Genomic DNA, 282,403 nt, shown 5'->3' with positions numbered 1-282,403 from the left:
AAAGAAACCAGGTTCAGTTCCCTAGTACGATGTAAAACTAAATGCACAAGGTGACACATGCATCTGGAGTTTGTTTGCAGTGGCTAGAGGCCCTGGCACACCCATTCTCTCTCTGTGTCTGCCCCCTTTTCTGTTTGCTAACAAATAATTTAAAAAATATTTTGGAACTGTAGAGATGGTTTAGCAGTTAAGGTGCTTGCCTGCAAAGCCCAAGAACCCATGTTCAAATCTCCAGGTCCCATGTAAGCCAGTTGCACATTTGCACAAGGGGGCACATGCTTCTGGAGTTCGTATGCAGTGGCTGCAGGCCTTGACTTGCACATTCTCTCTCTCTCTCTCTCTGTCTCTCTCTTTGCCTCTGTTTCTCTCTCAAAATAAATAAATAAAATATTTTGGAGCCAGGCATGGTGGTGCACACTTGGGATACAGAGTTAAGAGAACTATGAGTTTGGGCTGGAGGGATGGCTTAGCGGTTAAGGCATTTGCCTACAAAGCCAAAGGACCCAGGTTTGATTCCCCAGCACCCATGTTAACTGGATGCACAAGGTGGTGCATGTGTCTGAAGTTTGTTTGCAGTGGATGGAGGCCCTGGCATGCCCATTCTCTCTCTCCCTCTTTCTCTCTGTCAAATAAATAAATTAATTAAAAAAAAAAAAAAAAGAACTGTGAATTTGAGGCCAGCCTGTGACTAGAGTGAGTTCCAGGTCAGCCTGGGCTAGAGTGAAACTCTGACTCAAAAGAAAAAAAAAACATATATATATAATATATATATATATATTATATATATTATATTTATATATATATATATATATTATATTTTTTTTTAAATTTTTTTTGAGGTAGGGTCTCACTCTGGCCCAGGCTGACCTGAAACTCACTCTGTAGTCTCAGGGTGGCTTTAAACTCACAGTGATCCTCCTACCTCTATCTCCCAAGTGCTGGGATTAAAGGTGTGCACCCCCACATTGGCTTCAAAACTTTTTAAAAAATGAAATTCACAAACCGGGCGTGGTGGCACACACCTTTAATCCCAACACTTGGGAGGCAAAAGTAGGAGGATCACCATGAGTTCGAGGCCACCCTGAGACTCTATAGTGAATTCCAGGTCAGCCTGGGCCAGAGTGAGACCCTACCTCAAACAACAACAACAACAACAGAAAAAGAAAGAAAGAAAGAAATCAAGAAAGCAAGCAAGCAAGCAAGAAAGAAAGAAAGAAAGAAAGAAATCAAGAAAGCAAGCAAGCAAGCAAGAAAGAAAGAAAGAAAGAGGCAATCAAAGAAAAAGAAATTCACTAGAGACTGTGGAAGGAGGCAGGGAATATTAGAAAGATTATGGTAAAATTAGGATCCTCGAGCTTGCTCAGTAATACGGATGTAGGATTTTGGGTCCAGGGTTTAAGTTCCATAAAGATGTAGAAGATCTGAGGTCTGTGAACCCCAACTTTTGTGTCCTTATCCAAGTTACCAAAGAATTGAAGAAAAAGAAAACATGGACTCTGAGAAAGGTACATTTTGGGGAAAGTTAAGATCCAGGAGAAAGGCTAGTAGGAAAACCCAAGCCAAAAAGGGAGATAAAGAAAGCCTCCCTCACATAGGGAAAAGTCTGGGAGTGTGTGCCAAACACACACACACACACACACACACACACACACACACACACAGCACAGCATGATAGCTCAAGCCAAAAAATCTCCATCACATAAGAGGTTAGAGAAGACTAAGAGGTAACAAAGGACTCAGAGCCGAAGGAGAGCTATAGCATGTGGGAAAACATAAAAACACAAGATATATGTGGACAGTAAGCAGGAAAATACCCAGGCAAGGGCTGGAGAGAAGGCTTAGCGGATAAAGGCATTGCTTGCAAAGCCTAGCAGCCTGGCTACAAATCCCCATTACCCACGTAAAGCCAGATGCAAAAACTGGTGCATGCATCTAGAATTTACTTGCATTGGGAGGAGGCCTGGTCTGCCCATTCTCTTTCTCTCTCTGTCTCTCGGATTGCAAATAAATGAATAAAATATTTTTTTAATACTTTATTTATTTGAGATAAAGAGGTGGATAGAGAAAGAATGGGCATGCCAGGGTCTCAAGCCACTGTAAAACAAACTCCAGATGCACGTGCCACCCTGCACATCTGGCTTATATGGGTACTGGGGAATTGAACCTGGGTCTTTAGGCTTGGCAGGCAAGCACCTTAATCACTAAGCCATCTTTCCAGTCCAAAATATTATTTTTCTTTTTTTCTTTTTTTCTTTCTTTCTTTTCTTTTTTTTTTTTTTTTACTTTTTTTGATTTTTCAAGGTAGGGTCTCACTCTGGTCTAGGCTGACCTGGAATTAACTATGTAGTCTCAGGGTGACCTCAAACTCACAGCAACCCTCCTACCTCTGCCTCCTGAGTGCTGGGATTAAAGGCATGCACCACCATACCCAGCTCCCAAAATATTTTTTAATATTTTATTTTTATTTTTTTATGTATTTGACAGAAAGAAAGAGGCAGAGAGAGAAATTGAGAATGGGTGCGCCAGGGCCTCCAGCTGCTACAAATGAACTCCAGACACATGTGTCACCTTGTGCATCTGGCTTATGTGGTTCCTGGGGAATCAAACCTGGGTCCTTTGGCATTGCAGGCAGGTGCCTTAACTGCTAAGCTATCCCTCCAGCCTCCCTCCCCCCAATTTTTTTTTAAAAGAGCCATGCTTGATGACACATGCCTTAAATTCCAGCACTTGGGAGGAAGAGATAGGAGTATCACTGTATCACTGTGAGTTCAAGACCAGCTTAGAATAACTAGAGTTCCACGTCATCCTGGGGCTAGAGTGAGACCTTACCTCCAAAAAAAAAAAAAACAAAAGAAAAGAAAAAGAGAATATCAGGGCAAAAAAAGAAAAGAAAAAAGAAATCCTTTATAGGGGATCAAACAGACTCAGATGTGTAAAATGTATAATCCCAGAATTTGGGAGGCAGAGGTATGAGGATTGTCATGAGTTCAAGTCACAAGACTACACAGTGAATTACAGGTCAGCCTGGGATCGAAAACCAACAAACCAACCAAACAAACAAACAAGCAAAATCCTGTCTTGCTCCTGTCCTCCTTTGGGACATGCTTATTGTAGTGGTTTGATTCAGGTGTCCCCCCAAAACTTATGTGTTCTGAATGCTAGGTTCTCTGCTGGTGGCAATTTCAGAATTGGATCCTCCTGGAGGCAGTGTATTGTTGGGGGTGGGTTTATGGGTGTTATAGCCAGCTTCCTCTTGCCAGTGTTTGGCACACTCTTCTGCTGCTGTTGTCCACCTGATGTTGGCCAGGAGGTGATGTCCACCCTCTGCTCATGCCATCATTTTCCATGCCATCATGGAGTTTCCCCTCAAGTTTGTAAGCCAAATAAACCCTTTTTTTCTCACAAGCTGCTCTCATTCGGGTTCTCTGTGCAGCAACTGGAAGCTGACGGCAACACTTGTGTTCCAAGCTATTCCAGAGCTGAGGCAGGAGGCTCATTAAAAATAATAATAATAATAATTAAGTTGATAGAGGGAGAGAGAGAGAGAGAGAGAGGGAAAGAATGGGCACGGTAGGGTCCCCAGGAGGCTCATTTGATCCAGGAGTTTCAACATAATAAAATGCCCCTCTGGAGGAGGAGGAGGAGAGAGAGGAGCAAGGAGGGAGGAGAAAACAAACAGCCTAAACAGCCCCTGCCAACACTATGCAAAGAGCTCACTGGACCCATTTAGAATTGAAATGGGAGGGCTGGGAGCTAAAGCAGCGACAACTTGCCTAGCAGGTATGAGGCCCTAGGGAGGGACTGTCAGAGGCACCTCTTTCCTCATGGCTCAGGAACCCAAATTGTTGCAGAAAGAATGGCCCTCTCCCAGCCCCTCAATCTTAGCAACTGAAAAAAAAAAAAAAAAAAAAAAAAAAGGCAAAAGGCAAATAAATAAATAGCACTGAAATACACTAGACTCCTGAGGGATTCCAGGTGATGGACTCTTCCCTAGCTTATGTCACATATCACTCTGTGTTTGCAAAAAGTTGGAAATTGTTAGGCTGTTGATTAAGGCGTAGGTAAACCATTGCTATATGTGGATTACTTAAGATGGGTTTCCTTAGACATAGTTTGATTCATATTTGGAAAACTCAACTTGCCAAATGACTCAAAGCTCCTTCACTCTGCTTAAATTGATTTGAGGCACTCCTCAAGTCATACATAGTAAACTCCAGGTCAGCCTGGCCTAGCGAGAGACCCTGTGGTAGAAGAAATTTGACAAAAAAAAAACCAAAAAAAAAACCCAGACCCCGATGATACTCTAAAACAGTTTCTATTATCCAAGCTTTACTAGGGGGACAGCGTGATCCTGAGTCTCCTCCTTATCTTGCAGCTGCACCCTGCTTGTATTGTATAAATTCGATAAGCAGATACACAATGATATAACAAAAATTATATATATTATATTATATTATGTATTATATATTATAAAGATTTTAGATTTGGGGGCTGGAGAGATGGCTTAGCGGTTAAGCACTTGCCTGTGAAGCCGAAGGTCCCTGGTTCGAGGCTTGATTCCCCAGGAACCACATAAGCCAGATGCACAAGGTGGCAGCTGCATCTGGAGTTCATTTGCAGTGGCTGGAGGCCCTGGCATATCCATTCTCTCTCTCTCTCTTTCTGCCTCTTTCTGTCGCCCTCAAATAAATAAATAAGCAAAAAAAATAGTGTTTTTTTTTTTTTTTTTAAGTAAGTGCTTGCCAGGCATGGTGTTGCATGCCTTTAATCCCAGCACTCAGGAGGCAGAAGTGTTAGGATTGCTGAGGCCACCTTGAGACTACATAGTGACTTCCAGGTCAGCCTGAGCTAGAGTGAAACCCTACCTCAAAAAACAAAACAAAACAAAACAAAAAAGTAAATGCTTGTTTAGAATAAAATGCTACTTTTCCAAAATACAGAATTGTATCCCAATAAAACAATTTAATAAAATAAGGCACAATGTTTAATAAGACAAAATTCACAGGAGGTTATATAAGGTTAATATAAGATCACATATTTTATGTCTGAGGGAGGGGGAAGGAAGCTCTAGAAATAAAATAGCTTAAACACTTTTTTAGAACATTTGCTAGAATATTTTATTTATTTATTTATTTATTTGACAGAGAGAGAGAGAAAGAGGGAGAGGGAGAGAGAGACAAGGAATGAACAGACACACCAGGGTCTCCAGCCATTGCAAACGAACTCCAGACACATGCACCACCATGTGCGTCTAGCTTACGTGGGACATGGATAATCGAACCTGGGTCCTTAGGCTTCATAGGCATGTGCCTTAACAGCCACCCATCTCTCCAGCACCAGAATAATTTTTGTCTGTTTTTTTAGAGGTAGGATCTCCCTCTAGCTTCAGGTTGACCTGGAATTTACTATGTAGTCTCAGGCTGGCCTTGAATTCACAGCGATCCTCCTACCTTAGCCTCCTGAGTCCTGGGATTAAAAGTGTGCACCACCACACCTGGCTGTTTTTCTTTTTGACACAAACTCTCCTGTTCTTGCCTAACCTGGCCTTAAACTCCTGGGTTCAAGCCATCCTCTCTTCCTAGGCTCCCAAGCAGCTGTGGATTACAGGCATGTACCCCTCTGCTGGAATTGGTGCTTAGGTTTTCAGTATAAATTTGGGGGAATACCTCAGATCACAGTGCCCACACAACAATTTTACATCTTCACTGTGCTTCTTTATTTATTTATTTATTTGAGAGCGACAGACAGAGAGAAAGACAGATAGAGGAGAGAGAGAGAATGGGCACAGCAGGGCTTCCAGCCTCTGCAAATGAACTCCAGACACGTGCGCCCCCTTGTGCATTTGGCTAACGTGGGACCTGGGGAACCGAGCCTCAAACTGGGGTCCTTAGGCTTCACAGGCAAGCGCCTAACCTCTAAGCCATCTCTCCAGCCCCTTCACTGTGCTTCTTAAACTAGTCACTCATAGTCTCTCAACCTTCCCTCTCAGGTGATGGTCTTTATTTCACTGAGACATTGTAAGCATAATCACAAAGGCACGTGTGCCGATTCCCAGCACATCCGCTCATCTTCAGGCTTCTGGGCACATAGATTCTTGTGAGACAAGCAATGCTCCAGTGCGACACAAAGCCTTCACCAGCACACTAGGTCCACCCCCTCAAATCTCTTAATGTTACTGCAATAATTCTCCACTTTCTCAATTACAGCTGAAATTTCCACCTTTCTGGTAGATTTTCTCACTGGAAAGTAAACTTGCTATAGTTTATCCCATCAGTATATAAACTTGCTATAATTATGCCACTTTATTTTATTTTATTCATTCATTTAAAAAAAATTTTTTTTGTTATTTTTATTTATTTGAGAGCGACAGAGAGGCAGAGAGAGAGAGAGAGAATGGGCGCGCCAGGGCTTCAGCCACTGCAAATGAACTCCAGACACGTGCGGCCTCTTGTGCATCTGGCTAACGTGGGTCCTGGGGAATCAAGCCTCGAACCGGGATCCTTAGGCTTCACAGGCAAGTGCTTAACCGCTAAGCCATCTCTCCAGCCCTCATTCATATTTTTTTTGACATAAGTATTCATGTAGCCCATGCTAGCCTCCCTCCTTTCTCTCTCTCTTTTCTCCTAGGTCTCACTCTAGTCCAGGCTGACCTGGAAATCACTATGTAGTCTCAGGGTGGCTTCGAACTCACAGCAACCCTCCTACCTCTACCTCTGCCTCCTGAGTGCTGGGATTGAAGGAGTGCCATCATGTCTGGCTCCACCCCCTCTTTCTTTTTTTTTTTTTGAGGTAGGTTTCACTTTAGTCCAGGCTGACCTGGAATTCACTATGTAGTTTCAGAGTAGGCCTCAAACTCATGGTGATCCTCTTACTTCTGCCTCCCAAATGCTAGGATTAAAGGCGTGTGCCACTATGCCCGTTTTTGTTTTTTTTTGTTGTTGTTGTTGTTTGTTTTTGGTTTTGATTTTCGAGGTAGGGTCTCACTCTAGCTCAGGCTTACCTGGAATTCACTCTGTAGTCTCAGGGTGTCCTTGAACTCATGGGGATCCTCCTACCTCTACCTGCCGAGTGCTGGGATTAAAGGCATGCGCCACCACGACCAGTGCCCAGCTCTTTTTTTTATACTTTATTTATAAGCACAGAGAGAGAGAGAATGGGCTTGCCAGAACCTCTTGTAACTGCAAAGAACTCTAGATGCATATGCTACTTTGTGTATCTGGCTTACATGGTGCTAGGGAATCAAACCTGGGCTGTCAAACTTTGTAGGCAAGTGCCCTTAACTGCTGAGCCATCTCTCTGTCTTTCTTTCTGAGACAAGGTCTTACACTGTAGCCCAGGCTGTCCTGGAACCCATTATGTAGTTTAGGCTAGCTTCAAACTCTCTCTGCAATCCTCCTGCTTCAGTCTTCTGAGAGTCAGAATTACAGGCACAATCCATTAAGCCTAGCTCTTTGTATTTTATTTTATTTTATTTTATTTTGGTTTTCTGAGGTAGGGCCTCGCTCTAGCTCAGGCTGACCTAGAATGTACTACCTCGCATGGCTTCTTTGTACTTTTGTAATCACTTCTTTTTTGGTTTCTTGAGGCAGGGTTTTGCTCTAGCTCAGGCTGCCCTGCAATTCATTATGTAGTCTCAGAGTTGCCTCGAACTCACGGCGATCCTCCGACCTTGGCCTCCCAAGTGCTAGGATTAAAGGTGTACGCCGCCACGCCCGGCCTTCTGTAATCACATTTTTACATAATGTTTGTATAATCAGATTTTTTGTTGTTATTTTTGAGGTAGGGTTTCATTCTAGCCCAGACTGACCTGGAACTAACTCTGTAGTCCCAGGGTAGGGTCTCACTGTAGCTCAGGCTGACCTGGATTTCACTATATAGTCTCAGGGTGGCCTCGAACTCAAGGCAATCCTCCTACCTCTGCCTCCCACGTGTACTACCACACCCGGCTCTAACTAGATTTTTTAAAATGAATGTTTTCATTTATTTATTTGGGAGCAGAGTCTATAAGAGAGAGAGAGAGAGAGAGAGAGAGAGAGAGATTATGGGCATGCTAGAGCCTCTTACCACTGAAAATGACTCCAATAGTAGGTACAGAGGAGTCAAACCCAGGGCTAGGAGGCTTTAAAAGCAAGTGCCAAGCCATCTCCCCAGCCCTATAATCAGATCTGTAAGAAAGAAGGCTACCGGATTGGCAGGTGCAGTGTTAAGTTACCCACTAGACTTTGCAGCATTCCCTTCCCACACAAAGCCTGAGAACACTTCTGAAATGCACGAGAAGCATGCAGGCCTGGAGCCGTGCCTCCACGTGGGAGCAGGAAAGCCTTGGTCAACAACAGCTCACTTTGCCTGCTTGTCTCACATGGGACCAACTTGCATTTCCCAGGTTCTGAATAGCAGGAGCTTCTTCCCCTAAGGAAGGCTTAAGGATCCCAGTTCTTGATTTCTTCATCTCTTTTCTTTGAAGTAAAATGAAAAATCACTGTATATTTTTGTTCCATAAACTTGGGACTTTGGGGTATATAATTTGCTTAAAAAATATTTACATGTGATGAAAATTAATTTGAAAAATGTGGCCCACTGTGGTGTCACACTCCTTTAAACCCAGCACGTGTGAGGCAGAGGTAGGAGGATCACTGTGAGTTTGTGAGTTTGAGGGCACCCCTACCTCGAAAAACTAAAAAAAAAGATTTTTTTTTCAACTAATAAAAGATGAATTGGAGGCTGGAGAGATAGCTCAGTGGTTAAGGCACTTGTCTACAAAGCCCAACAGCCTAGGTTCGATTCCCCAGGACCCATGTGAAGCCAGATGCACAAAGTAGCTCATGCATCTATTGTTCATTTGCAGTGGCTAGAGGCCCTGGTGCTCTCTCTCTCCTTCTCTTCAACAGTAGTTTATTTATTTGAGAGACAGAGAGAGAGAGAGAGAGAGAGAGAGAGAGAATGGGCATACCAGGGCTTCCAGCCACTGCAAGCAAACTCCAGGTGCATGCACCATCATGTGCATCTACCACCATGTGCATCTGGCTTATGTGGGCACTGGGAATTGAACTTGGCTCCTCAGGCTTCACAGGCAAGCGCCTTAACTGCTAAGACATCTCTCCAGCCTCCACTGTATTTCCTCTGTCTCTCTCTCTGCTTGCAAATAAATAAATAAATAAATAAATAAATAAATAAATAAATAAAAATTATTGTTGGAGCTGACCTGGGTTTGATTCCCCTGCACCCATGTAAACCTGGATCCAAAGTGGCCCATGGATCTGGCACTCAGTTCAGCAAGACTCTGGTGTGTGTGTGTGTGTGTGTGTGTGTGTGTGTGTGTGTGCACATTGCACATACATAGCTTTATGTGAGTACTAGGGAACTGAACTCCAACTGGCAGGCTTGCAAGCAAGTACCTTTAACCACTGAGCCATCTCTCCAGCCTATCTCTGGTCATTTTTTCCTCCTGAGGTTTAGAAAGATTTTATTATAGAGTATTACAGAGCTTAAAGAAAAAAGAAGAAGCAGAAGAAGAAGCTGGGTGTGGTGACACATGCCTTTAATCTCAGCACTCGGGAGGCAGAGGTAGGATGCTTGCTGTGAGTTCAAGGCCACCCTGAGACTCCATAGTGAATTCCAGGTCAGCCTGGGCTAGAGTGAGACCCTACCTCAAAAAACCAAGAAGAAGAAGAAGAAGGAAGAGAAGGAGGAGGAGGAGGAGGGAAAGAACAAGGAGAAGGAGAAGAAGACAAAGGAGGAGAAGAGGAGGAGGAGGAGGAAGAGGAAGAAGGCAGAGCTCCTGCAATATAGAGCTTAAAAGAGAAGGGTGTGATGGCACACACTTTTAATCTCAGCACCCCGGAGGCACAGGTAGGAGGATCGCCATGAGTTTGAAGCCACCCTGAGAGTAAGAGTGAATTCCAGGTCAGCCTGGGCTAGAGTGAGACTCTACCTCGAAAACCAGAATAAAGAGAGAGAGAGAGAGAGAGAAGGAAAGAAGGAAAAAGTCTTGTGAAACAGGACAGATTACAACCAGGTAAGCCCTCTTGACATCTAAAGAAGAAGAAAGAGGGCTGGAGAGATGGCTTAGTGGTTAAGGCATTTGCCTGCAAAGCCAAAGGATCCCAGCTTGATTCTCAAGGACCCATGTTAGCCAGATGCACAAGGGGGCGCATACATCTGGAGTTTGTTTGTCATGGGCTGGAGGCCCTGGTGTGCCCATTCTCTCACTCTTTCTCTCTCTCTCTCTTAAATAAATAAATAATATATATGCATATATATATATATATATGTATATATATATATGAAAGAATGACATACATATACACATATATGTATATACATATAATGTTAAATCTTGTATATGAGGCTGGAGAGATGGCTCAGTGGTTAAGGAGTTTTCCTTGCAAAGCCTAACAATCTGGGCTTCATTCCCTAGTACCCACATAAAGCCAGAAGCACAAAATGGCTCATGCATCTGGAGTTGGCTTGCAATGGCTGGAGGCCTTGGTGTGCCAATCTCTCTCCATCTCTCTCTGCTTGCAAATAAATAAACAAAATGCTTATATATATTTGGTTTTTCAAGGTGTGGTCTCACTCTAGCTCAGGCTGACCTGGAGTTCACTATGTAGTCTCAGAGTGGCCTCGAACTCATGCCAATCCTCCTACCTCTGCCTCCCAAGTGCTAGGGTTAAAGGCATGTGCCACCACACCCACTTTGAAAATATTTTTATGTATTAGCAAGCAGAGAGATGGAAAATAGGCATTCCAGTGCCTCCCACCACTGCAACTGAACACTAGATGCATGTGCCAATCCATACTCATTGTCTCTTTTTCTCTCTGTCTCTCCCTCTGTCACTTTCTGTCTCTCTCAAATAAATATATATTTTTTTAATATTAAGAAACAGGTCTGGATAGAAGGGTGATTGCTTGCAAAGTCTGATGGCCTCAGTTGGTTCCCCATTACCCACATAAAGCCAGATGCACAAGGTGGTGCATACATCTGGAGTTCATCTACAGTGGCTAGATGCTCTGGCTCACTCATTCTCTCTATCTGTTTCTCCCTCTCCCTCTGTCAAATAAATAAATGAAATAAAAAATTTTACTAGCCAGGTGTGGTGGCACACGCCTTTAATCCTAGCACTTGGGAGGCAGAGGCAGGAGGATCATCGTGAGTTCGAGGCCACCATGGGACTATATAGTGAATTCCAGGTCAGCCTGGGCTAGAGTGAGACCCTACTTCGCAAAACAAAAACAACAATATAAAAAAAACTGGAGGGCTGGAGAGGAGAGATGGCTTAGCGGTTAAGCGCTTGCCTGTGAAGCCTAAGGACCCCGGTTCGAGGCTCGATTCCCCAGGTCCCACGTTAGCCAGATGCACAAGGGGGCGCAGGCGTCTGGAGTTCGTTTGCAGAGGCTGGAAGCCCTGGCGCGCCCATTCCCTCTCTCTCCCTCTATCTGTCTTTTTCTCTGTGTCTGTCGCTGTCAAATAAATAAATTAAAAAAAAAAAACAAAAAACTGGAGAGACGGCTTAGCGTTTAAGCACTTGCCTGTGAAACCTAAGGACCCTGGTTTAAGGCTCAATTCCCCAGGACCCACGTAAGTCAGATGCACAAGGGGTCTCATGCATCTGGAATTCCTTTGCAGTGGCTAGAGGCCCTGGGGTGCCCATTCTCTCCCTCTCTCTCTACCTTTTTCTCTCTCTGTCTGTGGCTCTCAAAAAAATAAATAAAAATAAACACCTTTTTTCAAAAAGGCAACTGGGTGTAGTGGCTCATGCCTTTAATCCCAACACTCAGGAAGCAGAGGTAAGAGGATTGCCAAGTGTTTGAGACTATCCTGAGAATTCCTGTGAATTCCAGGTTAGCCTGGGCTAAAGAAAACTCTACCTTGGAAAACCAGACCAAAAACATTAAAATATATATTAATATATATTAAACACATACCCTACCTCAAAAAAAAGGGGGGCTGAGAGATGGCTTAGCAGTTAAACACTTGCCTGTGAAGCCTAAGGACCCCAGTTTGAGGCTCGATTCCCCAGTACCCACGTAAACCAGAAGCACAAGGGGGCGCATGTGTCTGGAGTTCGTTTGCAGTGGCTGGAGGCCCTTGTGTTCCCATTCTCTCTCTCTCTCTCCCTCCCGCTCTCTCTTTCTCTGCCTCTTTCTCTCTCTGTCACTCTCAAATAAATAAATAAAAATAAACAACAACAACCAAAAGTCCGGGTGTGGTGATTCATGCCTATAATCCCAGCACTCAAGAGGTAGGAGGATTGCTGTGAGTTCAAGGCCACCCTGAGAGTACATAGTGACTTCCAAATCAGCCTGAGCTAGAGTAAGACCTTACCTCGAAGAAAAAAAAAAAAGCCAGGCTTGGTGGTGCACACCTTTAATCCCAGCAGCAGGATTGACATTAGTTTGAGCCCAGTGTGGACTACAGAATGAGAACCTATTCCCTGCCACAAACAAAACAAAACAAAACAAAACATTGAGCAGGGCATGGTGGCGCCTCTCGGGAGGCAGAGGTAGGGGGATCACTGTTACTTCGAGGCCACTCTGAGAAGACATACTGAATTCCAGGTCAGCCTGGGCTAGAGTGAGACCCTCCCTCAAAAAAACAAAACAAAAACAAAACCAAACAAAAAAACCCAATCAAGCCGGGGGTGATGGCGCACGCCTCTAATCCCAGCACTCGGGAGGCAGAGGTAGGAGGATCGCCGTTCAAGGCCACCCTGAGACTCCATAGTGAATTCCAGGTCAGCCTGGACTAGAGTGAGACCCTACTTCGAAAAACAAAACAAAACAAAACAAAAACCCAATCAAGAAGATGAAGCTTGTATGGAATAGGAATACTATTACACTGTTATGGAAGGAAATGTAAATGAAATATTAAAAATGAGGAATGGCTTAGGGGTTAAGGCATGCAAAGCCAAAGGACCCAGGTTCAATTCCCCAGGACCCACATAAGCCAGATGATGCACAAGGGGGTGCATGCCTCTGGAGTTCTCTGCAGTGGCTGGAGGCCACTTTTTTCTTTTTCTTTTTGGTTTTTCAAAGTAGGGTCTAACTCTAGCCCAAGCTGACTGGAGTTTATCCTGTAGTCTCAGGGTGGCGATCCTTCTACCTCTGCCTCTCAAGTGCTGGGATTAAAGGCATGTACCACCCAGCCCAAGCTAGTTCCTTTTTTTTTTTTTTTTTGGTTTTTATTTATTAGAGAGAGATAGAGAGAAAGAGGCAGAGAGAGAGAGAGAGAGAGAGAGAAAATGGGCACACCTGGACCACCAGCCATTGCAAAGGAACTCCAGATGATTGTGCCACCTTGTGCATCTGGGTACTGGGGAATCGAGTCTCGAACTGGGGTCCTTAGGCTTCACAACCCTCCTTCCTTCCTTGATTTTTTATTTATTTATATATTTTTTTGAGGCAATCCCAATGGACTGGCCTTTAAAATTTTTTTTTATTTATTTTTCTTCTTTTTTTCTGCCCCCTCCTTTTTTTTTTAATGCAAGAGAGTAAGAGAGAGACAGTAGACAGGAAGAAATAATAAAGATTAGGGCAGAAATTAATGAAATAGAAACAAAAAGAACAATCCAAAGAATTAATGAAACAAAGAGTTGGTTCTTTGAAAGGATAAACAAGATTGATAAACCCTTAGCAAATCTGACCAAAAGAAAGAAAGAAGAGACACAAATTAATAAAATCAGGGATGAACAAGGTAACATCACAACAGATTCCAGAGAAATTCAAAAAATCATAGGGACATACTATAAAAGCATATACTCCACAAAGTATGAAAATCTGAAAGAAATGGATGATTTCCTTGATCTATATGACCTACCTAAATTAAATCAAAATGAGATTAATCACTTAAATAGACCTATAACAAACATGGAGATCTGAACAGTTATCAATAATCTTCCAACTAAAAAAAGCCCAGGCCCAGATGGATTCACTGCTGAATTTTACCAGACTTTTAAGGAAGAGCTAACACTATTGCTTCTTAAGCTTTTCCAGGAAATAGAAAAAGAAGGAATTCTACCAAACTCCTTCTATGAGGCCAGCATCACCCTGATACCAAAACCAGGCAAAGATAGAACAAAAAAGAAAATTACAGACCAATCTCCCTCATGAACATAGATGCAAAAATTCTCAACAAAATATTGGCAAACAGAATACAAGAATATATCAGAAAGATCATTCACCCTGACCAAGTAGGCTTTATCCCAGAGATGCAGGGATGGTTCAACATACGCAAATCTATAAATGTAATACATTACATAAACGGGTTGAAGGACAAAAATCACATGATCATCTCATTAGACGCAGAGAAAGCATTTGACAAAATCCAACATCCCTTCATGATAAAAGTCCTACAGAGACTGGGAATAGAAGGAACATATCTCAATATAATAAAGGCTATTTATGACAAGCCTACAGCCAACATATTACTAAATGGGGAAAAACTGGAAGCTTTTCCACTAAAATCAGGAACAAGACAAGTGTGTCCACTGTCCCCACTTTTATTTAATATAGTTTTGGAAGTCTTAGCCATAGCAATAAGGCAAGAGACACACATAAAAGGGATACAAATTGGAAAGGAAGAAATCAAGTTATCATTATTTGCAGATGACATGATTCTATACATAAAGGACCCTAAAGACTCTACTAGCAAGCTGTTAGAGCTGATCAAAACCTACAGCAATGTAGCAGGATACAAAATAAATACACAGAAATCAGTAGCCTTCATATATGCTAACAACAAAAACACAGAGGATGAAATCAGAGAATCACTCCCGTTCTCACAATTGCATCAAAAAAAAATAAAGTACCTTGGAATAAACCTAACCAAGGAAGTAAAGAATCTCTACAGTGAGAACTTTAAAACACTCAAGTGAGAAATTGCAGAAGACACTAGAAAGTGGAGAAACATCCCTTATTCTTGGATTGGAAGAATCAATATTGTGAAAATGGCAATCTTACCTAAAGCAATCTACACATTTAATGCAATCCCTATCAAAATTCCAAAGGCTTTCTTCATGGAAATAGAAAAAATAATCCAAAAATTCATTTGGAATCACAAAAAACCTCGAATATCTAAAATAATACTGAGCAACAAAAATGAGGCTGGTGGTATCACCATACCTGATTTTAACCTATACTACAGAGCCATAGTAACAAAAACAGCATGGTACTGGCACAAAAACAGACATGTAGATCAGTGGAACAGAATAGAGGACCCAGATGTAAGCCCAAGTAGCTATAGCCACCTGATATTCGATAAAAATGCCAAAAATACTCATTGGAGAAGAGACAGCCTCTTCAGCAAATGGTGTTTTGAAAACTGGATATATATCTGCAGAAGGATGAAAATAGATTCTTCTCTCTCGCCATGCACAAGAATTAAGTCCAAATGGATTAAAGACCTTAACATCAGACCTGAAACTCTGAAACTGCTAGAGGAAAAAGTAGGGGAAACCCTTCAACATATTGGTCTTGGCAAAGACTTTCTGAATACGACCCCAATTGCTCAGGCAATAAAACCACAGATTAATCACTGGGACCTCATGAAATTACAAAGATTTTGCACTGCAAAGGACACAGTGAAAAAAAGCAAAGAGGCAACCTACAGAATGGGAAAAAATCTTCGCCAGCTATATATCTGATAGAGGATTAATATCTAGGATATACAAAAAACTCAAAAAGTTAAATAATAAGGAATCAAACAAGCCAATCAAAAAATGGGCTATGGAGCTAAATAGAGAGTTCTCAAAGGAAGAAATACGAATGGCATATAAGCATCTAAAAAAATGTTCTATGTCACTAGTCATCAGGGAAATGCAGATTAAAAGTACATTGAGATTCCATCTCACTCCTGTCAGATTGGCCACCATCAGGAATACAAATGATCATAAATGTTGGCGGGGATGTGGAAAAAAAGGAACCCTTCTACACTGCTGGTGGGAATGCAATCTGGTCCAGCCATTGTGGAAAACAGTGTGGAGGTTCCTAAAACAGCTAAAGATTGATCTACCATATGACCCAGCTATAGCACTCCTAGGCATATATCCAAAGGACTCATCTCATTTCCTTAGAAGTACATGCTCAACCATGTTTACTGCTGCTCAATTTATAATAGCTGGGAAATGGAACCAACCTAGATGTCCCTCAACAGATGAGTGGATAATGAAGATGTGGCACATTTATACAATGGAGTTCTACTCAGTGGTAAAGAAAAATGAAGTTATGAAATTTGCAGAAAAATGGATGGACCTGGAAAGTATTATACTAAGTGAGGTAACCCAGGCCCAGAAAGCCAAGCGCCACATGTTCTCTCTCATATGTGGATCCTAGCTACAGATGATTGGGCTTCTGCGTGAGAAGGAAAATCCTTGGTAGCAGAGGCCAGTAAGGTAAAAAGGAGACATAAAGGGAAGAGAAAGGAAGGGAGGAGGATACTTAATAGGTTGATATTGTATATATGTAATTACAATGATTGTGATGGGGAGGTAATATGATGGAGAATGGAATTTCAAATGGGAAAGTGTGGGGGTGGGGAGGGAGGGAATTACCATGGGATATATTTTATAATCATGGAAAATGTTAATAAAAATTTAAAAATAAAAGTAAATAATAAATTAAAAAAATTTTTTTAATTTATTTTTCTTCTTTCTTTCTGCCCCCTCCTTTTTTTTTAATGCAAGAGAGTAAGAGAGAGACAGAGATAGAGATAAGAGTTGGCATGCCAGGGCCTCCAGCCACCGTAATTAAACTCCAGATGCATGCGCCACCATGTGCACATGTGCGATCTTGCACATATGGCTGGGGGACGTGGAGAGTCCAACATGAGTCCTTAGGCTTCGCAGGCAAACGCCTTAACCACCAGGCAATTTCCCCAGCTACTCTTTTTTTTTTTTTTTTTTTTTTTTTTTGAGGTAGAGTCTCACTCTAGCAAAGGCAGATATCAAAGCAGAGACCAGGAGATTCAGAGGAGAAATGAGTAATGAAGAGAATTACACTCATGGTTACTCCGAGCTTAAAGAAATTACATAGGCAGCAGAACTAGAGTTAGTGAAAGCACCCACTTGGTAGATCTGGGGTGTAAGGAAAATACACAGGTGGTAGATTAGAGACCAGGGAAAAATTGTGCATGTAAGCAAAGTGAGAAGTTACCCCAAAATTATAGAGCAGAGGCAAGCAGAAAATTTCCCCCAGATCAAGAAACAGTGTTTTGCTCACTCCTCATCCCACTGGGGTGAAGGGGAAGCTAGACTCACAAGTGTCCCTGCAGCCAAGTGAAGGGTGTCAGAGCACAGCAGAGCCAGAAACGCAGAGTGGAGCTGAGCACAGCAGAGCAGAGCTACTGGCAGGAAGAAGACGGAAGCCTTTATATTCGAGGGGAAGATCATCGGTTTTCTAGATTTGGAGGCGGATCCCAGAGCCGCCCCCCTAGGCTATCCCATCTAGGTAGCTGCTGGACTGTGGGCAGCAGGAGGTGCTGTAGTTCAGCCTCAGTCAGACACAAGTTCCATATCTGCCAAGAGTTCCTTTCTTGTGTCAAGGCGAGGTGTCTTGTGGGGTGGCATCTCCTGGTTCTCTCTGGGTCTCAACCTCTAACTAAAACTGCCTTTTAAAAGAAGCTAGCTTTGGGCTGGAGAGATGGCTTAGTGGTTAAGCACTTGCCTGTAAAGCCTAAGAACCCCGGTTCCAGGCTGGATTGCCCAGGACCCACGTTAGCCAGATGCACAAGGGGACGCACACATCTGGAGTTCGTTTGCAGTGGCTGGAGGCCCTGGCGCGCCCATTCTCTTCTCTTCTCTTCTCTTCTCTTCTCTTCTCTTCTCTTCTCTTCTCTTCTCTTCTCTTCTCTTCTCTTCTCTTCTCTTCTCTTCTCTTCTCTTCTCTTCTCTTCTCTTCTCTTCTCTTCTCCTCTCTTCTCCTCTCTTCTCCTCTCTTCTCTTCTCCTCCCCTCTCCTCCCCTCTCCTCCCCTCTCCTCCCCTCTCCTCCCCTCTCCTCCCCTCTCCTCCCCTCCTCTCTCCTCTCTCCTCTCCTCCCCTCCCCTCCCCTCCCCTCCCCCCTCCCTCCCTCCCCTCCCCCTCCCTCCCTCCCCTCCCCCTCCCTCCTTCCCTCCCTCCCTTCCTCCCTCTCTCTCTCTCTCCCCCCCTCTCTCTGTCCCTCTCGAATAAATAAAAATGAATTAAAAAAAAAAAGGCTAGCTTTCTCCTATCCTCCTTCAGTTTCACCTGGGTCCTGGCTGTTGTTCTAGGGGTGGTTCATCTACTCCAGGGAATCAACTCTCTTTTTGTCTTGTTGGTAGATTCTGGTTGACCTCGATTATCACTGCCTTCTGAAAAAAAGAAAAACAGATTCTCCAGTGGAGGGTGAGATCAGCATAGGTTAAAGGGGACAGGCGTGGGCTGGAGAGATGGCTTAGCGGTTAAGCGCTTGCCTGTGAAGCCTAAGGACCCCTGCTCGAGGCTCGATTCCCCAGGACCCACATTAGCCAGATGCACAGGGGGGCGCACGCAACTGGAGTTCGTTTGCAGTGGCTTGAAGCCCTGGCAAGCCCGTTCTCTCTCCCTCCCTCTCTCTCTCTCTCCCTCTTTCTCTGTATGTCACTCTCAAATAAATAAATTTTTAAAACTTAAAAAATTAGTTAAAAAAATTTTTTAAAATAAAGAGGACAAGTGTTGCTAATTGAGAGAGATTTTGATGGGTGCAGTCTCTCTTTTGGCCACAAACTAGTAGGAGCTTCTCCTTGGGAGTCCATAAGCTTTGTCTCCATAGGATTCTGACTTGGTTCTCAGTTCCAGCTGTGGGTTCCTTTCCACTGAGCATATCTCTTAGCCAATCAGAAAGCCACTGGTTACTCACCTAGACTGGGTGCCATTAGAGCACAGGAGTGTATGTCTTGTCAGGCTGGTTGCTTTATTATAGGAGTGTCCTGATCAACAGCTCAGTGTAACTGTAACTGATTTCTGATGATGGGAATTACAAGCCAGAGACAAATTCCACCATCTTTCCTTTTACTTGTTATAGAAAAATATACATAACATGGAATTTACCATTTTGAGTATGTAATTTGGTGGCTCTGAAGTATATTTATAATATTGCATAGCAGAAAGGTTTTAAAACCTTTTCATTTGGCTGTAGAGATGGGTCAGTAGTTAAGGCACTTGCCTGAAAAGACTAAGGACCTGGGTATGATTCCCCAGTAGCCATGTAAAGTCAGATGCACAAGGTGGCACATGCATTTGGAGTTTGTGTTTTTTTCTAGTGCTGAGGACCAAACCCAGCACCTTATGCTTGCTACGTGAGGGCTCATCCACTGAGCTAAATCCCCAACCTGCATCTGTAGTTTGCAGTAGCTAGAGGCCCTGGTGTGCCCATTGACTCTCTCTCTCTCTCTCAAATAATAAAATATAGTTTTTAAAATCTCATCATCGCAACCAGAAACTCTACCATTAGGCAACAACTCCTCACTCTTCCAGATCCTAGTAACCTCTATTCTATTTTCTTTGTCTCTAAATGAGGAACTTCATAAAGGTGGGATCATATGGTATTTGTCCTTTTGAGACAGGGTACAAAAGGCAAACCCTGAGCCCTTAGCCTATTACCCATTAAAAACATGATGTTTGGTTTCTTCTGCCTTCATTCCTGGAACTTTGTCATAAACACTGGAAGATTAGGCCTCTAGGCTAGAATGTTTACAGACTAGGAGTCCCTATGACTAAACAAAGCTAAAACTCATGTGTTTTGAGATGGCTACACACAGACAAACAAAAACAAGGGGGGGAATTGTTACCAAAACCCTCGCCCTGAAGCCCTGTAGCTTCACTTTGTTAACTTAATAAATCACTAATTTAGGAGGTGACATGGATGAGCAAAACCATGTTAGTTTCCCATGAGGTACAGGTTATGACAACAGTTGCCTAAGTGACTTTACAGAAATTTGAAGGCAGATTTTCTTAGAACGATAACTCTTTACTAGAACCTTTAGACATCTGATGAATGACCAAAATGGGATAAACAGGTGCTGAGTCTGTTTTGTTTTGTTTTTGTTTTTTAGATAGGGCTTCACTCTCACTCGCAGGGTAGCCTCGAACTCGCAGTGATCCACCTACCTCTGCCTCTGAGTGCTGGGATTGAAGGTGTGCACTACAATGCCTGGCTTATTATTTTTGAGAGAGAGGGAAAGAGAATGGCATGCCAGGACTTTCAGCCTGCTGTGAATGAACTCCAGACATGTGCGCCCCTTTGCGTCCATACGCAACACTGAGTGCTTGCGTCACTGTGTGTGTGGCTACGTGGGACCTGGTGATTTGAATTTAAGTTCTTAGGCTTCACAGGCTTCACAGACAAAGCACCTTCTCCACTAAGCCATCTCTCTGGCCCTAACTATATTTTTTAATTTAGAGTATTTGATTATTATCTGTTTTCTTCTACTAGATTTAAACCCCATCAATGCAGGTGATACCAATTTTTGTCACTGTTATATTGTATTGGGTTTTTAATTGATATTCATGATAGAAAATCACCTTGGAATTTAACATCTTAAAACAATCAGAGGACTGGGACAATCACTCAGTGGTCAAAGGTGCTTGCTTGCAAAATCTGCCAGTCTGGGTTCATTTTCCCAGTACTGGTGTAAAGCCAGCTGCACAGAGTGGCACATGCATCTGGAGCTCATTTGCAAACACAAGAGGATCTGCATGCCCATACATTCCCTCTTTCTTTTCTTTTTCTTTCTTTCTTTCTTTTTTTTTTTTTTTTTTTTTTTTGAGGTAGGGTCTCACTCTCTAGTCCAGGCTGACCTGGAATTCACTATATAGTCTCAGGGTGTTCTTCTCCTACCTCTGCTTCCCAAGTGCTGGGATTAAAGGCATGCACCACCACACCCGACTCTTTTTTTTTTAATTTGTGAGCAGAAAGACTAGAAGAGAGACAGACAGATGATGGGCATGCCAGGGTCTCCAGCTGCTGCAAATGAATTCCAGATGCATGCACCAGTTTGTACATCTGGCTCTACATAGGTACTGGGGAATCAAACCTGGGTCATGAGGCTTTGCAGGCAAGCACCTTAACCTCTGAGCTATCTCTGCAGCCTTAGAAATGCTTTTATTGATGTATTTTTCAATTTTATTTATTTATTTGACATAGAGGAAGAGAAAGAATTGGTGCGCCAGTGCTCCAGCTACTGAAAATGAACTCCAGACATGTGCATCCCCTTGTGCATCTGGATTACATGGGTCCTGGGGAATCCAGCCTGGGTTCTTTGGCTTTGCAGGCAAATGCCGTAACTGCTAATCCATCCCTCTAGCCCTTCATTTATTTATTTATTTAACAGAGAAAGGGAGAGAGAGAGGTTAAAAACAATTTTAAAACAAAAGAAATGGGCTGGAGAAATGGCTTAGTGGTTAAGCACTTGCCTGTGAAGCCTAAGGACTCTGGTTCAAGGCTCAATTCCCCGGTACCCATGTAAGCCAGATGCACAAGGGGGCGTGTGCATCTGGAGTTTGTTTGCAGTGGCTGGAGGCCCTGGCACACCCATTATCTTTCTGTCTGTCTCTCTTTCTCTCTCTCTGCCTGTCTGTTATTCTCAAATAAATAAATAAGAATTAAAAAAAATAATTTAAAAAGAAACATGTATCATTCTTATAGTTTCCAAGAGTTGGGAATTTGGCAGCAGCTCTCTGGCTGCTTCTGGTGTGGGACTTCTCATGAGATTCATTTAGGTCAGCTGGTTCCAGGATTGAAGTCACTAAAGAGTTGACCATGGCTGAAGGAGCTGCTTCCAAAGAGGCTCACTGGCATGGCTCCCAAGTTGTTTTTGAATTTCTATGGGAGGTCATGGTGTTCTTTTTTCCACAGAGCACTTTCACATGTGGTTGGCTTCTCCCAACACTTGCAACCTACAAGAACAAGAAGAAATGTATAGTGATCTTATTTCACAGGTTACCATATCCCTTCATATATATGAGAGATAAAGAGAGAGGGAGATAGAGAAGATGGATGCCCCAGGGCCTCTAGTCACTGCAAACGAATGAACTCCAGATGCGTGTGCCACCTTTTGCATCTGGATTTATGTGGGTATCTGGGTCCTTTGGCTTTGCAGGCAAGCACCTTAACCATCTCCCAGCCCCACTTTAAAAAATTTATTATTATTTTTTATTAATAACTTCCATGATAGTAAACAATACCCCATGGTAATGCCCTCCCTCCCCCCACTTTCCCCTTTGAAACTCCACTCTCCATTATATCCCCTTCCTCTCAATCAGTCTCTCTTTTATTTTGATGTCATGATCTTTTCCTCCTGTTATGATGGTCTTGTGTAGGTAGTGTCAGGCACTGCGAGGTCATGGATATCCAGACCATTTTGTGTCTGGACAAACATGTTGTAAGGAGTTCTGTCCTTCCTTTGGTTCTTACAGTCTTTCTGCCACCTCTTCTTCAATGGACCCTGAGCCTTGGAAGGTGTGATAGAGATATTGCAGTGCTGAGCACTCCTCTCACTTCTTCCCAGCACCATGATGCCTTCTGAGTCATCCCGAGGTCACTGCCATCTGAAAAGAGAAGCTTCTCTAACCAAAAGTGAGAGTAGCATTAATATATGGGTATGGATATTAAGAGAAGTGCTTACTGGGCAGTTTGATAAGCCTAGTATATACATTTAGCCAGGCAGCAGCAGACATCATACCCCTAGGGCTCATGACTACCCCTGTTGTAGGTTTTCAGTATCAGGATTGTATTCCCTCCCATGGAGTGGGCCTCCAGTCCAATTAGAGGGCAGCTGGTTTCCACTATGACAAACATGCCACTATTGCACGTTTGGCCTGGCTGGCAAAATTTAAGGCTTGCAGTGCCCACTGTTGAGTATCTTCACTGGTGATTTCTCTCTCTCCCATTGAACTGCATACAGAATGGCTTCTTCTAGCTCTCTGTCAGCTGGTCTACATGGAGGAGGTTATCAGCTCAGTTCCAGCAGGATTTCTCAGTAGCCTTGCAGCCCAAGTATGTGGAGTCTTCAGCAATAGGGTCTTATCATCTATTCCTGGTGGAAAACCAAGGGCCTTGGCAATGGCCTGTAATGTTTTGGGGGCATCAGGGACTTCTCCCAGCTCTACTTTTAAAAAATATTTTAGTTGTCACAGAGATGAACCCTTAGCTGGGCTTGGTTCTTGACTGTCTACCTGTCTCATTATTTTTTTGGGGGGTGGAGTTTCAAGGTAGGGTCTCACTCTCTAGCCCAGGCTGACCTGGAATTCACTATGTAGTCTCAGGGTGGCCTTGAACTCATGCTGATCCTTCTACCTCTGCCTCCCAAGTGCACCACAACACCCAGCTTTGCTTTTACTTTTTAAATATTTTATTTATTTATTTAAGAAACGGGGGGCAAGTAAAGAGAGAGAATGGGTATAGCAGGAACTCCGGCCACTGCAAAAGAACTCCAGATGCATGCACCACTTTGTGCATCTGGCTTTATGTGGATCCTGGGGAATCAAACTTTGGTCCTTTGGCTTTGCAGGCAAGCACCTTAACTGCTAAGTCATCTTTCCAGCCCTGCTTTTTCTTTTCTTTTTTTTGGGGGGTGGTGGTGGTTTGAGGTAGGGTCTCAGGCTGACCTGGAATTCACTATGTAGTCTCAGGGTGGCCTTGAACTCACAGTGATCCTCTTACCTATGCCTCCCAAGTGCTGGGATTAAAGGTGTATGCCACCATGCCTGGTCTGCTTTTTCTTTTAATAACAGTGTGACTGTGCACCAGCCATAGCTTCTTCGCGTTTAAAATAGGATCAATAGTGGCCATTTTATGTGATGGTAGGAACTGAAAAATGCCCTATCCTCTTAAAAAAGTGATTGGCACAGTTGAACACCTTTAATGTTTCGGTGACTTGCATGGGATTCAGTTGTAAATGAGGATAACAATGGGGTGAGGGTGAAGACAGAAATGGTGGATGAAAATACCACAAGGTGTGATGGTGCTTCTGTGATCACATCACATTGCAGGTGGAGGCAGGGGATCAGGTCTCTAGGACAACCTCAGATAAATAGCAAGTCTAAGGCCCTAGGCTACATGAGACCCTGTCTCAAAAAAACAAACTAAGGGCTGGAGAGATGGCTTAGTGGTTAAGGCACTTGCCTGTGAAGCCTAAGGACCCATGTTAGACTCTCCAGATCCCATGTTAGCCAGATGCACAAAGGTGAGGCAAGCACAAGCAAGGCTGCACATGTTCACTAGGTGGTGCAAGCATCTGGGTTCCATTGCAGTGTCTGAGGCCCTGGTGCACCAATTCTCTCTCTCTCCTTCTTCCTCTCTCTCTTAAAAAAATTAATGATTAAAAGAAAAAAAAACCTTCTCACATAGCTAGGCCAAATGAGCCAATGGGTGCAATAGTGGCACGTCTGTTATGGGGGAAACCAACTGCCCTCTAATTGGACTGGAGGCCTGCTCCATGAGAGGTAATATATCCCTCATACTGAAAACTTAAAACAGGGGTAGTCATGAGCTCTAAGGATGTAATGTCTGCCGTTGTCTGGCTAAATGTATTTATCAAACTGCCCAGTAAGCACTTCTGTTAATGTCCATACCTAAATATTAATGCTACTCTCACTTTTGGTAGGGAATCTTCTCTTTTCAGATGACAATGACCTTGGGATGACTCAGAAGGTATCATGGTGATGGAAAGAAATGACCTCATGCTCAGTACTGCACTATCTCTATCACACCTTCCAAGGCTCAGGGTCTAATGTGGAAGAGGCGGCGGAAAGAATGTAAGAGCCAAAGAAGGGTAGGACTCCATACAAAATGCTCCCTCCAGACACAAAATGGCCTGGATATCCATGGCCTCACAGTGCCTGACACTACCTGCACAAGACCATCATAAGAGGAGGAAAAGATCATGACATCCAAATTAAAAGAGAGACTGATTGAAATGGGGAGGGGGCATGATGGAGAATGGAGTTTCAAAGGGGAAAGTTGGGGGGGGGGAGGGTATTACCAGGGGGTACTTTTTTATAATCATGAAAGTTGTTAATAAAAATTTGGAAGAAAAAAAATAAAACAAAAACCCAAGCCCAAGTGTGGTGGCACATGTCTTTAATCCTAACACTTGGGAGGCAGAGGTAGGAGGCTTGTCCTGAGATTGAGGTCACCCTGAGACTAGTGAATTTCAGGTCAGCCTGGGCTACAGTGAAACCCTACCTCAAGAAAATAAAAATAAAAAAAAAAAGAAGGAAGGAAAGAAAGAAAGAAAGCAAGAAAACTAGGAAAAGAAAGGGAGAAAAGTAAATAAATAGAGGTGCTTCCACAGTGCCCAGGTTATGGTACGTGGTTTTTCAGGGTCTCATTCTTGCCCATCCTGATGTGGAACTCATTATGTATCCCCTAGCCTGGCCGTGACCTCAGTGACCCTCCTGCCTCTGCCTCTTGAGTGATGGGACTAAAGGCCACACTAAGCCGGGACTTCTGTGGAAAATGTTTTAATGACGTAAACCAGAATGGATGGAGGCAAGCTATGGAAACCAGTACATCAGATCTCTTTCAAGATAACACAGGAAGAGGCTTTCTTTCTGACTCCATCGTACAGTATACTTTCTTTTATATTTTTATTATTTATTTGTTTATTTGAGAGAGAGAAAGACACAGGGGGGAAGAGAGAGATAGAGAGAGAGAGAATGGGCATGCCAGGGCCTTCAGCCACTTCAAACGAACTCCAAATGCATGCACCACCTTGTGCAGCTGGCTTACGTGGGTCCTGGGGAATCGAACCGAGGTCCTTTGGCTTTGTAGGCAAATGCCTCAACCACTTCAATGGTGTCTGAGTAATACAACTAAATGTCCATCAATAGAGCACAGTAGCTCAAGAGGGCCGGCAATATGGCTCAGTAAAGTGCTCACCTTGCATGCATGAGGATATGAGTTTGGCCCCCAAAACTCATGTTTAAAAAGTGCTTGTAGGGGCTAGAGAGAGGGCTCATGTGAGCCAGGCTGGCCTCAGACTCACTATGTAGAACAGAATGATCTTGAACTTCTGATCCTCCTGCCTCCACTTTCCAAGTGCAGGGATTACAGGTGTGTGCCACCACACCCACCTTACAGTAAAATTAATTTAACTTTATTTATGCACTGTGTTCCTAAAATCAACTAGAAAGTGAAACTGCTAAGAAAAAAAAAATCACCAAAAGTCCTTGCCTTCAAAGCCTAACAACAACTGGGGCTCGATTCCTCAGTACCCATGTAAAGCAAGATGCACAAAGTGGCACATGCATCTACAGTTGGTTTGCAGTGGCTGGAGGCCCTATTTTGGGTGGGGGGTGGTTGATGTAGGGTTTCATTCTAGTCCAGGCTGACCTGGAATTCACTATGTAGTCTCAGGGTGGCCTCAAACTCACAGTGATCCTTCTACCTCTGCCTCCCGAGGGCTGGGATTAAAGGCGTGCACCACCACGTCTGGCAACAAATATTTTAAATCAAGAAGTGCCTGTAATCCTAGCACTGGGCAGATGGAGACAAGTGACAGGTGGATCCCTAGGGAGGGGAGGAGAGAGAGGGGGGGGGCCCTAAAAGTCAGATCACATTAATAATTTTTATATATGTTTATTTACTTTCAAGTAGAGAGAGATAGAAGAGAAACAGACAGAGAGAATAGCTGCTCCAGGGCCTCTAGCCACTGCAAATGAACTCCAGATGCATGTGCCACTTTGTGCATATGGCTTTACGTAGGTACTGGGGAATTGAACCCAGGTCGTTAGGCTTTGCAAACAAGTGCCTTAACCATAACAATTTTGTGTAGGGCCAAACTCCAAGAACTACCTAATTGTAGGAGCCTGTTGTCAAATTCTTAGAATCAGCACCCCTTATAGATCTAAGATTATCCTGACTCAAGTCAAGAGAGGGAAGGAAGGGAGGAGAGAAGGGAAAAGAAGGAAGAAACCCATACTCAACTACCATTCCTAGATCCTCAAAAGCTTTTTTAAAAATTTTATTTATTTTTTTATTTTGGTTTTGCAAGGTAGGGTTTCATTCTAGCCCAGGCTGACCTGAAACTCTAGTCTCAGGCTGGTCTCGGATTTACCACAATCCTCCTACCTCTGCCTCTCCAGTGCTGGGATTAAAGTGTGCACTGCCATGCCCGGCAAGCTTTGGTTTTAATCTTTGTAGTGCTCCATATTCTCAGCTTCCCTTAACAAACTGGTAAAGGATGTATAGGATGGAATCGAAAGGGTGTTAGATGGGTGGATCCGAGAGCGGCAATGTTGTAAACACTCCCTATGAGTCAGCTATAAATTCAATTCAAATCCCCAGTCTCCTCGCTCTGCTTATCATGGTTACCACCAAAATGACTGCTGCCTTTAGAAACCCTAATAGGAAACAGGTAACTGCCGAAAAATGAGGTTTGACTTTATTACAGTATTTATAAAAAGGCAATTGCAGCAGGAAATATTTTGTAATTGGATTAGGACAGTATACCTTGCTTAGTCTTGAAAACACAGGGACAGCTTGTGAACATGTCAGTTTTATTTTAAGATATTGTCTCATTGTATTGTGGCCATTTGAGTGAGGGAAAAGGAGTCATGAAGCATTGGGCTTAATTCCACACCAGCAAAAAGGCATTTTAGTAATTGGCTTTTTGTAATTCAACACTGTTTCTCTCCTTGCTGTAATTAGCTTGCTGGTTATTGCTGTTTGTTTGTTTTGTTATCAACAGAAGCCTAGTTTGTATAGTGTTCTCGTATGGAGAAAAAAAAAAATGGCTAAGCAAAATCCCCAGTATTTGTCTACAAATTCTATCTAGTTGGTGGCCACATTGCTGGTTGTGTGACCTTTCAGTGGTGATCCTTTTATTTATCTTATTTTATTTTTAGCAGTTTCACTTTCTAGTTGATTTAGGAACACAGTGCATAAATAAAGCCAAATTAAATTTTACTGTAAGGTTGTTGGGGTGGTGGCACACACCTGTAATCCCAGCACTTGGAAAGTGGAGGCAGGAGGATCAGAAGTTCAAGATCATTCTGTTCTACATAGTGAGACCAGCCTGGCTTACATGAAGCCATGCCTCAAAACAAACAATAATACCAAGATTACTGTAAAGGCAATACTTTTTTTTTGTTGTTGTTGTTGTTTTTTTTGTTTTTTTTTTGGTGAAAATGAGGACAGAACACCAATTAAAATGAGATGTGGGCCGGGTGTGGTGGTGCACACCTTTAATTCCAGCATTTGGGAGACAGAGGTAGGAGGGTCAACATGACTTTGAAGCCACCCTGTGACTGTATAGTGAATTCCAGGTCAGCCTGGACTAAAGGGACACCCTACCTTGAAAAAAAAATAAAAATACAATGAGCCGGGCATTGTGTCACACGCCTTTAATCCCAGCACTTGGGAGGCAGAGGCAGGAGGATCACTGTGAGTTCAAGGCCGCTCTGAGAGTATATAGTGAATTCCAGGTCAGCCTGAGCTAGAGTGAGACCTTATCTTGAAAAGCTAAAAACTGGGCTGGAGAGATGGCTTCGCGGTTAAGCGCTTGCCTGTGAAGCCTAAGGACCCCGGTTTGAGGCTCGGTTCCCCAGAACCCACATTAGCCAGATACACAAGGGGTCGCACGTGTCTGGTGTTTGTTTGCAGTGGCTGGAAGCTCTGGTATGCCCATTCTCTCTCTGTCTCTCACTCTCTGCCTCTTTCTCTCTCTGTCTGTCACTCTCAAATAAATAAATAAAAATAAACAAAAAAAATTAAAAAAAATAAAAGCTAAAAACTAAAACTAAAATAAAATAATAAAAAAGTAAAATAAAATGAGATGGGGTGGACCATTTCATATGAGGTAAAAACACATCTGACCACATGTCTATCACTAGACACTCTTAATTTTCTGATGAAGAAACTGAGTGTTATAAGGTTAAAATCCAGACAACTAGCAGAATCAGGATTTTTCTAATGCAGAGTTTGTTTGTTTCCCCAAGGTAAGATCTTACTATATCCCAGGCTGACCTGGAATTCACTATGTAGTCTCAGGGTGGCCTCAAGTCATGGTGATCCTCCTACCCCTTCCAGGTGCTGGGATTAAAGGCGTGTGCCACCAAGCCTGGCATTTTTTTTTTCTTTTTTTTTTTGAAGTAGGGTCTCACACTAGAGCAGGCTGACTTGGAACTCACATGGTAGTCCCAGGCTGGCCTTGAACTCACAGTGAAACACCAGGCACTTGTACCAGTTTTTGGGTCTGGCTTTTACATGGGTGGATGGCGAATTGAGCCCTGGTCAGTACACTTTGAAAGCAAGCACCTTTAACTATTGAGTCATTTCCTCCTCCCCATTAATAAGACTATTATTATCTCTGGTTTATGGATGAGAAGTTGAGGCATGTAGGGGCTAAACACACTTTGGCCAAGTACACTTGAGATTTAAGATTAGTCTAGTCACTTGTATAAATATGGAAGTTCTTCCAAAATAGGATAGCTCAGATGGAGTTCCTAACTCCAGTTGCACCCAATTATATCTTTTTTTTTTTTAATGTGAAAGTGAGAGCTAGAGTGGGGTGGGGGAGAGGGAGAGAACTGGTGTGCCAGGCCTCCACCCACTGCAATCAAACTCCAGATGTGTGTGCCCCCTGTGCACATATGTGACCTTGCGTGCTTGCATCACTTTGTGCATCTGGCTTGCTGGGACCTGGAGACTGGAACGTGAGTCCTTAGGCTTCACAGGCAAGTGCCTTAACCACTAAGCCATCTCTCCAGCGCCAATTGTATCTTTTAAAAAATTATTTATTAGAGACAGAGGGAGAAACAGAGAATATGAGTACACCGGGGTCTCTAGCCACTGCAAACAAACTCCAGACATCCCACCTTGTGCAGCTGGCTTATGTGGGACCTGGAAAATTGAACCTGGGTTCTTAGGCTTTGCAGGCAAGCACCTTGACCTCTAAGTCATCTCTTTACCCCCCCCATCATTTTTTTTTTTTTTTTTTGAGGTAGAGTCTCATTCTAGCCCAGGATGACCTGTAAGTCACTGTGATCCTCCTCCCTCTGCCTCTCAAAAAAATGCTAGGATTGAAAGCATGCACCACGATACCTGGCCCTGTATTTTGCTTTCTTTTCTTTTTTAAAGATTTTATTTTTATTTACTTATTACAGTCAGAGAGAGAGAGAGAGAATGGGCACACCAGCGCTTCTAGCCACTGTAAATGAACTCCAGATGCATGTGCCACTATGTGCATCTGGCTTACATGGGACCTGGGGAATCGAACTTGGGTCCTTAGGCTTTGCAGGCATGTGCCTTAATTGCTAAGCCATTTCTCCAGCCCTTCTTTTCTTTTTCTTTTTTCTTTTTATTTATTTTTTTTTTTTTCGTTTTTTTGAGGTAGTGTCTTACTCTGGCCCAGGCTGACCTGGAATTCACTATGTAGTCTCAGGGTGGCCTTGAACTCATGGCAATCCTCCTACTTCTGCCTCCTAAGTGCTGGAATTAAAGGCATGTGCCACCACACCTGGATATGTATCTTGCTTTTACTTTTTAAAAAATTTTTACTACTTTATTAGAGAGCGAGAGATAGAGAGGCAGAGAGAGATAATGAGTGTGCTACGGCTTCTAGCCACTGCAAACACATTCCAGACACGTGTGCCACCTTGTGCATCTGGCTTACTTAGGTCCTGGGGAATTGAGCCTGGGTCCTTTGGCTTTGCAGGCAAAGGCCTTAACCTCTAAGCCACCTTTCCAGCCCTTAAAAGTTTATTTATTTATTTGCAAGCAGAGAGAGATGGGGAGAGAGAGAATGAGAATGAGAATGGGTGTGCCAGTGCCTTCAGCCACTGCAGATGAACTCCAGATGTGTGTGCCACTTTGTGCATCTGGCATTATGTGAGTACTGGGGAAATGAACCCAGGTCATTAGGCTTTGCAGGCAAATGCCTTAGCTGCTAAGCCTTCAGCCTTGTATCTTGCTTTAATAAAACAGAAATTTAAGAAAGCCAAGAAATAAACAATTTTTTTCTTTTATCAGGTAGATTTGAAACTGGCATGCTACTGATGTCCCATTTGGGTGGCATAATTCCAAGAGCTGTTTTGTAGGCTAATGCTGTTAAAAGTTAGAAATGATGTCTGAACTCTAGAGCCATAGATCTAGTCTTGACCTCAACACAGTGCTGAGATGGCTACAGGACTGGGTGCCTCTTAAGAATGTTCTTTCCTGGGAAGGTATTAGTGTCATGCAAACACAGAGACAGTAACTTGGTGGTGAGGCTAGAGCCATTCTCAGAACCCCAGTCTGCTTTTGTGTGTATCTTAGATTCCTATTGTGATAAGGACAGAGCCTAATGAGGCTAGTTAGGCTCACTGTTTCATGCTGAACCTTCATTTTTCCAAAACAAAGTTTTTTTTTCCTTTTTGTTTTGGTTTCTCAAAGTAAGGTTTCACTCTAGCTCAGGCTGACCTTCAATTGAATTCACTAGGTAGTCTCAGGGGGCCTTGAACGCATGGTGATCCACCTACTTCTGCCTCCCAAGTGCTGGGATTAAAGATGTGCGCCACCAAGCTCAGCTAAAAAACAGAAACGTTTTTGTTTTGTTTTGTTTAACGAAGTAGAGTCTCACTCTAGACTAGGCTGACCTGGAATTCATTATGTAGTCTTAGGGTGGCCTAAAACTCACGGCAATCCTCTCACCTCTGCCTCCTGAGTGCTGAGACTAAAGGCCCCCCAGCAGAAAGCTTTGAACCTTAGCTAGCACTCTCAACGGAGCCCTGTTTCTCCTTTGCCTAGAACAGTGCAATCGCTATGACTTTCTGAGACATGAAGATATTTTGTCCCTGTGCTCATAAGCACACTGGCTACAAGCCACACGCACAGTGATAGCATTTGAAATGTGTGAGTGTGACCGGGAAACTGAAACAAGTTTAAATGTAAGCAGTCGCATGTGGCTCCTGGCACTCCCAGTTCCAGAATCAGACAGTGCCACCCTAGAATATAAACGAGGTGCTCCGATTCTCTCAGGAAGCTCAAATGCCAGCTGCCCAGGAAGGTTAGGGTTGTCCAGTGTGGATTTGACCTTGCTGGTGAATTCCTTGTCTGCATCTGGGGTTGTGTTGGCCTCTCTGGGGAAATGGCTCCTTTGTTATCTTTCTGTGAGCAGTGAAGATCACGTGGTTGGCTTCAATACCTTTGGCAGTGAGGGGCATGGTTTTGGTGTGATTTAAGCCTGTGCAAGTTTGGAGGAGGTCCCCTCCCAGACAGCGACCCAAACCCATAAGGAGATGCAGTATGGAGCACAGAAAACTTTGAATTACTAACTGAAGTCACTGCAAACAAAACAAAACAACCAAACAAAAAGAGGGGGCTGGATAAATGGTTTAGCAGTTAAGCGCTTGCCTGTGAACCCTAAGGACCCCGGTTCGAGGCTCAATTCCCCAGGACCCACGTTAGCCAGATGCACAAGCGGGCGCACGTGTCTGGAGTTCGTTTGCAGTGGCTGGAGGCCCTGGTGCGCCCATTCTCTCTCTATCTGCCTCTTTCTCTCCCTCTCTCTCTGTCACTGTCAAATAAATAAATAAAAATGAACAAAAAATATAAAAATAAATAAATAAAAAGAGGGTGCTGCTGGCCACCGTGTCTGCGTCCTCTCTCTAACTCGGGAAGATCTATCTGGGTGTGAGCAGAGTGGCAGAGCTGGAGCGGAGGTGGCGTGAGGGTGGAATTCACACAGTGGGCGTCACTTACGCAAGTGCGGGAACACTCTGAGAGGTCAGAATTCGCTCCTTCTCGGGTAGAATTAGCTGAGTAAGTGAGACCTTAAAGTGTAAGGTCTCTCACCAAATAAATTGACATGCATAGGGTGAGTGACAGAGAGGTATAAACTTAGGATAATGCTTGGAGGGTCACAGCTAATGATCTAAGGTGCCCCCCTTGCACCTATTATTTTGATGTAGCATAGCTCCGACACTTGGTATAGTAGTGTTAAATTGGCATAAATTATGTATGTATTTAAGGGTGTAATTAAAAATTTAGGCCGGGCATGGTGGCGCATGTCTTTAATCCCAGCACTGGGGAGGCAGAGGTAGGAGGATCGCTGTGAATTTGAGGCCACGTTGAGACTCCACAGTGAATTCCAGGTCAGCCTGGACTACATTGAGACCCTATCTTAAACAAACAAACAAACAAACAAACGAACGAACGAACAAGGAAGCAGGGCTGGAAAGATGGCTTAGTTAAGGCATTTGTCTGCAAAGCCAAAGGACCTGGTTCGATTCCCCAAGACCCACAATAAGTCAGATGCACAAGGTGGTGCATGGGTCTGGAGTTCATTGTAGTAGCTGGAGGCCCTAGCTCACCCATTCTCTCTCTTGCTCTCTCCCTCCTTCCCTCTTTTTCTCTCTCAAATAAATAAACAAAATTAAAATAAAATAAAATAAAAATAGCCAGGCATGGTTGTGTATGCCTTTAATCCTGACACTTGGGAGGCAGAGGTAGGAGGATCTCCATGAGTTTGAGGCCACTCTGAGACTACATAGTGAATTCCAGGTCATCCTGGGCTAGAGGGAGACCCTACCTGGAAAACAACAACAACAACAAAAACCCCAAAAAAACAACCAAACAAACAAAAGTGCTGGAGAAATGGCTTAGTGGTTAAGGTGCTTGCCTGAAAAGCCTAAGGATCCAAGTTTGATTCCCCATTACTCACATAAGCCAGATGCACAAGGTGACACATGCATCTGGAGTTTGCTTGCAAAATAAAATATTTAAAAAAAACAAAAAAAAAAAACCCGATTTATAGCATAGTCATTTACATTAGTAGGAAGTTAACTAGTTTTCTCCCTTTCAAATAAATAAATAAAAAATCCTAAAATTTTTCAAAAATTTATTTCACAACTATCATTTTTTCCTTTCTTTTTGTATGTATGTGGTATGTGTGCTGTATACATGTGTGTGTTCAGATGCACATGCCCCAGTTGTGAACTTGCAGAAGCCAGAAATTATTAGGTATCCTCTTTTTTTAGTATATGTATGTTTTAAAATTATTTATTATTTATTTATTTATTTGCAAGCAGAGAGAGTGAGAGATAAAGAAGAGAGACAAACAGGGAGAGAATGGGCATGCCAGGGCCTGTAGCCACTGCAAATGAACTCCAGACACATGTGCCCCTTGTGCATCTGGCTTATGTGGGTCCTGGGGAATCGAACCTGGGTCCTTTGGCTTCACAGGCAAATGCCTTAACCACTAAGCCATCTTTCCAGCCCTAAATATATACATATATATATATATATATATATATATGTATGTATATATATATATATATTTAATATATATATATTTAGGGCTGGAAAGATGGCTTAGTGTATGTATATATATATATATATGTATGTATATATATATATATATATATGTATGTATATATATATATATATATATATTTTTTTTTTTTTTTTGGTTTTTCGAGGTAAGGTCTTACTCTGGCCCAGGCTGACCTGGAATTCACTATGTAGTCTCAGGGTGGCCTCGAACTCATGGTGATCTTTCTACCTCTGCCTCCTGAGTGCTGGGATTAAAGGCATGCGCCACCATGCCCGGCTTCTTAAAAATATTTTAATTGATTAATTTATGAGAGTATGAGGGTATTGGGAAATCAAACCAGGAGCATCAGTCTTTGTAAGCAAGTGCCTTTAACTGCTGAGCCGTATCTCCAACCCCCAGATGTCCTGTTAATGCCTTGTTGTTGTTGTTTTTTTATTTTTTTTCCAGGTAGGGTCCTGGAATTAACTATATAGTCTCAGGGTGGCCTCAAACTCATGGCAATCCTCCTACCTCTGCCTCCTGAGTGCTGGGATTAAAGGGGTGTGCCACCATGCCTGGCTTTCCCTCCCTTCCCCCTCCCCAAGGTAGGATCTCAGTCCAGCCCAGGTTGACATGGAATACACTATGTAGTCACAGGGTAGCTTTGAACTAATGCTGATCATCCTACCTCTGCCTCCTGAGTGCTGGGATTAAAGGCATGCACCACCACACCTGGAAATGCCTAGCTTTTTACATGGGTTGTGGGGAGTTGAACTTGGTGTACTGTGGCCCAGAGATTCTTATGCTTAAGTGGCAAGTACTCACTGAGTCATCATCACAGCCCCATAACTATCATTTTTTTTTTCTGGTTTTATGAGGTAGGGTCTCACTCTAGACCAGGCTGACCTGGAATTCACTATGTAGTCTCAGGGTGGCCTCGAACTCGTGGCAATCCTCCTACCTCTGCCTCCTGAGTGCTGGGATTAAAGGCGTGCGCCACCATGCCCGGCCTTGCTCTTACATTCTTTGTGCCTCCTCTTCTGCAATGGATGCTGAGCCTTGGTGGGTGTGATGGAGATGTCTTAATGCTAAACACTTCACTGTCACTTCTTAGCATTATAATGACTTTTCAGTCACCCTAGTGGTCATTGCCACCTGAAAAGAGAAGCTTCTCTGATCCAAGTCATGGGCAAAGCATAAAAAATGCTTAGAGGGCAGTTTGGTGGGTATAATATATGCATTCAGCCAGACAACAGCGGTCGTTTCTCCCCTAGGGCTCACGACTTTCCCAGCCATAGGCTTTTGACTAGGTTTTCAGTATTAGGCATATATTTCCTCCTATGGAATGGCTCACCAGTCCAACTCCAGCAGTGTTTTCTCCCATAACTATTTCATCAGTTGGCACATTTGGCCTGACTTACCATCCTTCAGGCTTGCAGGGTCTACTACCTCTAACACTTTTGGTGACTTCTCTCTTCCAAAAGGCTGCATGTAGCATAGCTCTTCCAGTTTTCTGATAGCTAGTCAGCAGGGAGGAGATTTCCAGCTCAGCTCCAGCTTGATTTCTCAGTGACCTGCATCCCAGGCATGTTGAGTCTTCAGCAATACGGTCTTACCATCTATTCCTGGTGGACAAAGTCTTGGCAATGGCTTATAATGTTTTATGGGCATCAGAAACCTCTCTGGCCAAGAACTCTCTGGAAGGTATCCCACCTCTGACACTGAACTTTTTCTAATAACAAGTTATGGTATCTGGGTACACCATTATCTACATCCACAGGATACTTCTGCCCACACTCTCTCTTTTTTTTCCCAACATTTATTTATTTGTAAACACACACACACAGAGCGCCTATAGCCACTGCAAATGAACCCCAGAGAAATGCATCACCCTGTGAATCTGGCTTATGTGGGTCTTAAGGAATTGAACCCAAGTCATCAGGCTTTGCAGGCAAGCACTTCAACTGTTGAGCTCTCTCTCCAGCCTATCTTTCTCCTTTTAAAATTTTTATTTATTTATTCTTTTTTTTTCTGAGGTAGATCTCACTTATTCTAGCTCAGGCTGACTTAGAACTCACTCTGTAGTACCACGTTGGCCTCAAACTCATGGTGATCCTTCTACCTCTGCCTCTGGAGTGCTCGGATTAAAGGTATGCACACCTTTCTGGGTTCTCTCTCTCTTTTTTTGTTTTTTTTTCGAGGTAGGTTCTCACTCTAACCCAGGCTGACCTGGAGTTCACTATGGAGTCTCAGGGTGGCCTCGAACTCATAGCGATCCTCCTACCTCTGCTTCCTGAGTGCTGCAATTAAAGGCGTGTGCCACCACGCCCGGCTGGTTCTCTCTCTCTCTCTTTTTTTTTTTAACATATATTATTGGCCCCCATACCTATCATTCTTTTTATTTTTCTTTCAGAGTAGGGTCTCATTCTAGCCCAGGCTGACCTGGAACTCACTTTGTAGTCCCAGGGTGGCCTTGAACTCACATCAATCCTCCTACTTCTGCCTCCCAAGTGCTGGGATTAAAGACATGGACCACCATGCCTGGTTTACACTGTCATTCTTTTTTTTTTTTTTTTTGGTTTTTCGAGGTAGGGTCTCACTCTAGCCCAGGCTGACCTGGAATTCACTATGGAGTCTCAGGGTGGCCTCAAACTCATGGCGATCCTCTTACCTCTGCCTCCCGAGTGCTGGGATTAAAGGCATGCACCACCATGCCGGGCTATACTATCATTCTTAATTGAGGGACTTATTAAAACACCTTGAGCACTCTGTTTTAAAGGTCACCCAAAGAATCTTGTGACAGCTCAGCTAAATCAATGTAAAGTCAACTTTATAATAGAATTCTTTTCAGACTTTGATTCCAAATGTTGGAGTATGACATTTTACCTTTCTGTGACGTAAGTAACCTTTAAGCCATATCTAGTTCAAGTTCTAGCACCTATGATCCACATTCATTTAACAAATATGTATCGAACAGATATGAAAATATGACTATGAATCAAACAAACCAAGTTCCAGGCCTTATGAATTATGTATTGGGAGAAACAAAATTTCCCAAGTTCACCTTTATAGACAGTGATAGAAGAAACCAAGGAGGAGGGAGATCAGAAGGCTATTCTCAGAGGTAGAGATTAAGACTGTAGTCAGAAAGATGAAGGTTGGAAGCACTTTTCTGGTAACAGGAGAACTTTGAGCAAACTCTTTGGAGGAGGAAGTTGGCCAATAAGAAGGAGTAGAAAGAAGAGGTCAGCGTGGCTAGAGAAGGAGCAGGATAGAATGTGGCCTGAGCAGAGAGTTGGGACAGAGAAATGGGTAAGGTTCTTGACCATGCAAGGATTGGTCAGAAGTTTTTATTTTTATTTTTCAAGGTAGGGTCTCACTCTAACTCAGGCTGACCTGGAATTCACTATGTAGTCTCAGGGTGGCCTCTAATTCATGGCAATTCTTCTACCTCTGCCTCCAGAGTGCTGGGATTAAAGGCATGTGCTACCATGCTTGGCTTTTTTTTTTTTTTTTTTTTTTTTTTTTAGATTTTAAGTTCACCTTTATGTAATACACACAGAATTGGATTTCAAGTCATATTAATGTTATAAGACACATTTAACCTACACAGAAAAAATTATACAAATATATCAGTAAACTGTCGCTGTGCAGAAAATACACTAAATATAAGTGACCCCTCCTTTCTCCAGCTGCCAAGACAAGTGCAATCGATCTTCCATGTTGAACCTCTCATCCAAGAGCTAGTACTAGAAGTATGTAAGACAGGAGTGAAACTATGACTGTAAACCATAGCTATCAACTCCACAGGAGCCCTAAGCACATCTGCTTCTGGACCAGACAAAGAAAGGGAGGCAGCAGAGGAGAAGGCAGCCTTCAGAACACAGCTCAAAGGACTAAGCCGCAGCATACCAGATGTTCTGATCCTTCTCAGGGAACTAAAGTCAGTTGTTATATAACATCTCCAGGTTTGGGTTTTTTGTTTTTGTTTTGTTTTTTGAGGTAGGGTCTCACTCTGGTCCAGGCTGACCTGGAATTCACTATGTAGTCTCATTGGCTTTTTTTTTTTTTTTTTTTAAGATTTATTTATTTATTAGAGACACACAGAGAGGGAGAGACAGACAGAATGGGCGTTCCAGGGCCTGTTGCCCCTGCAAATGAACTCCAGACACATGCCCCACTATGTGCATCTGGCTTACATGAGACTTGAGAGTCTGAGAATTGAATCTGGGTCCTTAGGCTTCGCAGGCATGTGCCTTAACTGCTAAGCCATCTCTCCAGATTAGAAGTTATTTTAAAAAAAGTAATTAATTACTATTACGTTTTATTTTTCAAAGTAGGGTCTCACTCTAGCCCAGGCTGACCTGGAATTCACTCAGTAGTTTCAGAGTGGCGATCCTCCTACCTCTGTCTCCCAAGTGCTGGGATTAGAGAGAGGCATGTGCCACCAAGCCCGGCTTGGTTAGAAGGTTTTGTCCAGGAGAATGGAAAACTGTTGAGAAGTGTAAGGATCACATTGTACAGCACTTTAAAAACATCCCTCAGCCTGTTGCTGTTGTGTGAAGAGTGTGAGACCGGTAGGAGGGACAGAGAAACAAATTACAAGATGAAGTCACTGTTTTTATACTCCACCTCCCCGGTGAAGGCAGTTTTGATTAAGGTGGTGATGGAGGGTATAGGAGACATTCCAGAAAACTTTAGTAGGTAAAAACCCAGCAGGGTTTGCTGATAGATCAAATATAAAAATGAGAGATAGACTACCAAGAATGCCTCATACTCTTATGCAAGATGCATTAAGCTGCAATGATATTGTTAATCGAAACTGACTTTAAATAGTGGTAGAACCATTCCACAGTTAGGCAAAACATTGACGTAGAACAGTTCCAAGTTTTCAGAGTTGTTAGCTGAGTGGAGGACATGGTTTTTACTTCCTATTTCTTGTTATTTCCTAATCTTGCTGAAAAAAAGTTATCCTTTTCCTGAAGTGCTTATTACAGTGGAACTTCTGGACAGGATATTAAAATTAGAAAACCAGTTGATCCGATTTCTAGACAAATCGCTCTGCACTTCTTCTGACAACCTGATGATAATCGCTGTGTTTCCACTTCTTAAATGTATTACCAAAAAAGCAATTCATATTGCCCGTTTTTATTTTTCTTGCTTGCTTTTCCTGAGGCCGGACTTGGATCACTAAGGCTGTTTTTTGTCCCGATCGAAGTCCTTTCCTTCTAAGAATTTCTCCGTTGATGTTGGGGTGGTGCCCGGCTGGCACCTCACAACTTCGTGCCCTCCTCGCGGGGCTCTGCATCGACGCAGGGCGCCCGCCGCATAGACGGAAGGGACTGAACGAGCCACCGTGCGCGTTAATGAATGTCTTCGCGGAGGGACTCGGGGCGGCCTTCCTTCCGCAGCCCGAGCGTCGGCCCCGCGCGCCCGGGGCCTGCGAGCCGGGCGCGTGGGCGGTGCACCGGCCACGCGAGGCCCGCCGGCGGGGCCCCCGGGGGTGTGTCCTCGGCCGCGTTCCCGTGCAAGGGGTGTGGCGAGCAGGCGAGCGAGCGAGCGGGGAAGTCAGCAATTTGCACGGCCGGGGGCTGGTGCTTTGCAAGAGGGGGCGGAGGAACAGGCGGAGAGCTTTTTTTTTTTTTTTTTTTTCTTTCTCTCCCCGCCCTCCGCTCCCCGCTTCGGTCCAATCCCTTCGCCTTCTGCTTTTCTCCGCCAACCCGCCGGGCCCAGTAACCTGCTCGAACCCATTATGCGGTAGAGGCGGCCGGGGCTCTTTAAGGCCCCGCCGCGCCTGCGCCCTGGGCTTTCCTGACGCGGCCCTGGCCGGAGCCGGGAGGAGCTGGCGGGCGCCCGGGTGCGAGGGGGGCCTGTGGGGGGGCTGCGGGCGGCGGCGGCGGCGGGCGCTCGGCTGAGGAGACGCGAGGAGCAGCCGGCGCGGGGCCGAGGCGCTGGGACGCGGCGGCGCGGATGCCGGCCGGATGGGAAGTTCATGTTGACGGCGAAGTCCACCCAACGTTTCCAAGGTGAGGGGCGTCGCGCCAGGCCGGGCCGAGGCGCCGCCAAACTTGCGGCGCGAGCGGGACTTGCCCGGCCCCCCGGGGCCTAGGTGGCCCCGCGCCCCCTCGCCTCCTCCCTCTCCGGGGCGCAGAGAGTCGCCGGCGGGGCTCCGCGGGAGTTGCGGCGAGGTCGTGGGACGCTGGGAGCGGCTCCGGGGCGGGGTGGGGGTGGGAAGGGGATGTACTTCATCCCTCCCGCGAGGCCCCGGGGCGCGCTTCTCTTTGGGTGACCCGAGGCGAGACACCGGCCGTCCATCAGTCCGTCCGTCTGTACCTGGAAAGTTGGCGTGGCCGCGGGGCTTTTGCTGGCGGCGGCTGCGCGCAGGTGAGGGACCAGCCAGGTGACCGGGTGGCCGCCGCTGACTCACTCACCTGGACTAGCGGGGCCCGCCGCCGGGGAACCGCAGGCTTTCCGGGAGCTCCGAGCTGTCTGCTGGGATGTGTGTAGCCGGCGGCTTTGATTTCTCCCGACTTTTAAACCAAGTGCTTTTTCCTTTTCTTTTTTTTTTCTTTTCTTTCTTTTCTTTTTTTTTTTTTACCGAGGAGTTGGCCAGAACTTTTGGAACGTTTCCCTCGCTTCCCAAGCCCTTCTTCTGTGCTGTTAAGAGGAGATTTGTGAAAAGCCCCAGCCAGCGTTTGTTTCCTTGCACAGATGCCTTCTTTCGGTTACCCTGCAGAATAATAACTCTTTTTCTTCGCCCGAAGAATGAATTCCAGTTCTTCCTGAAGTTAGAGGAAATATGATCCATTGGTAGTTTTTATCTTTATTTCTAGATGATGTGTTAGTAGCATTCTTGAAGTTTTATTTTTCGAAGCAGGGTATCACTGCAGCCCAGGCTGACCTCGAACTCACTGCATTCTCAACTACCTGAGCCTCCCTATTTAGCTAGGACTAAAACATGGCGCCAGCCACGTTCAGCTTGCTTTCTTTTTGTTTCCAGTGTTTTAAAAAATAGTTTATTTATTTGAGAGAGAATGGGTGCGTCAGGACCTCCAGCCACTGCAAGCAAACTCCAGATGCTATGTGGGTACTACGGAATCGAAGCTGGGTAGCTTTCAATTTGCTGGCAAGCGCCTTAACCACTAAATAATCTATCCATCCCCTTGTTTCTAAAATTTTATTAGTAAAATTTCATCGACGTACCAGTTATTGGTAAAGTACTTTGTTTTTATTAAGTGAACTACCAGGGACCAAGAAATGGAATATTACTAGGGTGGGATATATAACTAACAGAGTGTTTACTGTTCATTCGTTTGTTCTTTCCTTCTTAATTTATTTTTGTTTTTGGAAGTAGGGTCTCACTCTAGCTCAGGCTGACCTGGAATTCACTATGTACTGTAAGGGTGGCCTCAAACTCTTGGTGCTCCTCCTACCTTTGCCTTCTGAGTGCTGGGATTACAGGCGTGCACCATCGTGTTTGGCTGTGTTCCATTTTAAACAAAATGTAAAAAGATTTATTTTTATTTATTTGAGAAAGAGAGAGGAGGAGGAGGAGAGAGAATGGGTGTGCCAGGGTCTCTAGCCACTGCAAACAAACTCCAGATGCATGTGCCACCTTGTGCGTCTGGCTTATGTGGGACCTGGAGAATCGAACCTGGGTCCTTAGACTTCCCAGGCAAGCGTCTTAACCACTAAGCCCTCTCTCCAGCCCAATTTATTTGCAACTAAATCGAGAGAAAACAGGCAAGCAAAAAGAATGAGAATGGGCTCCCTAGGGTTGCTTGCATGAGTGGGGAATTATTTATTTAAAAGTATGGACAACTTACTTGTGGCTACACCACTGAAGAACCAGCAGCCATTAACAGTCAGTGGTTCCTATGGGAGGTGTGGGGTCTCATGAGCCCCATCCATGTTGGAATGTTGACAGCCTCAGTCTGGGCATGAAACCACAGCTTCAGTGACTTTGTGAACGTATTAGCCATGTTGTATCCGGAAGACAGTGTTCTACAGCACCGCTCACCGTCCTCCAGCGAGTACATTCTTTCTGCCCCCTCTTCATTATGTTCCCTTAGTCTAGGACAGGATGTTATAGATTTTCCATTTAGGCCTGTGCACACAATGCTCACTTATTCTCAGCACTTTGGCCAGCTTTGTGCGTCTGCATTTACCTCTGCCCCCTGCAAAAAGAAACTTCTAGAATTGAAGGCTGAGAGCAGCACTAATCTGTGGGTCTAAACATAAATATTTAGAAGGCAGTTTGGTAACATTGTCCAATTAGCATAACATCAGTAGTAGATTTCCCCTCTAGGGCCTATGACCTTCCTAGCCACCACCTTTTGACCTGGTTTACAGAACCGGTATGATGAAATCTTGAGCTGACCTCCATTTAAGTGGGATTCCAGTCACTCCTTTGTCTAGGCTGTATGTGCTCTTAGTAGCCCATTGGGTTGGTTATCAGATCAGCCTTGATGTTGCAGTGCTGTGTTCAAGTACCTTTGTGAAAGTGGTGATGTTGGGAATTTGGATGTGCCAAATGTGAAGCCATGAAAGTTCCTCTTTCAAGTAAAAACATGGATGTTTTTGACTTAATACAGAAAGAAAACGTCATATCATAAGGTTGCTGAGATCTACACAAGAACAAATCTTCAATCTGTGAAATGAAGAAGGAAAAAGAAGTTTGTTAGTTCTGCAGCAGCATTCCGACCACACTTTTGGGCCACATTGTGTGATTAGTTCTGCTGGGAGGTCTAAGGTAGCCACTGGATATCTTGGACTGTATCTCTGGTGGATAATGGGGCCCTCCTATCTAAGCCTGGCAGCAGGAGGTGGGCTGCTATTTGCTAAAAGCACTTCTGCCTAATCCCTTGGCTTTTAGCCTAGAGTCTCTCTAGGTCTTGTTTTCTAGGAATAAATTAGAAGAGGATAGGTAGGGAAGATAGTGAAAAAGGGAACCTAGAGAGTCTACTCTTCACAAGCTGTGCACAGTGGCACAAGCCTTTAATCCCAGCACTTGGGAGGCAGGAGTAGGAGGATCGCAGTGAGTTCAAGGCCACCCTAAGACTAAGTAGTGAATTCCAAGTCAGCCTGGGCTACAGTGAAACCCTACCTTGAACGCCCCCCCCCAAAAAAAAAGAGAACCCCACACAGGCTAAATCTCTAAATCTCTTTAGCCCTGTGCCCTCTACCACTGACCTGGTTCTGAGTGAGCCAAAGCAGCAGCAGCTGCTGTTCGTTTTTTTTTTTTTTTTTTTTTTTTTTTTTGAGGTAGGGTCTCTCTATAGCTCAGGGTGACCTGGAATTCACTGTGTGGTCTCAGGGTGGCCTTGAACTCATGATGATGCTACTACCTCTGCCTCCTGAATGCTGGAATTAGAGGCATGCACCACCATGCCTGGCTCTTCTTTTTTTAAAAAATATTTTAAAATATTTCATTTATTAGAGAGAGAAAGGTAAAAGATGGGCATGCCAGGGCCTCCAGCCATTGCAGAGGAACTCCAGATGCATGCACCACCATGTGTATCTGGCTTTATGAGGGTGCTGGGTCCTTAGGCTTTGCAGGCAAGCACCTTAACCACTATGTCATCTCTCTAGCACTCAGTTGACTATATTTTCTGCAAGCTGGTATGTTCAGCTTCCTCTCTTCTAGCCAGTCAGTTATCCATCTGTTCTCTTTTATTTATTTATTTATTTATTTTAATTTTTTTTTTTTTTTTGAGGTAGGGTCTCACTCTGGTCCAGGCTGACCTGGAATTAACTCTGTAGTCTCAGGGTGGCCTTGAACTCATGGCGATCCTCCTACCTCTGCCTCCCGAGTGCTGGGATTAAAGGCGTGTGCCACCACGCCCAGCTCTTTTATTTTTTAAAAATAGTCTATTTATTTATTTATTTGCAAAGAGAAAAGAAAAGAAAGAATATGTCCATTCCAGGGCCTCTGGCCACTGCAAACAAACTCCAGAGGCATTGCCACTTTGTGTGTGTGGCTTTATGAGGTTACTGGAGAATTGAACTCAGGCTGGCAGGCTTTCCAAGTAAGTGCCTTAACCACTGAGTCATCTCTCCAGCCCATCTCTTTTCTTGATTCATAGATGCCATGCCTTCTCTTGTCTGTGTAAGATGTTAAATGTAGTTTCTTAAGCTTTCTTTTTCTTGCATAGTTTACTTGCTCCTAGTTAATTTTCAGTTTGGCGTTATAGCCTTATTAGTAGAGGCCTTTGGTAACCCTTTGTTGTCTGTTTATGGTTTACAGTGGACAACTGACAGCTACCTTGAAGCCCTGAGCTTGAAAGTAGTATTTACGGACTTCTAGGTTGACCCTATAATCTAGAATCTCACGCAACCTCGACTGCACATTAAAATTTCATGGAGAACTTGAAATAACATCTAACTGCTGCTAGACAGAAAATGTTCCTATATCTAGGAATTGAGTCCAAGTAGGGTTTAAAAAAAAACTGTTGGTAGCTGGGCATGGTGGTGCACACCTTTAATCCCAGCATTTGGGAGGCAGAAGTAGGATCCCCATGAGTTTAAGGCCACTTTGAGACTACATAGTGAATTTCAGGCCATCCTGGGCTAGAGCAAAACTCTACCTCAAAAAAAAAAAAAAAACAACAACAAATAAACCTGTTGGTGCTGGGCTGGGGAGATAGCTCACTAGGTAGAGTGCTTGCCAAGCATGCACTGACCGTGGATCTCCAGCAGCACATCAATTGGATGTGCTGTTAGTAAGGAATTATGCACATATATTAGGCATACCAGGCATGGTGGTTTATGGTCTTTTTAATTTCCACACTGAAGCCCAGGTGTGAGTTTGAGGTAGCCTGGGCTACAGAGTGAGTTTTAGGTCTGCTTAGATTAGAGTGACACCCTACTTCAACAAACAAACAAACAAAAACAAAATAGAAGTAAAACCCAAACATGAACAACAGAAAAGTAAATTAGGGCTGGAGGATGGCTCAGATGTTAATTAAAGGTGCTTGCTTGCAAAGCCTGTCAGCCTGGGCTTGATTCCCTAGAACCCACGTAAAACCAGATTCACAAAGTGACACAAGCATCTGGAATTCATTTGTAGCGACAGGAGTCCCTAACATGTCCTTATTCACTCTCTTCCAGTCTTTCTCTCATCTAAATAAATAAAAAAAAAACTGTTATTTTTTTTTTCTGAGGTAGGGTCTCACTCCAGCCCATGCTGACCTGGCTTCAGGCCTTAGACTAGTGCAAACAAACAAACAAAAGGCTTGTTATAGAAGCTGGCTGTGGTGGCCCACACCTTTAATCCCAGCACTTGGAAAGCAGAGGTAGGAGGATTGCTGTGAGTTTGAGGCCAGCCTGGGACTGCAGAGTGAGTTCCAGGTCAGCTTGGGGCTAGAGTGAGATGCCTCCTTGAAAAAAGAGAAAAAGGGGCTGGAGAGATGGCTTACTGATTAAGGTGCTTGCCTGCAAAGCCAAAGGACCTAGGCTCAGTTCTCCAGGACCCATGTAAAGCCAGACGCACAAGGTGGCACGTGCGTCTGGAGTTTGTTTGCATTGGCTAGAGGCCTTGGTGCACCTGTTCTCTCTCTCTGCTTCTCTCTAATAAAACATTTAAAAAAATGGAAAAAAGTAAAAGGTACATAATGTACATTTATGACAGTTGTCATTAAGAAAAGTTAAAAACAAATTGTGTATGGTGGTGTACACCTTAGTAGCCACATGGCCAGCCTGAGCTACGTGGATCATATCTCAAGATAAAACAAACAAGAGCAGGGTAGATGGCTCAGTGAATCAGGCCCTTGCTGGTCAAGTGGTACTCCCTGAGTTCAGATCCCTAGGACCCACACTGGAGCTTGATGTAGCACTAGAATCTATAATCCCAGCACAGCTGCTTCGAGAAGGGAAGTAGAGACTGGAGAATTGTCCAGAAGCAAACATTTGAAAGACTCTGCCTCCAACAAGGTGGAAGGTGAGGACCAACACCCAAGGTGGTCCTGTGACCTCCACATGTTTGCTGTGAGATAGGCTGGCATTCACTCATTCGTGCACATAGACACCAAAAAGAAAGCAAAACCTTTACCACAAAAAACCTCCACCACAAAAACCCACCTAAAATTATTAGTGTTACTATAATAACAAAATACACAAAATTTAAGTAAATAGTGATTTTTACCATGTAACTGACACAAGAGTGAGAACATGATAGAAATCCTAGAAAATTTCTTTGTACCTTTTTCTTTGATGTCCCTGCTCAGAGTCATCTGCTATTCTGATTTCTATCTCCATAGATTACTATCCATATTTTTTAGAGTAGCCCCAGTGATTTGAGTGTGTGGTCAGGTCTGGGCTGTTTGAGGTTGCCTCTAGTATCTCAGTTTTCTGCCTGGAGAGTTGAGGCCAACTTGAGGTGATCTGGGACCTCAAGGAAAGAGTACTGTTGGCTAATGAGAGATGGGTCCTTTTGGTATGTACAGTGACATATTTTGTCTCTTAGGTCACCTATATCTTCATCATGTGTATAGTCTGCCCTCTCCAGCTAGCTGGTTGTCACCTCTACTCTACAAATTATTTCACTTTATGTTTGAATATAAAATTCAAGATATCAGTCAGAGATGACCTTGGCAATTACTGTTTATTATGGTGGTATGACAGTCTTTCTTTATTAGAAACATGTCAGTGAATTTTGAGATTTATAGCTAGAACCTGTTGACTGTCGCTCCTCAAGTGTCCTCTGAAAGGGCTATCCCATTGCTCCTTATTACAATTGACTGGTGTGTTATTTATTGAGAGGGAGAGACAGAGACAGACAGACAGACACAGACAGGCAGGCAGAAAGAGGCAGACAGAGAATTGGCTCCCCAGGGTCTCTTTGCCACTGGAAATGAATTCCAGATGCATGTGCCCCTTGCATGTCCAGCTGTAATCCAGCTTCAAGAGAGTCTTCCTAGCCTGTGCAGATTTGGCAGTTTATTCTTGCCCAGCACCATGCTAGGCAAGCATTCTATCATTGTAGTTTACCCTTTTAAGTAATCAAAAACAATGTGGGTCTAGGATTTGTTTATTGTTCTTCAACTCTCACAGTTGCATTCTGAGTTTTCCTGAAAGCTGGTTAAACTGGCCCTAAACTGGGCTTTCATTGTTGGGTTTACTGTTCATTGTTTTGTAAGTTCATTATTAAGACTCTTCAAGGAACTGCTAGTTCCCTGTGTTTTTTGAAGAGGTCACTGATGAAAAATAGGAAATGAACTGGCTTTCTTAAAGATAATTACTTTTTTTTTTGGTTTTTCAAGGTAGGGTTTCACTCTAGCCCAGGCTGGCCTGGAATTCACTATGGAGTCTCAGGGTGGCCTTGAACTCATGGCGATCTTCCTACTTCTACCTCCCGAGTGTTGGGATTATAGGTGTGTGCCACTATGCCCAGCTAATAATTACTTTTTTAAAGGTCTGTTTTTGTTTGTAGGAAAGTTATCAGAGCTGATGTAGAAATGAGGGTGCGGATTGTAGCTTTAAATTGGTGCTCAAATGATTAGTGCTGTTATCTTTGGCCTGGTATCAATCTGTTGCTATGTCAAAAATAAATTCCAGTCTATCTGCAAACTAATTTTGTAGTCAAATGTTCATTGTACCTTTATTCATAGTAGCCAAATGGGAGAATGGATAAACAAGTTGGCATATTCATACTGATTAATAAACACAGATATGGGCTGGAGAGATGGCTCAGCAGTTAAGGCACTTGCTTGCAAAAGCCTAACGACCCAGGTTTGATTCCCCAGTATGTATGTAAAGTCAGATGCACAAGATGGCACATGCATCTGGAATTCTTTTGTAGTGGCTGGAGGACCTGGAACACCCAATCTCTCTGTCTCTTTCTTCTTGCAAATAAATAAAAAATATTAAAGAGCATACAGTGTTAAAACAATTTTCCCCAATTGATAATACATTTTATATTCCAATAGCTGATCAGAAGGCAGCTTGAATAACAAATCAGAAATGAATTTTAGAAAGATTATTTTAGCCCAGTTGGCTTCAAGATTTGAGATAGAGAAAACCTAGAGTAAGCCAGTCTATTTGAAAGATGAATATTCTTTTTTTTCTCAATTTTTATTAACAACTCCCATGATTATAAAAAGTATCCATTGGTAATACCTTCCTTCTCCCCCCACCACTTTCCCCGTTGAAATTCCATTCTCCATCATATCCCCTCTCCATCTCAATCAGTCTCTCTTTTATTTTGATGTCATGATTTTTTCCTTCTCTTATGCTGGTCTTGTGTAGGTAGTGTCAGGCACTGTGAGGCCAAGGATATCCAGGCCATTTTATGTCTGGAGGGAGCTCATTGTAAGGAGTCCTACCCTTCTTTTGGCTGTTGCATTCTTTCTGCCATCTCTTCCAAAAGGTGAATATTCTTGAGGGAGAAACTAAAAGGAAATGAAATAAGTGTATTTGCTATGTACATAGCATAAGACTGTTGGATAATAGTGTACCTGTGCCAATCATTAATAGAGTGAATTCAGTGGAGAAAAAGATTTGGAGGGGGCTAGAGAGATTGCTTAGTGGTTAGGGTGATTGCCTGCAAAGCCTAACGTCCCATGTTTGACTCTCCAGATCCAAGTAAGCCAGACACACAAGGTAATGAAGTGCGCAAGGTCTCACATGCGCACAAGATGGCACACAGTCTGGAGTTTGATTGCAGTGGCTAGAGGCCCTGGCATGCCATTTCTTCCTCTCTCTCTGTGTCTCAGAGGTCTCTCTCTCTCATAAAAATAAAATAAAATATTTGGAGGGAAGAAGTGGTAATAAAGTATGTTTTGTTTGTAAATAGTTTTTGGATAAAAGGAAACAGGTAGACCTGGTCATGTGTGCAGTGAATGATGGGAGTCCAAGCAGACTGGAACTTCAACAGTGAGCTCGAAAGCCTAAAAGTATTGTAACCAGAATTATTTAGAATTGCATGCTTCTGTTAGCCTTGTTAAAAATTCTGTTTGTGTTGGACAGAGTGGCTGTTATAGTCACTTCTGTGTTGCTGGGATGAGCATCCAAATTAGGCACAGTTCAGGGGAGGAAGGGATTTGTTTCAGTTTACATAGCTACAAGAGGGTCCATAGTAGCAGAAGAAGCTGGCCCCCTTTCACATATCCAAGCAGAGAACAACTGAAGCAAGCAAAATACCAACACCAGCACACACCAAGCAGCAAGCACAAACTGGTAGCAAGCAGGGACCCCAGGCAGAACTCAGCCCTCTCTGCCTATCTTTGAGCTGGAAATAGATCTTCCCCCAAACACACCTTTGGGCTGTAACCCAGGATTTGCCCCCAGTGCAGTCTCCTTCAGCCCAGCAGCTGGAGATCCAAATTACAAGCTTAATAAAACACCTGAATCTATGGGGGGACATACATTCAAACTACCCAGTGGCTCACACCTTTAATCTTAGCACTCAGGAGGCTGAGGTAGGAGAAGCACAGTGGATTTGAGGCCAGCCTGGAGTTGCACATTGAGTTCCAGATCATCTTGGGCTAGAGTGAGACTCTGCCTTAATGCTTCTCCATCCCCCCCCCCCAAATTTGCTATCTACCTGATATAAAAAACATATAATTGTGCTGTGATAACTATTGATTTTCTCCTTTTTTCCTTTTATTTCTTTTTCTTTAGAAACTATTGGACTTACAAAATGGGAACTTTAAAAAAATATTAATTTTCAAGGAGGGAGGGAAGGAGGAAGGTTGGGGGGTAGAAAATGGGTGCACCAGGGCCTCCAGCTGCTGCACACAAACTCCAGATGCATGCATACTCTGTGCAGTTGGCTTTATGTGGGTACTGGGGAATTGAACCTGGGTAGTTCAGCTTTGCAGGCAAGTACCTTCATTGGTGAACCATCTTTCAAGCCCAGAAAGTTTGTTTTTTTTTTATATACACAGTGTGAAATTTTATTCATTTACTTAGTTTTCTTTTGGTGCTGGGGATCAACTAAGGACTTTGTGAATGCTAAGCATGTGTTTCAGTGTTGAGCTATACCTCCAGTCCCACCTGTTATTTTGTGTGTGGAGGTCAGAATAACTTTAAATGTTATTCCTCAGGTACTGTCCTTCTTTTGTGAGACAGGATCCCTTACTTAAAGTCCTGAAATTAGCCTACTTAGGCTTGTCTGGCTGGTTGGCAGACTCCGGGCAGGGCATGTTTGCCTCCCCAGCACTGGGATTACAAACACATGCTACCTCATCAGCTCCAAATATTAATTTTTTTTTCAATTTTTCTTTGTTTTTTGTTTTTCGAAATAGGGTCTCACTCTAGCCCAGGCTGACCTGGAATTCACTATGGAGTCTCAGGGTGGCCTCAAACTCACAGCGATCCTCCTACCTCTGCCTCCTGTGTGTTGGGATTAAAGGCGTGCACCACCATGCCCGGCTCTAGGATTTACTTTTAAGATAAAAACTATAAAAGGGTTTATTTTTATTTTTTGGTTTTTCAAGGTAGGGTCCCACTAGCCTAAGCCTCCTTGGAAGTCACTCTAGTCCCAGGCTGACCTTGAACTCATGGTAATCCTCCTATTTATTTTTCCCAAGTGCTGGGATTAAAGGCATGTACCACCTGGCCCATCTTTTTATTTATTTATTTTAAAATTTTTATTAGCATTTTCCATGATTATAAAAAAAAAATCCATGGTAATTCCCTCCCTCCCCCCCTACTTTCCCCTTTGAAATTCCATTCTCCATCATATTACCTCCCCATCTCAATCATTCTACTTACATATATACAATACCAACCTATTAAGTACCCTCCTCCCTTCCTTTCTCTTCCCTTTATGTCTCCTGGCCTCTGCTACTAAGTATTTTCCTTCTCACACAGAAGCCCAATCATCTGTAGATAGGATCCACATATGAGAGAGAACATGTGGCGCTTGGCTTTCTGGGCCTGGGCTACCTCACTTAGTATAATCCTTCCCAGGTCCATCCATTTTTCTGCAAATCTCCTAACTTCATTTTTCATTACCGCTGAGTAGAACTCCATTGTATAGATGTGCCACATCTTCATTATCCACTCATCAGTTGAGGGACATCTAGGCTGGTTCCATTGCCCAGCTATTATAAATTGATGTTATCTGTGACCTTAGTTCTAATAGCGTTTGTTTGATGAATTTGGGAGCCCCCATGTTAGGTGCATATATGTTTAGGATTGTAATGTCCTCCTGTTGGAGTGTGCCCTTAATCAATATAAAGTGACCTTCCTTATCTTTCTTGACTAACGTTGGACTGAAGTCTACCTTGTCAGATATTAGGATAGCAACCCCTGCTTGTTTTCTAGGCCCATTTGCTTGAAACACCATCTTCCAACCTTTCACCCTAAGATAATGTCTATCCTTTGTAGAAAGGTGAGATTCTTGGAGACAACAAATTGTAGGATCCTGCTTTTTAACCCAGTCTGCAAACCTATGTCTTTTCGTTGGGGCATTGAGGCCGTTGATCTTAAGAGATATTATTGAAAGGTGTGTATTTGTGTTTGCCATTTTTTCTGTTGCTGTTGTTCCGGTTCCACCTGTGCTCTCTTGTGTTAACTAGTATTTGAGTATTGCTTGTTTTTTTCTATGTTCCTTATATATGTGCTTTTCCTTTTCTTCAGCATGGAGGATTCTATCAAGTATTTTCTGTAGAGCTGGTTTTGTCTTCAAATACTCCTTTAACCTGCTTTTGTCATGGAATGTCTTTATTTCTCCATCTATTTGAATGGATAGCTTTGCAGAATAAAGTAACCTTGGTTGACAGTTGTTATCTTTCAGAACTTGGAATATATCACTCCAAGCCCTTCTGGCTTTTAAAATTTGATTTGAATAATCTGCTGTAATCCTGATGGGCTTGCTTTTGTAGGTGACTTGATTTTTCTCTCTAACTGCTTTCAATATTTTTTCTTTGGTTTGTGTGTTTGGAAGTTTGATTATAATATGGCAAGGAGAGGTTCTTTCCAGGTTTTGTCTGGCTGGGGTTCTAAAGGCTTCCTGTATCTGCATTGGCACCTCTTTCCCAATTTGGGGGAAATTTTCTTCTATGATTTTGTTGAAGATGCCTACTATGCCTTTGGAGTGGAATTCTTCTCCTTCTCCTGAATTCTTATATTTGATCTTTTCATAGTGTCCCGAATATCTTGAAATTCCCACTCATATTTATAAATTTGTCTTTCTCTTTGTTGGATTGTATTAGATCTGCCACCTGGTCTTCTAGCTTAGATATTCTGTCCTCTCCTTTATCCATTCTACTGGTGAGATTTTCTACAGAGTTTTTTATTTCATTAACTGTGTTCTTCATTGCTAGTAATTCTGACTGGTTTTTCTTTATTATTTCTATTTCCTTATTTATGTCTTGTATTGCCTTCTTTATTTCATGAATTGGTGTCCTGCATCTTCTTTGATTCCTTTGATTTCCTCTTTGAGTTCCTCTTTGACTCCTTTGATTTGTTCCCTGACTTCTTTGAACATATTTACAATCATTCTTTTGAAATCTTTCTTAGGCATTTCCTCTAACTCGTTCTCACTGGAGGACATTTCTGATGCATTAATACTTTAGGTGGATTTATATCGTCTTGCTTTTTAGTGTTTCTTGTGTTATAATGTATATATTTTTGCATCTTGGATTAAGTTAATGCTTGGATATTCTAGCTAGCTGGGTATTCTTAGCTGTATCAATTGATTTGATGTTATATATTTTCAGGGTAGGAGCTTAAGGTGTTAGGTGTGGCTCTTAAGACTCTCAGAGTATCTACAAAGGTGCTCCTAGGGGTTGAGTTTCCCTGCTATGGGAGTATTCAAGTAGGCTGAGTGGAATAAAATACAGGTAGATTCTAAAAGTTAACTAAACACTGTACACATTCAATCAAAAACAGCCCCAAGTATGTATGCAAGAGTAGTTATTATAACAACCAGATCCTCTATCAACAAAGAGGATAAGATTTCTGGTCTGTTGAGGGATCCAAGTCAGCTTGTGACCAAGTGAGACCCTTCCCTGGTGCAATCCCAGTTACCTGGGATGATTTTGGTCTCAGTCAAGTTGCTGCCTGGGTCGTTGGGCTGCTGTTCTGATTTCTGGAGCTGGGCATTGGCTTTTCCTGTGGGGCAAACTGAGCCTGGCAACTGTGGCCCTGCAGATCAGCACCCCCGCTGTTGGAACTGCTGCTTCTAAAGCTGCCTCTGCTGGATCTGTCGCTGCTGCTGCTGAAGCTGCTGCTGCTGGATCCACCGCTGCTTCTGCTGCTGCTGCTGCTGGGTCCACCAACCTGGCCCATCTTAAAAGAGGGTTTAAATTGATATTTTTTTTCCTTTAATTTTTCTTTTTCTTTTTTCTTTCTTTTTTTTTTAAACGATAGGATCTTTTTGAGGTAGTGTCTCATTCTAGCTCAGGGTGTACTGAAACTTCACTTTGTAGTTCCACGCTGGCCTCAAAGTCAGTGCTGGGATTAAAGGCGCTAGCCACCTTGTCTGGCTTTATGCCTCAATTTTTTATTAGCCATTTTCATACATATGCATAATGTCAGCACAAAATCTATTTTTTTAATGTTTTATTTTTAGAGAGAGAGGCAGAGAGGGAATTGGTGCGCCAGAGCTTCAGCCACTGCAATCAAACTCCAGTTGCGTGTGCTACCTAGTGGGCATGTGAGACCTTGTGCTTGTCTCACCTTTGTTTCTCTGGCTTACATGGGATCTGGAGAGCTGAACATGGGTCCTTAGGGTTCGTAGGCAAGTGCCTTAACTGTTAAGCCATCTCTCCAGTCCGCAAATTCTTATAATCATTGGAATGATTGAATGAAGCCAGGTGTTGTGGCATATGCCTGTAGTCCCAGCACTTGAGGGAGGCAGCAAATTTGAAGCTAGCCTAGGCTATATAGTAAGTTCCATTGAGATCCTGTCTCAAGAAAACCAAACCAAACCAAACAAAAAAAGGAGTCTGGCATGGTGTCACATTGCCTTTAATTACAGTACTTGGGAGGCAGAGGTTTCAGAAGGATTGCTGTGAGTTCAAGGTCAGCCTAGGACTACAGAGAGAGTTCCAGGTTAGCCTTGGGATAGAGTAAGATACTCCTCAAACCCTCACTCCAAAAAAACCAAGCAGGACATAAAGTCAGCTGTTCCTAAATTTCTGCAGAAGCACATTCAGATAAGCAGATTAATTGACTTACCATTTTATTTTATTTTGTTTTGGTGTCTTAAAATTTTAATTAATTGATTTATTTATTTGAGAGAGCAAAAGAAAGAGGGAGAAAGCGAGAGCAAGTGGGCATGCCAGGGCCTCCAGCCACTGCAAATGAGCTCCAGATGCATGTGCGCCCTTGTGCCTCTGGCTTACGTGGGTCCTGGGGAATCAAACTGGGATCCTTTGGCTTTGCAGACAATTGCCTTAACTGCTAAGCCATCTCTCTCACCCAGTTTTGGTGTTTTTGAGGTAGGGTATTGCTCTATCCCAGGACCATTTTTATTTATTTATTTATTATTATTTTTTTGGTTTTCCAAAGTAGGGTCTCGCTCTAGCTCAGGCTGACCTGGAATTCACTGTGTATTCTCAGGGTGGCCTGAAACTCACAGTGATCCTCCTACCTCTGCCTCCCGAGTGCTGAGATTAAAGGCGTGCACCACCACGCCTGGCCATATTTATTTATTTTTTTTATTATTATTATTATTATTATTATTATTATTATTATTATTATTGGCTTTTTTCTCCAAGGTAGGTTTTTTTTTGTTGTTTTTTTTTTTTTGCTGTAGCCCAGGCTGACCTGGAATTCACTCTGTATTCTCAGGGTGGCCTTGAACTCACGGCGATCCTCCTGCCATCTGCCTCCCAAGTGCTAAGATTAAAGGCATGTTCCACCATGCTTGGCCCATTTTTATTTTTTGTCCATCTCTGTAACATGTACTTGTGATACTTCAGGTGAGGAAGTTAGCCTCCACAGCAACTCCTAGTGGTCTCCACCCTGATATTTATGTTCATATTTAGTTTCCTCCTACATTGAAAAGAGCCTGCTTCTATAATCAATTAGAACGCTGCAAAGGTTAATGTGGCTTGTGAAGCTATGCTTTATAGGTTATTATATCTTTTGTTTTGCTCATTTGTTCTTTGAAAAGGCAGTTGGCACATTGTGATGATACTGGATCTTTTTTTTTTTTTTAATTTATTTATTTATTTGAGAAAAAAAAGATTGGGCATGCCAGGGCCTTTAACCACTGCAAACGAACTCCATACGTATGTGCCCCCTTATGCAGCTGGCTTACGTGGGTCCTGGGGTATCGAACCTGGTCCTTAGGCTTTGCAGGCAAATGCCTTAACTGCTAAGCTATTTCCCCAGCCCCAATACTGAATCTTTTAAAAATTAAAAAAAAAATTTGACAGAGAGAGAAAGAGAGAGGGAGAGAGGCGGATAGAGAGAGAATGTGTGTACCAGGGCCTCTAACCTCTGCAGATGAATTCTAGATGATGTGCCACTGTGTGCTGGTTTTACATAGGTACTGGGGAATTGAACCTGGGTCCTTAGGTAGTGCAGGAAAGCGCCTTAACTGCTGAGCCGTCTCACCAGCCCTTGAATCTTTTTAAAAAATATTTATTTATTTGAGAGAAAGAGGAAGATAGAGAACAGATGTACCAGGGCTTCTAGGCATTGCAAATAAACTTTAGACACATGTGCCACTTTGTGCATCTGGCTATACGTGGGTACTGGGGAATTGAACTCTGGTCCTTAGGCTTGGCAGGCAAGTGCCTTAACCACTGAGCCATTTCTCCAACACACACTGAATCCTTTTTTTTTCCAATTTTTTATTAACAACTTCCATGATTATAAAAAATATCCCATGGTAATGCCCTCCCTCTCCCCACTTTCCTGAATCCTTTTTTTTAAAGGATCTCATTTCAGTCCTGGTTGACCTGGGACTCCATAGCACAAGCTGGCCTTGAACTCATGGTGATCCTTCTACCTTAGCCTCCTGAGTGCTGGGACTAAAGATGTGCGCCACCATGCCAAGCTAGGATACTGAGACTTATACCAGAAGCTATGTGAGAGAGTCTTCTAGGAAGCAGATCTTCCAGCTAGAATCATTTTCAGATACTAATGTCATTAGCCTGGCCAAGCTCTTACTTGCAACTTCAGAATCTAAACTGCCCTCTCCCGGTGTCCCCTCAAATTCCCAACATACAGAAAGTGTGAAGTGATAGATGCTGTATGTATTCAGCTAGTAAGTACGCTTGGTAGTAATGGGGTTGGAGAGAAAGACAGATGGACTGGCAGCAGACAGTTCACAGAGCCTTTGTACTTTGTTGTAAATTACTTTTCAAAGTGACTGAATAAAGGAGCATCTGGTATTGTTCAGCTCTCTCAGATTGGGAAATTCCCAGATAGCTTAATTTTTTAAAAAATTTTTTATTTATTTATTTGAGAGAGAGAGAGAATGGGCATGCCAGGGCCTCTAGCTTCTGCAAATGAACTCCAGACACGTGTGTCATCTTGTGCATCTGGCTTATGTGGGACCTGGGGAATTGTCCTTAGGCTTGTCAGGCAAGTGCCTTAACCACTAAGCCATTTCTCCAGCCCAGTATTGGTAGCTTTAATGGATTTTTGAGTTTCTCTAATGCCCTATCTTAATTTTTTTTTTAAAATTTAGTCATTTATTTAGTTAGGTTTCTCAAGGTAAGGTCTCACTCTAGCCCAGGCTGACCTGGAATGCACTATGTAGTCTCAGCGTGGCCTCGAACTCATGGTGATCCTCCTACCTCTGCCTCCTAAGTGCTGGGATTAAAATTTTTTTTTAAATTTATTTTAAAGATGGCCTCACTATATAGTCCAGGCTATCATTAAGCTCTGTGTCATTCAGGCTGTCCTTGAACTTGTGATCCTCTTCAAGCTTCAGCCTCCTAAGTGTGTGATTATAGGTTTGTACCAATGTATCAGACTTTTTTTTCTCATTAAAAAATAAAAATAAAAACTAGCTGGACTAGAGATGTTGCTCATTGGTTAAAGGTGCTTTTTTGCAAAATCTGCCAGCCCAGGTTTGATTTCCCCAGTACTCATGCAAACCTAGATAGATATATAAAGTGGTACATGTATCTGGAGTTCATTTGTAGCAGCTATCTTTCTTCCTACCCACCCCGTTCTCTCAAGTAAATAAATATTAAAAAAAAGGGAGTGGTGGCACATGCCTTTAATCCCAGCCCTTGGGAGGCTGAGGTAGGAGGATCACTTGTGAGTTTAAGGCTAGCCTGAGATTACATAGTGAATTCCAGGTCAGTCTGACCTAGGGCAAGACCCTACCTTGAAAAACAAAAAAACAAAACAAAACAAAAAAAAGATAATTGGTCAAAGTCATTGAACAATTAGATATTTATCTCTCCATAGTTCATTTCTGGTGCATTGCTTGGGGACAGCATAGGAACCATGTATCTTACTTTTTGTTGTTGTTGTTTGGTTTTTCTAGATAGGGTCTCACTGTAGCCCAGGCTGACCTGGAATTCACTTCCCAGTACTGATATTAAAAGGCATGCACAACCATGTCCAGCTCCAGCGACTTTAAGCCCATATTTATTTATTTTTATATATTTTTTTCTCAAATTTTATTAACATTTTCCATGATTATAAAAAATATCCCATGGTAATACTCTGTCTGCCCCCATAAGCCCATATTTATTAAGTATTTCTTGAGCACTAAAGAGGTGGTAAAGAATTTAAAAGTGGAATTAAATCCGTGGAGCTGTGATACCTGTATGTTGGAGTCATTGAGAGCATGTAAAGCTGACCCTGTTTCTTCTTTTTTTTTTCTTTTCAAAAATTTTTTTTATTAACAACTTCCATGATCATAAAAAAATATCCCATGGTAATGCCCTCCCTTCCACCACTTTCCCCTTTGAAACTCCACTCTCCATCATATCCCCTCCCCCTCTTCAATCAGTCTCTCTTTTATTTTGATGTCATGATCTTTTCTTCCTATTATGGTGGTCTTGTATAGGTAGTGTCAAGCACTGTGAGGTCATGGATATCCAGGCCATTTTGTGTCTGTGGGGAGCACATTGTATGGAGTCCTACCCTTCCTTTGGCTCTTATATTCTTTCCGCCACCTCTTCCACAATAGACCCTGAGCCTTGGAAGGTGTGATAGAGATATTGCAGTGCTGTGCACTTCTCTGTCACTTCTTTCCAGCACCATGATGCCTTCTGAATCATCCCAAGGTCACTGCCATCTGAAAAGAGAAGATTCTTTACCTACCAAAAGTGAGAGTAGCATTAATAAACATTAAGAGAAGTGCTTAATGGGCAGTTTGATAAACATAGTATATATATTTATCCAGACAGCAGCAGATGTTATACCCCTAGGGCTCATGACTACCCCTGTTTTAAGTTTTCAGCATCAAGGATGTATTCCCTCCCATGGAGTGGGCCTCCAGTCCAATTAGAGGGCAGTTGGTTTCCACCATGACAGATGTGTCACTATTGCACCTGTTGGCTCATTTGGCCTGGCTGACCAAGTATAAGGCTTGCAGTGTCCACTGTTGAGTATCTTCACTGGTGATTTCTCTCTCTCTCCCATTGAACTGCATGCAGAATGGCTTCTTCCAGCTTTCTGTCAGCTGGTCTACATGGAGGAGGTTTTTAGCTCAGCTCCAGCAGTATTTCTCAGTGACCTTGCAGCCCCAAGTATGTGGAGTCTTCAGCAATAGGGTCTTGCCATCTATTCCTGGTGTGACCCTGTTTCTTCTGAGGAGTGAAGTATAAAATACATGTGTGTGTGTGTGTGTGTGTGCGTGCACACACACACACACATTTTAAAGAAAACCTAGATTCATTTGTTAAACTATGATATGGAAGTACTTTAAAGACTTGATCAGATTATGTTCTCTGTAACAGAAAACTAAGAGGGTGGACCTTCAGGGTGTGACCTGGGAGACCCTGACATAGCAGACTAGTGAACAGGCAGGAGCAGAAGCTAGCAGGAAGCACTTGTGCCAGGGTGGATATGTAGTTGGGATTTCCATGCTGAATTAATCAGTCTGATCCCTCACCTCTGGAAAATGACATAAGCTGATCTCTGAGATCTCTGCCATTCCCTTTGGGAGATCCTTAGACCACAGAGAGGTATCTGAACTTAGCCTCTGTCTAAGCACCCAGGAGACCCACAGCCCAAGCCCCTCAGTGTTTCACCACCCAGGCCTGCCAGCAGACAGTTGTGTATACAGCAAAGGCAGTGTTAGAGATCTGCTCAGGGGACACCTCGACTCAGGAAGTATGGAAATAGGATAAATTATTACTAACTTTTAAAATATTTTATTTTATTTATTTGACAGAGAAAAAGGGAGGGGGAGAGGGAGAGACAGAGAGAATGGGTGCACCAGGCCCTCCAGCCACTGCAAACAAACTCTGGATGCATGCGCCCCCTGTGCATCTGGCTAACGTGGGTCCTGATTCAAACCTGGGTCCTTTGGTTTTGTAGGCAAATGCCTTAACCACTAAGCCATTCTTCCAGCCCATTATTCACTTTTGTTAGTAAAAGTTTCTTGGGTTGGAGAGATGCAAAGCCAAAGGAACTAGGTTTGATTCCCTAGTGCCCACATAAAGCCAGATGTACAAGGTGGCACATGCATCTGGAGTTTGTAGTGGCTAGAGGCCTTGGCACACCCATTTTCCCTCTTTCTGCTTCTCCCTCACTCTCAAATAAATACATAATTTTTTTTTTTAACTTTTTATTGGCAACTTCCATAATTATGGAGAATATGCCATGGTAATTTCCTCCTCTTCCCTACTTTCCCCTTCACAAATCCACTCTCTATTATATTCCCTTCCCTCTCAATCAGTCTCTCTCTCTCTTTTTGATGTCATCATCTTTTCCTCCTATTATGAAGTTCTTGTGTAAGTAATACCAGGCACTGTGAGGTCATGGATATCCAGGCCATTTTGTGTCTGGAAGATTGCATTGTAAGCACTCCTACCCTTCCTTTGGCTCTTAAATTCTTTTTGCCACCTCTTCCGCAATGGATCCTGAGCCTTAGAAGGTATGATAGAGATGTTTCAGTGCTGAGCACTCCTCAGTCACTTTTTCTCAGCACCATGGTGCCTTTTGAGCCATTAGATGGTCACTACCATCTGAAATGAGAAGCTTCTCTAACCAGTAGTGACAGCAGCATTAATATACGGGTATGAATGTTAAGAGAAGTGCTTACAAGGCAGTTTTGTGAACATAATATGTGCATTTAAGCAGACAATAGTAGGCAAAATCCCTAGGACTCATGACCACCCCTATCATAGTCTTTTGACTAGGTGTTTGGTACCAGGTTCCCTCCCATGGAGTGGGCCTCCAATCCAATTAGAGATTGGTTGGTTTTCTCCATAATGGACATGCCACTTTGGCCTACTTGAGGCTTGCAGTGTCCACTATTGTTTATCACTGCTGATGACCTCTCTCTCTCATAGGGCTGCTTGCAGAATAGCCTTTTCCAGCTCTCTGTCAGCTCGTATACAGGGAGGAAGTTTCAGCTTGGCTCCTGTGTGGTTTCTCAGTGACCTTGCAGCCCAAGAATGTGGAGTCTTCAGCAATAGGGTCCTACCATGTATTTCTGGTGGGAAACTAAGAGCTTTGGCAGTGGTCTATAATGTTTTAGGGGCTTCTGGGACCTCCCTGGTCAACAACTCACTGGAAGGTATCCCATGCCTGGCACTGAAAATTTTCTCATGACAATCTGTGGCTTCTGGATGTGCCATTGTCCAGAAATGTAGACTTCCATATGGCTTATTCATAACATCTCTCCTCACCCTTTCTTTGCTCAATATTTTCTTTTTACTTCTTTGTGGTTTTTCCAGGTAGGGTCTTGCTCTAGCCCAGGTTGACTTAGAATTTACTATGCAGTCTCAGGGTGGCCTTGAACTCATTGTGATCCTCCTACTTCTGCCTCCCAAGTGCTGGCATTAAAGGTGTGCACCACCATACCTTTCGTTTCTTGAAACAAAACAAAACACTAAAGCTTTCTTCTGCTGCTGACAACCTTTTGTCTCAGTGTAGTTTGTCTTGAGGTTTAAGTGAGCTTTGAAGAAAGAAGAAAGCCTTTAATCAAATCTACTCCAGAATGAAAAGGCACCAAGTTCTTTCCTACAGTTTGAACAGAATCTCATAACAGCATAAATCATCTTCAGTGATGAACATCTTTACCATCTTTTACTGGATCTTCTGTCTGGATTCTAGCTATATTATATTGACTGTTCACAGACTGAAAAAACATTCCTTGTAATCTCTCCAATGTGGCTTGCCCTTCTGTTGTTAAATGGGATAGTCCTTCATAAGTATTAAATGTAGTCTATCCCTTGTCCTTTTTTCTGTACCTCCATATCATACCCTTCTCCATCATAATCATCAGAGTTTTTGGCCTCAGGATCTGGATGCAAGGCCTAGATACAATGGACATTGCTCCCAACTCCCCCCCCAATAACAAAATAAAAGGCCAGAGGTGGTGGTTGAATACACCTTTGGTCCCAACGCTCAAAGGAGGCAAAGGTGGGTGGACTATTGTGAGTTTGAGGCCATCCTGGGACTACAGAGTAAGTTCCAGGTCAGCGTGGAGTAGAGTGAGACCCTATGTTGAAAACAAAACAAAAACCCTAAAACCATTGCCTCCGATTTATTATTGTCTCAACTGAGTAATGGGTTCAGCATCAGCATCACGGTCTTCTGACTTCATCAGAAAGGTTATTTTGATTCCTCCATAAATTTGGCTGGCACTTACCATTACATGCAAGTGCTGTCCTGGAAGGGAAGGCATGCAGGCCCTTGAAGAATGCATGTAAACTAATGCTGGGCTATTCCTGAAAGAATCTTAATCCAGAACCACTCAACTGATGTAGGTGGCTCTCAGCAGTGTGATGGTTGCTGGTGCTAAGGCACTTCCTGTTGACGCAGTCTCTTATCTGGCTGCTGTTGACAAAGCTTTATGAAACTCATTGCAGAAACATCGCAACAGACACGGGGTGGGGGGACTGAGCATAGCAGTCTTTGCTGCTTTTCTTTCTCATGGACCCCAGGGTTGGCCCTGAACTTGCTGTGTATCCAAAGATGACCTAACCTTATGGTCTTCCTGCCTCTGCCTCCTTAGTGCTGGGGTTTGGACTCAAGGCTTTGTGTGTGCTAAGCAAGCACTCTACCACTGTACACCCTGACCCTTTGAGATACTCTTCTGTAGAAGACTTTAAGTGAATGCTTTTCTTGTCAACTTTTCAGACTATGAAGGACTGACCAAAAACCTATAAGCCTTTTTGATGAGGACTTTGCTTGGGTGGTGGTAATAGGTAGTGCTTGACCATAATCTAGCGGAATGCTTATTAATAGGTTATGGAGCACCAAAATACTGCTGCAAAAGTATTATACTTAATTTTAGAGTATTATTTCAGTATCATTTTAATGCTTCTTGGTAAATATGAACTTCTTTGAGCCTGTTATTTTATTTGGGAAATCTCCATGAAGCCCTGCCATATAACAGTAACAAAATACCGGTTTTTCCAATGTCAGGAAATAGCACCACCAGCTGCTCAAGTCATGGTAGATTTTTACCAATGATTCTTAGATTTTACCCCTTGATACTCCATGCTCCCTCATTCTTTAGATCTGTTTCATCAGAAAGTCATTTTCTCCCCATTCCCACAATAGTATCTCACACACTCTTTATTTCTGTTGTCCACTCAGTAGACTAAACCGTAATTATTTCTCACCCAGATTTAATAGTCACTTACCTAGTCTCCTTGCTGCCTCCTCTTGCTTCCCTACAAATATGTTGTTTATATTACATTCCAGATAAGATTACATTCTAATGTGACTTTTCATGATTAGATCTGATACATTTTCTAGTTTCTCTCCTTCGCTTACCCTTAGGCTGGTGTACTTGAGCTTTCCCTGGGTCTTCAGTATGGAGACCATTAGCCACAGCTAGACCATTATAGACCACTACATAGCATTTTTTTTCCCTGAGGTAGGTTCTCACTGTAGCCGAGGCTGACCTGTTTCAAAATTATGTACATTTTTATTTCAGCTAAATGTGTTACATACATGCCTGTTTAGACTGTTGGCATGGTTTATGATAACTTTGTGGACATGTGTCTAATTTGTTGAATCTTAGAGAACAGAAGAATTTTTAAAGGCTTATCGAGAGCTGGGAAGATGGCTCAGTGGTTAAAGGCACTTGCTTGCAAAGCCTGATGGCCTGGGTTTGATTCCCTAGTACCCAAATAAAGCCAGTTGCACAAAGTGGCTCATGTGTTTGGTGTTCGTTTGCAGTGGTGGGAGGATTCTCCCTCTTGAGTGCTGGGATAAAAGGCATGCACCACCATGCCCAGCAAACGTCTCTGTTAGCCACTTAGTTTTCTTCTTTTGGAACTAGTCCCCCTTCTGTTAAAACACTGGTGGAGCATGTTTGAAGACAGTTTGGTAAGGGTCTCTTTTAGCTGTGCTAAGCTCAACCACTTTTTCTTGAGCTATTATAGGATTTCCCCTGATCATCCAATAGGCATGTTTTAGTTCCTTAACTTTCAAATGCTTTGACTGAAACTCAAGTAAAGAATATCATGGGCCTGGAGAGATGGCTTAGTGGTTAAGGCGCTTGTGTGGAAAGGACCCAGGTTTGATTCCCCAGGACTCACATAAGCCAGATGCACAAGGGGGCGCACACATCTGGGGTTCATTTGCAGAGGCTGGAGGCTCTGGTGCGCCCATTCTCTCTCTCTCTCTCTACCTGCCTATTTCTACATCTCTGTTTCAAATAAATAAATAAAAAAAATTGTTAAAATAAAAATTTTGGTTTTTCAAGGTAGAATCTCACTCTACTAAGGCTGATCTGGAATTCACTTTAAGAGTTTAATGTTATCACTTCCTAATGGGTTTCAGTTTGTAGTTTGGAAAACACTCTTCTTTGTTTAAGCTGAAGATAGGTAGATTTTAGTAAATAGTTCTGGAGATTAGAATGGTTGCTAAAATAGGATTTATCTTCATCTTATTGAGAACATTATGATAGTTACTATTAAGTAAAACATAGTTAGGGATGTAACAGTGGGTGAATGTGTGCCTAGTATGCATGAAGCCCTGAGTTTGATCCCCAGCACCACATACACCAGGCATAATGGTGCATGACCATAATCCCAGCACTTGAGAAGCTGAACAGGATGATCAAAAGTTCAAGGTCATTCTTCACTACCTAGCCAGTTCTGTGTTAGCCTGAGTGAGCTACATCAGACCCTGTCCCCCCAAAATACAATAAAATAATACAAAGGCTGTTTGTTATGAAGTAAAACTTAACAGGATTAAGTTCTTGGTAATGACTGCAATAAAACTAAATAAATTCTTTTTATTCTTATCTGCAGGTGGCGACAGACAAGGTTGCAGAGAAGCTGAGTTCTACTCTCTCATGGGTGAAGAACACAGTATCGCATACAGTCAGTCAGATGGCCAGTCAGGTGGCAAGTCCATCGACTTCATTACACACGACATCCTCATCTACCACACTGTCAACACCAGCCCTTTCACCATCTTCCCCGTCACAGTTGAGTCCAGACGACTTAGAACTCCTGGCTAAACTGGAGGAACAAAACAGGTGACACTGCTTGGCACTTCTCAGTTATACCACAGTCAGATCTTTAAGTAGTTACTTAAGTTGTTTTTCTTTGCACCATGCATATGAAAATTATTTGTTTAAAATGCAAATATTTTTGAGGGTTGCAGTCAGCTTCATGCTGGTAGAAAACAATCAAGAGCAGCTTGTGAGAGGAAAGGGTTTATTTTGGCTTATAGACTTGAGGGGAAGTTCCTTGATGGCAGGGGAAAACTGGCATGAGCAGAGGGTGGATGTCGCCTCCTTGCCAACATCAGGTGGACAACAGTGACAGGAGAAGGTGCCACACACTGGCAAGGGGAAGCTGGCTATAACACTCAGAAGCTCTCCCCCAACACTATATCACCTACAGGAGGATCCAGCTGCCCAATTGCCACCAGCTGGGGACCTAGCATTCAGAACACATAAATTGATGGGAGACAACTGAATCAAACCACCACAGAGGGGAAGTTGGTCTTAAACTAAAATTCTTAAAAAAAAGTTTTTTTGTTTGTTTGTTTTCTGAGGTAGGGTCTCATGCTAGCTCAGGCTGACCTGGAACTCATTATGTAGTCTCAAGTGGTACATGCGTGTGGAGTTCATTTGAAGTAGCTAGAGGCCCTGGTGTGCCCATTTTTTTTTTCTCTCTCTCTCAAATAAATAAGTAAACATTTTTTTTTGTTTTTTCAAGGTAGGGTCTCACTCTGGCCCAGGCTGACCTGGAATTCACTATGTAGTCTCAGGGTGACCTCGAATTCACAGCGATCCTCCTACCTCCACCTCCCTAGTGCTGGGATTAACAGTGTGAGCCACCATGCTTAATAAATAAAATATTTTTTTAAACAAGAAAATTCCTTTGGTGTGCATCAGGTACGTGAGTGCAGGTGTTCGTGTGGAAGTCAGAGGACAACTTTGTTGTTAATCCTTGGCTTCTTCCATCTTACTTGAGGTAGGGTCCCTTTATTCACTACTGCAGTTCCCAGGCTAGCAGGCCTGTGAGCCTCCCAGGGTTCTGTCTCCCTCCCATGTCAGTGAAGGAGGCTTAGGGTTGCAAATGCTTGCTACTATATCTCGCTTTTACATGGGTTCTGGAGATCCAAACTCTGGTTGTCATGTTTTCACAGAAGTGCTTTTACCCACAGAGCCATCTTCCCAGTCCCAAATTTTAAGCTTCTTTATTATTTTTATTTGAGAGATAGATAGAAAGAAAGAGACAGACAAAGGGTGAGTATGGGTGTACCAGGGCCTCTGCCACTGAAAATGAATTACAAACAGACTCCAGATATATGTGCTACCCTGTGAATCCAGCTGTTTGTGGGTATTGGGAAATCAAGCCTGGGTTATTAGGCTTTTCAAGCAATTACCTTAACTGCTGAGCCATCTGTTCAGCCCATTGAAATTTAATGAATTTTTAACCACTGAGCTATCTCCTGCCCAAAAGATTTTTATGAATTTTTTATTTTATTTTTATTTTTTATTAGCATTTTCCATGATTATAAAAAATATCCCATGTTAATTCCCTCCCTCCCCCCCTACACTTTCCCCTTTGAAATTCCATTCTCTATCATATTACCTCTCCATCACAATCATTGTACTTACATATATACAATATCAACCTATTTTTATGAATTTTTAAGGCAAATGAAACTATTTTATTTTCCAGTGTTGAGTATTGACTCCAAGCCTTATGCATGCTAGGCTGATACTTTACCATTGAATTTTGTGCCTAATCTTAATATTAAAAATATATATATATTGTATTTAGGGCTGGAGAGATGGCTTAGCAGTTAAGCACTTGCTTGTGACGCCTAAGGACTCTGGTTTAAGGCTCTATTCTCCAGGACCCACATAAGCCAGATGCACAAGTTGGCACATACATCTGGAATTCGTTTGCAGTGGCTGGAGGCCCTGACGCATCCTTTCTTTCTCTATCTGTTTGCCTCTTTCTCTGTCTGTCACTCTCAAATAAATAAATAAAAACCAACAAAAAATACTGTATTTATTTATTTATTTGCAAGGGGTGGAGAGAGAGAATGAGAATGGACACATAAGGCTCTCAAGCCACTACAAATGAACTCTAGACGCATGTGCCAGTTTGTGCATCTGGCTTTATGTGGGTACTGGGGAATTGAACCCAGGCCATCAGACCATGCAGACAAGTGCCTTTAACCACTGAGCCATCTTTCCAGCCCTAGTCTTAGCATTATTATTATTACTATTTGGTTTTTTGAGTAGGGTCTCACTCTAGTCCACCAGTCTGCCTAGAATTCACAATGTTGTTTCAGGCTGGCCTTGAACTCATAATGATCCTCTTTCCTCTGCCTCCCAATTGCTGGGATTAAAGGCATGCACCATCATGCCCAGAAGTTTGGCATTTTTATTTTAAACTTCTAGTCTACTTTGGATAAAGTGGAAAGTAATTTAACCCAATATGGAGATTTGTTTGTAGTTTAATATTTTTATTCATTTTCAAGCAGAAAAAGAGAGAGAGAGAGACATAGAATGGGTGCATCAGGACCACTTGCCACTTCAAAAAACTTCAGACACATGCACTGTTTTGTGCATCTGGCAGATATTGGGGAATTGAACTCAGGCCAACAGGCATGGCAAGCAAGGGCTTTAACCACTGAGACATCTCCCCAGCCCTTATTTGTGGTTTAAGAGTGGGTGTTGGGCTGGAGGGATGGCTTGGAGGATAAGGAGCTTGCCTGCAAAGCCAAAGAAGCCAAGTTCAGTTCCTCAGGAGTCACGTAAGTCAGGTGCACAAGGTGGCACATACATCTGGAGTTTGTTTGCAGCAGCTGGAGACCCTGGAATGCCCATTCTCTCTCTCTTTCCCTCTCCCTCAAATAAATAAATAAAATAAAAAAGAATGGGTCTTAACTGGGTGTGGTGGCGCAGACCTTTAATCCCAGCACTTGGGAGGTTGAGGTAGGAGGAGCCCTGGGACTACAGAGTGAGTTCAGCTTGGGATGGAGTGAGACCCTATCTCAAACAAACAAAAACAACAACAACAAAAAAAAAAAATGAGTGGGTATTCTCATAAATGCATTCATGGAAGGCAGTAAAGCCCTTTTTCATCATTAGAAAATGGGGTAGTTATTTTCTTTGCTAGGAATTCATACTATGGAGCTTGTGCCTGTTTACTATGCTGATATTAGCAGCTCTTCAACCATTACTTGCCAAAGAGTATAAGAAGAGCACCCATTTGTGCTTAGCTAGGCTATATAAATGCCACCAGCTTTAGGCACTACAAGGATAATTTTAATAGTTTTTTTAAAAAAATTAATTAATTTTTAATTTTTATTTTTTTATTTTTTCCAAGTAGGGTTTTACTGTAGCCCATGCTGACCTGGAATTCACTATGTTGTCTCAGGGTATCCTCAAACTCATGGCATTCCTCCTACTTCTGCCTCCCAAGTGTTGAAATTAAAGGTGTGCACCACCACTCCCGGCCCTTTTTTTTTTTTCTTTTAAAGTTTTTTGTTTATTATTATTATTTTATTTATTTGGGAGCGGCAGAGAGAGAGAGAGAGAGAGAGAGAGAGAGAGAGAGAGAGGGAGAGAGAGAGGGAGGGAGGGAGGGGGAGAGGGTGGGGAGGGAGGGAGAATGGTGCACCAGGTTCCAGGCTGACCTGGAATTCACTATGTAGTCTCAGGCTGGCTTTGAACTCACAACAATCCATGTACCTTTACCTCCCAAGTGCAGGGATTAACAGCATGTGCCATTATTCTTAGCTTTAATAGCTTTTTGATATAGAATTGACAAAGTAAACTATTATGTGTGTGTGCATATATACATATATACATACATACATACATACATACATACCTGTCTGTCTGTCTATCTATCTATATATCTATATATCTATCTATATCTGATGAAATTGATACCAAAAAAGCAAAAAATGACATTTGTACCATCCCCTGCCTTCTCCTTGTCTTTTGGCAGTCATTGTACATTGGTTTGCATTTTCATAAAATTTAGAGAAAAGGAATTACTTTCTTGTTGCTGTGACCAAATACCTAATAAGAAGTAATTTAATGAAGGTTATTTTGGCTTACAGTTTTCTCTTTTTTTTTTGAGGTTGGGTCTCACTCTAGTCCAGTTGACGTGACAGTCACATTATTCTCAGGTTGGCCTTGAATTCCTGGTCATCCTCCTACTTTTGCCTCCAGAGTGCTGGGATTAAAGGTGTGTGCCACCATGAGTGGCTTGGTATATGTTTTACATGAATTTGAGGAGAATGTATAGTTAGCTGTTGTTTCCTGAAATGGTCTATTAATGTCAGTTGGTTGGTTGATAGTGTTGTTCCACTAGTTATTTGCTTATTTATTTATGGGAGAGAAAGAGGCAGAAAGATGACCCAGGGCCTCCAGCCACTGCAGACAAACTCTGGATACATGCACCACCTTGTGCATCTAGCTTAGTCTTGGGGAATCAAACCTGGTCCTTTAGCTTTACAGGTGAATGCCTTAACCACTAAGCCATCTCTCTAGCCCTGTTGTTCAGTTTTATATTTTTGCTGCTTTCTTGCTTACTGGATATATGTTAGATATTGAGGAGAATTGGAATGTCTAGCTATAATTGTGGATTTGTCTAGTTTTTCAAAGTCATTGTGTATTGTGAGGTTCTGGTTTTAGGTATGTAAGCGTGTAGAGTTGTTCTCTCCTCTTGTGAAATGACCTTTAGCCTTAGTAATATTGTTTGCTTGGAAACTACTTTATCTCATTAATATAGTCACTGTAGCCTTGTTTTGAATAGTGTAAATTTTTTTTACAGATTTTTTTTAACCTTGTGCATTTTTTTCTTTATCATTCCCCCTGTTGCCAGTGTTGGATCAAACCCAGGGCCTTGCATGTATTAGGCAAAGGCTGTGTTATTAAGCTGTGTGCCCAAACCATAGTTAAACTTTTTGTTAGGCAGCTTATATATTTATTTTTGAGATAGGGTCTCACTCTAGCCCAGGCTGACCTGCAATTCACTATGGAGTCTCAGGGTGGCCTTGAACTCACAGCAGTTCTCCTACTTCTGTTTCCCGAGTGCTGGGACTAAAAGCGTGCACCACCATGCCTTGAACTTTATTTATTTGAGAGAGAGAAAGAGGCAGATAAAGAGGAAGAGAGAATGGATGCACCAGCTCCTCCAGCCGCTGCAGATGAACTCCAGATGCACGTGTCACCACACCTGGCCAGACCTTGGGTTTTTGAGACAGCATCTTGCTATGTAGTTGAGACTGGTTTTGAGCCTTCTTTTCTTTCTGCTGGTGCTGCCTTCTGAGTGCTTGGATTATATGTAACTGGCTTAGGTTTTGCCTATTACTGGAGATGGTATTTAGATGACTCATTCAAAAGTAAAGGAGGAAGCTGGGCATGGTGGCGCATGCCTTTAATCCCCTCGGGAGGCAGAGGCAGGAGGATTGCTGTGAGTTCGAGGCCACCCTGAGACTCCATAGTGAATTCCAGGTCAGGCTAGAGTGAGACCCTACGTCAAAAAACGAAACAAAAAAACCACAAAAAAATAAAATAAAATAAAGAAAGAAAGGCTGGAGAGATGGTTTAGTGGTTAAGGCACTTGCCTCCAAAGCCAAGGGACCCAGGTTCAATTACCCAGAACCCACATAAGCCAGATGCACAGAGGGGCACATGGGTCTGGAGTTTGTTTTTGCAGTGGCTGAAGGCCCTGGCATGCCCATTCTTTCTTTCTCTCTCCCTCTTCCTCTCTCTTTAATAAATATTATAAAAACAGAAAAAAATGAAAGAACTAAAGTTTGTTATTATTTGGGGATACAGTTGGCTCTGAAATCACTTAAGCTAAGAATAGCCTTCATTTAACTCCTGGTCTTCCTTTTTCTACTTCCCAGGTGCTGGGATTATAGATGTGCATTACCATGCCCAACAACAGTTTATTTCTTGCTCACATTAACAGGTTGTTGTGTACATTTTTGGTTCAGACATCATTTTAGGACCAACATCTGGACCCTCTCTATGATAGCTTAAGACAGATTGAAAACAGAAAAGCAGCAACAGTTAATATACCTTATAATTTCTGCCAAGGAATGGTACACATAACTTCTACTTAACAATTTTATCAGCTATTGCAAATCAGATGACTAAACGCTTTGTAAGTATGGTAAAGATGTATAATCTTTTGTTTTTTTTTTTCAATTAGTCCAATAATTTATTATAGTCAGTTGTCTAGTCACCATTTTAGAGGATATGAATTCAATGAAATTTTGAATAATTAGGACATTTTAAATCTATTAGAATAAAATTTGCTTTTAAATTGAATAAATCAAGGCACTACCCAATAAGAAAATATACAAATTTAGCATTTGGATATAATTTTTTAAATTATTAGATATGGACATATTTTGTATATAAAGATAACATGTTGGCAGTACCATCCTTTCCCTCCTCCCTGTCCCTTTTCTGAAGAGGACTTCCTCATTGGGGACATAGGTCAACCCCGTGGGGATTGTGGGTCATGCATTTTGGGGACAGCAGTCAGATATGGGGGAGAGGCAATGTCTTTGTTCAAAATGTCCCATCTTATGGCTCCAACAATCTTTCTGCCCCTTCTTCCGCAAAATTCCCCGAGCCATGCTGGGAGCATGTTAAGTCTACTTCAGTGATGGGTACTTAGGAGCATCTAGATGTCTGGTTTGGTGGGTGCTGAGTGTCCTCAGTATCTTTCTCCATCACCCTTGTGCTGATACCAGCTTAACTGAGAGAGCAGCACTCTTGCTCATTTCCCCAGTTCCTCTGTGGTTTGAGCTGGGGCCGGGGTGCAGTGCGCTGGACTATTTATCTCCTCAGGTCCAGTTCCCGTCTGAAAAAGAAGCAGTTCCCCAACAGAGAGTGAAGTCAGCGCCAGTGAGATGTGATAAGCATTATTAATTTCGAGAGAATTATAAGGGTCTAGACACGTATGTGGATATGATTCTGACTTGTTCCCAGTTCCAGATATGGTTTCCATCTTTTTGTTTTTTTGAGGTAGAGTCTCGCTGTAGCTCAGGCTGACCTGGAATTCACTATGTATTCTCAGGGTGGCCTCAAACTCAAGGCAATCCTCCTACCTCTGCTTCCTGAGTGCTGGGATTAAAGGAGTGCGCCACCACACCTAGCTTAAAATTATAATCTAGGAATGGGGCCAATAAAATACATATTCTATGATAGTTTCTCTTTTTGCCTTTTTTCCCCCCTGAGGCAGTCTCTTTCTCTACCCCAGACTGACCTGGAACTCTGTAGTCCCAGGCTGACCTTGAACTCAGAGCGATCTTCCTACCTCTTCTTCCCAAGTGCTGGGATTAAAGGTGTGCACTATCATGCCCAGCTCTTTTTGCCTTTTATGTATTTAAATGTATTCATGTACCATCTTTGATAAGATGAAACTTCAAAGAGGAATTGGAAGAGCATAGAATGACAAGTTGTCTGAAGGTTTTTTTTTTTTTTAATAAGCAAATAGGTCCTTAAAGACTATGTAAAATAAAGCAAAAAGAGGTCATTGTGGAATATGAAGCTAGGGCAGGATTAGCCAAGTAAAATATATGTATGTATCATAGCAAAAGGAGTAAGGATTTAAAAGTTTTGCATTGGCTCATAAATAGATAGATTGCACATAGTGTAACTTTTGGTGCTAACTTTATAAGGGATCATGGTTCATTTATGTTATAGTGATCACCAATAATTCCTGTGCAACAAAACACATAAAGCGCTATGTTAAAAATTGTGGTTGGTGCCTGGTGTGGTGACAGAAGCTTAAAATTTGTTTCTTTTGTTTATTTTTATTTATTTGTTTGAGAGTGACAGAGAGAAAGAGGCAGATAGAGAGAGAGAATGGGTGTACCAGGACTTTCAGCCACTGCAAATGAACTCCAGACACGTGCACCCCTTGTGCATCTGGCTAACGTGGGTCCTGGGGAATCGAGCCTTGAACTGGGGTCCTTAGGCTTCATAGGCAAGCGCTTAACTGCTAAGCCATCTCTCCAGCCCGACATAGGCTTTAAAAAAATTTTTTTTTGTTCATTTTTATTTATTTATTTGAGAGTGACAGAGAAAGAGTCAGATAGAGAAAGAGAGAGAGGGGGGGGGGAGAGAGAGAGGGAGGGAGGGAGGGAGGGGGAGAGAATGGGCACACCAGAATGGGCACACCAGGGCTTCCAGCCACTGAAAACGAACTCCAGATGCATGTGCCCCTTATGCATCTGGCTAACATGGATCCTGGGGAATCAAGCCTTGAACTGGGGTCCTTAGGCTTCACAGGCAAGCGCTTAACTGCTAAGCCATCTCTCCAACCCCCGACATACTCTTTTAATCCCAGCTAAGGTAGGAGGATTGCTATGAGTTTAAGGCCAGCCTGAGACTTTATAGTAAATTCTAGGTCAGCCTGGGCTATGATGAAACTCTACCTTGAAAAAAAAAACAACAAAACAATCCCCCAAAAAACAAATTGTGATTGGTTAAAGGTGAGTGTACATGAGCTTGTTACTGAGAAATTCTGTTTCCTTCTGCATCTAATATGTGCTTAAATTATATTTCAAGAACATAGGAAAATTATTGGAATTGATTAAAAATATTTAGTAAAGGGATTAGGGAGCCAGTTGTGGTGGCACATGCCTTTAATCCCAGCACTCGGGAGGCAGAGGTAGGAGGATCGCTGTGAGTTTGAGGCCACCTTGAGACTACATATTGAATTGCAGGTCAGCCTGGGCTAGAGTGAGACCCTGCTTTGAAAAATAAAAAAAAATGAAAGAGATTTGGGGACTTGGCCTGTATAGCTCAGTGGTTGAATATGTTCACCAGAGGCCCATGGGTTCTGTCCTTGCCACCAAAACAAAAATGAGAAGTTGAAGAATTAGAAGCAGAAGGAAGTTGCTCTTTGTTCTTCTGTGGAAATATTTTAACATTTTGAGTTTCATTTTCTTTTTAAATTTAATTTAATTTATTTATTTGAGAGAGAGGAAGAGAGGAGAGAGAGATAAAATGGGCACGCTAGGCCTCCAGGCACTGCAAACCAACTCCAAACACATGTGCCACCTTGTGCATATCTGGCTTTGTGTAGGTACTGAGGAATTGAACTTAGGTCCTTTGGCTTTGCAGGCAAGTGCCTTAACTGCTAAGCCATCTCTCTAGCCCCTGAACTTTACTTTTTTATGTTCAAGTTTTGTGACACATGCATGGATTGTGTGTATGTATAGGTGTGTATGTATAACTATTTATTATATATAATTAATAAATATATGTAGCTGAAACTCCAGAATACATAGGCAGGATTTATGTACAGATAATGGGTGAATGTATTCACATCTTACTTTGCTGTGAGACTAATCTTAGCATAAAGACATATTTAATTTTTAATAAATAAACACACACAGATCTAGCCTTCCTTCTGATATACCATGTTGCCCTAGCAGAAAATTTAAGAATGATGAAAAATGTAATCACTTCTATAGTTTGTGTTAAAGTTGTGTAACTTGCATATCTAAAGTAAAAATTATGTTACAAAATTACTGCTTCTAGCATAGCAGTAGACACTCTTGCTTAGGATTTAGTCTTTCCTTCATAATATGTAGACTTTGTGTTATTTTACGCTTTGATTCAGGAGATAAAAAAATGGTAGCAATAATTTAGAAAATTAAAATTTAAGAAACTTGAAAATATCAAATTACTTTTTTTTACATAGTATTATTTTCTAATTAACTTATTAATTTTAAAAGAGGGAAAGAGTATGGGTGTTCCAGGGCCTCCTGCTGCTGCAAATGAACTCCAGGTGCATGTGCTACTTTGTTCATCTGGCTTTACTTGGGTACTGGGGAACTGAACCTGGATATCAGGCTTTGCAAGCAAGTGCCTTTAGCTACTGAGCCATCTCTCCAGCCCCCACTATTTTTAAAATGTAGCAACTCCAGAAAAATGTGAAGAAATAGTTCAGTGCACTGTCAAAGACCTTTTTGAAGAAAGTTAATAATTGATAGACCTAAAGTTAAAATAGGATAGCATTTTTCCTGTGTGTTAAAATGTGGTTTTATTTTTCATATTAAAAATACAAAGACATTGCCAGAGATGAATTTAAGGAGGTAAGTTTCAAATGCAATAGCAGTATATTTTAATCCAGGAAGTATTACTGCTTGAAATTCTGAATTCCTCTTTGTGTTGTTTAAAGCTTAGCATCGCAGCTATGTTGTTTTCTTTGACTTATTTATTTGTAACTTAATTTTACTGTTTAGCATATGCTTAAGAGATAAGGATGAAGAAATAGGATATGTTCTTTTTTGCTAAAATCAATGTATTTTATATTTTAAAAATATAACCAGGAAATTTTTGAAGTATTTATCTTACCAACATTTAGCTAGCATACTGTCCAGTCTGCTAGCTGCTAAGCCTATGTGGTTATCAGACAGCTGTAATGTGGTGGTCTCACTTGAATATGCTGTTAGAGTAAAATACATCAGATTTTCTTAGATATTTATTTTTACTCATTGATTTATGAGAGAGAAAGAGAGAGAGAGAGAGGGAGATAGAGAGGGAGAGAGAGAGAGAATCGGCATACCAGGGCCTCTAGCCACTGCAGATGAACTCTAGATGCATGCATCTCCTTGTGCATCTATTGGGCTTATGTGGGACTTAGAGAATTGAACGTGGATCCTTAGGCTTCACAGGCAACCGCTAAACCATCTCTCCAGCCCAAATACATCAGATTTTGAAGATTTATTTTACAAAAAGTAATACCACATTAAATAAATTTTTATTTGTTTTATTCGAGGCAGTGTCTTACTCTAGCCCAGGCTCACCTGGAACCCACTTTGTAGTCCTGGGCTGGCCTCAAACGTACGAACATTTTCTTCCTTCAGCCTCCAGAGTGCTGGATTAAAGGTGTGTGCTGCTACTCTTGGCTTAATTAAAATTTTTGAGTACATTTTGAAATAATGTCTTTTCTGTGTTTGATAAATTAGCTGAGTCTGGTGGCTCCTGCCTTTAACCCTAGCACTTGGGAGGCCAAGATAGTAGGATCACAAGTTTGAGTCCCACCCAAGTTGTGTAGAGTTCTAGTCCTGCCTGGGCTATAGAGGTAGACACTATCTTAAATAAACTAACAAATAAATAATTTCTATTTATATGCATTTTAAAATTTTTATTTATTTGAGAGAGAGTCACGCACATTTAGAGAATGGGCATGCCACAGTTTCCAGCCACTGTGTATAAACTCCAGACACATGTGCCACCTTGTGTATCTGGCTTATGTGGGTCATGGAGAATTGAACCTAGGTCCTTTGGCTTTGCAGGCAAGTGCCTTAATGACTATAAGCCATTTCCCCAGCCCTTATATGCATTTTTTTAAAGTTTCAAGTGCAGGTGCCTGGAGCATTCCGATTGCATAAGTCGTTTGTATTGTATTTTTGTTGGATGGTCTGATCTAGATGGTTTGATGTTTGTTGTATATTTATAAGTTTATCAGCTTTATCTCACATTTCCCAAGAATACATTTTATGAAAAATCTAACAGCATTAATTAAGGAAGTGAAAAGCTTACAAGATAAATATATATTTTTAAATCTGTGAAAACACACCTATTTTTGATTATAGAAAAGCCTTCATTTGAACTTTTCTTTCACTGTGGATCCTTTTTTTCACGGGTAGGAGTGGAATTTAATTTTTAAAAATATTTCTATTTACAGCACTCAGGAGGTAGAGGTAGGAGGATTGCCATGAGATTGAGGCCACCCTGAGAATACAGAGTGATTTTTAGGTCAGCCTGGGCTAGAGTGAGACCCTACTTCAAACAAACAAACAAATATATATAGAAATTAATTTATTTTAGAGAGAGATGGTGGGGGAGAGAAAGAATGGGTATGCCAGGGCTTCTAGCCACTGCAAATGGAATCCAGATGCATGCGCCACCTTGTGCATCTGCCTTATGTGGATCCTGGTGAATCAAACCTGGGTCTTTTGGCTTTGCAGGCAAGCACCTGAACCACTATGCCAGTCCCCCTTTTTCTATTTGCAAGGAGGGGGGGAGAAAATTGGGTGCACCAGGACCTCCAGCCGCTGAAAACAAACTCCAAATGCTTGTGCCACGTTGTGCATCTTGCTTTTTGTGGGTACTGGGAAATTGAACCAGGGTCCTTAGGCTTTGCAGACAAGTGCCTTAACCACTGAGCACTCTCTAGCCTGCGAGTTGAATTTTTTGAGCTAGGGTCTCTCGTTGTAGCACAGATGGACCTGGAATTCACTATGTAGCCCAGGCTGGCCTCAAACTCATGGCAGTGTTCCTGCTTTTATGGATAGGATTAATGCTTTTATAAAAGAGGCACTCTAGAGAGCCCTCTGGTTCCTTTTGTCAAGTGAGGACACATAAAACAATGGTTTTAATGAGAAATGGCTTTCATCAGGTACCAAATGGTTGCTTGATCTTCCTAGAATCTCACGCTGTGAACATTCAATTTTTGTTGTTTATAAATCACTTAATAGTTACTTTGTTATAGCAGCTCAGATGGATTAAAATGAGGCTATTATCATTGACTTGCCAAGTGTTTAGCTGACAAGTTTCTTACAGCATGTGTGTGTCTTGCTTTGGTGTGTATTATAGATGTTGGAACCTCATGTTTGAAAGTGCTCCGCTCTCTGCTTCTAAGAGCCTGTACATTTGGCTTTCCAGGTGGTTTTCCTTAGATCCTTACAAATCATTTTAGCAATTTGCAAATGACAAGGTGGCATGTTGTTGTTCTATCCTGCTTTGATATCCACAAGGAAACATTATATGGAATATAATAAGATATTAGGAAAGTTTGTCAGCTGTTTACAAATGATTGCCAAATTTTTATACTCTATCTTTCTTCTGAACTGTAGACCTGTATTTTCAGCAGCTGTTCATAGTGCACACAAGGAGGTTCTCGAAGTACTCAAACTACAAATATCCAAAGAGAACTTTTTTTCTTTTTTAAAAAAATTGCATGCATTCATGCGTGTGGGTGCTCCAGGGCCTCTTGCCACTGCAAATAAACACCATACAATTTTGCCACTTTTTACACCTGGCTTAAATGAGTGGTTTAGGACTTGAACCCTGGGCCAGCAGGTTTTGTAAGGAATGATTTTTCTTCTACTTTTCAATCACGGTGTTGTAGATGGACATCTTCTTTGGTGTTTACTGCATGCATTCTTCTGTGCTCAAAGTGTGCTGCTGTGTGTGCTGGCACATGTCAGTAACCTCAGCACTAGGGAGACTGAGGCAGGAGGATCACTACAAGTTCAAGTCTAGCCAGAAACCAATCCCTCTCCAAAACACAGAGAAAAACTCTATAAAACAAAAGCTTTCTTTCCCATGTCTCTCATGAAACCGATGATACCCTAGTGAGAAGAGCCAATTTTCAGAAGCAAAAAAGAATGGGCCCCCAGCCACTGCAAACAAACTCCAGATACATGTGCTACCTTGTGCATCCGACTTTACATCAGTACTGGGGAATCCCATCTGGGTCCTTTGGCTTTGCAGGCAAGTGCCTTAACCACTAAGCCATCTCTCCAGCCCTAGGTCTATGCATTTTTTAAGTTTTTTTTTTTTGTTGTTCATTTTTTATTTGAGAGCAACAAACAAAGAATGGCAAGAGAGAGACAGACAGAGAGGAATTGGGTGCACCAGGGCCTCCAGCCACTGCAAGCGAACTCTAGACGCATGCACCCCCTCGTGCATCTGGCTAACATGGGTCCTGGGGAATTGAGCTAAGCCATTTCTCCAGCCCGGTCTATGCATTCTTAAAGAAAGGCAGAGTGGTGCATGCCTTTAATCCCAGCACTTGGGAGGCAAAGATAGGAGGATCACTGTGAGTTCAAGGCCACCTTCAGACTACATAGTGAATTCCAGGTCAGCCTGGGCTGGAGTGAAACCCTACCTTGAAAAAACAACAACAACAAAACAAAAAAAAGAATATGTAAATTCTTTTCCTGCATGCCATGACTTAAGTGTCACAAATGACGTGTTACATTATAAAAAAGATTATTGGATGATTTCATTGTTGTGTTTCTTTCCTAGAAAAAAAAGAAGAATTATAGGGCTGGAGAGATGGCTTAGTGGTTAAGGTGTTTCCCTGTAAAGCCAAAGGATCCAGGTTTGCTCCCCAGGACCCAGATAAGCCAGATGCACAAGGTGGTACATGCATCTGGAGTTTGTTTGCAGCATGCCCATTCTCTCTCCTCCCTATCTGCCTCTCTTTTTCTCAAATCAATAAATAAAAAAATTTAAAAATATTTTAAAAGTTAAAAAAAGAATGTAAAGATGTATCTTTTTGGTGGGGGGGGGTTCTGAGAGAGGGTTTCACACTAGCTCAGGCTGGTCTGGAATTCACTATGTAGTCTCAGGGTGGCCTTGAACTCAGGATCATCCTACCTTTGCCTCCTAAGTGCTGGGATTAAAGGCATGTACCATCATGCCTGACTTATTTTATTTATTTATTGGGTGGGGGGGGGCAAAGAGAGCATGGACGCACCAAGGCCTCTAGCCACTACAAACTCCAGATATATGTGCCTCCTTGTGCATCTGGCTTTACATGGGTGCTAGGGAATTGAACCTGGGTCCTTAGGTTTTGACATCAAGTGCCTTAACCACTAAGCCATCTCTCCAGCTCCTAAAGATGCATCTTAAAAAACCCCATGTCAGCGTGCATAGTGGTGCACAATTATGCCAGCATGGGACTTTAGCATGAGGTTGAGGTCAGTCTGAGCTAGATTGAGCTCTACCTTGAAAAACATTTCAACCTGTGTTTTAACTAGATTTAGGGGAGAACTTCCACAGAGCTACATATATCATCATTTAAAATCAGATGGCTATCCTACATATGCCAGCGTAAAGTACTTACACAGACTCTCTAATACAGATTGTATTCATGTTTCCCAGGTTTGGTCAAAGTTGTTCTTCTATAATTATAATCAAAATAGTGATAGCTAAGCCGGGCATGGTGGCACATGCCTTTAATCCCAGCACTTGGGAGGCAGAGGTAGGTGGATCACATGAGTTTGAGGCCACCAAAAAAAAAAAAAAAAAAAAGTGATAACTTTGTGTCTTAATGTCCTCTGTACCAAGGAGTGTCCCAACAATGTTTTAGTGAAATGCAGCTCAGTCTCATTAACAAAGCACATTTTTTATTTAGTTTAAGTCATGTTTGTGGAATGTTACACGTTTCATGAAAGTACCTTTAAGCTTATTCCTCTATTTTGCTTAATAAAGTTACTCTCAAAGGTTTTTTTTTTTTTTCCCTCCCCCGAGGTAGGGTCTCACTCTAGCCCAGGCAGTCCTGGAATTCACTGGAATCTCAGGGTGGCCTCGAACTCACGGTGATCCTTCTACCTCTGCCTCCCGAGTGGTGGGATCAAAGTCCTGTGCCACCATGCCTGGCTTTTTTTTTTTTTTAAACTGTAAATTGGAATTGGTTCACAGTTTTGAAATGTTGCATCATAAGTGAAAGCATTTCAGGGGAGAGAGAAAATCCACTATCTCAGTTAGACAGAGTTCTTAAAATCAAAAAGCCTTTTCACACAAAATCTATGTAATGGCTGGAGTAATCAGTTTATTACAAGATTAATCATTCTTGAATGTACAAGCTCCAGAGGAGCAGTTGGGTCTCTGTACACATGTTTTTCCATCAGATGAACTTTAACTCTTGTACCCACATGGATTAAACAGTCAACATAAGAAAAATAGGATCTATTAGCTATGTATTAACTGAGAAACCACATAAACCACAGAATATGGAAAAAGGCTGAAAGAAGGAAGGTTGAAGGGTCAGGGAAAGAATTGGGAACAAAGCCAATCACATTTTCTCCAGTCCGGTTTTGTTGACTAAACTTGGACCTGAAAATGCAGGGTGTGGGTTGAATTTAATCTGCCTGGTCCCAACCTTCAGCTAAGGTCCTTAGGAATAAAATGAGTACACAAACAGCGCGTGTTCTTCGCCATGTTTTTCATAACGGTTTTGATTTTAAGTGGATTCCACTTAAAAACAATCTTCTACAGGTTGGTGGAGCTTTTCCCCATCTAAACACACAATGTACCCACCACCCTTCACAGTTCTGTTATCCAACTTTAAGTCTTATAATAAGGAAAGCTTCGTCTCACACCTAGATAAATGCCTGGAGAACACTTCTCTGTCAGGACGGTGTTGGTACAGAGGTACAGTTTCTGGCTTGCTGTTCCAAGGATGCGTGCATGCATGCACACTGCTGGATCACGTACTCGCGCTCGTGGGGAGATGAGGTGTCTGTGGCAGGAGTCAGAAAAGTCAAATGGAAATCAAAAGGACTTTCTCTTTCAAAGTTCCCCTATCTTTGTAGAGGATATCCAGTGATTTCTTCAGTCACATGGCATACTTCTGAGTCCACTCTCGAGCTGTTCTGTTGTACTTATCTTTATCTGTTTTGTAGATCTGAGCAATCTCGGGTACTAAAGGGTCGTCTGGATTGGGGTCACACAACAGAGAACTGATGGACAAAAGTACTTTGGAAATAGTTAGTGCTGGAGACCACTGTGACCGGAGGATGTCCAGACAAATGCTGCCATTGCTGTTCACATTTGGATGATAAATTCTTGTTGTAAATTCAACCTTAGGTGGCTTGAAGGGGTACTCTGTTGGGAAATCAATTGTCAAAAAAAAAGCTCCTCCCTGATAGGGACTATCATTTGGCCCCATTATTGTAGCTTGCCAGTGGAACATATCGTCTCCGACAGGCCCTGCTGAACACTGTGCTGGGGGGTCCTGCGCCAGGTCATTCAGCTCCTTGTGGATTCTCTTCAGAGCCATGGCGGGAGGCGGCGGTGGTCCCTAGGGTGGGATGAGGCAGCGTTTGAGGACCCGAGGCTGCCTTGGTGGTTGTGGAAGACCGGGAGCCGGGCCGAGCAGGCCCTGCGGGCAGGATGCGCCGAGGGCAAGGCCCACGCAGCTTCTCGGGCTGCTGTGCTCGCCGCAGCGGTTACCGCATCACACAGCGGCGGTCCCGTGTGCTGCCGCCGGTCCGCCCTCCTCGCTCTCCGCCTGGTCCGGGCCCTGGTGCAGATCCCTCCGCGCCGGGCAGACCTAGATCCCAGCCTCGCGCCTCCCTGCCACCCGCGGCTGATCAGTACTGGCAACTGTAGGGACTGACAGTGTGGTCGGGTTTTTGTTTTGCAACACGGCCATCTTCACTCACTCAGTACACTGAGTGTGATGTCACAGCATGGCAATCACTAGGCGATAGACGTCTTTAAGCACCATTTATAATTGTGTGGGACCACAACTTACCTTCTGTCCTTATGGAACAGCCAGTCCTCCACAATGGCTCACTGCTGGGAAGAGGTTTGATCCTGTCAAGTATTCCACAAAATGTTTCAACACTCAGATGGAAGGGCTTTTTCACTATAAAAATTCTAAGATTTTTGCTGGGCGTGGTGGTTAGTGCACGCCTTTAATCCCAGCACTCAGGAGGCTGAAGTAGGAGGATTGCGGTGGAACTGAATTCCAGGTCAGCCCGGGCTAGAGTGTTACCTAACCTTGAAAAGAATTTTTTTCTAAGATTTTCCTTGAGAAAACTCTAAAATTTGCTCGAATGTCCAAGAACCTTAGCAAAGCAGATATGAAGTAATATATATCTTCCTTTCTTTAGCCAAAGTGTACCAAAAATAATCTTTTACAAGCTAATAATCATGATCTTTTAAAGTTTCGGAGGATTTACATTAATAAACACCTCTTTTCTCTTAATTTGTATCCCTAGTGCCATTTATCCGAATTAAAAAAAAAATTTATGAGAGAGAGAGGGAGAGGGAGAGAGGGGAGGGATTGATTGATTGATTGGGGGTGCCAGGATCTTCAACCACAGCAAAGGAACTCCAAACGCATGTGTCACTTTGTGCATCTTGCTTATGTGGGTCCTGGGGAATTGAACCCAGATCCTTTGCCTTTGTAGGCAAGCGCCTTGACCGCAAAGCCATGCTTCCAACCCTTAACCGAATTCCAATAAATATAAAATTGGGCAACAACTTAGAGCAAGTTCTTCAGTCAAGATTTTAAGAATCTAAAGAATTTAAAAGATTACTTTAGAGAGAGAGAGAGAGAGAGACATACAAAGAATGGGCACACCAGGGCTGTTTGTGGCTGCAAACTAACTACAGGCATATGTGCCACTTTGTGCATCTGCCTTCATTTGGTTACTGGGGAATTGAAACCCAGGCCTGCATGCTTTGCAAGCAAGTACCTTTAACTACTGAGCCATGGAGGTTTTTGTTGTTGTTTATTGCTTTTGGTTTTTCAAGGTAGGGTCTCACTCTCTAGTTCAGGCTGACCTCAAACTCCTAGTAATCCTACCTTGGCCTTTTGAGTGCTGGGATTAAAGGCATGTGTCACCATGCCTGGCAAGTGTTTTTTTTTTTTTTTCTCCTGAGGCAGAGTCTCACTCTAGCCCAGGCTGGCCTGAAATTCACTATGTAGTCTTAGGGTGGCCTTGAGTTCATGGTTATCTTCCTACCTCTGCCTCCCTTACTGGAACTAAAGCCATATGTCACCATGTCTGGCTAAGTTTATTTATTTATTTTGGATTTTCAAAGTAGAGTCTCATTCTAACCCAGGCTGACCTGGAATAATTCACTATGTAGTCTTGGTGGCCTTGAACTCATGGTGATCCTACTGTCTCTGCCTCCTGTGTGCTGAGTGCTGGGATTAAAGGCTTATGCCACCATGCCTGGCTTAAGTTTATTTATTTTGTTTGTTTTTTGATTTTTCCAGGTAGGATCTCCTGACCTGGAATTCATTATGTAGTCTCATGGTGGACAGTCCTCCTGTCTCTGCCTACTGAGTGCTGGGATTAAAGTCATGCGCCACCACACCTGGCTTTTAAAATATTTTTAATTTTATTTATTTTGTTTATTTATTTATTTGAGAGCAAGAGAGAGAGAGCGAGCGAGGGAGAGAGAATGGGTGCACCATGGCTTCTAGCCACTGCAAATGAACTTTAGGTGCATGTGCCACCTTGTGCATGTGGCTTAGTAGGTACTAGGGACTTGAGCCTCGAACTGGGGTACATAGGCTTCACAGGGAAGTGCTTAACTGCTAAGCCATCTCTCCAGCCCAATATGTATATGTATATGTATATGTATATGTATATGTATATGTATATGTATATGTATGTATGTATGTGTGTGTATGTATATATGTATATGTATGTATGTGTATGTATATATATAATATATGTATATATATTATATATATAATATATTATATATATATAATTTCGAGGTAGGGTCTCACTCTAGCCCAGGCTGACCTGGAATTCACTATGTAGTTTCAGGATAGCCTCGAATTCAGTGATCCTCCCACCTCTGCCTCCCGAGTGCTGGGATTAAAGGCGTGTGCCACCATGCCCAGCTAGAATATTTTTATTTATTTATTTGAGAGATGTAGAAAGAGGCAGAGAGGGAATGTGGGTATACTAGGGCCTCTTGCCATTCCAAGTGAATTCCAGACATAGGTGCCACTTTGTACATCTGGCTTTATGTGGGTACTGGGAATCGAACCTAGGCTATCAGGCTTGTAAGCAAGTGTCTTTAATTTCTAAGCCATCTCTCCAGCCCTAGTTTGATTTTTTTTTAATAGAAATGAACATAAATCATAATGCGCTTAAGATGCTTATAGTGTAACTTGCTACTTAAAAATTTGAAACTGGGGTCTGGAGAGATGCTCAGCGGTTGAGGCACTTGCCTACAAAACCTAACAACCCAGGTTCAGTTCCCCAGTACCCATGTAAAGCCAGATGCACAAAGTGGCATCTGGGGTTTGTTTACAGTGGCTGGAGGCTCTGGCATGTCCATTCTCACTCCATCTCCTAGCTCTCCCTACTTGCAAATAAATAAAATAACTTTTTTTTTCTTTTTGGTTTTTTGAGGTGTAGGGTCTCACACTAGCTCAGGTTGACCTGGAATTCACTATGTTTTCTCAGGGTGGCCTTGAACACATGGTGATCCTCCAACCTCTGCCTCCCAAGTGCTGGGATTAAAGGCGTGCACCACCATGCCTGACTGAAGACTGTGTTTTAAAAACTTGAAACTGCTGGGCTGGAGAGATGGCTTAGCGGTTAAGCGCTTGCCTGTGAAGCCTAAGGACCCCGGTTCGAGGCTCGGTTCCCCAGGTCCCACGTTAGCCAGATGCACAAGGGGGCGCACGCGTCTGGAGTTCGTTTGCAGAGGCTGGAGGCCCTGGCGCGCCCATTCTCTCTCTCTCTCCCTCTATCTGTCTTTCTGTCTGTGTCTGTCGCTCTCAAATAAATAAATAAAATATTAAAAAAAAAATTTGAAACTGCTATGCATAGGTGATAAACTACCGCAGTTACTGAGACCAGCAAAAATTACTGGAATGCATATTAGGTTTTATCTTTTTATTATTTATATACTTAATTATGGAGTCTTTTTAAAAATAATAATTTATTTATTTATTTGAGAGAGTGAGAGAGGGCAGGGGAGAGAGAGAGAGAGAGAGAGCGCAGCAGAGAGAGAGCAAGTGAGAGAGGATGGGTGCACCAGGGCCTCTGGCCACTGGAAATTCCAGATGCATGGGCCACCTTATGCATCTGGCTTTATGTGGGTACTACAGAATCATTCTTGGATCCTTAGGCAAATGCCTTAACCACTAAGCAATCTCTCCAGCCCAACTGTGTCTTTTAAAAATAACATATATTTTACATTTTATTTTTATTTTTTCCAAATGTTTTTGAAGAATTTTTGAAAACATTTATCAAACCACACCAAATTTACTGACAGACGAGTTATGTTTCAAAGTCTAGAAAAAGGCCACAGAAATCAGCACGGTAGAATACACAAAGAATCATCTCAAAATCAGGTAAACAAACAACAGTTATTACCACTTATGACATTTTATTGGCATATGACAGTTTACAAGAGTCCTTGTTGTATTGTGCTTCACACTGAGTAAGAGTCGTTTAGCCATCTACATTCATTCTCATTGGGTAGTATTTTTTTCTCAAATTGTAATTGAATTGCCAACACTTGATTTTACCTCTGACAAAAGGGAACAACAGCAATTCCTTGAAGTAGAGTGCAACTGGAAAAAAATGCTTCTTATATGAAAATTCCTAGGATGTTGAAGAGCACACACCTAACTGAGTCATGGCCTTCTTAAGCGGCTTTGTTACTTTTTCAGGATATATCCTTCGGTTCATTTATACTTCTTTCATCTGGGCCAACTGGGATTGATGATAGTAATGTCCTGGAACCTGTAATCTAGCAAACTTAACAGGAGGACCATTCTGCTTTTTAAGTATTTCATTTAGTGTGAAATTAAATGTCAGTTTCCCCAAAAAACACATGCAGATTTTTATGTTTGGCTCTGAAAAAGATAAAAGCACAATGATGTTTTACTGCAGAATTCTCACAACCCTCCTAATGAACTAAACAGTATTATTACTACTTTGCCTTCAAGTTTAAAATAAAAGTAACTGAAAGTTACATCCCATCAGCACATAAAACTACCATCTGCCAACTCCATAAGTGATTTCTCATCAAATCCTCTTTAGAAAAACTACACATAAACTCACTGAGATTCAGTGTCCAAGCAAAAGGTCTTAAAATTAGAAAAGCTATATATGTTTACATGTAATAATGAGAATCAAGCTCTGGGTTGGAGGAGACAATGTTTTTTCCAAATTTTTATTAACAACTTCCATGATTATAGAAACTATCCCATGGTAATATCCTCCCTCCCCCCACTTTCCCCTTTGAAACTCCATTCTCTATCATATCCCCTCCCCATCTTAGTCAGTCTCTCTTTTATTTTGATGTCACGATCTTTTCCTCCTCTTATGATGGTCTTGTGTAGGTAGTGTCAGGCACTGTGAGGTCATGGATATCCAGGCCATTTTGTGTCTGGGGGGAGCACGTTGTAAGGAGTCCTACCCTTCCTTTGGCTCTTACATTCTTTATACCATTACATTTTATTTTTATATATTTATTTGAGGGGGGGAGGGAGAGAGGGAGAGGGAGGGAGAGAGAGAGGGAGGGAGGGAGGGAGAGAGGGAGAATGGGAGTGCCAGAGCCTCTAGCTGCTGCAAATGAACTCCATACTCATCCACCACCTTGTGCATCTGGCTTACATGGCTCCTGGGGGAATTGAACCTTGGTACTTTGGCTTTGCAGGCAAGCGCCTTAACCACTAAGCCATTTCTCAAGCCCCTAAATAGTATTTTTTTTTTATTTGGGAGAGAGAAGGAGAGAGAGAAAGAGACTGAATGGGCATACTGGGGCCTGTAGCCACTGTAAAAGAATTCCAGATGCATGTGCTACCTTGAGCATGTGACCCTATGTGAGTACTGGGGAATCAAACCTGCGTCTTTAAGCTTTGCAGGCAAGTGCTTTAACTGCTGAACCATCTCTTGAGCTTCTAAAATTGTATCGTTTTTCTGGGCATGGTAGCACAAGCCTTTAATGCCAGCACTCGGGAGGCTGAGGTAGGAGGATTGCTGTGAGTTCAAGGCTAGCCTGGGACTACAGAGAGAGTTTCAGGTCAGTTTGGGCTAGAGTGAAACCCCACATCAAAAAAAAAAAAAAAAAAAAAAAATTGTAGAACAGTGGTGAAAACAGTTTCCCTATAATAATTTAGCCATCAGCACTGCTTCATCTAGTACCTTTGTGAGATGATATCTTGAGCAATTTTTAATTATGTTTTAGATTGTTAGAGACGGATAGTAAATCTTTAAGATCTGTAAATGGGTCAAGAAGAAATAGTGGCTCCTCTCTTGTATCAAGTTCGTCAGCCTCCAGCAACCTCAGCCACCTTGAAGAAGATTCTTGGATTCTTTGGGGAAGAATTGTGAATGAATGGGATGATGTACGTAAAAAGAAGGAAAAGCAAGTGAAGGTATTTGTGCTATTTATTGAGTTATTTCTTTTATCCCAAAGAGTACTAGGTATGGATTAATAGAGAATTAGGGGGGAAAAGATTCTAGTAATTTCCAAGTTATATAACAAACAGGCCAGTTTTATGTCATTTATTTGTGCCTCACTGATTGTATGTTGTTACAGAGGTTATAAAAATGTAGAAATATAATGTTCAAAATGATTTTGGAGAGCCAGGCATGGTGGTACACACCTTTAATCCCAGCACTTGGGAGGCAGAGTTAGGAGGATCACTGTGAGTTCGAGGCTAACCTGAGGCTACATAGTGAATTCCAGGTCAGCCTGGGCTAGAGGTAGACCTTTACCTCGAAGAACAAAAACAAAATTATTTTGGAAATTAGCTAATTTCTCTCATAAATTCAGAAAGAAGCCATAAAAGCCTATATAGTTGAGTCATCAGTATCTCCTCTTTCCCCAATGGCATCAGCCATTTGAATGTGTTGTATGTGGTGGCACCACTTGTAGACCATCAAGTCTGTCATACCTTTAGAGACACACTCTCACTGAAATGACAGAATTTATCTGTGGCTTTGTGCCTTAGCCCCTTCCCAAAGTCCCATCATAACAGGACATATCCACTGGTCAAATATTAGCCTCTATTAAAAAGTTTCAAAGTTTATTATAAAACAAGCTTTGTAGATTATAAATTTGACACAATTTTACGTTGTACTTCAACAGCTAACCTCTTCCCGCCCCCTGCCGAGCTCTTGGTTTGTAAGATGTGAGATGTAAATAATTCATTTTTAAGCTTTTATTTTATTTTTATCTTTTAGGAGCTTGTTCGTAAAGGGATCCCTCACCACTTTAGAGCTATAGTTTGGCAACTTTTATGCAGTGCCCAGAGTATGCCAATTAAGGATCAGTATTCAGAACTCCTGAAAATGACTTCACCTTGTGAAAAATTGATCCGAAGGGACATTGCTAGAACCTACCCCGAACACAATTTTTTTAAGGAAAAAGATAGTCTTGGACAGGAGGTTTTATTTAATGTAATGAAGGTAAGTTTTATTAATTCATTTTGTAATGAAATGAATTTTCAAGAGGTTTCCATAATATAGCATAAACTCCTATTATAATAGTCAGCTTTTTTGGTATCGTAGTGTAATTTCTGCTTTAATTCTGATGTGTATTGCCATCTAGTTTGGAGAACTTATTAGAAGATATATCACCCTATTTAGCATTAGTTGTCTGAAATAAAATCTACTATCACTGCCATAGAGAGATTCTTTTTAAAATATTTGTTTGCCTGGAAAGAGAGAAAGAGAAGGAAAGAGAGGGGGGAGAGAACAAGAACACATGCACACCAGAGCCTCTTACAGCTGCATACTCCACTGTGCCACTTTGTGCATCTGGCTTTACATGGGTAAGTACTGGGAAATCAAACCCAGGGCAGCAGGTTTTGCAAGCACTTTAACTTCTGAGCCATCTCCCCAGACCTATAGAGAAATTCTTAATGAAGATGAATGATTGGTTCACCTTGTATGAGCTTCACAACATGGGATGCACTTTTCTCCTGTCATACCTGAATTCCTACAGGTAGCAACAGATCCTGTTTGTAACAGCCTGAGTCCTTAAGAGTTTCAGTCTTTGAGAAGTTCATTATTCTGTTTTTCTTTATTACTGCCCTTTCCTTTTCCATAGTTTCTTTTTCTCCTAGACACCTCTGTGAAATACTTATTTCTTGTTAAATAATACCAGCTTTGTTCATGTTATAGTTTAATTGTTCTCTGGTTTTATCTTTGTCAGATATAAATTTTATTTGATTGTTAAAGCTCTATCATTTTTATTTTCTTGGTCCCTAGCAGTTGCCACTTTCTAATTGGGAAATTGTCAAATGAAATTATGTGTAATAAAATAGTTGGCATTTATTTATAGGATCAATGTCTACAAGTAAGCAAGAACTTTTCTAAAAAAAAAAATGGACTTTTAATGTCACTGTCTCACCAGTTTTATTTTATTTTTTTGATGAACAAAGGTAGAATATACCATGTTAAAGTATTTTGAACACCATGTTTTGCCTTTTAGGCTTATTCATTAGTGGATCGGGAGGTTGGTTACTGTCAAGGAAGTGCTTTTATAGTTGGATTATTGCTCATGCAGGTAAGTTATTACAAGTATTAAATGTCTACATTAATTAAGGCTGAGTTGGAAAATTTACAAATCATCTTTGTTTTTACTAAGCATACATAGATACACTAAGATACATAGTTATCTGTAGACATAATTTAAATAGTAATTATAGATATTTGATGTTCTCTAGACATAATTTGAATAGTAATTTAATTTGTACTTGGTAAGATAAAAAGTGTTGAAATGACATTCAATAATAGTATCTTGCCACCAAATGACATTTTTTTGTTGTTTGTTTTTGAGTTAGGGTCTCACTGTTGCCCAGGCTGACCTGAAATTCACTATGTTATCTCAGGTTGGCCTTGAACTCATGGCAATCCTCCTACCTCAGCCTTCTCAGTGCTGTGATTAAAGGCATGTGCTACCATGCCCTGCCACCAAATGAAAATTTAAAAAAATAATTATTTACTTTTATTTTCAAAATAAAAACATTTATTTGCAAGGGGCTGAGAGAGAGAGAGAGAGGGAGAGGGAGAGGGAGAGGGGGAGAGAGAGAGAGAGAGAGAGATATGCAACTGAACTCCATCCAGATGCATGTGCCCCCTTGTATATCTGGTTTTATGTGGTTACTGGGGAATAGCACCTGGGTCTTTTAGCTTTGCAGGCAAGTACCTTATCTGCTAAGCCACCTCTCCAGCCCATGAAAAAAATTTAAAAATATTATTTATTATTTACTGGAGTGGGGAGTGAGAGAGGCAGATGGAGCAAATGGGTGTTCCAGGGCCTCCAGCTATTGCAAACAAACTCCAGATGCATGCATCCCCTTGTGAATCTGGCTTATGTGGGTCCTGGGGAATTGAACTTGGGTCTTTAGGCTTTGCAGGCAAGCACCTTAACCACTAAGCCATCTCTGTAGCCCTTAAATGAAATTTTAATACTTTGTACTACTATCCTCCCTCCCTTTATTCTGCTTCTTTACCGGAAATTGAACCCACACCTGGCTTTTAACTTCTTTTTTTAAAAAAAACAAATATTTATTTTTATTTATTTGAGACAGACAGAGAGAGAGAAATTCGGTGCAAATGCCACCTTGTGTATCTGGCTTATGTGGGACATGGAGTATCTAACGTTAAGCCATCTCTCCAGCCCTGGCTTTAACTTCTTCATATGTATATTTGTACCATAATATTCTTCAAAAGCCTGTTATCTAATTTTAAATCTTGTGTGCATTTAATGAGAATAACTTTTTCCCAGCTAAGGAAGATACAAATATAATGTTCGCATAAAATCTTATTTAAGCTGGGTGTGGTGGTGCATGCCTTTAAATCCCAGCACTTGGGAGGCAGAGGTAGGAGAATTGTAGTGAGTTTGAGGCTATCCTGAGACTATATAGTGAATTCCAGGTCAGCCTGGGCTAGAGTGAAACCCTACTGTGAAAAACAAAAAGAAACAACCCCCCCCCCCCCCGGCATTACATATTTATTTGAGAGCAGAGAAAGAGGGAGACAGAATGGGCACAAAAGGGTGGCTCTTGCCACTGCAAACTAACTCCATTTGCAAGTGCCACTTTGTGTGTCTGGCTTTACATGGTTATTAGGGAATTGAACGCAGGCTTTCAAGGGTTTACAAGCAAGCACTTAACCACTGAGCCATGTACTGGCCCAGGACTTTGGTTGAGTAGTTTCTTGCCTGCTGGTGAGCATGTCAGCATGCCCCACCTCAGGACCTTTGTGCTCTTCAGTCTTCCAGGACTCATCCTCACAGGCTCTCTCACTTTAAGGTTTGCCTTCAGTTTTGCCTGATAAGTGTTTCTGCCCCTCATCTTTATAAGTAGTAATGTGTCTCCCTAGCATTCCCCTTTCTTTCTTTTTTTTCCTTTTTTTAAAGTTTTTTGAGGTAGGTTCTCACCCTATCCCAGACTGACCTAGAATTCACTAGGTAGGTGCAGGGTGGCCTGAAACTCACAGCAATCCTTCTCCTGAGTGCTGGGCTTAAAGCCACTTGTCTTTATTTTCTTTCCTTCCTTCCTTTTTTTTTTTAAAGTAGGGTATTCCTCTAGTTCAGACTGACCTGGAATTCACTGTTGTAGTGTCAGAGTGGCCTCAAATTCAATCCTGGAATTCACTATGTAGTTTCAGGGTGGCCTTGAACTCACAGAGATCCTCCTACCTCTGCTTCCCGAGTGCTGGGATTAAAGGTATGCATCACCGCATCTGGCTTCATCTGGAATTTTTAAAAATATATTTTATTTTATTTGTTTATTTGAGAGAGAGAAAGAGGCAGACAGAGAGAGAGAGAGAGGGAGAGAGAATGGGCGTGCCAGGGCCTCTAGCCACTGCAAATGAACTCCAGATGCATGCACCCCTTTGTGCATCTGGCTTATGTGGGTCCTGGAGAATCAAACTGGTATTCTTTGGCTTTGTGGGCAAACGCCTCAACTGCTAAGCCATCTCTCCAGCACCATCTGGATATTAAAAAAAAATTTTTTTTTCTGCAGTGAGGTTTCACTCTAGCCCAGGCTGACTTGGAACTCACTCTATACTCCCAGGTTGGCCTTAAACTCATGGCAATCCTCCTACCTCTTCCTGCCAAGTGCTGGGATTAAAGGCAGACCCACATTTATTATTAATTTCTTCTATGGATTGTCTGTTTCCTAGTTGGAAAGTTAAAACTCTTTGAGAATAAAAATTGTGGTTATTTTGGCCAGGTGTGGTGGCCATGCCTTTAATCCCAGCATTTGGGAGGCCAAGGTAGGAGGATGTCTGTGAGTTCAAGGTCACCCTGAGACATTGTGAATTCCAGGTCAGCCTGGGCTAGAGCAAGACCCTACCTTGAAGAACCCCCCCCCCAAAAAAAGTGGTTATTTTGGATACATTGATATTTATCCAGAAAGAGAAACTGTTTGGCTATAAGTGAGTGTTGGTTAGTTAATGACGTGGGCAAGATAAGGCAGTTTATTAGTTACTCTTCTTGCTGTGATCAAGTATCTGACAAGTTAAAGGAGGGTTTGTTTTGGCTTATAGTCCAGGGAATACAGTTCATCACGTCAAGACAGGCATGGAGGCAGGAACAGGACGCAGCTGGTCACATTCCACGCACTGTCCGCATGCAGGGAAAGATGAAGGCTCTGCTCAGTTTCTCTCTCTCTTTTTTTTTTTTTTTTTTGCTGTGTCTGTATATGTATGTGAATGTGTCTATGTATATGGCCAGTGTGTTTGTGTAGGTGGCATGTGCCATTGTGTGTGAATGTGTGGAAATCTCAGAGGACAGCTTCGGGTTGTCTGTCGTTGTCTTCCACCTTGTTTGGGACAGTCCGTCATGTTGCTCACCACCAAGAACACCATGCTAGCTCGCCTGTGAGCTTTGGGATTCTCCTGACTCCATTTTCCACTGCTGTACATGCACTGGAATAATAGACACGTATGCTACTGTGACCAACTTTGTACAGTTTCTAGGACTAACATTCTGGTCATCAGGTTTGTGCAGCAAGTTCTTTTAACCACTGAGCCATATCCTCCGTCCTTGATTTCTTTTTGTGGTTCAGTTCAGGGCTTCAGCCTATGGAACAGGGCTGCCTATTAAGGTGGGCCTTCCTACCTCAGCCTACCCAGTCTAGAAAATCCCTTTCAGACATGCCCAGAGACTTGACTTCTCAGTGATTCTAGATCCTGTCAAGTTGACAGTATTAACCACTACAGACAGTTCATCTCAAAGAGTTTGCAAGACTCACCTGTCATGTCATTCTCAGAGCAGGAACCTAAAACTTCCCGAATCTTAGTCGGTGGCTCCTTGTATTGTACTCACGGCTGCTCAGGCATGTTTGTGCTTGAACACTGTGTCTTGTAGAACCTTGACCTGTGGTACTTCTTTATCTCAATCCAGATGCCAGAAGAAGAAGCTTTCTGTGTGTTTGTTAAATTAATGCAAGATTATAGACTTCGTGAACTTTTTAAACCAAGCATGGCGGAGCTCGGCCTCTGTATGTACCAGTTTGAATGCATGATACAGGTAAAAAGTTCAGTTTCATATCATCTGGTTTGAGTGATAGTTTAGTAAATTTATGTTAAAAGCATTAAAGCAGCCTGGTATAGTGTGCTCATCTCTAATCCCAACACTCAGGAGGCTGAGGTAGGAGGATCACTGTGAGTTGAAGGCCAACCTGGAACTACAGAGTGAGTTCCAGGTCACCCTAGGCTAGAGTGAGACCCTATCTTGAAAACAAACAAATAAACAAACAAAAGCATTAAAGTGTGGGCTGGGAAGATGGCTCAGTGGTTAAAGGCACTTGCTTGCAAAGCCTGCTGTCCTGGATTCAATTCTCAAGCCACCCATGTAAGCCAGTTGAAAGAAGTAGGGCAAATGTTTGGCATTTGTTGCAGCTGTAAGAGGCCATGGCTCACACACATGCAAATAAATAAGTAAAACGATTTTTAAAATATCATTAAAGCAGTTTCAAAGCTTCTGTTTTAATTGCACAATCATTGTTGCTCAGTTAATACATGATTACATTTCTAAATGAGGTGCTATTTATGAATAAATCACAGAGTAGAACTGGAATGTAGGTTTCTTACTCAAACAGTATGTATTTGTGCCAAATGTACCATAAACTTGGTACCTTCTGTTACCTTCCATTTCTTTGAGGTAGCCTAAGCTCTCTTACATGAGCTTTGTGACTTTATGACACTGATGTCAGTTGGTTTACTATGGAGACTGTTGATCTATTGATATTTTCTCTTTCAGGCTACTCCCCTGCTTTCTTTTTTCATGTTTTTTTTTTTTTTTTTTTTTTTTTTTTTTGCTAGCCTGTAATCTTTTTCATCCCATAATTTTTCCATAATTTTATGTTGCTAGTTTAAGATTGTCTAGAAGTGACTTGAATGCATAAAGGTCGTTAAAAGAGGAGGAATGGAATCAAAGACAAACTGAAAAACATCTTTGAAATGTCCTTCATTTGTGGATTTAATTTTATTATTATTATTACTTATTTACAAGCAGAGAGAGGAGAAGAGAGGCAGAGAGATTGGGTACACCAGGGCCTCCAGCCACTGCACCAACCTTCAGATGAGATGCATGCACCACTTGGTGCATCTGGCTTTATGTGGGTACTGAGGAGTGAAACCCAGTTGTTAGACTTTGCAGGCAAGTGCCTTAACCACTGAGCCATCTCTTAAGCCCTTGGATTTAATTTTTTGTTTTACATATGTTAATAAGCTTACTGTACTGTTCTGCAATATAAAGGTATAAGTATTCTCATTTTGTTATATTTATTAAGTGAGCAGAATTTTAAAATGTAGGCTTATGATTCAGCTGACATGAGAGTAAGCTTTGAGTCTCCTTTCCCTGGAATTATGAAGTCTTCTGTCCTTTCATTATGTGCTCTGAGGAGTGGGATATGTGAAACATCTTTCCATTTTTATTTTTTTTATTTTTATTTTTTTAGAAATCCATCTTTTTTTTTTTTTAATTTTTTATTTATTTATTTGAGAGCGATAGACACAGAGAGAAAGACAGATAGAGGGAAGACAGAATGGGCGCGCCAGGGCTTCCAGCCTCTGCAAACGAACTCCAGACGCGTGCGCCCCCTTGTGCATCTGGCTAACGTGGGACCTGGGGAACCGAGCCTCGAACCGGGGTCCTTAGGCTTCACAGGCAAGCGCTTAACCACTAAGCCATCTCTCCAGCCCATCTTTCCATTTTAAGAAAATACCAAAATAAGTCACAAGGTGATTGATTTATTTATTATTATTATTATTATTATTATTATTATTATTTTTTTGGTTTATGAGGTAGGGTCTCACTCTAGCTCAGGCTGACCTGGAATTCACTATGTAGTCTCAGGGTGGCCTTAAACTCAAGGTGATCCTCCTACCTCTGCCTCTCAAGTTCTGGGATTAAAGGCGGCTCACAAGGTGATCCCCCCACCCTTTTTATTGAAACAGTAAGTTTGTGTCAGTCTTAACTGATGGTATTGTGGGTGTGTTCAGAATCAGAGTTGCTGAAGCTTCTGTGGTTGGCTTCTTGTTCCTCCCTGGTAGGAAGGTAAAGATGACCGACCAATGGTAGTATTTTGTTTGTTTGTTTACATTTTGTTTTGTGGTAGGGTCTACTGTAGCCCAGGATGAGCTGACACTCACTCTATAGCCCCAGGCTTGCCTTGAACTCAACAGCAATCTGACTACCTCTGCCTCTCCATGAATGGATTAAAGGGGGCACTCAGCTTACTTGGTAGTATTTTAACACAGCTTTTCAGGCTGGAGAGATGGCTTAGTGGTTAAGACACTTACCTACAAAGGCAAAGGACCCAGGTTTCATACCCCAGGACCCATGTAAACCAGATGCACAAGATGGTGCATGTGTCTGGAGTTTGTTTGCAGTGGCTGGAGGCCCTGATGCACCCATTCTTTTCTCTCTCTGTCTCTTTCTCTCTCAAATAAATAAATAAAAATTTAGCCGGGTGTGGTGGAACATGCCTTTAATCCCAGCAGATATAGGAGGATTGCCATGAGTTCGAGGCCACCCTGTGACTCTGTAGTGAATTCCAGGTCAGCCTGGGCCAGAGTGAAACCCTACCTCAAAAAAAAAAAAAAAAAAAAAAAAAAATTTAAAACAATAGAATTTAACATCACTTTTCTTTCCTTCAAATATATTTAGAAATATTATAGTTAATATAAAAGCATTGGTAATATCAGATGTCAACAAAGTTAAACAAATGTAAACATTTCTTCTCTTAGCCACACAACACTTTTTCTATGTGTTCACTGATTCTTTTCTTTTTGTCTAGGAACATCTTCCAGCGCTGTTTGTGCATTTTCAGTCTCAGAGCTTTCATACATCAATGTATGCATCATCCTGGTTTCTGACTATCTTTCTTACAACTTTTCCACTCCCAGTTGCCACAAGGATATTTGATATCTTTATGTCTGAGGTAAGCTAATGAGCAGACCAGGAACAAGAGCTGAGCAAAGGGTCATTGGGTTAAGTAGAGCAGGGCGGCGTTGGTAGTGGTGAGCGGGGGCAGTGAGGGAGATGCCCATATATCCTTTGCTGAACTGCTTACACAAATCTCATTGAAACCTCCTAGCAGCCTTGTTGCGCAGATTCTGGCATTATTCCCATTTGTGGCTGCGAGATGAGGAAGCTGGGGTTTAGGGAAAGTTTGTCTGTGGATGAACACAAATGTGAGCTTGTAATGAGGATTCACATGTACAGTGGTAAGTTTTGGATTCTACCAGTGGATCAGTTGCCTTTATCACTTCCTGGCTGAGGCAGCGAGAGTTGGTGAGAAGTCTGTGCTCCCTTACAATTAACATTGCTGCAGTATTGGTGTTATCCAGATAGAATTACAGTTTGAGCTTCTGGTATCTTCTGTGAACATATTGCAGGTTGTTCTTAACTTGTGAATGACACATGGTAGTGATCCAACCAAATGCTCCTTGTTTTATTATGTTCATTTTTAAATTTTATTTTAAGATAAGTGCCGTGTGCCTTAATTTTTTTTTAAAAAAGATTTATTTATTTATTTATTTTGAGGTAGGGTCTCACTCTAGCCGAGGCTGACCTGGAATTCACTATGTAATCTCAGGGTGGCCTCGAACTCTACGGTAATCCTCGTACCTTGGCCTCCTGGGATTAAAGTGTGCGCCACCATGCCTGGCTTTATTTTTATTTATTTATTAGAGACAGTGAGAGAAAAAGAGAGAGAATAGGCTTGCCGTGGCCTCTAGCCACTGAAAATGAACTCCAGATGCACGTGCCATTATGTGCATCTGGCTTATGTGGGACCTGGAGAATCAAGCCTGGGTCCTTAGGTTTCGCAGGCAAGTGCTTTAATTGCTAAGTTATGTCTCCAGCCCTCTAAATTATTTTTTTAATTTTAATTTTTATTTATTTGAGAGACAGAAAGAGAGAGACAGAGGGGGAGAGAGGGAGAGAGAGAGGGAGAGAACGGACACACCAGGGCCTCCAGCTGCTGCAGTTTCAGACGCATGTGCCACCTTGTCCATCTGGCTTATGTGGATCCTGAGGAATTGAACCTGGGTCTTTTGGCTTTGTAGGCAAGCTCCTCAACCACTAAGCTATCTCTCCAGACCTATTTTATTTTAATTAATTAATTAATTAATTTGCAAATGGAGACATACAGAGACAGAGATAGTGATTGAGTATGGGCATGCCAGGACCTCTAGCCACTGCAGATGAACTCCAGATGCATGCACCACTTTGTACCTCTAGCTTATGTGAGTACTGGGGTATTGAATTCAGGTCATTAGGCTTTGAAGGAGGTGCCTTAATTAATGAGCCATCTTTCTAGCCTACTCCTTGTTTTTGATACATTTTGGGAAGATTAGTTTGTATTGTTTACCTCAGTTTATTTGCATTGGAGTTGGTAAACTACCATTCACTTACTGGTCACTTGTGGTTTGTGTGTCAAATCTTTCATCCCCTTTCCCCCCTTTTTTTTTTTTTTGCCATGAAGTATATATGTGTGTGGTGTGTATGCACTTGAGTATGCAGAAGTCTGTGGACAGTGCTCACGTGTGTGTAGGCCAGAGAATGCTCGGTGTCCTCTTTTACTGTTTTTTATTGCTTCCTTGAGACAGTCTCTCACTGACCCCAGTGCTGCCATTTTTTTTCAGTCAGAGTGGCTGACCAGTGAGCCTCAGCAATTCTTCTGTTTCTGCCCACCCCACAGGACCATGTGACCATACTCAAATTAAAAAGATATATTTATTTTATTTACTTGAGAGAGAGAATGAGTGCTCCAGGACTTTCATCTTCTGCTAGTGAACTCCAGACGCATGTGCTACCTTGTGTATCTGGCTTACGTGCATCCTGGGGAATTGAACCTGGGTCCTTTGGCTTTGCAGGCAAGCTCCTTAACCGCTAAGTCATTCCTCCAGCCCTATGCTTAACTTTTTAAATGGGTGTTGGGGATCAAACTCAGACCTCATGCCTGCTAGGCAAGCATTCTTACCTGCTGAGTGATCTGCTCAGCCCCTCACTCATTTTTATAAATAAAATTCCTTGGAAAATAGCCCTGCCCATTTGTTCATGCATTATGTTTACTGTAGGGCTACCATGGTAGAGAGGATAGTTGTAAAGAGGTCAAGAGACTCACCAAACTTAACATATTTGTATTCTCGCTCTTTACAGAAAGTGTTAGTTCATAGTTTGGATTATTAAATGCCCACCTTAGTGTTACTTTCATGATCTATTATTGTTGATGGAAAAGTAAAACAAACTTGGCTTTATTTAATTTGTTTCATCAGGGCTTAGAGATAGTGTTTCGAGTAGGATTAGCACTTCTTCAAATGAACCAGGAAGAATTAATGCAGCTTGACATGGAGGGGATGTTACAGGTAAGTGAGTTCATGATTTTCTTTTATATTTTTGGATTTATTATTTATTAGTTAATAAACACTAGTAAGTAGTTTTTCTGTTTTTCTTATGTTTCATCTTAGCACTTTCAGAAGGTCATTCCACGTCAATTTGATAGTGGTCCAGACAAATTAATCCAAGCAGCTTACCAAGTCAAATACAACTCAAAGAAAATGAAAAAGTGAGTATAATGTATTATAGTTTATAGTTACAGGAGTTTGTTGACGCTTATGGGAAGATCAGGGGAATTAGAAAAATACTGATAAGTAGTACATTTTCTTCAGGTGGTTTTAGTTTCAGTATAGCAAAGTTAGTGTTGGAATACATCTATATATTGTGTGTGTGTAAAATAATTTTAAATATTAAAAAATGGCACACTTAAACATATACATACACACACACACACACACACACACACACACACGCCTACATATAAAATGCTCCTAATTCTACTCAATAAGGAAAGGAATTTTTTTTTTTTTTTAATGAGAGAGCTAGAGCAAGCGAGAGAGAGAATTGGCACACCAAGGCCTCCAGCCACTGTAATCGAATTCCAGAAGCATGTGCCACCTTATGCGCATGTGTGACCTTGCACGCCTGTGTCACCTTGTTTGTCTGGCAGAGAGTTGCACACAGGTCCTTAGGCTTTGCAAGCAAGTTCCTTAACCACTAACAATCTCTCCAGCCCAAGGAAAAAAAATTTTTGCGTGCACACGTGTGTGTACATGTAGTATGTGTCGTATATGCATATGTGTGTGTGCACATGCTCATGCTCTGTGAACGCATGTGAGTAGGCCAGAGGAGAATGTCAGATGTCCTTCTTGTTTTACTCATCTGTGAAAATATCTTACTAAACCCATAGCTGCCGCTTTTTTCAGTCAGACGGCCCAACAATGTGAGCTTCAGCAATTCTCCTGTCTCCGCTCCCACAGGACTGGGGTTATAGGCATGCATGGCTATGCCTGTGTGTTTCATGAGAGCTGGGGAATTAAACTCAGTGTAAATCAGGCCCTCTCAGACCATGTTGCTGTGCAGCAAACACTGTTACCATTGAGGCATCTATGCGACCTCTAGAATAAAGCATTTTATTTCTTTCTTATGCTAAATCAGAATATAAGGTATCATTCCCACCTCTTCCAGGTCCTTGCTTTGTTAAGTATTTCCATCTTTTTTTTTTTTTTTGGTGTGCCATCTTCAGCAATAGGGTCTTACCATCTATTCCTGGTGGAAAACCAAGAGCCTTAACAATGGCCTGTAATGTTTTTGGGGCATCAGGTACCTCCCTGGCCAACAACTTACTGGAAGGTATCCCATCCCTGGCACTGAGAGTTTTCTAGTAACAATCTATGGTTTCTGGGTGCTCCATTGTCCAAAAAAGTAGGTTTCCGTATGGCTTATTCATACCTCTCAATTTTTTTTTTTTTTTTTTTGGTTTTTTGAGGTAGGGGCTCACTCTAGCCCAGGCTGACCTGGAATTCACTATGGAGTCTCAGGGTGGCCTCGAACTCACGGCGATCCTCCTACCTCTGCCTCCCGAGTGCTGGGATTAAAGGCGTGCGCTACCACGCCCGGCCATACCTCTCAAATTTTGATTAACCCTCCCCTCACCTTCCTTTACTCAGTCTCTTCCCCTGACCTTACTTAGGCCATTACATCCCGTTTATCTACTTTCATATATACAATACCATCTCCTTAAGTCCTCCCCTCTCCTCCCTCCTTTATAGTCCTTTCTAGCTTACTGGCCTCTGCTACTGATTTTCACTCCAACTCATATATAAATCTAAACATTTGTAGCTAGGATCCATGAAAGAGAGAACATGCAGCATTTAGCTTTCTGGGCCTGGGTTACCTCACTTAGTGAAAGCCTTTTCACATGTGCACTTTTGTGCCAGAATTGCTTTTTGCCATTGAGTATATCACGTTCATTTGTCTCTTAGATTTCTTTTCTTGCCTCCATCTGAATAGAATCTATAAACTCAGTTTTGTGGTTTTTACAATTATTATTATTATTATTATTATTATTATTATTATTTTTGAGAGCGAGAGAGAGATAGAGAGAACGAGGCAGACAGAGAGAGAATGGGCATGTCAGGGCCTTTAGCCGCTGCAGACGAATTCCAGATGCATGCGCCACCTTGTGCAGCTGGCTTATGTGGGACCTGGGGAATTGAACCTAGATCCTTGGGCTTTGCAGGCTAGCACTTTAACCACTAAGCCTTCTCTCTAGCCCTTGTTCGGTGTTTTTATATGCTTTATCTTCAGAACTTTATTTTGTATGACAATTATTTTTATCATTTGTGAAGTATTTTTTTTACCCCGAGGTAGGGTCCGGCCAATTCACTATGTAGTCTCAGGGTGGCCTCGAACTCACAGTGACCCTCCTGCTGCTGTCTCTTTAGTGCTGGGATTAAAGGTGTTAAACTGGCTGGGCATGGTAGCACATACCTTTAATCTCAGTATTTGGGAGGCAGAGGTAAGAGGATCACTGTGAGTTCAAGGCCACCCTGAGACTATATAGTGAATTCCAGATCAGCCTGAACCTAGTGTGAGACTCTACCTCAAAAAACAAAATAAAATGAAACAAAACAAAACAAAAAAAAGTTAAATTAAAAAAAAATGTCATATTCAGCTGTCCTTCTGGTGATTTTTCTAATATTAAGTTTCAAGTTTTACCCCTGAGAAAAATTAAAGAAATTGTGCTTGATGTTAATATATCTTTTTAAGTATTTTAATTTAATAACTACTTTTGAATGAAAACATGTCTTTAATTTTTTTTTTCCTTTTTAGGCTTGAAAAGGAATACACTACAATAAAAACTAAAGAAATGGAAGAGCAAGTTGAAATTAAAGTAAGCATTTCAAGCATTTTTTCTTTGTTATCTATTTGAGAGAGAGAGAGAGGGGCAGTGAGAGGGAGAGAGAGAATGAGTGCTCTAGGGCCTCAAGCCACTGCGAACGAACTCCATTTGTATGTGCCCCTTTGTGCATCTAGCTTAGGTGGGTCCTGGAGAGTTGAACTGGGATTCTTTGGCTTTTCAGGCAAGCATCTTAACCACTAAGCCATCTCTCCAGTCCCATTTCAAGCATTTTTAAATGCTCAAGATAAATTGATTCAAGTCAGTTATTTGGGAATAGATTTTAGAATGGAATTTAAATTTATTGATCACCCTTCTGTATTATAGTTAAAAATAGATAGTTCTTGTTTATATATGTGGAAGTTATCAATAAAAAGTTTTTTAAAAAGTTTCCCTCAAAACTATATGTTGGGGGCTGGAGAGATGGCTTAGAGGTTGAGTGCTTGCCTGTGAAGCCTAAGGACCCCGGTTCGAGGGTTGGTTCCCCAGGTCCCACGTTAGGCAGATGCACAAGGGGGCGCACGCGTCTGGAGTTCGTTAGCAGAGGCTGGAAGCCCTGGCGCGCCCATTCTCTCTCTCTCCCTCTATCTGTCTTTCTCTCTGTGTCTGTCGCTCTCAAACAACAACAACAACAAAAACTGTATGTTGGGACTGGGGAAATGACTTAGTGATTAAGGTGTTTGCCTGCATAGCCTAAGGACTCCTGTTTGATTTTCCAGGACCCATGTAAGCCAGGTGCACAGGGGGGCACATGTGTCTGGAGTTCGTGTGCAGTGACTGGAGTTCCTGGCACGCCCATTCTCTCTCTTTGCCTCTTCCTCTCTCTCAAATAAATAAATAAGTGAAATTAAAAACAAAAAACTATATTTTGGAAATAAATCCCTTCCTTCCACAAAATAGATAATTCTAGGGTCTGGAGAGATGGCTCAGTGGTTAAGGCACTTGCCTGCAAAGTCTTACAACCTGGGTTTGATTCTTCAGTACCCATGTGAGTCAGATGCACAAAGCGTCGCATGCATGTGGAGTTGGTTTACAGTGGCTGGAAGCCCTGATGTACTCAAACTCTCAATCTGTCACACACTCTCTGTTTGTATCTCTCTGCTTGCAAATAAGTGAATAAGATACTAAAAACCAATTCTAAAAGTGGCATTGGCCTAAAGAGATGGCTTAGTGGTTAAAGGCACACTTGCTTGCAAAGTGTGATGGTTTGGGTTCATTCCCTATTACCTACTTAAAGCTAGATGTGTAAAGTGGCATATACATCGAGTTTGTTTGCAGTTGCAAGAGCCCCTGGCACACCCATTCTCTTATTCTCTGTTTTCTCTGCTTATAAGTAAATAATAAATAAAAATATTAAGGGCAGGAGAGATGGCTTAGTGGTTAAGACGCTTGCCTGTGAAGCCTAAGGGTCCAGATTCCATTCCCTAGTACCTACCTAAACCAGATATACGAGGTGGCGCATGCATCTGGAGTTCTTTTGCAGTGGCTAGAGGCCCTGGTGTACCCATTCCCTCTATCTATCCCCCTCTCTCTGCCCACCTCTCTTTCTGCCTGCCCCTTCCCTCTTTTTCTCTCTGGGCCTACAAATAATAAATAAAAAGATTTTTAAAATAAAGCAGTATAATGTGACTGCAGTAGTTTTCATCCTAGTGTGAAGAAGAGACACTCTTCCTTTTTCCTGGCTCACTGGTGGCTCCTCAGGAGAAAGCAGACCTATCGGAACCCTATTACATTCCATGTGAGCATGTTGTTAAAGTTGCCAAGAAGGTAATCTGCTGGATGCTGACACAAACAGCGTACTCTGAGACTTAGCAAATAGAACAAGTTGTTCCTGGAGAATGGCTGCTGTAGAGTGGCAGCAACCACTGACCAATGCCAAGTTTGCTTCTCTTAGCTAGGGTATGCTTTGGACTACTTAGAAAGTAGGATAGCTTTAATTTGAAGGACAAATATATACCTTGCAATTCTTAGTTGTATCTTCTGTTAGCCAAGGAATTTGGCTTTTTTTTTTTAAAGTAAGGAATGCTTTAGCTTTTGTAATCAAAGTCATGTAAGTAGACTACATACACACACATACATACACACACATACATACATACATACATATATGTAATATATTATTTATTTATTTGAGCCAGATAGAGCCAGATAGAGAGAATGCATATGCCAGAGCCTCTAGCCACTACAAATGAATTCCAGATGCATGCACCACCACCTTGTGCATCTGGCTTTACGTGGGTCCTGGGGAATTGAACTTTTGACTTTGCAGGTCCTTTGACTTTGCAGGCAAGCACCTTAACCACTAAGCCATCTCTCCAGCCCAGCATTGTACATATTTTAACCCTCTCCAAATGGGAAAAGTCTTAATGCTTTTAGACCAGTATAGTAACTCCTGCACAATGACATAACAGTAAATGGAGATACTTTTTCTCCCAAAGTTTCCAAAAAGCCTAGATTTTTTTTTCCTTTGACACAGTCTCATGTAGCCTAGATTGTCTTTGAACTCTTGAACCTCCAGCTTCAGCCTCTTAGGTGCTGAGATTGTAGGCATTTGCCTCACATCCATCAAAGACAAGAAAGTCTTCAGTTGATGGCCTTTAGTGCTGTCAGAGTGGATGTTTTGGAAGTCTGTTGGCTTTCTCTCGATATTGCAGAATGGATGTGATAATGCACTGTGATAGGCTCACCCATTCTCTAATGTCCTTACACACTACCACCCAAAAGGCCAGCGATGAAGCAGCTTTTATTGGATGTTTCCTCTACCCCTTCTAAAGCTCTGAATATGCCTGATATCAACCTGGACCTGGTAAGCTGTTAGGTGGTCACTGTCAGCCATGTGCCGCTGAGCCTTGCTGCTACTCTCCCATGCTCCCTCCCTCCCACCCATCTGGTCTCCTAAGGAAATGGAATCTATTGAACTAGCATGCTTTTTACCTTGGTTCTCCTCAGAAGCCTTCTGGGACATGCCCTTTTCTATTTTCCAATGTGAACTCTCTCTTCTGAACTTTATCCTTCCTTTTCTGGTTGCTTTATTCATCTTCCTATCCCTTTGAGTTGGAAATACATACTTCTGCCATTTTCATAGAGAAAAGAGCCCTGTGGGTCACCTCTCTCATTGTTACCAAACTGCTGCTCTGCCATTTGTTTTCCTTTCATGGCCGTGAGTAAGGGTAATGTTAAGTCATCCCTGCATTTCAGCCTACTCAAAGTAAAAGGACATTGTCCTGATGAGTGGGCAGAGTATGGGTTATTTATAATCCGTTATTCTGAGTGGCAAGTCAAGATTCTGAGGACGGGAAAGTTTCACCTTGCTACATTTTTGAAAAAAGAAAATCACAATTCTTGCTCTTAAAGTTTCTAGTCAAACTAAGTCATGTGGGGCTGGAAAGATTTCTTAGTGGTTAAAGTACTTGCCTGTGAGGCCTAAGAAACCAGGTTCAACTCCCCAGTATCCACATAAGCCATATACACACGGTGGCACATATGTCTGGAGTTTGTTTGCAATGGCTAGAGGCCCTGGTACACTCATTCTCCCCCTCTCTCTGTCCGTTTTTCTCTCTCCCTCTGTCTCAAATAAATTAAAATAAAAGCCAGAGAGATAGCTTAGCAGTTTAGGCACATGCCTGCAAAACCTAAGGATCCAAGTTAGACTTCGCAGTACCCACGTAGGCCTGATGCACAAGGTGGCACATGCATCTGGTGTTTCTTTGCAGTGGCTGAAGGCCCTGGTATGCGCATTCTCTCTCTCTGCTTTTCTCTCTTTTCAAATAACTATATAAATATTAAAAAAAAAACTATGTCATGTGAATACAGACCCCAAAGGGCATTGTCTCAAATAAAAAAAGATCCTTAGCAGACTTCATCCTATATTTTGAATTAAAAAAAATATAAAAGAACTGTTTCTTGGGGTTCATATGCCTCATAAAATACTTTGAGTACTAACTAGCTCCCTGTGTGCCAGGCAGATAGCCCAAAATTGTTTATTGAGAGTCATCTTAGTTACACAGCTAGTAGAACATATTAGGTAAATAAAACTTGCTGGTCTCAAAGATAAGCACCTTTCTTTTCTTCTGTGTTTTTGTGTGGTGTGGGCATATGTATGTACCCTTGATGCACTCCATTGCTCTTCTACCTAGTCTTGTCCCCTTCTTAATCTTTTACTAATTCCAGAGTTTATGGGGGCTTTGAGGATTCCTTGGTCTCTGCTCCCATTTGCAGGGTTGGGGTTACAGGCATGAGTGGCCATGCCCACCTGTTTACATGGGATCAGGAGATTAACTTTAGCTGCTTAGCCATCTCTCCAGCCCTAAATCTTTCCATTCCCTGTCCATCCCCCCCTTTAAGGTCTCACTGTAGCCCAACTGAACTGGAATTTACTGTGTAGTTCCAGGCTGGCCTTGAACTCACAGCAGTATTCTTACCTCTGCCTCCTGAATGCTGGGATTAAAGGCTAAAAGTATGAGCCACCAAGCTCATTTCCTTTTTTTTTTTTTTTAAGATTTCATGTATATATTTATTAGAGACAGAAACAGGGAGAGAGAGAGAGGGAGGTAGGGAGAATGGGCACACCAAGGCCTCCAGCCACTGCAAATGAACTCTAGATGCATGTGCCACCTGCAGAGTCGAACCTGAGTTCTTAGGCTTCACAGGCAGTGCACCTTAACTGCTAAGCCATCTCTCCAGCCCTCATTTCCTTTTTTTTTCTTTGTTTGTTTTGTTTTTTTGAGGTAGGGTCTCACTCTAGCTTAGGCTGACCTGGAATTCACTCTGTAATATCAAGGTGGCCTCAAACTCATGGCAATCCTCCTACCTCTGCCTCCCCAGTGCTGGGATTAAAGGCATGTACTACCACGTCTGGCTTCTCATTTCCTTTAAAATTTTTTTTTTGTTTATTTTTATTTGTTTATTTGAGAGCAACAGACCGAGAGAGAAAGACAGATAGAGGGAGAGAGAGAGAATGGGCACGCCAGGGCCTCCAGCCACTGCAAACAAACCCCAGATGCGTGCGCCCCCTTGTGCATCTTGCTAACATGAGTTCTGGGGAATGAAGCCTTGAACTGTGGTCCTTAGGCTTCACACACAAGCACTTAACTGCTAAGCCATCTCTCCAGCCCATAAGCAAATGCTTTAAGAAAGTTTTTGTTTATGCGGGGGGGGGGGAGGAGAGAAGAGGAGAATAAGAATGAATGGGCACATCAGGGCCTCTAGCCATTGCAAATGAACTCCAGACGCATGTGGCACCATGTGCACCTGGCTTATGTGGGTTCTAGGAACTCAAACCAGGGTCCTTGGGCCTTGAAGACAAGTGTCTTAACTGCTAAGCTATCTCTAGCCCTCATTTCCTTTTTTTGAAGTGTTTTCAGGGAATATTTCCTTACTCTTGTTCCCTTTCTCCTTCCCCTCCCATCTCCTCTACATGTTTTTGTAGTGCTAGGGTTTGAACCCTGGGAACTTGCTTTTTTTGAGACATATCCCAGGTTAACTTAAAACTCACAGTGTATTGAGGAAGACGTTAGTTTCCTGATTGTCCTGCTTCTACTTCTTAAGTGCTGAGATTATAGACATGAGCCTTCACAACTGTTTATATGTGCCAGACCAGCCCTTCTCCCAACTGAGCTAAATCCTCAGCATCACTAGCCTTGTTTTGATTGAGTCTTGCTTATAAAACAAGAAATGCCATTTCTTATACTCCCCTCTCCATCTTGCAAAAAAAAGCTATCATATTCCCTCCCTACCTACCTTCTCAGAAGCTGGAAAAGTAACTGATGTGTAATTATCAAATCATGTTTTTTAAAAAATGTTTTATTTAGAGAGAGAGAGAAAATGAATGGATGTGCCAGGGCTTTCAGCTGCTGCAAACAAACTCCAGACATGTCCACCCCCTTGTGGCGCATATGCAACGTTGTGGGATTGCATCACTGTGTCTGGCTGTGTGGGACCTGGAGATTCAAACCTGAGTTCTTAGGCTTCACAGCCAAGTGCCTTAACTGCTAAGCCGTCCCTCCAGCCCATCATGTGAAGTTTTGATATGGAATCATGAAATCAGCCAGGGGAGGGGGTGTTACAAAATCTTAAGTTAAATTTTAATTTACTTACTTTACTTTGAAGAATTACAACTGTCAGTGAGCTCTGTTAAGGATGTAATTTAAGTACGTTTGCCTCACCCCTTCTCTAAAAGTGTTATAAGTGAAAAAAAAAGTGTTATAAGTGTTTGGCTTCATATAGGAAATCTTACATTTTGCTGTGTGGATTTCTTTTTTACAACATTTTATTATTTTTTAAAAATTTTACTTATTTTTATTTTTTTATTCTTTGGTTTTTCAAGATAGGATCTCATTCTAGCTCAGGCTAGCCTGGAATTCACTATGTAGTCTCAGGGTGGCCTCAAACTCATGGCGATCCTCCTACCTCTGCCTCCCAAGTGCTGGGATTAATGGTGTGTGCTACCATACCCGGCAACATTTTATTTCTTTAAAAATATGTATATTTTAAAATTTATTTGCAAGGAGGGAGAGAGGGGGCAGAGGAGAGAGAGAATGGGCACTCCATTGTCACAACTGCTGCAAATGAACTCCAGATGCATACACCACTTCATGAATCAGGGTTTACATGGGTATTGGGAAGTAGAGCCCAGGGCATCAGGCTTTGTAAGCAACTGCCTTTAACCTCTGAGCCAGTATTAGTCCGAGAATCTGCTGTATAGGGGAATCCTAGGAACCTAGTTGGGATATTTTAGGAACGAGGTACCTAGGAGATATCCAAGTAACCCCTCGGAATATTTATATTTGGAACTAAGTCAGGCCTAAAATATAAATTTGGCAGTTACTGATATATGATAATGTAACAATTCCTTACAGCCTTCTCTTATTTATAAAATGTGGCACACTTTAAAGGTTGTGATGTAGGAATCCGCTTTTCCTAAGAATGCATACAAACAAAACTTATTTTTTCTTTTTGGCAGAGGTTACGTACAGAAAACAGACTTTTAAAACAACGCATTGAAACATTAGAAAAAGTAAGTAAATGACTGTTGCAAATTTCTGTTGATTGCTTGCTTTTCAGTACAAAATCCAGCAGATGTGTCTCCTTAAATTGTGACATTGACTGCTTAGCTGGTCCATGTACTGTATTTATAATGCTATTTCATGAACTTGCAGATTCAAGTCTAACCAAAGTGATTATTAGAGTAACATTCTTTTAGACCATAGCCCAGAACCTATTGAGATAGGATATTTTAAAGATCACTCGCAAATGCTGTCCTGTCTTCTTAGTCATACGTTGAATGTGGCAGTGATGATGTTTGCTATAGTTGTTTTAAATTTAGCCAAAGTGACTGATTCCTAGCCTACAAATTCATTGTCATGTTGATTTTCAACTCTAGGGAATTGTGTGTAAATTTTGATCGTTAGAAATATCTTGAGATTTACTTGCTACTTTTTCCTTCTTGTTTCATAAAAATAACTGACAAGTGTGAATATTGTAATTACTTTTTTCATATTATGCTTTTTTTTCTTGCTCTTTTTTTGTTTTGTTTTGTTTTTTTCCTCAGATAGGGTCTCACTCTAGCCCAGGCTGACCTGGAATTCACTCTGTAGTTCCAGGCTGGCCTCAACTCAGTGATCCTCTTTCTCTGCTTCCAAGTGCTATCATGCCTGAGTTATATTATGCTTTTTTTTTTTTTTCTCGAGGTAGAGTCTCACTGTAGCCTAGGCTGACCTAGAATTCACTCTGTATTCTTAGAGTGACCTTGAACTCACGGCAATCCTCCTATCTCTGCCTCCCGAGTGCTGGGATTAAATGCATGTGCCACCATGCCTTGCATTATATTATGCTTTTAATATATCTTTTGTATTTGTGTTTCTGATGGTAAGGGTGGATTGAGTAATAAAAACTTCTTTGAAGAATTCTTCTAATTAGGATAGGCTTAGTAGAGCAAATGCTTTCACATAGGTGTAAGTATCTGAGTTTGACTCCCTAGAACCCACATTACAAAGCTGGATGCTGTAGTATGAGCATCTGTAATCCCAGCATGCCTTTGGTGAGAAGGGAGGCAGAGACAGGCAGTATCACCCTGGAGCTCATTAACCAATGAGCTTGGTGAATGCAGCAGAGAGCAATGAGAGAACCTACCTCCAACAAGTTGGAAGGTGAGGACCGACACCCAGTGTTCTGTGAACTCCACACGTGTACCATGACATGTGTATGCTGGCACTTACATACATGAACACATATACACACCATGTGCACACCATTTTCCTTAATTTAAAAGCCGGGCGTGGTGGTGCACGCCTTTAATCCCAGCACTCAGGAGGCAGAGGTAGGAGAATCACCATGAGTTTGAGGCTGCCCTGAGAATGCAGAGTGAATTCCAGGTCAGCCTGAGCTAGAGTGAGACCCTACCTCGAAAAACCAAAAAGAAAAAAAAAAAAAGTTTTATTTTTATTTATTTATTTGAGAGAGAGAAAGAGAGAATAGACATGCTAGGGCATCTTGCTGCTGCAAATGAACTCTAGATGCATGTGCTACCTTGTGCATCCGGCTTACGTGGGTCCTGGGGAATTACCTGGGTCCTTTGGCTTTGCAAGCAAGTACTTTAACTGCTAAGCCACCTCTCCAGTCTGTCCTTAAAGTTTTTGCTGAAATTTTATAGATTAACAACCAATAAACAAATAAGTAGAAAAGGGGATAGTCTATAATGTTTGTCTTTTGTTTAAAATAATAGATAATTTCATATGAAATAGAGATGCACATAGACAGGATGTTTATTACATGTCTGTCTTTGGTGTGCCATAATTTCTGATACTTTCTATCAAGTCAATTATAGCTTCTTCTTGAAGAATTACAATCAAGCTGCTTTGATGATTGTACTTTTTTGTGGGGGGGATAGAGTCTCGCTCTAGCCCAGGCTGACCTGAAATTTACTCTTCAGTCTCAGGATGGCCTCGAACTCATGGCCGTCCTCCTACCTCAGCCTCTTAAGTTTTGGGATTAAGGCATGTGCCATCATGCTCGGCACTTCTACTTTTTGATCATTCCATATAAATGTTGAGCTTTACTGCTTTTTTTTTCTTTTAGTATATATTTTGTTTATTTGAGAAAAAGAGAGGAGAGAGAGAGAAAAAGAATGAGAGTGAGCATGCCAGGGCCTCCAGCCACTGCAAACGAACTCCAGATGTGTGTGTTCACTTGTGCATCTGGTTTACGTGGGTCCTGGAGAGTCGAACAGTGATCCTTTGGCTTTTGAACGCAAATGTTTTAGCCACTAAGCCATCTCTCCAGCCCTTTACTGCTTTTAAGTTGTTTTAAGTTAATACCTCCCCATGAAAATACCCAGTTTACGGTAAAATAAAAACTTAACATTATTTTTATATGTGGAGTGAGACATTTTCACAGAAAGTGCTCTTAGTTCATTGAGCCTTCAGAAGGGTAAAGAATATGTAGGAAAGGGTTTAGATTTTGCTTCTAGAAAGTGAAGTACCCATTATTTACTGGTTTAGACACTGAGGTGTTTACCATTTAGCATTTGAGTTCTATACTTAAGTGTCAATTGAATTCTGTAACCAACAGCTTACTTCCTCAGTAATTGTTAGTTTTAAGTTTGAGCTCACTGATTTCAGTAGTATTTTCCTAACTTTGTTTCTGTGCGAGTCGCTGTTGCACAGATCACTGCCACATGTTAGGGGAGTTGCTCACGCAGTTCTTCTCCCTGTCATGGAAATGCTTTGACATGGTTACGGCTGAGATAAGCATGTAAAGGTATGCTCCTCCTAAGGAATGAAAAATACTTGGAATTTGTGTTTGGTCTCTTTGACACATTATTTTCTGTAATCTTATCTTTGTTTGGATATATGTTTCTTAAGATTTAAGAATTAAAACATATTCAGTTAAAAATGGTTTAAAATTTTAAATGTCCATTTTAATTAGTAATCAAAGTAGGTGGAATTTGGATATGCTTGTTTCTTCTTATTCTTAATTTTATTACTTTTATTTTCTTTCTCTTACATTTCTATCTGAATTTTTTCCTTTTGTAGGAAAGTGCTTCCTTGGCAGATAGATTGATACAGGTATAGTTATTTTTTTAGTGTTTTTGCTAACTTCTAAGGAAAGTCCTAAAACCTAGAAATTCGTACTTTAATGCATGCAATTTTACATGCATTTTCCTAGAATTTTTGGGATGGCATATGGGTGTAAACTTAATTTTTGATAACTATGCTAGTTTTGTTCATTTAAATAGGCACCTACCTTTGCACGTTTTAAAGCTAACATTTTTTTTAATTTAAAGCATTTCAAAATGGCAATCAGTGGATTTTGTAAAATTAACCGCTATTTATTGAAAAATTTAGCCCTGCATGTACAGCTCTGTAATAATGCATGAATTGAATTTTTATTGACTAAGAATTGTTTTTAAGACTAAGTTTTTCACTTAGTTTCCCAATATTTGCTAGAACAGTAACAAGCTGCTAGTTAATGACCTAGGCTTTTCTATTTTCTGAGGTGATTTTTTTTTTTAACATGTCAAAATAAATAACTAAACCTCACAAAACAGTGTTTCTTGAATCTATCCTAAATTGCTTTACACACAAAAAAATTATGTCCAAAGGGACAAGTGACAAGAGCCCAGGAGGCTGAGGAAAACTACCTCATAAAACGGGAGCTGGCCACCATCAAACAGCAGAGTGATGAGGCCAGTGCTAAGCTGGAGCAGGCAGAAAGTACCATCAGGAAGCTCCAGCGCCAACAACAATGGGTAAGGAGTCTGGTAGCACCTTCCCCGCCTCCCTCGTCCCATCTCTTCCACTGGTAGTTTTCAATCACAACCTCAGTGCTTTCTCTTGTTTTCAGTAATTTTGCTTTCTACATTAAGCAAACTCTTCAACTATCCCTTTTTCTGCTCTAAGATACTGAGGCATCTTACTGTGGTCCAAAGACTCCTGTTATTTTTTTCCTTTCTTTTTTTTGTTTTCATCTTTCTTATTTTGTTAGAATTAGGTAATTTTAAAACACATTTTATTTGCAAGGAAAGAGAGAGAGAGAAAATGGTTGTGCCTAGACCTCTAGCCACTAGAAATAAATTCCAGATGCATGTATCACCATGCATTTGGCTTTACATGGGTACCGGGGTTGTTAGGCATTGCAGGCAAGTGCCTTGACCACTGAACCATTTCCCCAACCCCTAAAATAGGTAATTTTTGTTTGTTTGTTTGTTTTTTGAGGTAGGGCTTCACTCTAGCACAGGCTGACCTGGAATTCACTACGGAGTCTCAGGGTGGCCTCGAACTCACGGCGATCCTCCTACCTCTGCCTCCTGGGAGTGCTGTGATTAAAGGTGTGTGCCACTATGCCCAGCATGGTAATTTTTGATGCTTTGTTGGAAGCCATAGAAAATAAGCAACGTATGTCATAGCTACTTAATAGGTTTTAGAAATCTGTTTCACAGGAAGTAATTCTGACTTTAGCTGTTTTTTGTTCACTTTACAGATGGCATATTACCCAGCTAAAGTAGGTTTACAATTGTAAAACAATCATCTTAGCTGAACCTTTTATAATGTGGCAGTTTATATTGTGAAATACTCTTTTAGACTTTCCATATCAAAACTTGTGAATTGTCAGGAGTGGTGGCGCACGCCTTTAATCCCAGCACTTTGGAGGCAGAAGTAGGAGGATCACCATGAGTTCAAGGCCACCCTGAGACTACATAGTCAATTCCAAGTCAGTTTGGGTTAGAACAAGACCCTACCTCAGAGGGGGAAAAACATTTGTGAATTGCCATGTATTCCTATTTATTTATTTATTTGACAGAGAGGCAGTGAGATAGAGAGAATGAGTGCACTAAGGCCTCAAGCTACTGCAAACAAACTTCTGATGCATGAGTGACTTTGTGTATCTGGCTTACATGTAGTGGGGAATTGAACCTGGGTCCTTAGCCTTTGTGGGCAAGTACCTTAATTGCTAAGCCATCTCTCCAGCCCTGTATTCCCACCCCCCTTTTTTTTAAGAGTGGAGAAGTTGTTAAGAGTTGTTAAAATCCTTTAAAAAAAAAATTAGCAGTTATATTAACCTAGAGTTCTGAACAGCTATTGATTGTATAGCTTGTCTCAGGCATCTTTTAAAATTTAGACTTAATTCTCCATCACCAAATTCTGATTGAGGTGGTCATAATCAATTATGATTACCAGAATTACACTAAAAGAAAAAAAAGAAGCAGCTATCTATCTTAGAAAAGTAATTATTCTATTCTCTAGTAGAGATATGATGATAACAAGAATAAGTAGAAAAAAACAATGTGAAATTTCGACTTCTTAACAGGTCTGGAAGGCAAATAGAATGACTGCAAAGTGGACTGTACGTTTTAAAAATTTTTTTGGTTTATTTTTATTTATTTATTTGAGAGCGACAGACAGAGAATGAGGCAGAAAAAGAGAGAGAATGGGCACTCTAGGGCTTCCAGCCACTGCAGATGAATTCCAGATGTGTGCGCCCCCTTGTACATCTGGCTAATGTGGGTCCTGGGGAATCGAGCCTCGAACCGGGGTCCTTAGGCTTCACAGGCAAGTACATAACCGCTAAGCCATCTCTCCAGCCCTGGACTGTACTTTTATTCAGGAAATTAAGAAACAAATAGTCCAAGTGCGAAAGTTAGATGACTAAAAGAGTAATTGAAAGAGCCTTAAATAACTGTATTTTCTTTGCTTTTCTTTTTCTTTTTTCTTTTTTTTCCGAGGCAGGGTTTCACTCTAGTCCAGGCTGACCTGGAATTCACTATGTGGTCTCAGAGTGGCCTCGAACTCACGATGATCCTCCTACCTTTGCCTCCCAAGTGCTGGGATTAAAGGCGTGCACCACCTTGCCCGGCTTGTATTTTCTATTACTATTTAAGGTTGCTAAGAAAAACAAATGTGTTAAAATGATACTAAAAGGTCCACAATTCAAATATTGTTCTTTATATGAAATATAATGCTATCAAAGCATAAAAATAGAAAAAACATTTGCTAAAATTAAACTGAAATGTGCTGTCTCTGCATTAGGTCACTTGTTCTGCTTTCCGCTTAGCACCAGCTATAGCTTCAGTACATTAGTCGTGAATTAAACTTTGCATTGTTTTAATATACTAAGACCTATGGGTGAACATGAATCAAATGACTGTAGATGCTGGTTTACAACAAAGAAGTTATCTGGGCAACAAAAATGAGCAGAATATACTGGGACATTTATAAATTACTAACTGTAACCAAGAGAAGGAATCTCTGTATGCTTTTTTGAAGGTCAAATAAATAGACCCACATTGTATGGTTAAAATTTAACAAGGAGAAAACAGATCTGTGCTTTGATTTTGTTTCCTTTCCTTTTTATTTTCCGTGCAAAGAGGAAGTTTTTATTTATGTATTTTCTTTCTTATTTATTTATTTGCAAGCAGAGAGACAGAGACAGAGAGAATGGGTACACAAGGGCCTCCAGCTGTTGCAAATGAGCTCCAGATGCACAAGTCATCTTGAGCATCTGGCTTTACGTAGGTAATGGGGAATCAAACCCCAGTTGTTAGGTTTTACAGGCTAGCACCTTAATTATGGAGCCATCTTTCCAGCCTTCAAAAGAACTTCTAAATAGAAATAAATTGTAAATATGAGTTATAAAACAGTGAGTGATATGCATTGTAAGTGAAATGTAGCCTTGGCTAAATCCCTAAGTTTAAGATGTATATTTTAACTTTAAATGACTTGAAGAACATAGAAATTTATGTTTGATTTGTTTTTAGAAAATAAGAGCTACAATGGGCTTTACCAAATGGACAAATATTTTCTTACAGAAAACAATAAGTAAAGGCGAGGTCACAGTGTCCACCGACCTTGTTAATGTGTCATTAGAAATTCCTGGGAGGATCCGGGCGTGGTGGTGTACGCTGCCTTTAATCCCAGCACTCGGGAGGCAGAGGTAGGTGGATCGTTGTGAGTTTGAAGCCACCCTGAGACTACATAATGAATTCCAGGTCAGGCTTGGCTATGCCCCCCCCAAATAATAATAAAAATTCCTGGGAGGGCTGGAGAGATGGCTGAGCAGTTAAGGCACTGCCTGCAAAGCCTAAGCACCCATGTTTGATCTGTCTCCATATCCCACTTAAGCCAGCTGCACAAAGGCGACACAAGTGCAGGGTTGCACGTGGGCACTAGGTTGTGCAAGCGTCTACAGTTTGATTGCAGTGTCTGAGGCTCTGGCTCAATTCCCTCCATCTCTAAAATAATAAATAAATAAAATAAAAGAAATAAGCCAAGCATGGTGGCATACGCCTTTAATCCCAGCACTTGGGAGGCAGAGGTAAGATGATCGCTATAAATTGAAGGCCACCCTGAGACTACATAGTGAGTTCTAGTTCAGCCTGGGCTAGTGTGAAACTCTACCTTGAAAAAGAAAAATTCCTGGAGCCTGAGAGATGGCTCAGCAGTTAGAGACACTTCCTTCAAAGCCTAATGACCATGGTTTGATTTTCTAATACCCACATAAAGCCAAATGCACAATGTGGCATGTTTTTGAGTTCATTTGCAGTGCTAAGAGGCCCTGGCATGCCTATACTTACTCTCCCGTCTTCATCTTTCTCAAATAAAAACATTTTTAGGGCTGGAGAGATGGCTTAGCAGTTAAGTGCTTGTCTGTGAAGCCTAAGGACCCCCAATTCAAGGCTCGATTCCCCAGGAACCACATTAGTCAGATGCACAAGGGGGCGCACATGTCTGGAGTTCATTTGCAGTGGCTGGAGGCCTTGGCATGCCCATTCTTTCTATTGGCCTCTTTCTGTTGTCTGTTGCTCTCAAATAAATAAATAAAATAAATAAATAAATGTAAACAAAAAAAAAAAAGCTGGGCATGGTGGTGCATGCCTTTAATCCCAACACTCAAGAGGCAGAGGTAGGAGGATTGCCATGAGTTCAAGGCCACCCTGAGACTACATAGTGAATTCCAGGTCAGCCTGAGCTAAAGTGAAACCCTACCACAAAAAAACAAAACTAGCCGGGCATGGTGATGCACGCCTTTAATCCCAGTACAGGTCAGCCTGGACCAGAGTGAGACCCTACCTTGAACCCCACCCACCAAAAAAAAAAAAAAAAAACAAAACTAAACAAAAAAAATTTTTTTAATTCCTAGGGCTAAAGAGATAGCTTAGTGGTTAAATTGCTTGTCTGAAAGCCCAAGAACCAGGTTTGATTCCCTAGTACCCACGTAAAGCCAGATGCACAAGGTGGTACATGTATCTGGAGATCATTTGCAGTGGCTAGAAATCCTGGCATGCCCATTCTTTTTTTTTTTTTTTTTTTTTTTTTTTTGGTTTTTTGAGGTAGAGTCTCACTGTAGCCCAGGCTGACCTGGAATTCACTATGGAGTCTTAGGGTGGCCTCGAACTCACGGTAATCCTTCTCCCTCTGCCTCCCGAGTGCGGGGATTAAAGGCGTGCGCCACCACACCCAGCTTGGCATGCCCATTCTTTTCTCTCTCTCCTTCCCTCTCTCTTTCTGTGTATGTGCTTGTGCACACACACAGCCCTCTGTTTCTTTCTATCTGAAAATAAATAAATACAAAATTTTTAAAAAATTCCTAGAACATCTGTCTTGTGAACAGCTAGCTTCACTAAAAGTAAATATGTTATAGCAGACATTATATCCACAGTAACTAAAAAATTGTACCATAGCTGCAGTGTTCCAAGTTATTTGATAGGTTCTTTTCATAGATGTGTTTCTAGTGAAGACAGAGAAAGTCCGATGGAAGTGGTAAATGTAGGTAGCTCTATAGATAATTATCAAGAGGCTGCTCATGTTCATGTGAAGTGTGTCAGAGGTCTCTGTCTCTAAGCCAGTGTGTAATGCCTTATTTTTTAAACTATATATAGAAGGTATGTCGAGAAGAGCTTTATATGTTAATTGTTTGAAAATGGAACTAATATTTTGGATGATAAATCCACATTCCAAAAACATTTATTTTTGGCCGGGCATGATTGCGCATACCTTTAATTACAGCACTTAGAAGGCTGGAATAGGAGGATTGCTGTGAGTTTGAGGCCAGCCTGGGACTACATAGTGAATTACAGGTTAGCCTGGGCTAGAGCTAGACCTTACCTCAAAAACAAAAGCTGAATTTTGATGTGAATCTGAAGCCAAGTAGATAGCATGAGTAGCATGAGCTGTAATTATCTATCTGTAGCTTGGGAGAAAGAGCTAGCTTAGAAACACAGATGTGAGAGTTACTGCTCATTGCCCTTCTCTCACCTCCTGCAAGGGCTCCATTATAATAATGTTCTTGGTTCCTCTTACTCTATCTCCCTATTTCTCCCTTCACCTTTTTTTCCTAGCTTGATTTTATATGTGTGTGTGTGTGTGTGTGTGTGTATAACATATATATGTGTGTGTATATGTATGTATGTATATATATGCGCACACACGTTACAATTTCATACCCTTTCTTTGAAAAAAAATCTTTTGTAGGTCACATCTTGGTGACTGCATCTATCAATATCTGACAGATACTGCCTTATAGAAAGTCATATAGGAAGAATCAGTCAGACAGTGGAAAAGTGTAAAGATTGAGCACCCCTGGGGACTACTGATTAATACACACATTTAGCAGAGAAAATAGGTAGCAGAACTATAGAAGAGTAATTCTTTAAAATCCAGGAGTTTTATGTAAAAGTGACTAGTGTGATGATTAGTAACAGAAGAGTTTTGTATTGATTTTTATGTTGTTACTGGGTATTGACAGTGTTGGCGATAAAAATTTTACCATAGAATGAGGATGAAGTACAGAGATTAAGGAACAAATGGGAAGTATAAACAGATCTTTATTATGTTTTTGTTTTTCAAGATAGGGTCTCAGTCTAGCCCAGGATGACCTAGAATTCACTATGTGGTCTCAGACTGGCCTTGAACTCACAGTGATCCTCCTATCTCTGCCTCCCGAGTGCTGGATTGAGGTGTGTGTCACCATGTTCAGTGAAAAAAAGCTTTTGGTTTTTTGGTTTTACTAGGTTTACTGTTTTTTTTTTCTTTCTATTTTTTTTTTTTTTTTCCAAACTAGGTTTTTACTGGGGTTTTACTCTAATCCAGGCTGACCTAGAATTCACTCACACTCACAATGATTCTCCTACCTCCCAAGTGCTGGGATTAAAGGCGTGCACCACCACATCTGGTGGAAAAAAGTTTTTTTTTTTTGAGATAGTCTGTCTATATAGCCCAGGCTGACCTTGAACTTGTTATACAGATACAGTCCAGGCTGGCTTTAGCCTCCTAAGTGCAAGGTTATAGGTGTGAGCCACCGCTTCCAAATGAGATGCCATTTTAACTATGAATTGTAAAACTTACTTCATATTCAATTAAGGCTATTCACATGTTTTTGATTTATAGTATTCCATGATCGAAAGAGGTATTTTTAGGAAGCTCTGGGGCCTGTAGATACAATGGCACAATGGATTATATTACTTAGGGTCAAAATGGCAATGCAGAGACCACTTCCTGAACTCTAGATTCAAGTGAGACATCCTGTCTCCATAAATAAGGTAGAGAGTAATTGAAGAACACACTTCAGTCTTTGGCTTACACACATGTGCTCACACATCCCCACAAAATAACCTCATACACACAGGTGTGGTAGCACACACCTTTAATCCCAGCACTTGGAAGGTAGAGGTAAGAGGTTCACTGGGAGTTCGAGGCCAGTCTGAGACTACATAGTGAATTCCACGTCAATCTGGGTTCAAGTGCGACCCTACCTCAAAAAACAAAAACAAACCCCCTAAACAGATTACATAACACCTTTAGAATGGTTTTACTTCAGAAGCTAAAATAAGATGTGTGTCATTCAGTGATGTGTTAGTGGAGCATTTTAGCTGTCTATAAATTTTATAGATAAAAATCTGTTCCTAGTGGTTCTATAATTTTTGGTACATGGTTGAAGTAATTTGGGCCAATGAAGTTTGTTTTCTTGGCGTGCTCCTAATATAGGATGTTGGCTTAAGTTATGGTGGGGGTTCAGTTCAGAGCAAACAATACTGGTAGTATTAATAAAATAATTGTGATCTCATTAAACAATTCATGGCAACTCTAACTTGGGTGCAGTTGTCTGAAAGTGTCTTTCCTCATTTGATAAGGTAAGTATTTGTTAAAGGTGATAAAATTATTGCAGGTGCACTTCCTGTATTAAAATCCTCTGTCAAAATTACCAGAGGTAGTACAGCACATGTAATTTACAAGTCTTTGAGTTTGATGTGGGGACTTAATGCCTTCAATCCCAGCACCCTGAAAGGCCTTGAGTTTCAGACCAGCATGGGCTTTGTAGTGAGATCCCACCTCAAAAAAAAAAAAAAAGTTTGAGCTGTGGCTGGTGGGGTAGGCATGAGTAGCAAGCTTAATGCCTGTCTGGGCAACTTAGTGTGAACCTGTCTAAAATAAAAAGTAAAAAAGAGACCTTCTGATGTGGCTCAGTGTAGCAAGTGCAAAGCAGTGGGTTCAATCCTCAGCACTAGGGGGAAAAACAATACCCATTTGCATATCTGTTGGGTAAATGGGACAGGAGAGTACCAAGAATATTAACTAAACATGTAATCATTTGATAACTTTAATTTGACATCAAATTGGCACTTAAGGTATTAAAGAAGAGCCATTCTTTACTCATGGCAATTCAGTAGGAGATAGCTCTCTGTGTGTCTCTATTCAATATTTTTTAAAAAATATTTATTTATTTGAGTGAGAAAGAGAGTGGGGAGCAGGCAGATAAAGAGTGGGTGCCCCAGGGCCTCCAGACACTCCAAATGAACTTCAGACACATGCACCACCTTATGCATCTGGCTTACATGGGTATTGGGGAATTGGGCTTTGCAAGCAAGCATCTTAACTGCTAAACCATCTTTCTAGCACTCTATTTAAATTTTTTCAAAAATATTTATTCAAAGGGGGTGGAGAGAGAGAGAATGAACATATAAATGTCTGTGCCAGGGCCTCCAGCCACTGCAAACGAACTCCAGACACTGTGCCACTTTGTGCACCTGGCTTATGTGGGTACCGGGGAGTCGAACCTGGGTCCTTAGCCTTAGCAAGCAAGCACCTTAACCAGAGAGCCATCTCTCCAGCCCTATTTTAAGATTTTGGGTTGCCACTTGTTTTTAGCTTCTTAAATGTGAAATGATAAGTTTATTTTAAAAGTTTTTTAAAAATACAATGGTTAAATAAATGCAATTTTGCTTCTTTCCTCACTTTTTTTGAGACAAGAGTTCAGTGTGTACAGTCTGGTGTGGAATTCATCATCCCCCTGCCTCAGCCTCCAGAATGAGTGCTGTGGTTACAATTGTGCACCACCAAACTAAGCTTGTCTTTTTTTTTTTTTTTTGAGGTAGGGTCTCACTCTAGCCCAGGCTGACCTGGAATTCTCTATGTAGTCTCAGGGTGGCCTTGATCTCACAGCAATCCTCCTACCTCTGCCTCCTGAGTGCTGGGAATAATGGCGTGCGCCACGACTAGCTTTTGGCTTGTCTTTTTGCCTTTGTACAGATTTTTTTTTTTTTTTTTTAGTATGTAACTGGCTTTAAAAAGGTTCTTGCGTAGTTGCATTGGTCTTCATATACAGAGTGGAAAAGGAAACAAGGTCTCAGTTTCTTTGTGTAGTCTTTGCTTTTACTCTTATCCCAACAGTCTTTTCCTTGAAAATATTTTAATAAAATTTACGCTTATAAAATAAATGTCATTTTGTTTATATGGGATCTAAGATAGTTCACCTTATTTTGGTGAATTTTTAGGCTTTGTCTACTTCTGTAGTTGGTGACGGTGCTGCTGTCCAGGAGCAGTGCACTGGGACCTACCTACATGAGTAATTAAAATTTTAAAATTTTTTATTTTTATTTATTTATTTGACAGAGAAAGAGGGAGAAAGAGAGAGTGGGCATGCCAGGGCCTCCAGCCACTGCAAACAATCTCCAGACACATGTGTCCCCTTGTGCATCTGGCTAAACTGGGTCCTGGGGAATTGAACCTGGATCCTTTGGCTTTGCAGGCAAACACCTTACCGCTAATCCATCTCTCCAGCCCTAAAATTTTTATATTATTCACATTAGATGGAGTAAAAACAGAAAGTATTTTGTGTTTACCTCAATATAGTTCAAAAAAGTCATTAAGATTTTTTTAAATCTATTTACTTAGTTTTTTTTTCTTTTTTTTTTGTGGTGATACAGGGTTTGAACTAGGAGATCTACACTGAAACCCAGTTTGTATCTTTTACATACAGCCTGACTCAACTTGAATTAACCACATTTCCAGTGCTAAGTAACCATATGTGGCTAATGGTTACCCTGTTGTGCAGATCCGGTTATAGAGTCAGACAGTCTTGGTATCTGTATAGATAGCCAGGCAAAAAGGATATAGATACCTTATATGAACTGGATTTGATGAGTATAATAATTCAATAATATGGTCAAGTTTAAGGATACCAGAACTGGGCTTTCCTACCTACTGGCTGGGAAACTCATTGGCAGTAATGAGTTGGAATATTGGGTAGATAGAATTTTTACTGATTAGTTGCCCTTAGTATCTAAATTACGTAATTGCAGTTTTCACTGTGTGTATACATGTTTACATGCTCATGTTTCCATGACATTTGTAACCTTTAGCATAAATGCAGTTCCAACTACACTGAAGATTTTGTGCTCCAGCTAGAGAAGGAATTGGTCCAAGCCCGACTGAGTGAAGCGGAGTCTCAGTGTGCACTGAAGGAGATGCAGGATAAGGTCTTGGATATAGAGAAGGTAAGAAACTACATAAATGTTGTTGGCTTCTAGATACACACCAAGATACTTACTCTGTACTTACTGAATAATTAAATTGGGCCTGAAATGAAAACTTTATGTTAGTTACTAAAAGAACGAATTGTGGGGGGTGGAGCTGGAGAGATGGCTTAGCAGTTAAGGCACTTGCATGTAAAGCCTAACGACCCTGCTTCAGTTCCCCAGTACCCACATCAAACCAGATGCACAAAGTGGTGCATGTATCTGGAATTTCTTTGCAGTGGCTGGGCGGGGGGGCATGGTGTGTCCATTCTCTCTGTATCTCTCTTTCTCTCCTTGCCAATAAAAGAACAAATAAGGGTATATATAGTGGGGCACACCTCTGATGTCTCCATTTGAAAAGTGGAAGTAAAAGGATTAGAACTTCAAGTTCATTCTTGGCTACATAGGAAATTTGAAAGCAGCCTGAGATAAATAAATAACAAAGCAAGTAAAACTTCTTTGTGTGTATGTGATGTGCATGTTTGTGTGTGGGGGCATGTATGCATGTGTGTGTACTTGTGAAGACCAGAGGTTGTTGTCAGGTGTTTCTATGGTTTCACCTCTGATGTTTCATCTCTCACTGAACCTGGAGCAGCGTGCCAGTAAGCTGCAGGGATTTCCTGTCTCTGCCTTTTAAGAGCTGGGATTGTGGGCATGCACTGTTACCCCTGCCACTTACATGGGTTCTGGGAATTTAAACTCAGGACCTCATACTTGCACAGCAAATGTTTTACCTTTTAAGAAGTACATATTTTAAATATTTTTATTTATAAGAGAGAGAAAGAGGCAGATAGAATATGGGCACTCAGGTCTTCCAGCCATTGCAAACAAACTCCAGATGCATGTGCTCCCTTGTACCTCTGGCTTACATGGGAGATATATATACATATATATATATATATATATACACACACACATTCATACATACATACAAACATATGTATGTGTGTGTGTATTTTTTTTTAAGGTAGGCTGACCTGGAATTCACTATGTAGTCTCAGGGTGGCCTTGAACTCACTATGGTCCTCCTACCTCTGCCTCCTGAGTCCTGGGATTAAAGTCATGCACCACCCCACCTGGCAGAAATATTTTTTTTTAATATTTATATATTTATTCGAGAGAATGATTGAGGGAAAGAGGCAGACACACACACACACACACACACACACACACACACACAGATAGAGAAAGAGAGAGAGAAAGAGAATGGACAAACTCCATATGCATGTGCCACCTTGTGCATCTGGCTTATGTGGGTCCTAGGGAATCTAACCGAAGTCCTTTGGCTTTGCAGGCAAATGTCTTAACTGCCAAGCCATCTCTCTAGCCACTTAAAAAAAAAATTAAGGTAGGATCTGTTGTAGACAACTTTACATTGTTGAAATGCACATCTAAACCAGATACTGTTTATGGGAGGAAAGGGATTTATTTCAGGGTTACTGATCTCTTCCATCCAAGGCAGAAGAAGCTGACTCCCATTCATAAATTCATGCAGAGAGAGGAGCCACCAGCACCCAACAATCCCTAAAAAGCAACAAGCAGCAGGGAGCCAGGCAGAGCTCTGCCCTCTCTGCACACCTGTAGGCCGGACCTTACGATGCACTCCCAGTGACACCTCCTCCAGCCAGGCGACTAGAGACCCAAGTTACAAGCTTTAACTAAACACTTGAGTAAGCTGGGCATGGTGGCACACACCTTTAATACCAGTACTTGGGAGGCAGAGGTAGGAGGATTGGCATAAGTTCTAGGCCACCCTGAGACTACATAGTGAATTCCAGGTCAGCTTAAGCTACAGTGAGACCCTACCTCGAAAAACCAAAAATTAAAAACAAAACAACTACTTGAGTCTATGGGGGACATATATTCAAACTACCACAGGGACTCACTCTAACCCAGGCTGACCTGGAATTCACTCTGTAGTTTCAGGTTGGCCTCAGATTCATAGTGATCCTTCTATCTCTGCCCCTCCTGAGTGCTGAGATTAAAGGTGTGCATCACCATGACTAGCTTTAAGAAATATTTTTAAAGTTATTTTTATTTATTTATTTGCAAGCAGAGAGAGATAGAAGAGATAGACAAACAGAATGGGCATTCCAGGGCCTCTAGCTGCTGCAGATGAATTCTAGACTCATGTGCCATTTTGTGCATCTGGCTGTATGTGAGTACTGGGGAATTGAACCTGGGTCATTAGGTTTTGCAGACAAATACCTCAACTGCTAAGCCATCCCTCCAGCCCCTTTAAGAAATATTTTTAATGCCGGGTGTGGTGGCACACGCCTTTTATCCCAGCACTCGGGAGGCAGAGGTAGGAGGATCACTATGAGTTATAGGCCATCCTTATACTACATAGTGAATTCCAGGTCAGCTATAGTGAGACCCTACCTTGAAAAACAAAACAAAACAAATAAACAAAAATTAGGACTACTGTCAGTTCTTTGTTGTTTCCATACAAATCCAAGCTCCATATTTAAGGGTATAAACCAATGTTAGGCCTTTGAGAGAAAATAAAATGGATAATTTTTGTAGGAAGAATATTTAAGTGCTGGAAATTGAGAAGATAAAATTTAACTGTCCTCAATTTTCTTTTTCCTTCTCGCTCTCTCTTTAGTTTTTTGTGAATAAATAAGTTTACTGGGGTTACTTAGGAGCAGGGTGAGGAATTACTTACAGGAGCATTGGTGACTCAAGGACAGCTCCATCACCATGAAGCCCCACCTCATCCTGGGTTGCAACTTTAAAGCTGCATCATGGAGTACCCTTCATATTTTTATATGGCAGAGAATAGTAATAGTTAGGCTCTATGACTTAAGTAAGAATGTAAATTTTAAAGTTAGAAAGACTAAATATTTGGTAGAAAGAAGTGTTCTTGGGTCCAGTTCAAAAATAGCTTTCTTACAGCTGTGTGGTATGTCAGTGATGTGTACCTGTGGTTCCAGCTGCTTGGGAAGGCAGAAGGATCAGTGGGGCAACATTGTGAAACCTGCTTTAAAAAAAAAAAAAAGGCTGGAGAGGTGGCTTAGTGGTTAAGGCACTTGCCTGCGAAGCCTAAGGACTTTTGTTGGACTCTCCAGGTCCTGCTTAAACTAGATGCACAAAGGTCACACATGCCCACTAGGTGGTACAGGCACCTGGAGTTTGGTTGCAGTGGCTGAGGTCCTGGTGTGCCAATTACCGCTCTCTTCTTTCTGTCTCTCTCTTGCTCTCTCTAAAAGTAAAAAAATTAAAAACCATATTTTTCTTAAGTGGCTGTGTTAATATTTGTATTTTATAATAGAAAGGAGATTGAGAGGTTGCAGTATAGTTAATTTGTACAACACCCTGTTTTTATTTTTATTTTTTAGAGAGAGACAGACAGAATTGGTGCCAGGACCTCAGCCACTGAAATTAAACTCTAGATATTTGCACCACCTAGTGGGCAGGTGTGACCTTGCACTAGCCTCACCTTTGTGCATCTGGCTAATATGGGATCTAGAGAGCTGAACGTGGGTTCTTAGGCTTTGCAGGCAAGCACCTTAACCACTAAACCATCTCTCCAGCCCATAACACACCCTTTTAAAAAATATTTTATTTATTTATTTTGAGAAAGAGGCAGGTAAAGAGAATGGGCACACCATTCATGTGTCATTTTGCATATAAAATGTTTTACTTTTTCTATGTTTCCGTCTGCTTTCTTAAGTAGGTCACAAACTCCTTGAGTACAGGGACTTTGTTTATTCCCTTCTACATATCTTCTGTAGTCAATAAACTTTTTGCCTTGATTCTGAGAAAGCAAGCATAGTAAACTGTGGGTGTGAACTATGCTGATCAAATGAGTTAATGCTAGGAACATTCTGGATATGCAGTATCAGAAATCATGTTTGGTCATCATGAATATTGTAAAGAGAGGAAACAGTGTTTACTAAAGCAAGTATAGGCTAGGCATGAAGCACAGTTGGTAGAGTGCTTGCCTGGCATGGACAGGACCCTGGGTTCCATTATCACCATTGTATAAGCTGGGTGTGATGATATACCTTGTAATCTCAGTACTTGGGAGGTAGAGGCAGGAGAATCAGAAGTTCAAGGTTATCCTTGGCTACATGAAACTGTCTCAATAAAAAAAAAATGGCAAATAGGAAGAGGAACAAATGTAACAGCCAATGAATCTACAAGGACATTGGAATAAAATATTTATGTTTTAAATTTATTTATTTATTTGAGTGAGAAAGAGGGAGAGAGAGAGAGAGAGAGTGACAGAGAAAATGGGTGCGCCAGAGCCTCCAGCCATTGCAAATGAACTTCAGATGCATGTGCCACCCTGTGCATCTGGCTTATTTGGGTACTGGGTATTTAAACCTGGGTCCTTAGGCTTTACAGGCAAGTTCCTTAACCACTAAGCCATCTGTCCAGTCCAATTATGTGATTTTTCAATTGAGAGAATGCATAACATCCATCATAAGGTGTGTGATCTGTGACAAAAACACTTAAAATTCCTAATTCTTTGGGCTGTAGTTTTTGTGACTGCTGTGGAATATTTTAGAAAGTTATAATATCAGCCCTTGAAATCTCAGTAGACGTTTATATACCTGGGAGCTTCTCCAATAGCCTAAGTTTACTTCTTGGTGTAGCTCTCCCACAGGTGGATCTTTCAGGATGGTAAAAGATTGATCTAGGGCTGGAGGGATGACTTACTTAGCAGTTAAGATGCTTCCAGCAAAGTCAAAGGAGGAAAGTTCCATTCCCCAGTAACCACATAAAGTCAGATGCACAAGGTGGCACATGGACTTCATTTGCAGTGGCTAGAGGCCCTGTTGTGCCCATTCTATCTGCTTCTTTATCTCTCAAATAAATAAAATATTTTAAAGAAAGTGATTGATCTAAACTTTGTATGCATGAAACAAATATTTCTGTTACTTTGGTATTAATTTCTTGACTGGTGATATAAATAGTGGTTAATACAAATATTATATACATATAAGTATAATAGATGTTACATATATAAATAGACATATAATATATTAATATATATATAAAATATAAACATAAAAACCACTCCAAGATGATATGCTGAGAAAATACACAAAATAATATTGTACTTTTCTTTTAAGAAATCTTTAAATTGTACATATTTATGTTTATGTTCAGAAGTTAGTAGGCTTATTGCCATGTTGAAAGCATTTTTAACCTGTTCCATAACTCAGGTTAGTATTTTATTAAGAAAGTAGTTAGATTTTCTCTCTTATATGTGGAATACAGTTGCCTCATATGCTGCTGTTGCAGATGTGAAACCGTTCAGTTGCTGTGGGAACATTTGGCAGTTTCTTATGTTGAATGTAAAATAGCATCTGAGTCAGCAATTTTTCCCTTAATTATATAGTGGGAGGATTTAAAATGCAGGCCCATACACAAGCCCGTGCACAAATGTTCACATCAGAAGTAGTCATGATAAACCAAAAAGTAAATAGTCCAGATTGCTGTTACTGATGAACATAAGTAAAATATACATCCAGCAGTAAGAGAGAATGAACTTTGTAGACACTGAGGTAAGTGAAATAACATGCGATGTGATTTTATTTATATGAAATGTTCAGAATAGACAATCCATGATACAGGAATAGGTCAGTTGTTTCCATGGACTTAGGGAATGAAGAATGACTGATAATAGCCATATAGTGTTTTATTTCAGTGATGAAACTATTCTAAAATGAGATGATGATGATAGTTAAACAGCTCTGTGAATATTCTAAAAACCACTGACTTGTTCTTTAAAGGGATGCTGTGAATTAATTTTCAATATAGCTGTATAAAATGAAAGTACATGTATATGTGTCACAACTCTGTGTATGTCTTATTTTCTTCCTGATATTTAAAATTTTTAATTTTCTTTCATTTTAGAAAAACAGCTCATTTCCTGATGAGAACAACATTGCACGGCTTCAGGAGGAGCTCATTGCTGTAAAGCTGAGAGAAGCTGAGGCCATTATGGGTTTGAAAGAACTTAGGCAGCACGTCAAGGATTTAGAAGAACATTGGCAGGTACCTGGAATTCATTATGTCTCAGGGTGGTCTTGAACTCATGGAAGTCCTCCTACCTCTACCTCCCGTGTGCTGGGATAAAAGGCATGTTCCACTGTGCCCAGCCTTCTTCCATACTTTTAAAATGTTTTTAACCAAAATATTAAGTGTGTGCCAATTTCCAATAACTGATGATTAACCAAAGGGAATGAAAAAAGTCATTGTAATGTCAATACAGAACATTTTGAAGTTGAAAGTACATTTAAGCTATTTTTCTACTTTATATTTTGTTTTTATAATAAAAATGCAGTAGAAATCAGGTCATACTTTTGTCACTATTGCACTGTTGTTCCTTATTTAATTTTGCCTAAAGAACTATAAGGAGGGCTGGGGAGATCCTCAATGGTTAGGATGCTTACCTTCAAAGCCTTGATTCTCCATTATCCATGTAAAGTGAAATGCACAAAGTGGCACATGCATCTGGAATTCATTTACATTGGCTAGAAGCCCATTCTCATTCTCTCTTTTTCCTTGTAAATAAAAAATATTTTAAGAACTATAAGGAGATGCCATGTATATGGTACAAATTTTTTCTTATGTTGATATTAAATACATTATTGGACAGTGTGAAACATCAGAAGAGTGACACCAATATAAACTTAAGTAAATTTATAATTTCTTCTGAAAAATCATTTTTAAAATATTTTAGTTACTAATTTAGTTATTTATGAGAGGAGAGAAAATGGATGCGCCAGGGCCTCTAGCTACTAGAAACTCCAGACACGTGCACCAACATTTGTATCTGGTTTATGTGGGTTCTGGGGAGTCGAACCTAGTCCTTAGGCTTTGCAGGCAAGTGCCTTAAGTGCTGAGCCATTTCTCCACCTTATTTTTTTTTTCCCTGAGGTAGGGTCTCACTCTGGCTCAGGATGACCTGGAATTCACTATGTAGTCTCAGGGTGACCTCGAACTCAGGGCAAACCTCCTACCTCTGCCTCCCAAGTGTTGGGATTAAAGGCATGTGCCACCACGCCCAGCTTTCCAGCCTTTTGTTTGTTTGTTTTTTGAGGTAGGGTCTCATTCTAGCCCAGGCTGACCTGGAATTCACTAGTCTCAGGGTGGCCTCAAACTCAAGGTGATCCACCTACACCTTCCTCCTGAGTGCTAGGATTAAAGGTATGCGCCACCACACCTGGTGAATGAAAATTATTATCTCATAAAATAAATGACACGTATATTTCTTAGAAATTTATCCATGGATGAGGGAACAAAATGTAATGATCTATAAAATTGAAGATAATAAATTTAAAAGCATGGCTTAAGGGCTGGAGAGATGGCTTAGCAGGAAGGCACTTACCTGCAAAGCCAAAGGACCCAGGTTCAATTCCTCAGGACCTATGTAAGCCAGATGCACAAGGTGGCACATGCATCTGGAATTTGTTTGCAATGACTGATGGCCCTGGCACACCCATTCTCTCAAGTAAATAAAAATAAAATACAAAAAAAAATTTTTAAATGGCTCAAAAAATCTAGCTGCAGTAAAGTGTAAATGAGGCCAGGCATGGTGGTGCAAACCTATCCTACCAGCACTTGGGAGTCTGAGGCAGGAAGATGTGCTGCAAGCTCAAGGGCTGTCTGGTCATGATAGTTACTAGGCCTGCCAGAGCTACATATTAAGACCCTGTCTCACTTGAAACAAGACAGCAACCATATCCCACCAAAATAAAATTAAAAATTAATAGCTGGGTGTGGTGGCACATGCCTTTAATCCCAGCCCTGGGGAGGCTGAGGTAGGAGGATTGCCATGAGTTTGGGGTCACCCTGACACTACAGAGTGAATTCCAGGTCAGCCTGAACTAGAGTGAGACTCTAAAGTTACAGGGCTGGAGTGATGGCTTAGCAGTTGAGACACTTGCCTGTGAACCTAATGACCTAGACTCCCCAGTCTCCATGTAAGCCAGATGCACAAGGTTGTGTGTTTGTCTATAGTTCGTTTGCAGTGGCTGGAGGCCCTGGTGTGCCCATTCTCTCTCTGTCTCTTTAATAAATAAATAAAAATATACTTAAAAAATTAAGATATATAAGATAAAAACAAAACAAAACTGCTCCTTAACCACAGGCATTTTGAGAAGTACTGCTTTTTAAAATATTATTTAGTGACTGGCCTGATAACCTTCATTTGAAGGGATTTCATTGGAACTAATGGGGGAAATATTTGATAAAAAATTAGAATAGCTGGGCATGGGCATGGTGGTTCACATCTGGAATCCCATTCCATGGTGTGCTGAGGCAAGAGGATCACAAGTTCGAGGCCAGCCATCGATTCATAACAAGAGACTGTCTTACAAATTTAAAAAAAGAAAAGTGAAAGTTATAAACTTCATTCTTACAAGAATTAGTCCTCAGGGTCTAGAGAATACAATTTAAACTCTATGTGGATTTAACTTACTGGCTGCATGACCCTCCTACAGTTACACAGTCGTAGTTTCTACCTTCTTGCTTGTAAAATGGAGATAATGATGACTAATTTTGCAGGTCTCACTGTGTAGCTCATGATGAAGGGTGCTGAACCTTTTTACTTTTTCTGGAGATTTCATAATATAATATGTGGGAAATGCTTGCTACAGTACCACCATTGGCACATATGCTCTGACTTAATAGAGTCTCCGTTGTGATGCAGTTTTCTATGCTTTAGCGTCACTTAGCTCGTACTACTGGGAGATGGAAAGACCCACCAAAGAAAAATGCTGTGAACGAGTTACAAGATGAACTGATGAGCATTCGACTCAGAGAAGCTGAAACACAGGCAGAAATGCGAGAAACGAAGCAAAGAATGATGGAAATGGAAACACAGGTATGATGGAAAAAAGCCCAGTGGGATGAAGGTGTCACTAGCAGATGAAAGTTAGATGCAGTTGTTTTCTCATATTTTTATGTAATTAACACTGAAGAGATACTATAAAATTACAAAGTATAACAATCTGTTTTATAGTGGGAAGTTTTTATTTTTATGACCAAAATGTATCTCAGTGTGGTTAATAAGAATGTGTTTGGGCTGGAGAGTTGGCTTAGTGGTTAAGCGCTTGCCTCTGAAGCCTAAGGACCCCGGTTCGAGGCTCGATTCCCCAGGACCCACGTAAGCCAGATACACAAGGGGGAGCACGTGTCTGGAGTTCCTTTGCGGTAGCTGGAAGCCCTAGTGCGCCCATTCTCTCTCTTGCTCTCTGCCTCTTTCTATCTCTCTCTGTCACTCTCAAATAAATAAATAAATAAATAAAATAATAAAGGTGTGTGCCACCAGGCCTGGCCTATAAAAAAAGAATGTGTTTATGCCAGTGCTGTGGGTTATCTCGCAGCAGGTGGAGGTAAATGAACCAAATTCAACATTGTGTCATCCTTAGACTAAAGGCAAAGGTATGGGACTGTATAGATTGCAATTTTCTTTTCTTTAAAAAAAAAAAAATTATCTACCTATCCTATCTGTCTAATTTACTTGAGTGAAAAAAGAGAATATGTGTGCTGCTGCAAATGACCTCCAGATGCATGTAACACTTTGTGCATCTGGCTTTCCATGAGTATTGGGGAATCAAACCTAGGTCATCAGGCTTTGCAAGCAAGCACCTTTAACCACTGAACCATCTCCAGCCTCCTGGACTGTAAGTTTCTTGTCCAAAAGAAGAGGCTAGATATTGTTGGTTGGCTGGTTTTTTTGTTTGTTTGTTTTAGTGTTGGGATCTCACTCTACTCCAATCTGACCTGGAACTCACTCTGTAGCCTTAGGCTGGCTTCAAACTCACAGTGATCCTCCTACCTCAGCCTCCCAAGTGCTGGGACTTAAAATATGCACCATCATGCAAGGCTTGTTTTGTTTTGAGATAGGGTCTCAACTATGTGGCTCTGACTGACCTGGCACTTCCTTGGTAGCCTAAGCTAGCTTCAAACTTGAGGCAATCTTGTACCAACCTTCCTAGAACTAGTATTTTAGGCATAAATTTCTTTTTGAGTTTGCGAAGAGCTCCGGTATGAATGGAAAATCCCCTCACCTGGCTTTTCCTGCGGCTCAAGCCAAGCCTGGCCGCTGTGGCCCCGCAGATCTGGTGCCGCTGCTGCTGGAGCCACTTCTGCCGGCCTGTGCGGGCTCTAGATGCTCTGGATCTCTCCTACTTCTCTGCTGCCATTGGTAATTTCTTATACACCTCACTTTTTAGTAGAAGAGTTTATTTTGCTGGATGTTTTTGGCTTTTTCTCCCCTTGGCTGCTTTGGTGTGGTTCCTATGCCACCATCTTAGCCTGAAGTCCAGCATAAAAATTTTTTCAAATGTTATTTAATATTTATTTATGAGAGAGGCAGGTAGAGAGAATGGGCACATCAGGGCTTCTAGACACTGCAAACTCCAGACACATGTGCCACCTTGTGCATCTGGCTTATGTGGGTACTGGGAAATGAAATCTTGGTCCTTAGGTTTCTCAGGCAAACACCTTAATCTCTAAGCCATGTCTCTAGCCCACATGGGTACTGGGGAATTGAACTTGGGTCCTTAGACTTCACAGGCCAGCACCTTAACCTCTAAGCCATCTCTCTAGCCCTAAAAATTGTTTTTATTTCAGATATTTTAACCTCTGCTTTGACCCATGACAGTTTAATAAGCAAGCCAGACTCCTTTTGACTTTATTAGGCGAAACTCATAGGTTGCCTTGTTGCCTGGATTAAGAGGGAGCTTCTATTCATACAGAGCAAAAATTTCTAGCCTGGTCACTTAACATCTTAGGCTAGAAATTCTTTGTTTTATGGAGCCTGTGCACTGTAGAATGTATAACAGATGGCAGTAATATCCCCTTCACCCCTGTAATGACCAAAACTGTCATCACACATTTCCTTGATCCTCCGAAGAGTTGCTAATTGAGAATCACAAACGTAGAATCGAATGTGCATGATGCTTTTTCAAGTTGTGTACTGTGTGATCTTGAATAATTACTTCTAAAATTGTCCTTTTCAATTTTCCCTTTTATGTAGTGAATCCTACCTTAAATAAATGAAGCAAATTTGGCTTTTGTGAGTTGGAGAGATGGCTCAGTGGGTAAGGGCACTTGCTTACAATGCCTGCTGGCTCAGGTTCAATTCCCTAGTAACCACATAAAGCCAGACGCAAAAAGTGGTGCATGCGTCTGGAGTTCCTTTGCAGTACAAGGAGTCCCTGGTACACCCATACACATGTACAAATAAATAAGCAAAAATATTTTTAAGCAATGCTTGAACTGGGCATAGTGGTACATGTCTTTAATCCCAACACTCAGAAGGCAGAGGTAGGAGTATCGCTGTGAGTTTGGGGCCACCCTGAGACTACAGAGCAAATTTCAGGTCAGTCTAGCCTAGAGTGAGACCCTACCTTGAAAAAAAAAAAAGGTTGGGTTTGGGGTGGTACATTTGCATGAACCCTGTTCCATATGAAGATGTCCCACAATATGCATGGGGGATGGATTGCAGGGTCTTTGCAGATACTGATTTTCAGATACCCACCTCATATAAAAAGGGAAATTATTATTTGCATATACTCTACATGTATTCTGTATACTTGACCATGCCACCTAATACAGCACAAATGTTATGTAAGTAGTTGTTAACACTGTCTTATTTAGGGAATGATGACAAAGAAGTCTGTACATGTTCTGTACATGTCCAGTGCAGATACAATTTGAACAATTATCTTTGGTCTTTGTTTAAATCATGGATATGGGACTCAGGCCAACTGTACTTGTGAATGTTACTTGGTTTTCAAAATATTTATTCGGTCAGTAGGGGGCATAGTTAATTCATTGTCTCATTCTGTATTCTAGTGAACAAAGTAGTCATCCTATTTTAGGTATGGAAACACAAATTTAATGTCTTTTAGGATAAACATCTTGCTTCATATTCAGTTATTTTCTCATATTTTTGATGTAATTAAATATGTTGAAGAGACTATAAAATTGTGAATAGTAAAACTGTACATTTTATAGCTGGAGGCTTCATTTTTGTGATCAACATTTTTCATAGTCTAGATAATAAAAATGTAAGCACGGTTTTTACACCAGTGCTGTGGATTTATCTTAGCATGTGCAGGTAAATGAGCCAGTCCATCAAGCATGGTTTTGAGACCTTTGGAAATACAAAGTACTGTCTAGGCCACTAAAGAACGTTGAGCAGAGAAATAAGGTATGCAGACTGTTTTAGGTGTGACTCTGAAATCTGCTAAGTACATCATTGGGTAGACATTGTTAAGGAAAATAGGTGATTTGAGAGAAGACTTTCTAGGGAATTTATAGTTTGACCTGTGCTAGACTTGTTAATTGTAATTTGTGACAGATTTTAAGTACTGGGTCATATAAATACCAGTTCTTGAACTGGTTAAAAGTATTCAGTGAAAAATGAGGAAAATTAAAAAACAGAAGTATGGTGCAATGGTAGTAGTATATAGTCATCTAAAATACTCTATTAGAGGCTGGGGAGATAGCTTAGTGGTTAAGGCATTTGCCTATAGAGTCAAAGGACCTAGGTTCCATTTCCTATAACCCATGTAGTCCAGATGCATAAGGTGGCACATGTGTTTGGAGTTTATTTGCAGTGGCTGGAGGCCCTGGCACGCCCATTCTCTATCTCTTTCTGTTTCTCTCTCTTTCTCAAAAAATAAATAAAAATATTTAAAAATATTTTTTAAATGCTCTGTCAGAGAGACACCCAGCAAGTAATTAGCCACTAGCCAGAGATTGGTCCATGTTTATGCAGATAGTGCCAATTCTTTTTTTAAATTTTAATTTAAAAAATTAAGGGAGTATATGGGCACACCAGAGCTTATAGCCACTTCAAATGAACTCCAGACATATGTGCCACCTTGTGCATCTGGCTTAAGTGAGACCTGGAGAATCAAACCTGGGTTCTTAGGCTTTGTAGGCAAGTGCCTTAATCAGCAAGCCCCCAATTCTTTATTTTAAAAACTTCCAAAAGTGGACTGGAGGGATGGCTTCAAAGTTAAGGCATTTGCTGGCAAAACTAAAGGACCCAGGTTTGATTCCCCAGAACCCACATATGCCAGATGCACAAGGGGGCGCTCATGTCTGGAGTCCCTCTGCAGTGGCTGGAGGCCCTGGCATTCCCTTTCTCTCTCTCTCTCTCTCTCTCTCTCTCTCTCTCTCTCTCTCTCTCTGTCAAATAAATAAATAATAAATAAAAATATTAAAAAACAAACAACTTCCAGAACTTTTGTCTAGTGAGTGCATTTGGTTTTTTGAGCTACTGTTCTCTTGCTGGCACAGATTTTTGCTGTTGCAAACCATGTTACTGTAGTATATATTTCCTTGTGTCTACGTCCTCCAAGAGTGTAAATACAGCTGTTCCTGTCTTTTTCTGTGCTAGAAATGCTGGTGAGTGCTTGGAGCCTTTGGGTTTTTTCCCTTCTCAGAATAGTATTTTTGAATGCATGAAGCATGGAAAATGCTAATAAAAATTAAAAAAAATACACAAGGCCATGGAGAAGGAAAAAGCACCAGTTATAATGAGGTGCAATCATTATCAGACCAAGAATTTTATCAAAATATCAAAAACAAGTTATTTAGAACACAAATGTAGAAACATTCAAAATATTCCTATTGCTAGATTTGGGTTTTAATGGTTTAGATTTGGGGAGGGAGGAGCTTAAAATTTAAATTATGCTACAATCTTTCTATCTTTTTATATTTTCAACTTAGTTTTGTATTTATATCTCTGATAAACACAATAGGGGCTTAACATAGAATCTGACCAATGATTGTTTAATGATTCTACTGAAAAACACCAAACTCTGTATACTTAAAGTAGGTGAGTTTTGTATATGAGCTATATCTCAGCCAAGCTGTAAATAGTTCAGTCTCACAGTTTCTTACAATTATCATGCTTAGTCATGCTTTGTGATTCTATTTGAATTAATTACTTGTCACCTTGTTAGTTATTAGTTATTTTCTGTCTGTTTTAGCTGTTCTTCCCCACCCCCTCTTTTTCTACATTCCTTTGGATTTTTTGGGCATTATGGTTTCTTTTTTCTTTCTTTCTTTCTTTTTTTTTTTTTTTTTTTCTGAGGTAGGGTCTCACTGTAGCCCAGGCTGATTTGGAATTTACTCTGTATTCTCAGAGTGGCCTCAAACTCATGGGGATCCTCCTACCTCTGCCTCCCGAGTGCTAGGATTAAAGGCGTGCACCACCACGCCAGGCTCCTATTTCTCTAGCATTTTTTCTTTTTTACATTGAAGCTCTTTTTTCTTTGAGCACTTTAAATTACTCCATTATTATCTCTTCAGAAACCATGCAAATCAGAATCTGTTGTTATTCTTTTTTATATATTTTATTTATTTATTTGAAAAAGAGAGAATGGGCACTCCAGGGCCTCCAGCCTCTGTAAACAGACTCCAGATGCAGGCACCCCTCTGTGCATCTGGTTTATGTGGGTCCTGGGAAATTGAACCAGGTCCTTAGGCTTAGCAGGCAAATGCCTTAACTGCTAAGCCATTTCCCGAGCCCTCTTTTTTAAAATTTATTTTATTCATTTGAGAGAGAGAGAGAGAATGGGCACACCAGGGCCTTCAGCTGCTGTAAACAAACTCCAGAGGCATACACCACCTTGTGCATCTAGCTTACATGGGTCCTAGGGAATTGAACCTGGGTCTTTTTTTTTTTTTAATATTTTTTAAAAATTATTTATTTATTTATTTGAGAGTGACAGACACAGAGAGAAAGACAGATAGAGGGAGAGAGAGAGAATGGGCGCGCCAGGGCTTCTAGCCTCTGCAAACGAACTCCAAATGCGTGCGCCCCCTTGTGCATCTGGCTAACGTGTGACCTGGGGAACCGAGCCTCGAACCGGGGTCCTTAGGCTTCACAGGCAAGCGCTTAACTGCTAAGCCATCTCTCTAGCCCTGTACCTGGGTCTTTTGGCCTTGCAGGCAAGTGCCTTAACTGCTAAGCCATCTCTCCAGCCTGTAATTCTTTTCTTTTCTTTTATTATTTATTTGAAAGAGAGAGAGGGAATGGGCACGACAGGGCCTTTAGCCACTGCAAACGAACTCCAGATGCATGTGTCCCCTTATGCATCTGGCTAACATGGGTCCTGGGAAATTGAACCTGGGTCCTTTGGCTTTGCAGGGCAAATGCCTTAACCACTAAGCCATCCCTTCAGGCCCCGTAATTCTTATGTTTTGTTCTTTTATGTGTATTTTTTTTCTCTCTGACTGCCTTTACCATTTTCTATTCTTTATTTGTAGTAGTTTGAATATGATGAAACTAGATGTTTTTTGTTTTGTTTTTCCTTCTGGGTTTGTTGAATATGTACTTTTGTGTCTATGATGAGTTTTGGAAAATCTTGGTCATGAATGTCTTTCAGTGTTTCTTCTGCAGGCAAACTTACATTTGCAAGAGCTCTGCTATAGAAGCACACCCTCAGCTGAAGATTCCTCTCCACCAGCCAGTCCCATTGTTTTTTTTCTTTTGGTGTTTTCATCTTCTAGTGACTAAAATATACTGACAGAATATGTCCACTGATTCTTTCTTCTACTTTGTTGAGTTTCTCATCAATGATTGAAGATATTCTTTATGACTAACTGCTTTTTGTTTGCTTGGTTGTTTTTTTTTCTTCTTTTGAGACACAGTCTCATTTACTAAGTTGACTCTTAAGATAACTTTGAACTTTTTTGGTGGGGGGTGGACAGTTTTTGAACATTTTGTTTATTGAGTGAGAGAGAGATTGAGAATGGGCATGCCAGGGCTTCTAGCCACTGAAAACAAATTCCAGATGCATGCACCCCCTTGTGCATCTGGTTTACGTGAGTCCTGAGGAATTGAACCTGGGTCCGTAAGTTTAGCAGGCAAGCACTTTAACTGGTAAGCCATCTCTCCAGCCCCAGAGTTTTGAACTTCTGATCCTCCTGTGACTATCTCCCAAGTGCTGGACTTTGAGATATATGTCACCCAACCCAGTTTTATGTGGAATTGAACTCTTCAGGGGTTTGTTCATTCTAGACAAACACTTTATCGACTGTGATACATCCCCAGTCATATTACTGGTCTTTCATTTATAGATTTTCTATCCAATTCTGATAGTTCTTGTTTTTTTTTTTTTCTTTCTTTTTTTTTTTTTTTTTCTGTTGATAGCACTTACCTGATTTTGCATGTCCCTTGCTTTTCCCTTATTGTAATTATTTTAAATCCCCACCAGAGCATTTCAGAAGCTATGTTGTATGAGGCTGGCTCTGTTGTATGCTTTATCCTTCTTGTAAAATTTCATTCATTCATTCATGGAGAGAGCGTATGGATGTATCAGGGCTTCTTGCTTCTGCAAATGAACTTCAGATGCTTGTGCCACATTGTTTTTAAACACCACATGCACAAAGTGGGTGCTGGGGGATTGAACCTAAGCCAACAAGCTTTATAAGCAAGTGCCTTTGGCTGCTGAGTAATCTTCCCAGCCTGTAATTGCTTTGTGTGCACCTCTCTCTCTCTCTCTTTTTAGTTTTGGTCCCCCCTGAGGAAGAATGTTTTATTTTTGTTTGTACTAGGGATTGAATCTAGGGCTTTATGTGATTGATAAGCGCACTACCACTGAGCTATAATCCCCAGTCACTTTTGTCTCTTACTACATCTTTTTTTTTTTCCTTTTTCCGTGCTTTGTAACTTTGTTGAAAGCTGGATATCTTGTATGGGTAAATAGTTTTCATGCCTAGACATGGGTATTTATTTCCTTCTGCCAGGCCTTTCATGTGGGAGATATGAGTTAATATAGTCAGGAGATGGGCTCAGCTTGAGGTTTGTTGTTTCTGTGGTTATGTACAGTGCACCACAGGCTTCACTCTTTTTAGCAGTGCTTCAGTTCAGACTGAGGGCTGATTTGCCAGAGGGCTTTTCTCAGTGTCATTGAGTCTTCCCTCTGCACACCTCAGGCGCAGGACTGTTCCTAGCAGTATTCCTGTGTTACTTTGCATGGGGATTTGTAGGGCATGGGTAGTTCCTATTATTCCAATAAAACCTGGTCTTAGGTTGCTTTTTTTTTTTTTGGTATTAGGGGTATTTGGACTTTTAATGCTCCTGCTCACTACCTCAGGCGCTGTAGTCCTACACCCCAAACCTAGTCCTACCTCTTCCTCCAGATAAGAGTGGCTTCCACCAAAATCCCAGCACAACCATGTTTACTGGTCCAGGTAGATGAAAACCTTTCTTACCAAAGGAGCTGGGCCAGGGTAAGCACTTCTCCTGTAGTGGGCATTCTTCCCTTCCCTCCAGCCTGTATTACATATGTCCTTTTCAAGACTCTTCCCCAGTCTTTTTCTTTGTATACTTGGTAGGATATACTATGTGAATGTGTGCAAGAATTTGTGCACTTCTCTAAATCTGCTTCATTGGGGGGCTCTACCCTCTATGTTAGCCAACAGTTGGCTTCCGCCAATTTGCTGTTCATTTTAGCTGAATATTTTTACATCTTGTGGCTGCTGATACACTCCTCAAGGAGGCTTCTAGATTAAACCTGATGTTCAAGAACTTTCTTGACCTTCTCCACTCCCCCTTTTTTTTTTTTAAATCAAAAGGTTGGGAACATTAGTTTAACTCTGCATCCTTGATAAGAAGTCAAAATTCCTCATTTTTTATCTTGTATCCCCCCCCTCATATTTTTTTTGCTTGTTTGTTGTCTTTTTGTGTTTTTTTGGGGGGGGTGTTGAGGTAGGGTTTCACTCTAACCCAGGCTGACCTGGAATTCACCATGGAGTCTCAGGGTGGCCTCGAACTCACGGCAATCCTCCTACCTCTGCCTCCCAAGTGCTGTGATTAAAGGCATGTGCCACCATGCTCAGCCAATATTTCTTTTTTTTTCCTGGTTTTTATTAAATTTATTAAGTTTAGTTTGGCTTTTATTATTTTATTTTAAAAATATTTATTTATTTTCAAGAAGAGAACGAGACAGACAGAATGGGTATGCTAGGGCTTCCAGCTACTGCAAATGAACTCCAAATGCATGCATCCCTTTGCACATCTGGCTGTATGTGGGTACTGAGGAATCAAACCCAGTTTGTTAAGTTTTGCAGGCAGACTCCTTAACCTCTGAGCCATCCCTCCAGCCTGTTTGGCTTTTATAATCATTTCCTATTAGTATTTATTACCTAAAAATACCGGAATTGATTGTCTGCCTAAACAAATTTTAAGGATAGTAACTATATCTTGATTTTTTTGTTGTTGTTGTTTTTCAAGGTAGGTTCTCACTCTAGCTCAGGCTAACCTGGAATTCATTACATCGTCTCAGGGTGGCTTCAAACTCACAGTGATCCTCTTACCTCTGCCTCCCAAGGGCTGGGATTAAAGGCTTGCGCTACCATGCCCAGCTTATCTTGATTTTAAACAGTAAGTAAACTAAAAGAATTTCATGTGTTCCTCCATATTGTAATTCATTATTGTAAATCTTTTGTTTTTAATATTTAAAAAATGTTTATTAATTTGCACGTATGTGTGTGTGTGTTTATAGGTGTGTGCATGTGTATGCTAGGGTCACCTGCTGTTGACAACAAACATCAGGTGCATGTACTAGTTTGGGTTCAGTTTTCATGGGAACTGGGACATCTAACTCTAGCTAGCAGGTCTTGCAAACAAGCGCCTTTAACTGCTGACCCATGTCCTCACCCCAAGCTTATTCTTTAAAATAATTTTTTAAATTTTTATTCATTTTTATTTATTTATTTGAGAGTGGCGGGGGGGGGGGGAAGGGAGAGAGAATGGGCACGCCAGGGCTTCCAGCCACTGCAAATGAACTCCAGATGTGTGCACCTCCTTGTGCATCTGGCTAATGTGGGTCCTGGGGAGCCAAGCCTCGAACTGGAATCCTTAGGCTTCACAGGCAAGCGCTTAACCACTAAGCCATCTCTCCAGCCCTAAAATAATTTTTTTAGACAGGCTCTTGCTGTGTAATCCAGACTGACCTCAAACACAAATCCACCTGCCTCAGCCTTCCAAGTGCTAAGATTATATGTGTGTGCTACCAAATTTGCTGAAGAATAGTCTTTTTTTTTTTTTTTTTTTTTTTTTGAGGTAGGGTCTCTCTCTGGCCCAAGCTGACCTGGAATTCACTATGTAGTCTCAGGGTGGCCTCAAACTCATGGCGATCCTCCTACTTCTGCCTCCCCAGAGCTGGGATTAAGGGTGTGTGCCACCATGCCCAGCTTGAAGATTCGTTTTTTAAAAAAAATTGTGAAAAAATTTTTATTTATTTGACAGAGGAGAGAGAGAGAGAGAATGGGTGTGCTGGGACATCCAGCCACTGCAAACGAACTCCAGACACCAGACACTTGTGCTGCCTTGTGCATCTGGATAACGTGGGTCCTGGGGAATAGAACCTGGGTCCTTTGGCTTTGCAGGCAGATACCTTAACCACTAAGCCATTCCTCCAGCCTGAGATTAGTCTTTTAAAACCATTTTATTTCTTATTTTTTAGTGTTTATTGAATAAAGTGATCTTTAATACCATTTTATAAGCTTGAAACATAAAATGGGTAGGTAAAATTTTATTAAAAATTTCAGGGCTCTTATAATGTTTATATTTTTGATTATTAGAACCAGATCAATAGTAATCATCTTCGAAGAGCAGAGCAAGAGGTGGTGAGTCTACAGGAGAAAGTGGACTATCTTTCTGCCCAGAACAAAGGACTGCTTACTCAATTAAGTGAAGCAAAGCGCAAGCAAGCTGAGATCGAGTGCAAGGTAAATGTCAAATGATGTTCCTGACAGTATAAAAATGCTTTTGTAGCCATACATGGTGGTACACACCTTTAATCTGCACTTGGGGGGCAGAGGTAGGAGGATTGCCAAGAGTTCGAGGCCAACCTGAGATTACATAGTGAATTCCAGGTTAGCCTGAGCTAAAGCAAGACCATACCTTGAAAAAACAAACAAAAAAAGCCTTTGTAGATATTTTTATCATGATTATGTTTTTTTCTTTCTTTCTTGTGGCAGTTCTCCTGCCTTGCCTCCCAATACTTGGCTTACAGGTGTGCACTATAAGATTTTCTCTCTCATTTTCTGAACTAGCTTTTGTGGTTACTTTCAGAACACATTAGCTTATCTGTTTCTAGGTGAATGTCTGATAAAGAAACCTTACTTTCTTCTCCAGTCTTGGTTAATTTAATGTCCTCCGTGGACATTTACCAGTGCACCTGTACAGTGTTTCTTTTGACTAGTAGCTCTTAAACCCGAAGGTGTGATGACTCAACCAAAACTACAGGTAGTTGGAGAGGTTGCAGCTATTCCATATTGACTGGCATTTTATTCAGCATTGGCATGTTTTCTGACAGAGCAGGGAGCAAGAGAAACATATGTGTACTAGAGGGTCAATGTATCAATATGTTGCCATGGTTTACTAGTTGTTTTTTGTGTAAAATATTTAATTCAAAAAACATTGAACATCTATGAAATCACATCTGTTTTTCTTTGCTGAAATAAATTTATATTCCTGCAATAACGAGAGGTATAGATGGTCTTGGAGTGCCAGGAAGAAGAGAAGGGAGGGTGTGGGTCTGCACACGCACATGTGTGTATGCAAAATAACTGAAGAGATGAGTGTAGCCTCAGCATTAGAATGGGTTACCAAAGAGAACTTAAGAGATTTTAAAATCAGTCGTCAGGCCTTTAGTAGACAGTAGGAATGATGCCCTTCAGATGTTAAGCCTTATTACTCAATGAGAAATAAGACTTTCAATGACACATATAAAGCTGTAATTCCATCAACTTGTTCTGGTGTCATTAAAAACCAAGAGTGAAGCTTGAGTGGTTTATCAGTGTCACTGAAATCCAGAGGTGAAATTACATCCTAATAAATATGCATGGCTGTTATAATTTACACTGGCAGAAATCTGTAGCCAGTAGTGAAATTTGTACTGACTTAGACATTGTTCCTTTGCAAAGAACTAGACTAGAATAATTAAAAAATAAAACCATGTGAAATAAGGCTGTATCAGTTTGATTTGCCATACTACTATCTTACTGAGTTTCTGTGATGACAGGTTGCTCTTGTTGATCTTCTTTAACAGAACACACTTCACTCTCTTTTCTATGTTGATTTAAATTTTCTTTATAAACATCTGCTAACTGTGTTACTGAATTTAATACTGCTTCTCAAATGGCCTAGCACCTGTTAGCAAAGTAGAATGCTCTTTGAAGATTTATGGACCTTGCTAATGAAGATACTTGCTTTCTTTCTATATATCTAAGTAGTAGGTAATAAAAGATTTATCACAGTATATGATTATAAGGACTAACAGTGTTTTAATTAATTTTAATCGTTCATTAGTACATCTGTAATGTATGTAGTAACAGACACTGACTGATTTATTCCTGTGTTCAAGCTCTAAGTTGATATATTTCATTGTCTGTAATGCTTTTTACAGATCCTAGTAATTAATACATAGTGCTTTCTGATTAACTTTATGTGTTCACCTTGTTATAGTAGAATCAACTTTTTCAAGGAAGGCAGTGCTTTAAGTATATAAATCTGATTCATTTTCATTTCATTTTCTGTGATTACAACTTATGATCTGTTGATATGTAATTCTTAAAGCTCATTTTAGTTTTTGTTTATATAAAATATCATTTATAATACTAACATTATTTTCTCTTTAGAACTGAATTTGAATATTCTTATAATAATAGTAAAAGTCTATTAGCTCCATTAATTTGGGGGGATTTTCAAAATCCCAAATACTGAATTCCAAAAGTTTCTTTCTTAAATTTCACAAAGATTCATTTGGAGACAAAATCTGATTTGAATCAACACATGGAAACTTACACTTGTTTATTTGCATGTGTTTGTGTGTGCATGTGTATGTCAGAGTGTCTTGCTGTTGCAAACAAGTGCCTCTCCGGCCTTACATGATTGTCTGGGGGAACTGAACCCAGAGTGGCAGGCTTTGCAAGCAAGCACCTTTAACCACTGAGCTATCTCCCAAGCCCCTCTTGGTGTAAGTATTTGTACTTGGCTATTTCATGATAGATGCTGCTGAGACCTTTCTGGATAATACCAATGTGTGGCTTATAATAATTTTCTGACATCTGGAAAACATAATTCCAAGCACACCTGGCTGATTATTGTTTTGTGTGCCACCCTAGAACAAGGAAGAGGTCATGGCTGTGAGACTGCGGGAAGCAGACAGCATCGCTGCTGTGGCTGAACTGAGGCAGCACATTGCAGAGCTTGAAATACAGGTACAATGGGAAAACAGTAAAGTGTATCTGAACAGTGGAACCACTCCCTCACTGCCCCAGAAGACTACTTTTTTTTTTTTTTTTGGTTTTCTGAGGTAGGGTCTCACTCCAGCCCAGGCTGATCTGGAATTCACTATGTAGTCTCAGACTGGCCTTGAATTCACAGCAGTCCTCCTACCTCTGCCTCCTGAGTGCTGGGATTATAGGCGTGTACCACCACGCCCTGCTCAAGAATACTTCTTTACATCCGGATCCTCATGGCTGGGGCTCTGTTTTCAATACTTATTTCCCATGCAGAGAGAGCGTAAGCACACAGGACCTCTTGCTGCTGCAAATGAACTCCAGACACATTTGTCACTTTGTGTGTCTGGCTTTTTGTGGGTCTTGGAGTATCAAACCCTGGCCAACATGCTTTTTCAAGCAAGCACCTATAAACCACTGACTCATCTCTCCAGCCTCCCAAGTACATGTTTTAAAAAATATATTTTATTTATTTATTTGAGAGACAGACACAGAGAAAGAGAGAAAAGGCACACCAGGACCTCCAGCCAGTGCAAACAAACCACACACATGTACTGCCACCATGTGCATGGCTTACATCGGTACTGGAGAATTGAACCTGGGTCCTTAAGCTTCTCAGGCAAGTGTCTTAACCACTAATTTCTAGCTCCCAGGTGCATTTTTAAAAATTGTGGCAAAATACATTTAACTAAGTTAGGCTATTTTAAAAATATGCAGGTCTGTGTCATACATTGACACTGTTGTGTGTCCATTGCCACCATCCATCTCCAGGGCCTTTTCATTTCCCTGCCTGAAACTCTGTGTCCATTAATTTCCCATTCTTCCTCCTACCAGCTCCTGGCAACCAGCCTCTGCTGTCTGTCTCCATGATTCAACCACTTTATGTGTCTTCTGTCATCAGAATCTTACAGCATTTGTTCTGCTGTAACAGGCTTATTTAGTTAGCACAATGTTCTTAGGATTTATTTATGCTGAAGTGTGTGTCAGAATTTCCTTTTTGGGCTATATATAAACATACCTATTTATTCATTGCTTCCACCTTTGCCCTATTGTGAGTCATATTGCATGAACAGGAGTGTATAAATACCTGTTAGGAGTCCATGCAATCATTTATTTGAGTATGTGTGGCATCTAAAAGTGTAACTTGTGGACTGTGGAGTAATTTTGTTTAATTTTTTGTGGAGTTTTCCATAGCATTTGTATTATTTAGTACTCCTACTTATGATTCCTAAGGATTACCAGCACTTGATAATTACTTGGAGCTTTTAAAAAGTAATCTTTCATGTTCTGTTTGAAGTGGTATCACATGATTTTATTTTTTAAGGTTTTTCTCTGTGTGTGTGTGAGAGAGAGAGAGAGAGAGAAAATGAGAGAGAGAATTGGTGTGTCAGGGCCTCTAGCCACTGCATTTTTACTATAGACACATGTGCCATCTTGTATGCATGTGCGACCTTGCGCATTTGCATCACTTTGTACATCTGGCTTACATAGGATCCAGAGAGTCAAACATGGGTCCTTGGGCTTCACAAGCAAATGCCCTAGCCACTAAGCAATCTCTCCAGCCCTACCACATGATTTTAAGGTGCTTTTCCTGATGATTAGTAGTGTTGAACATCTTTTATTGTTGATTCAAATCCTCTGTAATCCCATCATTTGAGAAGAAGAGACTGAAGGTTTAGGAGCTCATGGTTATCTTCAGCAACATGACAAATTCAAGGCGGCCTGGTCTACAGAGAGAGTTCAAGGCCAGCTATATATTTAAAAAAATCCATGAATATACCTCTGTTGAACCCTGAAATGCCTTTTTATTACATTTTAGATTATTTGTGGTAATATTTTCAAGTTCCACTAGGGGGAGAACTCAACTTGAAGATTTTTGTATTATGAATTTCTCCAGGCTAACGCTTTAATTCATCATTAATCTCTTGAGAATAAAAATTTCTTCTCATAAACCAAACTCTCAAAATCTGTATTTACTAAATCCCAATATTATATAATCAGTTATTAATTTATGAACATTATGTTTTGTAAATATGGGTGTATGTACGTATATGTATGTATGTGTGTGTGTGTGTGTGTGTGTATATATATATATATATATATATATATATATATATATATATATGCATGTTGTTTGTTGTTTTTTGAGGTAGGGTATCACTCTAGCCCAGGCTGACCTAGCATTCACTATGTAGTCTCAGGGTAGCCTCAAATTCACAGCAATTCTCCTACCTCTGCCTCCCAAGTTCTGGGATTAAAGGTGTGTGCCACCACACCCGGCTCTCTCTCTAAATATATTTTGGTAGAAGAAATATGTTAGATGGAGATATACCTATAAGTTCTTTAACTTTCTATAGATATTTTAACATTCTAGTACCCCCCACCCCCCAGTTGTTTTTTTTTTTTTTCCCAGTGCTGAGGACTGAACTCAGGGTCTTGTGCTTGTTAGGCAAGCACTCATCCACTAAATCCCCAACTACACACATACACACACACATGTTTTATATGTGTATATATATGCGTGTATATATGTATGTATATATATGTGTGTGTGTGTGTATATATATATATATATATATATACACATACATATACACACATACTTATGAGGTTAACATTTATTCCATTCATTTAAAAAATATTTTAAATTATTTATAAGCATTTTGCCACTAAATTGTATTACTCCAGCCCGTATAAAGCCTTATTTAAAGGCAGGGCTCAGCTTGTGATATTCCTGCCTCAGCTTCTCATGTAGCTGGGATTATAGGTGTGCAGTGTCAAGCTGAGCCCCAAAGTTCCATGTTCATAGCATTTCGATTGTACACTATATGCTTAAGCTGCTTGCTTTTCTGTAAAACAGTTATTACTTTTCATTTTTAATTAAATTTGTTAACTGATACTTTTTAAAACTTATTTACGGAGTACTATGTGATATATCCATATGTGCATGCATAGTGTAATGTTTAAATCAGGTTAAACAGTATCTATCTTCCCAAACATTTATCAGTTCTTTTTTATTTTTACTTTTAAATATTTTATTTATTTATTTATTTGTATGCAGAAAGAGATAGGGAGAATGGGCATGTAGGGCCCCCAGCCACCACAAACTCCAGATGCATGTGCCACCTTGTGCATCTGGATTTGCAAGCAAGTGCCTTAATGGCTAAGCCATCTCTCCAGCCCTTACATATATATATATATATATTTATTTATTTTTTTTTTTTAGGTAGAGTTCCACTCTAGTCCAGGTTGACCTGGAATTCACTATATAGTCTCAGGGTGGCCTTGAATTCATGGTGATCCTCCTACCTCTTCCTGTCCAGTGCTGGGATTAAAGGCATGCGCCACTACGCCCAGCCCTTATTTGTTTTTTGAGACATAATCTTTCTGTGTAGCCCCATGCTGCCTTTCATTCAGATTTGGAATCTCCATGTCTCTACCTGGAGTTATAGGCCTCCTCCATTGTGTCTAGCATATAAATTTATTAAAACACCACATATGTAGATTTTGACAGCACACAGTATATTTTCATTATCTGTGGGTACCTTTCTGTTCAGTAGCACACCAGAATTAATTTTTTTGTTTTTGGTTTTGGTTTCTCTAGGTAGGGTCTCACTCTAGCCCAGGCTGACCTGGAATTCACTATGTAGTCTGAGAGTGGCCTCAAACTCATGGAGATCATCCTACCTCTGCCTCCCAAATGCTGGGAATGTGCCACCACTGCACCAGCTTTTTTGTTTGTTTGTTTGTTTGTTTTGTTTTGTTTTTTTCGAGGTAGAGTTTCACTCCAGCCTGGAACTCACTCTTTAGTCTATGGCTGGCCTCAAACTCATGGTGATCCTCGGATTAAAGTCATGTGCCATCACAACCAGCTTCAGAATTAGTTATTTTTTATTTTTCTTATCAAACTGCAATTTAGTTCCTGTGTTTAGTTAAGGCACCCATGGTTTATATTGATTGTCAACTTGATAAGACCTAAAATCAACTAGAAGACTAACCTGGACATATTTATGAGGGATTATCTAGAGTAGGTTAGCCTCTGCTCATGACTGTGAGGTATGGTCTTGATTAGTTTTATTCAGATGGGAGACCCACCCTAACTGTGAGCAAGCAGTCCCATTCCATCAGCTAAAGTCTAGGACTGGATAAAAAGGAAAGCTAGCCAAGTACTAGCATCCTTATAATAAGTGCATAAACTTCAACCTTAGCACCACCTTGTGCATCTGGCTTTATATGGATGGGTCCTGGAGAATCAAAGTGTGGTCCTTCGGTTTTGCAGGCAAGTGCCTTAACCACTGATCCATCTCTCCAGCCCCTTTGATTTTTTAGTCAGGTATTTTGTCACAGCAACAAGAAAGGTAACTAATATACTCCCACACCTTTCTTCTCTCCTAAATAGTTCTGGGGCTCAAATCCAGCGCCTTTTCATGCTCTCCCCAAGCTATATCCTCAATCTTTGTTTTTTGAGACAGAACCTCAAGCGCACTTTGTAGTAGAGATGACTTTGCACTCCTGATTCTCCCTCTATCTCCCAAGGGCTGAGATTGTAGGAATGTGCTATCATGCCAATTACCTCAGACCTTGTTTTTTATTTTTTGGTTTTTTGAGGTAGGGTCTCACTCTGGCACAGGCTGACCTGGAATTCACTATGTAGTCTCAGGGTGGCCTTGAACTCACAGTGATCCTCCTATCTCTACCTCCTGAGTGCTAGGATTAAAGGTGTGTGTCCCCATGCCTGGCCAGACCTTGTTTTTAGACAGAATATAGGCTCGGCTGGTCTTGAACTGAGGATCCTCCAGCCTCTTTCTTCCACGTGCTGGGATTGCCAGCACACACTCACATGGTTTTTCTATGTTCCTCACCAGAGGCAAGAACTCTCCACTGGTGGGAGCGTGTGTTGTATTCATTGCTGCATGATAGTGCATAATCGCCGTTCAATTATACTTATTTTTGAACAAATTAATACACTGACTCATCTAATATTTCTTTATTAAGTATGTATATAATTTTAGTGTTTTTTTTTTTTTTTGCAACAGGGTCTTATGTAACCCAGGCTGACCTCAAATTTACTAAGTAACTGAGGATGACCTTTAATTTCTGATTCTCCTGCCTCTTCCCCCTCCCAAGTCCTGGAATTACTGGTGTGTGCCACCATTCCTGGGTTTATATCGTGCTTGGATAGCATCCCGGGCTTCATGCATGCCAGACAAGCAGTCTACCAGCTGAGTTACATCCCTAGCTCTGTGTATTCAAATTTTGTTAAGTTTAATAATTATCACACATGCATGAAATTTGGATATATTCAGAAAGAGAAAATTAATTCAGCATTACATAGGTATATTTACTGTTACTTAAAAGGAATAACAGCCTGTCATTGAAAGGTTCTAAATGAAATTTAAACCTCTGATTTCAAATTTATTGTTGCTACTGGGCATAGTGGTGCACACCTTTAATCCCAGTTCTCGGGGGCAGAGGTGAAAGGATCGCTGTGAGTTCAAGGCTACCCTGAGACTACATAGTGAATTTGAGGTCAGCATGGGCTAGAGCAAGATACTACCTTGAAAAACAAAACAATAATTCAAATTTATTGTTGCTGTCTGTGACTTTAATCACATATAAGATGATGTTAATTACTGCCTTCAAATAGGGAATTTTTTTCCTATTATCTCTACAAGCCAATTTTCTGATGGAATGCCCCAGACTAATGGAATTTCTTTAAGTTGAAGAATAAGTGATATAACCTAACCAGAATAAAGGCCTTCAAGATTTTAAAGGCTTTAATCATTAGGAACAAGAGAATTTTGGGTTCCTAGATGACTTTGTGTTTTAGCCTTTTATTCATTTGTTTTCTTCAAATTGCTAGAGACTCTATACTGGTTAAAATAGGGATTTTTGGAGGATGCAAACTAGTTGATGGCTGTCTTACCTTTGACAAGTTAATTTATGTATTTGTGTTGGTTTCTTTATTCAGACCCCACCACCATTACCTAAAGTTGTTGGGATTCAGTGGTCAGGTACATGTAATGTCTCTTTCTTTCCCACCCATTCTCTAGGAAACAATTTACAGAAGTCCTTATATAAGAAATCATTTTGGGGGCTGAGGAGATGGCTCAGCGGGTAAGAGCAATTGCATGGTGGCCTGTGGAGACCTAATCTACCTTGAGTTCTATCCCTAGCACCTATGTGAGAAGCTGGGAGAGGCAGAGGCTGGAGAAATGCTGGGGCTTGCTAGTATGGAGCTCTGGGTTTAGTGAGACTCTGTCTCAACGAAATAAATGGGTGGGTGATGGATACCTGATGTTCTTCTCTGACTTCTTCAGATGTGTGCATGGAGTGCATGTATCTATACACACATGCACATACCACACACCCGTATAATTCCACACACATTACGCACACATGTATGCAAAGAAAAGAGTTGATTTCAATGTTGTATGGGCTTACAAAACTTAAAGCCAACCTGGGAAGAACAGAAAGAGTTTGAAGTTCCTCAGTAGTCTGTATCAGGCCTAGAGAACGATGCTGATTTCGCCAGGCTTAGTAGTGTGCTCACGTGGGAGGCTGAAGTGGAAGGATCTCTGGAGCTGAGGAGTTTGAGACTAGCCTGGGGAAGAGATCCTTTGATGTCTCTTGTGATCAGTATCAGCCTAGCTGATTTTATGTGTTTACTTTTCTGACATCCTGTTTTAGACCTCTTGTCACACTGTCTCATACCACTGTAATTGTTTAATTTTTTTTCAATTAAACTGACCACCATGTGCAACTGAAGATCATTTAGTGAAAGGACCATTATTTACCTTTATGTCATCAGCTTGCTAGAGATAATAATAATAATAAATGTTTATTGTAAGAATGTGTATTGTAGACATCTCCACTATGCTGGGACAAACATCCAACCAGTCAGGTTATAGGAGGAAGGGATTTATTTCAAGTTCCATCAATGGTTGAAGAAGCTGGTTCCGTTTCACAGATCTAAGCAGAGAGCTACAACCACACAGCCAGCAAACAGCAAAAGCAGCAAGTAGGAACACTGCCAGACCTCAAACCTTTCCGCATATACCTTGGGGCTGGAGTTTAGATCCGCCCTAGTGATACACCCCCTGTAGCAGGAGTCTGAAGCTGCAAGCTCAAGTCTAATAGAACACTTCAGTCTATGGGAGACATACATTCTAGCTACCACAGTATGTGATAGTTGTTGTTTTTCCATGAAGTATAAATTTATTTTTTTGATTTTTCAAGGTAGGATTTCACTGTAGCCCAAGATGTACTGGCACTCACTCTGTAGTCCCAGGCCTCAAGCTCACAGTGATCTCCTACCTCTGCCTCCTGAGTGCTGGGATCAAAGGTGTGTACCACCATGCCTGGCTTTTTTTGTTTATCAACTTAACTTTAAATGTTTCTATTAAAATCCTCGATATGTTGCTAGGTATGGTGACACATGCCTTTAATCCCAGTACTTGGGAGGCTGAAGAAGGAGAATCTCTGAGTTCAAGACCAGCCTAAAACTACATCGGAAATTCCAGGTCAGCCTGGGCTCAAGCAAGACCTCACCTTGAAAAATAAAACAACAACAAAAGCCTTGATATGAAGAACAGATTAAATTAATTTATATGGAATATTAGTTTCAAATTAGCAAAGATTCATCAAGTACCTATTATGTGCCAGTCCCTATCCAAAGCACCTGATGTGGATTAGTGAGCAAAATACTGCAAGTCCCTTTCATTTAGCTTCATGGTAGAAAGAAAAGCTAGGAAAAAAAGAAAGAAAGAAACATAAAATGTAATTTAGAAGATGATGAATACCATGAAAAATGTTGGAAAGGGGGAAAGTGATATTGAGAGTAGAGGGCTGTTGCTACCTTGGTAATGTGGGTGTGGTGTGCCTGCATGTTTGTGGGCACAGTGTGTGTGCATAGGCCAGAGAGCATCATTGAGTGTCTTTGTCAGTTACTGTCTGCATTTTCCAGTCAGGATCTCTCACTGATTCTGCTAGATTAGCTAGCCTGCAAGCCTGTTTCCCTTAGGTCTGGGGTTACTGGCACACAATACCACACTCAACATTTTTGTTTTTGTACAGATAGAGAGAGAGAGAATGGGCACGCCAGGGCCTCCAGCCACTGCAAATGAACTTCAGATGCATGCGCCACCTGTGTATCTGGCTTACGTGGGTCCTGGGGAATTGAGCCTTGAACCGGGGTCCTTAGGATTCATAGGCAAGTGCTTAACCATTAAACCATCTCTCCAGTCCCACACTCAACATTTTTAATGTGGGTGCTGGGGATCCATACCCAGGTTCTCATGCTTGCACAGAAAGCACTTTAGTACTGAACCATTTCTCTATTCTCCAAAAGGGTGAATTTAACCAAAGGTGAGGCATGGGGGTTTGGAGGAAGAATTAAGTGTCAGAAGAAAGGACCTAGAATATAGAGCCTATCTGATCACTCTCAGTGTAGAGGGTGACAGGAAGACGTCTGAGAGCTAATTAGGAACTGTTCTATAAAACCTAAGAACTTTGGCCTTTCTCTGAGCAATATGGAAAGTCACTGGAGGGTTTTAAGTAAATGAATAATCAGTTAGATGACACTTAACCTATTAAAAAGATTCAGTTCATAAACATCATTGTTGAAAATGCATCCATAGTCTTTAGATTGGTCAGAAATGGTGATTAAAAATGAACTGTCCTTCTGTTATTGGAATTTTCCACTGTTCTGTTGATCCAAATGTTTGGTTTTTGAGTATTTGGGTTTGTTGTTTTATTTATTTTTTTGTTTGTTTCTTTCGAGGTAGGGTCTCACTTTAGTCCATGCTGACCTGGCACTCACTCCCCAGCCCCAGGCTGGGCTTGAACTTACTGCGATCCTCCTGCCTCTGTGCCACCATGCTGGCTGCACTTTGTTTTTAACAATAGTACTATGGAGGTAGTGGGACAACGCATTGAAAAGTTGGTTTTTGGTCAGTTTGTTGAAAATAAGTGGTAATTGAACCCAGATCTCCTGAGACTTAACCTGGAATTAAGTGTGTATTTCGGTTATTAAATAAGCATATTGAGGCAGGGTGTGGTGGTGCATGCCTTTAATCCCAGCACTTGGGAGGCAGAGTTAGGAGGATCCCTGTGAGTTCAATGCCATCTTGAGACTACATAGTAAATTCCAGGTCATCATGGGCTAGAGTGAGACCCTACCTCAGGGGAGAACAATAAGCACACTGATTTGTCATATTAGTGCTAACTCTTCTGTGTGCTAAGCAATTAAGTCAGCTTTGCTTTGTTACAGATAATGGAAAGTTTTCATTTCAAACACTGTGGACTACTCAAATCCAACTTTTGGTTCCTTTCCTGGTACCCAGTAATACTTACCCACTTTTGTTAGTTTGCCCAACAGATAACCTCTAGGGATGTCTCAGATGGGCAATACCCCAACCACTCTTGGCTTACAAAACACCCACTCACAATTCTGTTCTGACATAGAATGTGGGATCTAGGTTTAAATCAGTGTGCCCAGATCAGCATGCATTTTTGACAGAGATGGAAAGGAAGTGATAAAGCTTTTACTATTAACTTTAATTATTAGCATTTTATCATATGAAATTACTAAAGATGGAATTTACCATAATCTTTCCAGTTTCCTAGACTAATTTCACGAGTGATAATTTATATGGCATGTCTTAGCTAACAAACTTCTTTGTATTATTTTAGATGTCTTACCCTTCAAAGCATACTTGGGCAGCTTAATTAAATGTTAAAATATTTATTTGTTTTTCTTTAAGTACTTTTCCCTATTCAGGGGACTTCTATATTTAAGAAATAGTTACCCCCCCCCCCCCACCTTTAGTTTTTCAGGATAGAGTTTTCCTCTAGCTCAGGCTGATCTGGAATTCACTGTGTAGTCCCAGGTTTGCCTTGAACTCAAAGCAATCCTACTACCTTTGCCTCCCAAGTGCTGGGATTAAAGGCACGCGCCACTATGCCTGGCTAAAAAATAGCTACTTTTTAATTGTATCTCAACAAAGGAAGTTAGATAAACCTGTTTGACTCAGGTTGCTATGTAGTCATTAGAGACTGTGAACTTACACTAAAAAAATATTTTCCCTGAAGTACTTAGAGGTGATTCTTGGGTATCCAGCTTCAGTATGTAATTAAATTTAAAGAGATTAAGGACCTGGAGGAATTGCTGTATGGAAATGTAGAAGACGTTGAGAGGACCCTGCGCCTCACAGTGGAGTCTGAGGTAGGAATTGATAAGGGGGGATTGGAATGTTAAATACTTTAATATCAGTGCTCATGTTGGTGCTTTTAAAAAGGAGTTTATGAGCTGGGCGTGGTGGTGCGTGCCTTTAATACCAGTACTTAGGAGGCGGAAGTAGGAGGATCTTGAGAGATCTTAGCAAGGCTAGAGCTACAGAGTTAGTTCTAGGTCAGCTTGAGCTAGAATGAGACCCTGCCTCAAAACATGTGAAAAACATAAAAGCCGAGTGTAGTGATGCATGCATGCCTTTAGTCCCAACACTGGAGAGGCACAGGGAGGAGGATCGCTGTGAATTCAAGGCCACTCTGAGAATTCCAGGTCAGTCTGGGATAGAGTGAGACCCTACCTCGAAAAACCAAAGATAAATAAATAAAAACTAAGGGCTGGAAAGGTGGCTTAGCATTTAAGTCATTTGCCTGCAAAGCCTAAGGACCCAGGTTCAATTCCCCAGAATTTACATAAGCCAGATGCACAAGGTGGTGCATGTGTCTGGAGTTTGCAGTGGCTAGAGGCCCTGGTGCGCCCATCATCCCCCTCACTCTGTCTTACAAATTAAATAAATATTAGTTTACAGGGCTGGAGAGATGGTTTAGTGGTTAAGGCACTTGCCTGCAAAGCCAAAGGACCTAGGTTCAGTTCCCCAGAGCCCACGTAGGCCAGATGTACAAGGTGGCACATGCGTCTAGAATTTGCAGTGGCTGGAGGCTCTGGTATACCCATTGTCTCTCTGTGTCTGCCCCCCCAATAAATAAATTAATCAAAAAAATTAGTTTACATAGACATAACATCTGGACTGATTCTCTAGTGAATCTAACCAGGACTCCTTTCTTACAGCACTGGGAAATGTACTTTGTAATGCTAGAAGGTAACTCGACTCTCCTACCTCTTTTTCCCGAGTGCTGGGATTAAAGGTGTGTGCCACCACATCTGGCTCATAGAATTTTTAATATTAGAGAATTGATTTATTTCCAGTTAAACTACAGTCTATAAGGAACATTTTTCTAGCTCTTGGGTGTGCATAAATGCTGATCTTTTCATGGTTACATTTCTGTGATCGTGGAAGAAATGTCACTTTAAAACACTCTGTTTCTCTTAAGTCAGTCTTAGTATTTGCAAAATGCTAGGAAAAACTCTCAGTTCTTTGCTGTATTTTTCAGAACACATTTTAAATATATATACTTTGAATTTTTTTTTTCTGACTATTGAAAAGAATCGTCACACCTTCTGTCCATGACTTTAAGTTACAGGAAAGCCGGGCGTGTTGGCGCATGCCTTTAATCCCAGCACTCGGGAGGCAGAGGTAGGAGGATCACCGAGAGTTCGAGGCCACCCTGAGACTACACAGTGAATTCCAGGTCAGCCTGGACCAGAGTGAGACCCTACCTCGGAAAAACCAAAAAAAAAAAAAAAATTACAGGAAACTGTTGAAGGCTCATTAGTAGTACATGATATGAGTATGATTTGTTTTTAGATGTTTCAAATGAGTCACCTTGAAGTCATGGAGAGGCTACTACTTACCACACTTAGTGTGCTGATTAATTTTTCTTGAGGCTGAGTTATAAATCAGTAATAGTTTATTGAAGTTCAGTGGTTCCTGTTGGTGTTTTCATATGATTCTATTCACTAATTGGGGTGATTACTTACCAGCTGTTATAGTCTCACTCAGATCTTTGGGTTTTCTTCTGTAGTAATTTCATATGTACTTACAGTTTGCTCAGGACCTTTTGTGCTAATATATTGTCGTTGAAAACAGATTATAGCTTTAGAAGTATGCTTATGCTGCATGTCAGTATCATGGCCTCTCTGACCGCTGAACCTAGTTTCATAATATAGCCATGAAAAAACAGTGTTATTTAATCTTTAAGACATTTAAGAGACTTCTTTTTAAATAAACCAAAAACTGTAACTTGACTTTTACAAAAGAAAGTACTTAGATATATATCTTTGTGTACATAATCTCTCTTTGTTAGATTTTTTTGTCTGTGAGTATAATATAAAATACTTTCACAATGTAAGCTTTACTCCTTGCATTTGAGACTAAGCAATGTGCATTGTGTCATGACCCTTCTAATACCACAAACCTTCTGTAATACTACTCCCAGAGAAAAACCCACATCCTATGCATAACCTTAGATTTATTTTGAAATCTCTATGAAAAGGGCATAAGGAGATTACTAATTGTTTTTGTTATTTACTTTAGGGCTGAGATGTCTACTTGTAAGCAGTGTTTTTAGTTTTACTCGCCATGATCAAAATATCATAGTATATTAATTATTCCATATTATAAAGATAATTTATAAAAAATTAATAACTAGTTATGTTTCAGGTTTAAATTAGTTTGTGTGTCAGACACTGGAAGAAAATTCAAAATAGGAGAAAGCATGGCATTTACAGCAGCCAATGCACTTCTAATTTAAAAATCATTTGCCAGGGTCTAGGGAGATGGCTCAGCAGTTAAAGCAAGACCCATGAAGATTCCAGAAGCATGCTCCACTTTGTGCATCTGGCTTTCGTAGGTCCTGGGGAGTTAAACCTGGGTCCTTAGGTTTCACAGGCAAGAGCCTTAACCTCTAAGCCATTTCTCCAGCCCTAATAAAAATATTTAAAAATTTATTTATTTATTTATTAGAATTTTCTGTGATTATAAAAAAAAATCCCGTGGTAATTCCCTCCCTCCCCTCCCACACTTTCTCCTTTGAAATTCCATTCTCCATCATATTACCTCCCCAATATTTTTATATATTTATATGCAAGTGACAGAAAGAGAAAGACAGAGAGAGGGAGGGAGGGAGAGAATGGGCACATCAGGGCCACCAGCCACTGCAAACGGATTCCAGGTGCATGCGCCCCCTTGTGCACCTGGCTTACGTGGGTCCTGGGGAATCAAGCCTTGAAGAGGGGTCCTTAGGCTTCACAGGCAAGCGCCTTAACTCTTAAGCCATTTCCCCAGTCCCAAAAATTTTATAAAACACTGTTGGAGGGCTAGGGAGATGGCTCAGTGATTAAAGGTGCTTGCTTGCGAAGCCTACCGGCTCACGTTCATTTCCCCAGTAACCACATAAAGCCAGGTGCACAATGTGGCACATGCATCTGGAGTTTGTTTGCAGCAGCAAGAGGCCCTGGCATGCCCATACATACTCATTCTTGCTTTATAGCAAATGAACAAAAATATTTATAAATAAATGATTAAAATAAACAAATGAATAAAAACTGTTGGGAAATTCCCCCTGGGGAGAATAAAAGGCTTGGATAAAAAAATAATAGAACATGTAAATTCTGTTTTTATTGTGTATGAAATATTTGATCATTTTTGTAATTTTTTAATGAGCATATATTTAGGTTACTTTAAGGATAACCACTGCTATAAAGAAAATAATTAAGTGCTGGAGAGATGGCTTAGCGGTTAAGTGCTTGCCTGTGAAACCTAAGGACCCCGGTTCGAGGCTCAGTTCCCCAGGGCCCATGTTAGCCAGGTGCACAAGGGGGCACACATGTCTGGAGTCCGTTTGCAGTGGTTGGAGGCCCTGGCGCACCCATTCTCTCCCTCTCTCTCTCTCTCAAATAAATAAATAAAAATGAACAAAAAATATTTAAAAAGAAACAAAATAATTAAAACTTTCAAATGGAAAGGAAGGCAACAAAAGAAACTTTTTTTTTTTAATTCGAGGTAGGGTCTCGCTCTAGCTCAGGCTGACCGAAATTCCCTGTGTAGTCTCAGAGTGGCCTTGAACTCATAGCGATCCTCCCACCTCTACCTCCCAAGTGCTGGGATTAAAGGCGTGCGCCACCACTCCTGGCAAGAAACTTTTAATGGAGCAAAATTGCCACACTCCCATGCCTTGAAATCCCTGACCTTCTGGTTCCTGCTACTCTGGTTCATTAACCCCATCCCCATCACACATTAGCTCCAGGAGCACTTGCCTTTGGGTTTCCCCAATCCAGCTCTCTTTCTTGCCTGAAAGCTTTGCTCTTGCCTGCATTTGAGTTCTTTGCTCCATGATTTTCTGTGGCTGCCTGCCTTTCTTCATTTAAATTTCAGCCTAAAATCCCCTGATACATAGAGGTTTTTCCTGATCACTTTTGTAAAGTAGGTCCCTCCTTGTGTATTTCATCATGTTTTATGTTCTTATTTTTAGTTATTAAAAATACTTTTATTTATTTATTATAGAAAGAGCAAGAGAGACAAAGAAAGGGAGAAAGTGTGAGAGTGTGTGTGTGTGTGTGTGTGTGTGTGTGTGTGTGTTTTTAAGCATATGGGTGCTCCAGGGCCTCCTGCCACTGCAAATGAACTCCGCACATATGTGCCACTTTGTGCATCTGGCTTTATGTGGGTACTGGGGACTTGAACCCAGGCCATCAGGCTTTGCAAGCAAGCACCTTTAACCACTTAGCCAATTCTTCAGCCCTGTTTATATTTTTATAACCCTTAATAGTACCTGAGATTATCTTCATTTTAAAAATTAATTGCTTATGTTGGAACTTGGTGCTGAGTATAATGGCTCCTGCTTTTGAGGATCACCAGAGTCTGTCCTGGGCTACAGGCTGAGTTCCTGATCTGCATGGGCTAGAGTGACTACCTATCTCAAAAAGTTAAAAAAAAAAGTACAGGGCCTATTGTAAATGAAACAGGGCTAAAGAAATACAGTAGCCACATGTAACCATGAACCTTAGTTTGGTTATGGACAATAATAAAATGTTTTAAATTCTTTGGAGAAATTTGAATAGGAATGTATGTTCAGTGATACAGTGGAATTACTGTTTAGATACAGTGGGATTACTGTTTAAATAGCACATAGGACAGTTATATGGGAGAATCCCTTATTTCTCAGAGGATGTATACTGGAGTGTAGTAAAATGTCATGACACATCTGCAATTTATGTTCATGTGGTTCACAAAAAAATTATGTGTGCATAAACATATAGAGAAGTGAGAGAGAATAAAACTTATTGGTAACAAAAATATTAATATAGCTGAAGGAAATATGAGAATCATATTTTCTGAAATTTGAAAAATTTGAGAACTAAGGAAGTAGGGTCAATTTAGTCAGATGTAAATCGGAAGCTAGATTCTGTCATAGCTGGCTCCTAGTCTGAGGTCTGGGCCTGAGGTTCCTTGTGGGGTCCTAGTGCATTATATTAGTGCTATTGGGTTTAGTTTTCAAAGACAACAAAAACTTGTTTATCTGATCATGTAGAGTAGTCTAAAACTTTTAGACTGAAGCATAGCTTTTGAAAATCAGCTATCTTCCTGTCTAAGGAAGTGTCCTTCCTGTGGCAAGATAGGGTAAGTTATAACCAACATTACAATTTATCTTTAAAAACATAGGCCTGAGCCAGAGAGATGGCTTAGTGGTTAAGGTATTTCCCTGCAAAGCCTAAGGACCTAGGGTTGACTCTGCAGAACCCGTATAAGCCAGATGTACATAGTGGCACATGCATCTGTAGTTTGTTTGCAGTAGCTAGAGGCCCGTGCATACCCATTCTCTCTGTCTCTCTCCCTGTGTCTTTCTCTGTAATACATAAAAATTAAAAAATATATATTAAAAAAAAAGGCCTGACCAAATTTGTACATTTAAACAAGCCTTCAGCTCCTATCCTCGTCTTGCCTCTCTGGTCTTTTCAGTAGTATGCTCTACTTAAGCCAGCTTTTCCCCCAGACACTTGTCCAGAGCAACTTAATGTTGTTGTCATCTTCGTTTTGCTGCTGCAGTATAACATGCGAGACTGTGTTGCTTAGAACTCCACAGGAAACTTTTCTCATTTTTCCTTTAATTTTCTGGCTTGATGCACCACCAAATTTAAGACTTCCACACTTCAAATAGGATATTGGAGTGCAGTTAGATATAGGTGAAGGTTCTTGAGTAAAATGTGTCCTTTCTGCAGTGCTGTTACACATACTGCAAATACTCTTTTTTAAAAATACAATTTGTTTTTAATTTTTCTGTTAATTTTTATTATTTGAGAGTGATAGAGAGAAAGAGGCAGATCGTTAGAGAGAGAGAATGGGCATGCCAGGCCTCCAGCTGCTGCAAACGAAATCCCGATGCGTGCGCCACCTGTGCATCTGGCTAACATGGGTCCTGGGGAATCGAGCCTTGAACCAAGATCCTTAGGCTTCACAGGCAAGCGCTTAACCACTAAGCCATCTCTCCAAATGTTCATTTTCATGTTCCTGTGAACTGTAGCATTTGCTGAAATTTCAGTAAACTGCTGCAGAATGAGAGACATATCCTGGGCACATTCTGTCTCTTCCTCTGATTATAGCACCTTTGATGGGGCATAAAATAGATGAGCATGTGTGGCAGAGGTTCCTAACACATCGTGTAGGGAGTTGAGCATCAGAACTGTTGTTTCCCATATACTATTCCTATTACATGTGTGTTATATTTGAGAACATAATTTTGGGGGTTTTAAAAATGTATTTTTAAAAATTTTATTAGAGAGAGAGAGAACGAGCATGCCAGGGCCTTCAGCTGCTGCAAACAAATTCCAGATGCTTGTGGCCCCTTGTGCATCTGGCTAACATGGGTCCTGAGGAATCAATCCTGGGTCCTTTGGCTTTGTAGGCAAACATACCTTAACTACTAAGCCATCTCTCCAGCCTTCTGTTTTGTTTTTTTGAGGTAGTGTCTCATTCTAGCCCAGGATGACCTGGAACTCACTATGTAGTCTCAGGGTGGCCTTGAACTCATGGCAATCCTACTACCTCTGCCTCCCGAGCACTGGGATTAAAGACATGCATCATTACACCTGGCCATTGTGCAACTTTCAAAGCATACTGAATTTTAAGTCCCAGCCCAAGGCATTTAGAATTCAGTAGGTGATGAGGGATTTCTCAATCCATACCTTTACAAAACTCCCAGTGATATATTCTATAATGGTCTTTGGGTTTCACTATTTAAGATATTTCCTCAGTTAGCTAGTTTATATTATTGTTTTTATTTACTTAGTCACATCTTTAGGAGTACTTATTTCAAAGTATTTAAAAAAATTTTTGTTTATTTATTATTTATTTGAGAACAGGCAGAGAGAGAAAGAGGGAGAGAGGGAGAGAATGGGCGTGCCAGGGCTTCTAGCCACTGCAAAGGAAATCCAGATGCGTGCACTAGCTAACGTGGGTCCTGGGAAATCGAGCCTTGAACTGGGGCCCTTAGGCTTCACAGTCAAGAGCTTAACCACTCAGCCATCTTTCCAGCCCTCAAAGTATATTTTTATTGTAACTAACAGAAAATCAAGTTTAAATTGGCTTAAGTACTAGAGATTTATTCTCTAATAAAACAGAAAAGTCTAGAAGTAAAATGTACTTCAGAAATGTTTGATACGGGCTACACAGGGCTACAATGGCTCTTCTGCCTTTGTTATTTTCTACCCAGGAGATGTTGTTCACTTTGTGAAAATGGTTGACAAATGAGCTTCATGTACATGCTGAATTCCCAGATCCACAGTCACATTGCAAACTTTACATCCATATACAAGGTGAAAACCCAGATCCACAATCATGTGACAAACTTCATATCCATGTACAAGTTGAGTACCAAAACCCTCAATCACATGATGAGCTCACGTCTGTGTACCAGTTGAGTCCCCAGACCCACAATCAAATGATAAGCTCACGTCCATGTACAAGTTGAGTCCCCAGACCCACATCACATGATAAGCTCATGTCCGTGTACAAGTTGAGTCCCCGGACCCACATCGCATGATGAGCTCATGTCCATGTACAAGTTGAGTCCCCATGTCCACAATCACATGACAAACTTCATGTCCATCCACAAGTTGAGTACTGAGATCCACAATCACATGAGGTCAGTGGTAGAATGTTCCACTTGTGATATTGTGTCAGTATTCAAAGAGTTCCAGATATTGGAGCATCTTGATTTCAGGTTTTTGGATTAGGGAAGCTCAGTCTATGACTTGACTAAATTACACAAGCTAAGGCTTTATTAAAGCTCTGTCTCTCTACCATCTAGCATGCAGTTTTGAGGATTGAATCCAGGGTCTTGTACATTCTAGCAAGCACTCAACCAGTGAGCCACACCCCCTTACCCAGCCCCGAGATGAGTTACAGTTCATCGCTATAAATTTTTCAGTTGATTTTGTTATTACTTTTCCCCATTGTGTCTAGTGTCAGTAGGACTGGAGTTATCACACCCTGACCCACAGGTAGAACCTGACTGATAGGGTTGAAGCCAAACAAGATAATCACATCTAATTCTATTGATTGCTCTATTTAACGTGTCTTTCCAAACTTTTCATGGAAGTTACAGAGTATATCATCTTATTCTAGGCGTTATCATCATACAAATTGAACATCTCTAATCTGAAAATCCAAAATATGAAACTTTTTCAAACTGACAGTGTCACAAGTGAGAAATTTCATGCTTTACACCATGTGACAGGTTGTAGTCAAACACAGCTACCCTAAAAATATATGAAATTACTTTCAGCACATGTGAATAAGGAATAATATATAAAACAAACAGGCACTCCTAGTCCCGCCACCTTACTGCCAGTAGTTACGTTTTGCAGTCTCAGACATGGAATTTCCTTTATGCAAAGGGTGGAGGTGATTACAGAGCTCCACAGAACAAAATAATCAAAATTAACATCTACTTAGTACTTACCCTTTAATATGATCTCTAAGCCACACCTTCCAAGGCTCAGGGAAACTCGCGGAGGCGGGGTGGAAAGAATGTAAGAGCAAGAGGATGAGAAGTATCTGCAGAATGCCATCTACTGGATACAGCAAATCTGCTACACTCATGGCAGATGGGGTGTCCTGTGCATGAGTGAGCCTGTCAGCATCTCCCCAAGTAAATAGTGGAAACTGATGATTGCTGGGAAAGGGGAAGCCATGTCTCTTGGGGGTGTAGCCAGTGGAGGATTGCCCATTCTTTTTTTTTTTTAATACGTTTAAGATTTTTATTTAGTCATTAGAGACAGAGAGAGGGATAGAGAGAAATAGAGGGGGAATGGGCACTTCAGGGCCTCTAGCCACTGTAAACAAACTCTGCTTATGCCACCATGTGTATCTGGCTCATGTGGGACCTGGAGAATGGAACCTGGGTCCTTAGGCTTCACAGGCATGCACCTTAACCGCTAAGCCATCTCTCCCTACCCATTCTTTAATAAATAACCTCCCACCCATGATTTGGCAAGCAATGCTAATTTAAATCAGTGGGTCCAAAAAAGTAAATAATCAAGGCATGGAAGTATGAGGATCTAATAGGAAGAAAGGTTTTAGTAGGAGGGTAAAAGAGGGGATGGTCAAAATGCATTGTATACATGCATGGATTTTTTTTTTTTTTTTTTGAACAGCTACAAAGGAGCTAGGCACAGTAGCACACACCTATAATCCCAGTACTTGGGAAGCTGAGGCAGGAAGATCACAAGTTCAAGTCCTGTGTGCTACAGAGTGAGTTCTAGGACTACCTGTATAAATTAGCAAGATCTTGTCTCAGGGTGAAAAACAGAAAACTATTTTGAGAGATGTATTTCAGTGGTATGGCCTGCCTAGTGTGTGTAAGGCCCTGGTTACAATCCCTAGTACTGCAAAAACAATCCAGAATTTCATGTTGAAACTCATCCCAAAGATATCTCACAGGATTGGAGAGATGGCTCACTTGCCTACACAGGCTAATGAGCTGAGTTCTGTCCCCCAGTACCCACATACAGCGAGTTGCAGAAAGTGGTGCGTGTCTGTTTGCAATGGCTAGAGGCTCCAACACGCCCATTCTCTCTTGTCTCTCTTCTATCTCTTTGTGCTTGCAAATAAATAATAAAATATTTTTAGGGCTAGAGAGATGGCTTAGCAGTTAAGCGCTTGCCTGTGAAGCCTAAGGACCTCGGTTCGAAGCTCGATTCCCCAGGACCCAGATTAGCCAGATGCATATGGGGGCTCAAGCATCTGGAGTTCATTTGCAGTGGCTGGAGGCCCTGATGCACCCATTCTCTCTCTCTCCCTCTCTCTCTGTCTGCCTCTTTCTCTCTGTGTCTGTCTCTCAAATAAATAAATAAAAATAAAACAAGAAACGTTTTTAAAAATTAATAAAGTATTTTTAAAATAAGTATTCCAATATCTAAAACACAAAATACTTTTAGTTGCCAACATCTTGGAGAACAGATACATAGTCTGCATTTCTTTTCAGTTTAAGCTTCCAGGAAAAATGAAATGACAGTGGTATTCATTCCTAGAACAGGAGGTAGATTTCATTTCTGTGTGTGTGTGTGTGTGTGTGTGTGTGTGGTGCTGGGGGCCCACCCCAAGTCATCCCACATGCGAGGTAACTACTGTCGCTGAGCTGTATTGTATCTCCAGCCCTCAGAAGGTGCTTTTACATGTACTCAGTGCCAGGATGGTGGTCATACATTACCATGCCTGCTTCAGTTGCCTTTGGAGGACGGACATCTTCATAAATGTCAATAAAGTGTAATGGTGAATGCTACTGACTTTAGCTAGTGGTATGAAGATAGCAGGAATGAATTGCTTCCTTCTAGCATTTTTTTAAATAAAAATACTCAAGCACAGAAGTTGGAAATACCATAGTGATCACCCATAGATTCACTACCTCCATCCTGTAAATTTTTTTGTTTACATGATTTTCCTCTTCCTTTATCAGCTATTCATATATTCATCATTGTGGCTATCTTTGTTTCGTTTTGAAGCAAGTTACATTATTGTTCTTTACCCTAAACAGCTGAATATGCTTTTCATTAACTGAGTGGTTGACCTTTTAGTAAAAGCCTCGTGTACAAAAGTCTGGCTTAAGGTCTTAATATGCATCTAGATTATAGACATTCTAATTGTAAATCTAATATAATTTAGATATACTCAAGAGTAAAATATGCATCTATACCTTTTACAGATATTACCCTATACTCTTGTGATATAAACTTTCACTTATGATGACAACAGGTATTTATGCAAGGTCTCTTCATTGAAAGCACAGAATATCAAAATTGTTGATGTAGTGAATTTCTTCTTCTTTAAGTTTGTTGCTAACCAGTTAGTTTTGTTTAGGAAACCAGTGAACTGGCAATCTTATCAACTAGACCAAAAGAAAACCTCAAGAAAATGCAGGTGTCTGGTAAATTTATTAGTGTAGTTGACATTTTCCCACCTGCTTATCAGAAACAAACATATGGATGCTGTTTGAAAATAGAAAGCAATAAAAATACCTGGAAAATCTTAAGTATTGGATAAGTGAAAGGACCATCTTAAAAGTGCTATTAAATTAATATGTAGTTCTTAGGATATAGTAGTTCTTTAGTATATTTTTTGTTTGGTTTTTTGAGATAGGGTCTTATTCAAGCCCAAGCTGACCTGGAATTCACAATTTAGTCTCAGGGTGGCCTCAGACTCATAGCGATCCTCCTACCTCTGCCTCCTGAGTGCTGGAATTAGAGGCATGTGCCACCATGCCCAACTTATATTTTTACATTGTAAATATGTATTCAAGTTTTCATATTTAAAAGGATATAACATTTGTTTATTTGAGAGAGAGAGAGAATGGGCTTATGAAGGCCTTTGGTCACTGCAGATGAACTCCAGACACATGCATCACCTTGTGCATCTGGCTTACGTGGGTCCTGGGGAATTGAACCTGGGTTCTTGGGCTTTATAGGCAAGTGCCTTAACCTCTAAGCCATCTCTCCAGCCCAGACTGTAACATTTAATTGAGAGTTAATAGAACATCAAAATCACAGACACACACACAATTTGTTTTAGAGAGAAGCAGATACAATGGGTGTGTCAGGGTCTCTGGCCACTGCAAACAAACTCCAGACACATGTGCCACTGTGCATCTGGCTTATGTGGGTACTGGGGAATCAACCTGGATCCTTAGGCTTTGCAGGCAAGTGCCTTAAGAGCTAAGCCATCTCTCCAGCCCCAAACTTTAAAAAAAATTATTTATTTATTTACTTGAGAGAGGGAGAAAAATAGGCAGGGATAGAGAGAGAGAGAGAGGGAGAGAATGGGAGCACCAGGGCCTTCAGCCACTGCAAACAAACTCCAGATGCATGTGTCACTTCGTGCATCTGGCTTACATGGGTATTAGGGAATGAAACCTGGATCCCTAGGGTTTGCAGTCAAGTGCTTAACTGCTAAGCCATCTCTCAAGCCCCAGACTTTTGAATAAAAGGTGTCTTATACATTTTAATTCATTAAATAACATTCAGGACATTTCTTACCTTTTAGTTCTATTTTTGTAATACCAGCTATATTCCAATATGATAGACTGTTGAATCACAATGCCCACATGCATGAGTATGTCTGTCGCATGGTGTGCTGCTAATATATGAAAAGTACGCAGAAATAATAATTGTTTTGCTCTTGTGCAATTACTAGGGACTAGAGCTTTCTTGCTCCCTCATTAAAACTGTTATTTATTTCTGTGTTTCTCCCTAGAAACAGGTTTAATGTAAATCGTGTGTGTGTGTGTGTGTGTGTGTGTGTGTGTGTGTGTGTATGTGTGAAAATTTTGCAGATGAAACTCAACATAATGTTGTACTTAAATCTAAAAAGGACCACTGTATGTAATTAGACAAATTATACTTAATCATTTCTCTTTGAAATTTTTTCTTCAACAAATAGAAGTTCAAGGAACATGGCTTTTGTTGTTTGTATTTACGGTACTGGGAATTGAATCTAGGGCTTTGCACATGCTTGGTAAGCTTTAACACTGGACTATGTCTTCTTCCTTTGTTTTTTCTTTCTGTGTTTCTCTCTCTTTTTATTTTATTTTTTATTTTTGATAGCGACAGAGAGAGAGAAAGAGGCAGAGAGAGAGAGAGAGAGAGAGAGAATGGGTGCACCAGAGCCTCCAGCCACTGCAAAGAAACTCCAGACATGTACACCCCCTTGTGCATCTGGCTAATGTGGGTCGTGGGGAACCAAACCTCAAACCAGGGCCCACTAAGCCATCTCTCCCGCACTTTGTTTTCTTTTCATTGTCACAAAATCTAACAGGATGTTTTTGATTTTCACATACATTTTTATCAAGTATTGCCTTTCCTCCAAGAAGTCAAAGTGCTATAAAAGTTTTTTTGTGTGTGTGGGATTGTTTTGTTTTGTTTTGTTTTGCTAAACCCTAATGCCCACCTTTGAAGGAAAAGTCTTTGGAGTCACTTGGTTGCCATGTGTTAAACAACCTAATTTTTCATTGAAAGTTTCTCTTTGGGAAAAATAATACAAATTACTATTGCTGGCCACTCTACAGTCACTGATATCTTTCTGCCTTCCTGAACTTCTTCCTAGTAGTAGATTTCACCTTTTATTTAATCAGCCAAGGGAATAAGTGTGATGTGATACTAAAATTAGACCAAAAAAATAGGACAGCTGATCACATCCATGGACATGGTCTTCATCAATCACATTAGTTCCCTCTGGAAGTACATTTGTTTACTCAGTTGCTGTGCCATTTGGGGTGCTGGGACTTGGAGGATACCTTCTGTAAGAATAAGGGGCTCATTTACTTTGTATTAGTGAGCCCCCTCCCTCCTTATAGTTCTTTGTCCTGGCTTCACTTGAACTTCCTTCCTGCTTACTCATACCTATTGGCTTCACGCTTCCTACTTTGAGCAGATAATGAGGCCTGAGATGGAATAAATGTAGAGCCAATGAAAACCTTAGGATGAGTTAGTCATGAAACAGACTGAGTTTTTGTGATGAGTCCCTGAGTCTTTCTTCTGTTACTGTGTTATTCTCTGTCTTTGAAATCGTTAAGAAGTGGGCTGATTAAAATTCAGGTGCTGACAGAAGTACATGTCAGGCTGGAGAGATGGATTAGCAGTTAAGGCATTTGCCTGAAAAAAAAAAAAAAGACCCAGGTTCATTTTCTCAGTACACATGTAAAGCCAGATGCACAAGGTGGCACATGCATCTGGATTTTATTTGCAGTGGCTAGAGGTCCTGGTGTGTCTGTTCTGTCTCTCTCTTTCTCTCAAATAATGAGTAAAATTTAAAAATTCAATTTAAAAAGTACATGTCATTGTCCAGGGAAGCTCTAAATGGATAACATGCATCATTCACTTGGTCCATAAATGTGAGGGGTTACAGCATTTCACCCTAGATCTCTTATGTTCCAGTTTATGTTAGTTACCAAAGACTAAAATAAATACTCAAGTAAATATGTAAACTTCTGGGAAAGCTATCTTGCTTGGACCTTATTTTGCTTTTTTCAAGGTGAAGGTCTCATTCTATCCCAGGCACATCTAGAATGCACTATGTAGTCCCAGGCTGGTGATGCTCTTACCTCTGCCCTCTGTGTGCTGAGATTAAAAATGTGCACCATGGGGCTGGAGAGATGGCTTAACAGTTAAGGCATTTATTTGCCTGCAGAGCTAAAGGACCCAGGTTCAATTCCCCAGGACCCATGTAAGCCAGATGTGCATGGCACATGTATCTGGAGTTTGTCTGCAGTGGCTGGATCCCCTGGCATGCCCATTCTCCCCCCCTTCTCATAAATAAATGATAAATAAATAAAATATTTTTTTAAAATGTGCAACACCACACCCAGCTTGCTTGGTCCTTGGTATAAATTTCCTATATTCATGTTCAGAATATGATAGAGTAGGGCAAAAATATATCAACTCTGTAACACCTTTGCAACCAGTTTACTCTTTCATTTAAGTTTCCTGATCTGTGAAGTAGAAATAACAAGAATATCTACTGAATGGAATTGTTGTGTTGGATACATGTAGGATTTAGAGCAGTTCCTGGTACAATAGAACTGATGTTTTTCTCCATCAGAGCTCAAGAAGTAATTAATCTATGCAGAAAAATGATTTAAATAAGTTCTTGATAAATAATACCTCATTAGTACCAGCCCAGATGCAGAGGAATTATTGAATCATTTACATATAAGGATGCCATAGGCATTAGGGTTTAATTCCTTTAGGGAACCTCAAGTGAGACGGGCTCATTAAGTGCTCAGGATATTCGATATTATTATTTTGACTGCAAATGACAGTAATCCATATTCAAAGTAGTTTTTAGACTAAAGGAACTTAATGGAAAAACGGGAAGACATCAGAAATGGCAAGGAACCTGACTACTAGCTGTCCCATTGGTTGTGCTTTTTCTCTGGCCATTGGGCCAAATTAAGACTTCTAACTGAAATTTTTGTTTGTTTGCTTTTGAGGTAGGGTCTCACTCTAGTTCAGGCTGGCCTGCAACTCACAGCAGTCCTCCTATCTCAGCCTTTCAAGTGCTGGGATAAAAGGCTTGAGCCACCACTCAGCTAACTAAGAGAATTTTAAAACAAGTTTTCAAAAACCCATGAATACTCAGATAACACTAAGGTGACTTTCACAGGGATTTACAGAGCTCTGGACTCAACACATGCCTTCCTGCTCTGTACGCGCTCTATTGCATGTCAACCCCATTGTGTTGCTAAGCGATGATAAACAGCATGCGCACCGGCTGTGTATGGTTAAAATAAGTATGTTCATGTGTGTTTGATTAAACATGTGCAAACCATCGTGGAAGACTACAGTAGAAGCTGTTAATAATGATTGTGCCCATGCAAGGAAACTGAGTGGCAGATGTTGAAAGTCAGTTCATACTTTTCTGTTATCTGGACTGACTTAGTTTCAGGAGAGAACTCTAGATCAGCGCTTCTGAACATTTTAAGCATCAGTGCATGGGTTCCTACTTATAATGTGGAGATATAAAAAGCAGTCTGTTCTCATTGTAAGTAGCCCACTATGCTTGTTTTCATACAGCATAAGAAAAAGGCACTTCCTCTTGCCAGTCTGTACCCCCTGAAAATGGTCTCAACCATCTTCAGAAACTGTTCAGTCAGCAGCACCTTTTATCCAGTTGCTTCTAATGTTCCCATTACACATTCCAGGAGACTCACAGCTGATCCCCCCCTTTTTTTTACTTGTGCACTGTTTCTGCACAAGTAAATTCCCAGCATGACTGTGGAAGTCTCACAAGCTCCTCACTGAGCACTGGTTGTCCTATGATTTGGACAGAAAAACATCTGCATGGAAAAATAATGCCATAAATGGCTTTGAAATTCTAGGGTAATTTTGTTATCAAAGAACCTGTTTGATCATTGAGTTCTAAGACTTTCTCAAAAGGTACATTTTTGTAAATTATATGAGTTGTAAGCATCTACTAAGCATTTTAAATGTGAAATAGTATTTAAATCACCATGATTACTTTCCAGAGATAAGGTAAACTTGCACAGAATTCAACTAAAGGATGTGTGCTTGTACTGTTCTATATCTTGAAATACTGAAGTACATGCTTTGAAAATCATGTCCTGCTTTTCCTTTATTACTTGTCACCAAATAGAAAGAAGAGGGAAAACTTCAAGGACAGCTTAACAAGTGTGACTCTAACCAGTATATTAGAGAACTGAAAGATCAGATAGCAGAGCTGAATCACGAGGTAAGTGATAAGTTTTGATCTCAAATATTTCTTTCTTCCTTCCTCTGTAGGGCAGCATTTGATGACTGATAATAAGATTGATATTCTTGTTCTAAGCATTGTGAATGCATGCTTATAATTAATATCTTAAAGACTGTCTTTTTATTTATTTACAAGCAGAGAGAGAGATAAAAAAGGACAGAGAGATAGCAAGAATAGGCAGCCAGATCCTCCAGGTGCTGCAAATGAAGTCCAGGAATAGGCACCACTGTGCATCTGGCTTTACATGAGTACTGGGGAATCAAACTCAGGTCATTAGGCTTTGTAGGCAAAGACCTTAGTCACTGAGCCATCTCTCCTGCCCAAGACTGTCTTTAAAAAGGAACTTTCTGTTCAAATATTGAAGATTTAGTTACTCTAAACATTTGGTCATAATCTAAACGAACAATTAATATTTTCCTGTCAAATGTTCATTTATTATAATCTGGAAAACCTTGGTAGTCCTGCAAGTCTCAAATGTACTTAGGTTAAGCTTTTCCTCCTACCTGCTGGATAAGTTTGTGGTGCTTACCGTTGGATGTAGAGGAAGTCTTTTTATTTTTGCCATCTTTTCCCCCATGGTGCTATTACTGAGGTTGCAAAAAAGGATACTTGCCTAATACCAGTTAACAGATTTCTTAGTATTTGAATACTTTTTAAACTGGCACTACCTAGAATCTGTGAGAGCTAGACCATGAAAATTTCAGAATTTTACTAGTTATTATACTAATTTGAATTATTTGACATGTTTTTTTACTAGAGACACTTGTTGCCAATATAGCTATGGGTCAGTTTCTCTGTCCATTACTATTCTGATGATAGATATCTAGTACATTTCTTTGAATTCTTTTTTTAAATGTTTTTTTTTATTAATTTATTTATTTACTTGAGAGAGCAAGAGAGAAAGAATGGGTGCACCAGGGCCTCCAGCCACTGCTAATGAACTCCAGATGCATGCACCACCTTGTGTATCTGGTTTACATAGATCCTGGAGAGCTGAACCCAGATCCTTTGGCTTTGCAGGCAAATGCCTTAACCACTGAGCCATCTCTCCAGCCCTTCTTTGAATTTTTGTAAAATAAAATTTACTAATACTAATGAAATTCAAAAGGATAGCATATCTATGATTTGATTCAAAAACTGAAGAGAAAGCATTTCATTTTGGCCACATAACCCTCCAAGGAATAAGTATAGGTCGACATTACCCTTTCCTGGTTTTACACTGTCAGCTGAAGTCTGAGTGTTCAGGGGTAATAACCTCCTGGAAGTAGTTAGTCTTAAGAGTACATCACAAGTGGAGGGGGAAAATGGGTAATATGACATAAGGTTCAGAAAAGAAGGGATTGTTCCTTTATATGTTAATAGTTAGCCATGATAAAATCTGAGGGGGTGCTGGAGGGATGGCTCAGCAGTTAAGGCATTATCCTGCAAAGCCAAAGGACCCAGGTGCAGTTCCCCAGGACCCATGTAAGCCAGATGGACAAGTGACACATGCGTCTGGAGTTCATTTGCAGTGGCTAGAGGCACTGGCACGCCCATTCTCGATTTCTCTCTCTCTCTGCCTCTCTCTGTGTCTCTAATAAATGAATAAAAATGACTAAAATTTTTTAAAAATCTGAGAGGTTCAGAATCTCAAAAATAATCTTCACCTGTTTGTGTGCCCTCCCCCCATTTCCGAGGCAGGGTCTCACTCTAGTACAGGCTAACCTGAGACTTACTCTATAGCCCAGGCTACCTACAGAGGTGAACATGAATACAGGGCTGGGCATTTAGAAAAGCATGTAATGGAAGGATTAATGTGACCAAGAATTAGGAAGTACAATTGAACCTAGTAGCATAAGATTATGGTGAACCTTGACAACTAGGAGTTATTTAATAGGTTATATAAAAGCACTGTGGGTATTCAGTTGGAGGTTCTTTTTCATTGTTTTCTGAGCAGACATTTTTTTTTATTTCATTCACCTGTTTCAGAGTTTATCACTAAAGTGAGGTTAAACAACAGGTTAAATTTACTCTTGTAATTGCTATTGTATTGTTGATCAACTTTTTTGTTGTTTTTTTAATATTTTATTTTTACTTATATACATGAGAGAGACAATAGGCACATCAGGGCCTCTAGCCACTGGGGACACATGCACCAACATGTGCATCTAGTTTACATGGGTTCTGGGGAGTTGAATGTAGGTCCTTAGGCTTCACAGACAAGTGCCTTAACCAGTCAGCCATCTCTCCAGCCCTAAACTTATTTTTTTTGTTTATTTTTATTTATTTATTTGAGAGTGACAGACAGACAGGAAGACAGAGAGAGAGAGAGAGAGAGAGAGAGAGAATGAGAATGGGCATGCCAGGGCCTCCAGCCACTGCAAACGAACTCCAGATGCATGTGCCACCTTGTGCATCTGGCTTACATGGGTACTGGGAATTGAGCCTCGAACCAGGTCCTTAGGCTTCACTGGCAAGCACTTAACCACTAAGCCATCTCTCCAACTGCTTATTTTAAAATTTTTAAATTGATATCTTCTATACTTACAGACAATAAAGCATGATAATTCCCTCCCTTCCCCCACTTTCTCCTTCACAACTCCACTCTCCATTGTATCCTCTCCCTCTTTCCATTAGTCTGTCTTTTACTTTGATGTCATTGAATTTTTCTCCTATTATGAGGGTCTTGTGAAGGTATTGGTAAACACTGTGAGGTTGTGGATATCAGCCAGTTTCTGTCTGGATGGTTGCATCGTAGGACCACCTCTTCCACAGTGGACCCTGAGCCTTGGAGGGTGTAATAGAGATGTTTCAGTGCTGGACACTCCTCTGTCACTTCTCAGCACTATGTTGCCTCTGGTTCATCCTAGTGGTCACCGCCATCTGAAAAGAGAAGCTTCTCTAACCAAAAGTGAGAGTAGCATTAATATATGAATATGAACATTAAGTGTAGTACTTTCAGGGCAATTTGATAAGAATATTATATGCATTTAGCCAGACAAGAGCAGGCTTTATACCCCTAGGGCTCATGACCTCCCTGCCATAGGCTTTTGATTAGGTTTTCAGTACCAAGCATGTATTCCCTCCCATAGAGCGGGCCTCCAGTCCAATTAGAGAGCAGTTGGTTTCCCCTAGAGCAGACATGCCACTATCGCACCCATTTCGGTCATTTGGTCTGTCTGGCCAAACTTGAGGCTTCCAGTGTCCACTGTTTGCACCACTGGTGACTTCTGTCTCCCATAGGGCTACACGCAGTGCAGCTTTTCCCAGCTTTCAGTCGGCTGGTCTACAGGGAGGTGGTTTTCAGCTCAGTGCCAGCTTGATTTCTCAGTGACCTTGCTGCCTAGGCATGTGAAGTCTTCAGCAATAGGGTCTTACCATCTGTTACTCATGGGAAACCAAGGGCCTTGGCCACAGCCTGTAATGTTTTTGAGGCAACAGGGACCTCCCTGGCCAAAACTCACCAGAAGGTATCCCATCCCTGGCCCTGAAAATTTTCTAGTAGCAATCTATGGCTTCTGGATGTGCCATTATCCAAAAAAGTAGGCTTTTATATGTCTTACTCAGAATATCTTGAATTTTTTTTTTTGGCTTTTCAAGGTAGGGTCTCGCTCTAGCCCAGGCTGACCTGGAATTCACTATGTAGTCTCAGGCTGGCCTCGAACTCACAACAATCCCCCTACCTCTGCCTCCCCAGTGCTGGTATTAAAGGCATGCATGCACCACCATGGCCAGCCAGAATATCTTGAATTTTGATTGACCCTCCCCCCCCCTTGGGCCTCCTACTTACATATATACAATACCATCCTGTAAAGTCTTTCCCTCTCTTCCCTCCCTTATAGCCTTTTTCTAGCTTACTGGCCTCTGCTACTCATTTTTGGTTCCAGCTCACACACGTCTAAACATTTGTAGCTAGGACCCACATATGAGAGAAAACATGTGACTTTTGGCTTTCTGGGCCTGGGTTACCTCATTTAATATAATCCTTTCCAGATCCATTCATTTCCCTGCAAATTTCACAATTTCATTTTTCTTTACTTCTGAATAGAACTCAGTTGTGTAAATGTACCATATCTTTCCATTATTCATCCATCTATTGAGGGGCATCTAGACTGATTACATTTCCTAGCTATTGTGAATAGACCAGCAATAAACATGGTGAGAAGAGTCATTAGGGTATATGCCTAGGAATGCTATAGCTGGATCATATATAGTAAATCTATTTTTAGCTTTCTTAAGAACCTCCTCGCTGATTTCCACAATGGCTCTACCAGATTATATTCTCACCAACAATGTAGAAGGGTTCCCCTTTTCCTCATCCTTGCCAACATTTATTGTCATTTATTTTCTTGATGGTAGCCATTCTGACAGGAGTGAGATGAAATCTCAAAGTAGTTTTTTTTTGTTGTTGTTCTATTTTTTGTTTTCTTTTTTGAGGTAGGGTCTCACTCTAGCCCAGGCTGACCTGGAATTCACTATGGAGTCTCAGGGTGGCCTCGAACTCATAGCAATCCTCCTACCTCTACCTCCCGAGTGCTGGGATTAAAGGCATGCACCACCACGCCCGGCTTCAAAGTAGTTTTAATTTGCATTTCCCTGATGGCTAAGGATGTAAAACACTTTTTTAGATGTTTATATGCCGTCCATATTTCTTCCTTTGAGAACTTTCTATTTAGTTCCATAGCCCATTTTTTAAATTGGGTTGTTTGATTTCTTCTTACTTTAATTTTTGAGTTCTTTGTATATTCTGGATATTAATCCTCTGTCAGATGTATAGTTGGCAAAGATTTTCTCCCATTCTGTAGGTTGTCTCTTTGCTTTATTCACAGTGTCTTTTGCTGTACAAAAGCTTTGTAATTTCATGAGATCCTAGTGGTTGATTAGTGGTTTTATTTCCTGAGCCATTGGGGTTATATTCAGAAAGTCATTGCCTATGCCAATATATTGAAGGGCTTCCCTTACCTTTTCCTCTAGCAGTTTAAGAGTTTCAGGTCTAATATTAAGGTCCTTGATGCATCTGTACTTTGATTCCAGTGCATGGAGAAAGACAAGGATCGATTTTCATCCTTCTATATATAGATACCCAATTTTCCAGCACCACTTGTTGAAGAGGCTGTCTTTTCTCCAATGAATATCTTTGGCATTTTTAAAAATTATGTTATTTCTTTATTTATCTGAGGAGGGGAGAGGCAGAGAGAAAGGGAGAATGTGTGCATCAGGGCCTCCAGCCACTGCAAATGAAATCCAGACTCATGCACCCCCTGTGCATCTGGCTTATGTGGGTCCTGGGGAATTGAAGCAGGGTCCTTAGGCTTTGCAGGCAAACACCTTAACTGCAGAGCCCCTATTTTTGGCATTTTTGTCAAAAATCAGATGGCCAAGCTGTGTGTAGCGGCGCATGCCTTTAATCCCAGCACTTGGGAGGCAGAGGTAGGAGGATTGCTATGAGTTCAAGGCCAGCCTGAGACTACTACTATGAATCCCAGGTCAGCCTGAGCTTGAGTGAAACACTACCTTGAAAAACAAAACAGACAAATAAAAAACACACACACAAAAAAAAAAAATCAGATGGCTGTAGCTGCTTGGATTAACGTCTGGGTCCTCTATTTTGTTCCATTGATCTATGTGTCTGTCTTTGTGCCAGTACAATGCTGTTTTTGTTACAATGGCTTTGTTATATAGCTTAAAATTAGGCCTTATTTTTGTTGCTCAAAATTGTTTATGACTGTTCAAGGTTTTTTGTGCTTCCAAATGAATTTTAGGATTGTTCTTTTCTATTTCTGTGAACAATGCCTTTGGAATTTTAATGGGGATTACATTAAGTATGTAGATTGCTTTTGGTAAGATTGACATTTTCACAATATTGATTCTTCCAATCCAAGAACAAGGGATGTCTTTCCATTTCCTAGTGTCTTCTGTAATTTCTCGCTAAAGTGTTTGTAGAGATTATTGTAGAGATCCTTCACATCCTTGGTTACATTTATTCCAAGGTACTTTATATATTTTGGAGGCAATTGTGAATGGGAGTGATTCCCCGATTTCATCCTCTACATGTTTGTTGTTAGTATATTGGAAAGCTACTGATTTCTGTGTGTTTATTTTGTATCCTGCTATGTTGCTAAAAGTGTTTATCATCCCTAACAGTTTGCTGGTAGATTCTTTCGGGTCCTTTATGTATAGAATAATATCATCTGTAAATAATGATAATTTGGTCTCTTCCTTTCCAGATTGTATCCCTTTTATGAGTGTCTCTTGCCTTATTGCTATAGCTAGGATTTCCAGTACTATATTAAATAAAGGGGGGGTACAGTGGGACACCCTTGTCTTGTTCCTGAATATAGTGGAAAAACTTCAGGTGTTTCCCCATTTAGTATTATGTTGGTGGTAGGTTTGTTATAAATAGCTTTTAAGGGTTTTTTTTTGTTTGTTTGTTTCTTTTTTTGGTTTTTCAAGGCAGGGTCTCACTCTGGCCCAGGCTGACCTGGAATTCACTATGGAGTCTCAGGGTGGCCTCGAACTCAGGGTGATCCTCCTACCTCTGCCTCCCAGTGCTGGGATTAAAGGTGTGCGCCACCACACCTAGCTATAAATAGCATTTATTGTGTTGAGATATATTCCTTCTATTCCCAGTTTCTATAGGTCTTATACCATGAAGGTTTGTTGGATTTTGTTGAATGCCTTTTCTGTACCTATTGAGATGATCATGTGATTTTTGTCATTCAGTCCATTTATATAGGGTATTACATTTCTCAATTTGCATATGTTGAATCATCCCTGTATCTTTGGGATAAAGCCTAACTTGGTTAGGGTGAATAATCTTTCTGATATAGTCTGTCTGCCAATATTTTATTCCTGGACTTTTACATCTATGTTCGTGAGGGAGATTGATCTGTAATTTTCTTTTTCTTTTTCTTTTTTTTTTTTTTTTTTTTTTTGTTCTGTCTTTGTCTGGTTTTGGTATCAGGGTGATGCTGGCTTCATAGGAGGAGTTTGGTAGAATTCCTTCCTTTTGTATTTTATGGAAAAGTTTGAGAAGCAGTGGTGTGTGTTCTTCAATGGAGGTCTGGTAACATTCACCAGTGAATCCATCCTGGCCTAGACTTTTTATAACTGCTTGGATCTTCGTACTTGTTATAGGTCTATTTATATGGTTTATTTCATCTTGATTTAATTTTGGTAGGTTATATGAATCAAGGAAATCATCCATTTCTTTCAGATTTTCAAACTTAAAAGCATATATATTCTTAAAGTATGTCCTTATGATCTTATGAATTTCTTTGGTATCTGTTGTAATGGTGCCTTTATATCTCTAATTTTATTAATTTTTGTCTTTTCTCTCTTTCTTCTGGTCAGATCAATCGTGTTTATCCTTTCAAAGAACCAGCTCTTTGTTTCTTTGATTCTTTGTATTTGTGTGTGTGTGTGTGTGTGTGTGTGTGTGTGTATTTATTTATTTATTTAAGAGCAACAAACAGAGAAAGTGGGGGAGAGGGAATGGGCACTCCAGGGCTTCAAGCCACTGCAAACGAACTCCAGATGCATGCGCCCCCCTGTACATCTGGCTAACGTGGGTTCTGGAGAATCGAGCCTTGAACCGGGGTCCTTAGGCTTCACAGACAAGCGTTTTACTGCTAAGCCCTCTCTCCAGTCCTTGGTTTTTGTTTTGTTGTTGTTGTTGTTGTTATTGTTGTTGTTGTTTCTATTTCATTAATTTCTGCCCTAATCTTTATTATTTCTTCCCATCTACTGATTTGCCTTGTTCTTCTTTCTTTTCTTGTTTTATTTTTGTTTTTCAAGGTAGGGTCTCTCACACCAGTCCAGGCTGACCTGGAACTCACTATATAGTCTCAGGGTGACCTGGAACTCTCAGCAGTCCTCCTACCTCTGTCTTCCAAGTGCTGGGATTAAAGGCATGTGCCACCACGCCTGGCTTGTTCTTTTTTTAAGGCCTTAAGGTGAAGCAGTAAATTGTTTACTTGTGAACTCTCTAATTTCTTAATGTAGACACTTAGAGCTATAACTTTCCCTCTGCCTTAATTGTGTCCTAAAGGTTTTGTTATGTTATATTCTCATCATCATTTGATTCTATGAATTTATTGATTTTCTTTTTGATTTCTTCAATGTCCCATTCATCATTCAATAATGTACTGTTTAGTCTCCATGAATTTCTGTATGCTCTGTAGTTTTTCTTGTTCCTGATTTGTAGTTTAATCACAGTGTAGTCAGATACAGTACAAGGGATTATTTCAACTTCCCTGTACTTGCTAAGATTTGCTTTATGTCCTAATATATGGTCGATTTTGGAGACTGTTCTGTGTGCTGCTGAAAAAAAATGTATATTCTGCAGCGTTTGGATGGAATGTTTTATAGATATCTGCTAGGTCCATTTGTTCCATGAAATTTAATCGGGATGTCTCTCTGTTTATTTTTTGCTGGAATGACCTGTCAATTGATGAGAGTGGGGTATTGAAGTCACCCACTACAATTGTGTTTGGTGTTATCTGTGACCTAAGTCTAATAGTGTTTGATGAAATCGGGAGCCCCCATATTAGGTGCATATACATTTTAAGATTGTAATGTCCTCCTGTTGGAGTGTTCCTTTAATCAGTATAAAGTGACCTTCTTTATCTTTCCTCAGTAATGTTGGTTTGAAATCTATCCTGTCAGTTATTAGGATAGCAACCCTTGCTTGTTTCCTAGGCCTGTTTGCTTAAAATACCGTTTTCCATCCTTTCACTCTAAGACAGTATTTATCGAGAGATGAGTTTCCTGGAGGCAACAAATGGCAGGATCTTGCCTTTGTTTGTTTGTTTTTGTTTTTTGAGGTAGGGTCTTGCTCTAGCTCAGGCTGACCTGGAATTCACTATGTAGTCTCAGGCAGACCTCAAACTCATGGTGATCCTTCTACCACTGCCTTCCAAGTGCAGGGATTAAAGGCATGCACCACCACGCCCAGTTCAGGATCTTGCCTTTTAATCCAGTTTTCACGCCTGTGTCTTTTGGTTGGGTCATTGAGGACATTGATATTGTTGTTGTTGTTGTATGTTTTTATTCTGGCCATTCTTTTGTAGTGCTTCCTGTTTCCCTTTACTCTCTTATTTTTAACTGTTATTTGAGTATGGTTTATTTTGTCCTGTTCCCTCACATGTGTGCTTTGTTTTCTCTTCGGCATGAAGGATCCCTTCAACTATTTTCTGTAGAGCTGGCTTAGTTGTCATAAATTCCTTTAGCCTGTTTTTGTTGTGAAATGTCTTTATTTTTCCTTCACTTTGGCTAGATAGCTTTGCAGGATAAAGTAGTCTTGGTTGACAGTTGTTACCTGTTGAACTTGGAATACATCATTCCAAGATCTTCTGACTTTTAACATTTGTGTTGAATAATCTGCTGTGATCCTGGTGGGCTTGACTTTATAGGTGACTTGCTTTTTCTCTCTTAACTGCTTTCAAAATATTTTCTTTGGTTAGTAGTTTAATTATAACATGACCAAGGAGAGGTTCTTTCCAGGTTTTGTCTATTTGGTGTTCTAAAAGCTTGCTGTATCTGCATTGGCATCTCTTCCCAATTTAGGGAAGTTTTCTTTTATGATTTTGTTGTAAATGCCTACTAAGCCTCTGGATTGAAATTTTTCTCCTTCCTATACCTTGAATTCTTATGTTTGGTCTTTTCATAGTGTCCTGGACATCTTGAAATTCCCATTCATACCTTCCTATTAGCTTGTCTTTCTCTCTGTTGGACTATATTAGATATGCCACCTGGTCTTCTGGTTTAGATATTCTATTTTCTTCTTCATCCATTCTACTGGTGAGATTTTTCCACGGAGTTTTTTATTTGACTAACTGGTTTTTTCAGTGCTGGTATTTCTGCCTGGTTTTTCTTCAATATTTTTATTTCCTTACTCATGTCTTACAATGACCTCCTTATTTCATTAAGCTGGTTTCCTGTGTTCTCTTGTAATGCCTTCAGGAGTTTTTCTTCTTCTTTAATTCCTTTTATTTCTTCTTTGATTTGAGTATACATAAAACTTTTGTTTTGAAATCTTTGTCAGGCATTTCATCGAAAACAGTGTCATTGGGGCCATTTTTGGTGGATTTATAATTTTTGGTGGGATTGTATTGTTTTAATTTTTTGTTTGTGTTTATAATGTAGAGATTTTTGCATCCTGAGTTGATTTGATGCTTGGGTTTTCTAATTATCTGCGGTGTTGTTAGATTTGGAAATCCAACTTTATGTACCTTCAGAGTAAGAGTTTAAAGTGCTGAGTGTAGCTCTTGTATTCCAATCCAACCCTAGAAGTAATCCCTAGTTGTTGAGTTTGTCTGCTGTTCAGGTATTGCTGGGAGCAATACTGGCAAATTCTAAAATTCAGCTGAGCAATATACACATTCAATAAAAATAATAATACACATTCAATAAAAATCAGCCCAGAGTATGCAAGTGTGGGGATTGAAACAAACAGATAATCTTATAAAGCCAAAATCCTTTAGGGTGTGTGTTGCTGTACACCCTTAATCCTGTCAGCAGGGAAGTTGAGATTTCTCTTCTGAAATGGGTTCCAGGTCAACCTGGCTCTGAATCAGACCCTGTACCCAGTAATGACAAAAGAAAGAGACAAAGGCCCTATAAATTTGAAAGCCTCAATAGGTCACCCCCAAATGCAGCTTAATTGAGAATGGTAAAGTCAACCAAGAATATGTAAACTGTAACCTGCCCTGACATGCAAAGAGAGATTAGAAATTCCAGTGCGAGCCTGTATACCTGCTTTTTAAAAAATTTTAATTTATTTATTTGCGAGTGACAGAGAGAGAGAAAGAGGGAGGGAGGGAGGGAGAGAGAATGGGCATGCCAGGGCCTCCATCCACTGCAAATGAACTCCAGACGTGTGTGCCCCCTTGTGCATCTGGCTAACATGGGTCCTGGGAAATCTAGCCTCAAACCGGGGTCCTTAGGCTTCACAGGCAAGCGCTTAACCACTAAGCCATCTCTCCAGCCCTGTACCTGTTTTTTTTGTCAGTCAGCCTCGTTACCTTTTGGGGTGGCTTCAAATCTCACCAATGTTGAGTGCCCACCTCGATCCTTCTGTGTTGTGCTGTGGATCTGGTGTTCTGATCAGCTGTGCTGGCCACTGGGAGCTGAATTCTTTCTCAGGAGGGTTGCAGTGCTGTCGGTTGGGGGAAGCCTGGAGTTGCACTAGAACTGCTTAGCTGGTCCCACCTGTGTCCCCTTCAGCAGCTCCTCAGCTGACCTCTGCTGTCTTCCCTTCAGGTTGCTTCACTTTGCAAGGAGGCTGATGAGGTTGGAAAATCCCCTTCTGTTGCTGGGCACTAGGTGGGCGCACAGATCCGATCCCGGTCCATAAGCCCCTCAGTGGGATTCTAGAGGGTTTCCTCCTTCCTGATAGATCTTAGTCTCTCCTGCTTCTCCACTGTGGCCCTTAACTTTTTGGACAGAGTGAATTTTGCTGTGGTTTTGCTTAAATCCCTCCCTCGGCTGGATTGCTATGTCTTCTATGCAGCCATCTTACTTGGAAGCCTCCTTGATCAACTTTTTGTTTGTTTGTTTTTTTGGATTTCGAGGTAGGGTCTCACTCTGACCCAGGCTGACCTGGAATTCATTATGCAGTCTCAGGGTGGCCTCAAACTCACGGCCATCCTCCTACCTCTGCCTCCCAAGTGCTGGAATTAAAGGCATGCACCACCATACCCGGCTCTTGATCAACTTTTTTAAGGATGTTAAATACAGTATTACTTTTGTATTCCACTATTTTCTTTCTTTGGTAGACCATTTCAGAGATGACCAAAGGGAGTCTGATCTTCATGATTTATAGTTTATATGGTAGAATTTGTCAGATTCTTTGCCTTTCAATATGAAACTTGATATTGAAGTATTTATTAATAATGTATTTAAGCATGCAACTGGTTTTTTGTTTGTTTGCTTTTTTGGGTGTGTGTATATGTGCTGTTTGTTTGCTGTAGTCACTAGTAGATCCTTTCAGTGTCTGCTGTATGGCTTCACACTTATACATGCCAAGCCAACTAACCTGTGTTCTATTACCTCCTTAGACATGTTCAGGGATAAAATAGTAGCAGCATACAGCCCGGATTTTGCAAAGTGGAAAGAAATTGGTCAGGCAAATTGGGCATGTGGACCATTTAAATCAGAAAACTTGGAATAAAATGATAGAGTCTCACTGTTAAGAAAACCTACTTTTGCGACACAGGGCTGTCTTCTTACAGCTGCCTGCCGCTATAAGCAAATGATTATATCCTGTTAATGCCAGGAAAGGGGCATAGAAACAGATAGAAATTCATTCATGTTTAGAAGCCAAAAGAAGTGTTCACAGAGCTCATATAGGTCCTGAGGAATTAATACTATGTTAAATCAAACCAGCTAACTAGACTTCTCTGGGTCCTGTGGAATCTTGCTGCCATTTATGGGGAAAAATGCATACTACCCAAGTGATACAAAAATGTTTCTTTGAATACAGGCATGCATAAATGCATTATATATTATAAATATATCATGTATGTGTGTGTGTTCACTTGCTTTTCTTTTTCTCCCTTCCTGCTTTTTTTGTTGTTGTTGTTATTTTTTTGAGGTAGGGTCTCAGCTCAGGCTGACCTGGAATTCACTCTGTAATCCTAGGGGGGCACTGAACTCATGGCAGTCCTCCTACCTCTGCCTCCCAAGTGCTGGGATTAAAGGCATGCTCCACCACACTGGCTTTTTTTTTTTTTTTTTTTTTTAAGTTCTCACTGTGTAGCCCAAACAGGGCTCAAATTTAGTCTTCCTGTCTCAGCCCCTGAGTAGAGTAGTTGGGATTATAGGCATGTGGCACCTCACCCAACTCACAAGGTATTGGCCTCAAACTTGAGATCCTCATCCTCTGCTTCCCCAGTGCTGGCATTACAGTGTGCGCCACCTGCCACATAGGCCTTCACAGCTATCTTCACTTACTATTGGTAGTGTAATGGTTTTAGTTACAGTGGGTGCTCTAGGAGCATATACACTTATTCTGGCCTAAGAATAGTTTACATACACTAAAATGTAACTTTCTCCTTTAAATACCTGTGCTGAATTTTTCTGATGCCTTAAAAAATATTTTCAATGTGATTTACATTTCTTTAATTTCAAAAGGTAATTCTAATTCCTTTGCCTAGTTGCTTTATTAAGTGGAACAAATTTTCAACATGCGTAGAAAACTTTAAGGTCACTTTTGAACTACTAACACCATGGTACTTATCAATGTCATATATCATGTAGATTTGGGTGACTCAACCTTGATTTTCCTGCTACCACATTCCAGCTCATTTGTGTCTGCCTCACTAGATAGTAGGGGGCCTGTGGCAGCCAATTCCCAGCTTCAGCACTTTCTAGGTGTATTAGGATGGGTAAACTAATTAACTTCTCTGTTCTTCAATTATCTTGTAGGAATTATTTCTGGGATCAACTAAATTAAAACCAGAAAAGCACTTAAAACAGTATGTAGCCAAGTAAATGGTCCTGTGAAGGCAGCTGTGTCACAGACAATTACACATTAGATGTTCCCATACAGGGTGAGAACCAAGCGTGTGAGGGCACCACTCCCTTGCCTCAGTGGGTCCCCGACAACCACATACAGGTCCATTTGCATAGTGGGCATGAGTTCTACCATTGAGTTACTTCTCCAGCCCCTCAAATACTTGTCATCTAGTTGTACATCACTATCACAAAATGCCCAAGATACTAAATTTGTAAAGACAACCTTGTTTTTTAGCTCTCTGTTCTCTAAGTTCCAGACGATGACTTGTTGACTTTGTTACTTTTTTAAAAATATGTTTATTAGTTAACTAAATTATTTATTAGAGAGAAAGGGAGAGAATGGATGTGCCAGGTTTAAAATATATATATTTATTAGTTAATATTAGAGAAAGAGAGGGATAGAGAGAATGGGTGCGCCAGAGCCTTTAGCCACTGCACACGAACTCCAGACTCATGTGTCACCTTGTTCATCTGGCTTACAAGGATTCTGAAGAATTAAACCTGGGTCCTTAGGCTGTGCAGGCAAGCAGCTTAACTGCTAAGCCATCTCTCCAGCCTGACTTTGTTACCTTTGAGCCTGTGCTGATGCAGCACATCATGGCAGGAATGTGTGGTCGAGCAAAAGCACTTGTACCATGTCCAGAGAGAGTGAGGAGGGCACCAGAACTCCACTAAGTCCTTGCAGGAGTATTTCCCCAATGACCTCCTTAGGCGCTCCTCTTTCTCTCTTCTATCCTCTCATCTGTTCTCCCCTCTCCTCTCCTCTCTTTTCTCCTCTCCTCTCTCTCTACACTCTCTCATTTCTTCTCCCTTTTCACCTCTCCTTTCTTTCTCCCTCCGTTCCCCTCCCCTCTTCCCTCTCCTATTTCCACCCCCCCCTCTGTCTTCCTTCTTCCCTCACTCTCCCTCTGTCCCCTCCCTCTGCCTCTTATCTTCTCTCTCCTCTCCCTTCTCCCCTCTCTCCTTCCTGTTGCTCCTGCTCCTGGTCCTGTGCTACACCACTGCCCTGTCCCCAGCCTGGCGCCTTCTCTTAAAGCTCCCAGTGCCTCCCAGCAGTGTCACACTGGGGACCAAGGCTGTAAAACACGAACCTTTAGGGGACACGTAAGAGCCAAACTATAGCAACACTTAAAGCCAAGATTTGAGATTCACATTTTTTTTAAGCTAGAATTTTTGTTGTTGTTGTTGTCTTAAAAAAATTTTTTTTTTCTCTAGGAAGGTCTCACTGTAGCTCAGACTGACCTGGATCTCACTCTGTAGTCTCAGGGTGGCCTTGAACTCACTATGACTCTTCCATCTCTGCTTCCCAAGTATTGGGATTAAAGGTGTGTGCCACCATACCCAGCCCCAGAAATGTTTTTTTAAAAATATTTTATTGTTGGAGAGATCGCTTAGCAGTTAAGTTCCTTGCCTGAAAAGGACCCAGGTTCAAGACCCTAGTATCCATGTAAGCCAGATACACAAGGTAGCACATGTGTCTGGAGTTTAGCTGCAGTAGCTAAAGGCCCTGGTGTGCCCATTCTCTCTCTATCTGCCTCTATCTCGCTCAAAGAGATAAATAAATTAAATATTAAAAATAAAAGAGAACTGTTTCTGTTATCTTAGGAAAGTATCTTATTTATTACAGCTGAGCCATCTTGATGACCTCTGTAGCCATCACATAAATACTGTAGGTAGGAGGTCTATAAGTATGTGTTTATTTGAATTAGAATGACTCACTCTGTGACATGAAAACCCATTGCCTAACCACTCTCAGCTTATATTCTTCATATTTCTTTCTCTTACAGGTTCTTGTTTTCATTTTCTAAAATGAGGTTGTGTGATTTACTGTTAAAACAGTGAAATTGGGCAAAAATATTTGCCATATATGGCTGACAAAGGGCATGCATTTATTTCTTTTCTTTTTAAGCTTTTTTTTTTAAGTGAGAGAGGGAGAGAATTGGCACACCAGGGCCTCCAGCCCCTTTAATCAAACTCCAGATGTGTGTGCCATCTTGTGCACACGTGCGACCTTGCACATGTATCACCTTTTACACCTGGCTTATGTGGGATCTGGGAAGTCAAACCTGGGTCCTCAGACTTCTCAAGCAAGCACCTGCTCTCTCCAGCCCTATTTTTAAACTTTTTATGGACAATTTCTATTCATATGCACAATGTACCCTGTTCATAATGCCTTACTACTATGTACCTCCTTTGTCTCCCCTCCCCAATGCCCTCCTCCACTGAACTGTTTTCCAACTAGTCCCTCTTCTATTTTGATCTCATTTTTTATCAGGTCTTGTGTATATAGCGGCAGCCACTGTGAGGTAAGGAATGCAATGGTCACTTTGTGTCTAGGAGACGGCATTCCAAAGCACTCCTCCCCTTCCTTTTTCTTTTACATTCTTCTGCCACCTCTTCCACAGTGGTCCCTGAACCTTGAATGCTGTGATAGAGATGTCTCAGTGCTGAACACTCCACTGCCATTTTGTCTTAGCATGCGGATGAGTTTTGAGTCTCCCCAGTGGTCACCACCATCTGAAAAAGGCTTCTCTAACCAAACATGAGAGTAGCATTAATATGTGGACATAAACGTAAGTGTTTAGAGGGCAATTTGTTTAGCCAACAACAGTAGTAGCTCTCTCCCTCCCATGGTTTATGACCTCACTGGCCATAGACTTTTCATTAGGTTTTCAGTACAACAGTTGAATTTCCTCTCATGGAGCAGGCTTCAAGTCTAGGTACAGAGCATTTGGTTTTCCTCATAACAGCCATGCCACCATTGCACCAGTTGACACATTTTGCCTGGTTGGCCAGCCATGTAGCTTGTAGACTATTGATGACTTTTCTCCCCTGCAGGCTGCATAGCTCTTTCCAGCACTATAACATCTAGTCACCAGAGAGCAGGCTTCCAAACCAGCTCCAGCTTGATTTCTCAGTGACCTGCAGCATAAGTATGTGGTGTCTCCAGCAATAGGGTCTTAACCTTCTAGTTCTGGTGCCCAACCAAAAGCCTTGGCAATACCCTGTGATGTTTGTGGGGAGGGGCATTAAAGACCTTCCTGACCAGCAGAGCTCACTGTGAGGTGTTCTCCTCCCTCTGACACTACCATTTTCCAACTAATCCCCTTCCTGCTTTTATGCCTTTGTTCCCCCCCACACTCCCCTGCAGCCCCTCCCTCTCTCCCCCCACTGAGTTAAATTAAGGTTGCTCATATAAACATGGGTGCGGGGGAATTATTTACTGGAATATGGGTAACTTACTGTGGCTATGCCACTGATCCACATGTGTTTTTTTTTTTGTTGTTGTTGTTTGTTTTGGTTTGGTTTTGGTTTTTCAAGGTAGGGTCTTGCTCTAGCCTAGGCTGACCTGGAATTCACTGTGTAGTTTCAGTGTGGCCTCGAACTCACAGCATTCCTCCTACCTGTGCTGGGATTAAAGGCGTGTACCACCATGCTTGGCTCACATTTATTTATTAGTGTTCTATATCTAAAATTAAGTCCTGTTTCTTCAACTTTGATTTTGATATTATCACTTATAAAATTTCATTTTCTTTTAGATCAAGCAAAGGTTTTAATTGAGTTTGTTTTTTTTCTAAAGACTGATTTGTTTAAATTTTTTGTTTTTATTTATTTATTTGAGAATGACAGAGAGAGAGAGAGAATGGGTGCTCCAGGGCCTACAGCCACTGCAAACAAACTCCAGATGTGTGCGCCCCTTTGTGCATCTGGCTAACGTGGGTCCTGGGGAATCAAGCTTTGAAATGGGGTCTTTAGGCTTCACAGGCAAGCATTTAACTGCTCAGCCATCTCTTGAGCCCTTGAACTTGTTTTTGTTGTTTTTTTTTTTAAGGTAATAGAGTATTGCTGATTTTTCAAACTATGGACATTTGAAACCATGTTCCAAGCACCTACAAATGTCTGTTAAAGGAGAATTGATAAAAGATGAACTGCTGGCTCTCAGATTTACAAACATTAACAATTTTAAACTGTGTTTGGAAGTCCTTAGTGCAGTAAATCATGTGCTTTTCGTGAGCCATATCTCGCAGATACAGTTGGACATGAGATCATCAGATTTTTCTCTCCCCACAAACAGGACAGCTGGAAATGTCATGCCAGTACTGAGTGTCACAGACTTTGTGCTACTTTGCTGCCTGTCTGATTTAAGTTGTGGTCAGCGTGAGGAACCTGTGATATGATAAGATAGCATTCATGAGGTCATGTGGTTTGCAAGTACCCAATCTTAACTGAGCAGCCTGTGAAGCACATCAGGATGGGGAAGGGAGGGATACTAACCTTGTCTGAAAGCCTATTTTGTGCTCATTGACAAAATGGGAAGGAGAGGCATATATATATATATATATATATATATATATATATATATATATACACACACACACACACACACACATACATACATACATACATACATACATACATACATACATACATACATACACACACTACACTGGCAAGCGTTTAACTGCTCAGCCATCTCTTGAGCCCTTGAACTTGTGTTTTTTTTTTTTTAAAGTAATAGAGTATTGGTGATTTTTCAAACTATGGACATTTGAAACCATGTTCCAAGCACCTACAAATGTCTATATGTGTGTGTGTGTGTTGTAAAAATTACATTATTAAAAGTTACCAATTCTGAAAAATATGAGTACTACAAATGCATTTATCTCCTTTTACTAACTTTAGCCTAAAACATTAAACTTTTTTTTTTTTTTTAGTTTTTCAAGGGAGGTCTCAGTGTGGCCTCGAACTCACAGTGATCCTCCTACCTCTACCTCCCCAGTGCTGAGATTAAAGGCGTGTATCGCCAAACCAAGCCTGGCTAAAACATTAAGCTTTTTTTTTTTTTTAAGTATTTTTTGTCATTTTTATTTCTTTATTTGAGAGTGACAGAGAGAGAGGGAGAGAAAGAGACAGATAGAGAGAGAATGGGCGCGCCAGGGCTTCCAGCCACTGTAAATGAACTCCAGACGCGTGCGCCCCCTTGTGCATCTGGCTAACGTGGGTCCTGGGGAATCGAGCCTCGAGCCAGGGTCCTTTAGGTTTCACAGGCAAGCGCTTAACCGCTAAGCCATCTCTCCAGCCCAAGATTTTTTTTTTTTTTTTGAGGTAGGGTCTCACTCTATCCCAGGCTGACCTGGAATTCACTATGGAGGCTCAGGGTGGCCTTGAACTCACGGCAATCCTCCTACCTGTGCTTCCCACCATGCCTGCCCAGTTCAACATTAAGCTTTTTAAGCTGCAAAGGTAGCCACCACTTCTTTTCTATTGATGGGAAAGTTAAGTTCACCCATTTAAAATTTTTTTTGTTTGTTTGTTTTTTGGTTTTTGAGGTAGGTTCTCACTCTGGCTCAGGCTGACCTGGAATTCACTATGGAGTCTCAGGGTGGCCTTGAACTCACGGCGATCCTCCTACCTCTGCCTCCCAAGTGCTGGGATTAAAGGCGTGCGCCACCACGCCCGGCCCATTTAAAAATTTTAATTTGGGTATATTGACAGAGTGTTCAACCATTATCACCATCAACTCTAAAATTTTTTCTTTATCAATTCAAAAAGAAACCTTAAGCCGTGCGTGGTGGCGCATGCCTTTAATCCCAGCACTCGGGAGGCAGAGGTAGGAGGATCGCCGTGAGTTCAAGGCCACCCTGACACTCCATAGTGAATTCCAGGTCAGCCTGGGCTACAGTGAGACCCTACCTCGAAAAACCAAAAACAAAAAAACCTTAGTAATCATTCTCATTATTTCTAAGCTTTTTTCCTTCCTAGGTAAAAACTGATATACTTTCTCTCTATAGTAAATATCCTGATACTGAGCATTTCATGTAAATAAAATCAAACAATTAGTAGTCTTGTAGAACTGGCTTCTTTCACTGAGCCCAGTGGTTTTAAGATTCATTCATATTTTACTATGTAGTTCTATGTTGTTCTTGGTTGGCTGGGTTTTTTTTTAATTTTACTTATTTATTTGAGAAAGAGAAAGAGGCATGGGCAGTGGGGGTATGGGTCTGCCTATGTCTTCAGCCAGTGCAAACGAACTCCGTGCACCACCTTGTGCATTTGGCTTTACGTGGGTACCGAGGAACTTAACCATTAAGCCATCTCTTCAGCCCTGGTTTATTTTTGTGTCTAACAATCTCCCAAAACATTTTATCCATTGACTAGGTGGTAGTAATTTGGTTTCCTCCCACCTTTTGGCTATTGTAAATAATGATACTATTGAGTATTCCAAACATCTTTATGAGCATGCATTTATATTTGATGGGATATGTAATTGTAGACTTGTTGGATCCTATGGTAGCTCTATTTCAACAGGTTGAAAAGCTACCATACTGTTTTCCAAAGCCACTATAGCACTTTGCATTCCTATCAGCTGTCTGTGAAGCTCTGACTTTCCCACAGTCTTGCTGACTCCTGTTTCTCTCTTCTTGGTGATGGCCACCCTAGTGAGTATGAGGCAGCATCTCACTGGCTTCCATTGGCATTCCACTCATGGGTTAATCATGGGGAACTTCTCTTCATACACTTGTTGACCATTTAAATCTTCTTTAGGGAAGTGTCTGTTCAGGTCCTTTGACCATTAAAAAAAGTAAAATTGCTGGGTGTGGTGGTTAACACCTTTAATCCCAGCACTGGAGAAGCCAAGGTAGAAGGATTGTTGTGAGTTCAAAACCAGCTTGATGGGTAGAGGGATGGCTTAGCGGTTAAGGCATTTGCCTGCAAAGCCAAAGGACTCAGGTTTAATTCTCCAGGACCCACGTTAGCCAGATGCACAAGGGGGCACTAGCGTCTGGAGTTCGTTTGCAGTGGCTGAAGGGCCTGGCATGCCCATTCTCTCTCTCTCTTTCTCCCCCACCCCCGTGTCAAATAAATAAACAAAAATAAAATATTTTTAAAAACACAGTATTATGAATATGACAGGGGTGGTAGAAATATATGACAAAATAGCACATATATTTAAAAAAAAAAAAAACAGCTTGAGACTACATAGTGAATTCCAGACCAGCCTGGGCTAGACCAAGACCCTACTTTGAAAAATCAAATAAATGCATACATAAATAAATAATAAAATTTATTAATTTGCAAGCAAGGTCTCGAGAGAGAGAAAGAATTGGCATACCAAGGCTTCTTGCCACTGCAAATAAGCTCCATATGCACATGCCACTTTGTGCATCCAGTTTTATGTAGGTCCTGGGGACTCGAACCTGGTCTCTCAGGCTTGCAAGCAAGTGCCTTACCTACTAAGCCATCTCTCCAGCCCCTCTTTGCCCATTTTTTTAACTGGGTTGTCTTTTTTATAATTGAATTGTGGAGGGGAGGTGTATTCATACATGTGTTCATGCACATGGAGATCAGGGGACAACGTCAGGTGTTATCTTCAAAAATAACCACCTACCTTTTTTTGAGACAGAGTCTCTCATTGGCTTGGAACTCACCAATTAGGCTAGACTGGCTGGCCAACAAACACCATGCATCCTTCTGTCTCCATCTCCCCAACACTGTGATTATAGGCATGTGCCACTATACTTAGTTTGTTTGTTTATTTATTGATTTATTGATTTGCAAAGAGACATCAGAATGAGAAAGTTTAAAATCTCAGGCTGGTTTTAAACTCACAATTAATTCTTCAGCCTCCCAAATGTTGGGATTAGATGTGTGTCACCACACCAGGCTGACTCAATAGCCAGTTTTGAACATTCTTTTTTTTTTTTTGTCTTCTGGAAGACAAAAAAAAAAGACAATTCAGGGCCCATGAATAGTACATTTTTTCAGGATGAGTTCATAATTTTATCACATAACTTGGGTGTTCTTGTACCTAGAAGGATTGAAGATCTCTGTTGATCCACTCACTGAGGTCATGGTACTACTTAGCAATGTGACATGTCATCTGCAGATTTGGATGAATAAACCTTGATTTTCTGTTAGCATATTCTGCTTCATTTGTGTCCATCTCAGTGGACAGTATGGGGCCTGCAGCAGCCGACTCCCAGATTCAGCACTTCCTAGATGTTTTAGGATGAGTAAACTAATAAACCCATGGGTCACTGGGTCCCCAGCAGTCACATACAGGGTGATAACTAACAGAATGAGGTCACACTCCCATCTTCATAGGCTCCTGGACGATCACGTACAAGGTGATAACTGACCCTGTGTGAGGACACCACTCCATGCTGCAGCGGCTCCCCATAACCTAATTCTTCAGGATAAAATTCTTTGTAATTTTTCTCCCACTTTCCTTCCAGTTTAATCTTTCATCTCATCTTTAGACCCATATCTAGTCACGCCAAACCACTTTAGTTTGCCAACACACAGCACCATGCCACCTATACCCAGATTTCCCCTCCCATCACCTACTTGTCCTTAAGACCCAACTTAAGCATCACGTGACTCTACCCCTTTGAGCTGGCACAGTGCTTCTCCTGTGGGTTTGCTTAATACTCATTTCGATTGAAATCAGGTGCTTGTTGCTGTCTCTCCCTCCAAACTTGAATTCCCCCGGGGCAGGAGCCTGTCATTCTTTATGTTGGCCTTTCAGCAGTATAGTGTGTGTCAATACATATTTGGTTCATCTAGACAGACTAACAAAAACTCAAGAAGGCTGGAGAGATGGCATAGCAGTTAAGGCGCTTGCCTAAGACGCCTAAGGACCCAGGTTTGATTCTCTAGGTCCCACATAAGCCAGACACACAGTGATACAAGGGCGCACTTACTCACAAGGGAGCACACACATCTGGAGGCCCTGGTGCATCAATTCTCTCTCTCTCTCTCTCTCTCTCTCTCTCTCTCTCTCTCTCCCTCTCCCTCCCTCCCTCCCTCCCTCCCTCCCTCTCCTTTTCCCTTTCCCTCTCCCTCCCTCACTCTCACATAAAACAAGGCAGTCTGTTGGGCTTGCCTCAAAAAAATAGTAAATAAATAAAAATAATTAAAAACCACAAGAAGCCAGGTGTGGTGGCACATGCGTTTAATCCCAGCACTCAGGAGGTGGAGGTAGGAGGATCGCAGTGAGTTCCAGGCCACCCTGAGACTACATAATGAATTCCATCCAGGTCTGCCTGGGTTAGAGTGAGACCCTACCTTAAAAAAAAAAAAAAAAAAAAACCACCACATAAGATAGCCTTCATAAACATTAATTCTTCTTAGCATAATTCTGTCCAGATAGCAAAATGCCCTCATGAAGTTTCTTTTCTAATGGTTTGAGTTTTTGAAGTGCTTCAGCTAAAGGTTAAATCAAATGAAATGTGCATGCTACTTTGATCTAGCTCTAAAAGTTCAGAGTGAAACAAGTGTGAAGTGATTTATTTCCTGTAATTGGTCATAAATTTACATAGAACCTCATAAATTCCTAGCCTCATCACCATTGACATTAAGACTGCTGTCTAAATAATGTTAATGGTTTCAGTTTTGTCAAGATCGGTCAGCTACCAGGAAGAAGACATTCAGCAGCAGTTTCGGCTTGCTTGCCCACGATGCTGGGTAGAGCATCACAAGCATGGTGGTCAGAATTCTCTGTAAATGACCCCCTCCTGCTTTCACAGCAAGTGGACAGGATGAGTTTCTTCAGTTCCAAACTTTTCTCTTGTTCACTTACATGTGGATACATAGTTTTGCTAAATGTTTTTGACTTTAGGCTACTTAATTATTTCAGTAGAATGTTTTAGCACCTTAATTTAGACTGGCTCTGAAATACTGTCGATTAGGATTTTAGTGTGCAATGATTAAGAAGTCATGACCTCCAGATGATTGCTTTTATTGGTTTCCTGTTCTGGTTCTCTGGAAATCTTTTGGTTTGTATGCTTGCTGCTAGTTTTGTTCTTTGTTATGCTTCCCATATAGTTTTGTTGTTTATGGTTTGGTTTTTTCAAGGCCCAAGCTAACGTGGAACTCGCTCTGTAGCCCCCGGCTGACCTCTATAACTCACTGTGATCCTTCTCCCTCAGCCTTTCTAGTGCTGGGACTAACAATAGTGAGGCAGATAGAGAGAATGGGTGTGCAAATTCTAGATGCATGTGCCACCTTGTGCATCTGACCTATGTGAGTACTAGGTAATCAAACTTGGGTCCTTAGGTTTTGCAGGCAAGTGCATTAATCACTAAGCCATCTCTCTAGCCCTGAAATTTTTTTTAAGAAGCTGATAATTAAGAAAAATTTAGAGTTTGGTGGCACATGCCTATAATCCTAGCACTTGGGAGGTGGAAGAAGGACCAGGAACTCAAGGTCATCCTCGGCTTGCTGCACTAAAGAAAAATAGAAAAGTTCAGCATAGCATGTCCCACTTACATTAACGTAAAATTTTGAAAAGTGGAAAAATCAAAAAATATATATACATAATCCAGCAGAAGTATTGACTAACTCGGAAGGCTGAAAGTAAGCCCTGGAGAGCTTTAAAAATAGAGATCTGGGCTGAAGAGATGGCTTAGTGGTTAAGCACTTGCCTGCAAAGCCTAAGGACCCATGTTCGACTCCCCAGATCCCACATAAGCCAGATGCACAAGGTGGCGCACCCATCTAGAGTTTGATTGCAGTGGCTGGATGCCCTGGTGTGCCAGTTCTGTCTCGTGCGCATGTGGAAAAGTAGAGATCTCTATGATCATTGGACTTTACCTCTTCCTTCTCATGTACTAAAACCTGCTTTGCAAACATTGATTCTACAACCCCAAATGTACAGATAGAAGCTTTGCATCTATGACTCAGTCTTGGAAACTTACTGCAAATGTTTTGCAGTTCACTTGGTATCACATGACTCACTTCAATAGTTTAAACCCTGTCTAGTAGTGATCAAAGTTCATTTGCTTAGGGGTTTTTTTGGTGTGTGGATGACTTTTTTCCACTTTGTTGTGGATTGATTGTCTTTCAAAATAACCAGTGCAGTCCTTCCTCTCACTCTACTGAATCTCAGACTTGCCTGTGCATTGCTCCCTTCAGTCACACACGGGAGATGGTATTGTATCTTGGAAGCACTTTGAGCTATAATGTAACTATAAGGGCATTAGTTACTGTGCCCCAAGTGTCAAAAGTAGAAAAGGGTGAGTTGTTGCATCCTTTTCAAATCAAGGGTAAAAATTAGTGATATTCTATCATTCCACCCTGCCTGAGGAAAGCAAATACATGCAGAACGTGTTCTCAGCCCTGTCCCAGGGACACTTGCCCACGTGATTAAATTTTCTCAGCACAGATTTCTCTTATTTACTAATGTGCTATTTTTAGAAGCTACAAACCTCTGAGCTTATGACACTTCTTTATTTCACAAAAGAATTTTGCCTTAGCATTTAGTGGTTTGGCTTATAAAGAAAACCAGTGGGAAGTTTTACTGTCCATGTGCTCAGCGCTGACAGAGTCCTTTGGATCTCCAGCATACTCATGGCTCCAGAGTCTCCCTGCTCTGAAGTCTTACTGGTAATTTTTATGTGAAATAACTGGAATAGTTGCTAAATAGTATTATTTAGCGTTTAAGTTTTTACTGTCATACAGTTAGAAACCTCGCTGTTTCCTGTCAAAACCTACATTCATCCGACTACAAATGTGGCAGTTTCCTGTTTCCTTAACTATATAGCATTCAGGCCTTGCATGATTTGGGGGCCAGCGTTGTTTAATGCTTGCAGAGAAATCCCAAAATCTAATCCCTTTGTTATTAGTACAAAGCTAAGATTTTGCTAATTTTTTAAAGTTTTGATGAGTAGTCAGATGTCTAAAGTATTTAAATAAGTTCCACATGTTTTTACTTTCTTTCCTCTGTTTCTTAATGCATGACATGATGAAGCCGTCCACATCAGGTAAGGACTGGTATGTTAGCACTTCCACTTGCCTGCTTATTAACATGCTCACCTAGCGTCCAAGCGGGTGCCGTGAGTAGTCAGTGCCTGAGGGCCTCGTCGAGATTCTCAGCAGCATGGTGCACCTTCTCCTGTTAGGTCAAGGAGCTAGATTCTAGGACACAAGCATGACTTTAAAACGATTCTTCAAGTCTAAGGAGAAACAGAAGAAATAGAATGTGTGTTCAAAAACGAATTAGTCCATGTTTTTCCAAAACGTTCTACATATAAAGCTCCACTATCAAATCATGTGATTTAAAATTCTGTGTATAAATATGTTCTCATTCATGTGTGTTAAGTATAATATCAGTGAAAATATCTATGCCCATTGATTTAAATGACTCAAAAATTGTTTGCACAATTGCTAAGGAGCACATGCCCCCATGCCTGGTATTTTACTTGGGTTCTGGGGATCAACCTCCAGTCCTCATGGTTGACACAGGTGCTTTGCCAACTGAGCTCTCGCTCCAGCCTCTAAACCAAGACTCTTTTGAGAATGAAACTAGGGCACTTGTACTAACTCGGAGGTGATAACAGGTATACACTTGACTGTACTAACACACTCAGATAAATGGTTATTCCAGGCATGAGGTGTGCACATGCTCAACGGGATATATTGCTGTGCCATCTTCTGGGGTGCTTATTCCAGATTTTGCTTTTCACGTTGACACAAAGCCTCACTGAGTTGCCCACGCTACCCTTGAACTCAGTCTGTAGCCCAAGCTGGCCTTAAACTTATATTCCATCTGTCTCATCCTCCTAAGTAGCTGGGTTTACAGACTGTCTCAGTGTTGTGTTTTCTATTGAAAACATGGAATGTGCTGAGCATGGTCATGCTTATCTATAATCTCAGCCCTTGGAAGGTGGATGCAGGAGGATCAGGAGTTTCAGAGTCATCCTTGGCTACATACCAAGTGTGGGGACAGTCTGGACTTCAAAGATTGGGGGCAAAGTTATTAATTATAGTTCTTTTAGATAAAGACTGTGAATTTGCTTTGAACAACACCCTGGCAGATGTCAAGGCAAAAGGCTTCTTATAGAAATCAAGGCACCTGTTGTTGCACTTTGACAATGTTTGGCAATATCTATTTAAGCTTTGCATGTATTTTCCTATGGCCTAGCAATTACACTTTTGTGTATGTATAGAGAGAAGTACTTCTGTTCTCCTAAGGGTATATTTAAGAGTGTTCATAGCAACAGTGTATGTAATAGGTGGGAGACAAACGTCCATGTACAGCAGAATGGGTAGATGGTTCGTATATATGATACTTTGGCACACTGAAAAACGAGCTGTACTTCAGGCTGACATCAACACATCTCACAGGCACGATAAGTAACAGGAGCCCATCACAGACATGTGTACCACATGATCCTTTGTATGAAGCACAAGAAAAAGCAAGCCTGCTCTGTGGTGACAGATGCCAGAATTGCCAGTACCTCTGGAGGAGCATGGAGTCATCCCAGGAATAAGGGAGGACACAAGGGAGCTGTGGGGTACTAGAAACACTCTGTATCTTGATCTAGGTGATAGTCTGTAGATGTATGTACAAGTAAACACTTATTATCATCTGTGTGTATGCACGTGTGTGTGTGTGTTTGCACATGGTTAGACCTGTGTGTGGCGGCTAGAGGAAAACCTGTGGTGTCCTTTCTCGAGAACACTGTCCATGTTTCAAAACTTTTGCAACACAGTCTGTCATTGGCCTGGAACTCACCAAGTAGGCTAAATTATTTGGCCAACAAGCCCCAGGAATCCACCTGTCTCCATTTCTCCAGCTCTGGAATTACAAGTGTACATCCTCATGCCCACTTTATTTTACATGGGTTCTGGGGACTGAACTCAGGTCCTCATGCTTGCATGAGGCACACTTATCTCCTCAATCCTCATTTATCTTCTCCACTTAAAATCACTGTACTCACCATGTTTTATCTCTTTTAAAAAGGAATGTTGAGCCGGGTGTGGTGGCACACGCCTCTAATCTCAGCATTCAGAAGGAGAGGTAGGAGGATTGCTGTGAGTTCGGGGCCACCCTGAGACTATGTAGTGAATTCCAGGTCATCCTCAGCTCAAGTGAGACTCTACATTGAAATACCAAAAAAGAAAAATGAAAAAAAAAAGTTCTCCCTCTCAAAAAAATAATAATTTTTAAAGTATTTTTAAAATTTTTTGTTTGTTTATTTATTTGAGAGTGACAAAGAGGAAGATAGATAGAGAATGGGCACCCAGGGCCTCCAGCCACTGCAAACAAACTCCAAATGCATGCACCACCTTGTACACCTGGCTTACATGGGTCCTGGGGAATTGAGCCTCAAACTGAGGTCCTTAGGCTTCACAGGCCTAACTGCTAAGCCATCCCTCCAGCCCTTTAAAAGTATTTTTAAAAGGGGGGCCTGGGGCTGGAGGGATGGCTTAGCGGTTAAGGCGCTTGCCTGCAAAGCCAGGGGATCCAGGTTCAATTTCTCAGGACCCACGTTAGCCAGATGCACAAGGGAGTTCATTTGCAGTGGCTGGAAGCCCTGGTGTGCCCCTTCATTCATTCTCATTCCCCCCTCCTCTCTCTCTCTCTCTCTCTCTCTCTCTCTCTCTCTCTCTCTGACTCTAATAAATAAATAAAAAGAAAATCTTAAAATGGTGTGTGGGGGGGGGTCCTGGAAAGATGGCTTAGTGATTAAGGCACTTTCCTGCAAAGCCTAAGAAGTCATGTTCAAATCTCCAGGTTTCATGTAGCCAGACACAAAGTGATGCAAATGTACAATGTTGTACGCATGCACAAGGGGCACACACATCTGGAGTTCGTTTACAGAGGCTGAAGGCCCTGGTGCACCCATTCTTTCTCCCTCTAAAAAATAAATAATAAAAATCTATTTTTTTAAAAGGAGTGTGGTTAAAAATAGTTTTGAAATGCAACCTCAAAATTTCTTCAGGTAGTTTTTCCATTATAGCATTTTTGTCGTAGAAAAATGCTGTACAACATAAATTTGAATCACTTATCCTGGGAGATATTTTTGGGTTCCAGAAAATTTGAGCGGAAGAACTGGGCATGGTGGCACACGCCTTTAATCCCAGCACTTGGGAGGCAGAGGTGGGAGGGTCGCCATGAGTTTGAGGCCACCCTGAGACTACATAGTGAATTCCAGGTCAGTCTGGGCTAGAACAAGACCCTGCCTCAAAAAGACAAAAAAAATGGGGGGGGGGAGGCGGGGCTGGGCGTGTGATATGTGCCTTTAATCCCAGCACTTGGGAGGCAGAGGTAAGAGGATCGCAGTGAATTCGAGGCCACCCTGAGATTGCAGAGTGAATTCCAGGTCAGCTTGAGCTAGAACGAAACCCTACCTCGGAAAACAAACCAACCAACAAACAACAACAACAAAAAGCCTGAGGGAAAATGTACAGAGTTCTCAAATACTCCTCAGTGCCTTCCTCCAGTAACTGATGCCCACAGTTTACATCAGGGCTGTCTGTGTTGGACATTATTTTGATAACTGTAATGACATATGCACCGTTACAGTAGTGTACAGATAGATGTACTATTAGCCCCCTGTTTCCACCTTCCTATTCCTCCTCCTCTTCCCCCTTCAGTCCCTGGCAACCACTGGTTTATTTACAAATTTGACTTTGCCAGAATGTCATGTAATTGTTGTCATACACCGTGTGGCCTTTAGGTGAGCTGCTTTCACCCAGCAGTGCTGCCTTTGGGGTCCATCTGCGTTGCCCCTCTAACCCCAGCACCTCGCACCCTGCAGTCAACTACCTGCTGTTGGCCATGCCATGCCTGGTGGCCTGCATGGTTTAAGCACGTGCATAGGACAGCATGGGATGCTCTCTAACCAGAGAAGGATTGGCATAGAAGGATTGGCATAGGCTCAGTCATTCAAGGAGGAGCAGGTTCTTGCTCGGGCTTGGGCAGAGGTCTGCTCTTTAGAAAGATACATTTCATTTGTGTGCGTGCTTGTGTTGAAGCCCCAGATTTCCCTAGGACGGCCTCTGAGCCCCATCTGCAGCTGGAGCTCATCACAGTAAGACCTTCTGCAGGAGCCTGGACCAGAAGGAACAGCAGACTGAGCAGCAGTGCTCTTGTCTCATGAGCTGCTCGCGAGGAATGTTTTCTAAACTGCTGGCAGTGGAACTCAACGTATTGTTCTGCTTGTTGCTTGTTTTATTTTTCATTTGTTTTGCAGCACTAAAGATTGGAGTATAGGGCTTCTCACATGCGAAGCCTGTGCCGCACCACTGTGTATCAGTTACCTTCTCATTTCAGTGAACAACCAGAAATGAGAAAAAGCTCGGGAAAGGAAAGAGTTTATTTATTAGGCTTACAGTTTTGAAGGGAGGGCCATGATGCCTGGGAGAGCATGGCATGTGCCAGAAGCTGGCACTGCATTGCCGTAGGAAGCAGTCAGGGCTAGACTATGAAACCTCAATCCTCCACTTCAAGACTCTACTTCATAAAGATTCCATAACCTTCTAGAGTAGTGCTACCAGCTGGGGATTAAGTATTCAACGACATGAGCCTATGGGGATATTTATCTTCAGAGCACCATATTGGGCTTCACGCATGCTGGGCAGATGTACTGCCACTAAGCTGGGAGATCTGTCCTTGCTGCGCTCTTCAATTTTGAGGTAGGGTCACACTAAGTTGCGCAAGCAGTCCTTGAACTTAGGAATCTCCTGCCTCAGCCTCCTGAGTAGCTGGAATTACAGGCCTGTACCACCAGACCCAGATTCAGTTTTTAGGTTGTTTTGTTTATGTGTTTGTTTGTTTTGGTTTTTCAAGGTAGGGTCTTACTATAGCCCCAGCCTGACCTGGAACTCACACTGTAGTTCCAGGCTGGCCTTGAACTCATGGCAGTCCTCTTACCTGGACCTCCTGAGCGCTGGTATTAAAGGCATGCATCAATCACCACATCCAGCTGTTAGTTTTTTTGAAACATGGCCTCACTGTATACCCATGCTGTCTTGAACTGTCAATCCTTCTACTTCAGCCCCCTATTATAAAAATTTTACCAAAATAGCACTATCTGGGCATTAATTCCTTTTTGTTAAGTTTTCATTTTTTTGTTTATTTGTTAGAGAGAGAGAGTTAGAGAGAGAGAGAGAGAGAATGGGCACACCAAAGCCTCTAGCTACTGCAAATGATCTCCAGATGCATGTGTTACCATATCCATCTGGTTTATGTGGGACCTGGAGAATAGAACCTGGGTCCTTAGTCTTCACAGGCAAGCGCCTTAAATGCTAAACCATCTCTCCAGCCCTTGGCACTAATTCTGATAGGCCTGCATGTTATTATGACGAAACACTTCATTGACTCCTAGATCAACTCTTTCTGCTTCCTGTAGGTGATCTCCTCAAGTCTCTGGCAGTATGTGGCTGCTCTAGCATTGAGACTGAGGACAGACACTTTTGAGTCTTTTAGTGGGCCTTGTTGAATGGCCTTTATTATAAATAGGTCATCTAGCTGAGACTCTTCAGAGAAAGGTTCTTTTCCTTACAAGTTGAGTCCTCATACCTGTTTCCTTAGTGAATCTATCGATTCTTCCTTCCTCCCCCATCTCAACGTCCCTCCTTCTCTCTTGGCTCCTTGGTAAATCTCAAAGTGTTTGAAGCACATCAGTGACTTTAAAATCCATGTCCAAGCCAGGTGTGGTGGCTCACTCCTTTAATCTCAGCACTCAGGACACAGGTGGGAGGATCACCATGAGCTCGAGGCCACCCTGAGACTATGTGGTGAATTCCAGATCAGATCAGCCTGGGCTAGAGCAAGACCCTACCTCAAAAAAAAAAAAAAAAAAAAATCCAGCTTCACTTGGAAACATAATATTTTTATTCAATGATATAATATATTCCATAACTAAGGAATCTTTTTGGTTTTGTTTTTCAAGGTAGGGTCTTACTGTAGCCAAGGCTGACCTGGAATTCACTACGGTAGTCTTAGGGTGGCCTAGAACTCACGGTGACCCACCTACCTCTGCCTCCCTAGTGCTGAGATTAAAGGCATGTGCCACCACACCTGGCAACTAAGGAATTTTTATTGTTGCAGTGGCATGAAGATGTCTATAGTATTTAGCCAAAATTAATAAAGACAGTGAGCCTTCAAATAGTATGTTAAACTTTGCATGCATACATTTCAAGACATGTGTGCTGGCATAGATCTGTGAATCTCAGTTTTGGGGAGACCAAGACAGGAGGGTAACAATTTCAAGACCATCTTGCAACAGTCAAAAGCTTTTATCAGATTTTTTTTTTAATTTGGTTTTCTGAGGTAGGGTCTCACTCTGGTCTTGGCTGACCTGGAATTCACTATGTAGTCGCAGGGTGGCCTCGAACTCATGGCAGTCCTCCTACCTTTGCCTCCCGAGTGCTGGGATTAAAGGCGTGTGCCACCACACCCAGCTTACTTGTATCAGATTTTTGATCCTCTGACCCAGAAGATATTTAAATGAAGCAACGACAAAAAAAAAAAAAAAAAACATTGCCAGAGCACTAGTGTTCATTCTGATATGCCTCGGAATTATTCAAGGGAACCCTGCATTCCTAAAATCTACCTCTATACCTGAGGGAGAAAGTTGTAGGAAAAGGCTGTTTAAACAGAATTTTCTCCTGGTACCTACGTCCAGGTAATGAAGTTGGCCGAGAACTACGTGGTTGTGCTGTTTGGGACAGCAAGGCATTTTGTCCACTTCAGCTCAGTCAGGTACTTATTGGCTCAACCTCATCTGGTTTGAATGGAGGATCCACCTCACTGATTCTCTGTCTCTCCTTTTTTCTGGTACTGAGGATTACACCCAAGGCCTCATACATGCTAGACAAGCTCTCTGCCACTGAGCTACACCTCCAGCACCCCTCAGTGGTTCTTACAATTTACAACAAACTACAACAAACTCTCCTGAGATGCTTATAAGAAAAATATAGGTTCTAGGGCTGGAGAGATGGCTTAGCAGTTAAGCGCTTGCCTGTGAAGCCTAAGGACCCCGGTTTGAGGCTCAGTTCCCCAGGACCCATGAAAATTAGATGCACAAGGTGGCACATGCATCTGGAGTTCATTTGCAGTGGCTGGAGGCCCTGGCACACCCATTCTCTCTCTCTCACTCTCAAATAAATAAATAAAAATAAACAACAACAAAAAAATTAAAAGCCAGGCGTGGTGGCACATGCCTTTAATCCCAGAACTCGGGAGGCAGAGGTAGGAGGATTGCAGTGAGTTTGAGGCCACCTTGAGACTACATAGTGATTTCCAGGTCAGCCTGAGCTAAAGTGAGACCCCACCTCAAAAAAAAAAAAAAAAAAACTTAAAAAATATATAGGTTCTAGAGCTTTCTCAGGATTGGATTCCTTAGATCTGAAGAGGGCATCTCCTTTTCTTTTTTCTTTCTTAATTTTTTGTTTGTTTGTTTGTTTTTGTTTTTTCGAGGTGGGGTCTCAGTCTAGCCCAGGCTGACCTGGATTTCACTATGTAATCTCGGGCTGGTTTCAAACTCGTGGCGATCCTCCTACTTCTGCCTCCCAAGTGCTGGGATTAAAGGGGTGTGCCACCACGCCTGGCAGCATCTTCCTTTTCTAATAAGTAATTCCAGCTTTTTTTTAATTTGGGGGGGGGCTGGAGAGATGGCTTAGTGGTTAAGTCATTTGCCTGCAAAGTCAAAGGACCTCATTTCAATTCCCCAGGACACACGTAAGCCAGATAGATGCACAAGGGGTTGCATGTGTTTGCAGTGGCTCAAGGCCCTGGCTCCCATTCTTTCTCTCTCTTTCTCTCTCTGCCTCTTTCCATCTCTCAAATAAGTAAATAAAAATATCAAAATAAAATATCAAAATTTTTTGTTTATTTTTATTCATTTATTTGAGAGCGACAGAGAAGGGAGGGAGAGAGAAAGAGAGAATGGGCACGCCAGGACCTCCAGCCACTGAAAATGAACTCCAGATGCATGTGCCACCTTGTGCATCTGGCTTATGTGGGTCCTTAGGCTTCACGGGCAAGCGCTTAACCGCTAAGCCATCTCTCCAGCCCCGTAATCCCAGTTTTCTTGATGCATATGATCAGAGGATTGTATTTATAAATACAGTTCTCTAACCTTGCCACTCATAATACACAGGGGTTTCTTTGTGTATTTGAGGGAAGTGGGAATGGAAAGTTTGATTGCATGCTTTTAAATGTAATTAGCTCCTAAAAATCTGGTGAAAAGAATTAGCAGGGCTGGAGAGATAGCTTCGCAATTAAAGCATTGCCTGCAAAGCCTAAGGACCCAGGTTCAATTCCCCAGGACCCACGTAAGCCAGATGCACAAGGTGGCACATGTGTTGAGAGTGCCTTTGCAGCAACTGGAGGCCCTTGCATGCCCATTCTCTATCCATCTCATATAAATAAAAATAAAATATTAAAGAAAACAATCAATATCTAAAACGTTTTAGAGGACCTGCTCTGGCCCTCGTCTAGCCCAAGCCCTTCCACAAGCTGAGGATTCCCATAGGACAGGCCCAGCTGGAGTCCAGGCAGCTCTTCCCAGGCCATCCTTAGACCACTCCCAGGCACAGTGTAGGCCTTCTTCCTCCCGTAATCCAGTGTGCGCACTCCCAAGTCTAAGATTGGGCCAAGTAATAGCTTCACTTTTACCATATAGTCCCTTGCTTCCCCCTTTTCTTCCACATTTAAAAAAAAAAAAAATCCTCTGCCTTGGTTTTGTTAGTAGTTCTCAGAGGCATTGAAGCATCTCCTCTTAGGTTGAGGAAATGATCCCTCAAACTATAGTTAATGTCCTAAAGTTACATCATTTGATAAAAGGCTTCAGCGTTTTGATTACAGTACATTTTGTTAGAACAAAGGAGAGCTGCAGCTTTCCAAACAATTGGGAAGTTGTGGTTCTTCTGTCACACTTCCCATTTGTAACAGCCAGGAAGAAGGAAGACACGTGCTCCATAATATTTCTTCAAAAGGGTCTGGGGAAGAAAAGAGAAAGGAAGAGATTAACTGACTGAATTTAGCACTCAGAGCTGTAAATCATGTGTTGCAATGTGGTGATGGGATGTTGCATCAGAATGCGGCAGTTCTTGTAACAACACAGTGGATATCACAACTTTGAGGAGGGCGCTGTGCTCTGTGCCTCTTTCCTAAAGATTCCGCTCCAAGTTTAGTTTCCCCCGTTAGGTCAAGGTGCAGTACAGCGCTTAAATCTTACTATACCTCAGTGCAATTTTGTTTGGTTTAGCATAGGGAAATTTCTTTATAGTTGAAAATGTGCCTGGGTCACGCATCACTAACTGAGAGCCCTGGTGTCCTTGTTTCAAGTTGTCACATGTGCAGGGAAGTGCTGAGGTTTCTTCACATCTTCCTGGAAGTCTGTCAGGAAAGCTGGAGGTGTTATGGCTTGGCTATACTGGCTTTGCTCTCAGAGCCGTTGGTTTTGAAAGGGTTTGTAATATTTCCTGAATATTTCACATTGCCTTTATGTCAAGATTTGAAGGTAGTGACTAGGAGTTTGTCCCTGAGAAACAAGGGTGCGTGTTGATAGGAATGATAAGGCCAGGAGACACATGCATCTTTAGCAAGGTCTTTCATAGCCAAGTTATTTGCCAGTCAGTTAAGGGTTTGGTTTTTTCTTTTTTGTGTTGAGGAGGCTCAAGGTAGGGTCTCACTGTAGCCCAGGCTGGGCTCTAATTCACAGTAATTGTCCTACCTTAGTCCCCTAAGAGCTGGGATTAAAGGCATGTGTCACCAAACCCAGCCAATTACTTGTTTTTTTGTTTTGCTTTATTGTAGGAGAAAATTTATGGCATACAGGCAAATGGAATTGTTAAAAGTGAAATTAACAGCAACTAAAGTTAAATTAAAAAACAAGAATAATCCAGGATGAGAAGGACTTAATGTAACCAGACTATCTGTGCCATGCTGTCGGTTGTTGAAGAAATCAGGAGACGGGTCAGGAAGGTCACAGTGTTATCGTCAGTGTAATAAAGGCTAGTTGAAATCTTCAGCTCTGTTAACTAGGTGACTTCATTGGGTTTTTCTCCTGAGTTGATTTCCTAGTTTGTAGACTGAGAGTAATGAAATCTACCACAGGAGACCAGGGTTATCTGTGAATAGAAAAAGATCAAGCATTTTCTTTCTTAAATATGAAATACTGTTTTTTCATGAAACCTTTGTGTACTCCTCCATTTGAATTTATTCAAATAAATTGATTAACCTGAATTTTGCTTTTAACAGCTCAGGTGCCTAAAAGGCCAGAGGAACTTCTCAGGCCAACCTTCATTTGATGGAATCCACATTGTCAGCCATTTCATAGGAGATGATGAATCATTCCATTCCTCTGATGAAGATTTTATAGATAACTCCTTACAGGAAAGTGGCACTGGCTTTCCTTTGCACAGAAAGTCTGGTCCAATGCCTTTGGACCCCACTCTGGCCGATGGTAGTGAAAGTGAAGCAGAAGATGGTGTGCTGGAAACCCGCAAGAGCAATCGAGTGGTCCAGAAGGAGTGTCCCCCACAAAGGGAGCCATATTCAACCACTGTCTGACCATCACTGTGACCTTGACTGTGGACTTTTTTAAGGGATCATTCGTCACATGACTAAAGATTTGAGGGTCATTCCTCTTTCGATATGTACATATGCACTTATATGTATTTTACAATCTTCTCTGCCTTTTTATCTTTGCCAAATTCTCACCACTGAGTTTCCATTGCCATAAGTAGACGAGTATGGTTCGTGGTAAAATAAGGTTCTAACAGTGTTACAGAATATTACTTTTTCTTGTTTAGAAAATACAGCTGTATCTAAATGTGGGAACCATTTTGAGGTTTAGAGCTATGGAAAATTGTATTTTCTTCAGGCAAACTGCTCTTGTGCAATATTTTATGCTTAATTTGTTTCCAAGGTGGCTGTCTTCAGACATTTGACCAAAACACATATCTGATTTACCTTGTGTTTTTGTGTTTTGAGGATTTTTTTTTTTCCCACTAAAATTGCAGTTCTACAAGGGGCCACTGAAGGTTCTCAAACACAAAGACTTTTTTTCTGTATAATTTTATAAACACAAATTAATTGTTACTGTTTAGAGTTTTACATTTTGTTTTAATTTCTCATTTGTGTGTAAGATGCTTTTGTGTGTTGGTTAGAATAATAGCTTTTACTACAATTATATTATTTGTACATATTTATAAATCTGTACTGCCCAACATTGATCATCATTTTATATGGCGAACATACATGTTGCAAAATGACTGTGTTTAGCATTCTAACAGGATGTCTGTAAATAGATTAAAAGAAAACTGCAGAGTAAAATCTGACACTAATATTTGAATAGCTTTAGTATTTTGCTTAGCACTCAACAGCAGATTCTGTATCGCTGAGTGTTCAAAAACACTATTGGTGACATTTTTACTTCTTATGTATGTAATTAATAAATTTTTATGATTAAAGAAATGCTAGCACATACCATTTAGTGCTAATGTTATGCTTACATAATTCAAGCATTGGGCTAGGGTCCAAGATGCATAGCAATTATCTCTGCAAAACACTTGTGAAAAATGTCTTTCAGTCCTCTAGTTTTTAATCAGTAGTAAAGCCATAAGAATCCTCTCCTGCGAACTCGTCCTTGTCTGTCACTTAGCCTTGTTTTCCGTTGCAGCTCCTCTTGCTGGTAAATTGGGAGAAACACCCAAAACCTAAGGAAAGACCGGGGGAGTGTGCTAACTGCATACTTGCCACTCTGTGTCGTTCCCAGCCTGTGAAAGAATAGCCATAGAGGAAGAGGAGAGTAGGTTCTGTATAAATGGAAACTCCACTTTGCACAGAATGTCACATACATTAAAAAAAAAAAAAATCTTATGATGGGACGCAGTAGAAGAGATAAAAGCAGTTTGCTTTCTGAAATCATACGTAAGGCCTAATGCTGCATTCTAGGCTAGGCTTTCCCCGCATGGCCATCACGGCTGTTTACCTGACTGTCCAACACTTCCTTCCTTGTGTGGCCATAGCACAGGATAAGTTCTAGTGCTTCATAATATGCCTGTGGTCACAAGCTAGTAACTTAGCAGAGCCAAATATTAATCAGACCTGACACCAATGCTTTTAAAGAGGTCTCGCTAACGAACTGTCCAATTCCCTACTCTCTGGCAGTGTTTTGAATGAATTTCATGTAAATGTTTTCTGAGTGAACTATGTAGACGTAAATACATTGAGTTTCGCGCTCTTGAGCTGCATACGATTCACTGTAGATACTCCTACAATGTATATTACTCCTTCCATCCTAATTCCTTGGCGTTCTTCCTTGGCCATTCTGTACTGTCGGCTCAGATGACTGTAGGTGAAATGAGGTGATTGGTGACTGTTATTGCCTTAGTCCCTTCATCAAGAAATCTGAGTGGATTTAGAGGTATAGCCCAGAGGTAGAGTGTTTGCCTAACATGCATGAGGCCCTGGGTTCTATCCCCATCACCACAAAAAGAAACAAAAAGGAAAGATAGGTTTAGAGAATTCCCAAGTACTCTTCCTGGTTTGGAGTTAGGTCTTGCAAGAATCATGTCAGTAGACCTCAGATTGTTGATGCTCTTGTGATTTGTGTGGGGGAAAACTAGCAACAGTTTTTTTCAAGGTCTTCGACTCAAAGCAGGTGCAATGGTCCCTGCCTGTAGTCCCAGCTGCTCGGGGAGCTGAGGCAGGAAGATCCCTTGACTGTTGGAATTAGAGACTAGCATGGGAAGTATAGTAAGATCTTGTTTCAAAAACCCTGTTGTTTTTTTTTTTTAATTCAAGAAATTTTAGGAAGGACATTTTATGGCCTGTAGGAATACGATTGTAAGCCTGGAATAAAATTCAATATTCCATTTCATTCAAATTAAAGTATATTGTTCAGGACTTGAAGGCATTTTGACTGTGCTCTGCTGATTTATCTGATTTATAGTCGGATACGCTTAAATGTCTTTCAAATGTTATTTTTCTGAAACATTTAAGGGCTGGAGTGATGGCTCAGCAGTTAAAGGTGCTTGCAAAGCCAGACGGCCTGGGTTCAATACCCCAGTACCCACACAAAGCCAGGTGCACAAGGTAACAGATGCTTCTGGGGTTCATTTGTAGTGGCAGGTGGCCCTAGTGTGTCCGTTCTCGCTCACTGTCTCCCCACCTCCTCCCGTGTAAGAGTTGGAGGATATTCGGAGGAAAATTAATGAAATGGCTTACAGTGGGAAAAACTTGCTCCCTTAGGATAGTTACTTTCCTGGTGTCCTTGCCAGGGTTGATATACTGAAAATAGATCTACAAGTCATTTGAATAAAGTAGAAATTGCATATCGAAATAAGCAGTTACCTTAAGATCAAGCACTGCAACATACTTTTAAAAATCTTTTTCCCGCCCCTCCCTGCCAATGCTGGGGATCAACTCTAGGATCTTATGCACACAAGGCAAGACTCTACCTCCACCGCCAACACCAGCCCAGCTGGTCAGAAATTAGTGGTATAGTTTTCTTCTTGACAAGACAGGTCAAATATGTAACTTTATCCAGTGTCTGATTTTTTGTTGTTATTCGGAGGATCATATGTATGAGTGCGTGCTGGATAGCAGGCAGGAGGTATGTACCATCTCACTGGGGCGCCAGCCTCCAAGCTCACCGGCCTGTTCGTGTTGAAAGAAAGAGCACTTTCGCAGCTCCAAGTACGATGCAGCTTGTCTCTCTCCAGGTAGTGCCTTTGATTGACAGTAGCGTCTAGACCTTCTGAAATGTATTATTTCTGGCATCATGAGAGATCACTGGGTTCGTCACCAACCATTTGTATAGAGTACTGTAATATTCAAATTTAAAGAAAATGCATATGTCAATTATGTTTTGGTAGAGCATTACATGACCAGCTCAATTACTGTAAAGTTCCAGGTATTGACAGCTAAGATTTTGTGAAATCAGTGATTTGATTATTAAAACAATGAGTTTTAACTTGAAAGATTTGCTGCTGTAATTAATGTAAAAAAAAAAAGGATAAGTTTTAAACTCAATTCATTGTAATTTAATCCTGAAATTAAAATTTCTGGTTAAAAGTAGAACAAATGCTGTTTATAACCCATATTTTTAACATACATCCATTGATTTGCATATCTCTTCATTCCAAAGAAGAGATGACATGATAGTACATCCAAGATACAAAGTTATAATATCATGTATTTCAATTTACTGTTGGAATTTTTTATTGTAACGCTGTATAATAACCCAAAAATGTTTACTTGTGCCTTTGCTTTAAGTAATTAAAGTTTTACATTTTATAAGAATTTGTGTCCTTATTCAACTTCAGAAAGGGAGGGTCACCCAAGTCCTGCCAAAGAACGTGCACCTTACAGAAGACCCGCACTGAGTGGGAGCTGCCTGAGGACGGGCTGCGCTCACCCTGTCTACCCGCGTGGTGGCAGGCAGTCCGGCAGGGGCCGGGACTCAAGGGAAATACTCAGTTTCATAAAAGGCCAAGTGTCTACATTTGTTTCTTTTCAGAACATGGTACTTATTAAAAATATCAGTGGTGGGCTAGAGAGATGGCTTAGTGGTTAAGGCATTTACCTGCAAAGTCAAAGGATCCTGGTTCGACTCTCCAGGACCCATGTTAGCCAGATGCACAAGGGGGCACATGCATCTGGAGTTGGTCTGCATTGGCTAGAGGCCCTGGCGCGCCCATTCTCTCTCTCCCTCTCTCTGTCTCTTTCTCTCTCAAGTAAATAAATTAAAATTTAAAACAAATTAAAATCAGTGGTAATTATCTCAACTATAGGTTATTAAACTATTAGTTCAATTGATACTTCACATATGTAATTTAGTATATGGAGGCTATTGTGAAAGGATTTATAGCTTTTTTAACCTTATCACATTGTTAGTGTCATTTAGTTCAGAAGCAGGAACTCATATTCTGTCACTTCATGAAAATACATGAGCTTTGACAAGATAGTTGCAGTGCAGTGTTTCTTCACCTTGCTATGGTTGGCATTTGAAGTCAAATAGTTCTTTGTTTCTAAAGGCTGTCCTGTGACATTGTAAGACCTTTTCAGGATCCCTTAGTCTCTACCCACTAGATGCCAGCAGTGCCCACTCCTTTAGGTGTGACAACTCAGGCTGTCTTCAGACACTGTCACATGTCACCAGCTGGGAAGAAAGAAAATAAAAACCACCCCATTTAGAACTGGATGGAAAACGTATCTGAGCCAAAAAGAATATATCTACCTATTGACAGCACAAATTCAACTCTATTTCCAGTAGTCAGTGAAAAGAAATAAAATGAACCACACACAATGGTTAGGATAGCTACTTCCCAAGGGCAAAGCTGGGCATGGCGGTGTGCTTGTATCCCAGCGTTCACACTGAGGCAAGGGGATTGCTTGAGCTCAGGAATTTGAGACCAGCCTGGCTACCTTAACAAAACATCACCTCGCAGAGAGAATAGCAAAGGTTGACAAAGATGGGGAAAACTGGAACCTTGTTGTGGTAGTTTGAATAGATGCTCCACAATGAATTCAGGAGTTTATTAAAACTTCCTGGATTTCCAGCCACCTGGCTGGAGGAGGTGTCACTGGGCAGATCTTAGGGTCCAGCCCCAAGGTGTGGTGGTGGATTTGGAATTCCAGTCTAAAGATAGGGAAAGTGCCTGAGTCCCCCCCCCCCCCGGAATTCCTAAGTGCGCTATGTAGTGTGGCTTTGAGGTTTGGGACTTGTGGTTTTTCTCTCCTCTTGGTTGCACCTGTGGAAGTGGGCCAGCTTCTTCTGCCGTTATGGAACTTCCCCTGGATCTGTAAGCTTCAACAAATATCCCTTCCTCCATAACTGTGCCTGGCTTGGAAGTTCATCTCAGTGACCTGGAAACTGTCTGCTACACTTGTGAAAACAATATGATGGCTTTTCAAACGAGTTAAATACAGCACTACCATACGGATCCATCAATTCTAGGTAAATACTCAAAAGGAAAAACTTGAATACTTATCCACCAGTGATCAGTGCAGCATTATTCACAGTAGTCCAAAGGTGACAGCAACTTATATGTCTGAAAATAACTGAAGGGGTTAGATGAAATACAGACAACCAAGGGAAGATTAGCCTTACAGAGGAAGTTAGGATACATGATATGGATGAAAACTCGCTAAGTGAAAAAGCCAGGTAGTATGAAAGTCCACTTACATGAGATACCAAGAATAGGCAATGAGCCAGGCATGGTGGTGCATGCCTTTAATCCCAGCACTTGGAAGGCAGAGGTAGGAGCATCACTGTGAGTTCAGGGCCACCATAAAACTACATAGTGAATTCCAGGTCAACCTGGGCTAAAGTGAAACCCTACCTTGAAAAACCAAAAAAAAAAAAAAAAAAAAAAAAGAAAGAAAAAAAGAAGAGGCAATGAATGTCACAGAGACCGAATAGATATTCACTAGGGGATGGGGGGAGAGGTGAGGGTATTGTCTAGAGTATACAAAGCTGCTATATAAAATGGTGAAAAAGTTCTGGAAGTAGAGAATGGCGACAGCTATGTGATACTGAACATATTTTTTATAGTTTGGATTAAGTGGCCCCCAATTAATTGGAGCTACTTTGAGAAGTTCCAGAACCTTTAGGAAGTAAGGCCTAGCTGGAGGAAGCTGGGGACAGAACCTTGGGGATTAAAGTCAGCCTCCCCGCTGGTTGGAGCATCGTGATCCACTGAGATGTGATAGAGTCACAAGCACATGTTCGCACTGCCATGAAGTCAGCCAGACCTTCCCTACCTGACCTGGCTGCCAGTGCTGCTGTGGGCGAGGGCCTTCACTATCCTGCTTGGCTATCCTTCCTCAGCATTGGAACAGTCTCCTCAGCCTTCCAATGTGGACTGAAGACCAGTGGCTCTCCAGAAAGCCTTCAGGCTTCGATGCTGGATTGGGGCTGCTGAGGCATCCAGCCACATGGACTGAGCAGCAGTTCCTTGACTCTCAGGCCTGTAAAATACTCTTATTTGACTGCTGTAGTAGTTTGAATGGATGGCCTCCAATATATTCAAGATTTTATTAAAGTTTGTAATTTAGATAGGCAGCCGCCTGGCTGGAGGAAGTGTCACTGTGGGGGGATCCTAGGGTCTAGCCCTAAGGTGTGAGGGTAGATTTGGAATTCCGGTCCAAAGTGCCTGAGCTTTGCCTGGAGTTCCTAAGTGTGCTTGCTTATGGTGCTGGCATAGTTTGTGGCTTTTTTTCTCTGCTTAGACCTGTGGAAGTGGGGCTAGCTTATGCCATTGTAGAACTTTCCCTGGATCTGTAAGCTTCAAATAAATTCCCTTTTTCCATAACTGTGCCTAGTTTGGAGGTTCATTTCAGTGACCTGAAGCAGTCTAGTACAAAACTGGTACCTGAAGGATTTATGAGTCACTTCTCTAAAGATTTAAGTTGTAATAAACCTTCAGAAGGCATTGTTAGAAGCAGGATCAAACCCTAGCACGTAAGCCTAGTTTTATGTACGTCGAACACTTAATGACCATAAGCATTGGAACAATTAATGACCATGAACTTAGTCACACATAAAGACAGACTACATGAAACGTAGAACACATGACATGACGTGGCCGGCCAGCATCAGACATGATAACATGAAACATGAAGAGACATCTTTTTCTGTAGATTTTAGTTTTACTTTGTGTTTGGGAAGACTCTAAATGTGGGAGCGACCTGCATGCCCTCTGGGAAGGCAAGGAGTTGATAAGCAGGTCCCATTGATTCTATATGGAGCCATAAAGAAAAATCTATGTGGCCACTGTTCCTGATGAGTAAAGAAAGGCTCACACGGGAGAGAACAGAGTCCCCATCTCACCATGTGACAGTTGATTATAGGCGGATTTCTCTAGGGAAGCAAATTGTGGTGGAAATCTTCAAGGTAGAATAAGAGGTGCAAGGAAACCAGTGGAATCTGGAGAAAGGGCTGGAGGCCATTCTCAAAGGCCAGTTTTATAGTTGTACTTTGAACAGAAGCAGGTTAAACAAACTTAATTGCCATTTAGGATTACACGCAGAAAGCTATTGTCGTTGGTAGGGGGACAGTAAAGGAAGGCTTGTGGTCATCTTAGGCTAGGGCAAGGTGGGATGCTAATAGGAGCTGTTTCACAGGGTGAGAAGGAAGGTTGTTCCCCCAGGAGGGGCTGGGTCGGAGAGCAGAACTGACAGAGAAGAGATCAGGGGTAGAGGAATAGAGCCAGTTGACGATCCGGTTTATGAAATTATCAAGATCTTTAAGAATTTGCAAACCAAATATGTCATTTTCAGCTAAAGGGAATATTGTCCAATTTGTTTTGTGGCCAAACTATATTGCATTTAAAAAATAAAAAGGCAAGCCGGGTGTGGTGGCGCACGCCTTTAATCCCAGCACTTGGGAGGCAGAGGTAGGAGGATCGCCGTGAGTTCAAGGCCACCCTGAGACTAGAGTTAATTCCAGGTCAGCCTGGACCAGAGTAAGACCCTACCTCAAAAAACCAAAAAATAAAAAATAAAAAGGCTTTTGGACTTTATGTCTCCTTTTATTTGTATCTTGTTTTAGGCCAAAAGTTTAAGATTGGCCAGGACACAACCCAGCAGGGAGGCCGGTAGAGTTTTGGAAATTTGGGAACCCATAGGGGGTAAGAAGTGCCAGGATGTCTGTCTGAGGATCAGGAGTCACTGATTTAAAGACAGAGTTTGGAGACCTTTTCCTGGAGAAAAACGAGGTTCAGAAGGCAAGCAGGCATTCTGGCTGGAGGCTCCCAGGGTAGACCTCTGAGGACAAGACAAGGGGCCAGGTCTGTCATAGGTACCTGTTGCAGACCAGTTCACATTGCTGGTAGGAATCACCCAACCAAGAGCAGCTTGTGGGAAAAAATAAAGGTTTATTTTGGCTTACAGGCTTGAGGGGAAGCTCCACGATGGCAGGGGAAAATGGCATGAGCAGAGGGTGGACATCACCCACTGGCCAACATAAGGTGGACCATAGCAACAGGAGAATGTGCCAAATACTGGCATGGGGAAACTGCTGTAACACCCATAAACCCGCCCCCAACAATACACTGCCTCCAGGAGGCGTTAATTCCCGAATCTCTGTCAGCTGGGAACCTAGCATTCAGAACACCTAAGTTTATGGGGGACACCTGAATCAAACCACCACAGTATCTTAGGAAGACAGATGGGTGGAGCTTACCCCCTCCTAGGGCTAATAATGAAATGGCTATGGCAAATGGCCTGTGGTTAGAGTCAGAACAGGTCAGGACAGGTGAATTATTCTATCCAACTATTGGAGATTTGTTCTGACCACCTGGGAAGTTTCTGGGTTTTTTTGTTTGTTTGTTTGTTTGTTTTTTGTTGTTGTTGTTGTTGTTGTTGTTTTTCAAGGTGGGGTTTTGCCCAGGCTGACCCTTGAATTCACTATGTAGTCTTAGGGTGTCTTCAAACTCATGGTGATCTCTGCCTCCCGAGTGCTGGAATTAATGGCGTGCACCACCACACCCGGCTCATCTGGAAGTTTTGAGAGCTCAGGGGAGTTGGAATTTCCAAGCAATTTATCATTGTGAAAGGAGAGAGAGATAGGGTGGACACCAGAAACTGTATGGGACTTTGGTGTGGGCCTGGGACAAGCAGCCACCATAGCAACAAGGTAATAACAGCTGTCCTTGGTTTGAATTTTAAAGTTGACCTTTCTTTTTTTCTACTAGTCATTAGTCACAGGCAAGGACCTCCCTAGGTGCCTGTCTTTGTTTATATTTCCTAGCTGTGAGGCGGGTTGCTGGTTTACTGTGATTGCCCCACCTCCCTTGCAGGTTTTTCACTGGTGGGGAAGGGGAAAGTGAGGAGAGAGAAATCATGCAGAAGTTAAAGAGCCTAGTAAAGATAGGAATTCCTTCTGGAGGCAGATGTGGGCAGTCTAGAAGAGTTTGTACCCAATTTGGAGAAATGGCTTGAGTCTGGTGAGAGGGAGAGAGAGAGCACACCAAGGTCATCTCCAGAGAGGAGGCCATCCAGTGGGGAGCCTTGGGTTTAGAAGGGAGGGAGCTCATCTGCCGGATCAAACTCAGAAAAGACAGGTGGGGGATGACAAGCGTTGGGCGCAGTTGTCTGCACTGAGGCAGGAGAAGGAAAATCTCATCAGCAGAGCAGCTTGACTGAGAGAAGTGTAGGCACAGATGGAAAAAGGGTGAGAATAAGGAACCCCAGAGCTGGAGAGATGACACAGCAGTTAAGGAGTTTGCCTGCGAAGCCTAAGTACCCAGGCTCAATTCCTCAGGAGCCATGTAAGCCAGATGCACAAGGTGGATCATGCGTCTGGGGTTCATTTGTAGTGGCTGGAGGCCCTGGTTCACCCATCCTCTCTCTGTGGCGGTTTGATTCAGGTGTCCCCCATAAACTTAGGTGTTGTGAATGCTAGTTCCCCAGCTGATGGATATTTGGGAATTAACGCCTCCTGGAGGGAGTGTATTGTTGGGGGCGGGCTTATGGGCTTTATAGCCAGTTTCCCCATGCCAGTGTTTGGCACACCCTCCTGTTGCTGTGGTCCACCTTATGTTGGCCAGGGGGTGATATTCACCCTCTGCTCATGCCATCGTTTTCCCCTGCCATCGTGGAGCTTCCCCTCGAGCCTGTAAGCCAAAATAAATCTCTTTTTCCCAGAAGCTGCTCTTGGTTGGGTGATTTCTACCAGCAATGTGAACCGGACTGCAACACTCTCTTTCTAATATATATACACATATACATATACATACAGTTTTTTAAGAGAGAGAGAGAATAAGGATCTCTTGCCATTTCATCTTATGAAGTTGTCCACAGCAGTGAGGACTTGTAATTTGAAAGTTCCAAATAGGGGTCAGGTGTAAAAAAGCTGAATTAAAGGTTTGGCTTTGAGGTCAATCAGGCCTAATGATTTTAGATTTGATTTTAGGCAACCCAATGCCCATTTTATAGATAGGTAAGTCTGCACTCGATCTTGGTATTAAGTCATCAGTTGATCCCAAGATAAAGCTGGTGGCTTTAGGGCTGGACAGAGATTCCAGAAGGGAGAAGGTCTTCACCCTCTGGAAGGCATAAAACCACAGGCCTAAGGACCCCTGAGGTCTGGGAGGTTGGAGATCAACAGTCTAGGGCACCTCTGGTCTGCATTTGAGCCTTACCTTAATGACATTTGTTGAGGTGTTGGGTGGATGGAAGATCAATCAAATGGCAAGAAACATCTGTGCTGGAATTGGAGAAAGGAAAGAGAGTCGGGCCCTGGGAAGGGCTAAAAGACTTGGGGCCGGGTTTACTCAAAAGCATCAATAAGACCCCAATTCCACAGAGTCTGTGTCGCTTACGGAGACAAAAGTTGCAAAACGCCAAAGCTTCAGGCAGCGTACTGACAACCATTAAGCCTGTGGAGTAAGCGAGGGGGACGTCTGAGCTCTCAGTGGAAGTCAGTATGAAAGGGAAGGAGGAGAGCGGGTAGGAGAGGACAGTCCTGTGGACTACCCAGGCGGGCTGAACTCAGCAAGGGATTTTGGAAAGACGCCACAGAGTGGCCCTGGCCAGAGTTTTCATAGTCTCTGCAGGTGAGCAGCCAGCTTCACGCAGTCCTACAAACTGGTATAGAGTGAAGGTAGTCTGGAGGAGAGAGGTAGAGAGAAGATAGCCCAGCCTCAATAGTGCAGACTTTACTGGAATATACGAAGGGGCACAGAGAGAGAGAGAGAAAGAGAGAGAGAGAGAGGACAGCCCAGCCTCAACAGCAAAGACTTTGCTAGAATATAAGGGGTGGGGAGGAGGAGGCAGCCTTCTCCCACAGGAAATGAACATGGCACCCCCTTGAGAGGTCAACTGGGGATTTTAAGGAGTTAGGCTTCAGGACAGCCTGAGATGGGGGCAGTGGGAGTAAAGTTAAACAAACTTGAGGGTGTCTCTATCCGCTATTTTCTTTCCTTAGGGAGTGAATAATGGGAAGACAGAGCCTCTTCTTTGGTTTGCTGATCACCTGCTAAGAGGGGATTAGGGCTGTTTCCTAGGTGCCCTTATAATGCCCTGAGTCTGGCCATCTTAAAACTTGTAAGTTTCATGGTCCCAAAGAATTTTTCCAGCAAAGTCAATGATTCATAAATCTTTCAGTACTGAGAGTGTGGTAGAGTTGCTGTGAATTTGACCATATGGATTTTGGTCTTTTGGAACTTATGTGCTGGAGGAATAGGAAATTTGGTACTTACAACTGAAGATGCCTTCTGGAGCATTAAGCCAAGTACTATGGACTATTCTGATGAGAGATTGCTAAATGCAGAGAGAATTGCATTTGGAAGTTTGGCTTATGAACTTTTATTTTTTAATTTTAAAAGTTATTTTTATGTAAGAGAGAGAGTTGGTGTGTCAGGACCTCCAGCCACTGCAGTCAAACTCCAGATGCGTGTGCCGCCTTGTGCACGTGTGCTACCTTGCACGCTTGCGTCACTGTGCATCTGGCTTACATGGGATCTGGAGAGTCGAACGTGAGTCCTTAGGCTTTGTAGGCAAGCACGTAACACTAAGGCATCTCTCCAGCCCAGCTTATGAACTTTCTACAGGGAAGGAAAGACTGCAGAGGACTTTGTTGGAACTGGACTACTAATAGTATAAGCAAGGGTTTGCTGCATTCTGCTGCCCGTGCCCAGAGAGTTTGGGGTCAAGGTTAAGTTTGTAATGGACTGATGTGCTTGACTAAAGATATGGGACTGAGAGATTTAAGATTTTTTTTTAATTGTTTTTTAATTTATTTATTTGAGAGTGACAGACAGAGAGAGAAAAACAGATAGAGGGAGAGAGAGAGAATGGGCGCACCAGGGCTTCCAGCCTCTGCAAACGAACTCCAGACGCGTGCGCCCCCTTGTGCATCTGGCTAACGTGGGACCTGGGGAACCGAGCCTCGAACCAGGGTCCTTAGGCTTCACAGGCAAGTGCTTAACCGCTAAGCCATCTCTCCAGCCCAATTTAAGATTTTCAGATGAAAAAAACTCAAGCAAATTTAAACTTAATGGCACAAAGACTGGTTTTAGGTTAGCAATCTTAAGAAAGATGATCCAACTGCTTTACATTAAAGCAATGGAAAGGATGCCTAAGGAAATACTATGACAGAAGTGCAAATTCTTTTGGAAAGAGTCGACTGGGGAAGGAATCTGCTCTTCAAGGTTGCAATTTATTTCCTCCCTGAATTAAGAACATGGCTGTGTCCTGCACACCTGGCATTGATTTTGGAAGCATGAAAAATGCATGAGTGGTCATATAAGCACACAGGGTGCCAGGGGCTGCGGCTGAGTGATGACCCTCATTAAGAGGCTGGCATGGGCTGGAGAGATGGCTTAGCAGTTAAGCACTTGCCTGTGAAGCCTAAGGACCCTGGTTCGAGGCTCGATTCCCCAGGACACACGTTAGCCAGATGCACAAGGGGCGCAGGCATCTGAAGTTCGTTTGCAGTGGCTGGAAGCCCTGGCATGCCCATTCTGTCTCTTGCTCTCTGCCTGCCTCCCTCTCTCTCTCTCTCTGTCACTCTCAAATAAATAAACAAAAAGAATTTAAAAAAAAAAAGAGGCTGGTAAAGCCATTAGAAGATGGACTGTGGTTTGCATGGAGACCCAAAGAACATTTTGGATGTACCAGGACTATACAAGAGCTACCATGGAGGCTGCTGGCTAGGGATGAAAGTTTTCCCTGGCTACTCAGACCAGCTTGAGGGGTGGAATTGTAAAATCTGGAAACTGTTGGTCACTGGTAATGATATTGACTTGAACTGCATATGTCTGGTGTTTGCTTCATGGTTATGGAGTTTGCATTGTTCTAATCTATCTTTGTTATGCCTTACAGCAGCTGGAAATATTTTCTCTGTGCCCTTATATGTTGAAAATATATAAGTTGTTAGATTTTACAGAATTCACAGCTAAGACACTGTGGTGGTTTGACTCAGGTGTCCCCCATAAACTTAGGTGTTCTGGATGTTAGGTTCCCCTGGTGATGGAAATTGGAAATTCATGCCTCCTAGGGGCAGTGTATTGCTGGGAGCAGACTTATGGGTGTTATAGCCAGTTTCCCCATTCCAGTGTTTGGCACACTCTCTTGTTCCTGTTGTCCAATTATGTGGGCCAGGGAGTGATGTCCATCCTCTGCTCATGCCATTGTTTCCCTGCCATTGTGGAGCTCTTTCCCACAAGCTGTTCTTGGTTGGGTGATTTCTACCAGCAATGCAAACCTGACTATGGCTCAGTTAGAAAATCTTGGACTATAGGGATATATGAACATTGGAATTGATAAAAACGATGGGGACCTTTAAAGTTGAATGAATGCACTACATTTTACATCTTGTACGGTTATCAGCTTATGGGGGCTAGGGTAGAATGTGGTGATTTGATTCAGGTGTCCCCCGTAAACTTAGGAGTTCCGAATGCTAGGTTCCCAGCTGATGGAGATTTGGAGATTAACATCTCCTGGAGGCAGTGTGTTAGGGGCAGGCTTATGGGTGTTATATCCAGTTTCCACTTGCCAGTGTTTGGCACGCTCTCCTATTGTTTTTTTTTTAATTATTTATTTATTTATTTGAGAGCAACAGACACAGAGAGAAAGACAGATAGAGGGAGAGAGAGAGAATGGGCGTGCCAGGGCTTCCAGCCTCTGCAAACGAACTCCAGATGCGTGCGCCCCCTTGTGCATCTGGCTAACGTGGGACCTGGGGAATCGAGCCTCAAACCGGGGTCCTTAAGCTTCACAGGCAAGCGCTTAACCGCTAAGCCATCTCTCCAGCCCTCTCCTATTGTTATTGTCCACCTGATGTTGGCCAGGGGATGATGTCCACCCTCTTCTCATGCCATCATTTTTCCCTGCCATCATGGAGCTTCCCCTTCGAGCCTGTAAGCCCTTTTTCCCCACAAGGTGCTTTTGGTTGGGTGATTTCTACCAGCAACGTGAACCTGACTGCAGCAGACACAATCTTAAATCTCAGAAGAGACTCAGGACTTTGGAACTATCTTAAGTTGGTAAAGACTGTGACAGTGTGCAATTTGACAATATGCAATGTGAGACAGTTATGAATTTATTGGGGAGCCATGGATGGGGTGCAGTAGTTTGAATGGAATGGCCCCCAATATATTTAGGATTTTATTAAAGTTGAAGTTTAGATCTGCAGCCACCTGGCTGGAGGGGGTATGTTGCAGTCCGGTTCGCATTGCTGTTAGAAATCACCCAACCAAGAGCAGCTTCTGGGAAAAAGAGTTTTATTTTGGCTTACAGGCTCGAGGGGAAGCTCCACGATGACAGGGGAAAACGATGGCATGAGCAGAGGGTGGACATCACCCCCTGGCCAACATAAGGTGGACCACAGCAACAGGAGGGTGTGCCAAACACTGGCATGGGGAAACTGGCTATAAAGCCCATAAGCCGGCCGCCAACAATACACTCCCCCTAGGAGGCATTAATTCCCAAATATCTATCAGCTGGGAACCTAGCATTCAGAACACCTAAGTTTATGGGGGACACCTGAATCAAACCACCACAAGGTATCACTGGGTGGATTCTAGGGTCCAGCCCTAAGGTGTGAAGGTGGAATTGGAATTCCAGTGTAAAGATATGGGAAGTGCCTGAGCTTTGCCTAGAGCTCCTAAATGTGCTTGCCTGTGCTGTGTGGTGTGGCTTTTGGCTGTGGCTCTTCTCTGTCTCTGCCTGGACATGTGACAGCAGGCCGGTCTCTTCTGCCACCATGGAACTTCCTCTGCTTCAGTAAATCCCTTCCTCCCATGACTGTAACTGGTTTAGAGGTTCCTCTCAGCAACCTAAAGCGATCTGCTATAACTGCTATAAGCTAACCCAATACATTCCTTCTTAAAATTGTTATTTATTTATTGATTTGAGGCAGAGAGGGATACATACAGAAATAAGCAGGGAGAAAGCTGGGCATGGTGGTGCACGCCTTTAATCCCAGCACTCGCTAGGCAGAGGTAGAAGGATCGCTGTTGAGTTCAAGGCCACCCTGAGACTACATAGTGAATTCCAGATCAACCTGAGCTAGAGTAAGACCCTACCTTGAAAATAACAAACCAAAAAAGGAAAAGAAATAGGCAGGGAAAGAGAGGGAAAGGGCATGCCAGGACCTCCAGCCACTGTAAACAAACTCCAGAGGCATGGGCCCCCTTGTGCATCTGGCTTACGTGGGTCCTAGGGAGTCAAACCTGGGTCCTATGGCTTTGCAGGCGAGTGCCTAAGCCACTAAGCCATCTCTCCTCTGCCCCCCCTTTTTTTAAGTTCAAGACTGACCTGGAATTCACTATGTGGTCTCAGGGTGGCCTCAAATTCACAGCAATCCTCTTATCTCTGCCTCCTGAATGCTGGGATTAAATGCATGTGCCACCGTACAAAGCTAAATTCCCTTTTTAATACAATTCAATCCATTGGTTCTATTCCTCTAGAGAACCCTGTCATAGTCCATTCCACAATACTGGGACTAATATCCAACCAGACACATTTTATGGGAGGAATGTATTGATTTCAAGCTTATAGATACAGGGGAGGTTCCATCAAAGGCAGAAGAAACTGGTTCCCTTTCACAGATCCAAGCAGAGAGAAACCACCACCAGTCAGAAAACACCAAAAAGTAGAAAGCATGAAGCAAATAGGACCCTCCAGAGCTCAGACTACTCTCCATACCTTTGGGCTGCAATTCAGATCCACCCCCAGTGGCACACCCTCTCCAGCAGGCTGCTGGAGACTTAAGCAGGAAGTTTAACCTTAATAAAAAAAAAAAAAATACCCAAGGCTATGTGGGGGCATAAATTCAAACGACCACACTGACTTAGTGTAAAAGTAATTGATAGAGACTACTGGTACCAAGAAGTGGGATTGTTGCCTTGATAAATCTACTATGTGGCTCTTGGGCCTTGGGGACAGGAGGGATGTGGTGGAGGTGGGAGCTGTGGGCTAGAGAAGCCCTATCATGTTTTCATTACAACTTGGTGGGTCATTCCTGGGAATGCAGAAGACCAGAATGCAGATAGAAATGTGGACAGGGAAGCCCTTGCTCCTGAGGTTTCAGCGAAGAGCAAGGATTCTATCAGGAATTGGGCGAAAGGCCATTCATGTTACATTCTGGTAAAAGAATCTGGTTATGTTCTACTTGTGTCCTAAAAATTAGAGTGAGGCTGAATTTAAAATTAATAGACTAGGACTGGAGATATTGCTTAGCCTGCAAAGCCTAAGGATTCAGGTTCGATTCTCCAGGTCCCACGTAAGCCAGATGCACAAGGTGATGCGTGCATCTGGAGTTCATTTACAGTGGTTAGAGGCCCTGGTGCACCCATTATCTCTCCCTTTCTAATAAATAAATGAATAAAAATAAGTATTTAAAAATATAAAAATTGGGCTGGAGAGATGGCTTAGCGGTTAAGCGCTTGCCTGTGAAGCCTAAGGACCCCGGTTCGAGGCTCGGTTCCCCAGGTCCCACGTTAGCCAGATGCACAAGGGGGCGCACGCGTCTGGAGTTCGTTTGCAGAGGCTGGAAGCCCTGGCGCGCCCATTCTCTCTCTCTCCCTCTATCTGTCTTTCTCTCTGTGTCTGTCACTCTCAAATAAATAAATAAAAAATTTATAAAAAAATAAAAATAAAATAAAAATTCATACCCTTGATATTACCCTTATATTAATACTGCTCTCACTTTGGGTAGAGAATCTTCTCTTTTCAGATGGCAGTAACCTTGGGATGACTCAGAAGGTATCATGGTGCTGGAAAGAAGTGACTGCAGTACTGAGTAACATCTCGATCACACCTTCCAAGGCTCAGGGACTAATGCAGAAGAGATGGTGGAAAGAATGTAAAAGCCAAAGGAAGGGTAGGACTCCTTACAATGTGCTCCCTCCAGGTATAAAATGGCCTGGATATCTATGACCTCATAGTGCCTGACACTACCTACACAAGACCATCATACAAGAAAGAAAAGATTATGACATCAAAATAAAAGAGAGACTGATTGAGATGGGGAGGGGATATGATGGAGAATGGAATTTCAAAGGGGAAAGGGGGGGGGAGGGTATTACCATAATCATAGAAAACATTAATAAAATTGAGAAAAAATATTTAAATTAATGGACTAAATTGTTTGGTGGAAACCAGGTAGGGTGGTCCATGTCTTTAATCCCAGCAGTCTGGAGGCTAAGGTAGAAGGATTGCTATGAGTTTGAAGCCAGCCTAGGGAACAGAATGAGTTCTAGGTCAACTTGGACTAGACTGAGGCCTTGCCTCAAAAAAAAAGTTCAGAAGAGGATATTTCAAGATAGCATAGCATGTGGGCTGTGGCATGGTTACTGCTCATAGCCTTTAGCCGCATTTACAGAGTGGGGAAAACATTGGAGCAGAACGATGTAAAAATGTACAGTTGGCAAAGAACAAGGTGAGTATAGGTAAAGCAGCTGTAATAGGGCTGAAGAGATTGCTCAGTGGTTATGGTGCTTACCTGCAAAGCCAAGGGTCCCAGGTTCAATTTCCCCAGACCCACATAAGCCAGCTGCACAAGATGCTGCATGTGTCTGAAGTTCATTTGTAGCAGCTGGAGACCCTGGAATGCCAGGGCCACATAGCAAGACCATGTCAAAATTTAAAAAAAAAAAAAAAAAAGACTACTAAGACTTTCAAAGTTGGATGGAGAACTGGAGATGGCTCAGTGGTTAAATGTACTTGCTTACAAAGCCTGCTAGCCTGGGTTCAGTTCCTCATTACTCTCATAAAGCCAGATGCACAAAGTGGTGCGTGCATTAAGAGATTTTTGAGGGTCAAGAGGCCCTGGCATAGCCATTCTTATTGTTTCTCTCTCAAATAAACAGATAAAAAAATGAATAAATAAATGAAAGGTGTTCAAATAAAGATACTGGAAAGGAAAAAATAAAATTTGAAGAGTTGTAAAGTTTACCATACTGGTCAAATCTTAAAAATGGTTAGGTAAGCCAGGCATAGTGGCACAAGGCTGTAATCCCAGTACTCAGGAGGTGGAGGCAGGAGGATTAAGAGTTCAAGGCCAGCAGGGAGGTCCCTGATGCCTCCAAACAACACAAGCCATTGCCAAGTCTCTTGGTTGTCCACCAGAACTCGTTGGTAAGATCCTATTGCTGCAAACTCCACATGCTTGGGCTGCAGGTTGCTGAGGAATCAAGCTAGAGCTGAGCTGGAAACCTCCCCTCCACTGTCTAGCTGTCAGAAGCTGGAAAAAGCCATCCTGCATGCAGCCCTTTGGGAGGGAGAAGTCATCAATGGTGTTGAACGGTAGTGGTCCCTGCAAGTCCTAAGTTTGGCCAGCCAGGCCAAGTGTGCCAACTGGTGCAACAGTGGCATGTCTGTTATGGGGAAAACCAACTGCTCTCTAATTGGACTGGAGGCCTTTGCTGTCCCTGGACTGAAAACCTAGTTAAACGTCTACGGCTGGGGAGGTCATGAGCCTTAGGGCAGTAGTGTCTGCTATTATCTGTCTAATTGTATATAGTATGTCCACCAAATGTCCCTATAAGCACTTTTTAATGTTTATACCCATGTATTCATGCTATTCTCACCTTTGGTTAGAGAAGGTTGTCTTTTTAGATGACAGTGACCACTGGAGTGACTCAAAAGTCACCATAGTAAATGAACCCAACATGACTCAGAGAAATTTCCAGAAGAGGGGGCAGAAAGAATGTTAGAGCCACACGTTGAGGCATTATGCGCAGAGACATTGCCTCTTACCCACAACTGATGGCTAACCCCACAATGCACAACCCATATTCCCCAACAAGGAGGGTCCTTGCTGAGGGGGAGGACAGAGAGGAGGCTAACAATGGTACCCAACATGACACTATACACTATGTACATGACTAATACAAATAAAGACATAAAAAGAAAAAAAAGTCACCATAGTGCTGAGAAGAAGTGACAGTATTCAGCACTGAGACATCTCTATCACACCGTCCAGGTCTCAGGATCCATTGCAGAAGAGGTGGGAGAAAGAATATAAAAGCCAAAGGAAGGATAGGACTATTTGCAATGCAATCTTCTAGACACAAAATGGACTTGCTATTCATGACCTCATGTCTGGCAAGGTTGAGAACCCTGGGCTACCAGAGGTTGCGGCAGGCCTAGACCCGATAATCTCACCTTGATACCAGCAGGCTTCCTCCCCTCAGAGGTTGCAGCAAGCCTAGATCTCACCTGGAGACCGGCAGGAGTCCCCACCCTAGGCACCTGGACATCCTGATAAGACTTAAGGTTTCACTTTCCCCAGAGCCTTGTGACCTTTTGCCACTTGCCCGGACAGTCCCCGTATGTTAATGAGGTGTCAGCCCACAGCCTTTGCACAGCCGGTCCCCCTACAACCCATGCCCTATACCTTTTCCTGCCACCACTTAGACCACATGACCCTTTCTCACTCACCTGGAAAGTTCCTACTGGGCGTGGTGGCTCATGCCTTTAATCCCAGCATTTGGGAGGTAGAAAGGTAGGAGGATTGCCATGAGTTCGAGGCCACCCTGAGACTACATAGTGAATTCCAGGTCAGCCTGGGCTACAGTGAGACCCTACCTCAAAAAAAAAACAAAACAAAAAATAGAGTTCAAGGCCAGCCTTGGCTATAGACTGTCTCAAAAGAAAAAAAAAAAACAAAAGAGGACTGGAGAGATGGCTTAGCGATGAACGTGCTTGCCTGCAAAGCCAAAGGACTCAGGTTCAATTCCTCACTACCCACATAAGCCAGATGCACAAGGAAGCACATGTGTCTGGAGTTCGTTTTCAGTGGCTAGATGCCCTGGCATGCCTATTCCCCCCCCCCTTCTTGAAAATAAATAAATAAAATAAAATTTAAAAACAAAAAAACAAAAGGAAGGAAGCCAAGCATGGTGGTACACACCTTTAATCCCAGCACTTAGGAGGCAAAGGTAGGAAGATGGCCATGAGTTCAAGGCCACCCTGAGACTACATATGAATTCCAAGTCATCCTGAGCTAGAGTAAGATCCTACCTTGAAAAACACCCTTTGCCCCCCCCCCAAAAAAAAGAAAGGAAGGAAAAATTCAGAAAAGAGAAGGAAGGGGCTTGAGAGATAGCTCCAGGATTCAAGGCACTTATTTTCAAAGCCTGATGGCCTGATTCTGACAGCCTGGGTTTGATTTCCCAGGACTCACACAAAAGCCAGATGCACAAAGTGGCAAAGGCATCTGGAGTTCATTTGCAGTGGCAAGAGGCCCTGGTGTGCCCATTCATTCTCTCTCTTTCTCTGCTTGCAAATAAGTAAAATTTAAGTTAAAAAAGTATTAGCACTTAAGCCGGGCGTGGTGGTGCACGCCTTTAATCCCAGCACTCGGGAGGCAGAGGTAGGAGGACCGTCATGAGTTCAAGGCCACCCTGAGACTACAGAGTGAATTCCAGGTCAGCCTGGACCAGAGTGAGACCCTACTTCAAAAAACAAAACAAAACAAAAAAAGTATTAGCACTTAAGGCACTTGCCTGTGAAGCCTAGGGCCCACGTAAGCCAGATGCACAGGGTGGCACAGTGGCCGCAGGCCCTGGTGTGCTCTCTCTAAATAAATAAATCAATAAAATAAAGGCAATCGGGTGTGGGGCTCACACCTATAATCCTAGCATTCTGTAGGTAGAGGAAGGAGAATCACCTGTGCTACTTAGTAAGTTACAGGGCAGCCTGGGCTACAGCATTAGACCCTACAAAATAAGTGAAAAAATAAATCTACCATGAGAAATAAAAAGCATATGTTTACAGAGAACATTCATAGGAGCTTTTTAAAAAAAAAAATTATTTGTGAGGAGAGAGAACGTGGGCATGCCAGGGTCTCTTGCCACAGCAAACGAACTCCAGATGCATGTGCTACTTTGTACATCTGGCTTTATGTGAGTGCTGGGGAATAAAGACAAAAACAAAAAAGAAAGATAGAAAGTAAAAAGTCTGGGTGTGGTGGCACATGCCTTTAATCTCAGCACTCAGGAGGCCAAGATACGAAGATTGATGTGAGTTCATGGCCACCCTGAGATTACAGACTGAATTCCAGGTCAGCCTGGGCTAAAGTGAAACCTTCCCTCAAAAAACAAAAACAAGGGGGTAGGGGACTGGAGAGATGGCTTAGCAAGTAACACCCTTGCCTTCAAAGCCAAAAGAACCAGGTTCAATTCCCTAGTACCCATATAAGCCAGATGCACAAGTTGAGGCATGCATCTAGAGTTTGCTTACAGCAGCTAGAGGCCCTGGTGTGCCCATTCTCTCTCTCTCTCTCTCTCTTAGTAAAAAATAAAATGAGCAGGAAGGAAAAGTTGGGGTTTTTTTTAAAGAAATTTTTAAAAAAGATTTTTAAGGGCTGGAGAGATGGCTTAGCAGTTAAGCACTTGCCTGTGAAGCCTAAGGACCCCTGTTTGAGGCTTGATTCCCCAGGACCCTCGTTAGCCACACAAGGGGCTTACGTGTCTGGAGTTCGTTTGCAGTGGATGGAGGTACCCATTCTTTATCTGCCTCTTTCTTTCTGTGTCTATTGCTCTCAAATAAATAAATAAAAATAAAAAATAAAAAAGATTCTTAAAAATTTTTATTTATTTGTATTAAAGAGAGAGGAAGAGAGAGAGAGAGAATGGGCACTCCAGAGCCTCTAGCCACTCCAAGTGAACTACAGACACGTGTGCCGCCATGTGCATCTGGCTTATGTGGGTACTGGAGAATTGAACCTGGGTCTTCAGGCTTCACAGGCAAGTACCTTAACCACTAAGCCATCTCTCCAGTCCTGAAAAGAGACTTTGGCCCTAAACTGGGGCTCAAGCTTTGTGCTGGTTAGACAGGGACAAATCTCAGCATTTCCTGAGTCTATGTTCTTCAGACGTACCTTGACCTCTCCATATCTTCCACCAGGTTTCACAAGGCTGCTTCCCAACCTCATTCTGGAATCTACCTGAGTATCCTTTACCAGGAAGCCTTTTCTAGGCCTTTGAAAATGCCCCTTTTCAGCTTTACTTTTCTTCCCAGTTCTGTCTGACATTTTTCACTTTTTACATGTCATTTGTCCATCGTGGGTCTCTGCACACTACGCTGGTAAGAATTTCCTTCCATCCCTGATAGTCACCACCATGTGCTGGCTCTCAGGATGTATTGAATGACGTCACTGAATAGCTCACTTTACCTCTGTGTCTTCACCATTCAAATGAAATAAAGCCAGCATGGGCTGGAAGATGGTTTAGTGGTTAAGCGCTTGCCTGTGAAGCCTAAGGACCCCGTTCGAGGCTCGATTCCCCAGGACCCATGTTAGCCAGATGCACAAGGGGGCGCACGCGTCTGGAGTTTGTTTGCAGTGGCTGGAGGCCCTGGCATGCCCAGTCTCTCTCTCTCTGCCTCTCTCTCTGTGTCACTCTCAAATAAATAAAAAATAAATTTAAAAAAAACGTCAGCATGGCAGCGCACACCTTTAATCCCAGCCCTCAGGAGGCATGGGTGGGAGGATGAAGATCACCGGTGCTTCCAGAATGAGGTTCAGGTCAGCCTGGACTAGAGTAAGACTGGAAAAGGAAAAAAAATGAAATAAACATCTGTGAAATGGAAACTCCAGGAGTCCGATGCAGCTAGCTGAGCCTCAGAGCTCTCTGTGACTGTGTGCCCTGTGGACGGGTGACGCTGAATCAGGCCAGCCCCTGTCTGCACAGAGAGCGCAAGATGACGCCCAGCTTAGAGGGGGGGCTGTTCGCTCCCTCATTTTTTTTCTTATCCCATGAGCTACTTGGTATATGTATAATGCCACCTAATTATGCCTATAACTATTTCTCCAAGCACGTTGGAGATGCATGTTCAACCGACGCGTCCTAAGGTAGGAGAAGGGTCCGGGCGCCGGCGGCCTTTCTCGGGTGCCCCGGAATTGACCCTCAGAAGGCAGCTGCCGCCCCCTTACTGGTGGCACGAGGGCACGTTTCAGAGGCTTCTTTGAGGTTTTCCTCACTGACGGGAGAGGTGGAAAGACTAGTTGATGTTAAAGATTTGTGTTTCTCTGATTTTTGTTTTGAAGGAAATGAATGCTGTACACATGAGAGACTCCAGGGTGAGAGATGTTGGTGGCGGTTGATGCGCACCTGGGACCTCCTAACTGTCCCCTCTGCCGCTGTGCAAGGCTCTGCACAGCAGCCTGAGCCGGTCCCCAAGTCACGTGTCGGTCCCATTCCCCTCGCCCCGCCCCCACCCCACTGATGTTATTCCCCGTGGGGATGTGAGTTAGGAGAGCAGCAGGCAGTCATTGTGGGGAGGGCATCCGTGTTTGTTTTTTCTTTTTCGGATTTGTTTTGGGTCTCACTCTAGCCCAGGCTGACCTGAAATTCACTATACAGTCTCAGGCTGGCCTTGAACTCACCGTGATCCTCCTCCCTCTGCCTCACAAGTGCTGGGATTAAGGCGTGCGCCACCATGCCCTGCTTATCGCTGCACACTTCTTCCTCTCCAGCAGCGGCTGTCTGGTCCCTGCGTCACCCCTGCCCTTCCCACTGCCCTGGGCCGGATGCCCTCGCTTGGCAGTTCTGTATCGACCACCTCCGGGCACGCTGCGGGGCAGGCCCAGCCAGCGCCCAGCGCTCCTCACTCGCTTACCTTGCCACTTCTGTCTCACAAGCCTGGACTTAGTGGCACACAGCCTAAGACCAGCCACACCACACTAACAAAGGGAGTTTGAAAACCTTTGGTGAGTGAATAAATATGCTTCTCCGCAACCTCTTTCTTTGGAAGAAGGATCGCACACACTGGTTTGGAACCCATTCTGGAGCTCAGGCTGGCCTTGAACTCATGGTGATCTTCCCACCTCAGCCTCCTGAGTGCCAGGATTAAAGGTGTGAGCTACCACAGCCGGCCTCTGCGGCCTCTTTGCCAGCAGGTAAAGGTAAGCACTCAGGTTGCCTGACCTAAGGGAGTCACACCCCTCTCCCATCCCATCTGAGCTGTCAGAACTGCAAAGGAAGCTGCCAGGTGACATGGTGAGAAGCCAGAGCCCGGAGCGGTGGGGATGATCATAAATTTATTTTTTTTTTTAAATTCCGTGCATTTCCCTCACAGTGTACTCTTAGTCATCCCAGAGGCTTAAGCCCAGGTCCAGTGCTGCCCTTGTCTGGAGGGCTGTGCTGAGGAGCAGTTCCAGGGACCAGTGCTGGGATTTGAGTAATCACAGGTCCAAGTGGAGTGGCCTGTGTGGGAAGGTGTACTGTTTGGTCTGGCTCCCAGCCCCTGACACTCTGTAACTATTTTAAACGGATCCCACAACCTTTCATTTGCTTCACTAATTTCTCTAAAATAAGAATTGTTTATTTGTGGGTCAAAAATTGGAGAAGCTTCATGTCTCTCACCAAGCTGCTCTTTTGTATGACTGGAGACAATGCCCATGCAGGGACCCCAAAGGGCTTGGCACGGAGCAAATTCTCAGTCCATGTCAGCTACAGGTACCAGCTGAGTTCCTTAGCCAGAGACGTGCAGTGTGCCTTTGAATTCCCAGAACTACACCGACCTCTCAGTAAAGATTTATTGATCTGAATATCCTTTTGACTTGACTTCTCATCTGTGCTCCAGTTCTAATATTTCCAAAATATTACTTATATAAATATTGTGAGGGGGTGGTTTTTTCCTTTTGAGGTAGAGTCCACTCTAGCCCAAGCTGACCTGGAACTCACTCTGTAATCCCAGGTTGGCCTTGAACTCACTGGAATCCTACCTCTGCCTCCTGAGTGCTGGGATTAAAGGCATGCACCACCATGCCCTGCTCTTGGGTATTTTGTTGCTGCAGATTCAACCCCAGGCATTATGAATTACTTTAAAAAAATATTTTATTTTTATTTAGTTATGAGGGAAAAAGAGAGCGAGAGATAATGGGCCCACCAGGGCCTCTGGCAACTGCAAATGAACTCCAGATGCATGTACCACCTTGTGCATCTAGAGAATTGAGCCTGAGTCCTTAGGCTTTGCAGGCAAGAAACTTAACCATTAAGCCATCTCTCCAGCCCTGAATTACTTTTCTGTTTGTTAAATAATATCCTATTGTGTGGGCATACCACATTTTATTTATCTATTTATAAACTAATCAACCTTTGAATTCTTATCATTTTTACTCTTGTACATTGTTCTGATAGGTACATGTTAAATATTGCATTTACCACTGAACTATGTCCCCAGCCGTCCACCTACTTGTCACAATAGTGGCTACTTCCTAGTTTCTGCTAATGATGGTAGTGGTTGTTATTGATTTAATTTTTTAATATTTTATATATTTATTTACTTATTCATTTATTTATTTGAGAAAGACAGAAGGAGGCAGATAGAGAAAAAGAGAAAGAGAGAGAGAGAATGGGCACATCAGGGCCTCTAGCCACTGCAAATGAGCTCCAGATGCATATATCACCTTGTGCATCTGGCTTACATGGGTTCTGGAGAACTGAACTTGGGTTCTTACGCTTCATCGGCAAATGCCTTAACTACTAAGTCATCTCTCCAGCCTGGTCATTATTAATTTTTTAAACATATTTTATTTATTTATTTGAGAGAGAGAAAGAAAGAGAGAGGAATATAGATAGAGAGCGAATGGGTGCACCATGGCCTCCAACACATGTGCCACTTTGTGTGCCTGGCTTACATAGTTACTGGGAAATCAAACCTGGGTCCTTTGGCTTTTCAGGCAAGCTTCTTAACTGCCAAGCTATCTCTCCAGCCTTGGTTGTTATTAATTAATGTAGCAATAATGCTATGTATTAGCTAGGACAGGCTGAATTTTCCAGTGGTAACAAATACTTTTAAAATCTCATGGGCTGGAGAGATGGCTTAGTGGTTAAGGCACTTGCCTGCAAAGCCAAAGAACGTTGGTTCGATTCCCAGTATCCACATAAGTCAGATGCACAAGGGGGCGCTTGCATCTGGAGTTTGCCCAAAGTACCACAGACATCTGCAGTTTGTTTGCAGGGGCAGGAGGCCCTAGTGTGCCCATGTTCATTCTATCAGCTTCATTCTCTCTGTCTCTCAAACAAATAAATAAACTCTTTAAAAGAAAAATGTCAGTCACAGGCTGGAGAGATGGCTTAGCAGTTAAGGCACTTGCCTGTGAAGCCTAAGGACCCAGGTTCAGTTTCCCAGTACCCATGTACAACCAGCTGCACAGGATAGTGCATGTGTCTGGAGATCGTTTGCCGTGGCTGGAGGCCCTGGTGCACCCATTCTGTCCCTCTTTCTCACTCTCTTAAATAAATAAATAAAATACTTAAAAATCTCAGCTACTTAGAACATTTCTCTCTTCCACTACATGTCCATCAAAGTCTGGGCTCTGCTCTCCACTACATAGTTTTTATGCTAAGATAAAGTCACTGCTGTTTTGGATTACTGGTTGTTAAAGCTGAGGGGGGAAAAAAAGGTGGCAGGAGGGCAGGGTTAGATGAACCCAATATACTGAGTCCCAAAGTGCCTGCTAGAGCACGTGATGCTAGGGAACATGTCCAGCCACGTGCCACTGGGTAAGTCACGTGTCTGAGATGTACCAGGAACCAGCACTGGATATTTGGACACAGGGTACTTACTCTGAACCAACTGCCACTTTCAGCATATTTTATTTTATTTTATTTTAATTTTTTATTTTATTTATTTATTTGAGAGCGACAGACACAGAGAGAAAGACAGATAGAGGGAGAGAGAGAGAATGGGCGCGCCAGGGCTTCCAGCCTCTGCAAACGAACTCCAGACGCGTGTGCCCCCTTGTGCATCTGGCTAACGTGGGACCTGGAGAACCGAGCCTCGAACCGGGGTCCTTAGGCTTCACAGGCAAGCGCTTAACCACTAAGCCAACTCTCCAGCCCATCAGCATATTTTAAAAAAACAAATATTGTGTAAACTTCACACACACAATAAAAATTGGACTTTTTTTGGCGGGGGGGGGGGGGAGGCTTCAAGGTATAGGGTTTCACTGTAGCCCAGGCTGACCTGGAACTCACTCTGTAGTCCCAGGCTGGCCTCTAACTCAAGGTGATTCTCCTACTTCTGCCTCCTGAGTTCTAGGACTTAAAGGCGCATGCCACCACACCCAGCTAAATTGGACTTTTAAAATACAGATTACATCAAATTAGTATATGCATGGAATTGTGCAATCATCACTACTATCTAGTTTCAAAATGTTCTTATGATCCCCAAAAGAAAACACATAATAATTAGTTATCAATCACTGTTCCTTCTCCGGCCCTGACAGCTACTGACCTGCTTTCTGTTTCCATGGATTAGCCTACACTGGGCATTTCCTATAGATGGAATCATGCCACATGGCCTGTGTTTCACTTAGCATCGTGATTTTTTATTTTTATTTATTTATTTGCAAGCAGAGAGAGAGAGAGAGAGAGAGAAGAAAGACAGATAAGGACAATGCGCACACCAAGGCCTCCATGTGCTACGGACTCCCAATACACGGGCGACTTTTTGCATCTGGCTCTATGTGGGTACCGCGGAATCAAACCCAGGTTGTCAGGTGTGGGCTTCTGGGTCCTTGGGCTGGCTGCGGTCCCCCAAGGCATCCCAGGCAACTGTGGTGGTGAGTGTGTGAAAGTAAAGACTTTCGGGAGATATTTTAGGTGAACAGCTCTCTGTTTATTGTCAGGGAAATGGGTTTATAAGCAGTTGAGGGTTCTAAGAGGACTGAATGTACAAGGTTGCTTGCTGATGCCTAAGTAGCATATGGGAACATTCATTGCAGCCTGTGGGCAATGGCAGAGGGAAGGGCTGTGCAAAGGTGCTGGCTGCGACCACATAAGGAGTTTCCTAGGCAACTGGCCAAAGGCTACAGGGTTATGGGCAAAGCCTAAGTCTTATCTGAATGTCCAGGTATCCAGTGCTTGGAGAGGGAGTGGCCTTACTTCCTGCCCTTCTCAGGGTCTGAGATTTTTCTGGGGGTCCAGGCTCACTATGACCCCCAAGAAGGGGGGGAAGATCCTGGGTCACTGAAACCCCTGAGAATGGGGGAAGGAGGTCATATCTGGTCCCGAGATATGACCATGGGTTCAGGCTGCTGCTACCCCTCCATAGTCTGAGGCCTTCATGTCAAACAGTTTAGGTTTGCTTTAACCCAGGGCCCTGCCTATGTCTGATAGTGACAGTGATGCAGGTAAGTATCACTGAGCCTTCTCTCTGGCTCCGTAGCATTATGATTTTGAGGCTTATCCATGCTGTAGAAGGCGCTAGTTCTTCCTGGGTATTTTTTCCTTGCTAACTTGTATTTTGCTGTGTTGGCATACCAGATCTTGTTTACATCTTTATAAATTAATGGACACTTAGATTTTTATCACTTCTTTTTTCAACATTTTTAAATATGTTTTTTGTTGATTTATTTGAGAGAGAGTATAGGAGCTCCAGGGCCTCTTGCAGCTGCACACAAACTCCAGACTTGTGTGCCATGTTGTACACCTGGCTTTTACATCAGAACCGGGGACGCGCACTTGGGCCAGCAGACTTCACAAATAAGTGCCTTTAACCACTGAGCCATCTCTCCAACCCCTGTTATCGTTTATTTACTGCTACACATGTCACTGTTAAAAATGCATGTATGTTTGTGGGGAAATAAATTTTCAGTTCTCTTGAGTATGTACCTAGGCATGGAGTTTCTGGGTCATAGCATACCTCTATATTTAACATTTTGAGGAACTTTCCACTCATCTCCAGTGCTTTACAATCCCATCAGCAGTGTATGATGGGAGTTCTAATTTCTCCACATCCTCAACAATATCTCTTTTTGTGAGTGGGGTGTCTGAGGTAGGGTTTACCTGTTTTTTTTGTTTACTCTCCTATGGATACGAAATGGTATATCATAGTGGATGGAATTTGTTTTGTCCTGTGACTAGTGATCATGAGCATCTTTATATATGTTTATTGGTCCTCTGTGGATCTTATTTAGAGAAATGTGTACTTAAATTTCTTTTTAAAATTGTCTTAATTTTTTTTGTTGTTGTTATTTTGAGGTAAAGTCTCATATAGCCTGAGCTGGCCTAGAATTCTTCATGTGAACTCTTGATTTCCTTGCCTCCCTTTTCCAAGTGCCAGAATTATAGATGTGCTGTATCACGCCAGCTTGGTTGTCTTATTTAATTGTTAGAGTACTTTATAAATCCATATATAAATTCCTTATCAGATATATGACTTGCAAATTTTACAAATATTTCCCCTATCCCATTACTGTCTTTTTATTTTCTTAGTAGTGTTCTTTGAAATACAAAGTTTTCATCTTGATTCTGGTGTGGTATCCAAAAGCTAAGTCCTAGAGGCAGATATGATGGTACATGCCTTTAATCCCAACACTTGGGAGGCAAAGGTAAGAGGACTGCTGTGAGTTTGAGATCACCCTGAGACCAAAAAGAAGCAAAGAAAGAAAGAGAAGAGGAAAGAAAAAGCTAGTCCTGGGCTGGGGAAATGGCTCAACAGTTAAAGATACTTGCCTGTAAAACCTGATGACCCAGGTTCAATTCCCCAGTACCCACATGAAGCTGATCGTACAAAGTGGTGCAGGATCTGGAGTTTATTTGCAGGAGCAAGAAGTCCTGGTGTGTTCCCCCCTCCCGTTCTCTCAAATAAATAAATATTTAAAAATATATAAAATTGCTGGGTATGGTGGTGCATACCTTTAATCCTAGCACTCTGGAGGCAGAGGTAGGAGGATGAGCAATGAGTTTGAGGCCAGCCTGAAACTACATAATGAATTCCAAGTTGGCCTGGACTGGAGTGAGATCCTACCTTGAAAAAACAAAACAAAACTGTATGCGTGTGTGTGTGTGTGTGTGTGTGTGTGTGTGTGTGTGTATACAGAGAGCTTAAATAACTCGCTCAAGGCTATATAGCCAATGATAGAATTTTCCTTATCCTTATCTTAAATCTAGTGTTCTATGTTCTGTTTTCTTCAGTTCGTTCATTTCCCGAAAGGTGATTGGATATTTTCAGGTGTAGGAATGGAAAACCTCACTCAGAAAATAGTACTACAGAGTGGGAAAAGACGACAGATCCAAAGTTGCTTATAATTCTGGGAGACGACGTCAAGCTGCTTTCATCTGCGACGCTCACCTTCTCAACAATGCTGCGTCGGACACAGCACTGCCGGCAGGTAGCAGCTGCGTTGGCTACATTTCTCGTTGCTGTGAGAAAATACCTGAAAAAAGCAACTTAGAGAAGCAAAGCTGTATTTGACTTTGACTTACAGGCTTGAGGGGACAGCCCATCCTGACATCCCGAGGCGGCTCGAGGCCCCGGAGCACGAGGCAGCTGGTCACATCGTGTCCCCAGTCAGGAAGCAGAGAGATGGACGCTGACGCTAGGCTAGCTTTGTCCTTTTTGTCCAGGGCCCCGGCCCCCTGCTTGGTGCCTCTTGCATTGGGGGCGGGTCTTCCCTCAGTCTGGCAGAATTCTCTGAAAGCTCCTTCACAGACAAGCTGAGATGTCTGTGAATACATCATTGCAACTACTGTTACTTTTTCTTTACTTTGTTTCTTTTCACACCTTCTCTGGTTCTCAGTACTCTATTCTGCAGTCAATCTTCAGTCAATAACCTCAGTTGTGTCTTCCCACTCTGCTCTGCCTTCCTGTCCCCAATGTTATACTGGAAACTCCCTTCCTTCTATTTCCTGAATTACACGTCTCTCTCTAAATTGACCCTGATAGTTCAGAACACTACGTTGTTCACTTGTCTTCATAGAAAGGTGCATGGAGTTAGTATTATAAGTGATTGCTAGTCCAAGGTGGTTTTATTCTACCTGATTGGTAGTTTGAGCAGCATAGCCAAGGCTTCCTAATGTCTTTGGCATTCTGAAATTTCACAATGACATCTCTTGACCTGGGACTGTTCATACTGGGTCTGTTCAATATGGGGACCAATGTTAAATTTTGAAATCACTGCTCTCTCCTCTGAAATAATTTACTCTTTCTACTAATGGGATTTTGAGGTTCCTAGATTAGCGCTTTAATTTTCAAATATTTTATTAATTAATTAACTTATTTTAGGGAGGAATGTGAATATGGGAACACCAAAGCCTCTTGTTGCTGCAAACAAGCTCCAGATGCCTGTGCCACTGATTTCACATGGGTACTGGGGAATTGGACCATAAGACTTTGCAAGCAAGTGCTTTTAGGGGCTGAGCAATCTCCCCAGCCTTCTTTCTTCTCTTTCTTTCCTCCTTTCTTCTCCTTATCCTTCTCTTTCTTTCTTCCTTTCTTCCTTCTTTCTTTCTTTCTTTCTTTCTTTCTTTCTTTCTTTCTTTCTTTCTTTCTTTCCTTTTGAGATAAGGTCTCACTCTAGCTCAGGCAGACTTGGAACTCACTCTAGTCCCAGACCTCAAACTCATTGCAATCCTCCTACCTCTGCTTCCTGGGTGATTAAAAGCATGTGCCACCACACCCAATCCTTTCTTCTTTTTAAATTAAATTTATTCAATTGCTTATTTTTCAAAATTGGCCATTCTGTGTTCTGAGTTTCTTTGTGCATGTATTGTGTGTGTGTGTGTGTGTGTGTGTGTGTGTGTTGTGCATGATGTGTATGTATGTGTGAGGGTGCATGTGTGTGGTGCAGGTGACCATTGAATGTGTAATGGAGGCCAGAGGTTAATGTCTTCCCAAGGCCCTCTCCACCTTTTTAAAAAATATTTTTATTTATTTATTTATTTAGAGAGAGAATGTACCCCCTCTAGCTACTGCAAATAAACTCCAGATGCAAGTGCCACAGTGTGCATCTGGTTTATGTGGGTTCTGGGGAATAGAACCTGGATCGTTAGGCTTCACAAGCAAGTGCCTTTACTGCTAAGCTATCTCTCCGGCCCTTGTCAAGAGTTTCTAAGTAGCCAGGAAAACCTTGGTAAGATTGATGAAACATAAGTGAAACAAATTCAACACAGAAAGACAAATACTGCAACTTCTCACATATATGGACTCTGATAAAGTCAAACTCCTGGAATCAGAAGGCAGACCCTGGGAGTGCAGTTGTCAGGAGGGGTTTGTGACAATGTTTTCAAAATGTTGAAGGAATGAGGTCATAAAATCTACATTACAACATAATAGCTACAGTTAATAACAATACACACTTGAAAATTGCCAAGAGAATAGAATGTTTGTGTGTGTGTTTGTATATGTGTGCATGTGCACACACACCAGAGTCTCTTTTTTTAATTAGAGAGAGAGACACTGAGAGAATTGGCGTGCCAGGGCCTCAGCCACTGCAGTCTAACTCCAGACGCTTGCGCCACCTAGTGGGCATATGCAACCTTGCACTTGCCTCACCTTTGCATCTGGCTTACATGGGATCTAGAGATGGGTCCTTAGGCTTCACAGGCAAGTGCCTTAACCGCTAAGATATCTCTCCAACCCCAGATTTTCTTTCTGCTGCAAATGATCACCCACACAGTTTTAAATGGGTTCTGGGAATTGAACCCTAGGCTAGTAGACTTTGAAAGCAAGTGCCTTTAACCACTGAGCCATCTTCCCAGCCCCTGCTTTGAATTTGCTTAGCAGGTTTGGGTTATGAGGACAATTGCACAAATTCAGTATATTCACACTGTCCTGCTGACTGTATATTGTCTTTAAGAATGTAAGCAAGGGGCTGGAGAGAGGGCTCAGCAGTAAGCCTAACGACCTGAGTTAGATTCCCCAATACCTATATAAAGCCAGCTGCACAAAGTGGTGCATGACTCTGGAGTTTCTTTGCAGGAGCTTAAAGCCCTGGTGCATCTATTCATATTTCTCTCTCTCTCTGTCCCTCCTTCTGCCAGTTGCGGCACATGCCTTTAATCCCAGCCAGAGGTAGGAGAATCACTGATAGTTCAAGGCCAAGTCTGAGACTACATAGTAAATTCCAGGTCATCCTGGGCTAGAGCAAGACACTACCTCAAAAAAAAGTAAGCAATAGAGAGTTTTTCTGGATGAGCCAGACAAGTGCTATTATCTCAAACTCAGATAACACCCTTTTGACTAATCTTTGTCACAAAGGTGTGACACTTGCAAGATAAATACAAGATAAAGCATTAGCTGGGCATTTCTCATCTTTTAACCAATATAGATAATGAGGCCATAAAGTGTCTTTGTTTGTTACTTCCCTGTCCATCACAATACTTTTTGGGGGGATATGGCTGGAAGTCGCACTACTCCGATCACCAACACCTGAAGGTTCTTAATTCGCTGCTATGTAAGAAGCTAGGAAGAAGGCTCAGTGGCTAAAGCCAATTGCTTGCAAAGCCTGACAACTTGGGTTCAATTCCTCATGACCCATGTAAAGCCACATGGGCATTTATTTATAGTGGCAGGAAACCCCCATGTGCCCATACATACCGATGTGCAAATGTATATATATATATATATATATAAAGATTTTGCTGGGTGTGGTGGCACACACCTTTCATCTCAGCACTTGGGAGGCAGAGGTAGGAGAGTCATCATGAGTTGGAGGCCACCCTGAGACTACATAGTTACTCCCAGGATAGCCTGAGCTAGAGTGAAACCCTACCTCGAAACAAAACAAAACAAAACAAAACAAAACAAAACAAAACAAAACAAAACAAAACAAAGAAAGAAAGAAAGAAAGAAAGAGAGGAAAGAAAGAAAGAAAGAAAGAAAGAAAGAAAGAAAGAAAGAAAGAAAGAAAGAAAGAAACTATTAAGATTATGTTGATGTTGAATCTACATTGATTACCAGTGGATTCGTCTTATCATTCTTTTTTTTTTTTTTTTGAGAGCAACAGACAGAGAAAGAGGGAGAGGGAGAGAGAATGGGCCCACCAGGGCCTCCAGCCACCCAAACGAACTCCAGATGTGTGCACCCCCTCATGCATCTGGCTAACGTGGGTCCTGGGGAATTGAGCCTCAAACCAGAGTCCTTAGACTTCACCGGCAAGCACTTAATTGCTAAGCCATCTCTCCAGCCCTCATTTGTATCATTCTTAAAACTTTTTTGTATTTTTTTTTTTTTTGAGAAAGAAAGAGGGAGAGAGGATAGGCACACCAGGGCCCCCTGCTGCTGCAAATGAACTCCTGATACATGTGCCTGTGCATCTGGCTTTATGTGGGTACTGGGGAATCAAACCCAGGCCTTCAGGCTTTGCAAGTGAGTGCCTTTAATTCTGAGCTATCCTTTCAGCCCCTATTCTTTTTTAAAAAAATTTTAAGATACTTTTTAATTTTTCTTTATTTGCTTGAGAAAGAGAGAAAAATAGAGAGAGAGAGAGAGAGAGAGAGAGAGAGAGAGAGAGAGAGAAAGAGAGAGAAAGAAAGAAAGAAAGAAAGAAAGAAAGAAAGAAAGAAAGAAAGAAAGAGAGAAAGAACAGGTGCACCAGCATCTCCAGCTGCTGCAAACAAACTCCAGATGTGTGTGCCCCTTTGTGCATCTAGCTTATGTGGGTTCTGGGGAATTGAACCTGGGTCCTTTGGCTTTGCAAGCAAGTACCTTAACCACTAAGCCATTTCTCCAGCCCCCAGCCCCCATTCTTAAAATTTTTATGAATTGAAAATACAAATACATATTTAGATTCCTGTTCTGTGGATGTAAGCTTTCAGAGTCTCATTTGTATGCTATATAGAGTCAAAGCAATTGTCTGGATAAGCATTTACACCTGACTTTGGTTTTCCTTTGTAGGTGAGAAAACCTTTTATATACCAGCTGTGCTTAAGTACTTCAGCTTTCATAATAGGCCAGACTGCCCTTGAACTAAGGAAGGCATATGGATATGAACCTAGATAACACAGGCTAGCTGCATTCCAGGATTAAAGCTGAGAGTATAATCGTATCTTGTCATTTAATATTTATTAAAAGCTCAGTAAAGAGAAGTAATTTCCAGGGAGAATTGTTTGAAACACGCATCAGCTTATGCACTTTCAGACTGTCTAGTCAAAAACATATCCATGGATTAAGTCAGATCAGCTGACAGCTGGTTCCTTGCTTGACAGTGCCACAGCTCCCTGTATATAACTTTTATCAAACTGCCCTTTTGTGTAAAGATGTAAAAAATGTATATTGAGTGTTAGGAGAAATGGCAACCCTTTAAAGGATGGCTAAGAAAAATTTTCATATCTATTATAACAAGCATTTCTGGGATCCCAGAAAGAAGTAAGTCTGATCTCAGTAGTTCACAGTCATAGTTAATCTCACCTTTGTGATTCAAAATAAATGGGATGAGAAAAGAAAGGCAAGAAAGGAAGGATAAAGGGATGGAGGAAGAGCAAAACCTTCCACCTACCCTCTGACTTCCTCAAAGAATCTGCCCAAAAATATTGAGTTTGGGTTACAGAAACATAGTAGGCTACGCCCAATTAAAACATACATATAATGCAAACTGCTAGATGATTCTCAAACTAGAAACAAAAATGTCTGTTTAAAATAGGCATGGACCATGGGATATTGTTTACAATCATGGAACTTGTTAATTATAAATAGATAGATGAATAAATAAATAAAATAGGCATGGAGGGGGGTGGAGAAATAGTTCAGCAGTTAAAGCATTTGCCTGTAAAGCCTAATAACCTGGGTTTGATTTCCCAATACCTATATAAAGCCAGATACACAAAGTGGTACGTGCATCTGGAGTTCATTTAAGAGGCTAGAGACCCTTGTGCACCCATTCTGTCTCTCTGTCTTTGTCTCTGTGTCTCTCTTTGCTTGCAAATACATGAATAAAATATTAAAAATAGGCATGGAGGGTGGAGAGATGGCTCAACGGTTAAAGGCATGCTTGCTTAAAAGCCTACTGTCAGATGCAAAGTCACACTTGTGTCTAGCAGGGACAAAAGACCCCAGCATGTTCACACATACACACACACACACACACACACACACGCACACACACACACACAAATGAAAATATTTTTTTTTTATTTATTTTATTTATTTGAGAGCGACAGACACAGAGAGAAAGACAGATAGAGGGAGAGAGAGAATGGGCGCGCCAGGGCTTCCAGCCACTGCAAACGAACTCCAGACGCGTGCGCCCCCTTGTGCATCTGGCTAACGTGGGACCTGGGGAACCAAGCCTCGAACCGGGGTCCTTAAGCTTCACAGGCAAGCGCTTAACCGCTAAGCCATCTCTCCAGCCCATGAAAATAATTTTTAATTAAAAAATATATAGGGGCTGGAGAGATGGCTTAGCAGTTAAGGCATTTGCCTGCAAAGCCAAAGAATTCCGGTTCAATTCTCCAGGACCCACATAATTCAGATGCACAAGGGGGCACATACATCTGGAGTTTGTTTGTAGTGGCCGAGGGCCTGTTGTGCCCATTTGCTCCCTCCCTCTCCCTCTCTCTCTTTCTCTGCCTCTTTCTCTCTCAAATAAATAATAAAATAAGTAAAGCATATTTATATATAGATGTATATATATACATAGACATATATACATATATATACAAATACATATATATGTATGTATGTGTGTGTATGTATATATATATATACATATATATACATACACACACATACATACACAGTGGCTTCAATGTAAGTTGTTCCCAATAGACTCATGTGTGTGAATACTTGATATCCAATTGGTGGTGCTGTTTTGGAAGTCTGTGGAGACTTGAGGAGGTAGAGCTGTGCTGGAGGAAGTTTATTACTGCCAGGTAAGTCTTGAGGTGTTACAGCCCAGCCCTGCTGGCCCCTGCTACTTTCTCCCTGCTGGTGTGATGATGTGATGCCTGATCCTGGCTGTCTGCTCCTGCCATGCTTTCCCCATCACGATGAAACTGACCCTGGAAAACGGCAAGCCAAAATAAACCCTGTCCTTCCTCAAGCTGTTTCTGGCCCAGTATTTTGCTCCAGCAATGAGAAAGTAACTTATGTAGTAGATCACAGTCTTCGGTGGCAGGTAGAATATTTTGAAGTCATAAAATGCTAATCCCAGCCTCAGCTTAGGTAGATTTTAGGACTATAGATGGAATTCTGTAACATGATGAATAGTTACAAGAAAGTCCTGTGTCTGGGACCACCTCAGAGGCTTGGCATGGAAAGAATAGTCTTTGTTTATAGTACCCTTTGCTCACCTTCCCTGCAACATATGCTTCTATATCACACCTGGCATGGTGCATGGCATTGAGACACTGGTCAGTAAAGACTTGTAGAACTGAGTTGTACAATTGAGTCATCTGGGAGTCTATGCCAGCATTGGAACTTTCTATACCGGATCCAGTGGCTACTTTTAACCTCAGCCTCCACAGGGAACATCCCAAGTGGCCATCCTGAATGTAGTTCATTCTGGGGCCATCTCTGGTATTCCCTTGTCATCACCTAGGTGTGCTTTAATGAATAAAGGGACTGTGAGGCAGACCAGCAAGTGCTGATTTGCATAGAAGCTCCACTCTTTATTCCCCTGGAGAAAGGGGTTATATGTACATATAGGGTGTGGTATGTATGCACATGTGTGTTAATTGAAACTCATATGAAAACTCACAGTGATGCTTGTGAGTAAGTTGGTCTCTGCCTGACAAGAAGAACAGGAAAGTATGTCTCTGGAGGAAACAGCAGTTCTCTGATACTTCTCTTGCAGCCTCTGCTCAGATGAACATCTCTGTCTGATGACACAGTCTGTGACTATAGGAAGTGACCTTGGAAAGCACACTGTGGGAGATGAGCCCATGAATCTGGAAGGGGATCTTGAGTCTCTCAGATCTCTTTGGAGTTGTCAGAAATCCATGTACAACGTTTCGTGACAAGTCCGAGGTATGACTCTAATAAGCAAAGCTACTTTTCCTATGCTGTGAGGCACTGAGGCTGACTTCTGGAACCAGCCCAGGTTCTAAGAGCCAGACAAGCTCTAGCCAGGGGATCTGGGAATGCAAAGAGGCTTCCTGACCTGTAAGGAGTTCCACTGTTTGTTCTTGTTAATGTAGAGCTGTCCACCACGCCTTCCCCACCACGACAGACTGCACTTTCTGAAACTGTAAACCAAAATAAATGCTTCCTTCCTCTGCCAGATATTTTGGTTGCAGCAGTGAGAAAAGTAACTAATACAGAAAACTGATAGTGAGATCTGGGTCATTGCTGTCATACACACCTGACAGTTGTGGTCCACAGGACTTGAAACTGATTTATGGGGGGGGGGAGTAATGGAAGAGCTTGGAGGTGTGGCCTAGAAAAGTCTTAGAACACCACATAAATGGAGGTTAGTGGATGATTCTGGTGGGTAAAACTTTGGAAGACCGGAATGCTGATAAAAATATGAAAAGCAAAGATGGTCGTCATAAGATTTCAGAGGGAATTGTGCAACAAACCATTTCTGTTACATTTTTGGAAAAGAATTTGGCCATCTTCTGCCTGTGTCCTTAAAATTTGAGTGAGGCCAAATTCAAAAGTAATGGTAAAAGTAACTTGACAGTGTAGCATCTAAGATGCGGTATGGTTATTACTCACTTTCTTTAGCCATATTTATAGTGAGACTCTAGAGTAAAAAAGTATGGCAGAAAGATATGAAAAATGCAGTTTAGTGAGGAAAGAAGGATGAACCATTAAAGTTGCAAACAAGGCAGGTGTGAGCAAGCAGCTGTGATTGTTAAAAAGAAAACTATAGATCCGTTCCACAGGAGGGAATTCCTACCTTTTACTAAAAACCTAATCAAAAGCCTATGGCTGGGGAGGTCATAAACCCAAGGGGAGGGGAACTACTACTGTTCTCTGCTAAATGGATGTAGTATGTCCATGCAGCTCTAAATACTTATGTCTATGCCCTATATTAATGTTACTCTCACTTTTGGTTAGAGAAGCTTCTCTTTTCAAATGGCGGTGACCACTGGGGTGACTCAAAACCAATCAAAGTGCTGAGAAGAAGTGACAGTGAAGTGGTCAGCACTAAGATATTCCTGTCACACCCTCCAAGGCTCAGGGATCATGGCAGAAAGAATGTAAGAGCCATAGCCAGGCATGGTGGCATGTGCCTTTAATCCCAGCACTTGGGAGGCAGTGATAGGAGGATTGCTGTGAGTGTGAGTTTGAGGCCACCCTGAAATTATATAGTAAGTTCCAGGTCAGCCTGAGCTAAAGTGAGACCCTCCCTTGAAAAGCCAAAACTAAAAAAAAATTTTAAAAAAAATTACAGGAGTCAAAGGAAGGGGAGGGGAGGAGTGCTTTGCAATACTGTCTTCCAGACACCAAGTAGCCATGACCCTCATGAGTTCACAGCAGCTGATGCTAGCTGTACTAGAACTGCATAATAGGGGGAAAATGATGAAATCAAAATAGAAGAGAGACTAGTTGGAAAGAAGGGGGAGAGAGTGGTTGTGGGAGGGGATTATGATCATGATACATTCTCAATAGCTATGGAGGTTGTCAGTAAAAATTTTGAAAAACAGAGAGAGAGAGACACTAGCTGGGCATGGGGCACACACCTTTAATCCCAGCAGAAGTAGGAGGATTGTTGTGAGTTTGAGGCCAGCCTGGGACTACAGAGTGAGTTCTAGGTCAGCCTAGACTAGGGCAAAAAAGGAAAAAGAGAGAGAGAACCACTACAGACTGTACTAGGACAATAAGAAGGGGAACTTAGAGGACAAGATCTCACCAATTGATAGCTCTAGGGTATAAAACTGAAAACCCATTGCAAAGTTTCATTTGCAAAGCAAACACCCGAGAAGATAGGACCTCCAGCACACCCTGCTCAGACAGGGCTGCCTAGGGAAGTGTGTTTTCCTTGGTAGAGCTGCCCAGGTACTTGGAGGCACTGTAGGCATGGTCTCGGGGGACTTGGGTCCATCTCAGCTGGCAGCAGAGGTTGGCGCCATCCACACGGTGCTGACTTCGCAGGCATACAGATTACCCAAGTTCTGAGGTCCTGGAGGCTGGCACCAAGGTTCCAGAAGAAAGCCAATGAGAAGACTGGGGATGCGGCTCTGTATCCAACAAGGCACTTGCTGCACAAGCATGAGGACCTGAGTCCAGATCCCCGGCAACTTCATGAATGTCAGTGGGAAGCAGCCTGTCTGTAATGCCAGGGTTTGGAATGCAGAGACAGCATGGGGTGGGGGGTCCTGGGGCAAGAGGACCAGGTTGAATTGGCAAGCTCCGGATTCAAGTGAGGGATCTTGCCTCAGCAAACAATGTGGAGTGCAAATCAAGGAAGATACATAGTGCCAACCTCCGACTATCGCACACATATGCACATACATGTGCACCTGCACCCATGCATGCATACATACATGCACAAAAACAATTCATAGGCTGGAGAGATGGCTTAGCAATTAAGCACTTGCCTGTGACGCCTAAGGACCCCAGTTTGAGGCTCGATTCCCCAGGACCCACGTTATCCACGTGCACAAGGGGGTGCACGTGTCTGGAGTTCATTTGCAGTGGCTGGAATCCCTGGCACGCCCATTCTCTCCCTCTCTCTCTCTCTCTCTCTCTCTCTCTCTCTCTCTGCCTCTTTCTCTCTCTGTTGCTCTCAAATAAATAAATAAAAATAAACAAAATAATTTTTAAAACCCAATTCATGTACACATGGGGAAAGAAAGAAAGAACAAAAGAAAGGAAGGAAGAATGGAAGGAAGGAAAAGAAAGAAAAACTAATGAGCCAGGCAATGTGGAGACTGTATACAAAGCAATGAAGGTAAAACTCAAGTTGTAATATAAGCTCCCAGATGTTGGAGATGCCAGGAACATCTGCTGAGGAAAGCCACAGGCACTAAGTGGAGCCAAAGAGAGCTGCAGGGGGCAAAGCTGTGCCATGAGAATTCAGGTGCTGCCAACCTGGGTGCTGGTCATGAGGCTGCAGGATTTGATGGTTTGCCTCATTAAGTTTTGGTTTGGTCTTGCTTTGTTCCAATCTTTCTTTGCTATGCTTCTATTCCTTCCCTTTGTTTTGTTTTTAAAATGTTATATTTATTTAGTTGAGAGAGAGAGAGAAAGAAGACAGAAAGAGCCAGGCGTGGTGGCGCACGCCTTTAACCCCAGCACTTGGGAGGCAGAGGTAGGAGGATCACCATGAGTTTGAGGCCACCCTGAGACTACACGGTGAATTTCAGGTCAGCCTGGGCCAGAGTGAGGCCCTACCTCAAAAAACCAAAAAAAAAAAAAAAAAAAAAAAGAAAGAAAGAAAGAAAAGGAAAAAAGAAAAGAAAGACAGAGCGAGCATGTGCACACCTGGACCTCCAGATGTGCCACCTTGTGCACCCAAGTGCACTTTTGAAAAGATCTTGGTATAGTTTATGGTAGTGGGAGAGACAATATAACTGTCCAATAACCAAATAAACTAACAGCACCTCATCTAAAAGAACAATTATATAATATGACCACTAGTTTTTCAATACTAGAGAACATATTCCAAAATGTCACTAGTGTTTGAACTAAGAAAGTGAAATATGCAGGTGTTTTTACCATTTCTTGTCTCTACTTTGAAAATGTCCTATCATATATATGTTGCTTTTAGCAACTTTAATGTCATTCTCTTCTGACCTTTTGATGAGCCAGGGCACACCAGAGGGACTGGTACCAGACAAGCCCACACTCCCGGGATGGTGAGTTGGGGTCCTGCCGAAAGAGATGAAAGAATTCACCCCCTTTCCATAATCCCATTTTCATTCCCTCTCAAGCTTATGACAGGTAAATGACTTTGGCTTCAAAGTTTATTTCATTCTAATTGGTTCAAAAAGACAAGATTGAGCTGGACGTGGTGGCGCACACCTTTAATCCCAACATTTGGGAGGCAAAGGTAGGAGGATCGCTGTGAGTTTGAGGCCACCCTGAAACTGCAGAGTGAATACCAGCTCAGCCTGAGCTACAGTGAGACCCTACCTTGAACCCCCCCCCAACACACACACAAAAAAAAAATAGACAAGATTGTGAAACTATTGTTTGCTTTGTTTGGATTTTAAAAGCTTCTAGAGCTGGAGAGATGGCTCAGCCATTAAGACACTTGCTTGCAAAGCCTGATGGCCTGGGTTTGATTCCCCAGTACCCACATAAAGCCAGATTCCCAAAATGGCTCATGAATATGGAGTTTGCAGTGGCAGGAAGCCCTAGTGTGCCCATTCTCTCCCTCTCTCTCTCTCGCTCTCTCTCTCTCTCTCACTCTCTTTCTCTCTGTCTTTCCTCCTCTCTTTTCTTGCAAATAAATAAATAAAAATATTTCTTAAGAAACTTCTAAGCCAGAAGCATTGCCCCCTCACAATGACTGATTGCTGCTCTCACAACTCATAACCACACTCCCCTGTGAACACCAGAAATCTCACAAGGGTGGGCTCTCAGTGGAGGCAAGGAGGAGGGGAATGATGGCACCAATACTTGATGTATGCATGCAAAGTTTCAACCTAATAAAAATAACATATATATATTTAAAAGCATCTAGATAGCAGAAACTGACTTTTTTTCTTTAAAAAAAATGTAGGGGGCTGGAAAGATGTCTTAGTGATTACGGTGTTTGCCTGCAAAGCCAAAGAATCCCGGTTCGACTCTCCAGGACCCACGTAAGCCAGATGCACAAGGGGGTGCATGCATCTGGAGTTCATTTGCAGTGGCTGGAGGCCCTGGCATGTTCATTCTCTCTCTCTCTTTCCCTCCCTTTCTTTCTCTCAAATAAATAAAATATTTTAAAAAATATTTTAGGGCTAGAAAGATGGCTCAGCTGTTAAGGCACTTCCTACAAAGCATAATAGCCATAATAGGTTCAGTTCCTCAGTACCCACATAAAGCCAGATATACAAAGTGGCACATGTGTCTGGAGTTCATCTACAGTGGCCAGAGGCCCTAGCACATCTTCCCTCTGTCTCTCTCTCTCATGTGTGTGTTTGCAAATAAATCTTAAAAATTATTTGAGACAGAGAAAGGGGCAGACAGAAAGAGAGAGAGAGTGGGCATTCCAGGGCCTCTGGCCACTGTAGATGCAACTTGCAATGCATGTACCGCTCCGTGTATTTGGCTTTATGTGGGTACTGGATAATTGAACCTGGGCCATCGTTTTGCAAGCAAGCCCCTTTTTACCATGGACTATCTCTCCAGCCCCTGAAACTGGGTTTTTGTTTTGTAAATTTAAATGCATTTTGAACTAATCCAAAAACACATTAAATGAGTTTTAACACTTGAACTTGGGCTTATATTAAACTGCTTCAGAGGTAAGGACTCATGAAGCAGAAATGACCAGGTTTCCAGCCTCGGGGAATGTGCCTGCTGTCTTTCTCCTCTGCAAGGATCTGGGCAGTGAGGGCCGGACATCCACTGGGCTCTGTCTGCCTACCACCAGGCCATGTGTCCCTCCAGGATGTATCTCTCAGGGCAAGCCTGAGGATAATTCATGGGGCTCACCTCCACGCTCAGCCTCTTGCAGTGACCTGAGGGTCCCAGAGGCCTCGACTCCCACTTCCTCTGTAGGTATGGGGTCAGACATTCCTTCCCGGGGAGTTGTGTTTTGTGAGTTTTTTTTTTTTCTTCTAGTTTTTCAAGATAGGGTCTCACTCTAGCCCAAGCTGACCTGGAATTCACTATGTAGTCTCAAGGTGGCCTCGAACTTACAGTGATCCTCCTACCTCAGCCTCCCGAGTGCTGGGACTAAAAGGTGTGTGCCACTATACCTGGCACTTGTGAGTAATTTTGTAGAGTAACAATAAAAAGTGATGCATTTGCACAGTGAGTGAAGAGTAGGCTGAAATGATCACCAAATATCCTGGAGGAAATGATGAAAAACTCAAGAGAATAACAAATGCATTTTCTTTTTTGTTACATTTCCCATTCACAAAGTAAAATCTACTCATTCTTTTCCATAAAGTTCACACTGGGTAAAGGTCTGTGAAGATTCATACCACACAGCCCACACACAAGAGGGTACTTCATGTAGTCCATTCTTAGGAACAATTTTCTTATTTGAACATTGAGCACCAAAGCTCACAGCCCTTTCACTCTTCAGGTGTAAAAGCTTAATTTAGCTGGGTGTGGTGGCACATACCTTTAATCCCGTCATTCAGGAGGCAGAGGTAGGAGGATCGCTGTGAATAGTTCGAGGCCACCCTGAGACTACATAGTGAATTCCAGGTCAGCCTGGGCTAGAGTGAGACCCTACCTCGAACCCCCCCCCCCCGCAAAAAAAGAAAGCTTAATTTAAATTTTAGTCAATTATACCTTATAATGTAATGAAGTTTAAAAGGCTCATAATATTAATATAAGGTGGAGTCTTGCCAGCCTGATCTAAAGATCTACATAGTGAGTTCCAGGCCAGCTAGGGCTACATAGCAAGACCTCGAAAACAACAACAACAAAATTACCCATTTCCACAAATTATGGTACCCTCAGATCATTTGCTGATTTATGATGTTATTTGAATATTATTTTCATAGGCTACTATTTGCAAATGGAAGATAATTAGTATTTGTTTTCCTGGTGCTGGAAATTGAGCCTAGGGCTTCAAAATCAAATCTTTTTTTTTTTTAATACCATGAGGACAAAACCGTAGCAATATGACAAGGTGTGTCCACTGCTCAAACAAATCCTTCTTGTACTAAAATAAAGACCAGTAGTTCTACACCTGGCATTCAATTCAGGTCTAACTCTTCCGTAGTTGCTATGAATTCCCTGGCTTATGTGTTACACAAGAATCCTAACCAAAACACTTGTTCTGATATTTATCAAGGGCACAAAATACTCACTGGTGGCTGAAGAAATTCTACTCTTAAAAAAAGTGCATTCTATGGGATGGAGAGATGGCTTACTGGTTAAGGCACTTGCCTGCAAAGCCAAAGGACCTTGGTTCGATTCCCCAGGACCCACGTAAACCAGATGCACAAGGGGGCGCATGTGTCTGGAGTTCATTTGCAGTGGCTGGAAGCCCTGGCACACCCATTCTCTCCACCCCTCTTCTTCTTTCCCTCTCTCAAATAAATAAATAAAAATAAAAAATATTTTTAAGTGCATTCTAAACTGGATGTGGTGGCATATGCCTTCAATCCCAGCACTCATGAGGCAGAGGTAGTAGGATGGCTGAGAGTTTGAGATCTTCCTGAGACTACATGTCAGCCTGGGCTAGAGCTATGCTAAAAAAAAAAAAAAAAAAAAAAAAAAGATTCTAAAGAGATAGTTTGAGGACAGGCGTGGTGGCTCATACCTTTAACCCCCAGGAGGCTGAGGTAGGAGGATCAATTATGAGTCCCATGACAGCCTGGGCCAGAGTGAGATCCTGTCTAAAAAGGAAGGGAGGGAGGGAGGAGGGAAGGAAAGATGGAAAGAAAGGAAGGAAGGAAGGAAGGAAGGAAGGAAGGAAGGAAGGAAGGAAGGAAGGAAGGAAGGAAGAAAGGAAGGAAGGAAGGAAGGAAGAGAGAAATAGTTTGAAATGTGAAGTATGCATAAAGTCCTGGATTCACTTCCCAGAAAAACACACACACACACACAACTATTACTTAAAATAGTTAAAAAAAAAAAAAAGACAGAAAAAAGCTAAATACGAAGATAAGACTGATTCAATAAATTATAGCAATTGACTTGGTAAAATATTTTTTACAACAATTGAAAAACTTCAGTGATTATGTTTTATACACATAGCAAGTGTTGGGCCTGGGAGGTTGGCTCATCGGCTAAGGTGCTTGCTTGAAAAGCCTGCCAACCTTCTTTCAGTTCCCCAGTACCCACCTAAAGCCAGATGCACAAGGGTCACATGCATCTCAAGTCTGCAGCAGCAAGAAGCCCTGATGCACTCATTCTCTCTCTCTCTCTCTTCCTCCCTCCCCTTTTTCTTTTCTTTTCTTTTCTTTTAAAGGTAGGGTTTCACTCTATCTCAGGTTGACCTAGAACTCACTCTGAGTCCCAGGCTGACCTCAAACTCACACTAATCCACCTATCTCTGTCTCCTGAGTGTTGGGATCAAAAGTGTGCTCCATCATACCTGGCCCTTGCTTTCTTTCTCTGCTTGCAAATAAATAAAAAATATATATATTTAAAAAGCCAGGTGTGGTGGCACATGCCTTTAATCCCAGCACTCGGGAGGCAGAGGTAGGAGGATCGCCTGAGTGAGACCCTACCTCAAAAAAAAAAAAAAAAAAAAAAATATATATATATATATATATATATATATATATATTAAATTAAAAGTGCCATAACAACTTTTTATTTTTTGGCTGATATATTAAAGCATTAACATTATAAATACTACCAGTCTAATGTGCAGTGTTTTGATGTCATGATTTTCACTGGCATGTATGTTACTATAAAAAGCCTTATATGCTATAAAAATAAAAAGAATGAAAAGAAATATGATTATAATATTCAGTGAGGAAAAACAGAACAGATAAATGTTTTCCAGAATAGAATAAAACTGGACGGGTGTTTTACTGGGTTCTATTCTTTATAAGATTATATGTAATGTAGTTTATAATATTTTCTGAACACTGTTTTTTAGAGGTAGGGCCTCTCTCTCTGGAATTCACTATGTAGACTCAGGCTGACCTTGAACTCACAACGATCCTCCTACTTCTGTTTCCCAAGTGCTGGCACTAAAGGCGAGCACCACCACCAAGCTCTCTAAACAGTTTTGTTGTTTTTATTTTATTTTATTTTATTTTATTTTATTTTATTTTATTTTATTTTATTTTATTTTATTTTATTTTATTTTATTTTATTTGAGAGCAATAAAGAGAGAGAGAAAGCGGCAGATATATATATCGAGAGAATGGGCGCACCAGGGCCTCCAGCCACTGCAAACTCCAGACGCATGTGCCCCTTGTGCATCTGGCTAACGTGGGTCCTGGGGAATCGAGCCTTGAACCGGGGTCCTTAGGCTTCACAGACAAACGCTTAACCGCTAAGCCATCTCTCCAGCCCTCTAAACAGTTTTTAAACCCAGGACACCTTACTTGCAGCAGTCTTCATTCTTATGACCCAGACGAAGCTGTGAAGGGTGGAAATCGCAGGACTGTCCCACGGCTCTGCAATGTAGGCACTAGCGTTTCGACTCTACAGGTGAGGAACCAAAGCTGACAGCTGAGCAGAAGGCCACAAGGCTAGTAGTGGCAGAACAAGATTGTCACATCTGTCCTCAAAAGGCCTTATGAGAGGTGGCATCACTGTGAAGCTCAAAGGAGGCAAAAAATATGCTGGGAGCAGGAGCAGCACCCTCTCTGGGGTTCAGAAGCATTCACATTTCCCAGGTCCCCCTAACAGAACATTATAAATGTAAAGAAATCTTTGTGAAAAAATTAATAGCAACAAGTTACAGCGTCTTATATTATTTACTTAATTTCTCAAACTTATGTTTGGAAACAGTGTCTTCCTTTAATTTATGAGCCTCCTGCCTCAGCCTCCTCCTCAGTGCTGTGCTTACAAGCATGTGCCATCACTCCTGACTCAAGTCTTTATTGGAGAGAAGTTCTCCTCTATGACATGGCCCTTCAAATAAATGGCCAGAACCCAGAAGTGTTTGGAACATAAGATCAGCTGGCATTGCCATCTGCAGTTGCATTACTAATGTTACTTTAAAAATAATTAGCAGAGGCTGGGCGTGGTGGCACATGCCTTTAATCCCAGCACTCAGGAGGCAGAGGTAGGAGGATTGCTGTGAGTTCAAGGCCACCCTGAGAGCTCAGAGTGAATTCTAGGTCAGCCTGGGTTAGAGTGAGACCCTACCTCAAAAAAACAAACAAATAAACAAAAATTGGTAGGGATTGGGGAGATGGCTTAGCTGTTAAGGCGCTTGAAAGAGAAGCATAAGGACCCAAGTTCAATTCCCCACTCCCCATGAAAGCCCACAGGGTAGTGCACGCATCTGTAGTTTGCTTGCAGTGATTAGAGGCCCTGGCATGTCCATTCTCTTTTTTTCTCTCCCTCTCTCTCTCATAGAAAAAGCCTAGCTTATTGGACTTGCCTTAGAAAAATGTTTTTAAAAATTAGTAAATTTGGGGCTGGAGACATGGCTTAGTGGTTGAGACACATGCCTGAGAAGCCTAAGGACCCAGGTTTGATTCTCTACTTCCCACGTAAGCCAGGTGCATATGGAGGCACATGTGTCTGAAGTTCATTTACAGTGGCTAGAGGCCCTGGCATGCCCATTCTCCACCCCCCCGCCCATATCTCTAATAAATAAATAAATAAATAAATAAATCTTTTAAAAAATTAGTAACTTTATTTTTGAGAGTGACAGACACAGAGAGAAAGACAGCTAGAGGGAGAGAAAGAGAGAATGGGCGCGCCAGGGCTTCCAGCCTCTGCAAACGAACTCCAGACGCGTGCCACCCCTTGTGCATCTGGCTAACATGGGACCTGGGGAACCGAGCCTTGAACCGGGGTCCTTAGGCTTCACAGGCAAGCGCTTAACCGCTAAGCCATCTCTCCAGCCCAGTAATTCTTTTTTTTCAGTAAGCCACTTATTTATAGAAAATTGTGCCTATGTACACTTTGCTCAGATCTCCTTTGCATCTGCAGGAAATGGAGGGGATTCTCATTGTGAAATGAGACGTGCGTGGTAGGCGCTTACTGTCCTTATCCTCAGTTTAGCAGGCAGAAGAGGCGGCTCAGAGAAGTGTGAAGTCCGGGATAGGTTTGTTGCTGGGCCATCTTCTTACTTTGCTGCCATTCCTCCCTACCACCACCGTCACTGTGGGAGTCACAGCCTTATGTCATATAGATAAGACGTGGCCTGCCCTCCTTGGTCAGCTATTCTAACATGTGTTTATTGAATTTAGTTTACACCAGTCGTACATTCACATCCTTTGAAATGTAAGGGGGAGAGGATTCTGCTTCCCACCTGCTCCTCCCTGAGCTCCTGCCTCAGGTCCCAGTCTTGTTTGGCAAACTCAGACATCCCACGAGGTTGCTAAGGGCAAAATGGAAAGAGAGCTGATTGGGCTTGATCTAAGATATAGGGACCTATTTTTAGGGGATACTGTTCCTGGGGCTGATTTGTCCTCCTTACAGACTCCCCTAAATCTTCTGAGACTTCAAATAGCAACCTTCAACTAAACTGGCCACCAGCCACAGCACTTAGTCAAGACATTTGACTTTCATCTTGTGAAGTGTTTCTGTGATTTAATAAATTTTATTTTGTCATGTTTATCATTTTCTTTTTTTAAATGTGGGACTGGGGAGATGGCTCAGCGGTTAAGACACTTGTCTGCAAAGCCTAACTACCAGAGTTTGATTCCTCAGTATCCACATAAAGCCAGATACACAAAAGTGATGCATGCATCTGGAGTTTGCAATGGCTGCAGGCCCTGATTCCCCCATTCTCTCTCTGTCTCTTCTCTCTCTCTCTCCTTAAAAATAAATAAATAAATACTTATTTAAAACCAGGTAGGTGTGGGTGGCTCATACCTTTAATCCCAGCACTCTGGGAGGCAGAGGTAGGAGGATTGCTGTGAGTTCAAGGCCACCCTGAGACCACATAGTGAATTCTAGGTCAGCCTGGTCTAAAGCGAGACACTACCTTGAAAAATAAAAGACACCAAAAATATAAAAATATAAAACGAGTGAGGTTGGATAGGTCCGCCACTCCTCGTTCTATCAGCAGAGTTAACTGATTCCCTACAGTCACTGGCTCAGTCCAGACATTTGTCAAGAGGCCACGGTGGACATCCTTACAAAGCCACAGGGCCTACCCTCAGGAAAACTGCACTAGAGCGAGGGAAACGTCACTTTTCCAGAACCTTCGGGGTTATCCTCTTCTGACGCTTCCCTGCTTCCCCTGGGCCTGGTGCGGGGGGTCCAGCGTCCGGCGGTGGCGCGCGTGGTCCTCTCTCCCACACTGGCCGGCAGGGTGGGGCCACCCGAGCCGCTGTCCCCGCGGCCCCCGCGCGCCCTTTGATTCCGCAGCTCCGACCTCCGGAAATGACCCGAAGGCTGAGCCGCCCCGGGCCCGGCGCGGGTGGGCTCGGCCAGGGCAGGGCGCGCCACCCGGGGGACCGCCGGGCGCCCGCGGGACGCGCCACTAAGGGCCTTCTCCGCTGGGGGCTCGGCACTCGCCCACCTCTTCCAAATTTAACCATTACCTAAATCCGAAGGGAAATGAGCAAACCTCTCGGATTGGGTGTCAAGGTATTTTCAGCCTCGTTGGGCGTATTTATCCCCAAGTGTTTCCACAACAAGCTATTTCGGGGACTCGAGGACAGGTTTGCGCTCTGCGGACGCGGTGGCCGCTAACCCGGCTCCAGGCCGGCGACACCACGGCGCGGTGATTCACCGCCCCATCCGATCCAATCCGACCCGATCCGATCCGGGGGCGGCGCTGCCCAAAACCTGCGGCGGGGTTCGGGGGTGCCGGACAGAAGGACAGAGAAGCCCTCCCGCGGGCCGCGCTCCCGTCAATCTGTGTCGTGAATCTGTGACTTCTCGCTGCGGAAGTCTCCCCAGAGCCCAGAATAGTTCAGAGTAGCCACCATCCAGACCTCTGGCTCCATTCCTAGATGCCCACCCACCCCCCACGATCGCACAAAGGAAAAACAATAGCCAAGAGGTGTCCAGGACGCTGGCTGTAAAGACGAGCCCCCCCCCCCCCCCGCCACCCCGCCACCTCCAGTCCCTTGCGCAAAGGAGGCGCGCGCCCGGGTGCCCCACTCGGGGGCGGGAGGTCGGAGAGGGCTAGTGAGCGACTCTAACGCTCAGGAAGTGAAGTTTGTGGTTTTTGGGGGCTGAGCTAGGAAGATTTACAGCGGGGAGGGAGGGGGGAGAAAGAGAGGGAGAGAGAGAGAGAAAGATATCAGTTTCTCCCGAAAGCACGATTCCGTTTGGAAACCCGGGTGTCCGCGCCCTGACCCCGCAGGTAAGTTTGCTGAACTTCTGTGCCTCCGGCGCTGGCAGGGATCGGACCCCCCAAGCCCTTCAGGCCACTGAGACTGCGTGGGGGGTGTCCCCAGTGCGCACGCGGGTCCCCACCTGCTGCATGCTGATGTGCCCGGGTCGTCTGATTTCTGGTGCCACCCGCAGAGTGGGGTTAGGAATCTGGAATAGAGGGCTCGAGGTGTGGTAGTTCCACCCGGGAGTGGGTTCCACGCGGGAAGAAAACATCTGGTGGGGAGGCGGTGGCAGCTGGGCCCGGGAAGCCGCCTCCTGAACGCTTTCAGCTCCCTCCTTCCCCAGGCCGGGTGAGCAGAGGCCCGGTGGGCCGTCCCGCCCCCTAAATGCCAGCTGCAGCACGAGGTCACCTTCCCACGCCATCGGCCCTGTGTCCCGCTACCCCCCGACCCGGAACCCGCAAAGCTGGCGAGGGTGCGACAGAGGCGTAGGTGTGTGGCCCGGGTGAGAATGCCACCTGCGTCGTCTCTTCTGTTCCTAGTGGTTCCTGACAGCTTAGACCCTGGGATGGAGCGGACAGACAGATCTACTTCCCAAAGGCTCTCGCTCCTGATTCGCGCCGGTTGATATTTGAAAGTCAGGCGTGGTGGCTTTCCAGTTTAATCCCAGCACTCGGGAGACTGAGGTAGAAGGATCACTGTGAGGTCGAGGCCAGCCTGGACTGCAGAGCGCGTTCCAGTTAAGTCTGGACTAGAGTGACACACAAAACAAAAGAAAAAAAAATGGAGTCCGTGTTTGTGGCGTATTGTACAGCCAGGGGTGCAGGAAAAACTGTAGCGACAACAGCAAACCCCAGGAGCCAAACTCCGCAGAGGGGACTGGCAATCTCGCCCACCGGGCATTTTGGCCCACGGGTCTCAGAAAATGTGCTTGGAGGTCCCCAGGGCAATTCTCAATTTCTCTTTCTTTTCTTTTCTTTATTTAACGTAGGGTTTCAGTCTAGCTCAGGCTGACCTGGAATTCACTCTGTAGTCTCAAGGTGGCTTTGAACTCACAGTGATCCTCTGCCTCCTGAGTGCTAGGATTAAAGGCGTCAGCCACCACGCCTGGCTCAACTTTTCTCCATTTTTATCCCCGCTCTTCCAAAGAAGGGAACCCAACAGAGTTGGAAACGTGGAACACTGTGGTCACCCTCCTTAGGATTGATTTTAAATTTTTTCTTTTTTAAGTTTTTCGAGGTTGGGTCTCACTCTAGCCCAGGCTGACCCGGAGTCCACCATGTATTCTCAGGGTGGCCTCGAACTCAAGTGATCCTCCTACCTCTGCCTCCTGAGTGCTAGGATTAAAGTGCGCCACCAAACTTTGCTTTAAAAAATATTTTTATCTATTTGCGGTGGGGGGGAATGGATGCGCCAGGGCCTGTTGCTGCAAACGGACTCCAGATGCATGCGCCACTTTGTGCATCTGGCTTTATGTGGCTACTGAGGAATCGAACCAGGGCTATCAGGCTTTGCAAGCACGCGCCTTAACGGTTGAGCCATCTCTGCAGTCCTCTATGCTTGTTTTGAGCCAGGAACGCCAGTGGTACCTACAGGCTGCGTTCTGTAGTGTGTCCTGGGAGCCGGGCGTAGTCTCCTGCCAAGGGTCCTGGCCTGTCCTAGAGTCAGTCCCTGTGCTCTGGATTCACGGAGCCACTCTCCTGGACGACGTTCCAGCTCGCTTGGGAACTGACCCCCGTGGGCATCCCAGGGGAGGAAGGCCGATTGGTCCCCCCAACCCCAGGCCTTCGGGCTGCGGGGTCCCGCCCCCGGAGCCCGCCAGGAGCTCGGCACCGTCGCAGCTCCGCCTCCCCGCCGGGCTCAGGTTTCCACCCGAGATAAGTGAACTGATTGGGAGTTAATGAGAGCGACGTAGCGGACAGCCAGTTCCCTACTGGGCTCGCTCCCCGATCGCGGCCCCCAGGCCACAGCCAGAGCCGCTTGTGCGCTCGGGTGTGTGTCCAGCTGGTCCCCAAACCGTCCACGCTCCTCGGACTCAGGCGTTTGCCAGTCAGCGCGCGCAATTCAGCCTCGGCTCCCCTAGAACAAGGTTTTTGGTGAGCAGTGCAGAAAGTGCGTCTTCCCCGGACTTGGTTTCCGAGCTTAGATCTGCAGGGTCTGGCGTGGTCTCCGCGCGGTTGCAGCCCTGGCGAGTACCCGCGACACCTGTGGTTTCGGGTGGGCCACCCAGGGGTCATCTGGATGCGAGTTCCTCCCGGGGCAAAAGGGTTGGGCCCTGTGCTGGCATCCCCTTCACTTGCCTGTCCCTCTGCCTTCACGCCAGTCTTCTGGGGTCTCTGGTACACCCATTCCTGGGCTACTTCTCTCCCTCTTCAGCCCTGCCTAATACCCTCTTTCGCTTCTCTTTGCCCGAGGGCTCCTGGAGGTTCTTTGTCCCTTCCGGGTCCGACCACTGACACATCCTAGATCACCAGGCTAATCTGCTGGCCCAAGTCCCGGAGCAGAGCCGGGAGGGCAGCGAGGGGTCGGGTTGGGATAACGGACCAGTTGGGGACTACGGAGAGTTTGATGGGTGACGCGAGAAGGGGAGGGACTCGGGGCGTGGGCAGGGCAGAGGAACGGGCCCGAGCCCGGGGACAGGTTTTACCACTGCGCCTTGGCGGTGGCGGTGACGGCGGCGAGGACTCGCGCCACCTGTCCGAGTGCCACCTGGTGAGCGCGGCGCCTGGGGGCCCGAGTCCCTCCTCCTCCCTCCCCCTCCCCGGCCTGCTTCGCTCCTCCCTGGTGGCGTTGTCCCTCCGCCAGCGTGCCATCTCCGACCTCCAGCCGCACTGACCCGGTTCTTCCCCCTCTTCTTAGCACTTGGAGCGACCATAGGCTGCCAGGAGGTCCAGGAAGCCCTCCGGCGGCGGGCCACCATGCCGCGCTCGTTTCTGGTCAAGAGCAAGAAGGCTCACAGCTACCACCAGCCGCGCTCCCCGGGACCGGACTACGCTCTCCCCTGGGAGGATGTCCCCGCGCCCCGCGGAGCAGGTGCGAAGCGCGCGCGCGGACCGGGCGGGGCAGCTCCCGGGGACGTCGACTCTACTCCGGGCCACCGCGTCCCCTAGGCACCCGGGGAGGCGGCCCCCATGCCCCTTTGCTGCCCTGTTTTGTTTCCTAGCCTCCCGGTTGTTCCCGAACCGGGGTGTCCCGGCCTGCGCTCTCTCTGGCCTTCAAATCCGGGAGGGTCCTTGGCCGGACCTGAGTGGACAGAGGAGGACGCTCGGGTGCCACGGTCGGGGGGCGATGGGGACCACCGCAGGACCTCGAGTTCAGCCAGACTCAGTTTGACCTCTTTCATGATTTCTCTCCCCAGTGACCTCTTTGGGTACGGGCGAGGAGAAGTCGGATCCCGGGGACCGGCTGTCCCCCGAGTCTCAGCTCACCGAGGCCCCAGACAGAGCCTCCACATCTCCGGACAGCTACGAAGGCAGCGTCTGTGACCGGAGCTCCGAGTTCGAGGACTTCTGGAGGCCTCCTTCGCCCTCCGCGTCACCGGGTAAGAATCCTTTGAGAGGTCCCTGTAGCAGGATCTACAGGAACCCCGCGGTGCAGAGGGACCTTGGGAATTAGATGGGTGCTAAATGGATGGTGGAGAGCCTTGGCTTCTCGAGGGAGCTGGTTCTTGGGTGGGGAATGGACCCCAGTGGGAGGCATCTGGCTCCTCTGGGCTTGGAGAAGTTTGCCCACAGCGTCCCAGATAGGAATCCTTCCAAGGAGGTGGCCTCCGGCTGCTTGCTCCCTTAAAATTATTTCCAACCAAGTGAGATGAAACAGGCCAGTCCTTTCCACTGATGGGAGCGAGGTTTCGTTTTCTGACCAGAATTGGTTTTTAGAAAGTGTAAGGACCCCCCCGCCTCCCGCGCGCCTCCGCTCCTCTTCTCTCTCTCTTTCTCTCTCCCTCCCTTTCTCTCTGTCTCTCTCTCTCTCTCTCTCTCTCTTTCTCTCTCTCTCTCTCTCTCTCTCACACACACACACACACACACACACACGGAGACCTGGCCTGGGCCTGACAGCTGGGCGCCACGTGGGAGAGGTCCCCGAGGAAAAATCTCAGCTCCGGGCTAGGTCTTCGCAAGAGCAGGGCCCCAGGCTTGTTTCGTTTCTCTTCTGCCTTGATGGCCAAGTCTTGGGGACCAGCCTGATGGAGTTTCATTTCCAGGGGGCACCCAAACTTTTTGCAAGCCAAGCTGCCCGCACATTAGAGGCCGGTGTCTAGGGTCCTGACAGAAGAAAAACCAAAAGGGGGGGGTACAGACGACTCCAATTCTGCCAAGGACCAGTTATTTCCAGATTATATATAGTAGCCTCAAAAGCCAACTGTTCCATTCCACACGCTGGGTGTTTTTTTTTAATGTGTTTATTTTTTTGTTTGTTTGTTTTGGTTTTCGAGGTAGGGTTTCGCTCTAGCCCAAGCTCACCTGGAATTCGCTATGTAGTCTTAAAGGGGCTCCGAATTCATGGCGATCCTCCCATCTCTGCCTCCTGAGTGCTGGGACTAAAGGCGTGCGCCACCACCCCGCCACAATCTGAGCTTTGACTAGAAACGCAGGTCCAGCCAGTGGGTCTGGGAGCAGACGGCGGTTGGAGGGCTCTTTCTGGTTTGCACGATACCAGGCTCCCCAGTATGCCCTCCGGCGGGAACTGCTTGCGCCCAGTGTGGACTGGTGCGCGTGGGTGGTGCCTGCGAACAGATCCGTGCCTGCGCACACTCGGATTCGTTGGTCATCCAATTTTAGCAAAATTCACGTGGGGTGTGAGTGTGGAGGGGTGCAGCAGGCTGAGGATTCAGAAAGTTCTCCTGAAGTTGGAAGCTAAACCTTCGTTGTAAAATTATTCTGAGAAGTCCGTCTCCTCCACCCTCAACACTCCCATCAAAGGGCCGGTTAGCGCCCGCACCTGCCGCATCTTTGCTACTCAGTACTCAACAGCTTTGAGGACTCCGAACAACTTCCGGTTTGTTCAGACCCAGTATTTCTGGGAAGTCCACATTTTATTGGCTCCCTCCTTCCTTCATCATCGACCCCAGAATGTAAAAGGATGGAGCAGTGTTGTGGAGGGATGAGCTCTGACTTCTCATATATCATTTTATTTTGTTAATTTTTATTTATTTACTTGCACGTCTGTGTAAGAGTGGAAGGGCGCGCTAAGACCGCTTATCGCTGCAAACATGAGATGCGCCACTTTTGGGGTCTGGTGGATAGCTGAAGAATTGAGCCCCTTCGGCTTTGCAAACGTCTTTAACCGTTGAGCCATCTCCCCAACCTCACCCATACATTTTAGCCATCCATTAGCTGTCCTGCTCACTGACACACCAGCCCTAGGCGAGTATCCCTCTTTCTCTCTATCTATCTATGCATCCATATATATTATATATAATTTATTTGCAAGAGAGACACGGAGACAGAAGGACACAGAGAGTATGGGCGCACCAGGACCTCCTCCTGCTTCAAACGGAACTTTAAACACATTCACATCTGGCTTTATGTGGGTACTGGGGACTCGAACCTGGGTTGTCGGACTTTGCAAGCAAACGTCTTTAACCGCTGAGCCATCCTCTCTCTAGCCCCCTAGGGTTTTTTTCTTCCCCCGGGGAATCCCCGACACCCCAGCGCAGCCTTGGCGCACTGGGCGTTGGAACACGGCCGCGGGGCGGGCTCACACCTGACCCGAGGGCCTCTCGTGCCTTCACAGCCTCGGAGAAGTCGCTGTGCCAGTCGCTGGACGAAGCCCAGCCCTTCCCATTGCCTTTCAAGCCGTACGCGTGGAGCGGCCTGGCGGGGCTGGTACAGAGCTACCGGCCGTGCGCGGCCCTGGAGCGCAGCCTGTTCTGCGAGCGCAGCCCGGAGCCCGGTCACCCCGCCGCGCTGTACGGCCCCGAGCGGGCCACGGGCGGTGCGGGCGCGGGGGCCCCGGGGAGCTGCGGCGCGGGAGCGGGCGCCGCCGGTGGCCCGGGCTTGGGGCTCTACGGTGACCTGGGGCCCGCGGCGGCGGCCGGGCTGTACGAGCGGCCCACGGCGGCGGCGGCGGCGGGCCGGCTGTACCCCGAGCGCGGCCGCGAACTCCACGCCGACCAGGGCGCAGGGGTCAAGGTGGAGTCGGAGCTGCTGTGCGCGCGCCTGCTGCTGGGCGGAGGCTCCTACAAGTGCATCAAGTGCAGCAAGGTGAGGCGGGTCGGAGCCCCGGGGCGGAGCCCGAGCGTCGCCGATCCGAGGAGAGTGGGGGCTCCCGCGCCCCGCGCCCCCTCTCAGCCGCCTTCTCCCCGCTCCCACCCGCCGCAGGTGTTCTCCACGCCGCACGGGCTCGAGGTGCACGTGCGCCGCTCGCACAGCGGCACGAGGCCGTTCGCCTGCGAGCTGTGCGGCAAGACCTTCGGGCACGCCGTGAGCCTGGAGCAGCACAAGGCCGTGCACTCGCAGGTCAGCGCAGGCCCGGCGCGGGCACCGCCTCGCCGCGGGGTCCTCCTGCAGCCACGCCCCCAGCCCTACACCCTCCGCCGCCTGGCCCCTTCCCTCCTCGCCGGCCTCCGGCCCCCACCCCAACCCCCCTGGGAGCCCCCTTCCCTGGAAGCGCCCACTTTGTAGCAATCTCAGATTGTGGGGCCTGAGCGGATTGGGTTGGAGCAAAGCTAGTGATCTCTGAGGCTTGCTGTTGCCATATTTATTAACTCTGCCTCCGACGGAAAAGGCGGCGTCTCCACTCAGTAAGAGCATCCAATATCGCTTTTTATCCTAGGAGTCTTTTTAAAAGCATATATTTTTATTTTTATTTATTTATTGGAGAGAGAGAGAGAAAGAGGAAGAGAATGGGCGCGCCAGGGCCTCCAGCCACTGCAAACGACCTCCAGATGCATGCGCCACCTCGTGCATCTGGCTTACGTGGGTCCTGGGGAATTGAGCCGTGGTCCTTTCGTTTTGCAGGCAAGTGCCTTAACCACACTACTCCATCTCTCCAGCCCCTAGGAATCTTTTAAATTTTTTTTTTTAAAAATTCATTCGTTTATAACTATCTGTGGCCCAGCTTGAGAATCCAATGATAGGATGCCCGCCGGGAGAGTTCCGCTGCTCCTTCGGACACAGCCCCCCCCCCCCCCGCCCCATCAAGACCTTCCTGAGGGACAACCTAAGAGAACCCGTCCCTTTGTTGAACACATACAGTGATTAGCTCCACCTGGAAAACTTTGTCTACTACAGTCTAGAGAAGGAAATAGGCAAATAACTATGGTATCAACCCATCTTCTTGTCCCACAGTGACTGGAGTGTGTGGGGGGGGGGGAAGGGCGGAGCGTGTCTCAAGTGATGGAGAGTGGAGAAGCATGTGTCAATGGGCTTCAAAAAAAATTTCAGGGAGGTGGCACACCCCTTTAATCCCAGCACTTGGGAGGCAGAGGTAGGAGGATCCTGTAAATTCGAAGCTACCTTGAGACCACATAGTGAATTCCAGGTCAGCCTGGGCTAGAGTGAGACCCTGCTTCGAAAAACAAAACCAAAAACAAACAAAAATTTAGGATGGAGATGTTCTTGCCATAGGGTGTGATGGGGTGTAGAAGGTTGTGGCTGAATTGTTTGTTTGGTAGAAAAGTGTTAAAGGCCAAAAAAAAAAAAAAAAAAAAAAAAAAAAAAAAAAAAAAGAAAAAGAAAATCTTATGTCTGGCATGGTGGCCTTGGCAGCAGAGGTAGGAGGATTGCTGTGAGTTCCAGGCCACCATGAAACTACATAGTGAATTCCAGGTCAACTTGGACTAGAGCAAGACCACAGAATTCCCTCCCCCCCCCCAAAAAAAAAAAAACCTCCAAAAAGTGTTAAAGGTTGGAGTGGGAGCTTTGGGAGTTTAGGATTTAGTTAGTGGTAATGAGGGCCGGGCAGCCTGAGTGACTGCAGAGGAAAATGTTATCTTCCTCCTACCTTCTCTTTTTCCCTTCCTCCCTCCAGGAACGCAGTTTTGACTGTAAGATCTGTGGCAAGAGCTTCAAGAGGTCATCCACACTGTCCACTCACCTGCTCATCCACTCAGACACCCGGCCCTACCCCTGTCAGTACTGCGGCAAGAGGTTCCACCAGAAGTCAGATATGAAGAAACACACCTTCATCCACACCGGTGAGCTTGTGGGCAGTAGTGCCTGGTGGCCAGTGTTGCTGTTTCTGTCACTTTGGCCTTGGTGAGTGATGTGATGTGTGGCCGGCAAACTTCCCAGGTGGAAGTTCACAGATATGGTTCTCCCTCGGAGGGGCCTTGACTGGGGAGCAGGCCTCCACCCTTGGAAAGAATATTGTCCTCCAGTTTAGCAGCTGCTCCAATGATTGCTGGCTCTGGGTGAAATACGAAGCCTCAGGGTTCTCTGAGAAAATGAATGTTTACCTGAGATTGAGGACTTCATGTAGGGCTGCCTGTTGATGGATGGAGTCACTTGTCGCCTCTGCTTCATTTTTACAAGCCCAAGAGCTTATTCTGATCCTGAAGAGGAAAATGAACCAGTGGCAACTATTACTGGACTTTCTGCTAAGCACTTTAAAAACACATTGTCTCATGTTATATTTGCAACTCCAAGAGACAGAAACTATTCCTTATCCCCATTTTAGAGGTAAAGAAAGTAAGGCACAGGAGGAATAAATGACCTGTCTGGGGTCACATGGCTAGCAATGGTTAGGGCTGGAGTTCAAATTTAGATCTCTCTGGCCTCTCAGATATCTATGTTCCTGACCTGTTTGTTGTATTATACTTTGAGAGTTATGGGAGTTGGTGGATAAAGCTCCCGTTCATTTTTTTCCCTTTTCAAATATCAGCAATTTTATGCTTTAATAATGACAATTTTTAAAAGAAATATTTCCAAAACATTGGTATGGTATGCTTTCTTAATTCAGTTCAAAATGCCTTCTAGTTTCGCTTTGCATTTCTTCCCTGACCTATGGATGATTTAGAAGAATGTAATTTTCCAAATTTGTGGAGAAGGGAAGGGGTTGATTGTGGATTTCCCAAACATCCTTCTGCTGTTAATTTTTTGTCTAATCCCATTGAGGAAAGAATGTGCTACATGGCTTGAGTCCTTTCATATTTATTAAAACTTGGCTTTAACCCAGATTGAGGTCTATCTTGGTAGCTGTTCTGGGAACCTAGAAAAAATATCCTGCTGGTTGTGGGGGACATGGGATGTTCTACACATGTCATCCAGGTCTAGTTCAAATCTTTAGTGCTCTTACTGGTTTTCTGTCTACTTGTTCTGTCTTATTGAGAGAGAACTATTACAATTTCCAACTATAATTTTGCTTTTTGTCTACTTTATCCTTGGATTTCTATCCAGTTTTGTTCCATATTATTTAAAGTTCTGTTGTTTGGAGCATAAGTGTTTCCAATTGTTATGTCCTCTTGGCAAATTCACTTCATGGCTATGAAGTGAGCTCTTTATCCCTAGTAATATCCTTTCTTCATAAATCTTTTTAAAAGTATTGTATTTTTATTTGGTTATTTGGGAGAGAGAGAAGGAGAGGCAGAGAGACAGAAAAAGATGAATGGGTGTGCCAGGACTTTGAGCCACTGCAAATGAACTCCAAACACATGCGCCACCTTGTACATCTGGCTTACAGTTTGATTCCTGAGGAATTGAACCTGGGTCCTTTGGCTGTGCAGGCAAGCACCTTAACCTCTAAGCCCCCTATAAATCTTTTAAAAATACTTTTATTTAATTTTGAGAGAGTGAGCATGAGATGATAGATAAAGAAGGGGTACACCAGGGTCTCCTGCCCCTGCAAACAAACTCTAGACACATTCACCACTTTGAGCATCTTGCTTTACATGAGTACTGGGGAATCAAACCCAAGCTGACAGGCTTTGCCAAGTACCTTTAACTTCTGAGCCATCTCCACCCCCCCCCCCCATAAATTGTTGCTATATGATTACTCGATCCATCCTTTTACCATGTTTGCATGTTGTAAGTGGATTTCTTGTCAGACATGCACTTGGGTATTCTCCTTCTTTTTCTTTTTATTTTTTTCATCCAGTCCAACAAGCTTTATTTATAGATTTCTCTACCTATCAAATATTTTTAAATTTATAAGATGCTTTCAAATCACTCATTTCATTTGATCCTTCCTGCCACCCCATAAAGTAAAATGAGTCCCTCTTACTGTCCAGAAGCCCAGACTTTGAATGATCTACTAAAAGTCCTAAAGCCATTGAAAGCTCTGACTTCTAATCCTGGACTAGTTCCTTAATACTATGTGCAGGTGTGAGTTAATGCCAGGAGTTTGTCAACTCAAGCAATTCTCTTGCCTGAAAGAGTGCTTTCTTTAGCAGTCAACAAGACATTTATTTACACAAGACCCAGAATTTCTAGCTATTTTACTGCAGAACATGAACAAAACATTATTTTAAACGAATTACAGTCCATTCCAAACACCCACTATTGGTGTAAGCAAGGTATACTTGGACAGTGTAGATGTTCATATCAGAAACTCCAGAAAAAATGCTACTTTAATCATGCCCCTTTCCTGAAATTTCCATGTAATTTACTACTCGTATGGTGTTGAAGACACTGAATGAAATATTAAGCCTTTATCAAATGTTGACATTCACAACCAGAATTTATTTCTCTGACTTGTTTGAACCAAGAGGGTTAGAAGTTTTGTTTGGTGAATCCTTGTCCAAGAAACTTGAAGCAAGAAACGAGAAGGAAGTGCAGTAAAAGGGGCCAAAGTTCTCAAAATAAACAAATCTACTTTGCACCCCCCCGCAGGCTGATTCCCAGCCCTTATGTTATGCTCGCACCATTTGGAAATGTATATAAGTTACCCAAAGATCCATCACTGCATTAGATGGGGAGTGACAACCCCTTCCGTGTTCTGCTTGTTATTAATCTGTGGGGAAGAGTTGCACATATCATAAGAACCCTGAGATTCACTTCCCAGAAGGAAGGAAAATCAAGATAGGTAAGGATCAGCTATTTTTTAAAAAAATATTTCATTTATTTATTTATTAGAGGAGAGAGAAAATTGATAAACCAGGGCCCCTAGGCATTGCAAATGAACTCCAGACACATGTGCCACCATGTGCATCTGGCTTACACAGGTTCTGGGGAATCAAACCTAGGGCCTTAGGCTTCACAGGCAAGGGTTTTAACCACTAAGCCATCTCTCCAGCCCAGAATCAGCTATCTTAAGAAATTACTTGTAGGACTGGAAAGATGGCTTTGTGGATAAGGCACTTGGTGGCAAAGCCAAAGAACCCAGGTTCAGTTCCCCGATACCTACATAAGACCAGATGCACAAGGTGGCATATGTGTCTGGAGTTCATTTGCACTGGCTAGAGGTCCTGGCATGTCTATATTCTCTCTCTCTGTTAAATAAATAAAATATTTTTATTTATTTATTTTTAGTTTTTCTTTATTATTATTATTTTTTAAGGTAGGGTCTCACTCTAGCTCAAATGGATCTGGAATTCACTCTGTAGTCTCAGGGTGGCCTTGAACTCATGACGATCCTCCTACCTCTGCCTCCCCAGTGCTGGCATTAAAGGCGTGCACCAACAGGCCCAACTTTATTTTTTATTTATTTTATTTTTTAAAAATATTTGATTTATTTTTAAAAAATTTAAAAAATTTTTATTAACAATTTCCATGATTATAAAAAATACCCCATGGTGACACCCTCCCTCCCCCCACTTACCTCTTTGAAACTCCACTCTCCATCATACCCCCTCCCCATCTCAATCAGTCTCTCTTTTACTTTTGATGTCTTGATCTTTTCCTCCTCTTATGATGGTCTTATGCAGGTAGTATCAGGCACTGTGAGCCCATGAATATCCAGGCCATTTTGTGTCTGGAGGGAGCATGTTGTATGGAGTCCTGCCCTTCCTTTGGCTCTTACATTCTTTCCACCACCTCTTCTGCATTAGACCCTGAGCCTTGGAAGGTGTGATACAGATATTGCAGTACTGAGCACTGCAGTCATTTCTTTCCATCACCATGATACTTCTGAGTCATCCTAAGGTCACTGCCATCTGAAAAGAGAAGATTCTCAACCAAAAGTGAGAGTAGCATTAATATAAGGGTGTGAACATTAACAGAAGTGCTTACTGGGCAGTTTGATAAGCATAGTATATACATTTGGCCAGACAACAGCAGACGTTACACCCCTAGGGCTCATGACTACCCATGTTTTAAGTTTGCAGTATCAGGGATGTATTCACTTCCCATGGAGCAGGCCTCCAGTCCAAAAAGTTGGTTTCCCCCATAACAGACGTGCCACTACTGCACCCGTTGGCTCATTTGGCCTGGCTGGCCAATTATAAGACTTGCAGTATCCACTGCTCAGTATCTTCACTCTGATTTCTCTTTCTCCCATTGAACTGCATGCAGTGTGGCTTCTTCCAGCTTTCTGCCAGCTGGTCTACATGGAGGAGCTTATCAGCTCAGTTCCAGTGAGATTTCTCAGTGGCCTTGCAGCCCAACCAACTTTATTTTTATTATTGAGAGAGAGAGAATAAGCACACCAGGGCCTTCAGCCTGCTGGGAACAAACTCTAGACATGTGCACCCCCTTTTGGTGCATGTACAACATTGCGGGCTTGTGTCACTGTGCGTCTGGCTACATGGGACCTGGAGATTCAAACATGCCTTCTTAGTCTTCCTAGGCAAGTGCCCTAACTGCTAAGCCAGCCTGGTAATTTTTTTTTTTTTTTTTTATGGTTTTCCGAGGTAGGGTTTCACTCTACTCTAGGCTAACCTGGAATTCACTCTGAATTCTCAGGGTGGCCTTGAACTCACGGTGATCCTCCTACCTTTGCCTCCTGAATGCTGGGATTAAAAAAGCATGCACCACCACGCCCAGCTAGTAAAATATATTTTTTTAAAAAAGAATTTTTTTGTGAATAAAATGTGAAATGTCAGGGCTTTTTTCTTTCCTTTTCTTCTCTCTTTCTCCCCCCCCCCCCCACCTCTCTCTGTCTTCAGGCAAGGTCTGACCCTGTAGCTCAGGTTCGCCTTGAACTTATAGCAACTCTCCTGTCTCAGCCTCCTGAGTGCTGAGATTCAAGGCATCAGCCAGTACACCTCAAGGTGGATTCTTAAAATAAGGCCTTGGAGGCTTATCTGCCCTTCGAAAGCAAGAAAGCACACAGATTCACTGGTCATACAAAACCAACACCCACTTGGAAACTCAGATTTGAAAGCTTCCTCTGACTGAACATCTGCTCTCAGGGTGCTCAGCGCCTCAGGTCCGGAGAACCCTCCTGGGGCCCATTCAGCTGGGGAAGGCACGTGGCCTTTGCTCTCTTTCCGTTTAGCAGGAAACTGTTTGAGACCTTTGGTTGGGAACCCCCCACCCAGAAAGTCACCATTCCATTGGGTAGACCCATGGCTTCCTGAGACCCAAGTCGCAGGCTGAGAGTCGGTTCATGATGCAACACTTCACCCTCCAAAGTTGGTTGGAGATCTTAGACTGTGGTGCAGCCAGCTGCGGGCCGGCTAGCTTTATCACAATGCTCATACTTCCTGCCCTCCCCCTTCCATCCCTGCAGGCGAGAAGCCCCACAAATGCCAGGTGTGTGGCAAGGCATTCAGTCAGAGCTCCAACCTCATCACCCACAGCCGCAAGCACACGGGGTTCAAGCCTTTCGGCTGCGACCTGTGTGGGAAGGGCTTCCAAAGGAAGGTGGATCTCCGGAGGCACCGGGAGACGCAGCACGGACTCAAATGAGCATCCTGGCTGGGCTGCGCGCACCATCCACACGACACTAAGGTGCCCCTGTGGACCTCCCACGGTCCACCAAGGCGGTCCCCCTTCTCTTTCCTGCCTGGAGCCGCCCGGGGACATGGAGGACCTTTCCAAATTCCTGCCCAGAGTCGAAACCACCGTAACTCTCTGGGCTTCTCTACACCTGAAGAGGTCAAGTCAAGTGGGGGAATCACTTCCAATTTTGGACCCCCAGAATCCTTCCCTTTTCCACCTTGCTCCACAGACAGGGAGGTCCTTTGGGTGGCTTTCCTGCTGCTGAACCCTCTCAAGATACAACTTTTTACACATGGACACATGCTAGTGCTTTTGAAGAATGTGTGGTTTTTTTCCCCCCCTTTCTCTTCTTCTGGGGAGTCTGTTGACCTCTTTCTATTTAGTGCTGCCTGTAAATCTCCTCCTTCAGACTGGTTCAGAAACCGATTTGGGGAAGGAGCTTATGTCTTTTGAAATCACCAGATGTACCATCAAGTTTGCCCCAGGAAGAAGTTGAATAATAACAATAAAAAAAATGGACTTGGTGGGCAAGAGGGAGTCAGGGGTCCACTCTTGCAGGCGGTCTGTGAGCTTCGTGGAAGGAGGTGGAAACGCGGAGTAGCGCCTGTGGACAAGGTGTCATTCACTCACTCAGCAAACGTTTATTGGCCATTGGTTATCAGGGTAAAAAGTACTGGGAGCCAGGGATTAAAGCCACAGCCCCCCAGCCCCCCAGGCTTCCCAACAGCTAACAGCTGAGCCTGGAACTGACCAGTCTGTCTTCTTTCTGGCCAAGGGAATCTTGAGCCTTCGCTTTTGGTCCCTTCAGAGTTCATCAAGTGTAAAAAGTAGCCAAAGAGTTACCTCAAAGATTCATGTGTATATTTAGTTTTTATTGTTAAGTGGCTATTTTTAAGATGTCTGAGCTGGTAAGTATGTGGGAGCAAAGACTCTGTGTGTACCCAGATGAAAAAGAAGGTTGTAAATGTTTCTAGATTTTCTGCAGTGTATCATGTATGTTAGTAATATTTATTAGAGTGATGTTTTAACTTAATAAAGTATTAAGACTATTACAGACATGACAGTTTGCCTTTGATTTAGGCATGGCATTTGGGGAAGATGATTGTTTTTTTTTTCCCCCTCCTGTGGGGAAGCTGAAATAGAAAGACTACAGTATAAAAGTAAGGCAGGGCTGGAGAGATGGCTTAGCAGTTAAGGCACTTGCCTGTGAAGCCCAAGGACCCAGGTTTGATTCCCCAGGACCCACATAAGCCAGATGCACAAGGTGGCACATGCATCTGGAGTTCATTTGCAGTGGCTGGAGACCCTTGTGTGCTCATTCACACTCTATCTGCTTCTTTCTCTATCTCACACACTGAAATTAATGATAAATTAAAAAATTTTAGGGGCTGGAGAGACGCCTTAGTGATGACCCAGGTTCAGTTCCCTAGGATCCACATAAGCCAGATGCACAAGGAGGGACATGCATCTGGAGTTTGTTTGCAGTGGCTGGAGGCTCTGGCAGGCCCATTTTCTCTCTCTGTCAAATAACTGAAACATTTAAAAACATACATATTAAAAACATAGGAGGTATATAAAACTAAGTCTCACCTTGTAGATTCCCTGATGGTGCCATAGGGACATCAGCTCTTCCCTCTGGAAACTTCAGTATATATATATTTTTTTTCCAGAGGCAGATGAAAAATCACAGGTTTTTGGTCTAGAGATTTGGGCTGAAGGCTGTATTGTGGCTACATCATGTGACTTGGCAAACCCTTTGACTTCCCTGATACTAGTTCCCTTGACCACAAATGTGGGTGTGCTCCTATCCCAATCTAACTCTACTTTTATTTCATGGAGACTGGAGAGAAGAAAAAAAGCAGGAGATGGGCAAGGGCTGCATGGGAGGCAAATTACAAACCAAAGATGTGGGAGGAACAGTGAAATGGGATTTGGTTAATTTCTGCCTGTTTCATCAGTGGACCCTTTAAGAGAATGAAACCTACTTCCTACCTGTGCTGTGATCACTTCCTGCCAGAGATGGCCCATAATAACTACCAGAACATTGTCTCTCTCTCTCTTTCTTTCTTTCTTTTTTTTTTTTTTTTTTTTTTTAGGTAGGGTCTTGCTCTAGCTTAGGCTGACCTGGAATTAACTATGTAGTCTCAGGGTAGCCTCGAACTCACTGTGATCCTCCTATCTCTGCCTCCCAAGTGGTGTGATTAAAAGCGCACTCCACCACGCCCGGCCACATTGTCCATTTCTATACAAGTCAATTTCACACATATTGATTGAGTACATATGTAGCTGGCACTGTTCTAATTAGTGAAGATATGGGAATGAGGACAATGTCCCGTGGAACTTTATGTGGTCACTGCTGAATCTTCAACAGTAGATACTGAAAATAAACGATTCGAGTTATCCTGCAGGCTGCCTCTCCTCTGAGCAGCATAAAGGATAGAGGGACTGCTGGGCATCCGGGAAACATGTAGGACACATTGGATTTCGGAGATACAAGGCTTTCTTGTTGGTGGTTCACGGGGCCTCTGATGTTGCTTATCAATCAGAGCTTAGCGTGTGCTTTGTCATTCTCCTCTGGGCCTCAACACTATGTCTTTCATGTCAGTTTACTTTCATACATAATTTGAATTTATTTAATGTAGATTAAGATAGCTTTTCACCATGTAGTCTCAGGGTGGCCTCGAATTCATGGTAATCTTCCTACCTCTGCCTCCAGAGTGCTGGGATTAAAGGCCCATGCTAAAACACCCAGCTAAAACAGATTTTCATAGCCCGTGGGTGATGGGCAGTCATAGCATCCAGGAACCACTTCACTGTGTTCTGGGAGACAGCCCTCAGGATAAAGATGGCAAAACACTCTGCTCACAAAAGTCACCAGGTACTCTGGTTGGTTTATCCAACCTGGTTTAAAAACTAACAGTTGTATTGAGGGGTAAGGTGAATTGATTGGTATCTACGTGTCATCTATCCTCTCTTTCTCTCCCCTGGTGATGTTTAAAATATCTGGTCTTTTTCCATTTCCCTTTTTATGCTATAAATAAGGAATTGTCTCACTCTAACCCAGGTTGACATGGTACTCTGTAGACCCAGACTGGTCTCAAACTCACTGTAATCCTACTATCTTTGCCTTAAAAATGCTGGGATCAAAGGTGTATGCCACTATGCCCAACATTTTATTTGTTGTTGTTGTTTTAAGGTAAGGTCTCACTCTAGCAGGCTGACCTGAAATTCACTATGTGGTCTCAGGGTGGCCTCGAACTCACAGTGATCCTCCTACTTCTTCCTGCCTCCCAAGTGCGGGGATTAAAGGCTTGTCCAGCTTTTTTAATTTTTCTTTTTAAACAGGGTCTTTCTATGTACCCAAGGCAGGACTTGAACTCCTGATTGTCTTGCTTCAGCCCTCTGAGTAACTGGGATTACAGGCACGTGTCATCATGCCCGTCCAGAAATTGCAATTTTGATGTGAACTGTGTAGGCTTTTCATTGGGGGAAAAAAATTGATCTTGAGATCATTGGTTTAGAATCAAAACAAATTACTGCACCGGTTCCCGTGTGAAATTTGAAGATTGCAAATATCTCTCTTAATGTTATTACTTGACTGCATTAAAAATAGATTGCGAATATTCCGTGTCCCATTATTCATGAAGCAGGCTCTATGCCTTTTGTCTGCTGGAGTAACAGTAGAAAGGGTAACCAGAGACACCCGGAGCACACCTTTGTTTTTTTCACTAAATCTTTAATAAGTCCTCCAGCTAGCCAGTTGGTGAAGCTCGGCTCTTGCATAAAAGTGGAAAAGCACAACTATCGCTGAGAAGCCCAGATCTTTCAGTAGCTAATTTGAGTTTGTGTTCATCTACACCAGACATGATTAAATTACCTATCGAGTATGCCCAGCTATCAGGATTCAGGCCAGGTAAAAGGTGAATTTCATCTGATTGATTCGAGACACGAATGGAACAATTGGGTTTTCAAAGCCCCGCCTTAATTAAAGGGATAGCCAAGTATCACTACCCGGTGACTTTTGCCACTGCCCTTGGAAACAGGGTGTAGAAAGTGATTTGACCTAAGTCATTTTTATCTATGTGCTTGTTTGTTTAACAGAAGAAGATGAACAGAGAGGAAGGCCTGAGTGACCTTCACCATGTCTACTTTGCATTTCTGGAATTTTGTTTAAATCTGTGCTATTTTGTTTCTGTAGTGAAAACTCTGTCCATCATGCATTTAGTCATTAAGTCAGATTTTAAAAGTAAAATAATTAAATTTCACCCAAAGCCCTTCTATATTCAAAGATTATGAGTTTATTTTTTCTCTTTTCTAACCTTTACCTATAGGTATGCATATTTATGTTTATATTTCTACTTTGTAATCCAGGTACTTATAATTTATGTTTAAGTGGCTCATTTTTTAAATTTATTTATTTATTTGAGAGCGACAGACACAGAGAGAAAGACAGATAGAGGGAGAGAGAGAGAATGGGTGCGCCAGGGCTTCCAGCCTCTGCAAACAAACTCCAGATGCGTGCGCCCCCTTGTGCATCTGGCTAACGTGGGACCTGGGGAACCGAGCCTCGAACTGGGGTCCTTAGGCTTCACAGGCAAGCACTTAACTGCTAAGCCATCTGTCCAGCCCCTCATTTATTTACTATATGGACACATACTTGAATCAAATATGTTTCAAAATGAGAATTAAGATTTATTTATTTATTTTGAGGTAGGGTCTCACTCTAGCGCAGGCTGACCTGGAATTCACTCTGTAGTTCCAGGCTGGCCTTGAACTCACAGTGATCCTCCTACCTTCGCTTTCCAAGTGCTAGGATTCAAGGTATTCACCACCATGCACAGAAAGATTTTCCTTTCCTTTTTTCTTTTCTTTTTTTTTTTTTTTTTTTTTTGGTCTGTTCTTTGTTTTGAGAAGAATTGATTTTGAGCTCCTGAGTGCTAGGATTATAGGTGTGTTCCATCATTCTGGCTTGAGCAATTTTTTTTTTTGCATAATGTATCTGTCCGTGTGTGGATGTATGCATGTTTGAATATGTGTGTTTGCAGCTGCATATGCCCGTGTGTGGGCCACATGTGGAGGTCTGATGTCAGCGTTGAGTGTTTTTCTCAGTTCCTCTCCACCTTGTTTTTTGAGGCAGGGTCTCAGTGATTTGGCTAGACAGAATAGCCAGCAGGCTCCAGAGTCTCTCCTGTCTCTGCCTTCCCAGCGCTGGGATTACAGAAACACAGTGTCATGCCCAGCATTTTACATGGGTTCTAGGGATCTGAACTCAGGCCTTCATGCTTGTGTGGCAAGCGCTTTACCACTGAGCCATCTCCCCAGCCTGCTTGAGCAATTTTTGTGATTAAGTGCTATTGACACTTAGTATTTAATTAGGAATTTTATCATTTGTGAAAACCTATCAAGAAAAGATCTTGGATCTGGGAAGATGGCACAGTGGTTAAAGGAACTTGTTGGCAAAATCTGATGGCCTGGGATCAATTCCCAACCCACCCACGTAAACTGGACAAAAAAAGAGGGTATTGTTCATTTGCAAAGGCAAGAGGCCCTGGTGTACCCAAACACACATACACATATGCAAATAAGTAAATTTTTAAAAAAATAGAATTTAAGCTGAGTGTGATAGCACATGCTTTTAATCCCAGCACTTGGGAGCAGAAGTAGGAGGATCTCTGTGAATTTGAAGTCACTCTGAGACTACATAATGTATTCCAGGCTAGCCTGGGCTAGATAGAGTGAGACTCTACCTCCAAAAACAGAACAGGAAAGAATAAAAAAATTTTTTTGGGGGGGGGTTTCAAGGTAGGGTCTCACTCTGGTCCAGGCTGACCTGGAACTCTGTAGCTCCAGGGTGGCCTTGAACTCACAGTGATCCTCCCACCTCTGCCTCCCGAGTGCTGGGATTAAAGGCGTGCGCCACCACGCCCGGCAAGAATAAAATTTTTAAAAAATCAATAAAGGTCTGTTTTGAAGTTTAACATTTAATATCACCTTTCAAAATTGAGCTTTTAAATATAAACATGTTGAAATTTGGTTGAAAAGTGTTTTTTAAATATTTTTTATTTTTATTTATCTATTTAAGAGAGAGAGAGAGAGAAAGAGGCAGAGAGAGGGGGAGGGAGGGAGAGAGAAATCGAGAAGGAGGGAGAGAATGGACACACCAGGGCATCCAGCCACAGCAAACAAACTCCAGATGCATGCGCCACCTTGTGCATCTGGTTTATGTGGGTCCTAAGGAATTGAACCTGAGTACTTTGGCTTTATAGGCAAATGTCTTAACTGCTAAGCCATCTCTCCAGCCCTTGGTTGAAGTTTAATGTCACTGTTTAACTAACCGTTTTTATCACAGTGGAAATTACAAAGAGGAAATAACTAGGAATATTCATCATTCCGCTGCTTTTTAGTTTTATTTATTTTTTTTATTCATTTGACAGAGAAAAAGGGAGAGAGAGAGAATGGGTGTGCCAGGGCCTCCAGCCACTGCACATGAACTCCAGACACATGCGCTCCCTTGTGCATCTGGCTAATGTGGGTCCTGGGGAATCAAACCTGGGTCCTTTGGCTTTACAGGCAAATGCCTTAACCGCTAAGCTCTCTCTCCAGCTCTGCTGCTTTTTAAATGCATGCATTAATTATTTATTAAAATGTATTTATTTGCACATGTGTATGTGTGCATGGGTGCACAAGAGTCTCTTGCTACACAATTAAATGTCTGGCTGGCTTTATGTGAATGACTGAAGTATTGAACCCAGACCAGCAGGCTTTGCAAGCAAGCACCACTGAGTTGCCTCCCCCAGCCCATGCTTTATTTTTGAACTAGAATGTTATAGATATAAATGAATACCTTTAGACTCTGTTCTCCCCCCGCCACCCCCGAGGTAGGGTCTCATTCTAGCCCAGGCTGACCTGGAACTCACTCTGTAGTCCCAGGCTGGCTTCAAATGCCTACTGATCCTCCTACCTCAGCCTCCCAAATGCTGGAATTAAAGGCATGTCCCACCACACCTGGTTAGACTCTGTTCTTCCCAGTTCTGTCATGTTGCTTTCTCTTCAAATCACTTTATGCTTTTAGTTTAATCATATATCCGTAAATTATAGAATATTATTTAGCATACTGTAACTCCATAGATATAGCATCTTGTTTATATATCTTTCTGCACCTTCCTTATTTTGCTTATGATTTGTTTTTTTGAGATTTATTCCCATTGAGCTGGGTGTGGTGACACACGCCTTTAATCTCAGCACTCTGGAGGCTTCCTGACACTCCACATCTTACCAGCAGTTTCATTTGCCACACTTTGAAAATGATTGACAATCATGTGGCTATAAAATATCATTGCAGGGCTGGAGAGATGGCTTAGCGGTTAAGGCACTTATCTGTGAATCCAACCCAGGTTCCTTCTCCAGGACCCATGTAAGCCAGATGCACAAAGTTGCCCATGCATCTGGAGTTCATTTGCAGTGACTGGAGATGCTGGCGTGCCCATTCTCTTTCTTTCTCAAAATAAGTAAATACATAAATTCAATATTAGAATGTCATTGTAATCTGTATTTCCTGATGATCTTTTTAAAAGTTCTTTTTTTTTTTTTTAGCATGATTAGTTTGCTTTCCTGTGAAATACTTATTCATGTACTTGGTCTGTTTTTCCAGTGGGTTGCTTACTTTTTATCATTTTGCTCTTAAATATATTTGAAATAGTTGAACTTCAGATGCATGTGCTACCTTGTGCATCTGGTTTATGTGAGTCCTAGGGAATGGAACCTGGGTCCTTAGGCATCACAGGCAAGATCCTTAACCGCTAATCCATCTTTCCAGCCCTGCAATGACATTTATATTCATCTGATGTCAATCATTTTCAAAGCGTGGCAATTGAAACTGCTGGTAAGATGCGGAGTGACAGGAAGCCTCCAGAGTGCTGGGATTAAAGGCGTGTGTCACCACACCTGGCTAATTTTGTATCTTTTTAAAAGAATTTTACTAATTGGTGATCATAAGATCATCCCTTGTATTTTCTTCTAAAAGTCTTTAGGCACACACACACACACACACACACACACACACACACACATATATTTTTTTCATGGAATGAAATAGGTTCTGATTCAATTTTTTTTCTTCACACAGATAACTAATAACCTGCCCAGTATTATTTTACTGCAAATTTTATCTTTTTTCTTTCAATTGAAATGCTGTCTTTGTGTTTGTGATATGTCATTTTTCTCTGTTTTTCTTTCCTCTTCCTCCCCTTTTAAAAAATAAGGTCTCCTTGAACTCTCTATGTAGCTGACTTTAAACTTTTTTTTTTTTTTTTTAATTTTCCGAGGTAGGGCCTCACTCTAGCCCAGACTCAGACTGACCTGGAATTCATTATGTAGTCTCAGGTGGCCTTGAACTCATGGCATTGCCTCCTGAGTGCTGGATTAAAAGCGTGTGCCCCTACACCCAGCCTTCAATAAGCTTTTGCTAATAAAATTAAACTCATACGGGCTGGAGAGATGGCTTAGCGGTTAAGCGCTTGCCTGTGAAGCCTAAAGACCCCGGTTCGAGGCTTGATTCCCCAGGACCCACGTTAGCCAGATGCACAAGGGGGTGCACGCATCTGGACTTTGTTTGCAATGGCTGGAAGCCCTTGCGCACCTATTCTCTCTCTCTCTTTCTCTCTCTCTCCCCATCCCTTTCTCTCTCTCTCTGTCGCTCTCAAATAAATAAAAAAAAGGTTTAAAAAAAATTAAACTCATACATACATATGTACACACACACACACACATACACGCATGCACAGAAGAGAGAACAGTATTCAATTATTCTGTCCCAAACAACTGGATTACTGCTTTACCCTACCAGTTCATTTTCTGGTCTTCATGGAAGGATCCTAATTTGCAGAGTTTTAAAGCCTGAATTTGTGTGAACTGCAGAGTAGAAGCAAAAGTGGGAAGTTAGATTTACTTCTTGATATTAAGTTTTACGAACTTCATTGAGAAAATTTTTTATCTGGGTAATTTCGGAAGCGTGGTTTCAATTCTGCCTTTTCACATGAATGAGACCATCAGGTCACTGTTTCTGAGAACAGAGCTGCCCGGCCTGCCTCTGGGAGGTGAGGTGGCAATTGTTGAATTGTCCCGAGGAAGATCAGAGTGGAAACCTTGTGTGACTTTTGGGAAGAGCCATTCTTTCAGTCATATTTGTAGACCTCTGTGAATTCCACCTCTTGAATGTACCTTTGCAGAGATTTCATGGGAACTCGATTTCCTCTTCACCATTGCTGCAATCCTGTTCACACTTGTCACAAGGATGGCAAATTCTTAACTTAGCCAGGGGAGAATCATCACATACTATTTTTGTACACCATCTTTTTTTTTTCATGTGTGAGTGTGTAGTATATATGGTGTGGCATATGTGTTCTACATATATGCATAGTGTGTGTACATGCGTGTGTGTGCAGATGCAACCTCCCCTTGCACATGCACACAGAAGCCAGGGGAAAATGTCAGGAGTCCTCCCTACCACTCTTTTGCTTTCTATTTCCTTAAGATGGAGTTCCTTAATATATATATATGTTTTTTCTTTTTCTTTCTTTTTTCTTTTTTCCTAGGTAGGGTCTTACTATAGTACAGGCTGACCTGGAATTCACTATGTAGTCTCAGGGTGGCCTTGAACTCATGGTGATCCTCCTACCTCTGCCTCCTGAGTACTGGGATTAAAGGTGTGTGCCACCATGCCCATCTTAAGATGAAGTTTCTCATGGAGCCTGGAGCTACAGTTTTTAGTCAGATTAGCTGACCAGTGAGGCCAGCAATTGTCTGGTCTCTGTCCCACTGGCACTGGTGGCCATGACTAGATTTTTTTTTTTAACTTTAAAAAATTTATTACTTCCAAAATTATAGACAATAAACCATGATAATTCCCTTCCCTCCCCCACTTTTCCCTTCACAAATCCACTCTCCATCATATCCCCTCCCTCTCTCAATTACTCTCTCTTTTATGTTAATGTTATCATCTTTTCCTCCTGCTATGAGGGTCTTCTGTAGGTAGTACCAAGCATTGTGAGGTCATGGATATCCAGGCCATTTGTGCCTGGAAGATTGCATTGTAAGCAGTCCT

General features: G+C 42.4%; 3 protein-coding genes across 6 annotated transcripts; 2 read left to right on the top strand and 1 right to left on the bottom strand.

The window, feature by feature from the left end:
• Positions 1-40,138: 40,138 nt before the first annotated feature.
• Evi5 (ecotropic viral integration site 5) lies at positions 40,139-211,226 on the top strand. 3 transcript variants are annotated; one of them, XM_045138142.1, is made up of 21 exons: positions 40,139-40,252; positions 64,538-64,767; positions 87,454-87,643; positions 88,455-88,679; positions 89,707-89,781; positions 93,634-93,759; positions 96,533-96,676; positions 99,018-99,107; positions 99,210-99,307; positions 101,914-101,974; positions 108,942-108,995; positions 112,012-112,044; positions 112,581-112,727; positions 122,613-122,747; positions 128,640-128,780; positions 131,455-131,613; positions 142,350-142,496; positions 144,897-144,992; positions 171,563-171,658; positions 196,929-196,941; positions 207,177-207,367. In XM_045138142.1, the coding sequence occupies exons 2-21, from the start codon at positions 64,619-64,621 to the stop codon at positions 207,224-207,226; spliced, it is 2,229 nt and encodes a 742-aa protein (XP_044994077.1). In that variant the 5' UTR covers positions 40,139-40,252; positions 64,538-64,618; the 3' UTR covers positions 207,227-207,367. The 3 variants fall into 3 exon arrangements, with proteins under 3 accessions (XP_044994077.1, XP_044994074.1, XP_044994075.1); XM_045138139.1 differs by lacking the exon at positions 196,929-196,941 and having other exon boundaries at positions 207,177-211,226; XM_045138140.1 differs by lacking the exons at positions 112,012-112,044; positions 112,581-112,727; positions 196,929-196,941 and having other exon boundaries at positions 207,177-211,226.
• Positions 81,107-81,550, bottom strand: LOC101600118 (ubiquitin-conjugating enzyme E2 D2B). The gene has a single exon (XM_004653684.1). It carries the CDS (start codon positions 81,548-81,550, stop codon positions 81,107-81,109), a length of 444 nt encoding a protein of 147 aa, XP_004653741.1.
• Positions 211,227-261,444: 50,218 nt separating the features above from the next.
• Gfi1 (growth factor independent 1 transcriptional repressor) lies at positions 261,445-272,291 on the top strand. Of its 2 annotated transcripts, none has more exons than XM_045138703.1 (6): positions 261,445-261,615; positions 261,920-262,079; positions 264,275-264,744; positions 264,862-264,999; positions 266,513-266,678; positions 272,090-272,291. In XM_045138703.1, exons 1-6 carry the CDS (start codon positions 261,457-261,459, stop codon positions 272,266-272,268), a joined length of 1,272 nt encoding a protein of 423 aa, XP_044994638.1. In that variant the 5' UTR covers positions 261,445-261,456; the 3' UTR covers positions 272,269-272,291. The 2 variants fall into 2 exon arrangements, with proteins under 2 accessions (XP_044994638.1, XP_044994637.1); XM_045138702.1 differs by having other exon boundaries at positions 261,457-261,571; positions 261,897-262,079.
• The last annotated feature ends 10,112 nt before the right edge of the window (positions 272,292-282,403 follow it).

This window comes from Jaculus jaculus, chromosome 19 (genome assembly GCF_020740685.1).
Source record: "Jaculus jaculus isolate mJacJac1 chromosome 19, mJacJac1.mat.Y.cur, whole genome shotgun sequence".
NCBI classification, from domain to species: Eukaryota; Metazoa; Chordata; class Mammalia; order Rodentia; family Dipodidae; genus Jaculus; species Jaculus jaculus.
Note: the sequence above shows the minus strand (reverse complement) of the source record. Positions and strands in the feature narration are given on the sequence as shown.

Coding starts and splice junctions, on each gene's coding strand:
- LOC101600118 (XM_004653684.1), bottom strand. CDS start 81,550: ATGGCTCTGAAGAGAATCCACAAGGAGCTGAATGACCTGGCGCAGGAC.
- Evi5 (XM_045138139.1), top strand. CDS start 64,619: ATGGCCAGTCAGGTGGCAAGTCCATCGACTTCATTACACACGACATCC. Junction 99,308..101,913: donor AACTCAAAGAAAATGAAAAA/GTGAGTATAATG, acceptor TTTCCTTTTTAG/GCTTGAAAAGGAATACACTA. Junction 142,497..144,896: donor AAGCTGAGATCGAGTGCAAG/GTAAATGTCAAA, acceptor GTGCCACCCTAG/AACAAGGAAGAGGTCATGGC.
- Gfi1 (XM_045138703.1), top strand. CDS start 261,457: ATGCCGCGCTCGTTTCTGGTCAAGAGCAAGAAGGCTCACAGCTACCAC. Junction 264,745..264,861: donor AGTGCATCAAGTGCAGCAAG/GTGAGGCGGGTC, acceptor CACCCGCCGCAG/GTGTTCTCCACGCCGCACGG. Junction 266,679..272,089: donor ACACACCTTCATCCACACCG/GTGAGCTTGTGG, acceptor CCATCCCTGCAG/GCGAGAAGCCCCACAAATGC.